General features: G+C 52.2%; 4 protein-coding genes, 1 long non-coding RNA gene and 1 other non-coding gene across 18 annotated transcripts; 3 read left to right on the plus strand and 3 right to left on the minus strand.

The window, feature by feature from the left end:
- The first annotated feature begins 8562 nt into the window (after positions 1-8562).
- Positions 8563-15943, plus strand: LOC118664883. The gene is made up of 3 exons (XR_004970443.1): positions 8563-9061; positions 12360-12456; positions 14866-15943. It is a non-coding gene; the product is annotated as an uncharacterized LOC118664883 (long non-coding RNA).
- On the plus strand, positions 11679-11811 carry LOC118665560. The gene has a single exon (XR_004970667.1). It is a non-coding gene; the product is annotated as a small nucleolar RNA SNORA36 family (small nucleolar RNA).
- Positions 15944-22672: 6729 nt separating the features above from the next.
- KCNJ11 (potassium inwardly rectifying channel subfamily J member 11) lies at positions 22673-25720 on the minus strand. Its single transcript, XM_036325565.1, has one exon. The coding sequence runs from the start codon at positions 24992-24994 to the stop codon at positions 23807-23809; it is 1188 nt and encodes a 395-aa protein (XP_036181458.1). The 5' UTR covers positions 24995-25720; the 3' UTR covers positions 22673-23806.
- Positions 25721-30050: 4330 nt separating this feature from the next.
- ABCC8 (ATP binding cassette subfamily C member 8) lies at positions 30051-99049 on the minus strand. Of its 12 annotated transcripts, none has more exons than XM_036325568.1 (39): positions 98806-99049; positions 97446-97587; positions 93069-93190; positions 87889-88055; positions 85873-86112; positions 84755-84943; positions 76852-77016; positions 73640-73795; positions 70493-70627; positions 69989-70151; positions 62555-62595; positions 61330-61475; positions 59237-59342; positions 58991-59107; positions 58526-58601; positions 57723-57828; positions 52014-52049; positions 50478-50513; positions 49495-49593; positions 48322-48406; positions 47552-47632; positions 45799-45936; positions 44221-44346; positions 43096-43195; positions 42628-42869; positions 42369-42535; positions 41226-41295; positions 40354-40511; positions 38563-38655; positions 35319-35421; positions 34632-34745; positions 34172-34292; positions 33893-34035; positions 32922-33000; positions 32642-32750; positions 32231-32334; positions 31330-31463; positions 30824-30886; positions 30051-30366 (listed from the first exon to the last, which is right to left on the minus strand). In XM_036325568.1, exons 1-39 carry the CDS (start codon positions 98951-98953, stop codon positions 30091-30093), a joined length of 4896 nt encoding a protein of 1631 aa, XP_036181461.1. In that variant the 5' UTR covers positions 98954-99049; the 3' UTR covers positions 30051-30090. The 12 variants fall into 12 exon arrangements, 11 of the variants coding, with proteins under 11 accessions (XP_036181461.1, XP_036181459.1, XP_036181460.1 ...); XM_036325566.1 differs by having other exon boundaries at positions 85870-86112; XM_036325567.1 differs by having other exon boundaries at positions 52014-52046; positions 85870-86112; positions 98806-98953.
- Positions 99050-114701: 15652 nt separating this feature from the next.
- On the minus strand, positions 114702-160140 carry USH1C (USH1 protein network component harmonin). 2 transcript variants are annotated; one of them, XM_036325578.1, is made up of 27 exons: positions 160033-160140; positions 150494-150561; positions 148884-149027; positions 148610-148748; positions 144515-144623; positions 144341-144365; positions 144094-144151; positions 143704-143798; positions 142326-142410; positions 141361-141420; positions 141164-141220; positions 140709-140851; positions 139616-139681; positions 138722-138846; positions 134419-134468; positions 130953-131102; positions 129498-129614; positions 128525-128998; positions 125082-125201; positions 123918-123968; positions 121218-121259; positions 120644-120697; positions 120212-120311; positions 119126-119232; positions 118232-118234; positions 117704-117759; positions 115176-116438 (listed from the first exon to the last, which is right to left on the minus strand). In XM_036325578.1, the coding sequence occupies exons 1-27, from the start codon at positions 160066-160068 to the stop codon at positions 116315-116317; spliced, it is 2658 nt and encodes an 885-aa protein (XP_036181471.1). In that variant the 5' UTR covers positions 160069-160140; the 3' UTR covers positions 115176-116314. The 2 variants fall into 2 exon arrangements, with proteins under 2 accessions (XP_036181470.1, XP_036181471.1); XM_036325577.1 differs by lacking the exons at positions 115176-116438; positions 118232-118234; positions 123918-123968; ... (3 more) ...; positions 130953-131102; positions 134419-134468 and adding exons at positions 114702-115168; positions 135547-135620.
- A 2456-nt stretch (positions 160141-162596) lies between these two features.
- OTOG (otogelin) lies at positions 162597-238868 on the plus strand. The gene is made up of 55 exons (XM_036326887.1): positions 162597-162733; positions 163319-163379; positions 167550-167625; positions 168571-168663; positions 168832-168986; positions 170179-170297; positions 171773-171978; positions 172774-172904; positions 173137-173243; positions 173546-173655; positions 174010-174138; positions 174980-175088; positions 175371-175417; positions 175912-176057; positions 177834-177966; positions 178831-179008; positions 180724-180848; positions 181812-182024; positions 183373-183553; positions 185183-185257; positions 185562-185605; positions 187146-187299; positions 195164-195271; positions 198628-198766; positions 200624-200758; positions 201059-201205; positions 201507-201626; positions 203318-203434; positions 204022-204178; positions 207014-207040; positions 209867-210034; positions 213429-213707; positions 215833-215950; positions 216894-216973; positions 217398-219184; positions 220037-220205; positions 220528-220673; positions 221224-221313; positions 222024-222207; positions 224634-224854; positions 225071-225209; positions 226818-227012; positions 227212-227424; positions 227982-228086; positions 228286-228393; positions 228812-228913; positions 230394-230492; positions 231267-231307; positions 232233-232308; positions 232407-232585; positions 233369-233473; positions 233672-233791; positions 234855-234900; positions 237178-237257; positions 237368-238868. Exons 1-55 carry the CDS (start codon positions 162597-162599, stop codon positions 237566-237568), a joined length of 8730 nt encoding a protein of 2909 aa, XP_036182780.1. The 3' UTR covers positions 237569-238868.
- The last annotated feature ends 1553 nt before the right edge of the window (positions 238869-240421 follow it).

The following is a 240421-nucleotide window of genomic DNA, read 5'->3' on the forward strand; positions in this document are numbered from 1 at the left end:
ATTTTTATTGTTTTTTTTTTTTTTTTTTTTTTTTTTTTTTATTGCTTAAAGTATTACAAAGGGTATTACATATGTGTCCATTTTATCCCCCCGCCCTAGACAGTCCCCTAGCCTCCCCTATCCCCCAATGTCTTATGTCCACTGGTTATGCTTCTATGCATGCATACAAGTCCTTTAGTTGATCTCTTACCCCCCTACCTCCTGCCCCGCAACCCTCCCCGGCCTTCCTGCTGCAGTTTGACAATCTGTTTGAGGCAGCTCTGCCTCTGTATCTATTATTGTTCAAAAGTTTATAATGATCTCTATTATCCATGAATGAGTGAGATCATGTGGTATTTTTCCTTCATTGACTGGCTTATTTCACTTAGCATAATGCTCTCCAGTTCTATCCATGACGTTGCAAATGGTAAGAGTTCCTTCCTTTTTAGAGCAGCATAGTATTCCATCGTGTAGATGTACCACAGTTTTCTAATCCATTCATCTACTGATGGGCACTTAGGCTGTTTCCAGATCTTAGCTATGGTGAATTGTGCTGCTATGAACATAGGGGTGCATATATCCTTTCTGATTGGTGTTTCTGGTTTCTTGGGATATATTCCTAGAAGTGGGATCACAGGGTCAAATGGGAGTTCCATTTTCAGTTTTTTAAGGAAACTCCATACTGTCTTCCATAGTGGCTGCACCAGTCTGCATTCCCACCAGCAGTGCACAAGTGTTCCTTTTTCTCCACATCCTCTCCAGCACTTGTCGTTTGTTGATTTGTTGATGATAGCCAGTCTGACAGGTGTGAGATGGTACCTCATTGTTGTTTTGATTTGCATCTCTCGGATGATTAGTGACTTTGAGCATGTTTTCATATGTCTCTTGGCTTTCTGAATGTCCTCTTTTGAAAGGTGTCTATTTAGGTCCTTTGCCCATTTTTTGATTGGATTGTTTATCTTCCTTTTGTTAAGTTGTATGAGTTCCCTATAAATTTTGGAGATTAGGCCCTTATCGGATATGACATTGGCAAATATGTTTTCCCACACAGTGGGTTTTCTCGTTGTTTTGTTGATGGTTTCTTTTGCTGTGCAGAAGCTTTTTATTTTGATGTAGTCCCATTTGTTCATTTTCTCTTTCGTTTCAAGTGCCCTAGGAGCTGTATCAGTGAAGAAATTGCTTCGGCATATGTCTGAGATTTTGTTGCCTTTGTATTCTTCTAGAATTTTTATGGTTTCCTGTCGTACATTTAAGTCCTTTATCCATTTTGAGTTTATTTTTGTGTATGGTGTAAGTTGGTGGTCTAGTTTCATTTTCTTGCATATATCTGTCCAATTTTCCCAGCACCATTTATTGAAGAGACTATCTTGGCTCCATTGTATGTTCTTGCCTCCTTTGTCAAATATTAATTGAGCATATTGGTTTGGGCCGATTTCTGGGCTCTCTATTCTATTCCATTGATCTATATGCCTATTCTTGTGCCAGTACCAGGCAGTTTTGAGAACAGTGGCTTTGTAATACATCTTGATATCTGGTATTGAGATCCCACCTACTTTGGTCTTTTTCAGGATTGCTGCAGCTATTCGAGGTCTTTTTTATTCCAGATGAATTTTTGGAGAGTTCGTTCTAGATCTCTGAAGTATGCCATTGGTATTTTAATGGGAAGTGCGTTGAATTTATAGATTGCTTTGGGTAGTATGGACATTTTAATGATGTTGATTCTACCAATCCATGAACACGGTATGTTCTTCCATCTGTTTATGTCTTCCTCTATATCTTTTTTCAACGTCCTGTAGTTTTCTGAGTAGAGGTCTTTTACCTCTTTAGTTAAGTTTATTCCTAGGTAGCTTAATTTTTTTGGTGCGATGGTAAACGGGATTGTTTTTATAATCTCTCTTTCTGAAAGTTCACTATTGGTGTATAGAAATGCCTCGGATTTCTTGGGGTTAATTTTGTATCCTGCTACATTGCCAAATTCATGTATTAAGTCCAGTAGCTTTTTGATGGAGTCTCTAGGGTTTTGTATGTATAATATCATGTCGTCTGCAAATAAGGACAGTTTTACTTCCTCTTTTCCAATTTGGATGCCTTTTATTTCTTCTTCTTGCCGAATTGCAATGGCTAACACTTCCAGTACTATGTTGAACAGGAGGGGTGAGAGGGGGCATCCCTGTCTTGTTCCTGTTCTTAGGGGAAATGGTGTTAGTTTTTGTCCATTGAGTATGATGTTGGCTGTGGGCCTGTCATATATGGCTTTTATTATGTTGAGGTATGATCCTTCTACTCCCACCTTGCTGAGAGCTTTTATCAAAAATGGGTGTTGAATTTTGTCAAATGCTTTTTCTGCATCAATTGATATGACCATGTGGTTTTTTTCTTTCAATTTGTTTATGTGATGTATCACGTTTATTGATTTGCGGATATTGTACCATCCTTGCATCCCTGGGATAAATCCTACTTGGTCATGGTGTATGATCTTTCTGATGTACTGCTGGATCCGATTTGCTAAGATTTTGTTGAGGATTTTGGCATCTATGTTCATGAGGGATATTGGCCTGTAATTCTCTTTCATTGTGTTGTCTTTACCTGGTTTTGGTATTAGGGTGATGCTGGCTTCATAGAATGAGCTTGGAAGTGTTCCTTCCTCTTGAATTTTTTGTAGTAGTCTGAGGAGGATAGGTTTTAGTTCTTCCTTGAATGTTTGGTAAAACTCCCCTGTGAAGCCGTCTGGTCCTGGGCTTTTGTTTGCTGGAAGCTTTTTGATGACTGCTTCAATTTCTTCCATAGTTATTGGCCTGTTGAGATTTTTAGATTCTTCCTGATTGAGTTTTGGAATGTTGTATTTTTCTAGGAATTTGTCCATTTCCTCCAGGTTGTCTAGTTTGTTGGAGTAGAGCTGTCCATAGTATTTTTTAACAATCATTTGTATTTCTGTGGGGTCTGTTGTTATTTCGCCTCTATCGTTTCTGATTTTGTTTATTTGGGTGCTCTCTCTTTGCTTCTTGGTGAGTCTGGCTAGAGGTTTGTCAATCTTGTTTATCCTTTCAAAGAACCAGCTCTTGGTTTCATTGATTTTCTGTATTGTTTTTTTGGTCTCTATGTCATTTATTTCTGCTCTAATCTTTATTATCTCCTTCCTTCTGCTCACTCTGGGGTTTTCTTGTTGCTCTCTTTCTAATTCTTTGAGTTGTAGAGTTAGATGATTTACTACCATTTTTTCTTGTTTGTTGAGATAGGCCTGTAGAGCTATAAACTTCCCTCTCAGGACTGCTTTCATTGTGTCCCATAGGTTTTGGATTGTTGTGTTTTCATTGTCATTAGTTTCCAGGATGTTTCGAATTTCTTCTTTGATTTCATTGGTAACCCAATCAATATTTAATAGCATGCTATTCAGCTTCCAGGTGTTTGAGTATTTTGGGTTGTTTTTATTGTAGTTTATTTCTAATATTATGCCATCGTGGTCTGCGAAGACGCTTTTTATGATTTCAATTTTCTTGAATTTGGGGATACTTTGCTTGTGACCCAATATATGGTCTATTTTTGAATATGTCCTATGAGCATTTGAGTAGAATGTATATTCCCTGGCTTTCGGGTGAAGTGTTCTGAAGATGTCTATTAAGTCCATCTGATCTAGTGAGTCATTTAGGATTGCTGTATCTTTGCTGATTATTTGTCTAGAGGACTTATCCAGTGCTGTCAGTGGTGTATTAAAGTCCCCAACTATGATTGTATTGTTGTCGATGTCTCCTTTGATATCTTCCAGGAGTTTTTTTATGAATTTGGGTGCTCCTGCATTGGGTGCATATATGTTTACCAGGATTATATCTTCTTGTTGTATTGATCCCTTTAGTATTATGAAGTGGCCTTCCTTATCTCTTGTTATGGCCTTCACTTTGAGGTCTATTTTGTCCGATATAAGTATTGCTACCCCAACTTTCTTTTCCTTTCCATTTGCCTGAAAGATATTTTTCCATCCTTTCACTTTCAGTCTGTGTGAGTCCCTTCTAATGAGGTGGGTTTCTTGTAGACAGCAGATGTATGGGTCATGTTTTTTTATCCATTCAGCCACTCGATGTCTTTTGTTTGGAGCATTTAGTCCGTTTACGTTTAAAGTTATTATTGAAAGGTACTTGTTTGTAGGCATTTCTGTTTTTGTGTGGCTGTTTTCTTTCTGAGCTTTTTATTTCTTATTTTTATACCAGTCCCTTTAGCATTCCTTGCATTGCTGGCTTGGTGGTGATAAACTCCCTTAGCCTTTTTTTGTCTGTGAAGCTTCTTATTTCCCCTTCAAGTTTGAATGATAGCCTTGCTGGATAGAGTATTCTTGGATTCAGTCCTTTGCTTTGCATCACTTTGTAAATTTCCGTCCATTCTTTTCTGGCCTGATGTGTTTCTGTTGAGAAATCATTTGACAATCTAATGGGAGATCCCTTGTATGTAACTTTCCGTCTCTCTCTTGCAGCCTGTAAGATTCTCTCTTTGTCCTGTACATTTGCCATGGTAATTATGATGTGTCTTGGTGTGGGTCTTTTTGGGTTCACCTTGTTTGGGACTCTCTGGGCTTGTGTGACTTTTTTGTTCCCCACCTCAGGGAAGTTTTCTGATATTATTTCTTCTAATAGGTTTTCTAATCCTTGTTCATCCTTCTGTTGTTCTGGTACCCCTATTATTCGTATGTTGTTTCGTTTCATGTTGTCCCAAAGCTCCCTTAGGCTCTCCTCCTGTCTTTTCATTTTTTTCTCCAATTGCAGTACGTTTTGGGTGTGTTTTGCTTCCTTGTCTTCTAAATCACTAATTCGGTCCTCCGCTTCTCCTAGTCTACTGTTGATACTTTCAATGGAGTTTTTCATTGCAGCTATATCACTCTTCATATCTTCTTGGGTCTTACTTAAGTTGTTGATTTTTTCATCTGTTTCTTCTAGCTTCTTCCATATGTTATCGATTTTTTCATCTGTTTCTTCTAGCTTCTTCCATATGTTATCGATTTTTTCATCTGTTTCTTCTTGCTTCTTGCTGAGGTTGTCGATTTTTTCCTCCATCCGGTTTATGCATTCTAGGACCCTTATTCTGAATTCTTTTTCTGTCATGTTGCATGCCTCTGTATTACTTAGCTGCTTTTCTGGAGAGTCCTCCTTCTCTTTCCTTTGGGGGTTTCTTTGTCTACCCATGTTTGATCTCACTGACATATCTAGACGTTGAGTCATTCAGTGGCTGCTCCCTTGGTGGCAGTGACTCCTTGGTCTGCGGTTCCTCTTCGGGCGGTTGCGGTAGCAGCTGCTCTTCAGTTGGCAGCAACTCCTCTGGTGGGTGCTGTTCACAGCTGTGGTGGCTCTTCTGGCTGGTGGGGCGAGGTTTCATGTACAGCTGCTGTTCCTCAGCAGAGGGTGTGGTGCTCAGGAGGTTGCTGTTGCTTGGATCTGCTGTGTTGATTTAAAGGCACAAAATACAACACAACAAGGCACCACGTACCAGGCACTATACACAAATATATTCACGATATTAATAACCCCAAATAAAGGTGACCACCTGAATTGAGAGAATTAGGGGATAAGGAAGAAGGAAGAGAAAAAGAGAAAAGAGAAAAAAGAAAAGAAAATTAGGGACCAAAAAAAGGAGTGCAAAAATGAAATTGGGAAAAAGGAGGGGGGAAAGTAAAAGCGAGAAAAGAAAGGAAAAGAAAAAAAAAGAGCAAAAAGAGAGAATGAAGTGGAAGAGGGGAAGAGACTTTTTATATGAGGAGAATACTCCTATAGAACAGCCATTAATCCCAACAAATTCCAGCAACAGCTCCCTGGAGATGAATGCAAACTAGAAACAACCAATAATATAACGATGAAAATAGAATGGAGAACACTAATCCCAAAATAAAATAAAGAGAAAATAAAATGGCACTTTAAAAAAAATGGTAAAATGGTAGCAGTAATAATACTGGTTAAAAATAAGAAGGTAGTAATTAAAAGGGTAAAATCAGGTGATGGAAAAAAGAAGAAAGAAAAAAAAAAAGAAGAAGGGGAAAATAAAAAAAAAAAAAAAAAAAGAAAAAAATTTGTTTCTTAGTTAAAAGGTGAAAAAAGAAAAAAAAAAAATATTGCAGTAGTGAAGGTCCTTCGGTTCTTCTATTCTTCAGTGTGGCTCGCCTTAGACCTGCCAGGTATTCAGGAGAGTGTTGAGTTTCCCTGCGATACACTGTTCCTCTGTGTTGTAAACCACAGTCCTTATTTTAAAGCAAGCCGCATTTGTTTCCCAGACTGCCTTATTTTGTGTTTAGCAAAGAGTCAGTTTGTGGGTCAGCCTCTGGGTGGCAGTGTTCTGGGGTTGGCCTCTGAGGCTACAGGGCCTCTCTGTCCAGTGGAAGTTCACTGCCCAGAGCTGGCTGCGTAAGAGTTACCAGTGCTGTGTTGTTGCTGGGATTGAAAATCCCTCTATAGGCCAGACCCTGTTAACTCCCAGGGACTGATCAGGTTATTTTAATCCTTGATCTCCTACAGGGTGGAATCTGGGTGTGGCTGTGCGCCTTGCCTGGGGGCTGGGGGGAGGAGTCTCACTCTCCGGAGAGAATGGCTGCCTCAGACCTGGGCTCAGGGGTGACTCAGCACTCAATTCGCTGTCACCTCTCCCGGCCCCCCTTCTCTCCTCAGTCTCTCCCCAGATTCCACTCCTCCGCACACTCTCCCTCTCTTCAGCACAGGTGAGTGTCTGTATCCGAAATGTCCCATGAACAGGGTTCAGTGAAAACAAACAAACAACGCCGGCCGCGGAAACGGGGAAGGCTTGGTTTCTGTAAGCTTCTTCTCTTACCGGGACTGCATGGTCTGGTCAGCTCTTCAGGCTGCCCCCTTTAGGCTCAGTCCTCTGTGATCACAGACCCAGCTCTCAATTCCCCCGGCAGCGCCAGGAATCCCGCGGTTCTCCTTTCCCCCGTCAGGGGCTGTGCCTGTCCCAAGGGACGCGGCTGTCTGCCACGCGGTCTCCCTCCGACTCTCTGGGCTCAGAGGTCTGGCAAACTTTCCTGCCCAAATCCCTGGTTTTTTTACCTTTCCAGGGGAGTTCTGCTCTTCCCGGCTGTAAACCGTCTCGCCAGCTGAGGAATTTCGCCAATTCGGGGTGGATGTTACTAGTTTCAGCTGCTCACTCCATTTGCTCAGGGACACGACCTGGGACGCGTCTGCCTATACCGTCGCCATCTTCCGGCATTGGGTATATTTTTAAATGGTAACTTTTCCTCTCCCCTCTCCCCCAAACAGGAGGGAATTTTTCTTGCAACTGCAGGAACCTAAGGGAGAGGGGGAGAGTGGGAAGAGAGGGTTCCTGGAGGTAAAACCCAGAAAAACCTCCTAAGACTGGCCTCCAGCTAATCCACCTTCAGCCTTTTAGCCATTTGTCAGTTATAACTCCAGCACCTTCTGCTTATGGTAATATGATTTTGGCTTTGGTTCTCTCAATCTGCCTGTCTCTCTAGCTTTCAGGGTTGTGGTTTGCCCTGTCACCTCAGTTCTCTGATGGATCGAAGAGAAGTTGTTGATTTGCAGTTTGTTCAGTTCAGGATAGGAGTGATGACTTCTAGTTCCTTACATGCCAGAGAGGAAACCAGAAGTCAGCAAGGGCTTTTATTATTTTTAATTAAATTAATTAATTTAAAAATATGTTTTTCTTGATGTTAGAGACAGAGGAAGGGAGATGGAGAGGGAGAGAATCATTGATGTTTGGGAAACATTGACTGGCTGCCTCCTGCATACCCCCTACTGGAGATGGAGCCTGCAACCAGGGCATGTGTCTTGACTGAGAATCAACTCGGCCATCTCTTGGTCATGGGATGACACTCACCCAACTGAGCCACACTGGCCAGAGCAACAGGGGCTTTTAAAAAGGTAGTTTATTTTTCTTTCCCAAAAATGGAGCCAACCCTGGGCAGGTAGGGCTGTTCGTTGATCATCTGGGAGCCAGACTCCTTTTATCTTGCCACTTTGGCATCCTCAACATATAGCTTTCACCTTGTGTTTGGAAATGGCCTCTCCATCTTGAACCATGACATGGTCTTCCAGCTGTTCTCCAGGAAGGATGAAGGGGAGAGGGAGAGAAGGCTATAAGATACCCTTAAGATACCCTTGTTCTTTAAGGGTACTTCCTTGAGGTTGCTCTCACTACTTCTGATTCTATCCGAACTAGTAGACCCTGAGCTCACCAGCTGAAGTGGAGGTTGGGAGATGTAGCTTTAACTTGGATGTGTCATTGAAGGATGGACAGCAGTTTCTACCACAACAGTGTTCCGAAGCTTTCCTCCGATTCTCAAAGGTGTCTATGACACCAAGTGGCATAAGAAACTCTGCTTTACACAATGGCTGTGAGAGTTGGGGTTATGGCAGCCGTGGGCAAACTACGGCCCGCGGGCCGGATCCGGCCCGTTTGAAATGAATAAAACTAAAAAAAAAAAAAAAAAGACCGTACCCTTTTATGTAATTATGTTTACTTTGAATTTATATTATTCACACAAACACTCCATCCATGCTTTTGTTCCGGCCTCCAGTCCAGTTTAAGAACCCATTGTGGCCCTTGAGTCAAAAAGTTTGCCCACCCCTGGGTTATGGTCTATCAGCATCACACTCGCCCTGGGATCAGCATCCCCAGATTACTTAGGCTAAGCAGAATCTCACTCACCTCATTCACCCTTCCTGAAGGCTTGCTATGGGTCAGGCTTTGAACTGACAATAAGCTAGTACCAACCTACCCTCAAATCATGACTTCTCTTCCTTGGCAGCTTCTCCAAAGTGCACCTTGTTTCGAGAACAAGCCACACCGAAAGATGATGGCGACAAATATATTTTGTGTGAGGCAAGTGGGTTCTACCCAAAAGACATTAACATCACATGGTATATATATACCCAGGAGAATCCCCAGGGCCAGGAGATTTCTGAAGGCATCACCAATGGTCCAGCCATCAAGAATGAGGACGGCACATTTAACATCACCAGCCGTTTGAGGCTGAACCAAACTCTGGAACACAATGTGACCACCTACCAATGTGTGATAAGTCACATATCCTTGCCCACCTCCAGGAGGTCGAACTTCACCCTGTCTGGGAGAGGTAAGCATCCTCTAAACGTTAACCTTACTCTTCACCTTGAAGGGGTATAACATAACACTCAGGTTCCCAGTTAGTCTAGGCCAAAATGGGGGCCAATGGGGAAGGATAGAAAGCTTGGTTTGCCCTACTTCAGCCTCAGAGTCAGCAGTCCAGGCTAGGTCCCTAAGCCCGGGTGGATCGCCTAATAGCTAGAGAGTGGTGACAAGCGTCCTCAGGGTTGCTGGTAACTTATGGCAGCTTAAGGAGCTGGATGGTCTATATGACCTGGAATGGGAAGCTTGTCAGCTACTAGGAGAAAGGGGATAGGATCCTGTCCATACCCTCTGAGGATAAGGGTCTATCAGGGGCCAGAGACCCAACCCTACCAGCAACTCTTCTGGCCAGGCTCCAGGGCCACTGCAAACCATTGGGTGGTAGAAGTCGAATCAATAGTTCTGTGCTCAAGCTGGGGAGTCCATTGTAGGGAGTCCTGCGAATGCCAAGGCCTTTCCCCAGGCACACTAGATCCTGAGCTTAACATAATACAGCTCACTACAGAACGCCCCCTGCTGGTGGGGTGGGTTAATTGAGCTCATATCTTAGTTTCCATGGTCATGGCTCTAGTCCTGGGTGGGGATGATCTTGCAGGTCAAATGCATCTGCCTAGAGCTGAGAAGGGTTAGGGAGGCAGGGGCTGATTGATTTTGCCAGATGGGGCTTCAAGTGGTCCTGGAGGGAGAGAGGAATTGTTTTTGGAAGCAAGGGCGAGGGATGTGTATGAGTGTGGTGTGTGTAGAAAATGTGTGGGACATGGGAAATTTGGAATTGAAATATGCTTTGTGTGTATAATATAATATAATATAATATAATATAATATAATATAATAGAAACGTGCAAATTGACTGTACCTTCACTACACCACAAGCCACGCCCACCAGCCAGTTAGAGTGACTATATGCAAATTAACCCAACCAAGATGGTGTCTGGCAGCCACAGAGGCTTGGTTGTCCCGGTGATGGAGGAAGTCAAGCTTCCCGTCTGTCCTGGCCGGCTCTGGTCTCTGCTGAAAGCAACAAAGTTTCAATTATAGAAGATAAATAAACCCCAGATACCTGCTTCCAGCCTGCCTCCACTGGGAGCTTGGGTGGCTGGGGGCCGTGGCAAGCCTGCAAACAGCCATCAGCCCCTCACCCAGACTGGCCAGGCACCCCAGCAGGACCCCCACCCTGAAGGGGCTGTGGCCAGCCTGGAAACGGCCCTCAGCCCCTCACCCAGGCTTTCCAGGCACCCCAGTGAGGACCCCCACCCTGAAGGGGCTGTGGCCAGCCTGCAAACAGCCATCAACCCCTCATCCAGGCTGGCCACAACCTCATGGTGTTAGGGTCCCCGCTGGGGTTTTGGCCAGTCTGAAAACGGCCCTCAGCCCCTCACCCAGGCTGGCCAGGCACCCCAGCGGGACCCCCACCCTGATCTGGGACACCTTCAGGGCAAACCAGCCGGCCCCCACACATGCACCAGGCCTCTATCCTATCTAATAATAGACAAATTGGTAATTAACCATACCTCTGCTATGCTTCCCATTGGCTAATCAGGGTGATTTGCAAATTAACTGCCAACCAAGATGGTGGCCGGCAGCCAGGCAGCTGAAGCAAACCTGAGGCTTGCTTGCTCCAGTGATGGAGGAAGCCATGGTTCCCTGCCTGCCACGGCTGGGCTCTGAGCTGCACTCTAAGTAGCAATGTTACAATTATAGAAGCTAAACAATTCCCAGATACCTGCTTTCAGCCAGCTGGCCTTGGAGCTGGAGCCCCAACAAAGTTGCAATTACAGAAGGTAAATAAATCCCAGAATAAAAAAAAAAGGAAAAAAAGAGAGACTGGGAGCTTCTGTTGTAGGCTTGGCCCGCCTGAAAATGGCCCTCAGCCCCTCATCCAGACTGGCGAGGCAACCCAGTGGGGACCCCACCCTAAAGGGGGTGCAGGCAGCCTGAAAACAGCCATCAGCCCCTCATCCAGGCTGGCAAGGCACCCCAGTGGGGACCCCCACCCTTAAGGGGGTACGGGCAGCCTGAAAACAGCCACAGCCCCTCACCTGGCTGGCCAGACACCCAAGCGGGACTCCCACCCTGATCCGGGACACCCTTCAGGGCAAACCAGCCGGCCCCCACCCGTGCACCAGGCCTCTATCCTATGTAGTAAAAGGGTAATATGCAAACTGACCCTAACAGCAGAAAGACTGGGAATGACTCGTCACTATGACACACACTGACCACAAGGGGGCTCTCGGACTGCCAGAGGGATGTCTGACTGCCAGTTTAGGCCCAATCCCCCTGGGGAGCAGGCCTAAGCCAGCAGGTGGACATCCCCTGAGAGGTCCCAGACTGCAAGAGGGCACAGGTCGGGCTGAGGGACACCCCCGCCCAGTGCACAAATTTTTGTGCACCAGGCCTCTATAATATAATATAATATAATATAATATAATATAATATAATATAATATAATATATATAATATAATATAATATAATATAATATAATATAATATAATATAATATAATTAATATAATATAATAGATTTGTGTTGGTGACTTGTGGCCGCTATAATAAATAAATATAAATAAATATAATAAAAACCGCTGGTTTCCAAAGTGTTGAGTTCAGTTCAGGACAGTTCCCTGTTCTGTTAATTAAACTTTGGGACATTGAAACACAGGCTAGGGGAGATGACCGGATAGAAAACGTTGTTCTATTCACTTACCTCCAAGCCTACAAAAATTAAAACAAAAAACAAAAAACAAAAAAACCGCTGGGTGAGGGCTTTCTTCTGGGTCACAGCTTTCTTGTAGCCTCACATGGTGGTAGGGATAAGGGAATCTCTCTAGGGCCTCTTATATAAGGGCACTAATTATTCACGAGGGCTCCTCCCTCATGACCTAATGATATCCCAAAAGCCCCACCTCCTAATACCATCACATTGGGTATTAGGATTTCAACATATGAATTTTGGGGGGACACAGATATTCGATATATAGCAGTGTATAGTGATGTAAGATGATGTAGTGTGGAAGCTTGAACATGTGCACGGCATACATATGTGGTAGGTGGTGTTCATATTGCCGTGTATTTCTGGCAGGTGCTAAACACACTATTTGATGTGTGGAGGTGTATGTGATAGGAATGACAAGAAGTGTGGCAGAGGATTGGTGGTTATATCTATGACAGGGAAATGACACACGACCACAGATATCTTAGCAGTGGTTGTGTGGTCACTTTGGTCCCTGCACATAGGTTTCCTTTTAACGTTTGCCTCCTCTTTCTGCAGGATCTGAGATGGGAAATGCCTGGGGGACTACTGCTACTTGGATTGCTGTTGGCTTTATTGGAGCAGGCATTTTAATTGTACTGATTGTATGGAAAAGGTAAGGGGGATGCCAAAGCCAAGTTTAGCCCTGTGTTTTGGAATTGACTCTGGGAGTTCCGGGGTCTTTGCCAGTGGGTGATATTTGAGAGTTCTCAGGATCGATGCTGGGGGGAATCTGAGTGTGGTGTGTGTGTGGTGTGTGGCTTTTTCTGATGTTGTGTCAGGGAAGAACTGTCTCATTAGACCCCTATGTGGTAGCTTGGGACTCTGGGGAGATGCACTGTAAGGCCCCTGTGCCTCTTCCTGACATACAGGTCTCACTGTGAACCAGGCCTTAGAACTGTGTATGGGCTGCATTGTTGTCCTCACACATAGAACCACAGCTCAGAGAGGGGAATTCCTTCCCCGAGGTGCTCACATTTTGTTAACAGCTTAAAGGGATAGCTTTCAACCAGATTTCTCCATTAAATCGGAATCTCTAGCCCTTATTGGTGCTTCCAAACTAAGACAGGTTTCCAAACATATTTATCCCTAACACCTGGTCCAAACTGCAAATAAAACAGCACAAGGTAAAGAAGTCTAAGAGACCAGTGTAAAAATGTTGCTTTAAATGGTTCTAGATATTAAATTGCTCTCATTTTTGGGGGGGAGGGGGTCCTCCAAGCAGAATCTTTACAATATCTAATACATCTCATTAGAAATGCTGGTATATGGTCCTGGGGTAATCACTTTATAGAGCTAGTCTTACAAGTGGTTTTTAAAATTTATCCTTCTATTGAAGTTTTTAGGTAAATTATGTATGTTGACTAAATTTACAAATAAATTTGTTTATTTAACTAAAAAAAAAAGAAACGCTTTAGGAAAATTAGAATAATCAATTAAGAAAAAAGGCCGTTTATCTAAAGTTGGCCAACTGATTCATGGGACATTTTTTTTCCTTTAAAAAAAATATTTTTATTGATTTCAGAGAGGAAGGGAGAGAGAGAAACATCAATGATGAGAGAGCAACATTGATTGGCTGCCTCCCGCACGCTCTCCATTGGGAATCGAGTCCACAACCCAGGCATGTGCCCTTGACTGAAATTGAACCCGGGACCCTTCAGTCCTCAGGCCAGTGCTCTATGCACTGAGCCAAACCAGCTAGGATGGGACATTTTCTTCTGATTGGACTTAGGCCAATGCAAAAACTGGATATAAAGTGGTTTTCAAATGATTCTTGTGATATTTGTGAATGTTCTCATATTTCTTGCCTTCTTCTGGCTTCTGATATCCAGAACTGTCACTGTTAGCAGACATTTCACATTGAAAAAAGAGACTACTAAAGCCTTCATGATCATTCTGGATTCTGTCATAGTTTTCAATGAAGGCTCCAGGCCTCCAACCTTCCCTAATCTTTGTCCTTTGCCATGTAACTTTTCAGTGCCCTCCAATCATGGGCTGCCCCTTAACACTGGGGTCAACCTTGTGACTTGCATTGGCCAATAGAATGAGACAGAAGTGAAAGAGGCCTTGTGTATTTCCATTTGCTTTCTTTTGTGCTTCAGACATTAGTGAGAGGAGGACACTTCCAGGCTAGCCTGCGGGAAGATGAGAGACACTGAAGCCAGCGCTAGTTGCTCTAGAGGAGGCCAGTCTACAGTAAGACCTCACCTAACGTCATCCCTAGGTTCTGCAACTTTAAACAAAACGACGTATCATGAAGCTAATTTTACTATAGGCTAATTGATATAAACAAGAGTTAAGTTCCTATGGCATCTCATCAACATAATGGGAGGACATTGACCAAAACCATGTGTTTTTGAGAACCAGCTATAGATTAGATGACAGCCATCCAGTTCCTAGACATGTGAACAAATCTAGCTGAGATCATCACATCAACAGGGTCAACTCTCAAATGTGTGAGAGATAAATATTTATTTTTTAAAAGCCGCTGTTTCAGACTGGCTTGTTATACAGCAAAATTGGTGAGGTACCTTCACATACACCTCCACAGGGTGTATCATTTGGCCTAATGATATCACTATAATAAAAGAGAAACATGCAAAAATGATACACCCTGTGGAGTATCACAGTACCTTCTGATTAACTGATACAGCTCCTCAGGAAGCTGAGTTTTGACTAAAAGGTGTGGTTGCTCTGGAGCTGTGCTGCTGAAAGTCTGCTATGAAGTGTGCACTGGTAACATGTTCTACCTGTGCCAGCTTAGGAATCTGCTGCTATCCTCACCCCAAGGAGGCCCAGCCAGTGTCTGAACAAAGCAGGAGTCTTTGGAGCTCTCTGTTGTAGTGGCTGAGACTTTCTCAGAGTTGCACTATAGTATGAAACTCTTGCTTCCCAATCCTTTCTCCCTCCTCCCTTCACAGATACCAGATCTACATCATGATCTAAAGACTTTCCTCACCTACTTCTGTGCCTTCTTTCATAGGCACTACTCCCAGTAACGCTCTCCTATTTCTAACACATCTAGAAAGCTGCTTCTCAGAAGATTCAAACCACTACCACAAGAAGAGACTGAAGAATTGTAACTCGGTGCTTTCACTAAGGTGCATTCATGATGTATTCAGATGGAGGAGCACTGGAAGACTGGCAGTTCTTACACAGTGACAGATAGCAGAAACCACAAGCTTTCTCAGAGAACGTGTAAGTAACTGACATTACCTTTCCTGATGACTGCCACAGCTTGCTCAAGAGCAGACCATTCAAGTTGCCCTCCTGGATAGCCTCCAGCCAATCATCTCTTTTCAAGAAAAGGAAAAAGCAACGCTTCCCAAAGAAGATAGACAATTGGCCAGCAGGGATATAAAAAGGTGCTCAACATCATTAATCATCAGGGAGATGCAAATCAAAACAATGAGACATCACCTCACGCCTCTTGGAATGCCTACTATCAAAAAGACAAGAAATAAAACGTAGTGGCAAGGATGTGGTGAAAAGGGAAGACTTGGGTACTGTCGGTGGGAATATAAATGGGCGCAGCCATTACAGAAACAGTATGGAAGTTCCAAAAAAATTAAAAATGGAACTACAGTATGCAGCAATTTTACTTCTGGGTATTTATCTAGAGGAAAGGAATATTCGAACTTGAAAAGTTATCTGTACCTCCATCTTCATTGCACCATTACTTGCAATAGCAAAGACATGGAATCAACTTAAATGTCATCGATGGATGAGTGGATAAAGAAAATGTGATACACTCATACACACACAGTCATGCACCACTTAACAAAGGGGATACATTCCGAGAAATATATTGTTAGGCAATTTCGTTGTTGTGTTAACATCATTGATTATACTTACACAAACCTAGATGGTATACTAGTAGCCTATTGCTCCTGTACAGTCAGGCTACACTAAAATCATAAAACAATATGAGACCAAATCAAGCAGAAGAGAAAATGATATCAAGAAATACAGTCAACAGGCTAGGCTGCTGCTAGTGTAACTCCACATGCTGTTTTTCAGCTAACTTATTTTTTAAACAAATATATTTCTTTATTGATTTCAGAGAGGAAAGGAGAAGGAGAGAGAGATAGAAACATCAATGATAAGAGAGAATCACTGATAGGCTGCCTCCTGTACCCCCCGCCCCCCCCCCTAACTGGGGATCGAGCCTGCAACCCAGGCATGTGCCCTTGGCCAGAATCGAACCCAGGACCCTTCAGTCCACAGGCCGACACTCTATCCACTGAGCCAAGCCAGCTAGGGCAGCAAACTTATTTTTATACATAGAAAGAGTGTTGTCCCATACACCAAAAGGGTTGTGGGTTCAATTTCTGGTCAGGGCACATACATAGGTTGCAGGTTTGATCCTTGGTTGGGGCAGGTACAGGAGGCAACCCATCAATATTTCTCTCCCACATCCATCTTTCTCTCTAAAATCAATGAAAACATATTCTCAGGTGAGGATTACAGAATAGCAATAAAAGTATAGCATAATAAATACATGAGCCAGTAACAATTATTTATTATCATTATCAAGTATTTTGTACTGTGCATAATTATATACACTTTTATATGACAGTAGTTTGTTTACACCAGCATCACCACACACCTGTGGATAACGCATTGTGCTACAATGTTAGGATGGATGACTCCCCAGATGATAGGAACTTTTTTAGCTCCACTGTGAGCTTATGGGTCCACTGTTGTATATGTGATCAGTCCATTGTTCCTCAAAACATCATAATGAGGCTTATTACTGTGCACACAATGGAATATTATTTAGGCATAAAAAAGAAGGAAATCTTGCAATTCATGACAACATGATGGGCCTTAAGAGCAGTATTTTAAGTTAAATAAGAGAAAGATAGGTGTGATCTCACTTATATGTGAATCTAAAAAAGTACCCCCCCAAATGAGCTCATAGATACAGAGAACAGATTGGTGGTTGCTTGAGGTTGGGGACAAGAAGGGGGAGGAATGGGTGAGAGGATCAAAAGGTACAGACTTTGAGTTTTAAAATAAATAAGTCATGGAATGTGACAGCACAGTGACTCAAGTTAATAATGCTGTATTGCGTATTTGAAAGTTGCTAAAAGTAAATCTTAAAATATCATCATAAAAATATTTGTAACTGTATGGTGATGAATTTAAATTAGACTTATTGTAGTGATTATTTTGCAATACATACAAATATCAAATTTTATCCTGTACACTTGAAACTCATATAATGTTATATGTCAATTATACCTCAATTAAAAAAAAAAGGGGGAGTGGGGAAGGAAAGCAATACTGTCTGCAGACTGTGACCAGTTTCCATTTCATATTCTATTTATGTTCAGTGAGTTCAATCTGTACATGCCAATATATGAATAAAAATATTCCCCTTTATTTATGGCTGAGTTATTCTTTGCTAGAAAATAAGTGACTTATCCTCTATCTCATGATTAGTAAAGCGTGGAGCTTGGATTTTTAATCAATATACCATACTAGAGGCCCGGTGCACAGAATTCCTGCACTGTTGGGGTGTGTGGCCTGCAGGGATAGGCCCGCTGTGGGAGTGCCTCTCATCCCCTGGCTGTGGACCCGCACTCTGAGCAGCTGCTCCCTGGTCCGGCATCTTCCATGGAGCCAGAGCACTCGCCTCTCCAGGGGACCAGGTCAGGCCGGGCCCAGGGACAATAGCACTGAGAGGCAGCGGAGTAGGCCTCAGTCCTGCAGCAGCCACGAACCCGCCTCCAGGGTCAACTCTGTGAGCCTGGCGGTGGCTCTGTGCGGCCTGTGGGTGTCTGGAGGAGGTGGCAGGGAGCAAGGAGGAGGAGCCTGGAGTGAGGAGGCAGTCGCAGCCTGGGTTCCTGCCTGTAGGCCCCGGGTTCGCAGCCGGAGCAGCCGCTCATCCTGGTCAACCCACGGGCGCTCCCACTGTGGTAACACACTGACTACCAGGGGGCAGCTCCTGTGTTGAGCATCTGCCCCCTGGTGGTCAATGTGTGTCATAGCGACTAATCGACTGGTCGTTCTGGTCATTCCGCCGTTTGGTCACTGGGCTTTTATTACATAGGATTGATTACCAAGGAAGATCCAGGGTGTGAGGTTGGGCTATGAATCATGAGCTTGATCATTAATTAGATCTAGAGGAGAGGCTTCCTCTGTACAGTTCTAGTCTGTTCTTAGAGGAGGACCTGATAGTTGGTGTGTTTGGCCCTTGCATTATTTTCCGTGACTGGAGCAAAGTGGCTGATGCTATTCCTAATTGGATAGAAGTATGGGCACCTCGGCCAGGACAGGCTGACAGGGCTGTGGAGGGTCTCATGTCAGGTGTTGGTCATGGAACATACAGTGTGGTTCTGAATGCAGTTATCAGGGATATGCAGCTGTATTTCAGGACCTTTGTGGGGCAGAGAAGCCCTGTTCCCATCTCTACTGGATGGAGTAGTGACTCAGAAACAATTCTTAGATCACTCAGGACTGGTGCAATTAGCACGCAGGCATAACTTAACTTGCGATTCTCTTGGCTTAGAGCAGTGATTTTCAATCTGTGTGCCACAAGAATTTTTAAAACATGCAATTTCTAACTATTTAGTCAGGGGCACGAATCTTTTCCCTTAGATTGTCAAATGACAACAGCCAACAACAATAGCTGTCTGGTGTGAATGAATCAAAATTATACCTATTTTTTTTGTGTCAAATAGACAATATAATATATTTTTCGGTGTGTTGCAGAATTTAGTTTATGTGTGCCATGAGATGAAAAAGGTTGAAAATCCCTGGTTTAGAGGGATGGATAGAACAGACCCCCCATAGCTGAACTCCCACTTGAGGGTGAGTTAGAGTGGCCTTTAGTGGTGGCCTGTGGGGATCACAGCATCAATGTGGTTGGTGCCTGTTCTGAGAATATAATTAGAGCAACCAATAAATTTCAAAGTGGAAGGAGGCACATGGCACAGTGGGAAGTAGTCCAAAGGTGTTTCTAGTGATTGAAAGAGAGTGGTTGAAAGAGAATGACACCCTTTGGAAAAAGTAGTAAAGCAGAGGAAACTTTATAAATTTAGTAAAAGAAATTATAATTTTGTAGGGACTGTGATAAAATAATGCAAGGGGAAAAGAAATAAAATATAATTAGATGGGGGGAAATCACAAATGGGGTCTTTTTATAGGGAAGATGAAAATATTAGCTATAAAACATGGGGAATAGTAATTAGACATTATTGACTGAAGAGAATCTATGATGTAGGGAAAAAAGGCATCAAGGAGTTACTAAACTCAGATATAAGTATGCTGATCAGACCCTGAGAGAACTCAAGAGAGGCGCAAAAGAGGCAGAATTATGGGATGATTTTCATTCTTCTACTTCCAAGATGGATGGGAAACCAAGGACACAGTAGGATGTTAACAAGGATCTCAGTCAGAACTGTACTGCATTTACTTCTCTCTGGGTTACCCTGAAGTGACTTCTCTTCCGCAGTAATAATGGCCTTGTGAAGAAAACTGGAATGGATCAAATAAAGAGAACATAGAGGCAGGGCTTCTCAAAGTCTGGTTCTCTTCACTTTGGGTGCTGATGGTCTTTGGAGGTGGAGTTTGGGACACATTTGTGCTGCAAGGAATGATGCTCCTTCATGAAGAGGAGATGTGTGGTTGAAGACCACTTCTGGGTACCGCTCACCTGGCCTGTACTCCTGTACACCCTTGCTCCTCCCAGGGAAGGAAATACATTTGTGTAGTTGCATATGCACTTTGCATTACTTTCCCACTCCATGGTGTCAGTGCCTGAGGTTAGGGGAAACGCCTGTACCCAAGTTGGCCAGCGTAAGTGACCTGCCTTTCCTGTCACTTCAGAGTTGAGCCTGTCCAGAGTGGAAATAGAGTAGGGGGTGTAGGTAGCACCTGCTTCCCCTTCCACGAAGACATACAATGCCCCAGGCAGGTGGACCTGGCAGAGAGGATGCCAATCATTTAGAATGTAGTGAGATAAACTCACTCTCTGAAACACAGTCTGACTTAAGTCCCACTGTTCTCTCTTTCCCCAGCTTCTTTCAAGCTGGACCACATCTGTTGTCCTTCACACCTGTCCTAGTCTGGGGTCAACAAGACTTTGGCATGCAAAATTCATATCTTCTTCCCCAAAGTCTTCTGCATGTCTTGGTACTACATGAGGCGTCTGATACCTGGACCTGGGGATAGGTCAGAGGTGAGCCCGGAGACATGTAGGGAGCCACCTTGGTAGAAAGCTCCTTGGGGAAGTTCTCCTTAAGGAAAGCTGCTGGGTAGGAGTTCACCTGCAGGATGGAGTTGGGAGGATGCCACCTGTGGATAGTGGGTCCTGAAGAAGCGGGGCGAGTCCTCTCCAGCAGAAGGGCCACGTGACTGGCTGGAGATGCCAAATCCATAGTCATTACCACAGCTTAGCCTGCCATCAGTCTCAAATCTGGGACTCAGGGAGGCCCAGGGGCTTCCTGAGTTACAGTCTCCCTTTTACTCTTGGTCTAGAGACGATTGTCTTTCTGTGGTGGATTTGACACTTAGGAAAGGTGGTGCCCCTAGTGAAAGCTGGAGCTCAGGTCACTGGGACTGTGCAGCAGCCTCGGACAGACTCAGGCTCGAGTCTTGGGCCTGTCCTTTACTAGCTGTGAGATTTTAGCTCCTGATCCTGTTTCCTCATCTGCAAACTTGGAGAACAGTTCCTCCATCAGCACTGGACCGTGGTGACACGAGGTGCTTCCCTCCCGTGTCCACGGAGACTCGGGAGAGCCAGTTCTGCACGTAGGGTGTGGACTAGCATGGGCTGATGTCTGCTCTTATGTGATGTCCAGTGCTTCCCTGGAGGCAGCATATCAGAAATGAAGTTCTAGCAGGAGCTCCTGCTGGGCTGAGGAGCTCAGGGGACCTTCTTTGGCCAGGTTAGTCCAGTGCTTTAAAGCAGGGATGCCCTCAAATGGAAGGGGCACTACCGGTGGACAAGAACATCCACAAGGGTAAAGAAAGGCTTGATACTTCCCCTCCATGGCTGAAACTTTCCAGCTTCTCCCTGAGCTAAGCCTTAAGGCTGGGGGTGTCTCTCTTCCAGTGACCAGTGGCCTTGATTTTCTGGTATCAAGTAGGTCTTCTCTGTGACCAGCAGGTGGCGCTGAGCCCTCAGTTCTACTGTCACCAGCGGCTTAAAGGTCTGAGGGCAGGAGGAAGGTTACTCTGGATGGAGTCATAAGGATGGTGCTGCTAAGGTATTTCACAGTGGGTCTGGCCCCTCCTCTGGCCTTAAGAACAGCTAATATAAGTCCCAAGAACCAGGCACTGCCCCCAGAAATTCTGGGCTGACTCTCAGTAGCTTCTCATCTCTTTTTCCTTTAAACCAGAAATGGGTCAGCTCAGCAACGCTAGGGGACTGTGTGGTGCAGGGAGGAGGCAGCTTAGAGCTTGGAACTGCAGCAGCAGCAGCTTCCTGACTCTCAGCCTTACCTCTCGAGTAGCCTGGGACAAACTCTCCCTGATCCAACAAAAGCCCTCTGCAGGCCTCAAACTGCAGCAATAACCCTGGCTTGTCATGTACACCATCCATCCATCATTCATCCAGCACTTACTCAGTGCCAGGCACAGGGATAAATCAGACATAGTCCCTGATCTCAAGGAGCTGTGGACTTGGGGGAGGGGAGACAGACCTAAAAATTCAAGCAAAGGTAGAATGCCCACAGACACAGATGAAGGGGGAAGGACCATGTCTTTCCAGAGCAATCAGGGAAGGCTTCAAGGAGGCATCATTTGGCCTGAACTTTTATGGATTTCAATAGGCAGACATGAAGCCTGGGCAGTCCAGGCAAAGGGAGTAACATTGGCAAAGGCTCAGAGGTAGGAAGGTCAATGTTATATGCAAGGAGGAGATAGTAAGGCGGCCGGGGGAGTGGGAGGGTGCACAGGGTCCTGGCCACTGTGAACTGCAAAGCTGGAAAGAAGGTAAAGCTGAAATGGCTGGCTATGGGTCTAGCCTTGACCTAGAAAGCTATGGGGGCTACTGCAGGTGGTTGACATAGGAGGGTATGATCATAAACCTTTTTAATAAGACCACTGGTGGCTGCATCAAAGATGGACTGAGGGAGTGAGATGGAGATAAGAAGACCAGGTAACAAGTGCAGCCCCAGCTCCTGAGATTCGTTCAAGGGGCAACTGTGAAGAAAATAAGATCAGGCAGACAGACTCTCATCACCGAGGGGAAATGCAATAGCACCCCCTCTCTTGGGTAACATCTGCTTGGTCAGCTGTCTCATCGTGTGGCTGATGCAATAGCAATCACAATAGCTAACATTTATTGAGCACTTATTATGGACCAGATACGAAAGCATTTTACATACGTATATTTTTCATTTCCTCCCACAACAATCCTATGAGGTAGGTACTATTAGTATCCCTACTTTAGAGATGAGGCAACTGAGGCACAGAGAGGTTAAGATACTTGACCAAAATCTTAGAGCTAGAGCCAGGATTTGAACGCAGGCAGCTGGCATAAAGGCTTATGCTCCAATCACTACACTAATGCACAGGGCGACCCCACCTCTCTCCCTGAGCACCCCAGCTTTGCTACAAGTTCCTGAGAACAGAGGCAGCACGATAAGCCTGGTGAGTGCCCAAAGGTTGAAATGGCCAGACAGGTTGGCAGGGCTGGGCTGCCTGAGGCAAAAGGGGAAGTGCCTCCTTGAACTGGGGAAGAGGGCCAGTCTCAGGTCTCTTTCCAGAGCTCCTGGACTATACTCCATGGCACCTCTGGAACGTGGGCTGGCAGCCCCAGCCCTCCCCTCCCTGTCCACCAGCATGCCTCCTGCTTCCCCAGCAAGAACAGCCCAGAGTTAGAGTCATGAAGGCAGAAGGCTTTATTGACAAGGAGAAGGCAGAATTATGGGTAAGTACACACAACACTGCTCCAAGAGTCCAGGCCTGGGGCCAAGCCCATCAGGGCCAAGGGCCCCTTCACCTCAGGGGCCTTGCTCACCCCCACCATCCTGAGCTTTCCAGCTTCTCCTTTTCTAGCAACACCTAGACCCTCCATGGTCACTCTCTGGACAAAGTCAGTGGCAGCCCCTGGTGGGGAGCCAGGACCAGAGTTTGGTCTGAGGCTGAGTGAGTGTGGTGGGTTCAAGACCCCCTTCTCCTCAGCCTCTTTCTGCGTGGCATGCCAGTGTCTGCCCCACCCCACCCCAGGGTCTGAGGGTGGGGGACAGGATGGGAACAGGCAGCCCCAGCCCATGGAGCCCTCACCATAGAAGCCTTGGTGTTGGGGCAAAGGGTAGGAGAGCGGTGCCCATCCCCCCTCCCTGTGCCTGAGAGGTCTCAGTGCAGCTGAGCCTTCTCAGCCATTTCCTCCCTGCAGGAGCCTGCCCCGTGGAGGGGAGTCCTGTGAGCCTCAGCCTGCCCCAGTCTGTGCAGACTCCACACCTCCAATCTTCCAGCAGGAATGAGCTCCCTCACTGCCTGCCCTCCCCAGCTGGCCCACTCTTTAGCTCATCACGTTTTCAGGGAGCAAGGATGGCTGGGGCCTGACCACAGGCACCTCTTGGGGCCACACAAACACAGCAGCCAGCCCCCAACCTGGGAACTGTTCTTCCCCAGCCATCTGCCCAGCTGTGGCTGGTTGATCATGGGGCTCCAGGAGTAGCTGGAGATCCAGCGTTAGGGCCTGACACTTCCCACAGTTTCCCCAGCCTTGAGTCCGGGGACGGGCACCAACCAGTCCTGAGTTGGGGCTGGGAGGAGCAGGGACAAAAATAACCCAGTACAGGCTCCTACTGAGACCAGAAATAGGTAGTGACAATGCCTTGTAACACCCTGGGCGAGCGCAGCAGTGGGGAGGCTGAGCTGGGAAGGGCCCGGCCTCACACCAGATCCTGACCTGGCCAACAGGCCCACACCATGTCCACTCTACATATCGTATCACACTGCCCATGTGCACACACATGTGGGGCGAGAGCCCAAGGGACCATGGCTCAGGACAGGGAATCCGGCGAGATGCTAAACCTGGGCTTGGCCTTGGCAATGGCCACGCTGCGCTTCCGCAGTGGCCCACGGGCCGTAGCGAGGGTCAAAGCGTCCAGTAGGCTGCGGTCCTCATCGAGCTGGCGGGCCGTGCAGAGTGGCGTGGGCACTTTGATGGTGTTGCCAAACTTGGAGTAGTCCACGGCGTAGCGGCCATCCTCCTCAGACACAATGGGCACGAAACGCTGACCCCACAGGATCTCATCGGCCAGGTAGGAGGTGCGGGCTTGGGTGGTGATGCCCGTGGTTTCCACCACACCTTCCAGGATGACAATGATCTCGAGGTCCTGATGGTGGTGCAGGTCGCTGGGCGCCAGGTCGTAGAGTGGGCTGTTGGCGTCAATGATGTGGTAGATGATGAGGGGAGCCACCAGGAAGATGCTGTTGCCGCCCACTCCATTCTCCATGGGGATGTCCACCTGGTGGAGGGGCACCACCTCGCCCTCAGGGCTGGTGGTCTTGCGCACCACCTGCATGTGGATGGTGGCGCTGATGATCATGCTCTTGCGGAGGTCGCCCACGCGCAGCATGAAGCAGAGGCGGCCTTGGCGCAGGGCGATGACCGCGTGCTTGCTGAAGATGAGGGTCTCGGCTCGCCGGTGGGCCTGGGCCGTCTTCATGAAGATGCAGCCCAGCATGATGGCGTTGATCATGAGCCCCACGATGTTCTGCACAATGAGGATCAGGATGGCCAGTGGGCACTCCTCCGTCACCATGCGCCCGCCGAAACCAATGGTCACCTGGACCTCAATGGAGAAAAGGAAGGCGGAGGAAAAAGAGTGGATGCTGGTGACGCAGGGCACCATGGCGCCCTCTCCAGGGGCCAGGTCAACAGGAGCCAGGTCCCCGTGGGCGAAGGCGATGAGCCACCAGACCATGGCGAAGAGCAGCCAGCTGCACAGGAAGGACATGGTGAAGATGAGCAGCGTGTGCGGCCACTTGAGGTCCACGAGGGTGGTGAACACGTCCTGCAGGAAGCGGCCCTGCTCCCGGATGTTCTTGTGCGCCACGTTGCAGTTGCCCTTCTTGGACACGAAGCGGGCCCTCCGCTCTCGGGCCCGGTACCGGGGCTCGGCAGGGTCCTCTGCCAGCCGGGTCAGCACGTACTCCTCAGGGATGATGCCCTTGCGGGACAGCATGGCTCCGGCGGCCACCAGGGAGAGGCGTCCCTCATGGGGGTGCCCCCTGACCAGCCTCCAGCCTCACTGTAGAGTCCCTTCCCTGGGTTCCCTTCCACTCTGGGACCACCCTCAGCCTGTCTGGCCTCACTCCTGAGACGCCTCCCCAACCAGACTCATCCCCGCCTCCATCTGGCCCCTGCTTCACTTTTTACACCCGTCTCACACCTCAGCCCACCTGCCCATCGCCTAGTGAGCCCCCACCCTGCCGGTTCCCCACCTGGATCGCAGCTCAACAATCCCCCACCTACTGGCCACCCCGGGGTGGGAGGTGGGGACCCCGGTCTAAGACCCCGTCTCCCCACCCAGCCGTCCTTCTCACCCACCTCTTCCACTGTGGCACTTAACACCTCTGGTTATTATCAACTGACCAGACCTCACCCATTTCTGTCCCGGGTCCCCTCCAGGCTGGTTTCATACCCTGCCCACGCCCCAGGCTCACCTGCAGGTATGGCCCCTGTCTCCCACCCCACCCGCTGCAGCCGTCTGGCCGCTCCCCGCTCTCCGATCCCCCTCCAGCTCTCGTCCTCTCTGTCTCCTTGGGATCCTGCGCCCTCCGGAGCCACCACCCCGCCCGGCGCCGCTCCGATCCCCTCACCCCCGGCACGACCTGACCCGCTCACTCCGGAGCCGGGCCTCCCGGCCCCCAGCGGGCCGCACGCACGCCGGCGCCGCGCCCCCGCCCCGCGCTCGCTCCCGGCCCCGCCCGCGTGTCGCCGCGGCACCTGCTCCTGCTCCTCAAGCCGCGGCCATCGCCTCCCCGCCCCCTTCTGCCTTGGGGCTCGCAGCGGCCCGTCCTCCGCCCGTCCGTCCGTCAGTCCGCGGAGACGACCCGTGCAAGGTCGGGGTAGAAGATCGAGGGCGAGGGGCGCCGGAGCAGTGGAGTGGGGGACGGGCCCAGGGCCGCCAGGGGGAGCCCGACCTGTTCTTGAACCGGAGCGGGGCGGGCACAGAGTCAAGCCCCGCCCCTCGCCGGTCACCTCCCTTTGCCTGCTTTCTCCAGACTCACCGGCTGGCCTTGGGGATTTGTCCCATCGGGTGGGCAAAAAGAGGTCCCTCTGGCCAGCAGTCTCTGACATTAGGGAGGAATGGGGCGGGGGGTGGGGGGGGAGAAGGGGGGAAGAAGTCGTGGCTTGCCCTCCCACTCGGGATGGCAGCTCCTGTCGCCCTGGCTTCCATCCCCCAATTTCCCCATCCTCTGTTGGGTCAATATCCGCCTCTGAGTGCAGCACTGGCTTTGCGGTTCCCAGAGGAAGGAGGCACCGAGGGGCTGCATAACCGACCCGGTGACTGGGGGAGATTAGGAGGCCCTGATGACTTCTCAGCTATCTGCTTCTCCTCTTTGGGGGATGTTCTTAACCCCTTCTGAGTCACGGATCCTTTGAGAATCTGATGAAATCACGGTGCTCTCCCCGGGGGTGGGGGAGGTACCTGAGAAGGTGTAGGAACACAATTTAACAGCCACTACAGGGGATGCTGGATACAGGAGCCTGGGTGGTTGCATCTTTTCAATCATGACTGCCCCACCCCAGCCCTGCATTTCAAAGAGGGGTTGAGTTACTGGCACTTGCTTCACACCTCCTCACACCCAAAGCCCGATTTCTTCTACCTTAGTTAATGGGAGGCACTCGGGTCTGTGGGGCTGTATTAGGGCCGACGTGGGCACTGAGGACTCAAGCTCTTGGCCTGGACATGAGTGGTTTCTGCTGCAGGCGTTAGCCTAGGGTTGCCCTATGGCTTGGGCCCCAGATGGGAGGCCCCCAGTTCTTGGCTGAAAGGGAAAGGCTGCTTGGTCTCTATTGTGGCAGTACTAGCCCCACTCCCTTTCTGGGGCTCAGGACCTTATGGAGGAACCCTTGACCCATGTGTGTTCATTGGTTGGAGTGGGGGCTTGAGGCAGAGGCTGGGAAGTTAAGGACAGTGGGTTTGTGGGCCTCAGTAGGGCCAGGTGTGGCTTTCATATTGAGTTTTCCTCTTTCTCTCCCATACCCATCAGCAGACAGAACACTATACTTAGAATAAGCATGATCTTGGGCTGAGGTACAGTGTCTATGGCAGGGAGGGGAAAACAGGATGAGCAGAGTGGGAAGCTCAAGGAGACAGGATTACACAGGAAACCTCTGGAGCAACTACAGCTGTTCAGTCATCAGAAAAGGTGACTTGAAAATCACTGCCCTCCCTCGAGAGTTTGGGCATGACTGCAGAAACCCTTGAGGTCCAAGAAAAATGGGCTAGTAGTGTTGTGTGGCCCCAAGTGTAGCCCCAGTATAGACACTGAGTGGAACAGAGGCAGTCTTCGATTTCATGCAGGAAGAGTCAGTTCTAATAGCCAGAGATGACCCACGTCTGGAGGGTATCCAAGTCAAGGTTGGCAGATCGTTAGGGATGCTATAGAGGGGTTTGGGCCAGGATTGCCTTGGGCATCCCTGTAAGACTTCGGTGTGGACCTTGCCCCTGCTACTTCAATTCCTTGGGGGTAGGGTGGGCAGAGGAGGATGGAGATCCTCTTCTTCTCCTAGGCCAGTGATGGCGAACCTCTGACACCTCTGACATGCGAACTCATTTTTTTGGTTGATTTTTCTTTGTTAAATGGCATTTAAATATATAAAATAAATATCAAAAATATAAGGCTTTGTTTTACTATGGTTGCAAATATCAAACAATTTCTAGATGTGACACGGCATCAGAGTTAAGTTAGGGGTTTTTCAAAATGCTGACACGCCGAGCTCAAAAGGTTCACTCTCACTGTCCTAGGCTCTGCTCCTGGGAGGTCCCGAAATGGAGGGAGCTCCTGGGGCCCCAGAGGCATCTCAGAGCTGGAAAGGCCAGGCCCTCCCTCACAGTGTGGCCCTGAGGCCTCAGCTATTTCCTGCTCTACCCTTTCCAGAAGGAGCTCAGCCCCCTGCCCTGCTTCATCCTGTACCTCCTCATACTCATCTCCCTCAAGTCTCTTTCTTACTTAAAAAACTTCTCCATTAGTGCCCCAAAGAAGCCGCTGGTTTAGAACCACGAGGCATTAGAACTGCAATGTTCTGTTGGTAGCCACTAATCACATGTTGCTATTTAAATCTAAGTTATATTACAAATCCTTGTCCTTATTATGTATCTTGCATTATAGCCACACTTTGAATATTCATGTGTCTAGTGGATTCCACATGGACAGCACAGAGATAATGGGGCATTTCTATCACCACAGAAAATTCTATTGGACTGCACCCCATTAGAATCTTGCCACTGTTCTTCCTCAGTTCAAAATATTTGTTAGAGAATGTTGATACCTTAATTTGATGATTATAACGTTCCACGGACACTCTTGAAAATATAACTGTATGTTCTTTATATTCTTCACCACAAATCTGCATTTTTTTTCAGGTGTTTTTTTTTTAATAAAGTTTCTTGCTTCCAAAAAAAAAAAAAAACTTCTCCATTTCCCTTTTGGTCATAGGCTTATCCCAGACTTCTTGTCCTGGCATTTAAGGCTGTCTGAATTTATGTCACCCATCCACCACTAAATGGGCCATTTCTATCCAACTCTGCCTATATAATTCCTATCCCCCCCATGCCCAACTCAAATCCTGCCTTTTCCAGGCAACCTTAAAGGACTCCCCCTCTCTGCGCTCCCGTGGCTCCTAGAACATCCAGAAGGGTTTGTGTTGGGCCCCTCTCCAATGACTGGTGGGTTTGACTTATGTTGTATGGCTCTGACCCCCTTGCAAACAAGATGAATGCAGGCCCAAGGCTCCTGGGTCTGCACCCCCAGGGCCTGGTACAGCCAGTACTGAAGGCAACATGTAAATGATAATAAAATGATATGCAAACGAGCACCTGCCATTTCTTGGCTGAGTTTCATACCCTGCTCTCCTGTTTCAAGATGCAAATGGAGTCTGAGGACAGTTGTTTTGGCCTCCCCTGTGGGCCCCAGCATCTCCCAGCCATTACCTGGCTGACTTGTGGCATGCACTGTGCTCTCCCTCTGGAGGGCCACCATCTCCTACTTCTGAATGCCCCTGCATGGAGGATGGAGATGGGGCATGTGGTCCAGACCTAGCCAGCCAGTTTGTTCCAATCCTCTGACCACATGACTAGGGGCAGGGATGTGACCCAAGTTGGTCAATTGAGATTTGCTCTCAAGATTTTTGCTGGAACTATTAGGAGAAAGCATCTCTTTTTCAGAGGGGTAGGGTGTAAGCTGGAGCTGCTAGTGACCATCTGTCACTGGGGAGGGAGAGGAAGATGGAACCAGAAATAGAGACACATCCTGAGGTCAAACACCTGGATCCAGTGTGCTTGAAGTAGCACACCTCCTGCCCTTCTCAGTCACATATGATAATAGCTCTAGCTTTTGTTTAAGCCACATGGGGTTCCTGTCAGTTGCAGGGGAAATAGTGCTAATCCAAGGTACTTGGGGTCCCACAATTTCAGTTCAGGAATTAAAGTGAGAAGGAAGGGGACCAAGCTATAAGGAGATCTGCTACCTTACCTGATGAGATAATCACAAAATGCTATAACTCTTGTTATGTGTTGTTCCATATGTTGAAGGCCACCCCCCCACCCCCCAATATGACTGTATTTGGAGATAGGTCCTGTGAAGAGGTAATTAGGTTAAATGAAGTCATAGGAGCGGGGCCCTAATCCAAGATGACTGGCATCCTAACAAGAAAAGAGAGACCACAGATGTGCATACAGAGGAATGGCCATGTGAGGACATTAGCTGGACAGTGGCTGTCTGCAACCAAGGAGAGAGGCCTCAGGAGAAGTCAAATCTGCGATAGCTTAATCTTGGACTTCCAGCCTCCTGAACTGTCAGAAATAAATTTCTGTTGTTTAAGCCATGCAGTCCTTGCTAGTTTGTGATGGCAGCCCTAGGACACTAATACAACCCTCACTTCGCAGACAAGGAAAGCCGCTTTGCCCGAGCTCACACAGCTTCTTCAGGTCTGCTTGATGCCAAAATCATGCTGGCTCCACTGGACCCACAGTCCGCCCAGCCCCTGCCCACCAGATCCAAGGCCTCTGGAAGGAAATAATCAATCTCTTTATTTACAAGTGATTCACAGTTAGAAAACCCAGGTGGGAGGTGGGGCCAGGATGGGGCATGGGATGGCACTTGGGCTCCGGGAGGTCACTTGTCTGCACGGACGAAGGAGGCGAAGACGCTGTCCTTCCGGCTGAGCAGCTTCTCTGGCGTGTCGAACTCGAGGATGGCGCCACGCTTCAGAACAATCACCAGGTCTGCACTCAGGATGGTGTGCACACGGTGCTGAATGGAGCAGGAGGGGGCTGGTCAGGGTGGTGGGGGAAGGCCGGGGCAGCCGAGGACATCCTTCCTGCAGCTTGGAGGAGGAGGAGGCATGTGGCCAGAATGTCCTGGCTCTGCGGTGACTGCCCTTTCCTGAGGTGGCTGTGATTCCAAGCCTCCCATTCACTGATGACGTCCTCTCCCTTCACCAGGTCTCAGCTCTGCCCCAGACTTCAGGCTTCAAGTCTCAGAGACCCCCACCCCCCATTTCCTATGGAGATGTAACCCTAGCCTAGCTCACTGGGCCTTGGGAAGGGGTGAGGAGGGAGGCTTGGAACTTGAAGAAAGAGAGGGGAGGTCTGAGGATAGCAGGTATAAATCCTCCCCACTCCAAATCCTGCAATCCAGGGTCCCTGCCAGCCTTCTAGACTCCTTACCCTGCCCTGCCCTGCCCTGCCCCAGGGTCCCCTCTTGATTACCAGGTCCCAGTGAGCCCAAGGGCTGCTCTTTCACTGGGTGTCCACCCTGCACCCCCTCAACGGGCCCCTTACCGCAATGGTGACCACGGTACGGTCTGCGAAGGCCGTCATCACCACCTTCTGGAGGATGTTTTCCTGCCAGGTTGGAGCAGCAGCTGTTGGCTCACCTGCCCAGTGGTTGTGGTCTGGCCTAGCTTTGGGGATGTGGGGCCCAGGGTTGTGGCCCAGCTCCCATCGGACCCCACTCCTAGCCCCACCTCCTCCCTCTGCCGGGTTCCTAGCCTTCAAGGAGCTCAGCTCTATGCGTGTGTGTGTGCTGTATGCTTATGTGGGGTGTGCTGTGGTGGGGGACAGGTGTGCAGTTGCCGTGGATCTGTGTGCAGCTTGTGTGTATGTGGATTATGGACATGCCCGAGGACTAGCTGGAGTCAGGGTCCCCAGCCCTTTGCCTTGTCTGCCACAAATGGCCTTGATGTTCAAGGCAACATGTTGGACTTCAGGGCTACTTTATGCCAATTTCCCCCTAAGCCACCCACCCTCTCCAAGCCCCCCACCCCGTGGATGTGCCCAGGACCAACCGTGGCCATGTCAATGGAAGCCGTGGCCTCGTCCATGATGAAGATGCTGGTCTTCCTCACAAAGGCCCGTGCCAGGCAGAACAGCTGCCTCTGGCCCTGGCTGAAATTCTCCCCGCCTTCTGTGATGATGGCATCTGAAATCAGCCCAGGAGAGGAGCAGGGCTGAGTGAATCTTGGGCTGTGAGTAGAGTAGATAGTGTGGCTTGGGGGGCGGGGGCTCAGAAATGTCTGTACAGGAGCAAATATGTGAGTGTGTGTGGTGAGTATAGGTGTGTAGGGTTGCCGTGCCTTACACAACAACACGGATGCCACCTGCATGGGTTACAATGAGAAGAGCACCCTCTGGAGTGTGTGCTGCTGGGCCCTGGGCAGTTCTGGGAGGGCTGTGTGCGCTGAGGGTGTGCTCCACATGCGGGGGCCTTGGTGGCGTGATTCTCTGAAGCCAAGGCGTGGCCGGCCTCTGCTGCCAAAGGGGCCGCAGCAAATGCAGCGACCCGGGTGGGGCAGTCTCCCAGGAGCCTGCAGGAGCGCCCTGCGCTTGCGATTCCCCAGATGGTTCTCTTTCTCTCTTTCCGCAAGGACTGGGCAGGCAGGTGGACAGGAAAGGGCGGGACTGAGTGTATGGCCATGGGATTGGGGAGCTGGAAGCTCTGTCTCACAGGGACCCTGATTGTCCTCTCGGTGCCAGACCCTGAACTAACCATTGTGTGACCCGGGGCAAGTCACTTGACCTCTGTGCTCCTGAATGGGGAGAGCGAGGACTAGATGGTCTCTGGGGTCCTGCCAGACCTCAGACTCCAAACTCTGGACAAACCCAAGGCATGAGCTTTCCCTCCCCAGCCCTTTCGGACATCTGGGCGTCCGTTAGTGCCTGACCAGCTGCTCAGCCAGCAGTAGTTACCCAGGCCTCCTGGCAGCGCCTTCACCACCAGCTTCAGCTGCGCTATCTCCAGGGCCTCCCACAGAGTGCTGTCGGAGCACTTCCGCTCTGGGTCCAGGTTAAATCTGGGGGGTGACACGGAAAGCCCCGTAGGGAGAGGAGCAGGGTTCTGGCTCCATCCCCATGGGCCTTGCAGAGCGTGAGGCTGCTGAAGGGAGCAGCGAGTGAGAACTGATTGACCTGAGGGGAGGGGTACCCTTAGGGACCAGGGCCTGCCCAGGCCTAAGGAGAAAGAGAAGGGCATGAGGGTAAAACTCCTCTGAAGAACCAGCTCCAGCCCCTCGTGCTCCTGGCCTTGTTCACCCCTCCAGTTTGTGCTCCAGATTCGATGGATGGAGCTGGGCCAGGCCTGGGCGGGGCCCCGGGGCTCACCGGATGGTGCCGCTGAAGAGAACGGGGTCCTGCAGGATGATGGAGAGGCGCGAGCGCAGGGTGTGCAGCGGCAGTTTGGCGATGTCGATGCCGTCAATGATGATGCGCCCTGCGTGGAGACCATGCTACAGGGGGGGCACCATGGTGCTGGGGCTGGGGTCCCCATGAGATGCAGGGGAAGACACTGATTGCGGGGCTCCTGTGCATCTGACCATACACCAGGCCCGAGGCTTCATCTTGTGGCTGTGGGAGCCTGTGGGGTGCCGGCCATGCCACTCACCTTCGAACATGTCCACCATGCGGAAGAAGGCGAGAGAGAAGGAGGACTTCCCACTGCCGGTGCGACCGCAGATCCCAATCTGGAAAGAGAGGAGCAGGTAAGCTGCGAGGGCGCTGGGAGCCTGGGGGCCCCGAGGCCTCTGGTGCTGGCTATGGGGGTGCACGGGGCTGGGGGGGTCACAGCGCATCCTCTTGTCCTGGCTTCCTCAGCAGCTTCTGCTTGGCCAGGGCTGGGCCTGGGTTTGGACTTGTTTCCTGCAGTGGGTCCCGAGGGGGCTCCCATGGGGACCCGCCAGCAAGTGCAGGTGTAGATGCCCATTTGCCTGGGCCTGGGTGTGGGCCTGGCTTGGCTGCAGGAGAGTTGGGGCACTAGTGTGTCTCTCTGTGCACGGGTGTGGCAGGAGGCCTGGGTGGCTGAGTGTGGTGTGCAGGCTGTGTCTGTGCGTCCCACCTTAAACTGGAGCCATCTCTGTCCGCATCGCTTCCTGGCCCTTGGGTACCAACAGAAACGACAATAAAGAACGAATACAGAGACAGAGATAGTGACAAAAAGATGGAAGGAGAGGGGCAGTGGCAGAGAGAGCAGAGTGAGGGTGAGGAAGAGGGAATCAGTCAGAGAGGCAGGGCAGAGGGCCAGATGGGGGTTCCCTCCCTGGGACAAGGGTGGCCTCACACTCTGCCCCTAAGGTCCTGCTCTGAAACTCAGGGGGCAGTGCCCTGGGACAGTCTGACCATTTGCAATGGGCTTGGGGGTGCTGACAAAGCCGCTTTAACCAGGGGAGTCTGAGGTGTCCTCCAGGGTGAGTGAGTGAGGGCAGCAGGAGGAGAAGGGGAGAGGGAGGGATGGGAGAGGTGGGCTGAGCCATGTCAGGTGAGGGGCCTGGGGCTCTGAATGGGTGTGAGAACTGAAGGACCCTGGAGGGCCCCGAGGTGACTCTGTGGGGTGGCCCGCCCTGTGCCCTCCGCCCTGACCTTCTGTCCTGGGGAGATGAGGGCGTTGACGTGCTTCAGCACGGGCTTCAGGGAGCTGTCGTAGCGCACACTCAGGTTCTGGATCTGGATCTTCCCTTGGTCCGGCCAGTTCTTGGGGATCAGCGAGGGTGCTGGGGGCCGGGCTGGGGGTCAGCCACCAGGCAAGGGCCACAGCTGGTATCCAGGAGTACCCTACCCCCAGGCTCCCTCCTGGTCCCCTCCACCCAAACACACCCCTCCTCCTGGCCCTCTCCCCAGAAGCCCTCCTGCACCCCTCACCCAGCAGCCCCTCGTAGCTCTCTGCCTCTGTTTTCAGGAGCCCGTGGATGCGTTTCACGGCCCCCAGCTGGATCTCCATGTCCGCCAGGTTCCTCACCATCCAGTTGAGGTAGTTGGAGACCTGTGGGGAGCGAGCCAGGCACATCAGTGACCACGTGGTCTATCCCTGGCCACCAGGATGCTCTTCTTATGGCTGAGGAGGGGCTGACCCCCCCCCCCCCATATCTTTTGCTGCCCACTGGCTGGCTGTTCAGGTGGCCCTTCCAGAGGCACAGGGAGACATGAGTTCCTCACTCACCATCCGTCTGGGGCCTGGGCTCTCCTGCCTGCATGGTCCCTCTGGCATCAGACTCCGAGCAGCTTGGGGTAAGGCCTGGGGGTGTCTCATTTGGGAGAGGTGCCCCGGGATTCCCTGAGTGTGGTTTCTGATCCCTCCCCTGACCTGGCCGCTGCCACTCACCATTAGGGCGTAGGTGAGGCCCAGGCCCACCAGGCCGGCAGAGAGCCCCCTGTGCAGGGAGTTGGAGATGGAGGTCACGGCCGCGATGAGGACCACACATGCACCAATGTACTCCTGTGGAGGAATGGAGCTGGTTTGGGACCTCGGGGGCTGAAGCCACAGTGACCTCCCCCCTCCCCTTCAGAGCAGAGAGAAGCTCAGCTGAGACTCAACCCCAGCCCCAAACTCAGGTAAATGTCAGCACACACAGGAGGCCTGTGAAGGCCGGAGCCCCAGGAGACAAAGAGCCCCAGGACACAGCTATGCTCCCCCTGCTCCCCAGTCACCTGCACACGTGTCTCCCCAGCTGGCCCACACATGTACACAACATAAGTGTCATATGACCCACTTCAGACACACGCACTCATCAGAGTTAAACACACACCTATTCTCACTATTCGCACCTCAGATTCGCAGTCCCCAGGCAATAACATGGAGAAGAAGGGGGGCTCCGGTCAGACACTGGGAGGACCACCAGGGCTGGGAGAGGCAGGAGGCCTCAGTGCCCCCCCGCGTGTGCACACGAGCTGGTGGTATTCCACACTCTTCCCACCCGCCGGCCCATGTTTGGCCCTTGCTCTGCAGAGCTCCACACCCCTATCAGAAGCCCCTGTCCTGGGGCCCAGGATGGGGGTGGGTGGCACTTGCCATGCGGACTTCTAGCCATCTGTTGGCAGCCGTGAGGAAGAGGGAGGCGATGTTGTTAGAATCTGTGTATTCGAGGAGCTTCTGCTGGAACCGGGCCTCGTACCTGGAGGGAGGATGATGGTCTGAGAGAATAATTTGGTCCATGTAGCCTGTGGGAACCTGCCCTGACGCTCTAGGGTAGATGAGACCTGTCTGTACAAGGAACTCTGGAGGCTTCTTTCCTGCCCTCGTGCCCTCATCACTACTCTCCTGGGGTTACTGCACATGGGTCTGCCTCCTCTTTCTGACCAGCCTGGGCTCCTGACACCACTCTCCTTGGCCATCCCTCAGACCTGGCTGGCTTGGGCACTTGTTTGATGATGAATAACGGAATGAATGAAAGTGGCTTCAGCACTGCTCCCGGGGATGCAGTGAGGGACTCAGAGGGACTCCAGACAAGCCTTGGTGGGCATTGGCTTTTAACTCCTGGAAGGTGTTCGTTCTGCTTCGGTTATTTCTGGGTGGAGGGCCTGTGATGAACTCTGTGTGTGAGGAGAGTAAAGTGAGTCTCTGAGGTGAGGAGCGGGCGTTTGCACAGCACACGTGGATGTGTGTGGGGTAATGTGGCTGAGGCGGGTGTGAAACCCTATGCCTGCAGGGCTTGATCAAGTGCGTGTGCGAGATGTGCATGTGAGAGTGCAGGTGTGTGCGCTGGGAGAGTCCGAGGGGTATGTGACCGTCTGCGGGGTGAGTGTGTGAGGGTGTGTGAGCTTCTGGGGCAGGTGTGTGATGGTGGAAAGAGCCCCAGCTTTGGGGCCATGTGGACCCAGGTTGGAGTCCAGCCCACTCCTTACTGGCTGTGTGTGTGGACTGAGACTCAGTTTCCTCATCAGATGGTAATAGTTCCTACAGGGACTGCCACAACCTCTGAGCCCAACACCGAGCCCAGTGCTGGGTACTCCTGAAAGGTTTTTGGGGAAAAAAGCAGGGCCTCCTAGAAAAACCAGGTCAGACAGGCCTGGGCTCCAAGTCTAGCTAGCACCAGTACTCACTGACTGTGTAGCCTCGAATTGGTTCCTCAGCCTCTCTGGGCCTCTCTCTTCATCTCTGTAGGGGGCTGCAGTAACTGTGGTGCAGAGTTACTGCAATAGCACAGGTACAGCGCTTAATGCAGGCCTGGCACTTGACTAGTGTGCAATCAGTAAATGCTACTCAGCTCTCAACAGAGTGGGCTGCTGGGCAAAAGCCAATGAATTAAACACATCCAAGGGATGATTATAAAGTTCTTCATTCATTTATTTAAAAACCATCCACTGTGTGAGTGCAATGTGGGGGAGGCCTTGCTGGGCAGCAGTTCCCCTGCCGACCACAGGCTTGGTCTGGGGCTGGTTACAGGATGCTGGGATTTACCCGGATCCTACTGAGAGGGTCTGGCTGCCCTAGGCCCAGCCTGAAGCCTTCAGGACACCAGCTATAAGACAGACATCACCAATATCTAGAGTAGAGGTTAGGCCCCGGGAGGTGTCGAGGGGTCTGGAAGTTGAAGGAACTAGGGAAGTTCAGGCTTGAGAAGGGGGCAGGGAGGAGACCCTAGAGCAGCGGTTCTCAACCTGTGGGTCGCGACCCCTTTGGAGGTCGAACGACCCTTTCACAGGGGTCGCCTAAGACCATCCTGCATATCAGATATTTACATTACGATTCATAACAGTAGCAACATTACAGTTATGAAGTAGCAACGAAAATAATTTTATGGTTGGGTCACAACATGAGGAACTATATTTAAAGGGCCAGAAGGTTGAGAACCACGGCCCTAGAGTCATGTGCCAGGCTCCAAGGAGCCTCTGGATGGGAGACATCACAGGCTTGCAGGGGACAGGGGATGACCAGGGAGCAGAGCCAAGACCAGAGTGGCGCTCTGTTTTACTCAGACAAGACCCCTAAGAGGCTCTCCCACTGGCCCCAGATGTCCCAAGGTGTGAACTCCAGGGACCTGGGCATCTCTCCCAGGGCTGCAGCTGGACTTTGGGGGCTAGGGGAGAAGATGTCAACCTCCTTGGACCCTCCCAGCTGGTCCTTGGGCCCTAGGGTTACTCTTAGACACAGGACTTGGTGTCGCAGGGCTACCGTCACACCCTGCACAGCTATGCCATCCTAAAAATAACCTGGATTCACTCTCTGGTTGAGGCTTAAATGCCAGAGCCCAACTATCTGGGTCAGGGGTGTCTGACCTGTCTGGCTGAAGGAGAGATGCACTAATATATCAGTCAGAGATGAATATAACAGCCCCCCCCACCCCTCCCCAGGCAGCCTCAATGTTCCCGCCCAGCCCAACATCACAACTCAGGATGGCAAGACGATGGCAGGGGCACTGACATTTTCAGGGCATTCCTCCAGCCTGGTGAATTCTGTCCACCCTTTGAGTCCTAGCTCCATTGCTACCTCCTCTGTGAAGCCCTCCATGACTGCCCTCCCTTTGTGTGCTCCCACAGCTTGTGTCCCGCCAGGCACTTTCAGAGTACCTGTCACATGGGTTTGTCCTGGCCTGCTCAAAGTCTGGACTGTACGAGCCTCCAGGTCAAGGGCTCATCTGACTCATCTCTGTTTTAGTGCCTGGCATGGGGCTTAGCATACGGTGCATGCTCAGTAAAGGTTGTTGAATGAATGAGCAGATTCAAGCCTGGGCGCTGAGGGGCCTTACACAGACAGTAATATAAGCTCTCTGAGTCTAAGTTTCCTTGTCTGAGAAATGGGAATAATCACTGTCACAGGGCAGAATGAATGAGATGGGCATGGAAAGAACTCAGCAGTGTTTGGCTTACAGGAGGTACATGCCATTGACTGTGAATCCAACCCATGATCCTTTGGTGTGCAGGCTGATATGCTATCCATTGAACACACCGGCCAAAGCTAGGAGATTCTCAAAGATGGCCTCATGCTTGCCCATATGACATAAGGTCCTTTCTACATTGGTATGTGAGTACTTGTCCCAGCCTCGTTTGTTCTGAAATTCTGCCTTAGGTCACAGGGGGCCCAGGCTTGGCTGTGGGGCTGTTTTCCTCTCTGGATCATACAGTGGAGCCCACCTGCCCTGACCCTCTGGGGGACGTGATCTGGGCCTTGGGGTTTGAGGAGGGGTTTGAAGATGTATGCCCTGGACCTTCCTAAGTGGAGCTCTGAGAACTGAATCTCATGACCTGTGACCCGGGCCTCCCCCCACCCCCACCCCGCAGCCACCCCGCTACCCGCCCTGGGATGAATCTGGTACCTGAAGGCCCGGATGGTAATGAGGCCTTCCACAGTTTCAGCAAAGTGCGAGAGCAGCGGGAGCTGGGTGGTGTCATCCAGCTGCTGCAGGTCCCTGTGCGGGGGAACAGAGTGGGATGGTTAGGAGGGCAGGCTCCGGGCTCAGCCTGGGCCTGCATCCGAGCTCCACCCCTTTAACCACGTGGGCAAATGGCTTTGCCTCTCTAGATCTCAGTCTCTCACTAGTCAGTGGTACCACTCCATCAAGCAGTTGCGAGGACTGGACAGCTCGTGTAAGTAAAGTGCTTAACCCACATGCTGGCACAGTCACTGCTATCCTGGGCATCACTGACCCTCCTCTACACCTCTGCCCCTGTGCTTCTGCTGCATAGCCTCTCTCTGCAGGGAGGCTGGGCAGGCACAGTTAGTTCCCTTGCACAGGTGAACAACCTGAGCCTGAGACAGCTGGTCGAAGGAACAGAAAGGCAACCCCAAAGCTTCCAGTCCCTCCCCAATAACCACAATAGATTTCAGCATATCACAGGTCAGGACAGACTCTAAAGAGCTCCTAGAGGGGGCAAGGCCAGCAGTTTCCATGGAAACAGCATTGCTCCTGCTCTCCACAGCTGCACCTCGACATGCTGGGATGCAGAAAGCAGCTTTTCTGGACAAACCGTCTCCAGGGCCACAGTGGGTGCTAGGGGAACAGGGCCGTTACCCTGGCAGAGGAAATGCACTTTGTAAAACAGCTTGTAGTGTTTAAACAGCCACCATGTTTTGTGAATGTCAGTGCACTATGGATACATTGTGGGTACCAGGGGATTCTGGACCAAATAGGCAAAATGCAATTTATACAAGTCTTGATCCTTTGGTCAAGGTAATTGAGGCCAAAATGTACCTAAATTTAATTGCTATTATTGCTAATCAGCATTTTGACTCCAGTTTTTAACCAACTTTTGGACTTGGGAAAGGAACTTAGTCTTTCTCACCATAACTCACAGTAAGAAATACATTTTATATCATAACACACCCCTATGCCACCAAAACAAAGCTTCCATGAAGCAAAGCTTACTGTTACTATGTGAATATGGTCTGATATTTTCCATTTTATTTCTTTTCTTTTTAACTGCTGCTTATAAGCTATGATACTGATTTCATGACCATGGCTAGGTTGTAATTGGCATCTTGAGAAACTCTGGCCTAGAGGTTCTTTAAAATTGTCCCTGAGATTCTTTGACTCTAGGAGTTAAATAGAATCGTTCCCAGAAAAACTTCCTAGGGAATGTTCTGAGAAAATTTTGAGGAGAAGAGAGGTGTGCGTGGCTCCAAGGCCCTGAAGGCAAATGTGATCATGAGGCTGGTGGTGAGCGACGCCCTGGTGAGGAGGCTCCTGACCCACGCGGCTGGGATGTGTGGTTGCCATAACACCCCTCACATCAGGTGCCCTCTGACTTCACGCATCGGCAATCTGCCTGGTCACGGGACTCATACAACCCTCCTGAGACGCATTCCGGCAAAATGAATGAAGGGCATAAGCACGCACATACCCCGGACCTAGCAGTTCCATTCCTGACCATAGCTCCCAAGGAAACAGTCCAGGTATTAGCTGCAGCCCGTGTGCTGACACAGGCTTACATTAGGAGAGTGGAATATGAATACTTCATTTCCTTCATGTCTGTTTTCCTTTGCATGGGGAACAAGACCCTACTACTTTTATGATAAAGACTAACCAGAGTACCAAACTGCCATTGCAAAGCACCTCCCACCCCCCTCCCCACCCCCAACCTTGGAGGCTGACAAATGATGCCACCACCTGGACGCCACCCGGAAGTACTTCTGGATGAAGTAGCACACGATGGCCAGGGGCAGGAGGGCCACGAGGAACACGGGTGTGACGTAGGAGATGACGGCCAGGGCCGAGACACAGAGCAGGGTGGAGCGGCTCAGGCACTCCAGCGTGGATGGGATGTGCTGAGGGAGGGAGGGGAGAGAGAGAGGAGGGGAGTTTCCATATTTGATGACGTTCAGTGTGTTACTTGCTGCCAGGCTTTGCTCTCTCGAACTATTATAGGCACCCGTCTTATCTCTCCAGCTTCACTGTGAGCTCCCTGAGGGCAGGAGGCAGGACTTTGCCTTCTCACTATCTAGTACAACGGTAAATAAAGAACACAGGCTGAATCAAAATAAATATTCTTCACAAAGTCACCTTGGCCCAGCCAGTGTGGCTCAGTGGTTGAGTGTTGACCTATGAACCAGGAGGTCATGGTTAGATTCCTGGTCAGGGCATATGCCCGGATTTCGGACTCGTTCCACAGTGTGGGGTGTGCAGGAGGCAGCCAATCAATGATTCTCTCTCACCATTGATGTTTCTATCTCTCTCTCCCTCTCCCTTCCTCTCTAAATCAATAAAAAGATATATTTTTTAAAAATCAGTCACCTTGGTTTGGAATATGTTGGAACCTTCCTAGAGTGAGCCAGGGGGCTCTTGGATGGAAGCCAACCAGATGTAGTTTCCCTCAGGCTTATTATGAAGGCCCCACAGGGGGGCGTGGGCAGCATTATAATCAGATTGGGGCCCACTGGGTTCCTCCCTCAGGGCCCAGGTCACTGGATCTGGGGAAGCCAGCAACAGACAGGAGCCTGGCCTCTCTCCAAACTGGAGGACTGGGTCACAGTCCTGTGTACCTGGTCGATGGTATTGCAATCAGATGAAAATCTGTTCAGGATGCTTCCGAGGGGCGTGGTCTCAAAAAACCTAAGAGGCAACCAGAAGAAGTCACTCATTTGTTTACTGATTTCTTTTCTGTTTATTGAATGAGGATAGTTATTTCTTTCATTTTGGTGTCTCTGGAGTCATCCCTGGGTCTAACCTTTGCAGGTCTATAGCCATCTGGCCTGAGTCCCTGAGAATTCCCGCAGCAGCCCAAAGGGGTGCTGGCCCCTTCCTGGCCTCTCTTACTGTCAAGCCCATGTGTGACCACTGCCACCTTCCTCAGCTGCTCCCCAGGCCTGACTCACTCAGCAGCTGTCCTCCCCAGGACATAGAGTCCTCTCCAAGAGACAACCAGTCAGGGGAACAGGGCCCTGGGGACACCCTGTCAGCTGGCTGACCCTGCAAGGCCACTCTGTCTGTCATCACTCAAGCTGTGACACAGGGCCGGCCTAACCCTAACTAGAGCATTTCAGACCCCCAGATATGAGACAAATAGAGGGTAAATAAACTTTGAGGCCATCTCTCTGGGCCACAGAGAGGCTGAAAAGTAAATAATGGAGTCAGGTGGTGAGGTCTGGCATTGACAAGGGTGGGGCCAGATGATCTGTTGGCCTGTGGATTCTTAAGTCTAATTGGCTAGCCAGCTGGGCAGTGACTTCTTTTATACCAAGTGGTCTTTAGGGTTTTTATCCATGTCATTACAGAAGATTAGAGCAGCTACACCATGTGCCCAGTGTCAGAACCTCCAGTCTGGCAGAGGGAGGACAGAGAAGAGGAGAGCTGAACTCGTGGTTGGAGACAGGCAGATGGTACCTGCCTAGGGAAGGGAAACTAACATTTATGCAGAGCCTGCAGACCCTCACTTTGGAAGACTGTTATGATAAGTAGATGAGTCAACCATATAAAATGCCTAGCACTGTGTCTGGCTGAATAAATGCCCATTTCTTTATGTTTTCTGCATTGAGGAGGGCACTTTTACAAACACTTGAGGCTCCTTGAGTCATGCCCAACAGCTTGTGACAGAGATTGTATATCCCCATTTTAAAGATGGGATGACTGAGGCCTACATAATAGTGACTTTCCCACAGCCCCAGTGTGGTGGGGGAGAGGGGTACCTCATGGGAGCCAGGATGATCTGGTTCAGCAGGCTGCGGTGCAACTTCTTGGCCACCTTCAGCCCCGTCCACTCTACTGTGACAGATGTGACCAGGCAGAGCATGATGCCCAGGCTGCAAAGCACCGTGAACACCAAGGCGTAGACGGTCTGGTCAAGGGAGCATTCCTGGGCCAGGCAGAAAATGAGGCAGAGTCCCGGGGGTGTCTATGGCTCACCCCCACCCCCCCAGGCCCTGGCCCTGGGGCTGCTGGCCCCACCTGGCTGAGGGAGCAGTTCCTGGCCATGGGGCTCAGAGTCAGGGCGCTGTCCGTCCACTTGGCCAGCCAGTAGTCAATGGCCACCAAGACCATGTGCTTGAGCAGCTGGGAGAAGACGAGCAGCGACAAGAGCAGGATGCCAGCAGACGACAAATACTTGGCGCAGGCTCTCCATGGGATCTTGGCGCGCTGGTGCAGCACCGACGACAGGTTGTCCTCCTCCTCACTCTCGGCTGCCTCCTCTGCAGGCCACAAGATCCCACCCTGTGGCTTCACATTTCACAGTCCTCTGAGGGTGGAGCAGGGGGCATGTTCTCCCCACTTACAGATGGGCAGACTCAGGCACACAGAGGGGAAAGGGTAAAATCAAAGGCATACTATCTTACCACCCTCGGGACTCAAACCTTAGCCTCCCAGGGAATGGTTAGACCTCAGGCCATGATGCGCTCCCCGTCCCACTGTCTGTACCTTCCTCCTCTTCCTCATCCTGCAGGAGGCCATCTCTCGAGGACATGGCCCGGGGCAGGCCCTGGGGTGGTTCTGGGACTTTTCTCTCCACGATGGTCTCCTGAAAGACAAATGGGGCCTGGCTAATGTCCTCAGATGTGCAGAGGGGAAAAGAGAGGATGGGGGCAACCACCCCTCATAATGAACAGGGTGAATTTCCAGGTTGCCCCTGCCTCTAGAAGGGTCCAGATGGACATATGTTTGTACTGCCTTCTCTTTCTCTGTCTTTTAAAAAAATTATTCTTTATTGTTGAAAGTATTACATATATCCCTTTTTATCCCCCATTGACCACCTACAGCCCCCCACCCACACCCCCCATACTGCCTTCTCCATCAGCTAACAACTCCCCAAAGTCCCTGGGGGAGACACTTTTCCCCTATTCTTAGTCTCTGTGATATGGGAGGGCAGGCAATTCTCTCTGGCTCCAGGGGTGGGCATATGACACAGCACTGCCCAATCCTCACATTCCACATCCTTGGCCACAATGATTCGTTCAGAAGTGGGCACCTGACCAAATTGGACCAATGAGGGTCAGCCCTGGGACTTTTGCTAAACAATCCTGGAAGAGGCACTCTCTTTCTGACAGTTGTTGATTTGTGAGAATGTAAACCTGAAACTGCCAGTGGCCCTCACAGCTACCATGGGAATGAAGCCAATTTGAGGGGAGCAGAGGCAAGGGATGGGGAGAAACAGATCCCTGGTGACATTGTTTAGCTGCCTGGATCCAGCTCTATCTGAGGTTATGATACCCTGGACTTTCTGGTTTCATGAGTCAATAATCCTTAATCTCTCCCCACCCCCCCTTTTTTTTCTTTGCTTAGCCAGTTTGAATTGATTTTCTGAAACTGTAAAGTAAATGGTATCTGACTATTTCAGGATAAGGGGAGGGCATCCTCCTGATTCTGCATTGGGTAGTGGGCACAGATACTGTTCAAACTCTGATAGAAGCAAGTTTATACTCCGCTCTCGCATCTGTCCTTTGGGGGGTTTCCTGGGACGAGTGAGGGCAAGAAGGCCTTTATGAGGTTAGATCTAGCAGAACCTTCTTCTCAGGCGGTGGCTGCTTGGTCCAAGGATATACCCACCTTCTCCAGCTCTTGGTCCTGCCGGTTCATGAGGGTCTTCCAGTGCTCAAAGAGCTGGCACTCAGACCTCTGGAAGTCCTTGAGCGTGCCCTCCCTCTGGATGGTGCCATCCTTCATGGCGATGATCTGGAAAGGCAGTAACAAACTCTGCTGAGGGCTGGCTGGGGATATGGAGTGGAGGTCACACCCCGCCTGACTGAGGAGTCAGAGGTGGACATATACATCCGTTTCCCACCACAAATGGCCTCTGGTTTGCCCACTGCAGCAAGCTGGTAGTGATAACCTACCCTCACCAACACACTCCCAGGATTTAGGGTTTGGTACATCTGGGGGGTAATTCTCAACGGTTGCCAATGGTTGATAGGAGGTTTGCAGAGCAACTTCGTGCATCCTGGCCAAGCTGCCTGGTTATCTGCAAGGCAGCTGTGGCAGCTGTTTTTGTACACTTAATGGGCTCATTGCACTCTACCCTTAGCTCCTCCTGAAGGCAGGTCTGAGAGGTTCTGCCAGCTTTGGCAAAGCACCTGTTGGCTTAAATGTGTGGCCACGCCTCTTTGAAATCAATAAAACTTATTTTATTTGTGACATTCAGTGTTTCACACTCATGTGGACTCGTGATTAGTTTAGACACCTACCCCTGCTCCTCTCACCCCCAAACACCCCCTCGAGGTTTAGGGAGGGCTGCCGGGAGTCCTATCCACTGATACTCCAAGAAACCAGGCACCTCCATGCTTCCCTTCTTAGGAGTAAGGATTGTTATGCAATCTCGTTAAGGTCACCATGGAAACTCAGACATGAACCTGCACCTGTTTTAATAGCTTTTTTTTGTGTGTGTGTGATTTGGACTTTCCCCCCTTTTTCATAGTGGAGGGAGGGTCTCGCTACATGTAGAAGGGAGACTTATTTGGGGAGGATTAGAAGGGCCAATTGGCACAGGCAGACCTGAAGCTTAGGGAGGACCTCAATTTTCAGGGGCAACTCTGAGTAGGGTTTAGGCAAGGCCCAGATGTCAAAAACCAAGTGATTTCCATCTTAAAAACGAAGTGTTTTCCAATGAATTAAAAAGTAACTATGTGTAGATGTTGAGGGGTATGTGGATTTAGTTAAATGTGGGGTTCACAAAATTGCATTCCACCGATAATATGGAAGTTCCTGTTACTACTGCTATCGTTTGTTTCCAGATGGGAAAACGAAGGCACACAGAGGGGAGAGTAAAATCAAGTTGAATCTGAGCCACCGGATGGCAGGAAGCTGGTTTTCCCATTTAGTGGGCATCCCAAAGGCCAGGGGATGAGATATGTAACTGAGCAGGATGCAGAAGGTAGGAACTGAATGTCTACTTCTCAGAGCCAGCCCTTGTGGTACCCAGGCCAGGATGGGAATGCCTGCAGCTCTAGGTGATAGCAAACCCTTGGGCTGTGCAGGTCTCCCTGATCTGCCCAGTCTGCACGAAGCCATCCAGTGCTGATCTCTTCCGCTCAGACACTGCTATGAGACATCTCATTAACTTCTTAGAAGATGCCAGACTGCCTCTCCCACCTCAGCCCCCCACAGCTTGATGTCCCTGTGGCCCCTCACCCAGTCTGCGTGCGGCAGGTATTGTAGTTTGTGGGTCACTAGGACCACCGTCCTCTTATCGTCTCTGAGGAGCTCGAGGATCCCGGCCTGCATCAGGTGGTCACTCAGGTGGACATCCAGAGCTGAGAAGGGGTCATCCTGGACAGAGAGGAGAAGGTAGGGGCAAGTGCAAAGGGAGGGGGTGACAGTGAGTGCAAAAACCAGCAGAGTTATATCAGCTCTGGTCTAGGGACTAATTAGCTGTGTGGCCTTGGACAATGTACCTTAGCTCTCTGGGACTCAGTTGCCTCGTCTTAAAACAGGGCTGTTATCAGCTATCATTCTCACACAGTGGTTCCCCATAGTCTATGAAGCCTGAATTCCTTATCATGGGAATCCAGGCCCTTTACAACCTGCTCAGTCTTCCTTTCAATCTCACTGCTCATCTATCTCGCCCAAGTTCCCTACACTTCAGGTTTCCAGGGAACTTGCGATTCCAGGCCTTTGTCTATACTGTTCCCTCTGCCTGGAGTCTGATGTACCTTTTGTCTGCCTGGCGAACTCCTACTCATCCTTCAGTGTTCCACCCAAGCACTGGCTCTTCCTGTGTCCTTTCCTGACCCCCACACCTAGCCTTCCCTCCTCTCTGTTCCACCGATACTCTGCCCAAAGCCAGATCTGATAGTTATGTACATGAGGCCCCTAAGAACTGAGGCTCCCCTTTCCCCCCAAAAGAAAACTGAGACCTTCTTGTGCCTGGTACAGAGTAGTACCTTAATAAAGTTTGCTGAAATCAACTAAAATATCCACTTTACTTCTTTCTAACAAGGTTGTTTAAAGTTCACATGGGATCCTGAATGAGCCAGGACTTTGTGAAGTGCTGTGCATGAGTCAGTTACAGACTGTGAACCTGACATAATGGCATGTGTTTAGTAGGGAGTGTTTATGTGTGTTGTGGAGAAGAGAGAAGAAAGCTGGGACCAGAGACCTGAGGTTCCTCTTCCAATTCTCTCTCTAAATGGCCCCGTCTTTCCTCTTGTTTAAGTGACCTACACTTCAAGGCCCTCCTCCAGGAAGCCTTCCCTGAGTACCCTAGTCCTCACAGTTGTCTTCCTGGACAAGGCTCCTCGTCGTTGGTGCCACACAATTTGACTCTCAGCTGGGCTGTGGCTCTTGAGTAGAGGTAAGCTCTGCCTCCCTATCTGCACCTTTGAGGCCAGTGGTTTTCCAGTATCAACCAAGGCACCTAACAAAGAACTTGGCATGAAGTAGGACACGGATAGCTAATAAGTTTGCTCTCATGTCTGATGGCTAGTGGTTACCCAGAGTACTGTGTTGAGAAGGATTCCGAGGACAAGTTAAGTTTCTGCGGGAAAAAATTCTGTGATCAACTAGCAATGTCTGCTGTGGGCACAAGATGGGAAGTGGCAGCACACACTCAATGTATTAGTCATTCTCACAGTCAGGCTAAGTAAGTACTGATAGGTTGGGCTCTCCTACAGAGAAGTGGCCTGTCACTACTACTTTCCTTCCCTCATGGCTACTGCGGAACTCAGTGTGAAGTCCACAGTGGGCCATTTGCACTATCCTTGTCTCAGTTTCCCCATTAATCAGATGAATAAGTAATATCTCTGGCAGAAGTTTGTTCCTGAAGAGGGAGGTAGTTGGTGATGGTGTGTGTGTGTGTGTGTGTGTGTGTGTGTGTGTAAGCAATGAACCAGGGAGGAAAGCCAGACACGAGGGCCTCTAGGGAGGTGCTGGCTGGTGCACTCACCAGGAAGACGACGTTGGTATGCTGGTAGAGGGCTCGGGCCACGCTGATTCGCTGGCGCTGACCACCAGACAGGTTGATGCCCTGTCACCAAAGGGGAGGAAAGTTCACTCCCTCATAGCCCTCAGGAGAGACTGTCCTGGCACCTACTCCACTGTGAGCTCTCTGGGATGGAGGCCTGGCTCTGTCCATCTCTTTGTTCCCCCCTCACTTTGCAGAGAGAAGGCACTTGTATATGTTCCCTGAATTCAGTGGGAAGTGGGGCATATAATCTCCAAGTCCTTGATGAGTCATCATATAAGTGCTAGGGACCATATGATGACTCATCAAAAACCAAGACAGAGGATGTAGGGGTTTCATTATATGCAAGGAGGACGGCCACTGGAGAATCCTATTGTCTAAGCTGTGGAGGAGGGGCCCCACCTGGGGAGTGAACAGAGCATAACCCCAAGCCTAGCACAGTGCTGGGGGAGCTCCCAGGATATCCCCGGGGCCTGAACGAAGGAGATGTCAGTCATCTCCAGCCTGGGAAGGTGGTAAGCTTTCTGCACCAAGCAGGGCTGGAAACTTGCCATGGACAGCCCCCAGCCTGGGTTCAAGGAGATGATTTTGACCCCATTGCAGGAAGCTCTGCACCCTCTGCTTCACCCTCTCTCATTTCCCAAGTACCTGCTCTCCGTGACAAGGGTCTGGGCCTGGTGGTGGTGATGGGTGGGGAGCAGGGGAGGTTGAGGTCCCCAGTTTTGAGACAACCCCTTGGAGGCTCTACTAACCCGTTCCCCAATCTGGGTCTGGTCTCCATGGGGCAGGATGTCGATGTCCGGCTGCAGGGAGCAGGCTTCGATGACCATCTTGTACCTGGAGTGGGGTGGGGCGGGGACACAGCCGCTCAGCCTGACCAGAGTGGGGCCTGAGCACTGGCAGGGGGTCATTAGCCTCCAGGCAGCTGTGCCAGGGTGAGCAATGGCTTTAATGGGTCTCCTGCTTGGGTGCAAACAAACACCATGTGAGCTTAAAAACAGCTGAGGGCAGTACGCTCCACGGACTTGGAGCAAGTTAAATATTTGAAGGATGGAATTAGATGGCAGCAAATATACCACACAAGTGACAAGAGAGGGCCCAGGGCCCCTGTGCAGTGGGAAAAGTGACAGTCAGAGCCCACGCTTGGGGCGCTGCCAGGGAAAATTACTGCTGGTTGGTTTAGGCAGTAGAGATAATGGCTGGTCAAATATTTGCCCAGCCTGCTCCTCTCGTACTTCTCGGGCCAGCTCTTCACCTGGCAGGTGCCAGCCAGGGTGCACAGAGGAGGCATCAGAGTGTCTGGGTGACATGCACTTGGGTATCAGGCAGCCTTGGATTTGAGACCCATTTCGTCACTTAGTGGCTGGGTGGCCTTGGGCAAGTTACCTAGGCTTTCTGAGCCTTGGTTTCCTCACCTGCAAAACGAGAATGCGAATAGTACCTGCCTACTGGGATTGCTGTGAGCATTAGAGGAAGTTACGTGTACAAAGAGCGTGGCACAGGGTCTGGTAAGAGCTCAGTCAATGTCAGTGGTTATTGTTCACTGGAGGGGAAAGGGTGCACAGGCCGAGGAGCGGGGGGTGGGAGGGTAGGGAATCATGAGCACAGAGACTCCTGGGGAGCTGGGTCGGCCTTCCCACCAGCCATAGGAGAAGGCAGCAGGGCTGCCGCACCTCCCTCGCCTCCCGCCCTCTCACACGGGAGTAGGGCTGCCTGATGCCCGGGCTCATCTGAATTGTTTCCAGATGGACCATATGGACCAGGCTGGAGTCCAGCTAAGCCTGCTGGAGCGTGGACGGCTGGGTGTGGGGCATGGATGGAGGGGCAGGGCAGAGGGCTGGGGCTTGGGGTCTGGTGCAGGTAGCTAATGCTGCCCATGATCAATTTTTCCCTCCCCAGCCCACCTCCCTGTCAGAGGCTTTTACCGTTGTTTGTTGAAGGGACTCTCAAAGGTGATGTTCTCCTCCACGGTGGCGTTTAGCAGCCACGGTTTCTGAGAAGCATAGGCCACGGGGCCTCTCTTCCTGGGAAAAGCAGGGTGGGAGTAGGGAGGCATTTTCAGGGCGCATTCTCAGAGGCACTTGTCCAGGTGATGGCTTAGGCCAGAGCAGGTGGGTGGGGCGGCACTAAGGTGGGAGGTGCAGTTGGCAGAAATCTGCTGTATGGCCCCTGGTGACGGCTCCTTCCCCAGGGCCTGAGGCAGGCTTGGGTGTTGGGTGTTGGGTGTTAGCTGACTGGGGGGACCTTGGCCCTTCCCTGCCCTACACCCCACATGCCCCACCCCTGCAGACTGTACCCCTTCCTGAGTCCTACCCAGAGCCAGGAGGGAACCAAGCAAACACTGGACTCCTGGTTTCCCCTTCACTGAATAGCTCTCAAACCATTCAACTTTGAAATGAGCAGGTAACTCTCCAAATGGAACTTTTAAAGAAAGTGGAGCCAAGGAAACCACACTTAGTATGATGCAACTTTTGAAGTCCACCCCCCAACCCCCCAAATTAAAAAAGAAAAGGAAAAGATGAGCATCAGATAAAAATGACCTGGTGGGGCCCGGCTGGTGTGGCTCAGTGGTTGAGCATCGACCTATGAACCGGAGGTCATGTGCCGGGGTTGCAGGCTCGATCCCCAGTGTGGGGTGTGTGGGAGGCAGCCGATCAATGATTCTCTCTCACCATGGGTGTTGCTATCTCTCTCCCTCTCCCTCTTCTCTCTGAAATGAATTAAAAATATATTTTAAAAAATGACCTGGTGGGAAGGAGCAGCTTGATGTGCCGTGGCTTCCAAACCACCCCTCGGAGCACAGAGCCCTGTATGGCTCCTTCCTGGGGCCTGCCCTCCACAGTTCTCCTTGGCCTGAGACCCTCTGAGGAAGCCGGGCCTGGAGGGCAGTGCTCCCGCGGCACAGTACCTGAGGTCGGCCTCGGCTGCCGGCTCCCGCTCTGGGCTGCAGCAGGGAAGAAAGAGGCATTTTCAGGGTTCATGTGAGTGGACTGAGCTCTCTGCAGACATTTCGAGCTCCCTCAAACCCAGCACAAGAGTCTTTATCATCCCTGTGACCACGTCTGCAGCCACAAAGCTGCATGGAGGGGTATGAGAGTGGGGCGTGGCCATCCAGGGGGGGCCTCCACTGCCAGAACCCCAGAAGTGTCCAGAATCCATGTGGGGTAGGTAAGGAGGGTTCCCCGGGAAGGATAAAGGGGAGAATGGGGGAAAGCCACCATTGGTGTAGGCTCATGGGGGAAGGGGACTTCTTGCATCGGAAGAGTAAGAGGACCAACATGTGGCTCCTCCAGACCCAGCCTCTGCATCAGGGCTCAAGTGCACCGGCCGAGGTCTCAGGCTGACACGGCTGCATCAACAGCTGGGACAGGGAGTGCTGTCTGGCTGGAGCCAGGCCTGGCTGGGCAGGCGACATTGTTGCCTGCAGTTTGTGGGTGGGAACCCACGGCTGATGAAACTCAGGTGGCACCTAGAGAACTGAGAAGGGGTGATTTGCAGCCCCATGTGGTCCTCTCAGAAGACAACAGAGGAATCTGGGATTGGCCCAGAGAGACCGGTCAGCTGCAGTGCCTACGTGCTCTGGACTGACCTGACCTGCTCCAGGACCAACTATTCTGTCCTGTTATTCTCATCCGCACAAGCCTACTTATCACGTACCACGAGGCCCGATTTTTGGCTCAAGAACTATGGTCACTATGGCTAGAGAGGCTGGGCCTGTCATCACACCCTGGCACTTGGGGACAAGGTGGGAGAAAGGGCAGAGAAAGACAGGGACATGAAACTCTAGTGTCAGAGAGCGAAGGCCAGACCTTAAACCTACATAGCTGAGTCACTCTTTCCAGTCCTGACCTCCACCACCTCAGTGTGTTTGAATGTTCTTGGGAGAGGTGAGCTTAGGGAGAGTTTTGAGAGTCTCAGAGCCCCACTAATCGATTTCACTTTGATTTTTAAGACAAGAACATAAAGCAGCAAGACCAAATGTTTTGTCTGGTCTGGGGGATACCCACCTCCTCTCTTTACAGGCATGTTTCTCAACTTTTTTTTTCTCATGATCACCCCCTAGGGCTATTTTAGACAAATGTTTTCTAAGTGTCCTTTCCTTGAACATATTTCTTACCCAATTCAGTGTTTTGTTTTGTTTTTTTAAATTCACAAAGTTGTACAACCATCACCCCAATCTAATTCCAGAACATTCTTATCACCCTTAAATAAACCCTGCACCCATTAGTAGTCCCTCCCTTCCTGCCTCCCCCCCAACTCAGTGGCAACCACAAACCTACTTTGACTCTATCCGCCAGGAGATTTTAATCCCACACCCCTGAATCCGTAATCAGTATCCCCACCACCATAAGCACCGCCCCCCCTCCCCCGCCCCGCTGTGCCCCACACCCAACCCTTCCTTTATCCAGACCAACCAGCTTCCAACTCAGTTCCGAGGTTGTACCTGGGGTCCTCTCCCGTCTCACTGTCAGGAAGGCTGCTGGGGCACAAATGGGAGGGAAAGAGCACCTGTTACTTCTCTCTCCATTGACTTTCTCTCCATCACCCTGGGTCTTTGGGGAGAAGCGATCCCCACTGTCCCCACTCCCCGCCCATTCCCAGTGTCCCAAGTGGCTTCCGTGGGGCACACACTGCTGTTCTCAGTCTCCACTCTCTGGAAGCTGGGTGGGCACCCTCCCAGCTAGCAAGGGCTTCACCAGTGCTCCTGGCATGGTCAGAGCAGCCATGAGGCTGGCTGGCTGGCACCAACATCAGCTTATAGTTGGGAAAACTAAAGCTCAGTGAGAGAAAGGGACTTTTCCGTGGTCATAATCATTCCCACAGTGTTTCCAAACCATGGAATGAGATCCAATAAGTGGATCTGAAATAAGTGAATTGCAACTGCACTGAAAAAAACACCACCACCAAATCAGGGTGGTCAAGATATGTAGTTTTTTGTGTGCAATTGTTTCTCTTGTTTATCAAGGAATAAATGAATGTAGTGGACTGTGATGTAAAATGCATTGCTTACTGTGGATTCTAGTAAATGTGGTTTTTTGTTTTTGTTTTTTAAAACGCTGAGTGAGGTGACCTGAATTTTGGTACCAATGCTCTTCCTTCTGCCTCAGGCCACCTCTCAACCTTTCAGAAGCAGCCTCCTGCCAATGGGATGTGTACTCTGATAGGCGCATGTGGGGAAAAGGAATCTGCTTTCAAGTAGATCTTACGTCACAATGCTGAAACCAGCTAACACTTGCTGAGCTGTTATAAGCACTGTGATGAGCACTGGGACAGCACTATCTATTTTAAAGCTCAAAAGAGCCACACGAAGGAGGTGTGTTTTGACTGTCCCCACTTTACGAAGACAGTGAGGCGCAGAGAGGCCAAGTAACTTGCCCAAAGTCACAGAGCCGGCAAGCAGCAGAGAAAATAGATTTGTCTGACTCCAAGGTTCCGTATTCTTAATGACTTCACTGCGATTGCCGTGCCATAGCTCCGATAAACGCCTTCTTGTCAGGATGGACAGAAAACGGGGGCGGAAAGCAGCCTGAGGAAATGAGGAAGTTCTTTTCTGTCTCCAGCTGAGGGGCAGGGCTGACTGGAGACCCTGATGGATATGTCATCACTTGTCTCCAATCTCTGTGGTCTCACTCCATTCTCTCAACCCAACCCAACGTTGGGTCCCTAAACCATCAGATAGCTGTAATTTATGGACAAGCTGGTAACGTGAGCAGGATAAAAAAATCCAAGCTTACAAATTCCAACTGTGCGGCCACAGCCCAGATAAGCTTATCTGTGGAGTCTCCTGCCTTGATTGCTTCCAGAGTTGCAAAGGCCGTCATTTATCTGGAGGAAAGCGCATCTGTGGGCTCCCCGAGGACCAGGCCCACAGTGAGCTCTCTCTGCCCTAATTCAGTTTGTACCATTGTCTGGGCTGCTCAATTAGCCCTTATAATGGACTTGCTCTCTCTCTCTAATCAGCTCCTGTGCAAGTCTTTTCTCCCAGTGGGATTTTAAGGCAGGAAGAGCATCTTTCAGCCCCCACAGTGCAGAGCACACGACAGATCTATAATAAAGGGAAGTTGTTAACTGACATGTTAATCATTCGGGAAGAAGGGCGGGAACTAGCATGCAATGTAGGTGTCCTCATGCCAGGCACGGAGTGAAGTTGCTTATATTCACCACTTCATCCTCACAGCAATCCTAGAAACAGGTGTTAGTATCCCCATTATACAGGTGGGGAAACTGAGGGTTAAAGTTTGCATAATGTGCCCAATGGTACAGAGCTGGGAGGAGGGGGAAGCTGGAGTGAATCCAGGTTCTTCCTCTCCTCTGTCTAGTGTAGTCCCCGCTTCCCTAGAATGAGCCTTTCAAGATGTATATGTCTATGTTTTAACCTGAAAAGTAAAGAATGGTATATGTGGCACACACTTTCTCTCACTGATTACTGGGCTCTTCAATGAGTGTTGGGGACATCCTCCCATGCTTGCGCTTTGGGGACCAAGCACTGAGCTGAACAGACAATTTCTCCAGTTTTCCAAGCCCAATATCCTTCCCTCTAGCCAGCCATGAGCTGGGCACGTGAGTGCATCAACCTGAATGAAGGCACAGAACCTGCCCTGCAGGGGCTCACAGTCTGGTAGAGTGAACCGGACAAATACAGAACGTTGTAAGGGCCAGAAGAAACGTAGAGCAAGAAAGTATTACAGAAGCATTGAGGGGAAGGTGCGCACAAACACGTTTGCCAGGGCATAGAGAAAAGACTGGAAACCTTTGGGCGATGGGATGTTAGGCGGCTTTCATCTTCCTTATGCTTGTGTATCTTTTCTAAATTAATGCACATCCTTTAGACTCAGAGAAAAATGTAATTTTAAAATGCAGTTTGGAGGAGGAAGCAATCTGAGGAAGCAAGGAAGGGCTGGTAGGAATTATAGCAGAGCTGAGCCTTGCAAGGGGAAGCACTGAGACAGTGGCGATGGAGGGAGGGGCTCTGGGACAGGGGAGGTGGAGGGAGGGGCTCTGGGACAGGGGAGGTGGAGGGAGGGGCTCTGGGACAGGGGAGGTGGAGGGAGGGGCTCTGGGACAGGGGAGGTAGAGGGAGGGGTGCTGGGACAGGGGAGGTAGAGGGAGGGGCGCTGGGACAGGGGAGGTGGAGGGAGGGGCGCTGGGACAGGGGAGGAGGCAGGAGAAGTGGAAAGAATAAGGACTCTGACATTTGTATCTGAGAGGCTACTCTATTCACTGGTTGCACAATCTTAGGCAAGCCCCTTTACTTAGGGGAACCTCTGTTTTCTCATCTGTAAAATGGGGGTAATGGCACAAACCTCACAGGGACACTGGAGAATAAATTATAATATAGCTCGTAGCTGGTTGGAGGGAAAGACCTGGGGCTGGAGAACTGGGGTGGGGGCGTCATCATCTTTTCAGCTCGGGGCTTGGTCCCAAAGGTGCAGGAAGAGCAGGAACTGAATGGCCCCAGCACTCATTAAGACCCCAGCAATAAGTAAAAAAGGAAGCGGTGGACATTGGGGTTGGAAGAAGTTAAGACTCATAGGTCTCTACGTTCTGTTCATCTTGCCACAGGCAGGCTTGTCGTTGCCCTGAAATGTTACCTTTTCTACCCACAGTGCCTTTTCCAAATGATGTCATTGGGTCCTCATGCCCAATCTCTGAGAGAGGAAAGGGTTTTCTCACTGTCCAGCTGAGGAAACTAAGTTCCAGGGAGGTGAAGTAACTTGCCCAAGGTCACACAGCTAGAGAGGCAGAGCCAAGCCTACAACCAGAGACCATCTGATTCCCAAGCTTGGCTTCACAGTGTCCCTTCTCCTGTCTGCCCACCATCCCCCCACAGGAAACCTGGGGTGCACCTGAACCCTGGGCCCAACCCTGGGCCCAAAGGCTCCAGGAACTATATGAGCAAATGGGACTCAGTCCTGAAAGGAGCTTATTCTCATCTCTGAGGAATCAGGGATCTCGGGAGGCAGCCTTCACACCAAGCACCGCAATACAACAACGTTCAGAGGCAGGCCCAGGGCAAGCAGGGCCTAATGCACGGTTGCCATGTGGAAGCCTTGGCAGGGGTGGGGGCGGGACAGCTGGGAGCCCTAGGGAGGCTGATTTGCACAGGGAGGTGGAACCTTTTCCCCACCCAATGCTTTCCCTCGGGGCCCAGCTTCCTGCTGGCTCCCTGGGGACGCTTAAAATCATTCTACTGCAGACACTAATGGCCCTATTCTTTATTTTCAGGGAAAAGATTTCATTTAAGTACATCTGCTAATATTGCCTTTTTATAACAATGCTTTCCTCTTAAAGATTAAGGAGAGAGTTTGCAAATTCCCAGGTTGATAGTGCATTGAGCAGAGAGCCAGGCAGGGACCAGTATGAAAGGGAATGCTTGGGAGTCACACGATCCACCCCCCACCCCCCACCCCGCCACCCCCCTCCAGGAGAGCTGGAACCAGGAGGCTGACCTGCCAGATCTGCTCAGGGCTGCCGCAGTAACTCTCCAACCCAGAATGCCAGACTTCACCCAGTGGACCCTTGGGGCCTGCCCGGGGGTCTGTCTGAACGCCTCTGTCTACCCAAGACTGGTGACTGATAAGCTCTCTGAGGCAGGGGCCAGGTTTTCTCCTTAGCAGTCTGGACAGAGGGGTTCACAAAATCCACATCTTACGTGGGGCACCTGGGGTCCAACATGGAATAATCCTCCAGCCCTGTCCTCAAGGAGGTCAGTGTCAGGGAGAGACAGCGCAGATGATCACAGTGCAGTGGGAGATGCGCACTAACAGGGCTCACTCATTCCCAATGTTGGTGGAGGAGTTGGGGGTTGAAATTCTGGGTTAGTGGAACAGCTTGGGCAAAGGGATGCAGGAAGGAGAGACATAACAACACATTTACACTGGCAGTCTCTTGAAGGTCATACATCGTTTCTGGTTCACTCATTTAGCATATAAATTCATTAGCTGAGCCACTGTGGATGCAGAGACAAATAAGAGAGGGTCTCTGTCCCCAGGGAGCACACCACAGTCTCCCGGGAGACAGGCTGGAGTACAGCTAAAGAGCAATTTGTTCCTGGCATAGACATACATTATCAAAGAATAATATTTATAATAATATTTATAGGGCGCTCATCACATGCGAGGTCAAGCCTCACGTCCACCCCGTGGGTAACACGGGAAACCTGGTGCAGAAAGGTCACAGAATTTCCCAAAGCACAGAGCCCCAGTTTGAACCCAGGCAGCCTGGCCCCAGAGCTGGCTCAGCCACACTGCTCCTTTGTTCATTGAAGGAGTAAGTGTACAGTACAAACAAACCGATCTCCCAGAGCATTCTCCGTTCTGCGCCTCCTACTCCCCCATCTCCCAGCCTCGTGCCTCCTGGAACTCTTTCTTCCAGGCACTGAAAACCTCCATTCGGTCCCTCTTTCCCTCGGCAACTGGGAAGCTCCAAGCCAGGTTGTGTAGTAAATGCAGTAGCCGACTTCTGCCCGGGTTTCTGAACACCTTTTTCCAATCACTTCATTTCTTGGTTCCTTTTTTCTTTTTAAAAAGCTTCTATTTTATATGTATCTTTTATCAACTAGTCTCAAGTGCTTTCTGGGAATAGGTGGGTATAAATAATAGATTTGTCCTGAGCTCAGCGTGGGGTTCTGGCTCTTTACTTAAGATAGCGATCTTTCCCCACATGTTTGTCTGGGTTAATTTTGGCTCCTCAAAACATTGACTGCTCCAGCTTTGTTGAGGATCAAGCTGGAAACCAATGTGTGCACCCCACCCCCACCTCCGCTGAGTGAGCATCAGCTTCGGAATCAAATGGAACTGAGTTTGAATTCCATTTACCGGGGGATGAATTAGGGCAACTAGTTTAACCGTCATCTATGAAATGAGAACTGTCAGCAGTACTCACCTTGCCGGTTGTCATGAGGAGTAAATGGAATAATGCATGTAGAGGACTTGGCAAGGTACCTGGCACATAGTGAGGGTAATGGGTACTCATGATGATGATGGGAATAACCAGTCACAGCATTTACTGAGTAACCACTGAACACACAGTAGGTGCTCACCAAATGCACAAAGAAGGCATCCTTAATGGAGCAGGATGGTTGGAAGGAGGGCTGCCCGCCCACAGTGAGTGACTCTCCCCACTACCTGAGCCCTGAGGATGTGTGTGTTACCTGTTCCAGAAGACCGCCCCTGAGATCTTCTGCATCTCCCCTAGCGTGGCGAGAAGAAGTGAGGACTTGCCGCAGCCCACCTGCCCCACGATCATGGTCAGCTGGCCTGCAGGGAGGGAGGCCAGCAGATGGGGCTGGGGCCAGGAGGGAGTCTGAACCATCACCACCCAGAAAGACAGACAGATACGCCCAACCCTGGGGCCCCGTTTGCTTTCCTCTGACCTAGAATCCCCAAGGAATCCTTTCCATTTTGAACCTTTCCTTCTGGAAATCAACCCCCTCCTTTTCCTTCCTCACCGATGATTTCTGCCATCCCTCCCAAAGCCCTTCTTCTCTCTTCCACGGTTCCCCAGTGTGAGCCCAGCTCCTTATGGTCCCACTAACACCACCCTGAGTCTCACCTCCATCCCACTTTCATGCTTTGCTCAAGCTGCTGTCCCTGCCAGGATGGCCACCCTGCCTCCTGGCCCGAGGGACCCTGCTTATGTTGAGAAACCCCACCTCTTCCATAAGGCCTTCCCTGGCTACTAGGGTCTGATCTTTTTGCGAAGTGCCCATACTGTCTTCCACCGATGGTTTGACATCAAGGCCCCCATCTTGCCCTGTCCTTGCTGCTGCACACGGACCCCTCAAGGAAGAAGCCCCCCCGCCCCCCCCCCCCCCCCCGCTAGCACCCACCATGAGTGCGCACAGAGCAGACACTCAATAATCTCTCCATTCGGTGGAGGCATGGGGAGGGGCACTTCAGACATGACTCTAAGGGGGCACCCCAGCCCATGATGGAGGGGTGAGCGGGACCTTACCTCGGGGGATGTGGATGGTGATGTTGGACAGTGTGGGAATTCCGTCGGGGGTCCATGTGAAGAAGCCTCCAATGATCTTCATTGGCAACACCCCACCGCCCACAAGAGAATAGAAAGACAGCTGGATTTTCAGTGTTAAAGTCTCTTGCCTCCCCTCCTCCCTGAAAGCCAAAAAAAAACACTGATTCCAGTCCCTGGGTCACTTCCAGGACAGGGAAGTAGAGAAATGGTCTTCTTATGCTCACCCTGCCTGAGGCACCCTCCCTGAGAGGGCAACCATGCCGCCCCCCCTCTCCCCACACACTTGGTCGAGATAGAAGATTTGTCCCTATGAACCCTACAGGCAGGTACAGTAACCTTGTGGCAGAGGACTCAGCACATAGGTCTCTGGCCCTTCAGACGCTGAGCTCCTTCTTGGTGATGGTGCTGGGGGACCAGGCATGGGGTGCAAGGTCTCGGACTCACCTGGACACAGCAATTGTCAGCATTCCCGTCTGCACTGGGGGCCAGCCTCTGCAGTGGGCCTGTGAGGCCCCGACCGTCCTCCCGGGCAGGACGCTTTCGGTTCACGACCTTGAGGGGCTGGGGATGGTGAGGAAGAGGTGAAGGCCCAGGGGGCTGGGAGCTGTGCAGGGGAGCTGCCTTCCTGTGAGGAAAGGCTGAGGCAGGATGCAGGCAGGGCTGAGTGGCAAGGGGAGGCCAGGCACTCACCACGGCCTGGTACTTGCTGGCCTGGCCCTGGGGCGCAGGCTCCCGGGGAGCACACTGCTCCTCTCGGATCTCTGCACTGGACAGGAACTCACTCAGCTTTTGCACGCTACAGAGGAAGCACAGAGACACCCCTCACCCCTGCCAGAGGCAGAGGGAAGGGAAGAAGGGAGAGGGTGCGGCTTGAGAGAGCAGCTCTGAGAAAATTCAGGATCCTGAGGTGCAGCCCCTACAAAGCTCCCACTAGAGGGGGGTAAAGTAGAGGCATCCGTGGTGGGAGCAATAGGCGTTACCAGAATTTGTTAGGGTTGAACAGTCCTCTGGAGTAGGCTAGGGCCTGGATTAGGGCGGATTAGGTTAGTTTTAGGAATAGTTCAATGTTCAGGTTGGTTAGACTAAAAGATGGTTGGTGTTAGACTATACGAGTTACTGTTAGAATTAAGGTTGGTCAGTGTTAAGGTTAATTAGGATTAGAATTGGTTATTAATAGTAGCTAATATTTATTGAGTACATACTATATGCCAGACACTATATGTCTTATAAGCATATAGTTTAATCCTGCCAGGGGAGGTGTACGATTCTCAACTCATAAATGAGAAGCCTTCCCCCGACCCCCAGGAATTTTCCTGTGGACCCAGAGAAGGCTCCAAAAGTTTTGGTTCATTTTCTCTCATCCCTGGGGGAGTGGAACCTGCCTTGGGCAGCTTGAGAATGGTCTGTATACCTCTTTCCTCCCATTTGCTAAGTGTCCCATAGGCCCGGGGCCAGACAAGCCCTCGGACTCTCAAGGCCAGAATAGTCTGAGGCTCTAAATGCACGGTGGCCCCTGGTTTCTGCTCTGGGCACGAACCCCCTCCCCTGACCAGGAGTAGACTGGCAGCCCCTGCCTGCCTCCTCCCCTCCCTCCATGTCTCCTGGATCCAGCACTCTCTCAACAGTGCGTGTCTGCATATGGAAATGCTCCTGAGAATCAGCATAAGGATTTCCAACAGGTGCAGCGTTCTTGGACCTGTGGTTTGTACACAGAATCACAGGGCTGGGGTGGTACTGGGAGGGGGTGGTCATTCGAAGTCACAATGCATGGCCAATAGAACTGAGTCCGCACAGCCAGCCCTGGAAATGAGAGCTGATCTTTTCCAGCCTTTAGTTCCTGGTTAGATATTCCTTGGACCACAATTCTTCTGAGTTATATATAACCCTTTCATCCTAGAACGCCTACCAGAGCTTCCTCCTGTAAGTTGCTCCATCAGCTACTTCAACTCCATAGCTACTCCTTCCTGCTAACCGCCTCGGACCTGCCAGGGTCCCATGAGACAAGGATGTCATTTTCCTCAAGGCTATAGGGTACAGAAGATATTTGTCACTGTCTGGTCCCATTGATGATGAGGGAGGACATAGCCAGCTTTCCCCAGAGACATGACAGGCCACTGTTTTCAAGGAGCTATTTCAGAGGCCCAAGGAGATCCTCACCGTCAAAGCCTCAGCCCTCTACCTTCGGGTTTTCATTCCCAAGAGGGCGATGCCTCTGGGAGAGTGGCAGCCACCACTGGGCTCAAAAGCCTGGAAGTGGGGCCTCCCAGAGCACAGGCCAGTCGGGGACAGGACCTGCAGGCAGTGTGGGAAGTTGCTTCACTGACCAGGGCTGTGAAGGCTCTGGGACCCGTGGGAAGGACGGGATGCTCAGCCTGAGGAAAACAAAGATTCCGTGGATACCTTCTGAAACCCGGGCGCTGTCCTGTGGGGAAGGGATGGTGCTCATTCTGGGTGGCTCTGGAGGGTGGAACTAGGACCAATGGGTAGTATTTATGAAGATGTACCAATTTTGGCTCAATGTTGAATTATTTTTTACAGAGTTATCTTGGAGTTGACCTTGACATTGGAGCTCTGCAAGCAAGCTGGCTAGTCCTTTCTCAGGGATGGTTTGGAGGGGAGCCACACGGGGCCTCCACCCCTCTGCCCACCATAACCGGCTCAGAGAGGCCCACATCAGTGGGAAGGCATGTCCTGGGATCAAACAGCTTTGGCCCCAGTGGAGCCAGTGCTGGGGCTGCCACATGAGATGCCTGTCCAGTGCCCTTGCTGGACCCTCCTCTCACCTGACTAGAGCTTTGACTGTAGACCGGACCACACTGGACAGCAGGAACAGCGGCGTGACCAGGATGTGGAAGAGGGAGAGGGAGGCGAAGGCCACCGAGGGCGAGAAGTCGGCCTCTTTGAAGAAGCTGGCGTGGCCCACGAAGGTCTGTGGACAGAGGCACAGAGTGTGGGCCCCTCCCACACCAGAAGGAAACAAGAGGCCTGGAACAGGGGACTCAAGGGGACCTTCCAATTAGGGACACCTCCACCATCCTCACAGTCATCTCCTGGCAACGTCCCCAGCAAACTAAGGACTCCAAGCTGGAGGGCTGGGATGCCCTTCCCTATCCTGCCCCCTCCTTGCCAAGGGTGGCCACGGGGGAGCCCTCAGGTTGGGTCAGCTCTGCCCCCTCTCAGACAACAGTCCTCAGTCAGAACTATAACCACCCAGTCACAGTGCTTGCCCCGTGGCTACCTGGCTGGCTCACTGTTACCCAGAATTCCCTGAAGAGCCAGGCCTGAACCAACCCAATAAATCATGTCAAAAGAGAATTCCCAAGCATGCCTGATGGGCTGTGACCACGTCACAGCTCAGGGACACTGGCCCCGGGGGAAATAAATGCATCTTTTAAAAGAACTGTAGCTATCACAGAAGCCAGGGATGGGAGTCCTGGGTGAAGGGACTGCGGGATCATGGGGCCCAGGCCTTTCTGGGGGGTGGGGGGTGCATGGGCATGATGCCGCCCCCACTGCTGAGCTCATACACGGCTTTGGTCAAAATCGCTTTAGAAAAACCTCCACTGTAATGTCTAATGATGTGCAGGATTGTTCGTGCCGTGTCCTTACAGTGCAAAGGGCACGTTACAAAACTGTATGTGTGGCCCAGTCCTATTTTCATAAAAAGGTCATATTACGTGCCTTCAAAAAGGCCCGGAAAGAAACACATTAAAGATGCTGCCAGTGGGATTATGGGTGATTTAAATTCTCTCTGCCCTTTCCGTTCTGGATTTCCCAACATTTCTACCATAAACATGCTTGGTAGCTATTTTTAAAAGAAGTTTAATTTCTTGAAGACTAAGCCTCAGGTCCTTCCGGGCCGGAAGCCCGAGGCCCTTGCCTTCCTGGAGTGGGGGAGGCGCCCCCTCCACATAGAGACGTGCAGACCACTGCCCTGTTCGCAGCCCCTCTGGCCAAAGGGACATCCTGCCCCCACAGCCCACCGGAGGCAGAGGAAGAGCCACTTACGATGAGGACAGCTGCGATGGGGATGGCCGTGTTCATGAAAACTGTGGAGGAAGCACAAGTTCAGTGGGAGGGATGAGACAGCTAAAATGAAGGCCCCCTCCCAGGGGGTGGAGGCAGTGCAGCCCATGGGTCCCTTCCCCAGCCATGGAGTGAGCTGGGGCAGGGTAGCGACAGAAGTCTAGCCCTGTGGCACCTCCAGCTCCTTACCTGTTTCCCTCAGGAGGACTCTTGTCCCATGTTTCTGAGACATAAGCCTTTACATAGAGGCTTCCATGCTCCTGTTCTGCTCCACAGTGTGAAGAAAGCCCCGTGAAAAAGTGGTGGAGATGGGATTGGAGAGGTGGTGGCCTGTGGTCAACTGGGAGGCCAGCAGCATGGGCTTCTGGAGCCAGCAAGTTGCTTCTCCTTCCTTTGCCTTTGGTCCCTGGATCCCCCCAAACGGGGTTTCCTTGGGGGCTTAGAGGCTTCCTAACCTCCCAAGACTTGGGAAAGATTTCAAACTCATGCACACTGAGGTATCAGTGAAGAAGGACAGCTTAACACGGGGTCTCCCTTAGCTCTAGGACTGAGAGTCCATGCCAGGTGGGGCAGTTGGTTTGTTTAAAGTGTGGCCCTCGGATCCTCCAGAGGGACCCCAGAGAGCAACGAGAGCCGGACGTAAAGCCAGAGAACGGAGGAGTCCCTGCTGCGTATGAGCTAGGTGACCTTGGGCAGGTCATTTCCCTACTCCGTGACTTTGTTTCTTCACATGATCTTCATGAACTTGTGCTTACTTGTGCACATGCTCTGGCTTTCCCCCAAGGTGAGAGGGCATAATGTGGGGAACAGGCTCTGTGAGCCCCAGGTGCTGATTATCACACCTCGCCCGCTGCCAGCTCAGCCCTGCTCCCCAGGTCCCTGCTCCTCTGGCCCAACGTGGAAGATGCCCGAGGTCTGGGCATGGGGTCCTGAACTTGCAGAGAGAGCGACCCTCCTACTACCACCTTCTTATCTCATCTTTCATTTTCCCCGTAGCCTCTTCCCGGCCAACCCAGAAAGGAATCTGGTCTGTAATTAGCCAAATGAAAGCAAAGGAGCCAGGAGCCAGGAGCCAGGAGCCAAAGACCACAGGCTCAGCCTGTGCATGTGGCCCTGTCTAATGAACAGTGAAGTCTCTGACACGCTGAAGAAATCCAGATGGTTAACACCAATCCGAGAAGCTGAGTGCCTACTTACTCCAAGAATCCTGCATCCGCCAGTACATACACAGTGTATAGCAGCGGTTCTCAACCTGTGGGTCGCGGCCCCTTTGGAGGTCGAACGACCCTTTCACAGGGGTCGCCTAAGACCATCCTGCATATCAGATATTTACATTATGATTCATGACAGTAGCAAAATTACAGTTATGAAGTAGCAACGAAATAATTTTAGGGTTGGGTCACAACATGAGGAACTGTATTTAAAGGGCCAGAAGGTTGAGAACCACTGGTGTATAGGGAGGTCTGGACCCGAGTGGGAGGAAAACATAGCCCTGCCTTCAGGGGGCTCCTAGTTTGAGGAAGGAGACAAAACTATGCCCTTAGGAAGGCCCTGATATGCTGGGAAGAAGGAAACATGGCCCTAGGGAGTTCCCAAGCAGATAGGGAAGACATTGTGCCCACCTGGGGGGTGGGGGGTGGGGGGCTTCTAATCTGATGAGGGAGACACAGCCCCTGCAGAGCTCCCAGTCTCATGGAGGACGTATGGCTGGGGCTCCTGGGGCTCTGCCAATCGGTCTGACCACAGGCTTTTCATCAACACCAGTATCACACATGACCCTGCTTTAACTGCCCTTCCTGAAGAGGGCTCCACGCCGCCAGGTGCCCACAGCAGCGCCACAGCCCTCCCTCAGAGTCTCGGGCAGGGGCAGTATAAGCATTATTGGTTTTCCTACAGTAGAAGGGACCCAGGTCTGGGACTAGGACATAGCACAGCCATCACTGGCTGGGGAGAGGGAGGAGGAGAAGGACTCCCATGAGGCCTGGGCCCTTGACCATCACCAACTGTATAGCTCTAAACACAAGGTAGCCTTGTCCCTCCCCTCCAGGGCCAGTTACTCCAGGAAGCTCTCTCAGGACAGGGGCCTCCTCCTGTTCCTCTCCTGCCTATCCCAGCAACTACCAAAGAGGGGGGTTCAAGCTACAGGGCACCTGTGCACCACCCCTTGGCCCTTGCCTCAGGCTGAGACCCCTCTCAGCTAAAGAACAGGTTCAGAGTTAGATTGTAATTCGGTGCAACTCTGCTTGGAAAGCAATCTGGTGCTTTGTAGTGAGAGCCACAGAGTTTAGACCTTCTGATCCTATAATCCCCCTCCTGGGAATTTATCTTGAATACGTAATCATTTGAGAGAAGCAAAAAGCCCTCAGCAAGCTGGTGCTAGCTATAGCACTGTAACAGGCAAATGAAACCACAGCCACAGCCACAGCCACAGCCAACAAACCACCGGAAATGAGATCAACTGGCAACATCCAACACCAGGGGCTGTTTTAGTAAATGTGGTTCATCAACGTTCAGGGTGATACTGCAATCACAGAACATGTCATAATTAACACTTTGTTCTGTAGCATGTTCTTCCTGGTTGTGATTTTCCTTCATTTATATTTTTTCTATTTTGTTGTCTTTATTTTTCTTGTAGCTGCTTGAGCTCCTCTGAGGAATGAGACATGCTATAAATAAATTTAAAAGTGAGTATTCCAAAGCTGATTCTCTCAAAAGAGAATTCATCTATAATAATAAAAGTGTAATATGCTAATTAGACCAGATGACCTTCCGGATGAAGCTGGGGCTGCGAGGGAAGCCTGGGTCCTGGGTGCCAGAGGGAAGCTGGTGTCGGCAGCTGGGGGAAGGAAGGCCTACTCTTGCACGAATTTCATGCATCGGGCCTCTAGTATGGTATAATTAATGTTCTACCCCATTCTGGATGTTGTATGGAGACACTAAAGAATGAAAATATAATTTTTCATTTTCCTCACCCTCTTTTGCAAGGATGGCCTTTGTGCAGGAACTCTGGGTCCCCTTTGGGGCCGGGATTGGGGGATGGAATTACTTGCTGCTTGTATTTTAAAAGCCTCTCTGAAGAGCACTCCGCTGGGTCCTGAAATGGACAAGGCTGGAACTAGGGATGTCAGTCAGGCCTGGGAGGCTCTGTGGAGGGTGGGGAGGACGGGGAGCTGGCATCCCAGCTGTCGTGGGTTGAACACTGTGGCCTTGCCTCTTAATGGGGATGGTGACAGAGAGGTAAAAAAAATATGACCAATAGATTTCTCTCCAACTTTGGCATGGGGTAGGAAAGAAAAAGGAAAACAAGATACTGCTTAGATCTTGCATAATAGAGAGCAAGGGATCCTGTTGAATAACACGAAGTGAGAGCAGAAGATTACAAAATGCTGTGCAAGTGCGATGCTGCGGTGGACAGGTTTAGCCGCGCGTAGGCAGGCTTCAAAGGCCTCCTTCGAAAGCGAAAGCCTCGCTGTTGTGGTGTAGAGACGTGGGTAGGTGTTGTAGTCATCTTCCCCCAAAATATCCTCTAAGAAGAACTTATTAAAAAATTCTTTTTTGAGGGTCTTCTCTGTTCCAGGCATGATGCTGGCTTTTCCTACCCTTCCCAAATGAAATCAACCCACAAATCAACCGAAACCAAAGCGGGGTGCAGGTCACCCCTGGCTTTGCCTAAGGAATGCGGCCTGGCTCTGTGGGTGCCAGGGGCACCACAAAACCAGAGGCTTTTCATTTCCAAAGATAAATATTTCAGAAGCCATGTGGCAGGGAGCCGCAGCCAGCCACTTGTGCCTCTGGTTAACTGCAGCTTTGTCCCGGGGCTGGGGGTGAGGGGTGGCCAGTGGAAGCGGCAGGCTCACAGCCTGGCCTAACTGCAGGTGGCACCTGCAGGAGGGGGCAGTGTAGTTGGACGTGCACAGGGCTGTTTTACATTCTGTCTCATAGTCACTCAATGTCAGCAGAGGAGGAGAAAGCAGGTCACCGGGGTGTCTGCCGCTGGCTGGCCGTGGTGGAAGCACAGCAGGAGGCCCCACACATCACACTGATTTCTGCCTCCTTCACTGATGAGCCTCCCAGCTCCCCCGCAGCCACCCCAGGCCCAAGAAGGTCAGGATATGCATCGGCAACCCACACCCACCGTGGCTGCACCAGCTGGTGGCAGGAAGAGCAGATATTGAAGAAGAATTTCAGAGAAGCTGGAGAAGGAAGAGGGACCAGGTCAGGAGGCCCTGGCTGTTCTGAGTCAGGTCCTTTCACCGAGGAGGACAGAAGGAGCTCAAGTCTTGGGCTATGGACCGGGGGCAGGTGCTGGGTGCCCTGTGAATGGGGTTCACCAGCATCCTCCTGCCCGTCCCACCCCCATGCATGGCATGGTTGGGTTTGGGAGTTTGCTTTTTGCTTTCCAGGACATGGTATGAGGCCCATCACATTCATCCAAGGAGGGCCCACCTGACTGTGGCTCAGACCGGACTGGGAGGACAGAAGGTCGTGATCCCAGAGCACTAGGAGAGATGGCAAATCCAGCGTTCCTGCAGTTAAACACCTTCCATGGCGCCCCTGCCTCAGGAGAAGACCCAGAGGCCTGCACACAGGGCACAAGGTCCTGTATGATCTGGCCTTGTTCCTCTCTGCTCACTGGATTATGTTTGAGTCTCGGACACACTGTCCTTCTCACCTGTAGCCCTTTGTACCTGGAACATTCTTTCCCTTACCTGGTTAATTCCTAGGAGTCCTTCTTTGAGCATCGGCAATGAACTTCACTCTATGACTAGGTCAGGTACAATTCTCACTGCACCTATAGAAAACCCCTTTCTACTCGTCACTCACCACACAGTCCCATGACCAGCTGCCCTACTAGACTGTGAGCAACCTGCAAGCAGGGACCGATATTTCTTCTCAACCCCGCATCCCCCATGCTTAGCACAGGGCTTGGCACACAGCAGGTGCCCAGTGAAGATTTGTTAAATAAGTGAATAAAAGCAACAAAAGAGGCCAGGGCCAGGTGAGTACCACCACAGAGAAAGTGGAGCACTTAGAACTGACCCCTGGCTCCGACCACAGGCATGGCATGGTCACCCACAAGACTGTGAGGGTGGGGACCATGCCTTTTACCCCCTTAATCTCCAAGGTCTCAGTAGAGTTTGGCACAGAGAGAAGGCTCTGGAATGGGTGCTGCATAAAGGACAGAATGAACTGGCAGCGTGCTGTTTGGTTGACTGGTAGGGCCTAGGACCCCGCTGTCACTCTTGCAAAGCTTGTCCTCAAATACATGGCAGGGCTGGATACCTAGAGTTATGCTGCTGCTGCAAGGGAATAAGTATTGAACTGACTTCTAAGGGGAGTGGCCACAGCACTGGCCTCCAGCTTTTCCCCATTTTATGTTCTACTCATTGAAATCCTGCCCATCTCGCAAGATGCCACCGAGCCTCATCATGGGCTTCCTTCTTCTCTGTCATTTGCTGGCTGAGGACCTCAGTGAGTCATTTAGCTTCACTGAGCCTCAGCCTTCTCTGCTGTAAAACGGGACAATGGAGCTACACACTTCACAATGTTGGTGTGAGGATTAAGTGCAGTCAGGCTTGCTAGGCAGGCAGCGCAGAGCAGGTCCACACAGTGCACAGCTCCCTGCCCCACTGTTAGCTCTGACTTCTCAGCAGACTACACGCTCTTTGAGAATGGGGAGCACATCTTACTGACTCTTGCATTCCTCCCGGTACTTGGCACAGGGCCGAGCACACAGGGCTGGGCTCACTCAACACCCACTGAGTAACTGACACCTGTTTTTCTTTGATTCTGAATTTTGACGGTGGGGAAACTACACCCATTTCCTTTTCACCCCCTCCGGGGTGGCCCTGCCCTGCCCTGCACCAGGGCTCCACACACAGCTCTCAGTGAAGCTGAAGGTGAGACCATCAGATAGAGAGTCAGGGGTAACCTGTCTGCCCCACAGCCTGACTCACTGGTGTAGGATGACAGACTGAAAGCCCAGCAGGCAGCGCCAGATGGGCCCCATCAGGAAATGTGACTCCAGGGCTTCGCTGTGGCACCAGGACCCACGGCTGGCGCCGGGGGTGAGAGTTAAAGATGCCCCATTACCTCAAGCCTAATGACCTGTGTCCTGATCCCTGGGGACACAGAGCAGAAGACAGGAAGTCTGGGAGGAGATCAATGGAAACACACTCAAAGCATATACCTGCAGCCAGGAGGTGCCTCACCTACCATCCATCTCTCCCCCTCCCTCTGACCAACACAAAGAAGCCGGTCCCAAGAAGGGTGAGCCCTGAGCAAACAAGCGCTGGGCTTTCAGAGCTTCCCGAGGGCTCTTTCCTGCCCCCCCCCCCCCCAGCGCCTCTTCCAGGGATCCGCCTGGGCTGCTCTGCTGATCCTTCTGAGTCCCCCCCTTGGCTCCAGAGCCCCTTGCTCCTTCCAGAGTCATCTCAGCTCTTGACAACATACAGTCTCCTTTCCCTGGGTCCTCCCGGCTTCAGGCCATTCACAAAGCCCGGGCTTGTCTTGGCCAGCCTGGGGACCGGCTGCTGTTTACATAGGATGGAATGCGGGATGAGCATACACCTAGGAGCAAAGTAGCTGCCACCTGCCCCATCACCATGACGGAGGCTGCCCCCTACTTTCCTGCCAGTGCCTCAGTTTCCTTGCCGCTTCTCTCCCATTGCAGCGACCATGAGCCTGCCCTACCCCACCCTGCGGTGTTGTTGCTGGGAGAGAAAGTCACCTGGCAGGTGGCGGAAGCCATTTCCTCCCTCACTAGCTGTTCCCCCTGTGCTCAGGTGTCAGTATCTCAGGGGGCTGTACACAAGGTGGGGTTTCTGTTAATACAACCAGACCCAGGGGCAGGCAGAGCTGGCAGAGAGAAGGAATTTTACCAGTTTGGGTCTTTTTTCTTTCTCTATTTCTGGGCTTGGAGTTCCCAAACCAGTTGGTTACTGTAAATTCAGTCAGTGTGGCTACACCTGTGAGGACCTCAAACTCGAGCTCCTGTTGTTTAAAGAAAACACTTCTCCTCCTCGGGGACCCAGATAAATGGAAGTTTCCTGCTGCTTTCCCCAGGCAGTGGCAGCTCAGTCTGACTTATTGAGAAGGAGCCTCACACTTAGGAGAATTCAAAGTGTTATTTATTCCTTCACTGCTGCCTCGCAGGAACGTATCAACTCAGTAGCGTATCTCTCTTTCTCATCCTGTATCTTGAGCACAGTGTCCCTGGCACAGCAGGCTCTCAATACGTTTTCTGAGTAAATGACGGAGAACACTGTAATTTCTGGGAGCTCTGCTGCCTGAGACAGTGTGAGGCTCAGCTGGAATGGATGACCCCAAAGCCTCCCGCTCTGCCACCACTCCCTCCCCCAAGCCCTGAGACCCGACCCCAGCAGCATGCAAGGCTGGCTGGTTGGGTGGACTCACTGGAGATGGAGGTATAGATGGCGAAGGCCCTGAGACTGGTCATCTCCTTCCTGCGGGTCATCTCCACCCGCGTGCGGAAGATGTTCTCCCAGGCGTACAGCTTGAGCAGCTTGATGCCACGGAGCATCTCGTTGGTCTGCTTCAGCCTCTCGTTAGAATACTCCTGCCAGGGGCACCGAGTCAGAAACAGGCTTCGTCTGCCCCCGTCCCACACAAGAGGAAGGAGCTGAGCCCATGTCCTCACCATTTCACAGACAATGCCCAGCTCCTGCCTTCTTCACTAATCCCATCCCACGGACCAAGACATGGGTGAAGCCAGCAGGTGAAGTGACCTGCTGGAGGTCAATGATAGTGTGCATGTGCGAGTGCATGTGTGTGTGTGTGTGTGTGTGTGTGTGTGAGGGGGTGGAGGTATTTGGTGGCATGTGGGGGAAGAGTGAGGAGACCCACTGATGAGAGGGGAGAGGGAGCAGGCAGACACATGGGGGAAGGATGGACACTCACCAGGGTGCTCCGCTGGGCCTGGGAAAGCTTGGTGGCCACGAAGTACTGGACGGGGGCCAGCAGAATGATGACAGCTGCCCCAATTAAGGCACTGACTCCGAGGATGTAGTAAAGGAGAATCACGCCCACGATGATCTGAGGGAGGATCATGGGAATGAATTCCCTTTAACCTGGTGACTGCCCTGCCAGGGGGTGTTGGCAAAATCCCCTCCTCTCCAGTCCCCTAAAGTGGTACAGCCTTGGTGCCCGGGTTTCCAAATTGTCTTGGGGGTCAGGGCAGAGGAAAAGGGGTGGCAGAGCAGTATCAGAAGGAGGAGTTAATGATGGACTCACACAGCAGAGAGTTTCTAGGCTGGGAACTAACTGCATTTATCTGCAAGGCTGGCTGAAGTATTATCTGTCCCCACGTCTGTTTCCCAGACGGAGGTCTCAGAGCTGAGGCTGCACAATGGGTGTGATAACACCCTTCGTTTTGCGCTGGTTATCGAGGCTGGAAAGAGTGGCATATGAGCAAAGGGGCACCGTTGCCACCTCCATGCCAGACAAAACCAGCCCAGGATCCGAGAGTTTACTTTTCATTCTTATGCTCCTGAAATCTTTAATTTTTTAGTGGATCTCAAAGATATTCTCTAAAAAGAAAATTCATTCTGTTTCTAGCTTTATGTAAATGACTGCCTGCTTCTGAATATTTATGAGAAGCATAAATTCCTCTTGCCAGTCCCCAAAGCATCAGGATGACAGTTTCTCAGGTTGCCTTCAAAAGCAGGCACCTCTGAATTCAGGGCTTATTCTAGAGGAACAGATGCTGCCTTCCTTAATTGAAAATAAAAAAGTCTGCTGGGCTGGCCCTGCACTTCCTGAGCCCTACGCCAAATTGGTGCTACGCTCCTTGCACCACCTCAAGGACAGAGGAGTGGGCGGGTGGCCCTGTGATTTCCATTAGTCACAGAATGCTTCCTGCATTAGCAGGTGTTTAGGGCTGGTAAGCGACCCTCCGCCACCTGCCTCCCAGTGTTTAGCTGATGTTAAATTAATGCTGGCACGGATGGGCAGAGGAGCTCCTCAGGAGATGAAGAACCTCCTGCTCCTGCTGGGCCCCACTGCCATCACCTTCTGGGAAAATTATCCCTGGCATCCAGTCCTTCCATGAACTGCCCGCATATGGAAGCTATCAGAGCGTCGTTCAGCAGCTTGGGTAGGGCCAGACCCCAAGGAAGTTCCCATAGTCACCATCAGTGCACCATCTGGGGGTCAGTGCCTGCAACCCCACCACCTCCAGGTGCTGGCAGCTGCTGGGGCAGGAGCTGGGGAGGCAATATCTGCAAGGCTCCCCCTCACACTCCACCTGCCCTTCCTCGTGCTCCTCAGACTCCTCTGTCCACGCCTCTCTTGTGCAGGGGTCTGAATGAACCCCAGGGGGAACATACCAGGAAGCAGGGATTCTGAGTTTGCAAAGCAAGTGTGGGGGGAAGGGGCTATTCTAGCTCCTATTCACAAGTTAGAAAAACAATCTAGGGCAGTAGTGGGGAGATCTCAGCACTTGCTGGCTGTGCAATCTTGGGCAAGTTACTTAACCTCTCTGTGTCTCAGCTTCCTCACTTTTCTAATGGTGATTTTAATGTCCACTTAGCAGGACTGTTGTGAAGATTAAATGAACACATGTGATAAGCACCTAGAATAGTGCCTGGCACATAGTTGTAGATCAATACAAGGTGGCTGATGCCCCCTCTTAAAAACGAACAAATAAACAAATGGGCCCTATGGGAACCCTGTCACTAGGGGACCCCAGAAAGGAGATGCTTGGCTGTGGTGCTGCTACCAGCTCACTGTGTGACCCAGGGTAAGCCCCGGGGCTCTGGGCCTCTGATGCCCAGACACGGGATGGGGAAACACAGAGGTCCCTCACTATGGCCGAGTTCATTACCAAGGTGTCCGTAAGCTTCAGGGGGCTCATTGAGCCCCGGAAATTGTAGGCAAAATGTGTAAACACCCATTTGTTTTTCTGAAAGAAGGTTTCATTAGATTTTCAAAAGTATATGTAGACTGATGGTTGCCTAGGGCTGGGGTGGGTAGGAGGCATGACTATCAATGGGTATGGGCTTCTTTATGGGGTGATGAAATTGTTGTCAAATTGTGACATGATTGCGCAACCCTGTGACCATGCTAAAATCCATCACGTTGTACACATTAAATGGGTGAATTATATCTCAATAAAGCTGTGATTTAAAGAGTATACGTAACCAAAAAATGACTACAAAGCCGGGAGAGCTCTTGGGGATAAAGAAATGGGGTTCCCGAGGCCTAGAGAGGTTATTTGAACCAGCCTGTCTCTTCCAAGTCCAGACACTTTTCTCTACACCAGGCAGCCCCCAGGAGCTAGTAGGCCCCCTGGGAATGGGTCTGCGATTTCTGCTTCTGGCCTGAGCACCAGTGGAGATCCACTCCCAGCTACAGGAGAGGGTCAGAGACTCCCTGGTGGAAAGTGGGAGTCAAGTAAACCACATCCAATTCCTCCCGTACAGTCAGGAGAGAGTGCACCTCTTCACAGCCAGCCTCTAAGGTTGTTTGGTTTTAAAAACAAACATGGTTTTGATGGTCAGAAATAATACATGCTTACTGGAGAATTTAGGAATGCGAGAGAAAATAAAAACCACTTGCACTCCCACCATGTGACCTTCCAGTTCTTCTTTTCTGTGTGAATCTGTGCAAATGTATACGTACAGGTATTCCAATTTAGTAGGGAGTGTATTGCATATACTATTTTGTAATTTACTTGTTTTGCTTAAAATATATCAGAACACTTTTCAGTGTACTTAAGCCCTTTGCTACAACATAACTTTTAAAGTCTGCAAGTGTTCCACATATGATTATTCTATAGTTTAAATAAAAAGATTTTAAGGTTTAAACTGCACTTAAAAAAGTTTTAATGGTACTACCTTCTCTGATCATTCAGAGAGATGGCTAGATGCTTGCAGAGGGTGAGCCAGTATAGAGACCAAGGGATGCACCCCATGGAGACCCTAGCAGGGTGGAAGGTACAGGCAAACATGGAAAAGAAGATGGTGACTCCTAGTCACTGAGCACACAGCAGTAGATTCTGGTTGTGTGCCCCCTTCCCTACTCCCCACCAAAGCACGCATCACTTACCTGTACTGGCATAGCCCAGAGGTTTGGGCACAAGAAGAAAAACCACATGAGCTGGTTGGTGTCGATGGCAACCAGGTTACAGATCTGCCCGGCAGTCATTTCCCCCATGGACAGGTTGGAGGTGGACAGGTGCATGATTTTATTGTAAATCTTGGTCTAGAAACGAGAGCACCATGGTTCACATTTGTCATCATCATTCTAATCACCACCCCAGATGCCACACACCTATAATGTGCCAGGGGCTTCTCAGACATTCACCCTACAGAGCACAGAGCAGCTCTGTAAGGGGGCCCTGCATTACCGTCCCACCTTTACCAGTGAGGTACCGAAGGCCCAGAGAGGTAGAGGGCTTTGGTGACCAATCACACAAGCCTGAGAGGCAGCATGCAAAGGAGGAACCCATGCCAGGGCAGGCTACTTTCCCAGCAAGCAAAACCTCTCCCTTGGGGACAGGACTTAATGAGCTCTTAAATCTTAAAAGCAGATTTTCCTGTCCAGTTGAATTCTTGATTTACCAGAGGCCAGTAGAGAGCATACTTCAGAGCCATAAACATGACAAAGTGGGGCAGCCATCTGTTTTAATGGGCCATCTCCAACCCGGGATGGGGTGTGCTCCAGGGCCAAGTCCTGTCTTCATTGAGCCTTGACACAAGATAAGTGCTCAGCCTGGAATGGGCTTATGTGAGACACAATGTATGGGTGTCCATGAGCCCCAGCCCCGTCCTGGAGGCCAGCCACCCTGGGGACCTTGCTCTGCCCCCTCCAGGCAGATGAGAACAGCCATGGCAATGGCTCTTGTGAGCTGTGACCCTAGAAGCCATATGGGCAGAGTGATTGTGCCTCCCAGAAGGACGGCAATTCCCGGGCCATGTGCTCTTGAAAAAGGAAAAATGCATTTCTGTCTTAAATATCCTAGGGATGCCTGCTCACAATGAAATTCTATTGTGCGTTCTGTTGTAAGGTGCGTTCCCGGGCCTTAATTCATAAGTTGTGTAAACCCAGGCTTTTCTGTGGGTCGGGCATACTTAAAGCATAAACCTATTCTATGTCTTTTTTGTGAGTTTGTTTGCACCACGGGTAAGGTTTAAAATGAGGGCAATGGCATTTTTGGACAAGCCTATGCACATCCTAGGTTATATGAAATCGGTCTTTAAAGAATAATAATAAACCTAGTTTCAGTGAAGTAGAAACATAGACTAATCTATCGAAGAAAGCATTATTAAGTAAAGACCAAGATACATAGAAACACACAACCGACGGATAGCTAGTAAGCCAAAAAATTATATGTAACACAGGAATTTTGCTTAATAACTTTTCATGCAAGAAATGGGATTACTCTCAAATTCACAAAGACATGGATTCTTGTCTATAATTTTCTGTGAATTTCTGAAAGAACTAAGTTTTTTTAATCTCATTTGTTTCCATAATTAATGCTAACTATGTTCTTTTTGAATCAATCTCTCTTATTAATGCAAAAGATTCAGGTAGTTTGATAAAAACAATTATATGCTAATACATTAAAAAAACCATTTTGCCTCTTTTAGTGTAATTGGAAAATTCTTGTCAGAGTGTGAATTATGACATACAAATAGAAAGCTGATTTAATTACAAAACTGTTTGACTACAAAACTGGCTGCTGTTTGTGGTGTTGCAGGTCTGCCTGCCACTGGACGTATGTGAGCAGAGGCTGGGATTTTCAGATTGGTTTTCAGAACTGAGCTGGTTCCTGCCAGTTCTGAGCACCTGTGAGTCTTAGAGGGTCTTGGATTTTCCTGGGATCTTTCTACCATTCTCCTATGATGACATTCCTGGAAATGGCTCTTCTTCCTCAATGTAAAGCCATTGGGGATGGGCAGCGACGTCCTGGCAGCCGCTCAGGTTGTGCACTACACAATTCCAGGGGGCACCATACACATGACTACACCTACATAACCAGAGTTTGGCCTCTGACGCTGTCCCCAACCCAGGCTATCCCTTTTCCCTTCCAGTCCCTTTTCTACACAGCCTCTGGTCCCGGCTCCCAGAGGACCAGTCAATGTTAATGATTCTGAGGCTCATTTCTGAAGAATGATGTGGCTTTGGGGTTTAATCACAACTTCCTAGTGCTGTACTGACTTCATGGGAATGGCCGGGTATGGCAGAATCTGTAGTTGTCCCCCCATATCCATTCTTTTCTTTTCACCGGAAGAATTTCTAGAAGAATTATGGCAAGAAGAAAGACCCCACTTTTTAGCCTCTAGGAGTGGCCATGTGGGCAATTTCTCAGGAAAGGGATGGGAGAGAAGATGTGCAACTTCCGCACTGTGATTTTATAAGAGGAAGCATTCCCTCCTATTGCTCCATCTTTCTTCTGCTGAGTTAAATGTAGACATGTGGCAATTTCAAAAGTCCTTTAAAACCACAAGATGGAAGTAATTGTGAGAAGCCTGGCAGAGCAACATTACAGAAAGAAATAAGGTCTCTGATATTGCGTAGCTATTTCACAGCCCTGACTGTGAAAAACAAGCTTCCATCCTATGTAAACCACTATTGTACTGGGTCTCTTCATTCCAGCCGCTGAATCAAAATTCTAATAAAAACACTGGGGCTTAGGCAACACTCATCACCAGCTTGCCTAAAGGGGCCCTGCCTGCTCTCTGACTTTGATCATCCTTCCAATGACTCAGAGAAGAAATCCACAGAAGGCAGCAGCGAGAAGCTAGGCCCAAGGGACCTATCAGACCAGCTAAGTCTCTCTTATGACCCCAAATCTAAGCTCTCCAATAGATCTTAGAGGCTCTCTAATCCTGGCGTGTCAAACACGTTTTCTGTTTTGCACCCAAAGAAGACTGTCTGGTAGAACCCTGGAATGGTATCTAGAGAAGGATTCTGAGGCTGCCTTTGCATTCCGAGGGAAAGAGCGCTGGGATGGATTAGGGATGTCAGTCCCATTCAAGGCTGAAAAACATGGAGGCCCAAAGGCTGAGCAATTGACATTACGGGTCAAATCCAAGGCAGAACTACAACAGTTCCTAAGTCCAGCCCAAGCATTTTCCACTATCCCACACTGCATTGTCAATGGTATTTCAAAACACAGTTAAAAGAGCCACACACACACACACACACACACACACACACACACACACACATCCCAGCAGAAATAATCCTTGAGGGCCCATGGGGACAAATCATGTGGTTCTCACTATGAAATGAAAAAATAATCATCCAAGTACCTGTATTGCTCCTCGCAAATTAATTCCAGTTTCGATGGCGACATAGTAGGATGCTTGTAGAAATGTCCTTTGTAGCAGGAGGGCGAGGAACAGAAGCACGGCCAAGACGTAGGCATTCGCAAGAAACTCTTGGGATGAGACAAAGTAAACCCCGAGAAATTGTGTCTGTTGGAAAGACAAGTGCAGAGGTGGCTGTCATTGCCAGCAAAAAGACCACCTTCAGTACCTGTTACTGGGCCATAATGGCTGTCATTATAGGGCCCCCGTGCTTGCAAACCCATGTGCAATTGTTTATGCATGAAAATCAGATTGATAAATCCCACTAAGCATTCTTCTAACTACAGGGAGGGCTGCCTATACCCTCTTCAACATCTTGCTTAGGGGAACAGAATGTGGCCCAGTTCTAACCTGACACCCAAAAATATGACTTGCAGTGTTGCGGCCACCAGGCCCAGGGGAGCTCGCTCTGAACGGAGCAAGAATAAATAGAGCGACTCACAGAGCAGCCAAAACCAGAACGGCTAGAACAAATCCCACAATGTGTGTTCTTTGCTATAAAAATGGAATTAGGGAGGCCTTGTCCCACACTCACCAACAGCCTGTTCTGTAGTAATTTCTGGGAGAAAAGACCAGCGAAAAAGATGGCATGGCAGTGCTCCCAGGCGAGAGATAGGAACGCATCGCCTATAATAGACTGAAAAGATTTCAGGCCCAAGCCCCCCAGCCTCTTGAGCTCTCAGGGCCTCCTTTTAGATTTAGGGTTCTCTTGCTGCACTCTCCAGCAAGAACTCAGACGGCAAGCAGTGAAAAAAACCCCAAACATTTTGACTTTGTTGCTAAAGATACCAGGGAACAGCAGCGTGTCTGTTTCCAAATTCAGCACCAACAGCTCCCAGGAAAGCTTTGATCTTGGCTAAGTTCATTGCTCCCCAGCAGAGCCACATCAATATTTCCATGAAGACAGAGGTTCTTCCCTGAACTCTGCAAGCGATGGGGAAGGGTGTGGGAGCTGCTGCGGGGGAAAGAGTGCTGGGAACAAAGGGATGAGAAGGGGCCGAGGCATGTCCCTGACTGTGGTCAGGCTGAAAGGGGCAGGCCTCTGAGGGGAGTCCTTTCCCTAGAGTCAGAAGGGCTTCCGGATGGCAGGAAAGATACTGCCATTTGGCTCAACAGGGCTCTCTAAAGGAGCCCTCACTGCTTACAACTGTTTCTCCCTTGCTCTGTGGGACAGGGTGGCTCTACCTGTCCCACAGCAGGGGACAGCAGGAAGCAGACACAGGGAGATCATTGAGGGATTCACATAGGACTCTTAGAGGAAAGCCGACTGAACCCTGAAGCCCTGGACACTCTTTCTCATTTGTCAAAATACCAGAGGGAGAAGGGAGAAAGTAATGAGTGGGGGTGGGCAGGAAGTAGCAAATGGACCTTAAAAGTAGGCTGCAGGGTGGGGTGGGGGGGGTAACCTGACCTTACAGGGAAGCAAGGGGCAGGACACACTGTTTATCAGGTGCAGAACTCCATCCTCATAAAATCCTAATGAGAAGGGTAGCATTCTTAGCCCAATTTTATACATGAGGAAATGGTGCTTCAGCACAGGTAAGGGGCTGGCCCCAGGTCACGTGCTGTAAAGGAGAATATGTGAACATGAACCTGTATGATCCCCAAAACACCATCCCAGACCTGATGCTTAGGCCATCTAGCCGGTGACCTTTAGTCTTTTATCGTCATCATCAAGCTGTGACCTGCGGGGGGGAGAGAAACATGCCCATTTGGCTGGTTCGGAGTGAAAAATGAAGGCATGCACGGAATTCTTCCGTACTGCTCTCCTCTGCAGAGACCCGGCTCTGGAGAATGGAGTCCACTATTTTAAAACAAGAAAGCACATCATGGGAAGTCATTCCAAAGGAAGTAATTTAATGTAAGGAAATGGCTGTAGGTGCAAAAATGTCTATCCCTAGATTAGATCAGGGGGACAGTGCAAAAATCCCTTAAATTTCTAACCACAGGAAACTGTCAGGTATATTATGATGATCATGGGAATGCTATGCACCCAAGAACACGGATCATCATGAAAGCTCTTGAGCAGCCTGGAATGCCACACATGTGCTGTGCCACAATGACCAGAAAACACACAGGGTGGAGAATGAGGGCTGGAAAAATAAATGGGTCATAAATGTTGGTTAAGCTCTGGGTAGTGTTTGTTAAATGCACTCATTTCATATTTGTATATTTTTTACAAGGTAACAAATTCTCTTTTTGCAGCTATAAAAGCAAAGCCTTTACCCCTTACCCTGCCACATACCCATTCTAGAGTCAGAAATTGTATTTCTTTGGATCAAGAATTTTGTGACCTGTTAAAATAAAAATCTCCCTTCAGGCATAAGTCATGAGGTCATTATTTCATCTCCCTTCAAAGAGACAGTTTAAACAGGATGAAGTCTAGAAAGCAAAGTTTTGATGAAGAAGTAGGTACTAGGTTAGCCAAAGAGGCCTGGGGTATTGTCCAAAGAAGGCAGGCCCTGAGGAAGTCTAGTGACCAGAGGGTCCTGGGAGGCCATGCATGGGTGTGAGGGCATGGCCATTGTCCAGTGCTCTGAAAGCATCATGGCAGGACAGAAAAGGCTAAAGACCTACAACGTAACATGTGGTGGAAGATAAATGCTTTGTAAGATCAGATGCCCTCATCTCACATTTTCACAAATCCTCAGAGAAGAAATTACGTTTGTTTCCAGGGATTTCCCCAATAGTGCTCAATAAATATTTAAAAATTAATCAATGCATATGATCTTCATCCCCCAACTAATTTCTATAGAAGTGATTGCACTTTTCCCCATTTTGCAGTTGAGCCAATGAGGGCTGTAGAACGTGAGTGATGGAGAGCATAAGGAGAGTTCGTAGCACAGGTAGGACTAGGGCCCAGGACTCATGACTCTACAGTGAGGACCCAGGGCCCCTGCCTGGCCAGAGGTTTGACTGGAAAGTCTTCCTTCCCTTGTTCTCTGGAGCTCGAAGGAAGGGGCCACTTGACCTCTTGCTTCTGATTTTGGCAGGACCCAAAAGGTGAACTGCCCATAGGTCCCAGCCCTGAGAGGCTATGGGTAAAAGCAATGAGAACTGTCTTTGACTACTCACACACCAACATAGTCACCCATCTGCCCACACCACTTGACATGCTGGTTTAGAGCCTGGACTTTGAGGCAGACATATCTGAGTTCGAGTTCTGGCTCATTACATACTAGCCATGTGTCCCTAAGTAAGTTCCTCAACTTTTCTGAGCCTCAGTTTCCTCACCTGTAAATGAGGCCATGAAAGGTTTCTACTTTAGAACACTGTTGGGAGGATTCAACGTAGCAATGGAGGTTAAAAAAATTTAGTAAGTGCAAGTGCTCAATCAATATACAATAACTTCTGCATTATTTGTTGAAGATCATTTCTTCTGTGCCTTCTGGGTGTCAGGCCTGGAGCTGGGAGCTGAACACACAGAGACCAGACAATGTAATTCCTGTCTTAAGGGACTCAGGGTCAAGTTGAGGAAGGAAAGAAGGGGTGCTTTGATGGTGCAAGAACAGTATGTTATAGGACCACAGAGGAGGGCCATCTAATTCAGCCAGAGGAAGGCTTCCTGAAGGAGGTGACATCTGAGCTGGGTGTTGGCAGCTGAGAAGGGGTTAGTGAGGTGAAGGAAGGAAGGAAAGGCACCTCAGGCCAGAGCAGAGGCATGGGAGCTGCCACACACTAACTTCACAAAGTCACAGGAATGCATACAAGTTCACAAAGTCACCCGTAAGGATAGCCACAAATATGGGCATTCAAATGGGGTCACAGACTTACAGAGAAAAAGACATACCAACAGACACAGGGACAACACAAAGGACTCACAGATAGAAACACAAGCAGTTCCCAGGAGAACTCATTCAGAAACAAGCACACACACAGTCACAAACGTACATGTTTTTTCTCTGAGATTTAGAGGCCATTCAAAGCTCAGCCCTGAGACCATACCCAGACGGTTTCTCTGTTCAGCTGACAGCCTAGACCAGTGCTGGCAGGTTTCAGATGCCAGCAGTTCTTTTGAATCCAATTTCCTCATCCTCTAGCCAGATCAGTGGCATCCATGGCAGGTGACAGATTGTGGGTGGGGGTTGGGCAGGAGAGGGCACTGGAAAAAGATATATCATGGGCTGTGCCCAGCCTGGGTCCTAGCTTTTCCTGGGGAGTGGCAGGGGGGACAGAGGCATCAAAGATTTGTCAGGCCCTGGGACACATCCAGTCATTAAAGAAGAAAGAAGAAATGTTTGTCCTTGCAGATGCCAAGGGCGGTGACTCTGGCTCACTGTGAGTGTCCTGGACAGGGAAGAGGGGGCAGGGCAGCCACTGATAGTGAAGTAAACACTGGTGCCCGGCTGTGCAGGCTTCAGCAGGTGGATACGGCCAAGTGGAAAGAAGGGCTTTCTCACCGAGAGGTTTAAACATTGCAATGTGTAGCTAGAGAGCGTCCCTCTCTGCAGGTACATAAGCACCAGAATAGCATCTGTCTCTCTGGGTGAGAGCTGCTGGGAGGCAGGGATGAACCAAATTACCTCAATACATGACCCCTTCCCCCCATTTTCTGGGCCCAGAAGCCCAAATGAGAAGTAAGCCATATCCCAGTCAACCACATGATTGAGGATTCTTCATTGCTGACAGTAGAGACTACATTTACTTTCAACTCTCATCTCTATGTGTGTCATTTGCTGATTGCATTTGGGCCTCAGAGAACATATGTTAAATGTGTAAGGCCTGCTGCTGCGGAGGCAGGGCCACCGGTCTCAGGGACTTAGGTGCTGGCGAGTAACTGGGACAAGCGCATGCCAATGAGAGGGCAGCGAAGCCCAGGTTTGTGTTTAAATAAAGAGAAAAGAGAAGGCAAAACTAGTGTCAGATGAACTGACATCTAAGTGCTATTCTCACCATCTCGTCGGTACATCCTGCCTCAGAGCTCTCTCCTCAGAAGAATTCCACAAGATTTTGGGGAAACACAGGAAGAAGAAGATGATGTGGACAAGCAGACAAGGGCTCTGGCCTGAGCCACTTCCTTCTGATATTAGAAACTGGCTCCATGTTGCTGCAGGATTACCAGTGTCGAGTATTCTGGGGTCACTTCTGACTAGAATTAAGCTAAAAGATGACAGTCCTGTGGACAAGAGAAGCAGTCTCTTCCCCTCTCTTTTGGGGCCAATAAAGTTCAGATGCTCAAAAGCCAGAGTAAGCCTCAGAAGCCATTGAAGTCTCAATAAGCAAAAGGTGTCCTCACATTCTTGATTAAACAAGAAATCTGCCCACCTTAGCCTGACCAACTCCTATTCATCTGTCAAGGCCCCATTCAAATACCCCTTTCTCTATGAAGCTGTCAAGACCACTGGCTGAGTTAGTCATCCATCTTCTCATAGTTCCCTGGATATGCCCCCTAAGAGTAGTATTTAACACACAATATAAAAATATTTGATTTAGATTTCTCAGAGTCAGAGGTGATGGCCTCATAATTGTAAGTGCCCAGACTATGGAGGGAAAGAGACTTTGGTGCAAATCCTGACTCTGTCACACACTAGTTGAGGGCCCCAGGGAAAGTTACTTAACCTCTTTGAGCTTTAAGTTACTCATCTGTAAAATGGGGATTAAAAATACCTACATCATAAGTTTTATGGTATGTGAATTACATCTCAATAAAGCTGTTATAAAAAATACCCTAAACAGTTGTTTTGGGGATTAAATGGGATAATACATGGATCACTCCTGCACACAGCCAGGCATATAGTAAGCAGTCAATAAGTTGTGTTATTATTGTTAACTAGAGACCCGGTGCATGAAATTCGTGCACTGGAGTGGGGGTCCCTCAACTCGGCCTGTGCCCTCTCGCAGTCCAGAATCCCTTGGGGGATGTCCGGCACCCCTTGCTCTTTACTGCCTGCCTGCTCACTGCTCCTTACCGCTTGGCTTGCTGCTCCTTAGCACTGCCGTGGAGGAGGGAGAGGCTCCTGCCACCACCACTGCACTCACCAGCCATGAGCCTGGCTTCTGGCTGAGTGGCGTTACCCCTGTGGGAGCACACTGACCACCAGGGGGCAGCTCCTGCATTGAGCATCTGCCCCCTGGTGGTCAGCGTGCATCATAGCAACCGGTCATTCTGGTCATTCTGCCATAATGGTTGCTTAGGCTTTTTTATATAGACTAGAGGCCTGTGCACAAAATTTGTGCATGGGTAGGGTCCCTAGGCCTGGCCGGCAATCAGGGCCAATCGGGGCCTTCCAGCTGCTGGCCAAGGCCTTCCTTCCAGATGCTGGCTGGGGCCTCCCTTCCCTGGCTGCCAGCTGCCAAATGGGGCCTTCCTTCGTTCCACGCTGCCCCCTAGTGGTCAGCAAATGTCATAGAGAGTGATAGAACTGGCCTCCCAGTCAAACTCCCACGGGGACACTTTGCATATTAGCCTTTTATATATATAGATAGTCCTCATCATAACCATTGTCTGTATTCTCACAGCCTTACCCAGGTCTGACACATAGCAGAGTTCAGTAAATATTTGCTGAATAAATCAGACAAACAGACTTGGAGTGTCTCATATCCCTGACCCAAAGTGCTCGGCTGATTAATTATAGCTCAAGAAAAAATTAATATAAACCTCCAGAGAATTAACTGCTATCTGCAATTTTAGAGACCTCGAGATGAATAACATGGCACAAGGGAGTGTCATAAATTACTAAGATCTCTAGCTAGTCATTCTCTACGTCATTTTTGAACTGTGTGTGGTTAAAAGGTTGTAATAATGTTCTTTCTGGGAAAATAAAACACTGAGTCTTATTAGAGGTGAAAAGTTTTCCATCTTGTGACCATCGAAACCCAAGTGGCAGCAAAGAAACAGGTGAAAGAATTAGGTATCCCACCTCCCACCCACGGTGACTGCTACTGCACCAAGCAGGGAAAATGTTATCCAGAAAGACTTTTTGTCTCTTTTGCCCAACAGGTTTCAGTTTGTAGCATCTTCAGAGCTGGAAAGGCCAGTGGATATCATCTAGTCCAATGGGTTTCAAATATTTTCAAGACATGAAACTCTTTAAAAAATAAATTCAGCCTTAGCCAGTTTGGCTCAGCGGATAGAGCACCGGCCTGTGGAGTGAAGGGTTGCTAGCTCAATCCAAGAGTGCGGGAGGCAACCAATCAAAGTGTCTCTCTCACATCGATGTTTCTCTCTCTGTGTCTCTGTCCATCCCTTCCACTCTCTCTAAAAATCAATGGGAAAATGCCCGTGGGTGAGGATTAATAAAACAAAACAAAACAAAAAAGAAAAGAAAAAGAAAAAAGAATTCAATGGGAAAGTCTAACATATTAATAAAACTGGGGAAGCTCTGAATGAACTTTGGATCAGGGGGAGAAAAAGCCCTAGGCATGGGGATTTCCCATGCTCCTTCCCCCAACAGCAGCCCCCGAGGTCCCCTGCAGAACCTCAGGCGCTATGGATATACAGAACTGGGGAAGACAGATCCCTGAACAGGTACTGAGAGTCTATTAAGGTGACATGAACTAAAAGCAAACAAGTCATAAAAGCTCTTGACCCTGAGTACACAAATGCACTTCCTGCAACTTTCTCAGTGACTAAGTAACTGGGAGAGCTATTCTGGTGGTGAAGGCATGAGGAGCAGAGCAGGGCGCCAGAAATCCTCTCGGGGCACAAGCTTGCCTCCAGGCATTTCTGTGGACCGATGCGGAGCATCTTCTGGATGGGCATATTGCCAAGTGAGGAGCACTATTGTGCATGTGCGAGGAGTTACCCTACGGCAGCCACAGCTCACACACATGGGCCTCTGGCACGCTCTCACCCACCAGTGAAAATTTTCCAAAGGGTGCCCTGCTCTACCCCCGGGTGGCCTACCTTGGGCTGGAAGACATGGTTCTCCTTCCCTAGGTGGTCCACGATTCCGAAGATGCACATGGGTCCGGCGAAGCCCAGTAGGTCAGCCAAGATGCGGAAAGTGCTGCTGAGGACCAGGCGTCTCCCGAAGGCGTGGCAGAGGGCCCGCCAGATGGCCCGGGCGCCCTGTGGGCTCTGTGTGTCCTTCCGCTGCCCAGAGAGACCCACGGCCAGGTCAGAGCGGCTGAGGGCCCATTCACAGCAGGCCCCAGCATCCCAGGAAACCCCTGGCTCCTGCTGCCTGGGGAAACCCAGTGGCCATGTCTGCTGCTGGCAGATAAACTCCAGGAAGAAATCATGGAACCACCAAGTGCATAGGTGGGTGGGCCCATCAATGCCAACATGGTCCAGATGGGGAAACTGAGGCCAGATATCGATCAAGGTCACACAGCTGACCTTGTGGGGACTATGTGATGAGCATAGCACTGTAATGAGGGGTGGCACATGCCACACTTACTTGCTCTTGCTTGCCAGCACATCTGCCTCGGTGTTTTCCCACCATGCCAGGGCAGAGGCAGCGAAGGAGCACTGAACTGGGAGTCGGAAGACTGGCTCTGATACCTGCCAGCGGTCGACCAACTCTGAGGAGGTCCTGGCCTTTCCTAGGATCTGTTTCCTACTCAGTGATGAGGCGGGGGGGGGGGGGGGGGGGGGGGGAGAGAGAGATCCTTTTCTGGCCCAACTCATAGGATCAGGCCACTAACGCCCTGCTCTCCAAAACAGGTGAAAATTCCCACCGTTAATCACTGAGCTTCAGAATGAAGAGCACAGGACATATGGTATCCAGTGGGGTCACTACCCTTCTCATGGCCTCAGTTTCCCCACCTGGAAAATGAGGGTGTTAGACCGGATGACCTAAACTATAAGGGCCATTCCAGCTGTGACTGCCCTATGGCTCAGTGGCCCTGGACTTGTCCCTGGCTCACTGTGTGACTTAGGCCAAACCTCTTCCCCTCCCAGGCCTCAGTTTCCCCACCTGTCCCCCCCGGGGTTTGACCTGATGCTTTCTGAGGATCCTGTCTGTGACTCTAAACCAGAGGGCAGGGAAGGGATGGTGTGGCCATGCTCCCACTGACCACCTGGGCGTCGAAGGCCTCGCGGAGCCGCCGGTAGTTGGTCAGAGCCCTCATGGCGATGGGCAGCTTCCCGATAACGCGGAGATCAATGGGCTTCTTGTGGGCAGTCTTGATGAAGGCGTTCATCCACCAGTACGTGCCTTTGGACAGCAGGTTCACGAAGGGCTGCAGGAAGCGCACCCCCAGGTCCTGCAGGTCCTCGGGGGGCTTCACCTCCCTCGGCGTCTTGAAGAAGATGTATCTCTGTGGGGCACACAGGCCACTGGGATGGGCAAGTGCAACTTCTCCCCATCTCCAGTTCGCCCCAGCAGCAAACATCTGGGGTGATGACATCCCACCCTTGACCTCTAGCAAATGGGACCATCGTTTGCCTATTTCCAGGAAAAGGAACACCCGATCCTTTGGCCACCAACACCAGCACCTCCTGACTCTTCACTGAGGCTCTCTGAATCCCCTGGGCTGGGCTGGGTTCCAGTGAGATTGGGGAAGAGCAGAGATCCCCCATATGCTGTCTTCTCCACAAATGGGAGGATATCACCATGCAGGGTTTCCAGAACATGGAGCCATGCAGACCTGGGTTCGAATCCTGCCTCTTCCACTTACTAAATTTTTGGACAAATCTTATCTAAAATGTTTCCTCATCTACAAAGGGGGTGGTACTTGCATCATAGAGGGTGCTGTGAGGGTCAGTTGAGGTAGGGAATGTAGGAAACCCTTGTACCCTACAAATCAACTAAAAACAGAGGAGTCAGAGAAATGCACATTGAGGTAGCATTTCCCACTCATCAGACTGGCCCAAATGAGAAATGGCTGTAGCCCCCAGTGCTGGTTGGAGGAAGGAAAAGGGTTTTCTTATTTATTGCTGGTAGATTACAGCTTTTCTGGAAGGTGATCTGCAACACTGATTAAAACTTAAAATGCACAGAGTGTTCGAACCAGCAACTCAACTCCTTGGATTCTCTCCCATAGGAATAAAAGCAGCAATACATAAAGATGTAGTGAGTACGTTTGATACACCATTGTTTGTGGAGGCAAAAACTTGGCAACAAACTGAATGCCCTTTCATAGGGTAATGGCTGATAAATTATGGCTCAACCACATGATGGAATATTATGCAGCCATTAAGTAAACAAAATAGCCATACTACACTTGGGGGGAGTCCTAAGAGATATCTGTTGGATGAAAAAAGCAAGATGCAGAAAACTGTAATATAATCCCATTTTTTATAAAACAAATATTGAGAGAAAAAACTGTGTGTGTGTGTGTGTGTGTGTACACAGAGTACCCCCCCCCCCAATGTATACACACTTTTTTTGTGATTACTCAATTGATGTTTTTTTCTTTTCAGATTTAACCCATTGGAATTAATAATTACTCAAAGTGTGTATACATTTTGGGGGGATACCCTGTGTGTGTGTTGAGAAAAAAAAAACCCTGGATAGAAGTTTATGCTATTATATTAATAAAAACAAAGAATGGAAGGTCACAGATTAGGTTGTTAATCTGGGTTACCTGAGAAAGGAAAGGGAGGGACAGGGAGGGGAGGGGAGGGGATGATCCTAGAGAGTAAAGGGGGCAAGCAAAAATGACAACAAAACAAAAGGCATGTATGCAGCCACATTGACTCATTCACATATATGTGTAACTATATGAACACATTAAAATAAAAACAAGTATCATCCCTCCCCTCCCCCTGAAAAAAAAAATCAAACAAACTTGGAGAAGGCAGTGCCTGAAGCTTTTATCTCCCCTCTGTGGGATTAAGCGCAGAATCCTATAACCTTGCTAACACATCCTGTCACCTTCCTTCTCTCTGGGCAGCTGGGCCAGACGGAATGTTGCTCCCGAAACTTCTGACACTGGCCTCAGCTCCCCTTGCTGAGGCAGGTGAAACAAGCTGACTTCTAGGACTTGGCTAAGAAGCAGGAACTGGTCAGGAAGGAACTGGTCAGGAACCCCGCCCGAGCCCAGGTGCGTCCTCAGGTGGGGGGCGGGGCAGCCCAGGAGGGGCCTGCTTACCCTCACCCTGATGACATTGACCTCCACGAGCAGAAGCATCCCGTAGAGGATAACCAGCAGCCCCGTGAGGCAGAATCGCAGCTGCGAGAAGCCGATGTTGTGGTCGTAGAACTTGACAAACTTGATGGTCTTGGTGATGAAGGCCAGCGTCCAGTAGGCCAGCAGGGCTGTGGAGGAGAGGCAGAGAGCAAAGAGGGTGTGTCTGTGCCCCCATGCATGTGCAAATATGTGGGAGAGAAGGAGAAAAATGAGGCATTAGAGGAGGTGTGTGAACAAGCAAGTGTTATAGATGTAAGTGCACACATTTCTGAGTAAAGGGATGTTGCAGTATGAAGAGATGAGTGTGTCCTTTTGAGATGATGTACATTCATTAAATCATTCATGATGGGCATGTTCAAAGACACTAATCTTGGAAGTCAAGCTATTCACCCTTTATAATAAATGAAGAAAAACAGGGAAACAATTTCTTTATTTTAATTAAGTTGTAGGTGCTGTGCCAAGTAAGCACTTTAAACATATTGTCTCATTTATTCCTTATAATAGCCTTGAGAGAGAAGTCACACCCCCAATTTAACAGACAAAGGAGTTGAGGCTCAGAAAGCTGAGGTGACTGATCCTAGGTCGTACAGGCTCCACCCTAGATGGGAATTGTGGAATTTCCAAGCTGAGATCTTAACAGTCCTTCATTCCGGCCCTTTCATTTCACAGATGAGGAAACCGAGGCCCAGAGAGAGGAGGTGACCTGCCCAAGCTCACTGCAAGCTAGTAACAGAGAGAGGGTGAGGGTAGAGGCCCCTGGCTCTCCAGTCCAGAGCCGACTACTGCATGATGATGCTCCTCAGGGGGCCTGGGATATGAGGGATACAAAAATTCACAGTCTGACCAGGTGGCTCAGTTGGTTGGAACATTGTTCCATACACCAAGAGGTTTTGGGTTGGATTCCCAGGCAGGGCACATTCCTAGGTTGTGGTTTGATCCTGGTCAGGGCACATATGGGAAGTAACAGATTGATGTTTCTCTCTCACATGGATGTTTCTCTCTCTCCCTATACCTCTAAAAAATCAATAAAAATATGTCCTCGGGTGAGGATTAAAAAAAGGGTGAGCCACAGAACTGGGGGGCAGTGTGTACAGTGATTAGAACCGGGCCCTATAGCTAGATATAGCTGGGCTCAGGTCCTGCGACTTAACAGCTATGTGACCCTAGGTAAGTCATTTAACCCTTCTAGGCCTCCGTTGCCTTATCCATAAAATGGGGATAATAATAGTACCACCTCAAAAGTTGTTGTGAGCAGGGTATGAAAGGCATTTAGCACAGTGAGCCTGGCACACAGTGGGTGCTCTTTGGACAATAGCTGTTAATATTTTTATTATCTTCAGATTTCAGACCTGGGGTCATAAATATCAGAAGCTGTCAGTGGATTCCATCCTCTTAATTCCCACCACTGCCACCTACCAATAAACCAGTCAGCTGGCAACAACAACAAGAAGAGCACAGGCAGCTCCTCCCCCCCTCACTCCCTAGAGCCATCAGCAGATAAAGTCAGCCTGACTCTGCTCTAGACCTTCACCCGGCCCTCCATCCCTAGGTGGGCCTGGACATGAATCCCAGGACATCTCTAGGGACAAAATCTGGAGGCTGCCCCAGCCTGGCTCTGAGCTGGGTGCGAGGTTGAGGCACTGAACTTGCCTGGAGAGGGGCAAATGCCCTCTCAGCTCTGTCTGGTCTCCAGGTCACAGGGATCCCATAGCTGGAGGCCATCTCCCTGCTTCCACCTACACTGCCCTGGAAAGGCTCTATCCCAGGTGTCAGATCCTCTTTCGTCCTTAGTGAGGGTTACCTACTGGGCCAAGACCTGACAATATGCCTCACACTGGTCTTGCCTCTAACTCTTAACAGACATGGTCTGATTTGATCTTCATAACAACCTTATGGCGTAGGGACTTACTATTCCTGTCCAGATGGGAAAATGAGGCTCAGAGAGCCTAAGTGTCTTGTCCAAGGTCACACAGGGAGTTAGTGGTGGACCCAGGACTAAGCCCAGGGGTTATTTCCTCAGTCCCATCCTACAGTGCTGAGTCCTCAGCCTGTTGCCAGACACAGCCGCGCCCAGCGAAAGCTTAGTGCTTGACTGAGAAAAGGGGAAAGGAAAAAGAGTGGTGGCTCACAGGGGCTGCTGGGGAGGTTAGGTTCAGAATGCCAGTTTCTCCTGCTTCTTTCCCCCTTCCTCTCTCTCAGCCCCATATTCCACCCATTACCAAGTTCTGGCAATTTCACCCCAAAATACCTTGAATCCATTCACTTCTTTCCATCCTGGTGGCCACCCGGATCCAGGCTGTCCTGGTGCCTACCCTGAACCTCCTTGAGAGCTTCTCATGGCTTCCCCACTCCCCTCACCCAATCTAGCCTCCATAAAGCAAGACATATCAAACATGATCTCAACGCACCCATGTTCGTAGCAGCATTATTCACAACAGAGAAAGGTGGACACGACTCAGTGTCCGTGGCCTGATGAATGGGTAAACAAAGTGTGGTCTACACATACAATGGAATATCATTTAGCCTTAAAAAGGACGGGCATTCTGACACATGTTACAACCTGGGTGAACTTTGAGGATATTATGCTAGGATAAGTGATCCAGCCACAAAAGAACCCAGTAGTGTATGATTCCAATCATATGAGGTACCTAGAGTAATCAGATTCATAGAGACAGAAAGAACAGTGCTTGTGAGGGGATGGGGGAGAGGGAAATGGGAGTTAGTGCTGAATGGGTACAGAGTTTCAGCTTGGGAAGATGAACAATGTTGGAGATGGATGGTGATAATGGCTACACAACAATATAAATGTACTTAATTCCACTGCGCTATAGATTTAAAAGTGGTGAAAAGGTAAAATTTATGTCACACATCTTTACGCGCACACGCACGCACACACACACACACACACACACACACACACACACACACATACATCACTCCTCAACGGTGTGGCTTTCAAGGCCCTGTCTAGTGCAAGCCCCACCTGCCATGCCAATCCTCAAAATTCAGCTCCCTTCTGTGCTGCACTCCAGCCACTATTTTTCTCCCAGATTTCCTAATGTGCGTTGTTCCTCCTGCCTCATGTGCTATTCCTTTTCCTAAAGCGCTCCCCTCATTTCTCCTAAATAGTTGCTACCTATCCTTCAGTTCTCAGCTCAAACATGACTTTCTCGTAGGACATTTCCTTGTTCTCACTTGGGGCCCCAGAATCAAGATTGTTTTGTGGGACGATGGAAGCTGCATCGTGCTTCACCTTTCTGTGGGACTCCAGACCTGTGATCAGAAAGTAGCCTCCTCAGAGGGCCAGCTATTCCCCCAAATACCCATTGCCCCTCTCATTCCACTTTCCCCTGTTCTAGAATTTCTGGCTCTGTGGCGAGCAAAACTCCAACAAAGGGGAATGGAGGGAGTTAGTCCTTGCTCCGTGGAGAAGGACAGGGTCATCCATGGGTGGTAATTTGTACTTTAAGGAGAGAACATTATGTGTTTCTCGGAGAATGAGAAAATGAACTCACCAGATGCCCAGACAAGGGGTTTCCAGGGGGACCAGGCAGTTAATGAGGGATTCTCTGCATAAGAAGCTGCTTCAGAACCCAGAGTGGGAGGTCTCTGAAGCCTGTATTTAACATTTCCCTCTATACCCCCCCCCCCCTTGTCTCCCAGCCATACTGACCCAGGGCCCCCAGGGCAGCGGGATCATCTGGATGATCAATGGAGCTCAGCTCCCACCTTACATAGGAAGGTAGGCCTGTGATCAGCTTTTGACCCCCTCACAACACTGTGCTGTCTCTGACTTAGTCCAGAGAGGTCCACATTCCAGATGTCAATTAGATGCTGTGCCTTAATGACACACAGGCTGACCACAGCCTACCAGCCAGATGAACAGCCTGGTGTTAGGCATGTAGACTGAGCCCAGACAAAGAGGCAGATCTGTGGATTTATACCTCTGGCCCGTGCACACCCTGAGGACTTTAGACATACAGTCTCAGAAACAGTTAAGACCCTGCTGGGGTGCCATAGTCCTGGCACCTCTGAGCTTCTGTTTCCTGACCTATCAAGGGGAAATAATAGTGATGCTTACCTCACAGCGTTGTTGTAAAGATTAAATGAGTTAATATATGTAAAATGCTTCGGATAGTGTCTGGCACCTAGTAAGTCTAAGTGAGTGTCCACTGTTAGCATTTTTAACTTCTGAATTTCAGGGTCCACATCTGTAAAATGGGAATAGCAACAGTAGCAATAGGGAGATTGTGGGGACTAAGTGAGATCAGGCATGTAAGAAGCTTAGCACTGAGCCTGCATGCAGTACATGCTCAGCAAATGTCCAGTTATCACTTTTGTTTCTGCCTGGGACCCCAGTCACTTGGTGTCAGAAGCTCTAGGCTGGCACTCCTTCCTGAGTCTCTTTAAATGTTGGCAAACCACAGGTTCTAGTCCCGCGGCCTTTCTCTCCTCCCTCGAGCTGACCTCATCTGGGCTCAAGCTTGAGATGCTACCTGTAAGCCTGTGACGGTGGAAGGTACATCGCCAGCCTTGAGTCCCCCCCCCCACCCCACCACCATTTATCTAATTCTACTCATTTACTTAGTGGCCTATTTGATATTTAAGTTGGCATCTCAGCGACATCTCAAGCTCGACATGCAGGAAGAAAAATTGACCTCTACTGCACCCCAATTCTTGCTCCTTTGCCATGTCAGTTATTAATACCACCATTTGCCTAAGCACTCGAACCCAAAGCCCCTGACCTCATCTCCTACCATTTTCCCCTTTTCCATTTGATTCCTTTGACAAGTTTCTTCCTATCAGAAGGCCTTTGCACTTGCTGGTCCATCTGCGTGGAACATTCGTCCCCCAAATATCTGCAAGCTCACTCTTATCAGAAGCCTCCTCTATACGGACAGCCCCAATACCATCTCTCTCTACCACTGACTCAGCTTTATTTTTGTCACAGCACCAGCACTACCTGTTTATTTACTCCATTTGCCTGTCTGTAAGCTCTGCGATGGCAGGGTTTTTTTCCTTCTCCACTTCTGAACCTCTAGCACGTAGAAGAGTGCCTGGCACATAGGAGTCCTCAGTAAACAAGATCTAAAGGAATGAAAGGAGGTTCCTACCCCTCCCGGCTCCTTTCCCTGCCCTACCGATCAGCAGCTTAGGGAAGTTGGAGGTCTCGATGTTGTGATAGTAGACCACGGAGGTGACAGCAGCCATGAACGCCATCCCGGCCGGCATGTACAGGTGAAGATGGCGGGATTCGGTCACCCTGAGAAGGGGCAAGAGACAGACAGACAGACAGGATGTGGATATGCTGAGTACCCCAACAGAGCAGCCCAGGCCTTGGGCTTAGGGCTCAGCACACAGGACTCATGCACAGCTCCACACCATTCGCTGGCAGCTCTCCCCAGTCATACTACAAACGTGCCCGCTAAGTAAGGGGCCCAGGAGGCCTCACAGAGATGCCAGGAAGGCTCGGTGGTCAGGCTTTGGAATTCACAGCCTTCTTTCCCTGGGTTCATGCTCATAGAACATGGCATAGGGAAGCCAGGCTTGGCAGTCGCAGCTGCAGAGCCTCTGGCCTGGAACTACTTTTCTGGGAGTGAGCACAGCTGGGTCTCTGTCCTCAGGGTGCTCTGGGCAGTGCAGGAGCCTGTGCACCACAACTGTCTTAGTGACAGCCCATTTAGCATGAACAGCGTAGGTCAGCATTGCTACTCCTCCCCAGGCGCTGTAATAATAACACTGGTAGTCAATATTTATTGAGCATTTACCGTGTACCAGGCACTGTTCTTAGCACTTCCTGTACGTCAACTCACTTTCTCTTCATAAAATACCATGAAGCCCATCTGAGGCATAGAAAGGCTAAGTCACAAGGCCAAGGCCACTGTTTTTGTTTCCCTCCTTGGGCCGGGGATGAAAGCAGCCCATGCCAGCTCATCCCCTCCCCTCTTTAACTCACAGAGGCCTGGGTGGGCTTTGGTCTGGTGATAAGACGCCTAGGGAGCCAGAGCTCCTCCCAGAACTGAGACTTCCCCAAAACCAGTGAGAAGGCTCACGTACTTGGTCCTGATCATGCCCTCCCAAAGCTCCCTCCTATAGACAGCAAAACCCACAGCCAGCACCACAGGCTCAGTGATGTGCCTCCAACCATTCGTCTAGCATTGCCCAGGCTGCTCTTTCTACTGAAGCCGTGCTGGGATCCCCCCAATTGCCAGAAGGCCTCCTCCAGTGTCTCATCTCTTGCTTGCACTGCTCCTTCTCTACAGCCCAGCAAGGCCCCTGCCCTCGACAAGCTGACAGTAGAGAGTGGGCAAGCAGCTCAGAGCTGACTGACCAGACAGCCTAGGGCAGTGATACTGCAGATGAGCAGAGGCTGAGAGCACAAAGGAGCTGGTGGGCAAAGGAGCTTCACAGGGGAGGTGGCACCGGGCTGGACTTTGAAGGATGAGCAGGAGTTCCACAAAGAAGGAGAGGGGAGCATGTTGGAACCACAAGTGGTCTGGTGGGACTAGGGCAGTCGTGGGCAAACTACAGCCCGCGGGCCGGATCCGGCCCGTTTGAAATGAATAAAACTAAAAACAAAAAAGACCGTACCCTTTTATATAATGATGTTTACTTTTGAATTTATATTAGTTCACACAAACACTCCATCCATGCTTTTGTTCTGGCCCTCCGGTCCAGTTTAAGAACCCATTGTGGCCCTCGAGTCAAAAAGTTTGCCCACCCCTGGACTAGGCATAGGTATAGAGGCAGGGGGGGGAGCTGTTCACCAAATGGTATGTTCCTCTCTTTCCATGCTAAAAGAACTACAAGTCTGCTCCAATAGCAACGCGCCCAGCCCCAGGGAATGGATGGTGATTGGTTCAAGCACCATGCAGTTCCATACCCTTTTGCCAGTGATTTGTCTAAGAGTGGTCATAGCACCCAACTCCAGCCAATGAGATGGAAAGGAAAGCCTGCAGAGGACGTCTGCATGAGGAAGAGGCATGTGGGGAGCATGAGTGACCATGAGAGAAGATACAGCGGACACACTGAGGGTAGAGTAAAAAGATGGGGAGAGCTGGGTCCCTGATGCCATCACTAAGTCACCACACAAACTGAAAAAGGCAACCTCAGGCTTCTTGTTAAATGAGACAGTAGATGTCAATTTTCCTTAATCCTCGATCAATGGATATTTTCAGCAAAATATTGATATGTGACAAGGCAATCAGTCACCAGTGGGGACCCTGAGAGCAACCAACACTTGGTCCAGGGGGCTTCAGAACTCTTGCCTCTGTACTCCTTGAAGTAGCTTTGAAAAAACTCTATAATAGACTCTCGCACATTTTGAAAGTGACATCTAACATGTCACATCATTTAAGTTTAAATGAATTATTTTTTTGCCACAAAAAGTAGAAATGATAAATATTTTATAAGATGAAATAAGATGAGGAATAACCATAATTGAAATAAATATTTCATGACACAACCTCATAATATAGGTGTTGGCTGCTTTACTGAGTAGTATAAGCTGAATTAGGTAAGAAATTAGGGACCATTTTTTACATATGTGTATGGTGGTGGTCTGGGGAAACATTCTCCTTATATTTTTTTAAAAAGTGCGTCCTCATTAACCCACACTGCTCTGGTTGTTTTGAACCCAGAGCATCACACACAGAAATAAGACTCAAAGGAAGACAGGAAGCTTTACAGGGTAAGAATGGCTTGATTAATCACTAAACGAGGCTTATCCTAAATTAAAGTCAAGTTTGAAGACCACTGCTTTAACCAGCCTCCACTCCCACCTGCCCCCTAGACTTCCAGGCAGGTCTGTAAAACCAGGCCAGGATAGACTGGGGGTGCCACAGGGCAGGGACTGTGGCTTCTCTTCCTGTCTGCTCCTTTCTGATGCCCCTCCTTCACACTTGCTTGTTCAGGGTTTTGGGGCCACAGATAGAGGCCAGCCAAGACCAGCAAGTGCCCGGTTCAGGAGCTGACCTGTCTGCTGGGGAGGAGAGGGCGGTTTGCACTGAGCTGGAGAGGTTTGGGATACAGGTGCAGCCCACACAGGAGGGGCTGCTGGACAGCCTAAGGCAGAAAAGTCCTCGACCTGGTTCACTCCAGTCTCCCACGCTCTGGGGATATGCTATCTGCCCAAGGCTCTGCCACTCCTTGTCTGGCACCCTGTTTGTGCTCTAATTCCATCCTCTATGGCCCTGTGAAGCAGGCAAGGCAGGGATTATAATGCTCATTTCATAAGAATGAAAGAGAGGCTGGGTGGCTTGTCCAAAGACCCACAGCTGGTATGTACATGGCAGAAGTGCTAGCAGAAGACCCAGGCCTACCTTCTCCATGGGCGGAGTGTCTTTCTCTGTCCCTGCTAATTATAACCTAGTGGGTATTTCTGGCCTAAAGGCTCACACGGCATCCCTCCCCTATCTAGCATTTGTGTGCTTTGAAAAGGGTGTTGGGGACTTGTCACCTGCTAGTCACTGTGGCTGTACGCATTCTGGTCATCTTGCTGGTCTGGGGACTTTGATACTCAAGAGAAGCCTCAAGGCAAGCAGTTATCACAGAGATTACCACTGAAGCCAGGATGCAGGGACACTGACAGTAGGAGGGTGAGGGAGTGTGTGGGGCGGTGAGGGATCCCATCCCCCTGCCATCCAGCTGCAGGAGCCCGGGCTGGCAGGAGTGGGGTCTGAGCACACACTGATTCCAGCTCAGAAGGGCTGGACCTCAGATATTTAAGCCAAATGCCCCCACTTTTCACCACCTCCTCGCCCAGGCAGTAGCTGAGCCTTGCTGATTCTTCCATTCTTCCTTAGTGACAAGACTGCTTCGCCCCCTTCTCTTATGCACTCCCAACTGCTGACACACCATTTGCAGCTGCTATTATTTCTCACCTCGATGACTGCAATCACCTCCTAAGTGCTGTTTCTACCTCCACGTTCTCCCTGGCTCCAAACCTGCCCTGGACACCCTCTAGGGTTCGCACCAAAAAGTGCTGTGCTGATTACCGCCGATTACACTCAACCTCCATCGCTCTGCTCACGCACCTGCTGTGTTTCATGCTTCAGCCCCATGCACTTCTCCCAACCCGCCTGCTTTTCTAGGTGGTGCCTTTGTGCCTACAGGCACAGAGAGCTGACTGTGAGGATGCTGGATGCCAGGCTGAGGACTAAGGACATTATATACAATTGGAAACCAAGGAAAGATCTTAAGCAAGAGTATCCCCCCTCCCCCCAGTAAGGTAACCCCAGCAGCTGGTAGAAGAGGCTGGGTACCTTCCACAGAGTTGGGCACTCCAATAGGCTCTGGGATGACCTCACTGGGTTGTGGCATTCAGATCTGGGTTCCCTGCTGCACTGGGAGCAGGGCTCACTTGTGTCCAGTGCCTGGCACAGAGAGTGGCACACAGGAGATGCTGGGGGAACAGCTGCTGGGTTAATTAGCAAGTGATACTGGCTCATGGAATGCAGGTGAGCCAGGCTCTCCCTGAGCCTTTCAGGAAGCACCTGGAGCAGACGAGAATCACTCACCCGTCAGACAGGATGCCCTCCGCGATCTCACACACTAGGACGAAGAGCAGCATGAAGGTCAGGATCCAGCGCAGGTTGTGCCCAGGGAAGTGGAGCCACGTGCTGTGGTGGATGTGTACCTTGGAGCTCTGACTGCCCCATCCTGCAAGGAGAGACAAGAAGAGGTGGGAAGCCTGGTGAACGGGGAGGAAGGTGCATGAACCCCAGGAAGGTGCTTCGACACTGGGTCCACGGTGGGGGGAGGAGCATACCCCTTGGTACACCTGTGCCATGGTACACATGAACTAAATGTCCAAGCATGAAGCCTGGACCCGCCCAGGCCCACCTACCCATTTTATATATTGATCTCTTGTGTGACAAGTTATCACATAAATAAACCATTTGGTTGAGAACAGAAATGTAAATGTTGGTATAATTTTTGATACACATATGAGCATATGTTGCATATGCTTCCTTCTTGTTTCTATTTGTCAACAACTAGCAACTCTGCTTCTGCAGCATCCTGCTCTTTTGAATTTTGTTACAATATGTTCTTTCTTCCCCAAAACTGCATATGAATTTTAAGATTTGCTTTTTTTATTCTTAGACTGAATCACCACCTTTTGAGGAGGCAGGGGGATGAGTTGACAGAGCCAGCCAGCTTGGGAAATTCAAGGTCTTGAAGAGGGATGAAGGGGACGCGGTGAAGAGCCAGGCATGAGCATGATTGTCAGGGCAGTGGCGCCCAACTTTGCAGAGAGCTTTCAAGCAGTGGCGCGGGGGGCCTCTGGCGTCCAAAGTCAGGGGCTGCTGGCACCGAGCCTGAGAAGTTGCGCTCCAGAGACACGCGCTCACGTGGGGTCGCAGGGAAGGGGATCCTTGTCCCTAGCTCCCCGCTCTCCTCGCCTAGGCCGAGTGGGACCCTGGGATTGTCAGAGACCACACAAGGGTTTGCAGGGCCTCGGTCCGCCTCTGAGGCGCAGGCTGCACTCCTCCTGGGCCCAGCTTCGGCTGACAGGGAGGGTGCCTTGGGGGAGGGGTGACCCGGCTCAACACAGCCCGAGCCCCTCCCGACCTTTTCAGTGGGTACAGAAACCTCTGTGTTCCCCTTTCTCCACCCCAGCTCCGGTCCTGAGGTGACAAAACTTGGGGATTCCCTGGGTTTGGAGCGTCCGCCTTGTTCGGTGCAGGTTCAGGGGCACCCGGGGGAGTAAAGGGAAGTGCAGACGTGAGAGTGCGGAACGGCGGGGTAGTCCACAGAGCAGGGGACTAGGGGAGGGGACCCCCGAAGGGGAACAAGCCGCGGCCGCGGGGCCCCGCCGCCCCCTCCCCTACTCCGCCACCCCCTCCCCTACTCCGCCGCCCCCGCGCGCGCGCTCACCGATGAAGAGGATGGGGAAGGTGATGAAGAGCAGGAAGACGTGCGGCACCACGTTGAGCGCGTCCACGAAGCAGCCGTTGTTGAGGACGCCCTGGTCCACCCGGTAGGCGTCCGAGTGGTTCTCGCTGCCGCAGAAGGCCAGGGGCATGGCGGCGCGGGGCGGGCACGGATCGGCTGCGGCTGGCTCCACGCGCCTCCGCGCCTCTGTCCCCGGCTCCTCAGCCGCCCGGCCCGGCCGGCAGGCCCCCGCCCCGCCACCCCGCGGGCCCCGCCCCGCCGGCTCTCCCGCTCCCCTCACCCCACCACCTCTCCCTGATCCACTATCTGTGGGGCCGGGGTGGGGGTGGGGCGCAGCCGGGAGCCCAGCCGGGCCACGCTGGACCCCCGTTCCAGCTGTGGCAGCCCACGCGCCCAGATGTGCTGGAGGACGCGTTGTGGGCGCCCCGCTGCGCGCGTGCGCTTGGAAAGAGGGAGAAGGGTGGGCGCGCTCAAGTCTGGGTGGAAGAGTCAGGGGTGCAGAAGAGAGGAGGAGGGTCCTGGTGGGTCTGGAGTGGGAGGGAGCGTTTGGGGTATCTCGTGTGAGCTCCCCGCCCCGGGTCTGAGATGTGGGCTCACCTGGGCAGGGCGCCAGTAGATGTAGTTAGATCCGAGGGTCCTGGTGGGGGCAGAGTGGAGCTAGTCCCCACCCCAGGTGGATAAGAAAAGCAGTAAGAACATTACTTTGGGCGGGGGTGGGGGGGTGGGGGCGCTTGGAATGTTTTTTTGAAAAGAGGTCCCAGGTGCGGGGCACTCGTAGGTGCTTTAAGGTGTATCCAGTGCTTTCACAAACGGGATCTCCCAACACTTTCGCTAAGTACACGTTGTAATGGCTCCCGTTTATTTATTTATTTATTTCTGATAGGAAAACGGAGGTTCAGGGAGGTTACATGACGGACCCACGGTTTCACTGCCAGCAAGTGGGGAAGCATAATTTGAACCCAGCTCTTCCAATCCGCCCCACCCCTCCCCTCGTCCTAAGGCATGCATCTTCTAATACAGTGGTCAGCAAACTCATTAGTCAACAGAGCCAAATATCAACAGTACAACGATTGAAATTTCTTTTGGGAGCCAGATTTTTTAGAACTTAAACTATATAGGTAGGTACATTGTTATTAACTTAATTAGGGTACTCCTAAGGCTTAGGAAGAGCCACACTCAAGGGGCCAACGAGCCGCATGTGGCTCTCGAGCTGCAGCTTGCCCCAGGATTCTAATACGTCCATTGAAGCCTCCCCGTGACTGGCAGGTGAATGGGTGGGATGGATACTGGCTCAAGGCTGAAAAAGAGGCCGCTTGTGGAGTTGCATCCAGCAAAAGCAACTGGCGGCAGTCAGAAGGATGGAGAGAGAGAAAAAAAATCACTATAGGCTGTGTTCTTAATCAGACACAGATAGGTTTAAGGAGCTAAAGAACCTGGTAAATTGGAGACAATGTTATGCATTCCTACACTTTTTGGAGCGATTCTCACAGGCCTATGGCCAAAAAGGTGTATGTCTTATGAAGAAAGATGAGCAAATGGGATTTTAGGTTAGTTTTTAGAAGAATTTCTTGAGTTCAGGTTATAGAGCATAAATCCATATGTTCTCAGGAGGGGCTACGGGGACACCAGGGGAAGCCCTTTCCGCCCTTTCCCTCTGAGCTTCTCCGAGCGTGTCCTGGGGCTGCTTGGAGGCCCCTGAGCATTTTCAGGACATTGTCAGGCAACGTCTCAGCTCTGCCTCGGGCCCTGGGAGCCGCCAGGGAGAACCAGGCACCAGGGCAGAAGGCAGGTGGGGTTGGGTGAACAGCCTGGGGAGGGCAGGCGCTCAGGGTCTTAAGGCCTCAGACAGCCTCTAACTTTCAGGGAATCTCTCTGATGTTTCCTGCAGCATCAGCCAAAATAGTGAAAATTTGGCCGCAGTAAATGTTTAGCACTGGCAGCAGGAGTTGATGAATCTGAGTGAATTCAGGCTCTGAAAAGGCGATTGCTGCATCCATGTAGCCAAGTGATAAAAAGCTTATGAGATAATGTCGGGGGGAAAGGAAGGACACAAAACTGTGTGTTTCCTATGGTTACAGCCATATTAAATATGGATGTTTGCATGCAAGCCTGCGGGGGAAGCTCAGGCTTGCCAATGGCTGTTGCATTAGGGTGGCGGGCAGTTATATGTTACCTGCTGTTGCTGTGCTTGTGATTGTTCTGACCATTTTCTTCCTGTAAAAATGAGACAACTGATGTTCGGAGTGATGAGATGGTCACCTAATTTTTTTTTAGAGTTCTTTCTTTCTTTATTTGTGTGTGTGTGTGTGTGTGTGTGTGTGTGTGTGTGAAGGGGGGAATCCAAGTTTTTCTCAAGCTTTCTGCAATGTGGCCATTTTGTCTTTGTAGTTACAAGTTCAGTTTTCCACACTTTCGGCCATGCTATTTTTCTGTTTAGTACTAACAATATGCATATCTTTAAATAACAAGTCCCCAACACCCACCACTACTAGTTGTGTGATGTGGACAAGTCACCATTCTGTGCTTCCATTTCCTCCTTTCTAAGTGGGGAAGATAGTAATACGGACCCCAGAGGAATAAAACGAGACCACAGAGTTAAATATACTTTGTAAGCCAGGGAGATGGTTCAACCATCATTGAAGATTATCTAGTGGTTCTTCCCTTCCTTGGCACTCAGCATGCAGTGCCAGGCACAACCCACACGCTTGCCTCTTCCAGGTCATCTATATATATAAAAGGCTAATATGATACGTGTCTGACCATGCAACCGGTAGCTATGATGTGCACTGACCACCAAGGGGCAGATGCTCAATATATAGACATGGAAACATGGAACAGATTGATGACTCTCAGAGGGAAGGGGGTAGAGGGGAGGGCGGGAAGAGATTAACCAAAGATCTTATATGCATGCTAGAGGCCTGGTGCACGGATTCATGCACTGGTGGGGTCCTCGGCCTGGTCTGTGGATCAGGCCGAATCCATGCACCGGGCCTCCAACATCCCTCAAGGGGTCCAAGATTACGAGAGGGCGCAGCCCAGATTACGAATGCACGCACTGGGCCTCTAGTTTGAAATAAACAATTAGGCTGGTCCAACACAAGCGTGCCCAAGCATAAAGGACTATTAAGCGATCCTCAACTGGGACTAAGAGAGTGTTAGGTTTGGAGGCTAGAGTGGGGCACAGGGCTGGTCATCTCCAGCACAAACCCACTGGGTGATTGTGGGCAAGTTCCACCCTTCCCTTCATCCAGCGTTACCGTAAAGATGCCCTGCCCACTGCCCACTGTGTGGTTGCAGAGTTATTTGAACAGCATGGAGTCAGGTGCACAAAGGAGCATGAAAGGACTTCCGTAGTGTGGATTATAATCTTGGAAACAACCCGATTGCTCATCAGTAGCATGCTGGTTAAACAAAACAAACAAAAACCATGGTGTTATTCATACTGGGGAATACTGTGAGGCAAGTACAGAGAATAGAATTGTAGATACAGACATGGAAAGATATCCAAGACATAGATGTGGAGCAACTTGTGCTGCAGAAAATTATTTATTTCAACAACAGAAATAGACACGGAGCTACAAATGTCTCTATGGGGAGGCGCTGGGTCTCACCTCTTCCCACCTCCAGAGATGCCTTCTAGCTTCTGCTGCCGTGAGCTGGAAGAAGGGCAGGCTCAAGGAGCTTGCTCAGAGCAGGGATATTCATTCCCCTTTGAGAATTCCTAGCCTTCCTGCACGCAGGATGGAAAACCTGGTATGGATTTCTGGGACCTGGATGCTCCCCACTCAACTGGTCCACTGGGTGGGTGTGGCCTAAGGCAGGGCCCCTCTTCTCCTTTGTCAGGCAAGGGCGTGGTGCAAGGCTTCCTAAGTCTTTCCCAGCTCTAATTGTTCTGCTTTAGTGCCTTGTCTCTAGCTGGCTGATCAGGTGTGCCTGTGATCATGTCAGAGAAAGTCATCAGGATGATCATGGGGTGATATGTCAAGAAATTAACCTTTTCAGTAACTCCAATCAGTAGTGGGCTGGTTAAAAACAAACAAAAACAAAAGCCATGGTATTATCCCTACTATGGAATACTGTGCAACAAATACGGAGAATGAAGTAGGGCCAGCTGTGCTGACTTAGAAAGATGTCTCCTCCCCCACCCCCATCCCCTTTCAGGCAGACGATGGAAGCTGTGGCCAGGTGGAAAGCAGACGATTGCCGTTCCAAAGCCTGTGTCCTGGGGGAACTTAGAAGACTATTAATTCACTAAAAGAGAGGATTGAGTTATATACAAAATGTCATGGCTGGAATCAGGAGGGAAAAGTCGTCTTTCCTTTCATCCCCATCCTGCCCTATGTCGGGAGGCAGGAGGAGGAGAGAGAAGGTCTTGACAGCAGGAACCTGTGCCCAGCCTCCCTGCCTGTCTGCTCTGTGTGTGTGGGGGGTGGGGGCGTGGGTAGTCACCCAGCAAGCGAAAGGCTGTACATTATACCAGGAAATCCATACATGGGCTATTTTGAAGAAAGGTTTCCTTACCCAAGGCAGGGCCACCAGACCGACAGAGGTAAGGGTCCCAGGAACAAGATGCACCCAGCATCTTGGTACCACATAACTGGGGAGGTGAGGAAAGAACTCCAAGAAAGCCCAGTGTTAATGCCTTCTGCCAGCTTGGCAGAATGGGAGCTTGAGATAGAAATTAAATAAAGTTCTTATTTCTGCCTATTTAAGTTTTGGTCCAAGATCACCCTCACTACAGTAACATAGCTCGGAAGGCTTTTCCATGCGTGACCTGGGTACTCTACACCTTAAGGCCACTTGAGGTTGAACTCAGCCTCCCATTGCATCCCCCCAAAGATCCCCAGCCCATCAGTAACAAATGGAGGCTTTGCTGAACTCTTCTAGGGGAGGTGGAAGGTTGTAATTTTCACACCGCACAACAGAAACTTAGTAAAATCTCCCCATTTCTCTGCTCCCAACGGTCTCCCTCACATGTTATTGTATATCTCCTCTTCGTTTCTTCCACACGGCCTCTTTAAAAAACATGCCCCTTATTGTGGTAATCATCTCCCAGTATACATATGTCAAAACATTATGTTGTGCATCTTAAATTTATACAATGTTATATGTCAGATATATCTCAATAAAACCAGACCAAAATCAATGCATGTCTTAGGATTTCAGGCAAGAAGCCCTCAGCTGATCTGAAAATGGAAAAGCCTGCCATGAGGTCTACTGTGAGCCAGGCTTTCTCACTCATATGATCCATGAGTTTGTAGAGGATCAGAAAGATTGACTTGCCCAAGGTCACGGCTGGTCAGGTAATCCTGGGATGTAAAGTTCCCCAGCATAGAATTTGGGTCCAGACAGCCTCTGCTCAGGGTGGGGGCGGTGAGGGGGGTGGAAGGCAGGTTGTTCATCACCAGCACCTGGTGGCAGGGCTCTTCAGGCCCAGACAGCTGGGGGCAGCTGTCAGTGGCCAGAACAATTCAGCATTTGCATCCAGTCTACATAGCCATTCAGGATTTCTCAAGCATGTCTGTTTCCCTTCCCAAGCTGCTGACCATCCTCAAACCTGTTCTCTTCCTGGATGGATAAATGGGGGATCGGGCAGAGAATAAGATTTTTTTGTCTCTGTTTCACCAACATTTGTCAATGTTTAGTACGTGCAACACACTTTCCCTGTTTTAAACCTCAGAGTAACTCTGTTTAGTAGTCGCTATTACCAGAGAAAGCTGAGGCTCAGAGGAATCACATCTTCTCCCAAGGTCACACAGCTGGGAATTGGAAGAGAAGAGATGCAAAGCCAATTAGGCCCAGTTCCAAAGCCTGTGCTGTTAACCACCTCCCCAAGGGGTGCGGGGCCTACTGAGGACGTTCCTGCCTCTGAGACTGTCTCCTGAGGAGAGAGCACAGGTCCCAAAAACCAGACCTTTGGGGAAACCTGCATCTCGGTGCATTTTGCCTTTCCTGTGTTAGAAACCAAAGGACAGTCCCAGTCACGGCATCGGTCGCTGGCATCAGTCAGGAGGCCAGATGGGAGCACGCGAGTGAGGGGAGCTCTGCTGACTGGGGCCTCACCCTGTGGGTAAGGCAGCCACACAAATGACCCGTGGTGATTTGCTTTGGAGAGAACTCCCATTAGTGACAGAGGGAAATGACTGCATGCGAGCTTTACAAGGACAGTTCATGATCTGGTCCAGCACTGAGGGATCCTGATAGGTGTGCTGACCCACCCCTCCCCCACCTGGGGCCACACCACAGTAGGGCCTCCCTCTGGGCTCAGCAAAGAGGATGCCTCTCTCTGGCACAGCCTGGCCACTGATAGCTGCCCCAGCTGTCTGGGCCTGAAGGGCCCTGCCAGAGCTGGGGCTGAGGCCAGGGAAGATGGGGTGCTGCTGAACAACCTGCCTGCCCCCGCCGCCCCCCCTTCCCCCCCGGCCCCAGCTCCTGTTCCCTGAGCAGAGGCTGTCTGGACCCAAATTCTATGCTCGGGAACTTTACGACCCAGGATTACCCGACCAGCCGTGACCTTGGGCAAGTCAATCTTTCTGATCCTCTACTCCAGCGGTTCTCAACCTGTGGGTCGCGACCCCTTTGGCAGTTGAACGACCCTTTCACAGGGGTCGCCTAAGACCCTCTTGCATATCAGATATTTACATTATGATTCATAACATTACAGTTATGAAGTAGCAATGAAAATAATTTTATGGTTGGGTCACAACATGAGGAACATGAGGAACTGTATTTAAAGGGCCAGAAGGTTGAGAACCACTGCTCTACTCAGTGGTTCTCAACCTTGGCTGCACATTAGAATCACCTGGGAATCTTTTTAAAATCCTGATTTCTGGGCTCATCCTCCAGAAATTCTGTTTCTTTGTTACTGATGTTGTGGGCTCACCCCATAACCCATTTTCCCTCCTCTAGCATCTTTCTCTGTCTGACTTATTTTACTTAGCATAGTGCCCTCATGGTTCATCCATGTTGTCACAAATGGTAGGATTTCCTTCTTTTATGGCTGAGTAATATTCCATTTCATACCACATTTTCCTTATCCATTCATGCTTTTTTTTCTTTATCTTGACTATTATAAATAACACTTACTGATTTTTAATAATTAACTGAGCTCTTACCTAAAACTTAAGTGGACAAGGACAAAGTGCCAAGTCCTTTATTGCATTATCTGGCTGGATCGTCATCTCCCTTTAAGGCAGGTGGCATAAGGCAGAGAGGAAAACTCACGTCCAAGGTCCCCCGTAAGTAGCAGAGCCTGGGAGTCTCCCGCTGAGCAGCAGGGGGTGTCTGGGCTAGGGGTGGGGTAAATGAGGAAGGCAGGAAGGAGAGTGGGAGCAAGGTGGGTGGCCTTGTCTGGAAGTGGTGTCTGCAGAGTAAGCCCATGCCCTTATTTAGCCTTGCTGCTTGAGGATGCGCCTATATGAAACACATATAGCTGGCTTCCTGTGCACTGGTGAAAGCTCTGTGCATAAATGGAGATAAGTGTGGGCAGCCTGCGACTGTGCTCTGCGGGGAGGAGGGAGGGAGACCCTTCACTTTGGTGTTTGAGCAAAGAAAGGCCTCTCCACTCAGGCAAGCCGAGACCTGAAAGGGAGGGAGGGAGGAAGAGTTGGGGGTGAGAGAGAGACATTGAGAGATTGACAGCCACGACCTAACTTTCACCTGTTCCAAGGAAACGTTGCTGAAGTACTCCCCTCAGGCCCATAGTCAAAATCTATTTTTGGCTAAAATGAGTATAATTCAAATTCAAATTGGTAATTGTATTCAATTTTAAGCTTTTGAAGAGCAGTGTGCTTTTAAGAGGATAATCTTTTAATGATGTGGGTGCTCTGCGGCTTGGACAGAGGACAGAGCTTGGAGAAGTTTTGTCAGAAAGTGAACCAGATAGTTTGGAGAAAAGTATCACCTTTTCCATTGGGGTTGGAGAAACCAGGTCAAATTCCCTGCTGGCCCAGCCCCCGTGAGAAAGGGTGGGGGGAGAGGGTGTTGAGGTGTTTGTTGCTTGCTCCCCGAATTGGGAGAAATAACCTAGCTCATCCAATGGGTGCCCAGATGTGTAACGGAGGCAATTAGTCAATCAGTGAGCAGGCATTTATTGAGTATCTACTGTGTGCCGGCTGGATTCCCCTGTAACCCCACAGCATGATTGTTATTGTGTCCTTAGAAAACTGAGGCCCAGAGAGGCTAAGGGACTTGCCCTAGGTCACACAGCCAGTGAGAGGCATAACCTAGGTTGACTGGGCTTGGAGAGGTAGCCTATTGGATGCTTTAGGAGAAAAGGTGGCTTGAGGGATGGCCCAGCCTGTCCAGGGGAAGAAGGGAGAGGACGTATGGCTGGGGAGGGATATCGGTATGGGTGAAGGTGGGGAAGCTGGAATAAGGCTCCAGGTGCAGTGAGTGGCCATGAGTCTTGCTGGGATGGGGCACACCGAGGAGTCATGGAAAATATTGGACTGTGGGGACTGGGTTGCCCATGCTCTGGGATTTCCAGCTAAGGAGTTACCCCTACAGATGGTGGCTGTTCACTTGACAATCCACATTTAGGAAGCACCTATTGTGTGTGTGCCCAGCACCAGGCAATGGAAACTGAAAACAGGCTCCTTTGCCCACTGACTACCTGCATCTCAGCTTTCAGCACTGAGCTCACATGTCACTTCCTGGGTGAAGCCTTCCCTGACCCTCCCACAGGCAGTCCCTGGCTTGGGTCTCCCAGCATTTGGTATGGTCCCTGTCACTGACCTTATACCACCAGTATTGTGACAGTTCATTTGCAGGTCTGTCTCAATGGACTAGGATCTGGTACAGAAGGCGCTCCATTTCAATAAGTATTTGTTAAATGAATATTGAGTGGACAAGCGAACAAATGAATCGATCCATGATAATGTTCACCCACAGAACAGCTGTGTGTTTCCTCAGCTAAGTGAAAAATTGGATTCAGTTTTCTCATTGACTTACATCATCTCATTGAGGTGCATTTTCTTTATCTGTTTTTGACAGATTCTTCTTCATTCATTTGTTGGCTTATCTTTGCTGAGCACACACTATGTGCTAAGCACCTTACTAAGTGCTGGAGATACAGTGGTGACTACAAGGCCTGCTCTGAAGGAGCTCACTATTTAATTTTTTGGGAATTCCCAATACCTCATTATTAAGGTTTTGTTTTTGTTTTAATTGTCACCCTTTTATGAGAGTGGATTGAACCTCTTTTGGGTTAAATCTGATAAGAGCTTGGGATCACTTCTCCAAAAAGAGATTCTAACACTGGGGTTTGTAAACACTCCCTAAATCCATCTGTGGGCCCTAAGTCGGGAACGGTGGCCTGAGGTGGCTGCTGGTGCCTGTTGGACGGTGCTGAGGGATTGGAGCCCCATCAGGCAGAGTGGTGCTCTTTGACCTATTAAGTGGATGATGGGCCTGAACCGCAGAATCTGAACTGACTCCCTGGTTTCAGGGTTGCCTTTGACGGATGAAGTGTCTGTGGCCAGAGTGGCTCGTTGTGGGCATTTAGGCAGAGAGGGAGGAACTATCCTTCCTCTGAGGTGGCTGCCCTCATCGCCTGCCTGTAGTGCTCGCTGAGAACCTCCATGGTCTGCCCACCTGTAAGCAGGTTGTGGGGAAGTAAGCTCCCCTGGATTTCTCAGAGCTCCTGTAAAAAGCCCTCCCCTCCTGAGACTTGGAAAATACAAAAGCTATAAAGATAAGGGAGTTTTGCTTCCTCTTCCCCTAGAAGCGTTTTGCCCTTCATGTACTGTGAGAATTAGATCTGTAGCTATTTGTCTAGATAAGTGCTCTGACCCAAAGGGAAAATAAAACATATCCAGCAATCCCACGTGTGGGTCCATGCTCAAAATAATTGAAAGCAGAATCTCCAAGAGATATTTGTACACCTGTGTTCATAGCAGCATCGTTCACAATAGCCAAAGGTGGAAGCCATCCAAGTGTCCACTGACAGATGAATGGATAAACGAAATGTGGTATATACATACAATGGAATATTACTCAGCCTTAAGAAGGAAGGACATTCTAACACATGCTGCCACATGGAGAAACCTAGAGGACATTAAACTAAGTGAGCTAAGCCAGTCATAAAAAGTCAAATACTGTATGATTCTACTCTCATGAGGTATCTAAAGTAGATTCATACAGACAGAAAGTAGAGTGGTGGTTGCCAGGGGCTGGGTGGAGGGGGGTGGGGAGTTCGTGCTCAGTGGGCACGGAGTTCCAGGTCTGCATGATAAAGGGCTCTGGAGATGGATGGTGGTGATGGTGGCACAATAAGGTGAATGTGCTGAATACCACCGAACGACCCACTTAAAATGATTAAGATGGTAAATTTTATGTTATGTGTAGTTTACCACAATTTTCAAAAAGGATAATACAACTTCTCTTATCTCCCCAAGAGGGCCAAAGTTTTGGAACCAGGACCAGCCCCTAAGGTGCCACGAAGACTAGGGTTCTTACTCCATAGGTGTGTATATTGCAGAGTTTCGGGTGAGAATCCACAACCCTTTCCGTCCCCTCTCAAAGAAGCAACGTTGTTGTTTTATCTATCTCTCCTTTCTGGAGGGGAGGGGCCACCGTCTCTCTCCTGTATGTAAATGGGGAAAATCCATTGTTTCCCATCTCTGGCCTATGGAGCCTCTCACCACTCAAGTAGGTTTTTCCATCAGGTTTTCATTGCACCACATGAGAGGTAAAGTCTGGGGCAACTGAGAGGGGGAGAGGGACAGACATGCTTATCATTTACTGTAAGGCAGTTGATGAGCACTCTGTCTTTATTCTAGAAAACCTTGTGTGCACTTCAGGCTAAAGTTAATAAAGATGAATATTAAAACTCAAATCTGTATACGTGTGTGTGTGTGTGTGTGTATGAACTCAGCTGGTGGCCTCTTGGGGAAGCAAGTGCTCCCTAGAAAGGGAAGGGGCATGGAGGACTTTCTGTATGTAACACGTGGAGGGGAAGCAGCTCCCCTAGTTGCTGGAGTTGTAAGTTTGGGGGGCACAGGGGCAGGGGAAGGAACAATTTGCCTTACACCTATCTTTGGGAAGCTCCATCCTGAGGGGTGAAATGGGCTCCAAGCGGCTCTTTCTACAGCACCTATCCCCGATTTTTAAAAAAGTTATCATTCACTTGAGATCCAAGAACTGTTTCTAAGTTCTCTATCTATATTCCTTTAGAGTCTCATCAGTCTGTGAAGTAGGTACTATTTATGCTCCTTTTTATACTTGGGGAAATGGAGATAGAGCTTCAGTAGTGTGCCCCAGGTCAGATTTGAGTTCTCACTTCTCAGGGTACTTGGGGAGCAAGTGTTGGGACAGCTGTGTCTCAGCTGTGAGAGTTCTGTGGTCATAGCAGGCCCCTCACTTCCCCATTTCTTCTCCCCAAGTGGTGGCCAAGCAGCTGTGAGTTGGTGAGGGTTCCACACACCAAGGGAGCTAACCCCTGGCCTCCTGAGCACCCGATTCCTCCCAGAGTAGGTCACAGGGACAGGAAAAGGGAAGAACAGAAGGAAGGGAGGGGGAGAAGGAACTTTGGGGGACTGAGGTCCTTAGTGGACCCTGCTTTGTGCCTGCCAAGATCTATTTCTCCTTCCTCTGTAACAGCACCCCAATTTTCCTTTTGGAACCCATCCTTTCCCTTCACTCAGTCCATGGGGTGCTGATGGGGCTACATGTGTGAATGTGTAACGCAGGCTTGGCCAATTGGAGAAGGCCTTACCCTCAAGTCAAGCAAATCAGAGTAAGTCCTTGGGATTTAGCTGGCACTCTTAGGATGGAGATGTGCTTTTTCCACGGGGGTTGCACTACGCGGTAGACTACGTTTTGGATGCTGGAGGGCCATCTTGGCATCACATGGGAAGAGCCTATATGAGAATGAAGCCAACCAGATGGGGGGAGAGTCCAGAGATGGTGTGCTGGGTAATTTTACGTATCAACTTGGCTAGGCCACGCTACCCAGATATTTGGTCAAACATGTCTGGGTGTTGCTGTGAAGGTATTTTTTTAGATGAAATTAACATTTAAATTAGTAGACTTTGAGTAAAAATTATCCTCTATAATGTGGGTGGTTTTCACCCAATCAGTTGAAGAGGTTAATGGAAAAAAGACTGATGCCCTTGAGGAAGAGGGAATTCTGCCCCCAAACTGCCTTCAGACTTGAGCTGCAACATTGGCTCTTCCCTGGGTCTCCAACCTGCTCGCCTGCCCGGCAGATTTTGGACTTGCCAAGCTTTGCAATCGTTTGAGCCAATTCCTTAAAATTTCTCCTCTCCCTCCCCTCTTTCTCTTTCTCTTTCACCCCCACCCCACCCTCTGACAGCTACAGATGCCCAGAACAAGTTCCCAATGTCTTGTTTTACTACTTGGATCTAGTCAGACCTGACATCAGCTACCCCTGGATTTTTTACTTCAGTGGTCTTGAATTGGGTGACCTATCTCTGTCACAAAGGGTCCATCTCAGTGGGAGGTGTTGGAGAGTTTTAAGGAGAGCCAGGTGTGGGCTGCTTCACTCTGCAGAGGGAAGGACACAATGAAGCAGAGAAAAGATAGGTGCAGAGAGGAATTATTTTATGGCTGGAGTTTCCCCTGGTGCTTCTGAAATCATATTCCACCCATCCTTTCTTTCCCACTTCTCAAAGCAGTATAGCATGGTGGTCAATATGGACTTTTGGAGCCACCCTGCCTGGGTCTACATCTGGCTCTTCCATTTACTATTTAAGTCAGGTACGTTACTTAAGTCTTGGTGCCTCAGCTCCCTTGATGAACATAAACAGCATCATTGTCTCCTCTTAGTAATGTCTGGTAACGATTACCTGTCACTACAGGCTTAGGGCTCAGCGCAGTGCTTGACACAGAGTAAATACCTAGCAGTTAGTAGCAATCTTACTCCCACCAAGGTCAGTGGGTGGGCTGCTGGGGTGCCCCTCCAGGCCCCAGGAGGACAGCTGTGGCAGGACCTCTGCCCTCTCCCCGGGCCAGCCCCCATCTGCCTTTCCCAGGGGCTGTGCCTGCGCCCTCCGGTTCTCACAGAACATGGCCAGCCTGGGCCCAGGGACCTGGGAAGGGTCACTGCAAGGACAGGAAGAGAAAAGGGCTTTCAGCTCTGAGAACAGATTTTTATCCAAGTCTCAGGCTTGGGAATTAGGTTGGAGTCGGGTGAAAACCAACTTCCTAGCCCTGCTCAGGCCCAAAGGGGTGTCTCTAAGCACAGAGGCTGTACCCCAGCCCTTGCACTCCGACTTCCAGATGCAGAGGTGAGAGGTTCAAGGCCAGCTCAGTAAACCCGAGACTAGCTGTGGGAAGCAAGTTCAGTGAGATAAATAAAATGCTAAAAGTTCACAGTCAAAGGGCACCTCGAGTTCCCAACTTTTTCCGGTTTTGTTTCCACGGTGCAACAGAAATGGTAGCTCTACCACCAAGTTAGGGGGACACTGGACAAGAAAGCCCCTCCTTGGCCTCAGTTTCCTGAATACCCAAGGATGGGAGGTCGATTCAAAGGTGGCAAGTAGGGCTCATCTTGTGGCCAGGTTTGATCAGCTGTTAGTGGCTCCCTGTTTAGCTGGTTAGAGAGAGCACTGGGATTACCGTAGTGATGTCTGCCATGTGTGTGGGAGCCGATGGGTGATGCATGGCTGTCCTTTGCCTGGATGGGTTTTTTCCTGAATACTCAGCCTTGGCACTGAAGTGAATTCCCAGGTCTGGCCCAGTGCCCCTAGTGGACTCTTGCCTCAGAAGGGCCCATCATGGCTCCCCTGGAAAGTTAGGAACTGCTTTAGGCCCAACCTCTAAACACATTCTCTGGGCTTTCCACTTCTTACCTGGTTACTGCCAATGTCTGTTGGGGAGAGCTGTGTACTTTGGGTTCAACATGGGAGAACTTTCCAATACATGAAAATTGATTTCCTTGATGATAGTGAAGAGGAGTCAGGCCTTATAAAAAAGCAAGCTGAAGCCCACACACCCTGCCAGCCCTAGGCAGCCTTGTGGCTCAGAACTTATGTCACTCACATCCCAGCCTCCCCTATTCCCTCTTCCCACCCTGCCCAGTGGCACACCTTCCCTGCTCCTCTCCTCTAACCAGGGGCTCAGGCCCTCTTTGTTGTCCCACTCATCAAGCGCTGAAAAGCACTGATAAACTCATTTGTTCTGAGGTGCCAAGAACTAAGAATAGCTGGAGATAACTTCCAATGCTGAGATTCCAGGCATCAACAAGCAGGAGGCCTCAGCAGCAGTATTTGTGAGTCACACGAGGAGGTAACCATCGCTGAACAGCAAGCAGAATGTTAGTTGTTCTTCATCAACTATGGGGAGAATTGTTCTGCCAAAGGTCTGGAACCTGAGACATTCCACTAGGGCTGCCCTGCCCTGCACAGGATGTGGTGAGAGGGTATGGTCTCTGGGGTCAGAGTGCCTGGGCTTCAAGTGCCAGCTCCACTTTCTCACGTGACCTAGGGCAAGTCAGGTAACCGCTTTGTAGTTCAATCTTCTCTTAACAAAACGGGGTTGGTGATGATATTATTACCTACCTTGTAGAGTCATTGTGGGGAGCAGATGCTCTTAGTGGTTAGGATAGTCTCTGTCATGCAGTCAATGCTAAGTGTTGGCTCCTTGGGGGGCCATGCACCCACCCCAGTCATTGCAGTTTGAGGTGGCAGACACCAGGGTCCAGCCCAGGCCTCGCCCATAGTGGGTGGCAGCAAAGATGAGCCACCTCCTTTTACCTTCATTTTGGAATTGTCTCCAGAGTCAAGTCAGGAGCTAGATAAGAAAATACAGAGAACACCTCAGCATGGCTGCTGTCTCTGGAGCTATTAGAAGGTCATTGTGGCTTTGTCTCCACTGAGATCAGAAAGTCCAACAGATTCTCTCTTTCTCTGTGCCTCCCATCGATTATGACTTGCTCCCCACAGTCTCTATTGCCTCAGCAGCTATGTTAGGTGGGACCTGATGCCACCCCTAGCCATAGCTGATTGGACCTAGGAATGATCCCTGGCCCTAGGGCTGCCCACTCAGGTGAGTTGGCCCAATCAGATTCTGCCTTGGGAATTTGGAGTTGGGAAATGGAAACTGAGCCAGGTGATGGTGATGAAGTCACAGCTGAAAAGTCACCTAGAGCTTGGCCAATGATCATGATGGCCATGTTCAAGCTGAGCCCTGGGGGTACAGAGGAAGCTGGTGGCAGAGACAGGAGGCCTGAACAGAGAGTGCTGCTCCTTTGAGACACTAAATCAGAACCACTTTCCACTTCCAATTCTCAGGAAGCCTGAGGACACTATGTCTCCTTGGCTCGGATTTCCGTAAGATGCCTAATACTGACACGACCCCACTCTCTTCCCTGGAGCTAGCCTGAGAGCGTTCCTAGGCCCTGTGACCAGGAGGGCCTCCACTTATCCTCCGACAGCTCCTTGGCTCAAGCCCTGTCTCCTTCCATGAGGTTCTGCTGGATGTAATTTCATGGACGGGCTGGACCCCTGCACCTCCCTCACTCACACCCTGTCTTGGGGACCTCAGGGGAAGCAGCCGTGGCCATGCTGTCCCTGAGAGAAGCTGGGGAACCCCACACCTTGAGGCAACCATCTGGGGCCCCTGCTTAAAGCTATGCTTTCTGGAATTGAGTAAAGTCTCTACGACACTGGCTTCATTTCCTGCCATCTTTCTGCTGAGAAGACACTGAAGCCCAGCTCAGCCTGCCTCTGCTGCCTCAGCCTCGGCTCCAAGCAGCCCCTGGCCTTGATTATTTCCTTCCTGTGAGACCCAAATTCCAGCACTGGGTTCTGTTTCTCACTCTTGATTAGGAGCCAAAACGTTATATGTTGTTGTTTTTTTAATTTCACAGTCTTGAATTTGCTACCCAAATCCACACTCTCTCCTGTAAGCTGGAAAAGAAATCTGTTTATTTTACTGATGAGTTCAAAGTAAGGTTTGTGGCAGCAATCTTAGCAGCAATGACAGCAGGAAGGACCAAGGGGAGAAGGGTGTAGAGAGTGGGACCGAAGAGTCAGGTCCTATTGGATTTCAAGGGAGAAGTCTCCCAGGGCTGGGAGAGACCAAATTCACAGGGCCAGAGAGAAGACATGCGAGTCCGGCTTCCAGGGGCCCTTCCAGAACGATTGGCTGCTCTCCCTCCATACTGGCCTTCAGAGCAATGGCCGAGGTGCTCCCATGCAGCTCCTCTACAGGGCCAATGGGTGTCTGAAGCCGCTGGGTGCTGACTGTGGGTTTCCAGGGTGCCTGCAGGCTGGCGTCTCTCAAGGCTGGTTCCCGGCTTTGTGTTCAGAAGGGCGGGTCCAGAGCTCACTGGCTTCGAGGGGTGAATTTGGTTTCTCCTTCTGGACTTCAGAAGAAGGTCCTGTGGGGAAGATGAAACAGACCAGGAGGGTGCAGGCCTTGTGGGTGCACACTCAGCCCAGGGAAGGGCCTGACAACAGGCAGAACTCCCCAGGGGTGCACGGCCCTGCCAACCTCTGGCAGCCCCTCTTGGTGCAGGCCCCCAGCAGCTACACACCAGTCATAGCCACAGCACACAGGAGGCCAGGGAGGAAGCAGAAGGGACACCTGGGATGAGGTAGGAGGGGGCCGGAAGGCAGAGGGGCTGGGGTCCCTCACAAAGAGCAGAGGACACGCGACAGAAAACATAGGGCCACTGAGGCCATCCCCGAAACCACAGCAGAGCCGGCCAGTGGTCTTGGGAGCATGAGGCCCTTATGTTTTGAGGAACTTGTGACAGAAAAGACATAAGTCCAGGCTTGCGTCTGCCCTAAATGCTGCTAGCTGTGGGCTTTAGACCACACCAAACACCAGTTTCACAGCCACCTGCCAGCTCTGCCCATGGGCACAGCCCTGTCACAGGGTGGAAAACACATCCCACAGGTGGGCTCCGCAGTGTCCCTCAGATAAGAATCCAGAGCCACGGGAGAGAGAAGGCACAGAGAACAGTTTGGTCTGAGCCAGGCTCAGGCCACTACAGTCACAACATGAACAACCCCAATAGGCCAACCCTGGTTCTTTGGACCAGCCTTCATTGCTTCTTAATCGCCCTGGCCCTGCCCAAGCATGGGGCGAAGTGGAGCAGGGCTCCCAGAAGGTGGCACCCCAAGGAAGGGGAACTCCAGGCTGCACTTGCTTTGGGGTCTCCAAGCCCGTGGTGCCCGGGTTGAAGCACTGTCTGTGCCCAGCAGAGGATGGTGCTCACCGCTCCATCCTGCTCACTGGGGTGCTGTGTGGGACCTGTGGCAGGTCCCAAGGGCTGTGGTGAGTCAGGATGCCCAGGACCCAGCCTGCTACAAAGCAGGCTCTGCTCAGCTCCCCTGAATGAGAGAGCCTTTGAGTCCAACAGAAACCCAGTGTGGCCAAGAGCAGGCCTGAGTGGCACTTCAGGAATGGCGCCTCGTGGGCCCCTCCAGACACCAGTCCAAAGAACCTGCCGACGGCATGGGCAGCAGACGGCCACGACACGCAGCATGGACAGACGGGGCCCTGCAGCCCGCCTGCCTATTCACCGTGGGGGGCTGCCAGGCTCCAGCTGCAGGAAGAACCCGTGTCTAACCACGGGAGCACGGTCTTCAAGGAGCTTTCGGACCGGCTGGGGGCTTTCGGCTGCAGAGGAGGGAAGAGAAGAGCTACATACGCAGAGCAGAGCAGGAAACACAAAACAGGGCTCAGTTATTCCCAGGCAGAACTCCATCGGACCTCTCCCTTCACTTGGCTCCTGCCTAGGCCCTGGGTTCCAGAATTCCTTGCTATGAGACCTTGATTTCTCTAAGACATGCACAGGACTCAGCCTCTGCTGGGCAGGGGGAGCAGGCAGGTCCAGCCACGACAGGCAAGCAGAGGGGTAAGGAGGTGATGTGATAAGATGAAGATGGAGGTCAGACACCAGAGAGGTAGAGAGAGACAAAGACAGAGACAGAAAAAGACAGATAAAAATGGATGCAGAGCCGAAACCGGTTTGGCTCAGTGGATAGAGCGTCGGCCTGCGGACTGAAAGGTCCCAGGTTCGATTCCGGTCAAGGGCATGTATCTGGGTTGCGGGCATATCCCCAGTGGGAGATGTGCAGGAGGCAGCTGATCGATGTTTCTGACTCTCTATCTCTCTCCCTTCCTCTCTGTAAAAAATCAATAAAATATATTTTTTAAAAAAATGGATGCAGAGACTCAGAGATAGAGAAGCAAAGGAGAAAGTAAGAAAGAAGAGGGAAGGCAATGAAGAGAAGAGAAGGGGAAAGAGTGGGGCAGATGGGAGAGAGAGATTGACAGAGAGAATAGGGAAGAGGGAGAGAGGGGAAGGAGACAGAGAGGACTGAACTAGAGATCCACACAGGTACAGAGACAGGAATGAAACAGAGAGAAACAGACATATAGGAAATCACAGAGGAAGATGGAAACTGGACCAAGGCTCTTCGCAGATCCTGCAAGTAGGGCCAAAGTCTGTGGTCCTGGCAGCTTAAAGACTCAGCAAGAAGCAAAGCAGTTACTTATCAGGGAGACCATCCAGAGAGTTAAAGACAGAAATCTGTAAACTAGCTGATGAGGGTGTGAGGGCTGAGCCTCTGAGTGGGGAATCAGAAGTCCCGAGGCTTTGTACCAACTTCACCATTTACTTGGTCTGAGACCTGAACCTCTCTGGGCCTTAGTTTTCCAGACGTAAAGAAGAATTTGGACAAGATAGTCTCAGAGGCAGCTCTGAAAATGCTTGAGGACCATGACTTAGTTCTAGGCTTTCTCTAGCTCAGTGAGTTCTAGGAGTGATTTCTACTAGAAGCTGTGTGCTTGGGGCATTCCTTCAGGCTGATGGAGGCCGGGAGTGGGCTGGCAGAAGGGAGCCAAGATTCTGGAGGAGGAAGAGACAGAGGAGGTAGTGTGCCAGGCTCCCGCACACACTTACAGCTCGTCATCATACTCCTTCGGGGGACAGACAGCAACAACAAGGTCGATCCAGTCCTGTGGGGAGAAGGTATGTGATGCTAGGGCATGCTCAGGGATTGATGGCATGTCTGCCCCTGACACTCCATTCCCATTCCTGGGCACCATGGCCCAGGATCAGCTGGCTCGGACCTTCTTCTCATGGGAAGGTGGGCCCAGTTGGGTCTGGAGGACCTCCTGGTGGGATGGGTCTCACTTTGTGGCCCCATGGTCTGGGGAAGCTTCCAGTCTCTGAGGCTTCAAACCACAGAGCCAGGGTTGCCAGGCCCTTGTATGACACCAAGTTCCCAAATGCTGACCTGTGGACCAGGGCCAGGCAGCATCCTTGGGGTCATGGGGGAATTTCTTAAAACTCTAGATTCTTGGACTTGACCCCGGGAAATCTAGGGTAGGTCCTGGGAAACAGTATTTTTAACAAGGTCCCTGAGTTATTCTGAGGTACAGCCAATTAGGGAATTGTAGGCTAGATTTCTGATCCTAACGCATGCACCCCCTCAATGGATCACTGCCATCCTTGGCTTATCCATCATTGTCCACCCTTGATTTGGGCGTATTCAATAAAAGGTATGTGAACTACCACTGGGTCCCTCTACCAAGCAATAGCTCCTAGTATGGAACTGAAATCTCTTCCCAGGACCTCCCTCCATCCAATCCAGTTCTGTTCTCAAGAACCACAGATAGCACTTCTGCTCCCTCTACCCTAAGGCAGCCCTTCAGATAATCAAAGACAGTCATCATGTTACCCGTAAGTCTTCTCTTCTCCACATCCCTTCATGTGGGTCCCAGTCCCATCTGGTCAGCTTCCTCGGCTCTGAACTTAATACCCCAGGCTCGGCTGCCTGCATACAGTTGCACAGGTTGTGCATTGCACAACATGAGCGGGCGCCATTCACACTGTAGTTGGTAGGAGGGCACCCCTCGAGTTGTGCAGTGCACAGCCTGGGAGATCTTATGTGGTGGCCCTGACCCAGGTGTCTAATGAGCACAGAGCAGGCTACCCTCAGCCCCTCCTCCATTCTGGGCCCTCTGCTTCTGTGAATGCTTTCTAGTAGCCCCAGGCACTCTTGATTCCTGGTCAGTGCGCACTTACAGAAGACCTTAAGTTTTCTTCTTGGGTGGGTTGCCACACCTAATCTTCTGGAGTCTGTATCTGTGCTACTTGCTTTTTGGATTCAAAATCAGGAACTGACATTTATTTTTCTGAATCCCACATTGTCAGACTGAGACTCTTGGCTGAATGGGGTATGTGGGCATCACCCAAGTGTTGCCTGGATCCTGGATACCCCCCTGGGATGAGGAACCCCGGCTCTAAGGCCTGGTTGCAGAGGCCAGGGTTTGAGGCAAACACACAAGGGAGGGAGTCAGGGAGGAGGTTCGCTCTTACCCCCTGATTCCAGGCCTTCTGCAGGGCAGCCTCAGCCTCAGCCAGGGTGTAGTCCGTCACGATTTTGCCATTGATTGCCATGACCTCGTCTCCTTTCACAAGACCGCCTGCGGGAAGATGAGGTTGATTGGCAACTGGGCTGTATGTGACATGTGCCTAGCCCAGGGCTTGGCTAAGGGGGTCACCGTGGAGCTGCAGAAGAAGCCTGACTCCTGGATTCTGAAAGCTCACATGGGCTCCGGAAGCACGAGGGGAAACAATCCACCAGGTTGCTCAAAGGCACTTCCTTCCCACACCGTCCGCACTCCCTCACCCCCACTCCACTTAGTAGACAGGGACACCAGTGATAATCTTTGTCACTCAGCTTTACTACGGGCCTCTGCTATTTCAGAGGGAGGCAGGCCTGCATTCCCAGGGAGGTTACTAGAAATATGAGCTAGTTCTGCAAGCCATCCCTCTCTGTGCTCCAGCCCTGCTGGTCTGCTTCAGGGCCCTGAGCTGGCCAAGCTCTTTCCTGCCTCACCTGCTGTTCCACCTGAAATACTGTTCCCTCTCTTTTTCGTCTAGTCTACATCTGAGATGAAATGTCTTCTCTTCAAAGAGGTCTTCCCTGACCCCCACTCACTCTAAAGTAGATCGCTCTTTTTATTCTCTCACTGTATCCTGGTCCTTTCCTGCAGAGCATAGTTCACAATTTGTAATCGGTCTCTTCCCAGCAGCCCCCTTTCCCTTGGTGGCTTAGGGGCCCCTCAGAGTTCCCACAGCTTCCCTCCACCCCCATAGTCTTTTGTCAGCCCTTGGCAGACTGCACTGTTATTGTCAGTACCTGGTGATTCTGAGCACGTTTTCACCACGAGATGGGGAGCCCCTGGAGGGCAGGGTATATCTGATTTGGCTGTGTACTCACAGGCCCTGGCACCACTGTATGCACACAGGCAACATGTGGTACTGGGTGGACGGATGAACAGGAAGGGGCATTCTTGAGCAACTGCCAACCACTCCGAGTGGGCAGCTGTTGGCTTTCCTGCAGAGTCCTGTATAACCACCACACCATCCCCAAACCAGGACACGGCTGTCCCCTCTCACCATGCCGCTCAGCAGCTCCCCCCTCGTAAACAGCCGAGACGACCACCTTGCCGATCGGGGAGTCCACACCACCTTCCAAGGCCAGGTCTAAGGATCCCTCCTGGTTAGAGAAAAACAGGCCTTAGGGAGCCAAGCAGACAGCAGCCTGTGGGCACCTGGGCAATGAGCCTCTTGACAGGGCCACGTAGAGGACAGGAGAAGCCATGGGGCCAATGGCAGGGCCGTAGGGAGAAAATGAGGCATGGTCACCAGGCAGGGCCAGGGCGTGGGACACCACCACAGGAGGGGCCCCCTCAAGGGAGAGAGGAGGGACAGTGGGGATCTGGGGAGTCAGCCAGGAGTCTCCTGAGAGTTGGAGAAGCAGGGGACCAAGATGGGAGGGACAGGGGCAGAGAAGCGTGGCGGCTACCCAACCTCCATGTGCCCAGGTACCTTCTTAATGCGCAGGAGCCGGATATCCTTCCCTATGATCTGCTCTGGGGTGAACTAGAGGGAAAAGACAATGGGGAGCTTTGAGTCTGTCTGAAGGATGAGGGTGGGGCAAGGGTGGGAAGGGACATGGCTGTCCTCAAGCACTTAAGGAGGACATGGACAAGGGGACTTTTCCCAGCCTCCCACCATCAGTCTGGAACTGGGGGTCCCAGCCCCACTGGGGAACATGTGGGCACACGCACAAATCCCAGTTCCATTCTTCCTGGGAATGTTGTGAGATGGCGAGAGCATGTCTCATAAACACACAGCACAGTGCCTGGCATGTAGTTAGTGCTCAGTGAGTGTAACTTGTTATCAGACACACACACACACACATACACCATACACTTCCCACTTGAATGCCATTTGAAAGGTGCCTTCACAGGAAAGAGCAGAGCAGTTGGGGCCTTCTTGGGGCTCCTCATGTGCTCATCCCTGGCACCCCCAGGGCCCAGAATGTATCACCACCAAACACATTGTAACGCCCAGCCCTCATTCCTGGGGTTACTCGCGGGGGAGGAGAGTTCTCTCTCACCATGGAGTAGGGGTCAAAGCCTTCTTCATATTTCCGGAAATCCTGGAAGCAAAGGACGGTGTTAGGGCAACAGATCTGAGACCCCCGAGGGTCACTGCAGGAAGCAAGCTTAGGGCAGAAGTAGAGGAAAGGGTGAAGGGGCCAGGTGTGGCCTGGATGGAGCATGCAGGAGGAGGCTGGCAGCCCCAACAGCCGGAGCACCCCTGCCCAGGAGAAGCAGAAAGCTGTGGGAAGCATCAGGAGAGTCCCAGCCCTGGACCCTGCACTGTTCCTGGGAGTGCCGGGGGAGGGTGGGGTGGGGATGGGGGTGGGGTGGGGTTAACATCTGTGGCTGACAGGGGCACCAAGCTGAGAGGTGTCCAGGTGGCCTAGGCAGTGCCAGCCTTATTGAAGGTCTTATCTTCCCACAGCCACAGGTCCTATGGCCCTACTTCAGTTCCTGCCCCTGCCCTGCGAGGCCAGGTCCAGACTTTTGGAGGGGAGGGAGTGAAGCCCAGCTTTTCTCCACGCAGGGCTATGATCCCAAAGAAAGACCAACACTGTTCAAGAGACTGCTTATCCTGGGGAATCAGTCACAGGATGATGGGGAGGGGGGCAGGAGCAAAGGGAGCGCAGGCACCATGAGGAAAGGCAGGAAGTCTGTGCCTGCCCATGTCCAGTGTTGATCTTAATGTAGTGTTTATCTAGAAGGTGAGAGGCCTCCTCAGAGCCTTCGCTGGGGAAGAGGCGAGAGGACACACAGCTCAGGGGACCTGGATGGTGGGGACTCTGGGAACAATATTCCCAAGATGTAGAAACAAGGTGGTGAGAAGGGAGGAGGAGGTAGAGCCAGGAGTCACACAGAGAGCGGGAGCCCGGGGTCCACAGACTGAGGGGCCAGGCACACCAGGCCGGAGAGCAGCAAAGCCTCTGCTGGTCCCCATGGGAATATGGGAGCAAAGGAGCGGCCTTTCTGGACTGAGCGGAGCCACCCCCAGCACACAGTTCCCTAGGCCACGCCAAGTGTCCCTTGAGGCCCGTGTTCAGCATCATGGGGAGGCCACAGCCACCGCTATGCCCAGCATAAAGCATCCAAGCTCGGGGTACAAGACGAGGGCCACATATCAGCAGATGGCTCCCTGGGCATCTGCCTGTCCTCCCTCCTCTCTAATCTTCATCACCTCGGCTCAACCCCAAAAACCCAAGGAGTCTCCAGCCTGGTCCAGCTCGAGGCCACCCCCAGGTCAGTCTATGGATGTCAGGGCAGCAAATCCATAGGCAAGTGAGATCAGGAGGCAGGATCTGAGTCAATGCTCTTTCAGGAGGGCCCTGCCTACCCCTGGCTGTCGCTTCTGCAGAACTCGGCAGTGCTGGCTCAGGGCCCGAGAACCTTCCCCCTGAGAATCTGCTCTCAGGGATGGGCCAGATGGCAAGTGCTTGTGTCTTGTGTAAATTTAGATCAGAGACTTATAAGCCATTATAGCTGGTCAGCCCTTGAAAAAGGAGCCCAACCCTTCATCCAACAGAGGAGAAAAGGAGGCCCAGAGAGGTGACATTCATGCCCAAGGCCAGCCAGTCAGTGGGCAGTGGAGCGAGGGCTTGACTTCCATTCTCACCTTCCTGCCTCTCTTCTTGGACTTCTCACCTTCCTGCCTCTCTCTCTTTGAACCTGTGTGTGCCCTAAGCAACACGGCCCTTACATGTCTCTTTGACAATCCTGGTGCTTGGAGAAACAGAATGGCACAGCGTCAAGGGGCCCAACCCCCCGAATTAAAACCTGGGGTCTGACACCGGCTGTGTGCGTCAGAACATCACAGGTGTGTTTCCTAATCTCTCTGCGTGAGTTTCTCATCTACAACATGGGGATGATGATAGCACGTAACTCCTAGGTTGCTGTAAAGATGGAATGAATTAACAGACATAAAGTATTGAGAGACAGTGCTTGGCGCAGCACACCTTCTGTTAGCCACCGCCTGTCATTGGGAGCAGCCTCCTTGGCAGACCCCCATGTTTCACTGTCAGCCGACACCTCCCCTCAGCTTCCTGCCTGTAGTCACATTCGCCTGTGGTTGGGTGGTGGGTTATCAGTGCAGAGTTGGGCTGCACGATCTCCCTCCATCTGGGCGTCTCTTTCATTGGTGGTGAGGCAGCCAATCAGTGGTGGTTCTGTGGATGTGAGCCCCAGAAGGTGGGAGGATAAGTGGCTGCCTCCCGACCTCACTCATGGACCAGCTAGGACCTCTGTGGCCCCGTGCACAGGAGCACCCTGGGCAGATGGAGGATCTGGGCCATCACTTCCTCCCTGATGTGGGTTCAGTGTGGGGTGGGGGGTGGGGGTGCTGGGTTGACTCTGTGATCTGCCTTGAGGGGCCAAAATGGGGGGAGGGGCAGGTAGAAACCTCAGGCACCTAGGGCTGGAACAAGGGCCCATCTTGGCCTCTGAGGATTCCCTCTGTCCTATTCCTCTTTGAACAAACAGCAGTAAAAGAGCCAAGCCCCCAGGGATCCTGCATGGGGCCCAACAAACCTAATGTCCCCACCTGACACAAGACCCTCCCCAACCCCTGGCTGTGGCCATGGGGACACAGCTTTGGCCTGAGGCTCCCAGCAGATGGCGCTAGGGGCCACCTGAGAGCCACCAGCACTCCCAGAGAGAGAAGTCAGAGTGGGAGACACGGGGTGGCAGGGAGGACCACAGACACACGACGGGTATCACTGTACTTGTCTGAACGCTGTCTGATAAACCACCATCCTCTTCAACATCTCCTGTGGCTGCCAGAAAAAAAAAAAGTTCCATGCTGGATGTTACCAACAGGCCTCGTCTGCCCCCTGGTGCCCGATCACGGGCCTGCTACCCTGGGTGGCCCTGACAAAATCCCTCCCCAAATAGACACAGCCTGATTTACATTCTGGCCCGTACGATGTCCCCAGACACACAGCTACCCAGTTCTAGTCAAGCAGACACCACCCCTTGTCATCAGCCAGAGCATGCGACACAGATGCACCAGCCGCTGTCACGAGAGCATGAACCTAGCTTGTCGGGAAGCTGACAGGACAGCTAGAGCTCAAAATAAGTATCTGAGCTGCCCTGCCCTGACATTTGGGTAGGGTTTTTTTGAAAGGAGAATTAGAATTCTGGCATGATTCTTCCCGCCATGGATGGGAGGCCAGTCAGTGGCTGGTGCCCCTGGAGCAGGTGCGCATGAGTCCCAGCTCGCTTAGCTGTGGGTGACCAAGAGTGGGCAGACCTCCCCTCTCCCCCAGCACCACACCTCACACTCTCAGTCCCAGAGAGGAGTGAGACGTGAACTGGAGGGTGGATCTGCTTTGGCAAGGTCCCCTCTGAGGGTGGTCCGTGCCATGTGGAGCCACACCGCGCATTAGGGGCAGAGGCAGGACCACTGGAATCACCGTAAGTTTAGGCAAGTTGGCAATGTGGGTCAGAGCTTGGGCTTTGGATTCTGAATGACCCTGAAGTAAGAAGTAAGTCCTGGCTTTGCCTTGGGCACCTGACTTAACCTCTCTAAGCCTTGGGTTCCTCAAGTGTGAAAGATGGATAACAGGTACCATCTACTGGGTTGGTGAGGATTAAGTGAGACCCTGCAGAGCCGACACATGGTAGGCTCACAGCAAGTCTGAGCGGTTATTTTTATTACTTCTAGATGGAGCTGCAGCCTGTTTGGTCAAGTGAGGAACAGGAATGTCACTGGCCATGTTAACAACCACTTACACCAGGTGGGTTCATCTTGTGGCCAATGAGATGGTTAGGAGATGGCACCTGATGTGAGTTTGTGTCCCACCTCACTGTCCCTCCAGCAGAACCCAGAGGAGGCGGCCCTGGTCTGCTCTCTGGAGATGCGCTGGAAGGGGACCCGGGAGGCTTACCAGGACCTCGGATTTCACCGCTGGCCTATAGATGAAGTTGGACTCCTGGTGGACCATGACAGGCTTGGAGATGGTGGACACGCCAGGGCCTCGTGGAGGCTGTGGACTTGGGCAGAATGTCTAGCGAGGTTAGTTTAAGAGAGACCCGTGTGAGGTCATGGCGGGCATGGCCCAGGTCAACCGCGGCACTCTGATACACGTGCAAATTCACACCGTGCGCATGCTGAGCCAGCCTGGTCCTTTCGCCCACCAGAGGTCCTGGGGTCTGATCTTCAGCGGAGAGATGAGCAATCTGCTGGCCACAGTGTGCCCTGAACTCAGACACTACGTGCCTCTAGGGAATCAGGGACGTGAGCCAGAGTCTGGTTCTGGGGTCACCAGCAGCCACTGTCACTCAGAGGATAGGCTTTCAAGGCTTCCTCTCAGTGGCCTTGGATGCCGTCCAGCCTCCTCTCTCCCTAGGGCTTCTCTCTTCTGGCCACGGACCCAGTCCCCTGACTGCACAGGAAGTATCTGCTGTCCCTGATGGGTGGGCATAGAGTCTCTGGAGGCTGGGGGTGAGGAGCAGTAAGAGAGGCATCCTGTCTGCTTTGCTCTAATGCACTTGATCCTCTTGGGTAACACAATTCAAATTGGGTCACAAACCCTACCCAGGGCCCTTGGTGGGTCCCCACTGACTACTGAGCCCCTTGACTTGACCCCAAGATCCTTCATGAGCTTCTCTACCTCCCTTTATACTCATTGCTCACTCCTCTCCCTTCTCACACTGCCTACCTTTATCCTCCAAAATGCCAGGTTTTCTTGCCTCAAGGCTTTTGCACATGCTCTTTCCTGCTGCTTTACCTCCCAGGTGTTAGCTTGGGAAGGCATTCCTTGAGCTTTTCCTCTCCACTTCCGCTACTCATCCCCAGTGTTCCCCCCCTCTCCCTCTGGTAGTGTGGTGGTTTCCTGCTTACTTGTCTGTCTCCCCACAGGACTGTCTTGGGCAAGGACTGGGCTGCCTATTTTGTGGTGGTGCTCCAGTGCCCACCATAGTGTCTAGCATATAGTAGTTGCTCACTAAACATGTTTTATGAACAAAGGGATGACTTAGTAGTATAGTGGGCACATGAGACAGTGCCTGGGGGTAGATATGACCCTGAAAACCTTCCCTTGGCTGGTGCTGATGAGGCAGGTACAGAAGCCAACACAGGTGTCTTTTCCCATAACCGGAGACCTGCTGCTGGCTGGGCTGACAGTGCAGATGTGTGATCAACCACACCTCCTGCTGCTGCACTGATGACAACTCACTAGGAGCATACAGAGAGGAGGGTGGCAGGGTTGCGGGTGCAAGGGCCAAAGTGCTAACTAATAAAACAGCAGCCCCTGGCCTTTGAGTCAGGAAAACCCTGGCTTTGATGTTGCTTAAGACACTTATGGTCCCGTTTTTCAGAGGCTCCTTGTGCTGGGGGAGTTTTTAATCCTCCCCGTGCTCTGACCAGGAAGTAGCAGTGGGAACTTCATAATTCCTGGAGCAATCTCTGGGAAAGCTGGATCCTGTTTTGAAGCTTGACCCTGACTCAAAAATTGGCAGAGGTTACCTCCAACCTCATGTTTGCAGCTTCACCCAAATTTTCTTGTACCTTGACTTGTCACTGGTCACAGTTAATGTCTACGGAGCACCTGCTATGTGCCTGCCATACTCCTAAGCATTAACTTAGAATGAGGCCAAGTGTTAACCCATTTGATCCTCATAACAGGGAGGTGCCATTACCTCACCCAGGCTTAGCTTGATGAGTTAACACATGCTCAGCCAGGATTCACACCAGGCAGTTCCTCCTGGCAGTTCCCTGCACTTGCAATGCCCTCCCCCAAGTCTTTCATGCATCGCCATCCCTTAAGGTTCAGCTCTGCAGAGATGCCTGCAGCCTCCCATTAGAAGGAGTCTCTCCCACACAACACCTGACCTGTGCTGATTTTATAGCCGGTCCTGCCCTGTCAGCTGCTCATTCTTCCGATGGCAAAGTCCTGGAGAGCACAGGTGGGCCCACCTCCCGGGTCCTTTGCAGCACTGCTCCCCTCCCCCTTCACACAGAGAGGCACAAGGCAGGTCCTCAATCCATGATTTTTGAATCGAATTTGTTGAGGAAAAGCTGCCCCCCATCTGGGTGGGGACCCCTCACAATAAGGATGTGGTCCTCTGTGCCAGGCTCATTCAACTGCCTGCAAACCTGGTCCTGGCTGGGCTCTGAGGGAAGACATCCCTGGAACAGTCAGGGCTCAGGACTCCACCAGAGGTTCAGAGGGAGTCTCCCCCTCCTCACCCTCCCAGAGTCCCCATGAAAGCCAGAGCCTTGTCTGCATCTGGCACTTCCTCACTCCCACCTTCCTTCCCCAGGCTCTCCTCAGTGCTCGGAGAGGCTCATTCTGCTCTGTAGGCAGGAACTCAGATCCAGGCAGGGAAGGTTAATAAAAGCCACTGATCGGTACTACTGCCTGCCCTCCCCCACATACCTGCCACAGTCCCCCTCACACCCACACCCCCAGCTGACATGGGCTGCATGGGCTCTGACGCCAGCCTGGCCCCACAGCTATTGGAGCAGAGGAATATTTTGTTTTTTCCTTCCCAGGAATCAAAGTTCTGTGTCTTCCTTGAGGATTGCCTCTTCCAATGTAGTCTTTGCATTTTGAACAATTAATAAGAAATATGTCTTTTTGAGAAAGATCACTGTTCTGCCTCCTGATTCCAAGAAAACGATCCCTAGTCTTTTCTTTTGATAGTAAATTTGGAGATTTCTAGGAATTCTCCATCTTCATCTTTTCTGGAGCTGGAAGATGGCCAGACATTTCTGGGGATTATACTTCAAGCCAACGGAGTTGATTGGTGCCATAGGAAATGCTGCATTGGGCAGTGTTATTGCTTCATTTACAGAGCTTACGATTGCTCCCCTGAACCCCCTTTTCCTCTGTTAAACTGTGGATTCATTTCCCACACTCAAGGCTTTCTAGGCGAATAGCAGGACATGACCAGCTGTGACATAGTGCACTGGCTACCCAGCCCAGCCTTGCAAGTACTACATTGAATGTCACCAGCCCACACTAGCCAAGAGGAAGAGAGGGCAGCTTCACCCAAATTTCCTTGTACCTTGATTTGTCACTAATCACAGTTAGTAATGTCTACTGAGCACTTACTGTGCGCCTACTGCAAACATCGAACATCGATACACTGTTGCTCATCCCAAGTACCACAGGCCATTCCCCATACAATACACACTTCAAAACCAGCAGAAACCATCCACATGCAGGGTGTGCACAACATGCAGGCTGGGAGCTCATTCCTGGAAAGTGGGGTGGGGTGATGTTTCCTCCCGTCTCCGCTCCCAGCGGCAGTGGAGGACACGGGAAACAGCAGCCCCGCCCACTCCACCCGCTTCCCAGGGTAGCACGCAGAACAGGGGCAGTACCTTTGGGGTGGGTGGGAAGCTCCGTTCAGGGATAGGGGAATTGGCGGGCTTCCCGCTGTGGTTCTTTGCCTCCCAGTCCTCTGTAGGATTGCCTGTGTCCCCAGCGCGGAACGTGTGGTTGCCCAGTGCCTCTTCCAGGGCAGAGGGCAGTGGGCGGGTAGGAGCGAGGTCTTGGGTGGGAATAGATGGTGGGGGAGGGATGGGGATCGGGGGTGGGGTGTGCTGCACCCAGGGTGAGGATGAGGCACTCACACGGCCTGATGACGGAAGGACAGGGGTTGCGGGGACCTTGGAGGGTGGGTTGGAGGGTGGAGGATGGGGCATCACAGGTAAGGCAGAGGGAATCTTGGGGGGGTAGTAGAACATGTCCAAAGAGATGTCATCCAGGTCAGTGGTGTGGAGGTGCAGCCCGCCAGCGAAGCGTCTCAGGGGTGGGGCCAGGGGAGACATGGAAGGCGGGGGCCCCGTGGTCATCTGGGGGTTGCAAGGAAGTTCTGTAGTCTTGGGGGGAGTGCTTCACTTCACAGGACATTGAGTACAAGGCTCTTCTAATCGATTTCTCTTACTGCTGGAGACCTACCACCCTCACACCAGAGCCACATGGGTGCCACCTGAGCTCATGCTGGACAGCTGGTAGGGAATGCCCACATGCAAGAGGGTCCCGCATTATGCCATTTGTGGGTGACAAATAAGGTGACCATATAATTCACCCTCTAAACTGGAATGCGCTTGACAGTGAACGTGGCCCTCTTAGTAGTTACACCAGGACAAGGGGCCTAGCTGGGACCATCGCAGACAAGCTGGGACTTAGTGGTCACTCTGGAGACAAGCCCAGGAAAACAGCTATGCTCTCCCTCCTCAAGAGAGGAAGGGGGAGTGCGCTGGACAGTGGCCATCGTGCCTCCCGCTGCCCCCAGGGCGGGTCGTTCGGAAGGCAGCAGGAGGAGGGGCTTGGAAAGAAGGGCTCTGTTACCTCCGAAATCTCATTATCAGCAGAGGAAATCTGCTCAAGGCGAGTCTGACAGAGCCTTTCCACCCAATACTGAATCTTCTCCGATTCCTCCAGGTCTTCCCGCTCCGTCTCGGACACCTGGGACCCAAGGCCGAGGCACAAAGGAGAGGGAGGACAAAGGGTGCACTTGAGTCACACGTGGGCGGCACACACGTGGCGGCACACACGTGGGCGGCACACACGAAGCGTTTCTTAGAAAACCCCAAAGTACTGTTGGTGTGTCAGCTGTCTAGAAAAAGACCCAAGCTTGTTTCAGTGGGCCCAGAAGACGGGCAAACAGGCGGGGGGGGGGGGGGGGAGGGTGTCGCGGTGTTGGTTTGACTAACGCCACTTGTAGGAACAGTCAGAGAAGGGGCTCATGCATTGCCTGGGATTCGCTGGCCCCTGAACCCTGAGGTTCTTAGGATTCTCCACCAACGGCCCTATTGCAGGCTCCTCGCACATTCCAAGCGTTTAACTTTACATTTCTTTTCCCTTCCAGGCTGCCTTGTCCTCAGAAGCACAAGTTCAATTTTTTTAATTTTGTGGCTAATCTGTTCCTAGTGCCAGACCTAATGCACTTCACATTCTCCAGGACTTCCCTTGTTTTGTAATGCAATCAGCTTGGCCATCTGTCACGGAAGCATGAAAGGAAGCCGAACCAATGCTATCTCAAACAGCTAGGGAGTGAAGGTCACCCAGCTCACCTAGGAAGTAAGAATTACTCATGCTGGAAGACTGCTTTGGCATGTCTGGAAGGGAACAGCCTTAGATACATCCCCAGGTTGAAGAGGTCCAGCCTCAGACTCACGCTCTGCTGAAGGGAGCAGCCTCAGACCCATAGCCTGATTAGTTGAGGGAGAGCCTGAGATATCCTGCCTGTGCACGTGGTTAGCCTCAGACTCATACCCTCAGAGCCCAGGCACTTTGGGAAACCCTGGTCTTGAACTTGTAACCTGGGGAGGGGGGCAAACTGATTCAGATGGAATGACAGGCAGGTGGGAGGCTAACTTCCGACCTACGTCTTAGGCAGAGGGGTGAGCCTCTGACTCACAGCCACACCTGGGGCAGAGAGGCCGAGTCTTGGACTCATAGTCTGATACAGTGGGGGTGGAGGGCACAGACCCAACCGCTGGCCAGGTGTGGGGAGGGCTGACCTAAGTCCTACAATCTGAGCAGAGAGGTTAGCTTCAGACCCACACCCGAGCAAGGAGGCCAGTCTCAACCCCAAACATACATCTAAGCCAGAAGCTAGTCTCAGATGACCCTGGGCAGGCGGGATGACCTCACCCTCCACACTAAGGAAGGGGGCGGGGCTCACTCCACCTTTGGACTCCATTTGGGAGAATAACTCTGGCTGGTTCCCTGGGGGCATGATGGGAGACAACCAAGCCGCCTCCCAGGGGTGCTCACCTGGCCTTTGAGCAGGTCACCTACCTCCTGGGCCAGCCGGTTGATCTTCAGTTGCTTTTCCTTTTCCAGCATTTCCTCTTTTTCTTTGTAAAGCTTTTGCTCAAACTCCAGTTCCTTCTTATTCTTTCTCAACTCCTGCAGGCTGTCATACTTGGCTTTCTTATCCTTTCCTTTCTGAGCAGATGTGGCATTTTTTACACGACAAGGGTTACAAGGTAGTGTTGACACTGGCACAGCACCACAAACAGGGCATTCAGTCCTCAGCAACACCAGGCAACCATCCCATGGTGAGCCCCTCCCCCAGCTCTGCCCATGGGCATTGGAGCTCAGGTTTATGACAAGCGGTCACTGCTACTCACTGCAGAGTAGGAGACACAATCCCTTTACCAGAAGAATGGGTTTACTGATTCACTAACTGGCTGTGTGACCTTGGCTAAGTTTCTTAACCTCTCTGGGCCTGATTAGCTCATCTCCAAAATGGAAGAAATACCTGCCCCATAAGCTTGCCATCCAGAGCCAATGAAATAACATCTATAAATGTGCTTTATAAGCATGAAAGTACTGTATAAATAAAAGGCATTGCATTTATTTCCTAGTATCTGGGCACATGCCTTCTCCAATATCTGGAGAGAAAGGTGTCTCATATGTAGACACCACATGATATAGTCTCTTGCCCAACACCAAACATCTAATAAGTGGTGGTGCCAGGATTTGGTCCTGAGTCTTCCAGGTCCCACAAAGTTTCTACTGTGTCCAGATGAGCTGGGGGCAATGGGAGCATGGCAGGTGTCAACTCCATCACACAGGCCTGGAGGATATAGCTAGCTCTCTGGGGAGGGGACAGCAGGGAGTCAACATTCTGGGGAATGTCTGAGGAAGGAGGAAACCCACCTGTGAGCTCACCCCACCCCCAACAAACCTTCCTGGGGCCTGCTCTCAGAATTCCTGAGTCACTCCAGCATCGATGGCCAGGAATGAAGATTTGAGTTGACTAGCGATTGTAAACAGCTAGAAGGACTTGGGTGGGGAGGTGCCATTACGGACTTATGCTTGAGTCATCCTGCCCCCTAAAGACAACCCCCACCTCTGGGTGCGTGTACTGTGCTCTGGAGATGATCCCACCCTCCCCCATCTGAGGGATGGGATCCACCCCAGAACAGTCTAGGGGCCACTTGAGAAAATGGTTCTCTTTGCTACAGAGTCCTGCTTGGTTCCTTGCCTACCCTGTTGACTAGACTCTTGGCTCACTTGATAGATGAATCCCTGCTATCAGACAGCAAATCCCCAGGAGGCGCCAGAAACATTGTGCCTGGAGGCAGCTTGCTAGAGGAAGGGAATGGCCTCCCACAGGCACCATTATGATAGGAATGGCCTTTCTGTTGGTTAAAAGACCCCACCAGTGCTACGGTTTTGGAGCCAGGGCACCTGGCTGGGGCAGGCACATGTGACCGTTTCTGTCCCATCTCCAAGAAAGCAGCGCCTGCTTATGGAGGCAGAAGGGCAAGGTGCCCCATAGCATTGTCTACGGCTCTCAGAACAGTCTGCTCCAGGTGGGTACTCAGTTGCATGTGAGTCTGCCTCCATGCCAGATGGTGGGCCCCTGCAAGTATGGCTGGTCTTCATGATTCACTCATGCAGTCCTGGTGAGAGGGCTAGTCAGAACCACACATCCTCAGGCCCTGGCATAGACTCTGTGGGGCCACTGACTGGGGGCTTTGAACCCCAGAGGGATTACTTCCAGGTTAGGAATTGAGACATGGAGCCTTTAGCTTTTCAAATAAGGGAGATGTTGTGCATCAATGGTCATGGCCATAGACAGCCACATGTACTACCTGGGCACTGGGTGTTCCAGCTCCCGGGAGACACGGCATCTCACGTGGCCCTGGAGAAAGTGGCTGTGGATTTTCAGAGCCAGCAGGAGGAACACGATTCTGGTGTCCTTTTAGCTGTCGGTTAAATTCATGGCAAATATTCCTTTCAGTCGGGACTAAGGAGAGGCAGATGGGGTGGATGTGTTCTTGCTGCTACCAAGAAGCAATTTCCCTCTCTTTTGGAAATGAAATGGAAATCGAAATACCAGCTATTTCTGGAATGACTGAACTAATGAGTAGGGGGAAGCAGGTCCACTTCTTTACCAACAGCACTTCTCAAGGGACATGATCTCTGCGGGGAAGTGTGTGTGTGTGGAGGAGACTCACACACACTTCTCTTACATTTGCCGAGTTATCAATGCCTGGGAAGGATTTACCTACCCATCTCCTGTCATTCATTTTTCAAGTAGAATCCTGTGTGTGTGTGTGTGTGTGTGTGTGTGTGTGTGTGTGAGTGTGTGTGTGTGTGTGTGTGTGTGTGTGTGTGTCTAGTTATAATCTAGTAGAGACCGTATATAGGAAAGAATTCGACACGTAATGCAATGAGGCATCCTAAGCCAGGGTCAGCCTGTAAATGGAAAGGACAGTTTGATGAGACCAAGTCCTTTCTGAGGCCACCGCAGTGTGGAGAGGAGTCCCCTAAGGGGCTCTGTCCTGACTTATTCAGTGTCAGACAAAGCATGATCTGTGCTCCTAAGGGAAGACGCTCTCGATCAGGAATAATAGTGCTGTCTTCGTATCTGAACGGTACTGTGTTGGAGGAAGGGGTAGATGTTTCTAGCACATTAGATATTCCCATGTACAGGCAGGGAGAAGCTACATATGACCAAGGTCACACCGCGGCCAGGGCTTTGGTTTCTGGAGGCCAGACATCCCGCCAGAAAGAGCCGGTCGAGTGATGACACCTACATTGCTTCACCCAGATTTATGCTGATGCCTGGATCCCAAATGCCAAGTCATCCTGAATGTCCAATCTATAGATGTTAACAGCGGCATTTTCATAATGAAATGCCAAAGTGATTTAGAAAGAAAAGGGATGAGAAAGGTTTATGGGGCCTGGAGATACATAGTAATAAGGTTTAGAGAGAAAATCTAAGGCCTCAGAGACCAGAAAACTGCATTATCCGGGGCACGTGCAGAGATATTTCTAGGGAGAGTTATGATTGGTGTGGCTCTTTGTCTCAACCCGAGGCAGCAAACTCCCGCCTCGGCAGCTGGTCTGTGTCTGGCTCAGTCGGCCTCATAATCTGCATTGTGACATTTCCCTCTGCCTGTCCTCAGCTTCCGGTCTTGGCCGCTGGGTCTGCTTAACAGAGCGACAAAGCAGCAGCTTCCTGCCATGCCCCTGCCCCGGATGCCCTGTGCCCAGGAGGGCTGACCCAGGTGGTGCCTGATGGTGCCTGGGCAGGTTTCACCCGAGAACCCCCCCACCCCCCACCCCATGATGCCTCTGTGACAGGGCCCTGCCCTCTGATGACAGCCTGACAGAGAAGCACAGCCCTCGAGCGAGCAGTCTGGGTCACACTGTTGAGCATTGACAGGAAAAAACAATGTTTGGAAAAGGCCAAAACCCACAGCAAACTCAATGGCAAACGGCACAGCACCCAGCCCTGTCCTACCTTCCGGATGGATGGGAACTTGCCATCGTAACGATAAAACCACCCAAAGGCTGTAACAACACAGAGAACGGAGCCGTGAGACAGTTCCGCGCAGCCAGCACCCAGCGAGGGCAGAGGCCGGGAGCGGGGGTTCCCATGAGACGAAGAGCAGCACAGCTGGTCCAGCAGCAGAACGGCGCCCTCTGCCTGACTCTCCACTTCCCTGCCTCGCCTGGGCTGTAAAGCAGGCCCAGGACCACCTGAGAAAGGCCCCGATTGCCAGGCCCCGGGCCCCTGCCGCTGCCTCTGGCTTTAGAAATCAGTGCCAGACAAACCAAAGAGAAAGCCCCTGGTGGGAGGATGAGCTTTTCCAACTCAGAGCCACTGCCTGCAAGACACAAAGCCCCGCTGAAAGGTAACGACGCTTTTCCTGACCGACGTCTGGTCCCTCCATCCAAGAAATGGCTCGAGACAAAAGGGAGCCTGGGTCTCTGCCTAGAACTGCTGTCAGCCAGGACAAAACAGTCTTGTCCCACAGTCCAGGCCATATCCTCCACTTTCAGTGTTGGAAGAGAAAGCGATGATTGGGGGCAGCTCTGGGAAGGACGGCTCAGGCAGCCAGCAGGCAGATCGGCCTCCAAAAGAGCATATCCCCGTCCAGGCCAGACAACCCGGGCACCAGCCCCCTGCCTTCCTCAGGCAGCAGCATGGCTGGGCAATACCGCAAACCTGAAGCTCCCCGGCCAGTGGTGAAGGCTTAAATAATTACTCACTCTGGACCAGTATGGGCTCTAGAAGAGAATCTTGAAAGCCCCTTGCTGGACCAAGCACTACCCTCTAGTTGCCGGATCTTGGGGAGATCTGGGTGTCCTGGGGAGAGGCCCGAGGAAGAACTTGGCCTTGGCCATACTTAAAATATTTGAACCAGCAGTTCAGTTGTACTGTGTGCACCAGCCGACATGTCAGCCTGGCTTTGTTCTCAAGGTTTTGTGTGCAGTGCTTGGACCAAGCCAGCGCTGGGAGGAGGTCCACAGACTCCAGTGGTCTCCACCATATGCTGGTCCCCCAAAGCCGGACGCAGGGATGGCAGGGCAGGTGGGCAGAGCAAGCAGAGCAGCAAGGCCAGGGAGCGAAGCGGGGGCCGCAAACCTGCTCTCCCTGCTCCTCCGTGCCTCTGTCCCGGTCGTTGGCAGGCTCAAGCTTAGGCTCCACTCTCTGATCATCTACCCGGGAAAACAGGGGGAAGCTGGTGAACCGAGAGGGATTCAGGAGACCCAGAGGCCAGAGGCGCTTCCCAGGAGCCTGGGGGCCTGGGACCAGCTTCCTCTAGGGGAGCTGTGAGGTCGGGGGCAGGAACAGGGCTCAGGAGCCCAGTGCAAAGCTTTCTCGCTTTGGGATGGCGCGTGTCGAGCTTTCAACCTTGGTAGCTTTAGTTTCTCTGTCTGTAAAATGGGCTCACAACACGGGCCTGTGATCTGACAGCAGAGTGAGAAGCATTTTGTGGGGCGTCCAACTGACACAGAGGTGTGGCACAGAGGATGGGAATACCTGAGTATTATACATGTTTGGTGCCAGAGCATACAATGGGAGGACAGATCCTCTTGGCTTCTTACCACCTGCAGACCTCTGGGTCCCCCAGGGACTGTTGGAGCTGTGTGGGCGGACTGGGGACCCTGAGGAGGTGGGGAGATTCCCAAGGGTAGAGGGGCACACATGGTCAGGAAGACACGAATTTTGACATAATGTGGAGAATAGCAAACCGCCCATTCCCGTGGTTTCCAACCTGGACTCCAGCCGCCCTGGGATGGTAGAAGGTAGTATATAAATTTGCTGTGAGTTTTTTATTAATATTTCAAATATTAATTAGAAGAACTTGCCCAATAACCGATGAAAGGGTAAAGGTTAAGAGCCATTGCTTTTGGCTTGATTTCTGGTTACTCGACAGTGGAACACTGTTTGTTTCTTGCTAACAAGAATGACTACCTAATCCAACAATGGGGACACACATGATTACTTAATAGTTTGGTAGGAAAACAACTCAACGTCCAAACCATGGGGCCTATTGGGTGTGGGGACTAATTGATTGATGGGGTCCGTAATGGCAAGAGAAGGGTGGAAATCCCTAGTTTAAACCTCTTCACCTCTCCAGGCTTTTTCTAGCTCTGGGATTCTTGATTAAAATCCCTCCTCCTTGTTGGTTTAGCTAAGGAAGTTCTTCTGGGGAGTGCTATGACAGTGTGTCATGGACTTGAGGGCCTGGCAGGATGTTGGGGTTCTGCCAGGTTGGCCATGGGTAGGCAGGGTGAGCCCCTGGGACAGGGGGTGGTGAGGGGATCAGTCAGTCCCACCCACATCATTAGGATGAGTGGACTCATTTTCTGGGCAAGAGATAATCCCCACTTTTTAGGGTTCAAAAATGCAGGGTCCACCCCTCATCAGGCACAGACACCTGAGTCAGGTGTAACCTGTGGGCTGGCTGACTGGGCCCAAGTTGAAGAGGGTCAGGGAGGACCTGAACGCAGCCTGGTCCTGCTGGCCCAAAACGGCTGAGACAATTCCAGCCTCGCAAGAATACGGAGAAAGGCAGGCACTGGGCCGGCTCCCAGGCCTTCCTGCATCTCCTGACTTATCTCCAAATGAGAATTAATTGCTGGTGCATATGGAGATGGATAGAGGCGGCAGCTGCAGCAGCCCCAGCTCAGGCTGGCGGACTCCGGTCATCAATCTCATGCTTCGCGATGTTGCTTTAGAAAACATTTACATCTCGGACAAAGTTCTCCTTTTCTTCAAGAAGCTTGGTTTCGTTTAAAATCATGAAATAAATAGCTAGCTGCAGAAAGGGTTTTCATTTTCTGTAGTTCCTGAGAGAGTGTGTTTGTTCTGAAGCCAAGACCCAATTTCAAGGCAGGTACTAAATTGACTAGGGTTACTCTCAGGAGAAGCAATTAAAATCGATTTCTCTTCTCCTGAAGCTCCTGTTTCACGCATTAAGAGCAAATTAACTCCCTGTCTAAAGCACAGATTATTCACCGGGAATTTAGCTCTGGCCTCATCCTCAACTAATACCGAATGTCACAGGGAAGGCTGATGAGAGTGTGCTTTGTCCTTCCGAGAGGACCCTGAGATGACACGGTGCCCCCTGCCAGGAAGGAGTGGCTGGGTGGGAGCTGCTTGCCCTGCACCAAGGAGGGTGAGGTGGAACCATCCAGACGGCTCTGAACCTCTTCATCAACCCCAGTTCATGTCCCTCTAGGGCTTGGGCAAAATTCAAAGTTGGAGCCAGAGATGTCCGGACCCTATCACAGATCCCAAATGGCTGCCACACAGCAGAAATGGGGAACCTTGGTCCTTGGATACAGATTCACCCCACATCCGGAGGTTCCCAGGTCGGCTGAGCACAGTCAGCTGGAGTGGAACCTGCCCCATGTCAATGATGAAAACAGCTATAAAGAGTAAAGGCCCAACCAGGCATCCTGGACTTGTGGCTGCTACGGCCCCCACGCTGCCTTGCTCCTGGCTCCCCACCACGAGCCCTTTTAAAAAGCACTGAGAGTGAGCCCCCACTTTGCGCTGGTGCTGTGAGCTGCCCCTTGAAGAGGCTTCCTGGGAGTTGGGGTTGAGAGCTAGTGGAAAGGAGAGCAGTTGGTTGAGGCCTGGACCAAAACTGGGGATCATAACATAGGACAGATGAAGAAAGGAGATAAAGGCAGAAGGACCCGAGGCCACAGGATGGCCGCAGTTTGGTGCCTGGGCATCCTGATTCCATCCTTGGAGTGCAGGGACCTCGCAGGGTCCAATGCACAAGGATGCAGGTGGCAGGGTCACTTCAGGGAAGCTCCTCCCACAGTTGCCCATCAAGCTTGGACTACCAGAGTCTTCTCTCATGTGAGACCCTTGCCCCCTTTCCTGCTGCTCTTTCATCCCAGCACCAATTCAGACCCAAGCAGGAAGAAGATACAACACCCAACAAACTAAGATAATCCCATAAGCAGTTCACTTTCCCTACAGCTCTCCAATCCCTCTTCAGCAGCCCACGGGCACGGGGAGGGTCCAGCTGCCTGTGTCTGTGTTGTGGGGGAGAGCCTGGCAGCAGGCCTCGAGGACAAGGTGGGAAGACAGATCCTTCCCACCCCAATGCCCTGGCAGATAGGCCCTGGCACATGGCTGCCCCTCTGTGAAGCACATGCAGCCCAGACAGCCAGGGTGATTCACCTGGGGAGGTGGTGGTGAGTGAAGAGGGACCAGTATCTCATCCTGGACCATCCCCCAGCCTCCTGGCCCCAGAAGGAAGCTCTCTCCCCACCCACCAGCACATGATACGTACACTTTGGCTTGCGAAGGGGCACGGGGTGCATCTCGGCGCTGATGGTCTTAGACGAGAGCAGCTGTTCCCTGGAGCCCCAGTCTTCTTCCCACTGCTTCTGGAACTTCTCTTCCTCCTCCACGATCCTGAAATAAGACCCCATGCCTGTGATTAGAGTCAGAACCTTCACGGGCCCAGCTTCTGCCTATAGGTCAGAGGCGGGGAAATCGTTTGGTCTGGCCCTGCCAAGGCATTAGGGGTGAATTAATTAAATGACCAAATATAGCGGGCTAATTTTTAAGTTGATAATTCTGTATGTCCCTTGAATGATGTTATAAATATCCAAATGGCCCTTGGCAGAAAAAAGGTTCCCCACCCCAATTTGGCTCAGTGGGTAGAGCATCAGCCTGCGGATTGAGGGGTCCTGGCTTTGATTCCAGTCAAGGGCACTCGCTGGGTTGCGGGCTCGATCCCCAGTAGGGGGTGTGCAGGAGGCAGCCGATCAATGATTCTCATCATTGATGTTTCTATCTCTCTCTCCCTTCCTCTCTGAAATCAATAAAAAAATGTTAAAAAAAAAAGGTTCCCCACCCCTGCTGTAGGGAAACCTCAACCAGCCTGGGGAGAGACCATGGATTCTAGCTGTGGTGAAGACTACAGAGTCCTTGGCTCTCACATTCTAAATCGAGTGTGAATGCTACCCTGGCAATTATGTAAGATCATGTTCTAGTTACTGGAATGAGATGGCTTTACGGTACTAGGATTATGGAATGGCTAAAAATAAAGGAGGATCCACCAGGGACAAGAGGGCCAGGTAAACTGGTCCTGGAGGTGGCCTCTGGCTGGCTACCCTCCGAGAGCACACTCACGTCCACACACAGACACGGTGCGGATGCATGGGGCGGAGGCACTCACTGTTCCATCTCCTTCCGGTATCTCTCGTTTTCCTCTGCTGCCTTCTGGGCAATTTCCTTTTTCCTTCTGAAACACGAATGCAGATTGGCATGCTGAAGTCTGTGCAAGGGGAGTTCACTCTTCTTTGTAGCTAACTCCTGACTTGGAAAAAGTTCTATTTCTTTCAGGTTCCCCTCCAAGGGTGCCTGGGCCAGCTTTGGATGCTGGTCGTGTACTCTGTGGGGTTTTGTTTGGCACCACTAAGCAGAGATTCTGTGCTGCCGGAGCCGGGGTGCAGGTCAGAGTGGGCCACACTGTGCACCCACCTCCAAACTCTTAGATACAGTGACTGATGATAGGCAGGGCCTGGCCTGAGGGAGGTTCTCCTGGAAGAGGCCCCAGACCCCAGGGGCAAAGCTGGGTGACTACCCAAGACCAGGGCTGTGGGCAGAGGTACCAGCAGGGTTAGTTTTTCAGGCTAAATCTGTGATGGGAGAGATGGGAAAATCCCTTTCCAAATTCTTATAAAGCTCCTAGAATGTACTGGATTTAGATTTTGACATTGTTTTTGATCTATGAATTGCTTGCCCCGTTTATTCTCTCAACCCATCATCTCAACCATCCCATGTGGGGGCGGGACTTATCACCGCAGACAGGGCAGCTAGGCTGCCTGTTGTGAACCCCCGGTTGGCCACATGTGACTTTGCACACAAGTGGCTTACCCTCTCTGGGTCTCAGTCTCCTCACCTGTAAAATGGGTTAATACCACCCATCTCACAGGGCTATTGTGAAAATGACATTCAGTAACATACATGAGGCTATAATATAGCACCAACTGTATTATATATAATACATGGATGGTACTCGACAGACGTTAGCTACTGCATCCCCATATTCCTGGGTCTTGGAAATCAGGGGCTCTCTTTGGCAAGCAGGGAGGAGCCTGGTGGCCTGGAGGCAGGGGATGCTTATGCTGACCACCACTAGACACATCTGGTCTGAGGACAGGCCTTCAGAGGAGAGGATGAGGTTGGCTCAGGACACAGTGGGCAGGAAGCAAGGTGGATGTGGTCTGAGAGGATAGGGAAGGGGCGTCCTAACTGGCCACACTCACTGCTGCTCCATCTCCCGCTGCTCTTGCAGGATCTTGTTGGACTCCATTGCCAGCCGCTTCTGCATGAGGAGCTCCTGCCGCTGCAGCTCGCGCTGCCTCACCTCTTCCAGCCGCTCCCGATCCGTCATGAACAGCTCCCGGCCCTCGTGGGGAGAAAAGAGGCCCCAGGCTCAGTCCTCTGGGAAACCTGGGCTCCCACTGCCATGGCCTTGGGGGCCCAGATGAAGGCTGTCTTCTCAGCACCGTGACCCCAGTGTCAGGCACTGTGGTTCCTGCTGTCTCTGACCCACATGTGCCCTGGCTGGACAGAGACCCTCTCCCTCTGCTCTGTCAGAGCTTCAGGGACGGAGACACCCTTGGCCCTTCTCGGGAGCGTGTGGCAGACCTCAGGGCTCTGAGTGGCTGAGCCTGGAGGTCAGGGGTCATGGAGGCCCAGCAGCTCACTCTGGACTTACAGCTCCAGCTACGATGGAGATGGTCAGGCTGCGGCTACTCTTCAGCACGTTCACGGCCTGTGGGGACAGGTGGGCAGTCAGCTGAGGCCTGACAGACCAGAGCAGCCCAGGCCTCTAGAGAGCACAGGTTTCAGACACCATGGCAGGGGGAGGGGTGAGATGTGGAGGGCAGAGGTGTAACAGCCAGTAGGTCTCACCTCCTTGTGGTCCAGGTTGGAGAAGTCGATGCCGTTGACTTCGACAATCTGGTCCCCTGCCTGGTGGAGAAATGGAGAGGCATCAGCGTGTCTGCACTATCTGTAAACTCACTTATCTGAAGGAAAGGCTCATCCTGGGGCTCAAGGGCAGATGCTGGGTTTTCAAGTGACTGCACCTCAGCTCTCCTTCATGAGCAGAGCGTTGGAAAGCTCTGATGGAGGCCTCTCAGGGTCCCTCTGCCTCATGTCTTTCAGCAGCTGCCAAGTATTATCTTGTTAGAGGGTCATTCCTTTGGCTGAATGTACGACCTTTGCTTTAAACACTCAGAATGTAGACCTAGGAGCCCGTGGACTTCTCATATAGCAGAGGCTGTGCTGAGTCATCACTGGTAGCTAGCATTCAGCGGTCCCTTACTACATGCCAGTTCTCAGCATGTGTATTGATTCATTTAACTCACACAATGACTCTAGAAGGAAGGCCATCACCCCATATTATAGGAGAGAATTCTGACGCACAAAAAGAGGAAGGAATATGCCAAAGTAGAGGTGACAAGTTCTGGCTCTGTAATCAGACCACCTCGGGTTGAATCACAGCTCTACCATCCTAGGTAGCCGATCTTGGAAAAGTCACATACTTTCTCTGGGTCTCAGTTTCCTCATTTGTAAAATGGGGATAATGACAGTACCCAATTCTCAGAGTTCTATTGAATTTAAAGGGCTTAGAACACTGTCTGATCCAGTAAACACTCAATGATCATTGTTACTGCAGTCTCAAGCTCAGGAATAAAGGCTCTCAGAGCTGGAGAAGACTGTAGAAAGGGTCAAATGCCACCCCCTCTGTGACGCTTCCCTTAGGGCGTGGGAAGGAATCATCAGCCAGTGACTGCCGAGAGAGGGCTATGTGGGAAGACGTGTACCTCCATCACTGTGCGGTCACAGTCTGACCCTGGCCCGGGCTCACTCACCTCCAACCCCACCTCGGCAGACAGGGAGCCAGGCTTCACGTTACTGATGAAGATGCCTGGTTTCTGGGTGGGGCCGCTGGAAATGCTGTGGAAGAGATGGGAAATGCAGGTGAGCCTCTGCCTCCAGCGCTCGCTCATTCTCAAGGCCTTGCTCCCTCTGCCTGTGTCTCCAGGCTCTGGTCCCTCAGGAAACAGGTCACCCATGAGCTCAGTACCCAAGGCTCTTCACTGTCTACCTGTGGCAAGAGCCACAGACAACTACTTGTAACCCCTGCCCCCCACCCAATCCCTCACCCATATTTCTTTTTCTAGCACTTTCCTATTCATTCCTTAAGGCTCAAATGCTATCATCTCTACAAGGTTTTAATGGAACTCCTCTTCTATCCTAAGATTAAGATAGTTGCTCTCTTCTCAGTGCTCCTAAAACACCTACAGCAAGGGAAGCATTTGTACTACTGTTCTCCCCATCTAGACTGGTCACTAATCAATCACAGCACTCTTTCCCACCAAGCCTGGATGCAACCTTAGAGTTCTTTTCAAAACAGTACACCATGCAGCCACTACTAATTGATTAGAGATAGCACAGGATTGGAAACCTGTTTGCCATCCATGATGCAGAATGCAGCTCCATTAGCAACCTTGTCGTTCATTACTGTAACTGTTTATGTGGCTGGATTCGATATTAGGCTGCAATCTCTGAGAAAGGAGGGGCTTTTTATTACGTAAACTTGGCAGGAAAGTATTGAATAAGTGTGAATGAATGGAAACAATAAGAATGACTTAAATAATAATAGCTAATGTTTACCAACTGCTTACTACTTGCCAGGCACTAAGCTTGATACTTCTGTCATCTCATTCCTCCTCACAATGTGGATATTATTACCCCCAGCTTATAGAGGGAAAAGCTGAGCTTCAGAGTGGTTACGTAGCTAGTCCAGGTTCTGGAGCTCGTAGGTGGCAGAGAAGGGGCTGACCCCTAGCCCTGTGTGCTTATCAAGAGTACGTGGTGTGATCTAATTCCTATTTGCAATCCCCTGGCTGCCCCTTAAGGAAACCCACAAGGCAACAGGTAACAAGGGAACAGTGACAGAGATGATCAGCAGGACAGAGGCCTTTACAGTGGCTTGAGGTCCCACCAGAGGAACATGGTTCCTCTTTGGGCCTCAGTTTCCTCATCTGTAAAATGGGCCTGTTAAGAGCTGTCCTCCTGACCTTGCAGGCCTGTTGTGAAACTCAGAGGGGAAACCAGGCACCAAGAAGTGTCATCAACAGTGGGTAAAAGTTTCCTCAGAAGCAGCAGTGAGAAAAGGGAGAGGCATTAGGGTCCTCCTGGGGTCTGCTGGTCATGAGGGAGCCCCAGGGCATGCCTGCTACCCACCTGCAGCCAAGGCCCCGGGAGCCCACCAGGCTGATGAAGACCTTCTTCTCCCTGTTTTCTCGATTCCCTAGGGAGCCCAGAATGTTCCGCCCGCCCTGGAGGAAAGAGAATAAGGGTCACTAGGTGTCAGATGTGTGAAAATGGCCATTTGAGCTCATAAGCACTACTATTCGCATGTGAGTCTGATGGCCATTCTGTCCCTGGGGGGAGAGGTCTATACCTGCTGGGCTTGGCTGGGGGCCCACCACCCACAGGGGCTTTCTGGATGCACAGGGGCATGTGTGAAGCCCCTGAGGGCACATCCCTAGAGCAAGGCCCCTTTCAGGACCAACTGCCCCTCCTTGAAGACCATTCCATCCAGACCCCATCACTGGTGGTCCTGGCCCTTACCTCAGATCCTGACACAAACTGATCCACATACTGCCATTTGAGGGGCTCGTCAGGAGAGCTGATGGGAAATGAAATGAGAAGGGGGGTCATTAGAGATGTTGGAGAGACCAGGCCCTAAGTCCAGATCTGCCCCATCTGGAGCCCCCAGTCATCACTGGCCCAGGGGCAGTGCTGGCCTGTGGGAAGCCAAACCCCAGGACCCTGAGCCCACAGGGAAGAGTCTGCCTCAGAGGAGGGTCCTGCTCACCTCTTCACGGGGATCAGGCCGATGTCTGTGGGAGAAAGGCACTGGGGTTAGGGCGGCTCCTCTGCCCTCCCTTCCTGCCCCAGGAGCTGATTCCCTGTTGCCTACCACCCTCCTCCACCATTAGCACCTCCCCACCCTTCTATCCCCCCTCCCCTGCCCTCTGGCCTCACTCACGTCTCACTTTGATGGACACAGTCTTCTTGGTGCGGATGAGGTTGATGACCTCCTCATGGGTGCAGGAGGAGATGGAGTACCCATTGATCCGGACGATCTCGTCCCCTACCTTGGCCACACACAGAGGGAAGAGGCACAGGTTGAGGGAGCATCGGGTGGCCGGGCGGGTTCACTACCAGATGCCCCGGGCCTGCTCTCCAGGAAAGGGGACGATGGCCTAACTATGTGCCCTAGTACCTTGTCACAACCAACCCATCCTCCAACAGCCTGACAGACCCCAGGACAGTGGCACTTCCCAGGAGTCTTTCTGCTGCCCTGTTTCACAGATGGAGAGCCTAAAATGGTAGGGGAAGGGCACAGAGAATGGGTAGTGGCGCTGGGAATAGAATACAAGGCTCTGTAACCTAACTCTGGCGTCCCTTTCACCCCATTGGGGTACCAACAGGTTCCAGAATCCATGCAGAGGGTGACCCTTCACACAGATTCAAGCAGCTCTTCCCACCTCACCCCAAGGGGCAGGCTTCCCTGCAACACCATAACAGAGTTGGGGTGGGGAACTTCTAGGGCTCCTGGCCCAAGCGCACATCTCTCTCTCTCTCTCTCTCTCTCTCTCTCTCTCTCTTACACACACACACACACACACACACACACACACACACACACACTCCCTTTTTTTCCACACTATGGAAATTCAATGGACATTTAATCTGACTCTGAATTCCCATTCTGGGTGTGAGCAAAGAACAGCAAATGAACAAAAGGCTTTGGCATTGGATGGCCTGTGTTCAAACCCCTGCTCTTACTCTTATTAGCTGTGTGACCTTGGGCATGTCTATTGAACTTCCTGAACCTGTTTCCCTCACCTGTAAAATGGGGAAATGTGGTTGCTATGAAAATTAAGTGAGTGTGTACATATAAAGTCAGCCAGTGTCTGACCTCAAATAATAAATACATGGTTGTTATTTCTATTTTTCATTGAACCTGAGCTCTAAATATTCTGATCAGATCCCTCTTCTCAGGACTTAGCCCTCCTTATACAGGGACAGATAGGGGGCACTTGGGCCTGGCGGGCCAGCCTGGATACGGATCGGTGGTGAGACTGCCCCCTAGTGGACACTGCCTTGGGCTCCTCCAAGTACCTTGGCCTGGGGATCAGGCTTGAAATTCCTCATTTAATAATTGCAGGGCTGGAAGGAACCTCATACATCAGTAGAAACTGAAGTCCAGGGAGGTGATGTTTTGTCAAAGGTCACACAGCCGTCTATACTAATAAAAGGGTAATATGCTAATTAGACCAGGCGTCTTCCGGCATCCTTCCAGACAAAGCCATGGTGGCAGGGGCCGAGGCAGAGGTGGTTAGGGCAGATCAGGCTGGCAGGGGAGGGAAGTTAGGGGCGATCAGGTAGGCAGGCAGGCAGGTGAGCAGTTAGGAGCCAGCAGTCCCAGATTGTGAGAGGGATGTCTGAGGGGGTCGCAGATTGGAGAGGGTGCAGGCTGGGCTGAGGGACACCCCCTTCTCCATGCATGAATTTCATGCACTGGGCCTCTAGTTAGCTATAAAACAGGGATGGATCCTGGATGCCCCTCTCTAGCCTAAGGCCAGCGCAGGTCAGCAGGGGCTTAGCTCACACCACATGTGCTGACCCTTTGGAGACTAGTGGGTACATGTTGACTCTGAGTGGGGCCTAGGGGCTGGGCAGGCAGACAGTCCAGGAGGGAGTGTCAACTCCTACCTTCTACAGCACAGTGGCAGTCACCCTCTCATTGTTGCCACCTGAACACTTTCCTTCCACACCTGGACACACCCCCTAATCTTCTTAGGGGACTGACAAGAGTGGCACGGGGTTCAAAAGGTGCCACGGGGAGGGACTCACTGCAGAACTGTCTAGGTTTCTGGGGCCATCTCCTGTAAGGAGAACCGTTACTAGCCCCTGCACTGACTTTTTACAACTCTGCATCTCTGTTAACCAGATGAGGAAACAGGCGCAGAGAGGTGAAGCCGCTTGCTTAATGTCACCCAGCCAGCAGACAGTGTTGCTGGGATTTGAAGTCAGGTTTCCACGACAGACCACAAGCGTTGGCTTGTGGGCGTTTGGAAACGGAAAAGCAGGGCCCCTGGCCAAGCCTGGCTGCAGTTCCCTGTGTCTTGCCCTCTTTGGATCCTTGCCACCTATCAGAGCCCTCAAGTCCCACAGGAAAGGCAGGGATTGCTCTGTCCACTTTATGGCTGGGCCCTCCATGCACGCAGAATCATTCTCCAGCCCTGGACCATACAGCAGGTTGGGCAGCACAGACCGCCCTGTGCAGGGCAAAGGATGTAGGTTCGGACACCATACACTTTAAAAAACACACACTAAAACATCTCCAATAGGGGTGATATGAGCAGAGAGATGAGGTTCCAGGGCTAGGTCCTATGGGTGGGTCCAAGCCCCCCAACCCGGGGGCCCAGCCTCACAGGTCAGATCAACAGGACCTTCAGTCCAGCCAGGCTGTGCCTGAACATGCCCCTCCCCTGCCTTCCAGAATCTTCCTCCAGCCACATCCAGGCAGAAGATCTCCCCAGAAACATGAGCCCAGACAGGTGAATGGATGCTCCCCTGAGTGAAGTTCCCGGTCTTGTTCCTAAAGGGAACCTGCCCAGGACCCCAGGCAGAACGATTCCCACGCAGCCCCCGGCTCAGGTTGCTGGATCAGCTTTCCTCCTCCTCTTGCTGCGAGCGTAGCCCTGCAAAAGGCCCTTTGTGCCAGCGCCACAGTGAAATGACGATCTGAGGGGCAGCGGCACAAAGGAGAGATGAGCCCGCCAGCCCGAGAAAGGGTCGATAATGCATAAGCCTGAGAAACAGGCGGGAAGATAAAACTGTTTCATTAAAATGGCCCAAAGCCCCCAGGCATGGAGGCATCGCTGAGAAGTGCTTGTCCTAGAAGGAGAGCTCGCCCTGGAAAAAAAGGGGGCCTCCGCTGACGCCCGGAGAGGAGCTCATTGTGCTTTCTCTCTGGCCGCATTTCTGGGCTGGAAAATGTGCGCACGGGAGGAGTAATGAAGCGGCTGAAATTTCAGACGCCACCGGCGAGCCGTGAGACAGGGATTTAGAACAAAGCGGTGTCTGTCAGCTCCCAGTTTCCACCTCCCACTCCACGGTGTCTGGTACCCTTCCCCTCAGGCCCCTAAAGCCCTGGCTTGGCAGCCCGGACTGGGGTGTTGATAACAAACATGCTGGAAGCTCTGGGCGGGAGTGGGAGGGCCTCTTTTATCTGGACATACAAAAACACAGCTCTGGGCTCCGGCAGGAGTGAGACCTGGAGGTCTGCCCATCTTTGCTCAGACACTGAGGTGCAGGGACCCCGGGGGAGGGGCACCTGGGGTGCTGAAGAGAGATCCCTGGGCTTGGCAGTCAGGAGACCTGGGTTCAAATCCTGGCTCTGCCACTTGCTGGCTGTGACACTAGTCAAGACTGAGTCGCTATCAGCTCTGGAAATGGGATGATACAGCCAAGGCATACAACGAGAGCTGGTTGTGAGCGTGTTACCTGGCACATCCTTGGTGTTTATTCAATCTCCCTCTCTGCTTACCTAACAAGCACAGGAGCACTTGTGCCAGGCACTGTTATAAGTACTTCATAATATGAATTCTCCTCTTAACAACCTGATGAGGTGGATAGTATCATCATCATCATCATCATCATCATCATCATCATCATCATTCCCATTTTACAGATGAGGAAACTGAGGCATGGGGTTAAGTGTTTTCAGCAGTCACACGGCTACAAAGCCAGGACAGTTAGGATAGTACATCGGATTTCCTTTTACCTTCCAGTAAAAGGCTACATGCCCAAAGCTTCAGGTGTCAGGACATAACTAGGAAGTAGGGGAGGTGGGGGGAAGAGCAGCAGCAGCTGCAGCAGCATCAGGGGGAGCCATGCTCCCAATGGGACTCAATAAAACAGGCGATTGCCTGCAGCCTGAGGGAAATCTATCAGGATGGGGCAGCGTCTTCCTCTCCCAAAGTCTCAGAGAGGTGAGTGACCATGTTATGCCATGCAGCCCAGCAAGTGAGTGGGGGAGGCAGGAAGCCTGAGGATTCTGCCCGCTCACCTGCAGCCCGACGCTGTCTGCCTGGCCACCTTTGATGAGGTGGGAGATGAAGAGCCCACAGCCGAACTCGAGGCCGCCACGCACGCTGAGGCCCAGGCCTTCGGGGTGCAGACGGTCCAGACGCACCTCTTTCAGCTTCCTGCCATCGGAGAGGTGGGTGATGGTCCAGCTTTGGCCTGACCACCAGTGCTACCCCATCCACTAGTGAGGGACCCTGTCCATCCCAGGGTGGCTTCGCCCAGCCGTGCCTCTAGTCAGGGGGCTCCCTTCGTACCTGGAGCGCCGGGGGGTCAGCTGGTCGTACTCCACCTGGTGCTTCAGCGGGATCAGGGGTCTGATGGCGTCAAACAGCGGCAGGCGGCTGGGCTCATTGATGACCAGCTTCAGGTCTCCCACAAGCACAGCCACATCCATGGTCCTGCAGAGACAAGGGGGACCTGGAGTCTCACCCAGAACCATGACCTCTGAGACCCACGGATTCCCAGAGAAAGCAGTCCTGGACTGGGTCCCCACCCACTGGGCCCAGGCCTTGGAATTGAGAATCCGGAAAAGCCAGAGCCCTACCTCTGGGCAAGCTGTCTCAGAAGAACTTTGTTCTCTCATATCAGCATCGCCAGGAAACCCGGGAGGTAGGGGTTAGGAACCCATTTTGCAAATGAAATCAAGTCAGGATTCAAACTCCACTCTGCCCAGTTCTGAAGCCCAGGATCTCTCCAGACAGGAAACCTCCTGTGAGATGGCACTGACCCCTCCTGCCCCTCCCCTCCCCCGGTCTCCCACTTCTAACCTGTAGCTAAACTCTGTAAATTCTGCCTCCACAATACCTCTCACTCGCCTCCTCTTCACACTGTTCAGGCCTCAGTGTCTCTGGCCTGCCTCTCTCCAGCTGCCTGCCAACTTGCTCACTCTCATCTAGTCTTTTCTAAATGTAAGTCACTCCTCAAAACGCTTCAATGGCTCCCCCCTGCCCAGAGGACACACTCCATTCTCCCCGGCAGCCTCAGGGCCTCCCTGGCCTTCTCCAGGGACTTGCTCCAGGTTTGGCTGTCTAAGGTCTCCACGAACCCTGGGCTCTATTCCCCCAGATCACTTGTCACTTCCCAGCCACACCTGTGCTTTCACAACTTCATCTCGGTCTGCTAACGCTGTTCCTTCACCCTGGAATGTCGTTCCCTGGTATTCCCACCTACCAAAATCCTTCTTACCCTTCAAACCCACGCTAAAGCCTTTTCGGTCCTTTCCCCTGTGGTTAGAAAGGAAAACTCCCTTTCTTCACATCCTGCTTTTAATTTTTTTCTACTGCTTTTAATTATATTCAGAACTTCTTTTACTATAACTTATATTAGAGGTTTTTTTTGCATTTGTAGTGTGTGTCCACCTCCCCTCTCTAGGCCATGAGCTAGCTGAGGAAAGAAAGTTGATCTTATTCGTTACTGGATTCTGCATGGTGCCCAGCAAGTGGCAGGAGCTTATGAATGTATGCTGAGTGAGTCAAAAAGCAGGTGGGTCATAAGAGACATCTGGCGCAGGTGCTGGGGCCAGCTGGCATGTCCTGTCCTATTCCAGCAGGCACACTCTATGGAGCCTATCCGGCTACTTGATGTCCCCTCCCCATCACATTGTGAGCAAGCTGAGGGCAGCGACCCGTCGGGCATGCTCACACCTATGCCCCAGCCCCTAGTACAGAGCCGTGCACAGAGTGTTTGTGCAAATATTTGCTGAGACACCTGAATGATGTGTCCATTTCGTTCCCAGCACCTGCTCCACCCCCAAGCTCCCCAGCATGGGAGGGGCGGTCCTCCTGTCATAAAAGGACCCATCCCAGGGCTCCCTGCAGACAGAGGTCCCCAGGTGGCCCGCAGGAGCTAGACTCAGCACACTTACTGGTGATACATCCGCAGCACGTCATAGAGATAGTCCTTCTCGGCGTCATTTTCAATCAGAAAATCCACCTGGAAAACCCAAGAGCAGAATTACAGCTGCAGGCCCAGCACCCCCAGTGCAGATCCCAGGGAGGGGGAGACCACCACTAGGGGCCTCCTCAGCATCAGCTCAGGTCTGGGGCTGTGAGGAAAGGAGGAAAGCTGCAGGCCAGGCTGGCCCTCTAACCCCAACACCTCACACCTGTGCAGACCACCCAGGCGTGGCCACAGGAGTACTCTGCACATCCAGATGTGCAGGCCAAGCCTCACCCCAGGTGGGTGCACACGCATCTGCACATATATGACAGCGATACGTCCCGTGACAGCGGGGCTGCAGCTCAGTGTCCAGGGTGACCACGGCAGTGTCGGCTCCTGGTCTTACCTGATAGTGGCTATAGTGCCGGATAACTGCTTTCAGAAAGGATTTGGGCCACTCGCTCAGATAGCACATCCCACCGGCTGGAAGCACCCCACCACCGGGTTCTCCTGTGTCACCGATGCCAGGGGCCACTCCACCGTCTCTCCCTGGCCTAAGCTTGGTTGGCCCTGACTTCTGGCCACTCCTTCCTCTCCCCATGTCCCTGACTATCCCCCCTGCTCCCCACACACACACTAGGGGGAGAGTCAGGTTACTTATTTCATCTTTGCTGACGTCAATGGCTGGGACTCCAAGGTCAGGGTCAGGAGCTGTTTCATTAGCACCTCAGTCCCAGGGGAGCTGGGGGCCCAGGAGCCTCGAGCTCCACTCCCTGGGACGGCTCAGTGCGAATCTCTACACACTGTATCTTTGGCTCCTCTTCAGCCCGAGGCTGAGTGAGAGGGCAAAGTTAGCGACTGGAGGGATCACTGGGTCCCTCCCTCCTGCAGCCTCCAGACCCATCAACATGGCCCAGGGCCTCAGCTGCAAGCTCCCCGCTGATTGGTCCTCAGAGGAGGGTCAGCACCGCTTTGCCTCTTTCTATGAGTATCTCAGGGGTTCTGGGGTAAGTCTGTCCAAGCACCCTGGGCCCAACCCTTTGGCCTGATTCATCATGAGTGAGAAGACACTCTCTTGAATGACTGAACCACAGATGTTCTGCTCTCCAAGGGGAGCATAAAAATCCCATCTGCTCTGGTTGGAGTGAGAACCTTCTGACCAAATGGCTCCTAGCCCCACCCCAGCTGTGGGGGCGCATGAGATGAAGGTGAGGAGAGAGAATCTCTTGTTGGCTGAGGCCTTAAGGCTGCCGCTCTCTCCCACGCCTCCTTGCAGAAATGCCTCCCGCTGTCCTCAGCAGGCAGGCAGCGTTGATGCACTGGGTGGAAAGTGGGAGTAGAAGACAAGCAATTTCCAGTGTTACAGTCTAGGATGCTGTTTTTCTCCTTCCCGGACAACCACAGATCACCTGGAGATGGTCTTTGTGGAAAAAAGCCTGTTCCTGGGGGTCCCAGGGTCCCCGTCCTTGTCGGCAACCCTCCAATGCTGACCACAGCATCCAGAAGTCACATCCTACCAGTGGCAGGCAGCTGCCAAGTTCAGCTCTTTAGCCTGATGTCACCAGCTCGTTCAGTCACTCAAATCCTGGTCTTGGGTTCTGCCCGGCCCTCCTTCTCCAGGGTCATCTCCACCATTTCCGATGTGGGACTTGGACTCACTCAGAATGACCCACCTCCCTCTATCATTTCAATGTGTCCATTCAAAAAATTATCTATATACCACAACAGCTGGGAAAACACACCTGGGTTATATGGGATGCTCTTTAAATACAAATCTAAGTGGTCAAGTCACATGGAGGTCCTGTGGCAAACCATCTGCTTCATCGTCAGACCACAGCCACGTGAAAACACACACTCACACCTCACTCTCTGGGCTTTCAGAGGCACCGAGACAGACAACTGAGAAAGATGGAACTTGCTCTAGAAGCCTCACACGCAGTAACATCACCAGCATAATTCAACTTTCACTTCCTAAATAATTTTTAACAACTTATGTGGTCTCTCCCCTCCTCCTGGAGTCTGGGTCCCAGCAAACTCGCCAGGAGGACAGCCCAGCCGCAGTCTGAAGATCGGCTGGGTGGGCTTCTCCCGATACCTCGCACTCAGGTACCAGTGAAGCGCCTGCGCTCAGTGGCATGCACACAGGCATGCAGTGCTCAGTGGTGTCTGCTGAATGACAAGTGAGCTCCAGTTGCTCTAATCTGGAACCTTCCTTCCAACCTCTTGGCCCAATCCTGGGTGACCACCTCCCCATCTCCTCAGCACACACACATGCCACGGCATCCTGGATCTTTCTCCTGTTCGCTCAGTTTCAGCCTGTCACCAAAGAGTCAGTCCCAGACCCACACAAGATGGACTGTCCTCCCTCCTCCCCTCGAACCCTGCCTTTGCTTAAGGGGAGTGCAAGCCCCTCCTTCCAGAGTCTTTCCTGACCACGCGCAGCCTGGAGCTTCCTCACCAGCCTCCCAGCTGAGCCCCTTCTTGCCTGGCTCCCTCATTCAGGACAGACTCTATTTACCGACTGCTCACCGCGTCTGAGGAAGTTTACACGTAATGCCTTTAACCTCCCAACAATGCTCTGAGGTGGATGGACAATACTATCCCCATTTCACAGATGAGTAAACAGAGGCTCAGAGAAGTAGCAGAGCTGAGCCTTCACCCTATGTCCGCTGGTTCCAAAACCTCTGCTTTCTCTAGACCACCATATGGTATCCACTTCCCAGATATACCTTTTTTTAAAATATATATATATTTCTTTATTAATTTCAGAGAGGAAGGGAGAGGGGAGAGAGAGAAACATCAATGATGAGAGAGAATCATTGATTGGCTGCCTCCTGCACGCCCCCTACTGGGGATTGAGCCCGCAACCCAGGCATGTGCCCTTGGCCAGAATCGAACCCGGGACCCTTCGGTCCGCAGGCTGACGCTCTAACCCAGGGGTGGGCAAACTTTTTGACTCGAGGGCCACAATGGGTTATTAAATTGGACTGGAGTGCCGGAACAAAAGCATGGATGGAGTGTTTGTGTGAACTAATATAAATTCAAAGTAAACATCATTACATAAAAGGGTACGGTCTTTTTTTTCAATAGTTTTATTCATTTCAAACGGGCCGGATCTGGCCCGCGGGCTGTAGTTTGCCCACGGCTGCTCTATCCACTGAGCCAAGCCGGCTAGGGCCAGATATAACTTTTTTTGTATGCATTTGTCTAATACACATTTATGGAGCACCTATTGTGTATGAGACACCATGTCTTCTTTCTCCAACTATATCTAGAAAGCCTTCCCTTTTCTTAGAGCCCTTCTCGGTGATGGGCACAGAAATCCTAAGGAGCCACCGTCTACAAATAACTATTGGGAGGTTTATCACGTCAGTCCCCCCACCCCCCCGACTTTGTGTCTGACCTTGTGTCTGGTCTCCTTCATTCTCTAGCTGGTGCTCAACTATCTCTGTGCTACAGGCCTATATGGCAGGGAGATGTAGGGGGTCAGACCCCTTGTCTGGGGCATGAGAGGCAAATTCTAGGTGTGACCTTGGACCCACTGCAGCCTCAGCTCCCGGCATTCCTCTGTGTGGTCTGGCCATTCAGGAGAGAGGAAGCATATACCTTCAGCTCATGCAAATTCAACTCCATGTGTGCACCCAGCCAAAGAGGGAAAAAGAGAGCAAGAGCAAATTAAATAATGCATATTGTTCCGCTCGACCTTGGGCCACGGTGGGGATTAAATGAGTGAATGCATGCAAAGTACTTAGGAGAGTGCCCGGGCCCCAAAACATGTGCTGAATCTCTTCCTTTGCACCTCCAGACCCACTCGCCAGCCTTCGCCACACGCCCTGTATCCCAGGAAGCTTTGCCTGAGCTCCTGCCCTCAGCTTTCTGCTGTGTTCAGCGGTGGGTGGGGAGGGGTGGGGAGAAGGGGAATGGGTTCTGATTCCGGCTCCCACCACGCTGGATCACCTTAAGGCGGGCTCCCCGACCTGAGGCTGCAGATGCTGTCTGGGCCATGGCTCCCCCTGTTTGGGGGAACCCTCCCTCCCCTCGCCTTCAGGAGCCCTGGCTTCTGGCTGCTGCTCCTCTCAGGCTGTGTTAACAAGCCTTGTTGGTCCATGTGCTCCTGCCCTTCCCTCTATGTGGCCCCTTCAAGAGACTCAGTTTTCCCGGTTGGATGAGCCAGCTGCTCCCACCTGACTGGCTGGCCTGAAACATTAGCTATTATTGATGGCGGTGCCAGCATCATTTCCTCTGTGACCTCTTCTTCCACCGCTAAGACTCCTTGGCTCAAATGTCAGCTCGCCTTGGTCCAGCCTTTCTCCGGGCTCCGCCACAAAGCCCGTCCTGTTGTTCTCCGCACGCTCTGTTGCCACCCCGGCCCTGGGACCCACCGAGCTGTGCTGTACTTTCTCTCTTACCCGCCTGTGTCCCCACTAATGTGTGTGTGGCCCAGGCACAGGCCTGGGGGGAGTGTGGAGAGTGAGGCCAACAAGCTCCTCCCCCATCTAGGTCTGCGTCTCTCTGCTTCACCTGAAAAATGGGGATTCAAGTATCTGTTTCATAGGATTTCATCCTTCTTTGAGGGATTCATTATTTTAAAGTGATTCATGAGTGATTAGTGGTCAAATGCTCAGAACAGTGCCGGGCAAATAGTAAGTACTCAGCATTTGTTAAATAAAACTAGGTAAGAATAGATAGTACAGCCGTAACCCGTTTGGCTCAGTGGATAGAGCATCGGCCTGCGGACTGAAAGGTCCCAGGTTCGATTCCGGTCAAGGGCATGTACCTTGGTTGTGAGCACATCCCCTGTGGGGGCGGGGAGGGGGGGTTGCAGGAGGCAGCCAATCGATGTTTCTTGCTCATTGATGTTTCTAACTCTCTATCTCTCTCCCTTCCTCTCTGTAAAAAATCAATAAAATATATTAAAAAAAAAAGAATAGATGGTACACAGTCTATAGTCTCAGCAGCGGGCAGAGAGTGGGCCCTTCGTAAATGCTGGTGGGACGAATGGGCCCAGGCACATTCTTCCCTGGCCCTCACGGCTTGCATCCCAGATAGTGCTGGGGCTGCTTGTCTCTTGTTTCATTATCCTTCATCTTTTCAAATCTTTTCAAAAGACTCATATCTTGCCAACTAGTTGGGAGCATTTAACCCAGCGCTTGGCACAGCTGACCATGCTGCCTTCTCCTGGTTCTCCTGCCTTATTTGCTGTTCCTTCTCCTCTAAAGGTTGGGGTGTCCCGAGCCTTTTCTCCCTAAATGACCTCGTCGGTCTCAGAGCTTGAACTACCATTCACACCCCAAGGACTCACTGAGACTTGTGTCCAGCACAGACCTCTCCCAGTCTTCACACTCCCACCGCTACTGGCCTTCTCACTCACCTCTCCATTGGAAGGTCATAGGTATCTCACACTTAAAACATCCAAAATGGAACTCTTCGTTCCCACCATCTCCCACTCTGTCTCCACCAACCTGCTCCTTTTCCCAAAATGTAGGTCACCCTTGGTGTCTCTCTCTCCACACCCATAGCCAACCCATCAACAAAGCCCACAGGAAGGGCTGCAACATGTATCCTGGGTCTGACCTCTCCTCACCCTAGTCCCAGCCCCTGCCTCCGGCCTGGGCTACTGTAGGAGCCTCCTAACAGGATTCCCCTCTTGGCCCTCTTAGGCTGCTCTCTACCAGCAGTCAGAGCAGTTTCTTTAAAAAAAAAAAAAATATTTATTTTAAATATTCGGTTTGATGAGTTTCAACAAATTTCCACACTGGTGTGACCAACACCCAAATCAGCTCATCATCTCAGAGTTTCCTTGTCTGTCAGCCCCGCTCCCATCCCCTTCACATATATGTAGTCATACAGATCATACTTTTGTGTTCTCTGTGTTTCACTCAGCAGAATGTTTCTGAGATTCATCTGTGTCATTGTGTGCCTTCCTATGACTGGGTGATAGTCCACGGTGTAGGTATATTGCAGTTTGTTCATCCATTTCTCATTAGGTATGAGTCTTGTGGACATGTATTTTCACTTCCTTGAGTAAATATCTAGGAGTGGAATTGGTGGCTCATATGGTAAATGTATGTTTAACTTTTACAAGAAACCGCCAAGCTACCTATTTTACAACATGGTTGTATCATTTTGTATTCACTGCAGCAGCAACATGTGAGAGCTCTAGCTGTTCCCATCCTCACCAATACTTGTTATTGTCAGTCTTTTCCATTTTAGCCATTCGGGAGGGTGTGAAATGTTATCTCATTGTCTAATGTGCATTTCCTTAGTGACTAATGATGTAGAGCATTTACTTACATGCCTATAGGTATTTCATGTACCTTCTTTTGTGAAGTTTATGTTCAAATCTTAGAGCAATTCCTTTTAAATGTAAATCAGTCATGTCACTCCCCTGCTGGCTTCTCATCACATAACAAATCCCAAAGTCTTGACCATGGCCTACCAACCCACTCCCTCGCCCCCTACCACCTCTGATCCTTCTCCCACCACCCTCTGAATTACTCTCAGAAACACCATCGTACTTGCCCTTCTGAAAGAAGGCAAGCCTCTCCTTGCCCCGGGACCTTTGCACTTGCTGTTCCCACTCCTGGAACGCTCTTTTGTATATATCCCAAGACTCCTTGCCTTACTTCTTCCAGGTCTCTGCTCAAATATCACCTCTTCAGAGAGGCCTTCCTGACCACCCTATATAGAGAGTACCCCTACATTACTCTCTATCCCCTCACCCCGGTTTAGTTTTCATAGCATTTATTATTACTTGGTATTACATGATACGTTTATTGGTTTACTTGTTAACTGTCTGTCTTCCCTACTAGAATGTGCTATCTAAGAGGGCAGGGACTTTGTTTTATTATTCAATGGTTAAAATATTATCTGGCATATATTATGAGCTTAGTTGATATTTACTGCATGCATCAATGAATGAATGAGGAGGAGATCCCTAGAAGGCAGGGACTCTTTCTGACCTTTTTATGTATTTCCACCTCACCTCCAGGTGCTTGGCCTGGGGCAGGGTACACTACAGATACCCACAGGCAATAAATACTTTTTGAGCAAATGAGTAACCAAGCTCCTGCACCGTGCAGGTGAGCGAGCAGAGGGGCAGCCTTCTTTGCTGCCATCCTCCCCTCCCCTTGGTATCCGTGTGACCAGGAAGGCCATGCACGTGCTCCCGTTGGCCTTGGCAACCTGCACAAGCCCAGAGGGACAGACTCCTGTGGCTCCGAAGGCATCGGTGGGGAAAGGATGTCCATGTATCCAATGGTTACTGTGTGCCCCGAGTAGCCAGCACTGGAGTTCCTATTTCATATCTCCGGTCCTTAAAGGGAAGCACTACAAACCTCACCTCATAACTGAGAACACGAACACTTGGAGGATGACGTGGCTCACGAGTTGACAGGGTTGCAATCTGAACCTAATTCTGCGCAGCCCCAGATAATAGACAACAGCGGTGAACGGTGGTTGAGGCCTCTCTAGGTGCCGGGTCGAGTTAAGCTCCTTCCGCATGTGTAGATCGCCTCCAGCACTCACAGTAACCTCACTAGTTAAACATGATTGCTATCCTCATTTAATTAGAGAACGGAGGCACAGAGAGGTTAATAGCTGGTTCAAGGTCACATAGCACTGTCCAGGACAACACACTACCTCTAAGCCTTAGAGTCTAAGGCACTATGGATTTAGTATACATACCAGTGAGTCAATTAGCTGTGAAACACTAAGGAGGGAACATCCAGAGAACAGTCGACAGCAAGTAGTTGATTTCACCCTCTATACCTGTGAGCCCCTCTCTCTGTCCTCAGCTGCTTCTTCCTTTCTCCCTATTCCTTCCTGAGTGATCTCCAGCCTGGGAGGGGAGGGCCGCTGCTGCCTCCCAAGCTGCAGGGCACAAAGTCCAGCCCAGGCCTTGCCCAGCATGGCGCCTGCCCCGCCTTCACTCAAGGGGGGGCATTAATAGGTAATGACTTGTGATGAGGAAGAGCCCGGCGGGGTAAACACAGAGGCCTGAGGCCCTTTGGAGCCCGTGGGGCCTGGTGAAGAGGATCAGGGGCTAACCCAGGGGCTGACGCAGACATTGGGGCCCCAGAAGTAATTCTCTGAAAAGAGGGGAAGACTAGTACCTCCTCCTCCCCCGGGGAGAAGGCAAAAGAGGGCCCGGCCTTAGCCCAGGGGCAGGAAAGTGAAACTCAAGCCTGAGCCTTGGGGTGGGGGACGTGAGGCTGTGATCCTTTAAAGTGGGTTGTCTGAAATCTACACTCACCAGATGCCCTTGCTGCCGAAATGTCTCCCCTCACGTCCCTTGGCAAGAGGGTACACCAGTGAACACTGCCGCACACTCCCCCCAGCTATCGCTCACCCCAGGATGCCCAAGGCCTCGTTGTTAGGAAACTTCTGCCAGTATGAGTTGCCCGCTTTGTGCCCCAGCAAACCTTGATCCCCCCCGCTCAGCAGCCCAGCTGCAGGTAATTAATTATTCGTGTAGGGTCTGCCTCCCACTCACACAGCCAACAATTTGAGGGCAGAGACTGGGTCTGGCACAGAATGGGTGCTCAAAACATGTTTATGAAGTGAATGACTGACCCCTGGCTCCTGGCGCTCAGCCCCTGTGGCCCTGCACTGGCTGGCTCCTTGGCTCCCCTGGGCCTCTCTGTGGGGAGAGAGGGGTTAAGTACCCTCATCTTGTCTATCTGAGCTCTACCCTCAGGCCTGAGAAGAGGGTAGGCTTGGTGTAAAGACAGGAGCCCTCTGGGCCCTGGGAGGGAGAAAGGGCACACAGTTGTGAGTCCCTCAGGCGGGGCCTGTGGGTATCTCCAGGCACCCTTGGCTTCACTCTAGGCCTGGTGGGGAGGTCCCCTGGCTCTCCGGGATGGTCCTCTCTGGTCTCAGGGCTCGGGCACAGCTCTGGAAACTGTTCTGGAAATTCCCTGGGTGAAATCCAGCATCTTTCAGTGATGGTCTGGACTCCCCACCACAAATGAGGCCCCAGTGGGACCCGCAGGGGGAGATGTGGCTTTGGGGAAGGTTCCGGCTGACTCCCTGAACCACCTCCCTTCTCCCCACTGCCCCCGGGGCAGCACCAGTTCCTCAACCGCTTCTCTTCTTGGGGACCTAAGAAATGTCCTTAAGCAGGAAAGGGGGGCTCCCTGAAGGGTTTTGAGGTCGAGAGAGAGAGAGAGAGAGAGAGAGAGAGAGAGAGAGAGAGAGAGATGCAGTTCCCTAACTCTCAGACACTGCCCCCACCCTCTCCACATGCTCCAATTGAGCTGGGGCACTAGGAGCTGGGGGATTTGCCCACTTTGTCCTGTCTCAGGCCAGGGCTGCAAGGAATTCCAACTCTAAAGACGTCCCAGCCCGTGGAGGGCAGAAGGAGAAGGGACAAAGATCAGATCCGCAGTTCCTACAGGGGAGCCCCAGTGCTGCTCCCTCATTTTACTGGCTTCATCAGGGATCCCAGGCTACCTGGAGCCCTCTGGGTTCCACTGGGAAAGGGAGGGGCCCCGGGGCGCTTGGGGTGCCCCTAGCAGCTCTGACCTTGTGCCGGAATTCTCGGGCCACCTTCCGGTCCATGGCTGGGGCAGATCGCGCCTTGTCTCTGCACAATTCGCTCCTCCGGGTGCCAGGCTGCCGCAGACAGTGACCGGCAGGGCCTGGGAGCGGTGGGGCGGGGCCTGGCCGGTGGAGGCGGGGGCGGGGCAGGGCGGCCGGGGGAGGGAGACACCTGTCCGCACCTCGTCGCCGCTCTCTGACGCGCCCCGGGAGCAAGTGGCTGCAGTGTGTGTATGTGGCGGTGGGTGGGTGGGTGGCTGACGCTATCCCAGTCCCCTTGGAACGACCCTCCAGACGCTCACGCTTGAAGGAGAGGATCTCTGGAGACGAAGGAGGAGGTTTGGGACATTTTTTTTCTTTTTTATTTTGCGGGGGCAGTCATGCAGTGGTCCTGAGACTCAAACATAGGTGGGTAGGGAGTGGGGTAATCCAGTCAGAGTTCTCTGGGTAGACAAACAGAGGCCCATGTGCCCTCATGAGCCTGTCTGTCATCCCTTGCCCCAGGTCTCTCCTTCAGCGTGCATTCCATAATGACCTCCTTCCTGGGCTTTTCCCACTAGGAAGAAATCTTTGATCTGAATTCCTTGGGCCTGGGTCTTAGTGTAGCCCACAGAGGCCAGAAACAGTGGATGGAAGTGCCCCTCCTCAACCAATTCCCTTCCCACCTCCCCTAGCCCACTCCCTCCAAACAGCCCCCCCCCCCCCCCCACACACACACATATTCACTGAAGCATGGAAGGGCCTAGCAATGACAGTCAGATTTACAGCTGACCTTAACCCATGTCTGAGACCCCACCTGGTTCATGTGATTCAATTCAAGCAAAGTTTGCTCAACTCCAGTTCTGGTGCTGGGTACAAAGACGGATGGACCCAGCCTGGGGCAGACTGAGAGGAAAGAGGGGCCAGGAAAGGGGCAATAATACAGGTGTGAGTGGGGAGAGTGGGGACTTTCCATTATGGAGCTTCTTGTGCCTGGGTGGGGCCTGCGCTGTAGGCACCACACTGGGGGAAGGGAACAGGAGGTGGACAGCAGCCCAAATCAGGGAACCACTTATCATTGTAACTTCAGGAGCACCTAAAGACCACCTCCTTTGCAATAGCTGAAGTTTTGCCAGCAGACTATTTTTTATTTGCCTAGTTTAAGATGTAAATCCCTCCCGGAGAAGAACCTTAAAATGTTATCCACGATCTTGCCTTAGTAGTAACTAGTTATGTCAGAGATAAAAGGGAAAAACTTGTGGGATTTCCAAAGGTCCAGGAAAGACACACGAAATACATTCCTCTCCAATTTTCTTTGTTGATTCTCTACATTTCATTACTGTATCATAGAGCCATGTTTAGAATCCAGGCAAGGTGGCAAATGCCCTTATAAGAGGGAATGCGGTCCACTGGCACCCCAATTCTTTTACATGACTGCCTCCCCCACAAACTCCTTTTTATAATACTTCCCTCTTGGTTTGAGGATAGCGCCCAGTCCTGGTTCTCCTCGCCCATGCATGTTTCCTTTTAAGCTTTTTCTGAGACAACCCTTCCTTCGCCCATGCCCTAACCAGGCTCCACCCTCGGCTCTCTCCTGTTCCCCTTCCATCTACGCCCATGGCTGAAACCCCCTGTGCTTTACTTACCGCCCTCATCCCAGAACAATGTGTGATGAGGGATGGATGCTCACCGACTTAGTTGAATGGCTGAATGAATGAATGAATGAATAGATCCCAAATCTATACCCCCGTTCAGAGGTCTCCTCGGGCCAAAATCATCATCTCCAAGGCCTGGCATCTAGTTGGTGTTCCAACACTTAGTTGGACACGTGACTGATGCCCAGGTTCCCAAGGCTCTCAGGTCCAAATTTCCATTTTCAGTTCCCTCCTGGACGGGAAGTGTACCTTGTTCACAAAATTTGGTCAAAGTCTGGCCTTGATGGGAGAGACAGGATGGGAGTGTGAGGCACTTCTGTTATTAAGTTAACATTTCCTGAGCGGCTCAAACTGGAGTGTATGTGTGTGCGGGTCGGGGGAGGCAGACTAAGGAGGCTGTAGTGGAGAGCGGTGGGAACACAGGCTAGGACTCTGCCAACCTGAGCCCTGAACACCGACCACTGAGGGGCATGTCGCAGGGCCTCTGTGAAAGGAGTGGGAGGAGACATACTAGCATCTTGGGTCTCTGGCATAAGGGGCTTGCGGGACCTGGATCCTGAGCCAGGGATCTCTGAGGAATAAGGGATGTGGGAGGCTGCACAGGCTGCCTCCTCATTCGAGGGAAAGACTTAGGGCTGAGGGATCTGACTCCAACCTCCCCTGGGAGGGGCAGCCAGTACAAGAAGGGCTAAGGCTGGATCTTCCTCAGGCGCCTAAATTATGGTAATGACCTGGGCAGTCCTGTCACTCTAGCTTGGGGAGGAGCCAAGCGCCTGGGAGGAGGGGCCAAGGGAACCCTGGGCAAGACTGAAGACAGACCTCGGGAGGCAGAGTGGAGGTGTGACCGAGCCTTCGCCGGGAGAGGTACTCAGACTCCGGGCCTGTGTTCAGGCTTCCGCGTCCCCTCGCGCTCCTATGGGGGCCCCGGTCCCGAGCGTCCCCGCGCCCGCGCTCTGCCTGCTCCTCGCTTGCGCCCGGCTGTCCTGGGGTGAGCCGGCAGGGGAGTCCCTGGAGGTGCCTGCTTTAGGTAAGAGGGGTGTGGACCAGGGGAGGCCGGGGCTGGGGAACGTTTAGGGGAACGGACTGGGGCAGGATGGAGAGAGGGAAGAAAAAGAGAAGGTTTAAGGGAGGCCAGCCAGGGAGAGGGTCTGAAGAGAGGGGCCCAGAAGGAAAGAGAGTCCTGCGAGAGCCGGGGGAACGGGTCCCCAGCTGGGCAGAGTGGAAGAGACCCAAGGTGGTAAACTACAGAGAACTGGGCGCAGAGAGTGCCATGAAAGAGAGGGACCCTTATTTAAGAGTGCCGGGGAGCAGGGAAGGATTTGAGGGGCTAGGGGAGATGTGGTGGGGGACAGGTGGTGGGAGGCCCAACAAAGAGAGGCCTAATTTGAGCGGAGAGGAATTCCCTGTCCCCAGCCGAAGCACCTGCACCCCCCAGCAACGCAGAGCTGCAGCCTGCTCTAGCCCAGGATCCCAGGTGAGTAGGTGTGAGCTTGTGGCTGCCCCACCACTGTTCCCATCTGTATTCCTGGTGTGAGTGACCCCAGGAGTTAGCACGGAGGGTGGGATGGCCTGGGAGTGGTGAGGAGGCCTGGCCCATTCTTATCCCCTTGCCCATGTCGGGCTTGTTTCTCTCCTAGCCACAGCCCCCAGGAGAGGACCCTTGCCATAGGGGACGTGACAACATTGATGGGAGGCCAGGTAAGGGGAGGCCTGGAGAAGGGGGCCTTCAATGGGCAGGGGCTCATTTCTGTTGGGATCTGAGGCTGGTAGGGAGTTCCTAGGTTTCAGGAAGGCTGTCTCTGCAATTATTCAGAAGAGAGCAAACATGGTTTCTGGTATGAAGTATGCAAATTCATCAGTCACTTCTATTCCCACTCTCCTAATCTCTTAGGGCCCTGCAGCCCACTCATTAATCTATCTATCCATCCATCTATCTATCCATCCATCCATCCATCCATCCATCCATCTACCTACTTTTTAATGGGAGGAAGGCACCAAGGTGCTATCAGGAGACAATTGAGCTCTCCCTCCCTGAGTGAAAAGTGGGAAGGTGAGGGGTTAGGTGTGTTCTCTTTTCCCTGCCTGGCCTGGGAAGGCCTTAAACCCTTTCAGAGGCCCCTCTCCATACCCTGAGCAGTGTCCCAGCAAAGCTGCCCCGAGAGGGGAGAAAAACTGGGCCACCTGGTGGGGTTTGCAAGGAGGGGTCGGTTGAAAAACAGAGGCCTCTGAGCTATTGTCCTTTGAATCTTGACCACTCCCTGTCGCCCACCCTCCTGGGTTCCTCGTGCTTTCAGGAGAGGTGCTGGTTCGTTTTCTTCCTTTGCCAAACTTCTTTGGGCTCTGGACCAGGTGACTCAGGTTCTCTTTCTAATCCTGGCCTGCACTTCTCTCCTTCCCACAACCGCAGACATGTTACAAATGCAGCCCATCCGCCCGCCAGATCCCCCAAGCATCTTGAGCCTCATCTCATGCACCTTAGGGATCAAGTCTGGGTGGCTCCTTGTGCCAGCAGGTGGGGAGCATCATTTATAGTGGGAAACAATGTGTCTCACATTCCTGCCCTTTGGAAATAGATATGAAGACCCCAAGGTAGGAGGGGTCATGCTTATCTGGGTAGTTGTTTGTTTTTTATTTCTTGTTTGCATACTTTTCTAGCTCCCAACTTGTAGAATTATGGTGAGATATAGTTTGAGTTGAAAGATACTATCTTTATTTATTTATAACTGGGGAAAGCAAGGTAGGTGGGTGACTTGCCAGGCCCCCAGAGAGCAGGTGGAGCTGGTCTCCTGGTGTACTGGTCTGTCCCTGGCACCATGGATGCCCCACAGGACTCCAGGGAAATGTGTTTCAGTGAGGGAAATGATCCTTACCCAAGTACCTCTTCCCCTGGTGGGCTTCATTCCTTGCTGGATTCCAAGATAGGCCTCCCCTTTTTCCTTGTGAAGCATCTGGACCAGACAACCCCAGCAGGATTCTCACATTACTCATAGAGCAAATAAGGGTGACGAGAATGAGGCCATCAGCTAGAAAGTGAACTTGGGGGACGCTTCAGGGTCTTCTGCCTAGAATGCCCTCATTCGTAACAGAGGAGGAGTCCCTGACCAGCACCTGACCACCCCTCATTTCAGTGCTGCCTCGCTCCTACAAGAGCTCAGCCATTCTCAAAGAATTGATGGCGTAGATCAGGGGTCCATGAACATAGGTGGGGAAAATATATTATTATTTACAGGAACTTCAATTAACTGAAATTTCACATTCCTTTCAATTATTGCCATAGACTACACACGACAAGAGTGTTAGTAGTGTCTGTGACTGTCACCAAAGAAATCGCAGATGTGTCCTATCACCTTACAGTTATTGACACCTCCCGATCTCACTTATGTTCACTGCTTCGAAATTTTGGCAGTGACAACATGTGCCGCTAGGTCTGATTATTTAATATGTTAATAAAAAGTGCAAATATTACTAAGTCACAATTATAAAATATTTTTATAACTATATTTCAATATATTTGATTTCCTTTGTAATCTTATGTTTTATTTTTTAGAAACATTATTCTGAGAAGGGGCCACTAGTCTTCATTAGATTGTCAAAGGTGTTCATAAAAATGGCATGACAATAATTAAGAAACCATCTACACTGAAGATGAATCATTTGGACAGGGTTTAAATTTTTTCTCCAGAAAATAGCCTCAACTCTGTAGCACAGGCTGTTTTATCCTCATAACACCAATCTCAGAGGCCATATCCTAGGTGGAGGAGAGGAGTAGAGAGACATCCAGGCCAATTTTAATTCAGCCCTTTGGGGCCCTGGAGGACCTTGGTGTTGATTGCTTTCCCTGGCTGCTCTCTCCTATTCCTGTGGTCTCTGAGGCCCTGGGAGATAGATTACATCCAGGGTGGGCAGCCTGACCCCTCGGGCTCAGCCTGGGTCTACAGGGTCGGGAGAACTGGGGAGGACCCAGAACCAACCTGGTCAAGGAGGGGCCAGGGACTTCCCAGGGGTCAGCAGGATAGTGAAGAGGGAGGAGGTGAGTGTCTGGAGATGAGGCAGAGAGACTCAGCCTGCCAAGGAGGGGCAAGGAGCTGGGGTTGGTCTCAGGGACCAAGAGTTCCTGAGAATACTTTCTGTGTTCCAAGTCCTTTGCTGGAGGCTGGGGATTCATCCTGGGTATGCTGACAGTGAGAGAGGAAGACATGTTAGACAAATCCCCACACTGTGTTTGTGTCTTGTTGGCCCTGTGAAAAAGAGCATGGGCTCCCTGAGGGCAGGATTTTGTTTTGTTCACTACACCTGGCCAGAGGCTGGGCATATAGTTCCGGAAAACTGTACAAATGAGAAGGCCGAGGCTCTGAGAGGAAAGGAGCCTGCTGTGCATAGAATCCCAGTTCCAGGTGACTTTAGCCATTTTGGACGGGAGTTCTGCAAGGTCAGATGTCCAAGTCAGCTAGCCATGTGGTGACTGAACACATGGTGTTTGGAACAGCCCTAATTTCAGAGGGTTTGTATCTCGAGAGACCAAGTGTTTGGATTTGGGGTCTGGAAAATAGGATTTCTTAGTGTTATTGGTGGGGAGAGGTCCACGTCCCCACCTGTTGCTTGTGGGAGTGGGCTTCTTGCAATATCCCAAGAAAAGGAATTTTCTGAGACTCACACAGGAGGATGAGGCAGAAAGCTTTATTTCTGAGGAATTAAACCTCTGAGTTTCCAAGGTCTCATTTCCCTTTGCCCCACCTTAGAAGAAGTGTAGTTGTGGCTTTAACAGGACTAGAATTAGAGCCAGTGTCCCAAAGTTTTGCCCCATATTGGAGCAGTGTCCAGTCCAGCATCAGACTAGCTTAGTTTGTGTTCTCCCTTGCAGTCCATCAGTCCATTGCCTATGGGGTCCACATGGCCACATGGCTATGCAGCTATGGAGGGAACATAGGCAGGAGCAAAGCCAAAGGAACCAGAGAGCTGAGAGAGCCGTGCGCCAAGAGCCAAGAGAGAGCAAACTCTTTTGTTTGGGGTGTTATGTAACCCCCAAATTTTTGTGGGCTTGCATTGGCTCCACCTCTTCTACTCCATGATTTCTGTACCCAGGTTTGATTGACAAGTACCTTCCCTAGGTCATCCCAACTTCACTGTGCATGCGTCCATCCTCTCCTTTGTCCAGTCCCTCCCCCCAGTAATCTGCAGGGGATGGGCCGGTGGTTCCCTGGGGAGTGCAGAGTTGCAGCCTCCTGGTAAAGCTGCCCAAATGACTTGCCTATAATGTCTGGCCTTCCCTTTTGCTCTTTTCCTATTATGAATGACTAGTTAATTACAATGGTATCAGTAGCTCTACTTTGCCTGTGTCCTCCTCAGATTTGTGGTATCAGGGAGAGTCCTGACTTGGAGTTGAGTTCCAAGGACTGTGGGTGGTGATGAGTGAGGCACTGTTTTCGCTGTTGGAAGATCCCAGAAGGAGGGTTGGGGTGAGGGATGGGGTGAGATGTCCTCCCATCCTGCAGTGAGGAGCTTTGCTCTGCCTCATGTGGTTTCTGTGGAGGAACATGTTTGTTCTTAAGACAAGGGGGTTTTGTGTTGAGCTGTGGAGATGCAAAGGTTTACTAGAGGGGAGGAGTGGGGAGAGGCAGGGAATATTAGAGCATGGAGGGAGGGGGTGTGGGATGCCACTTTGGAGAGTAAAAAAAAAAGCCTTTACTTCTTTGGGCCTATGGCAGGCCTGAAAATTCTCCTTTCCCTGCCTTCCAGAGGTGGGCCTGGGCAGGTGCAGGGCTGGGGCATGGAAGGGTCGGGGGCCTCCCTTCCTCCAGGTGATGGACAGAAAGGGATGTGACCTCCAGGAAGGCTGCCCTTGATCGCATTCTCTTCCATTTTTAAAAGGAGACTGAAGCCGTGGACTCCTTGGCCATGTCTTTCTGGGAAAGGCGGCTCCATCGGGCCAAATGTGCACCATCTTGTAAGTGGTCCCCTCCCTGTGGTCCGTGGGTGTGTGTGGGAGGGCCTAGCTGGCAGAGAGACCAGTGAGGGCAGGACAGGCTTCCCTCGGGGCCTCCTGTGACCTCCTTTCCCTGCATGGGCTTTCTTTCCACCTTCTGCAGCCTCATCCTCCAACTTCATTTTGTGTTCTCCTCCCTGGTGGAGGAGCGCCTTGCCAGTGTTCTGTTCTTAGGACCATGGCCTTGTGGCTTTCCACTCTCACACTATCTGACTCTAATGAGTTTATGCTTCCCCCTCCACTGTTTCTGTGGCCTCTCTCTGTGTTCTGTGGCATTGCTCTTCATCCTGTCCTGTGTCCCTGGCCTCTCCCCTCACTGTCCATGGCCTCACCTGTCCTGTATCCATGCCCTCCTCTTGCATCATGGCTCCTTTCCTCACCACACCTTGCTCTGCTTTATCTCCTTGTCCTCTGTGGCCTTTCCCTCTACTGCATTCCAGATGTGAGGCCTCGTCCCCTCCCCTGGTTTGTGCCATGGCCTCTGTGCTCATGAAGCAGTGAGGAAGAGCAGAACTTGAAGATTTCGGGGTACTGTCCCTGCTCATCCCACATGCTCCATAGCTCAGCTCTGCCTGCCTTGCCTCGAGGCCAGGCAGGAACTTTTAGCGATGGAAGCTGATGACCAGGTGGGGCTGGTCTGGGGGCCATGTGGTGCATACTGAAGGCAGACACCCCACCCTACCTGCCTGCCAGGGAAGGGGCTGGGCAGCAGTCTGAGGCACCCTACTTGTGCCCCCATTAAGGTTAGCTACTGAGGAATGTTGGAACTGCCTGGGATGGGCATCTGAGTTCCATGTAGCTCTGGGAGGGCTGGGGCCGGGTGCCCTGGCCTGAGGGAGGTGTTTCATCCCTGAGTTCTGCCAGTCTCAGCTCAATAGGGAGGTCCCTTCTGTGTCTCCCTTGCAGACTTGTTCTCCTGCTTCAACGGGGGTGAGTGTGTGCACCCAGCCTTCTGTGACTGCAGACGCTTCAATGCCACTGGACCGCGCTGCCAGATGGGTGGGTCTGGGCTCCATCCCACCCTGGGAGGGGCCGTGGGTACAGGGACATTCTGGGGGTCCGGGACTGTGGGGTGAGTGGGGGTGACCCTAACAGGGCTGGAGCCCAGCAGCCTTTGGCTTGGTGCCCACTGCAGCTACACAGAGAGGTTCTCTTTTCCTGGCGCAGTGTACAACGCTGGCCCTGAGCGGGACAGCATCTGCCGGGCGTGGGGACAGCACCACGTGGAGACATTTGATGGCCTCTACTACTACCTCTCCGGGAAGGGCAACTACACACTGGTGGGGCGCCATGAACCTGAGGGACAGACCTTCTCCGTCCAGGTGAGGCCTCCCTTGACCTGCCTGTCTAGGAAGACTTCACTAGGTCCTGGAGGCTGGTGCCCCTTGTCGCAGGCATGCACCTGCTGAGAGGCTGCCCAGGGGGCCATGCCCTGCAGGGCCATGACCTTGACCAATCCTGCCCTCTCTGCCTTGCGGGGTCCAACATCAGAGTTTTCTGTGGCTGTCATTTCATGATGGATATGTTACAAGTATGTAGAGTGATGAGATACCACTCATTCATGGATTATAAAATCAACTGAATGAGTCACAAACAGCATAAAAATCCCCAAAGAGAATAGAAAATATAAGAATACATTACACTTGAATGGGGTAAATATTATTTTGTTAAGCTTTTGTTTTATTTATATATGTATACATTTTTATTTCTTACTCTGGGTCACGGTCAAAATATTGGAAAAAATTTTAGTAATTAGACTACGGGGTGGCTTTCACAGGTCCTACGTTTGGTTGAAGCAGTCCATCTGCTTATCCACATTTAACGTAGCAGTGGAAGGTTCAGGAAGAGAAACATTTTCAGATTTTTTTCTAAGCTCTGGGAGCTCTGGTGCCCCCTCACCTGCCACCCCCTGGTTCCTATGGCCTTGGAGGTGTGGGTTCTCTCTGAGCAGGGGGCAGAGGAGATGTGTATGTGACAGGCAGCATAGGAGTGACCTGGCTGCGGGGGAGGGCCAGACTGTTCACCAGGGTTGTGGTAGAAGTGTGTTTACAGTGTGTGGGTTGAGAGTGCCCTGTGAGTATACACATGAGGTGAATATGTGTGTATGTTCATTCTGTGTGCATGTGAAATGGTGGGAGTATACAACCCTGCCTTTCAATCTGATGGGATAACCTGGGATGGAGAAACAAAGAGTCCAGAAATGGGGAGGGAGCACAGTATAGTGAGAGAGCGCTGGAGTTTGAACCAGCAGACCCGGGTTAGCATCCTGGCTGTGCGTGTGACCTTCTTCACTTCACCTTCTGAGCACCAGTTGCCTCCTCTCTGGAAGTCAGATAATCGCAGCTCTGACCTCCCTGTGGTGTTGGGGAACCGGGAGAGGTCGCAGATGAAAGGTGCCTGGCATGCAGTGGGCAGGCGATCAGCATTTAGCAGAAGCTCAACAGGGGGCCACTGGGTCCAGAACGGAAGTTCCCAGCAGGAACCCTGCGCTCTGGCCTTTGAACCCCCATTCAGGTGCACAACGACCCGCAGTGCGGCTCCTCCCCCTACACCTGCTCCAGGTCTGTCAGCCTCTTCTTGGCGGGTGAGCAGGAGCTCCGTCTGGCCAAGGAGGTCACCCACGGAGGAGTGAGGTAAGGACACCTTCTGCCCTGACCTCTCCTACTCCCGGGCAGTGCTGGGGGTGGGTGAGCACCTGCCGTTCTCAGGCCTAAAGAACATTGTTCTCTGGGGCAGCAGCAGAACTTCCACTATTAGGGCAGGAACACACTGGCAGGCCAGCTGGGTGTCCAGTCAGCGGGGTTTGCTGAAAGACGAGGCCCTCGTGGTTTCCTGTGACTCTCGGCCCTGTGGGTTTTCAGGCAAATAGCAATTTCCCGGAGAGATGCGGGTGTGCTACTAAAGCATGCTTAACCCCCCTCCACCCCCACGATTTGAAGAAAATCTGCCCGAATGGATAGCACACAGTTCAAGTCTCCTCAGAACAGGAACGGCACGCGCTCGCCCTTTTCTGGTGACATGGGGTCGTTTTCTGGGACATCAGGGACCACACAAGGAAGGGGGACTCTGTTCCCACGCTAACTGGACTGGTTCTTCCTGAGCCTTCGTCGCTGTCCTTCCCTTCCCTGGCAGCTGTCAGTCACTTTGTGGCCGAAGGAGAGGTGGGGTTTTCCTGCAATGACCCTTTCCCCCTTTCTCATGTCTGGCTTCAGACCTGGGAACGGGAAACCAAGCTGCTGGTACCATTTTGGTTGGTTGGGCACTTCTTTTGTCTTCCTTTCCTGATTTTCCAGGTGGATGGCCAGTCCCAGGTTGGCTGGGAGGCCCTATACCAGTGAAACCAGGGAAAGTGGTCCCTGCGTCTTTTCCTCTGTCCACTTACCTTCACCCTCAGTGTTTGCTTTCCTTACTCCTTTCTCGTCCCCCACCAAACACTGAAACAAAGTCACTGTCTGCTTATACCACCTCTCCTGTCCAGGAGAGCGGAGCTAGCAAATTCAGTCACTCTAAGATTTGTCTCTGCCAAGGGAATTGTGATTTTAAAAAGCAATTTTAAAACTCTGGAGACAAAAGAATCTCTCTCTATGGTGGACTTCTTGGCACCGAGGAGTTGGAACGAGGAAGGGTGGCCTTGGATTTCCTGGTCCCAGTGGCCATGTGGCTGAAGCAGGTGCCGTGTACCTGGTCCCAGTAGCCGTGTGGCTGAGGCAGGTGCCGTGTACCTGGTCCCAGTGGCCATGTGGCTGAGGCAGGTGCCGTGTACCTGGTCCCAGTAGCCGTGTGGCTGAGGCAGGTGCCGTGTACCTGGTCCCAGTAGCCGTGTGGCTGAGGCAGGTGCCGTGTACCTGGTCCCAGTGGCCATGTGGCTGAGGCAGGTGCCGTGTACCTGGTCCCAGTGGCCATGTGGCTGAGGCAGGTGCCGTGTACCTGGTGCCAGTGGCCATGTGGCTGAGGCAGGTGCCATGTACTGGTCCCAGTGGCCGTGTGGATGAGGCAGGTGCCGTGTACATGATGGGTCCTGCAGGTAGTGATGGCGGGTCCTTTGGTGAGGAGACTGGGCTGGTGGAGGTGCTGTGAGTGCTCTGGAGCTCTGGGCTGTGCGTTGCAGGGTCCAGCTGCCGCATGTGATGGGGAGCGTGCACCTGCAGAGGCTCGCTGGCTACGTCCTCGTGCGGTATCAGTCCGCCTTCACGCTGGCCTGGGATGGTGCCTCCGCTGTCTATATCAAGATGAGCCCGGAGTTCCTGGGCTGGACCCACGGGCTGTGTGGGAACAACAATGCCGACCCCCAGGATGACCTGGTGACCAGCTATGGTAAGGTGCAGCGTGGGGGCCTCCAGTGGGTTTTGGTGGAGGGATAGGTCTGGGAGGGGTGGGAAGGCCTTAGGGGAGAACCCTGGGTCATGTTACTAAAGATCAGTGGGAGGCCACTTCCTACCACGTGTGTGACCTCAGTTCTTAAACACTCGACCTCAGCTTCCTCATCTGTAAAACAGTCATAATGAGAATTCCTACTAGGGCTGTGTAAGCATCTACTGGGCACTTTGCTGGGTGGGGTTGACCTTGTAAGGCCTGGCGGCGGGGGTGGGGGGGAGGGGGGGAGGATAGAGGGCCGGAGAGCCAGGAAGAGAGGGCTCAGCCAGAGCTGAAGATCCCTACGGAGGAGAGGGAAGAGTAAAAGTGAAGGTCCAGGGCCCAAGCTTGGCGACTCAGGCCCAAACAAGGGCAGTGACTGCCTTGAGCACCCGCAGCATATTGAACACTTTATGTGCATCACCCCATATAGTCCGTGAGATGATCTCATGGGCGATTATGGGCCCTATTTCACATATGGGGCAACTGAGGCTCCTTGTCCAGGCTTACACACTGTTCTCTCTCCACTGCATGCTGCTGCCTCCCCTGAGTGTGGAGCAGGAGGGACCCACTGCAGGTGTTGAGCATTGTCCCAGGACAGAAGCTCTATTGGGCATGCAGATTGGGATGGGAGCCCAGGAGGCTGGATTCCTCAACTCCTTGCCCACCTCTGGGCATCTCCTCGGTTCCACCTGCCTTCCCCCAGATCCCTCTGTGCACCTGCCCCAACCTGTGGTCATGCTGGTTCTCCCACAGGGAAGCTGACGGACGATGTGGCTGAGTTTGTGCACAGCTGGCAGGAGCAGGCCCCTAACCAGCCTCCAGGGCCCACAACCTCCTCCCTGCCTCGCCCGCCGTGCCTGCAGCAGAGCCTGGGAGCCATGCAGGTCGGGACCCCGGCTCCTTACCTCCCACCCTAGTGCCTGGCTTAAGTTGGTTCCCCATCTACCTCTTGAAAAGGCATTGGCTGCAGGTGCCCAGGTTGTTGGTGCCCAAGGACCCTGTCCTCTCCTCCCTGTCCCCTGGGCCTAAGCTGGGGTTCCATGTGGGGCTGGTGGAGTCAGAGGGCTGTGCGTGGCCCTGCTGGTCCCCGGCTCCAGCTCCCTGCCCTTGTCCCAGAGTGTGTATGACCGGTGTGAGGCGCTGCTGAGGCCCCCCTTTGATGCCTGCCACGCCTACGTCAGCCCTCTGCCCTTCGCGGCCAGCTGTACCAGCGATCTCTGCCAGTGAGTGGGAAGCCAGGACAGGGGAGTGGTGGGGAAAACCTCTGAGTATTGGGGTGGGGCTCAGCCCGTGGACCACTGAGCCTAACAATCCCAGGCACTGACAGATATGCTTCCCAAAGCTCTGAAATTATCTGCAGAGCTTTTCCATTCACTGAGGCTCAGAAATGGGGCCTGACACCCCCTGTTCCTTTCCCAACTGTGTGGAGAGCAGGGGTTCTCTGAGCCCTGCAGTCTCTACAGAATGTGGAGGGCTGGTGGCAATTGGGCCTTGCTCCAGTATTACCCTCGGTTTTCCTGCACAGGTCAGCGGGTGATGAAGCCGCCTGGTGCCGGGCACTGGCTGAGTATGCCCGGGCGTGTGCCCAGGCGGGGCGGCCCCTGCAGGGCTGGAGGACCCAGCTCCGGCAATGCAGTAGGTGCAGCCTGGTGGTGGGCAGGGCGTGCCCAGACAAGCTCTGTCCTAGGGTTGTGCATGGCATTCTGAGGCCTCAGCTCAATGTCCTGTCCTGTTCAGAACCGCAGTGAGAGCTTTAAGCCCTGAGGTCTCATCCCCATGTGACCGATGGGAAACTGAAGCTCAGAGCGGGATGGACTGGCCCAGGGCCATAGAGTGAGAGGAGGGTCATTCTTGCCATTAGGGCAAAGGGATCAGGAAAATCAAAGCCCTTCCATTGCTGCCCCAGGGCCTAGGATAGGGACTAGTTGGGTCTTGGCAGAGCTGGGCCCATCAAGAGCTGACAGGCCATACTGCTCCCTTCCTCCCAAGCCGTGCACTGTAAGGAGAAGGCCTTTACCTACAACGAGTGCATCACCTGCTGCCCCACCTCCTGCCAGCCCAGAGCAGCCTGCGTGGACAGCGAGATTGCCTGTGTGGACGGCTGCTACTGCCCCGATGGTATGCTGGGGATGGAGGGGGTGCCTGACCTGGCCGGGCACGGATTGAGCATGAAGCAGGAACTAGGAGGATGCCTGTGCGTGGAATGAATGAAGGAAGGAGCAAACAACTAATAAGTGAATAAACGAATGAATGGGTTAAGGGAGGTGAGGATGGGGGTAGGACTGTGGCTCTTGAGAGGTTCGGCAGGGTATTTCATTTCTTTGGGTCTGAGCTTTTTAAGGTGTGTAGATGAGGACAAGTCATCCATCATTCATCTATTCATTTATCACACACACATTTGTTTCAACACTTATCCACGTACTGTTGTCACAGTGCATAACTTTGCAGCACATCTATAGTGTGCATGCAGGCCACTCGGCTAGGCAGGGGTGGGTTAAAAAATATAAAGATTGGCTATAGGGATCAGACTCTGGTGGCAGTGAGAAGACACTGACATATGACTCCACTCTAAGGCACATCAACTCAGGGGTTCACACAGAAAGGATATGGGAATTCACTAGTGGGAGAGATGGTCAGGGAAGGCTTCCCGGAGGAGGTGGTACTATGCTGGTTCTAGGATTTACAGTAACAGGCTTTTGAGAGGTGGAGAGGAGAAGCTAGACCATATGCAGGTTGTTTGGAATGGGTGTCTCTGAGCAGAGTTCTGGAGGTGAGGTTATTTGCTCAGAGGAGGTTCAGATCTGGCCTGAGCTGAGGATTTATACAGGAGGAAGTTTGAAGGTGGGCTCCGTGGTGCAAGAGCTTGGGTGTGGGAATCTTTATCACAGGATCTGGGGAGCCATGAAAGGTTTGTGAACAGGAACGGAGGTGAGTTAAGCGGGCCTTTCTGTCACCTTAGGGTTGATCTTTGAGGATGGGAGCTGTGTGGCACCAGCTGATTGTCCCTGTGAGTTCCACGGGACCCTGTACCCGATCGGCTCTGTGGTGAAAGAAGACTGCAATGCCTGGTCTGTGTCCGCTGCTGGGGGTGGGAGGAGGTGGTAAATCCCAGGGCTTTCCATCAGGCTGCCCATCTGGGGTCTGGGAGCCCTGATGACATGAGGGCACTCACTCAGCATCTCTGAGTCACAGATGTCATTAGATTTAATCTGTGGGTGGAATCTCCACCGCCCATTTCAGAGATGGGAAAACTGAGGGCTGCGGGCAGGAGCTCTGTGGACCCCACCCCCCTCCAGCATCTCTCCCAGGCCTGGAAGGGTGAGCCCCTGCCTTTTTGGTCTCTGTTTCAGCACATGCACTGCGGGCAAGTGGGTGTGCAGCACATCTGTCTGCCCAGGTACACCTGACCCCCACCTTGGGCTCTACCCCCTTCCTCTAGTCTCACAGTTTTGAGGGCAGGGAAACTGGGAGCCAGGCCTGCTGTTGGGGCTAGAGTGGAAGATTGGGGGGTCACTCAGTTTTGTTGTTGTTTTTGGCGTAACCACCCTCCCTCTGTTTCCTCAGAGCTGCTTTGCCTGATTAGGCGATTGCTCCATCCCACGAGGGCCCATTTTTTCATGGGGTTCTATGTATCTAAGGGCCTTCCTGACTTCAGGGGCTTGGAACAGAATTGGTCTTCAAGCCCAAAGCCTGGTCTCCTGTCAGAGGGAGTTCAGGGCAGGGCTGCGTCTGCCCAGGGACCAGGGCTCCCAAAGAGCAGGCCAGGGCTCCAGACGCTGCCCTGAGTCCCGAGGACAGGGTGCTGACTCCTCCTCCTGCCCAGAGCCTGCAGGGCCGAGGCTGTCCCCATGCGGCAGCTCTCATGGGTCAGCCACCTTTCTCTGTCCTCAGCCGAGTGTTCCGTGACTGGTGACATCCACTTCACCACCTTTGACGGCCGCCGGTACACGTTCCCTGCCACGTGTCAGTACATCCTGGCCAAGAGCCGCTCCTCGGGCACCTTCACAGTGACATTGCAGAACGCCCCGTGTGGCCTGGTAAGGGCTGGGGACCCCAGGCACGATCTCGCCAGCCACCCCGCCCTCTGCCGCTAGAAAGGCTGAGGGATTTAGGGCAGGGCCCCAGGTCTTCCCACAGACCACTTAGCCTTCTGTCTATTGTTCTTGGGCAGAGCCTGGGGCAGGAGGCTGGGTTCTGGCTCTAGAATGGCTGAGAGTCATTTCCCTTTCTTGGGCCTCAGTGTTTGTGAAAAAAAAACACCAATCTGTAATATGGCTCTAATTTAACTTAATCCTCTCTGCTTCCTTGGATTGTATCTTCAACATCTCTGTATTCATTCATGCATGCATTCATTTTCTTCATTCATTCATTCATTCATTCATTCATTCATTCATGCGTTCAGCAAATACTTGTGCCCAAAGCTATGTTAGGTCTTGGAGACTGGGATGAATTGAGCCTGGCTCTGGCCTTTTGGGCCTTACACCGTGTTGGGTAAGGCAGACAAGTGACCCCATAACTCACTCTGTTATAGGAGCGGTGACAGTGTGGGGCGTACAGGGTAGCCCTCCATGGAGGAACTTTTCCTTGTTGCTGTTTCACCTGGGCATCAGGGGTGGATCAAGAAAGGCTTCCTAGAGGAGGTGACCCCCGAGCTGTGTCAGCTCTGCCTAAGCTGGCCCCTGCCTACCTCTTGAACCTTATCTTAAAACGCTTTGCCCAGTGCATTCCGCCCCTCTGGTCTTTTATGTCCTTGAATGCATTATATGCCACCTGTGTCAGGGGACATTATTCAGCTGTTCTCTCTTCCTGTGTCTCCCTTCTCCCCTTCTCCCTTTGCATCGTTCAGACTTCAGCTCCATGGCCACTTTCCCCCATGACTCAGTTTTCTGATCTGCAAAATGGGGTTGTTTATACTTACTGAATAGAATTGCTATGAGGGTTAAGTGAATAATGTGTATAAAAAGATTAGAACAGTGCCTGAACACTGAAAACCTACCTTAAAGTTAGCTGTTACAATTATTATTATACATGGTAGCATTAAGAGTTTTAGTATTGCTATGATTACTTTTACCTTATTATGATTATCATTTCCTAGGATGGCCTTTCCTACCCCTGCAGATTAAGTCTGGTTCCTTTGCTATATGTTTTCTTAGCAGCTACATGTGTTTGCAGCACTGATCACAATGATAAATAACCAGCTTTGTATCCTTCATTTAATGTCTGTGTCCCCCACGAATATGTACTCTCTGCGAGGGCAGGGGCTGTGTCTGTCAAGTTCATCACTGTATGATTGTGTTGATCTCTTCCGGAGCAAAGAGGTACAAATGGCTTGTGCATACCACCCATTTTAGAGATGAAAATTCCAGGCCCAGAGAATATTAGCTCATTTCCCGCCCCCCTGTGAGAGGAGCCTGGTACTTTGCAGGATGTGCACACGGAAAGAGCTAAACAACCATACAAGGATGAGATCGAAGACCCAGATGGCAGTCGAGCGGGGCGTGTTTCTGAGGCTAGACTTTGGGCCATCCAGGCGCCGTCTCTGCTTTGCGTTGTAGACAGCATGAGGGTTGACCATCACATGTATTTGCATTATCCTAGCTCTGCCACCGACCTCCAGCCTGAGCCTCTGCCTTCCCATGCCCCAGATGAAGGCATTTAGTCAGAGGACCCTTAATGTCCTCTCGGGCTCTGTCACCATGAGGAGCCTGTCCCTGGCCGCAAACTGCACTCAGTTCTCTGCTCCTGGAGGGCTCAGTTGGGACCAGCAGGACAGACAGGCTAACTCTGCCGCATGGGCCTTCCTGTTTTCCCAGAACCAGGATGGAGTCTGTGTCCAGTCGGTGTCAGTGATTCTGCACCAGGACCCTCGGAGACAGGTGACCCTGACCCAAGCGGGGGATGTCCTTCTGTTTGACCAGTACAAGGTCACCCCACCCTACACGGACGGTACGGCTTTGGTGGACGAGAGTGGGCTGGGAGCGGTGCCCAGGCTTCTCCCAGGCTCCTCTGGCCAAAGGCACTGCCATCTGGGCAAGAGCTCCAATTCTAATACGGGGTGGATCAGGCCAGGGGCACCTTGGTCCCAGGAACATGGATTCTGGACTCTAAAATGATCTTTGTCCTCACCCCACGTGACAGGCTTCAAAGCAGTATGGCCTCTTCTAAATTAGGGTATGAATGGAGCTGTTTTCCACCCCTACTCTCATATTTGTTCATTGATTACTGTTATCCTGTCTGATGCAAGGGATTTGTGGTAGCTCATAGGAAGCACAACTAATAAAAATGGCAAAACTACTAAGAAATGAAATAACACCAGAGAAAATGCAAAAGGAAAGAAGAAAGAATAGGGACTCAGGATGGAGAGGAGTGGGGTAAAGAGGCCAAAGAAGTACAAACCACCAAGGGCATAAAATTCACCACAGTTGCATCTAAACTTTAAAATTGCTGCAATTGAATCTAAAGTCATGTGGTGAGCTTCCTAGTGGCCACTGTGAGAAGAATGGGCAGTTACGGAATTTCCTTTGCTAGAGAAGGAAGCGTACCGGTGACGCAGGGAGGCAAAGCTTTAATAGGCATTTAGAGCTAAAAGACCTTTCTCAGGCGGTGCTGCCGCAGTAGGTAATCCCTGGTCCCGGTTTCATCGTGGAACAGGACTTCCTCGAGGCTCCCCACTCACCCTCTCGGCAGGCCTTCACAGTGTGTGGAGGCTGGGCCGGGCATGGGGCTCGGACGGCACCACGCAGGTGGTCGTGGAGGGTGGGGTGCACAGTGGCCCAGCTCCCCACATCCCCCTCCGGGTTCTGTGCCCAGACGCCTTTGAGATCCGGAGGCTGTCCTCCGTGTTCCTGCGGGTGAGGACCAACGTGGGCGTGCGGGTGCTCTACGATCGAGAAGGCCTGCGGCTCTACCTGCAGGTGGACCAGCGATGGGTGGAGGACACAGTGGGCCTCTGCGGCACCTTCAACGGCAACACGCAGGACGACTTTTTGTACGTGCCCCTGCCCTGGAACAGGAAGTGGGGGGTGTGTGCCTGTAGGGCCAAGTATCCTAATCTCCCAAACTCCGATGGGCTTTCACGTGCCTGGTATTCACCATTGATCATTTATTTCTCTGCATGTAAATTTAAGTATGTTTCTTTAAGGCAATGGTTCAGTCTTTGTGCAGAAGATGCAAAGGTTGTTAAAATGCTGATTCCTGGGTCCTACCCTTTAAGAATCTGCTATAGGTTGAGGCTCAAGAATCTTATTTCTAACTAGAGACCTGGTGCATGTAATTTGTGCAAGGGGCTCGGCCCTCGCAGCCCTGGCTTCATCCGGAGGGACATCCGGAAGCTCGTTCGGCTGTCTGGTCTAATTAGCATATTAAGCTTTTATTATTATAGGTAAGCACCACTGCAATTCTAGTCTATGAGGTCTATGGAGCATACCTTGAGAAATACAGCTTTATGGCAAACATCTCAAAATTAGTAGAGGTTTGAGTTGGCACGTGGTTGTTTGCTTTAATTGACTGTGAACACCTTTAGATGAGTGCAGACCCCAGTGAGCCAGTAATGCCAGAATCCCTGCTTTCTGTCTCACCAACCCTTCAACTTTCCTGCCTGGTGCTGCTTCCCGTGGACTGACGGAGAGTTGAGAAAGGACTCCCTGGGCTTGGACCCAGTTTAGGGACGTGGGAGGGGTCAGGAGTCAGGCCTTCCAGAAATAAGGACGAAGGGTTGATCTTGAAGGAGGGGGCTTCCGGCCAGTCCTTCGAGTTACACTCATTGGGCAATGCAGAAGGAAACACGAGAGGCTTTCTCAGCCAGGAACAAGAATTCAGATTTGCTCGGAAAACCAGTACAAGGAAAAGCTGAGCGGTTTTCAGTGCACGCACACTTACAATGCAGCGTTCTGCTCTGTCTTGCCTGGTGAGGCTGAGGGTAGGGCAGCTGGCCGGACGGTGGGGGCAGACCTTGGTTTGCTGTGTGGGCTGCTTGCCACCCTCCTAATTGTGGACTCTGCGGAAATATGCTCTGTGTCACCTGAGGACTCTGACTGCCCTGGAGCAGTATTGTGGGCAGAGCCTGCCCCCTGTGGACGCCGAGGGCTCTCTTCCTGGGCTTGCTGACCCTTGGAGATGGCGATGTTTAGAAAACATCATGCTTCTCCCCCTCGCTCTCCTTCTTGCTCCTCATGTGACTGTCTCCTACCCAGAGAGAAAGGGAGGGCGGAGGAGTTTTCAGGAACTGCCCGTGGGGAGGGGAGGAAGAAGTCTGGTTCATAGCGCTCCTGTTTCTCTCTCTCTGACACAAAGAGCTGGGGGTGGGTGCAGGAGGCAGGGCAGTGTGGGGCCCAAGCCCATTGTGAGTCCCTTTGGAACCTGTTAGATGTGATGTATTTGTGTGCGCACAGCCGTAATTGTGTTTGAATGTGGTTGTGGAGGCCCTATTGGCTGCTGGCATGTCTGATACATATCTGCGCTGTGTGTGTTTGTGTGAGAGGTGTGTGCAGGTGGTGTTCTTGGGCCTATGGTGTTCCCGTTCAGGTGGGTACATTTGTGACTCTTACGGTGCGTGCTTATGCTTGGTGTGTGTGTGTGTGTGTGTGTGTGTGTGTGTGTGTGTGTGTGTACATGGTCAGGGGGGTGCTTACTTGGGTGTACACTGGATGCTCACCTGGGTCCACATGGGCAAGTTGTGTGAGTGTGGCTCTGTCTTGGCTGCAGGTCCCCGGTGGGGGTGCCCGAGAGCACCCCACAACTCTTTGGCAATTCTTGGAAAACACTGTCTGCCTGCTCCCCGCTGGCCTCTGGCTCCCCCCTGGACCCCTGTGACATGCACCTGCAAGCCGGTGAGGTGGGGGCAGGGGGGCTGGGTGCAGTGGGGCTGGTTCGAGAGAGAGGAGATGGGAACCTGGGCATGAGGGTGCTGGTCCGACTGGGCAGGGGTGCTAAGAAACTGGGATTCCGTTCTGGTGAGGGCTTGGCAGGCAGGAAGCTTCACGTTCTACCCTGTTAGGTGCACACCCATTTGTACTGGCTCTCTTATCTCAGGGCAAAAGCCCAAGTCCTCACTGTGGCCCCATCAGGCCCTACACCCTCTGCCCACCCCCTCATCTCACCGCCTCCTCCCCTGCCCTCCACTCTGCTCTGGCCCCCCGACCCCCTTGCTGCTCTCCCCACACAGCCAGGCCTCCTCTCCTCTCCAGGCCTTTGCACTGCTGTTCCCTCCACCTGGAATGCCCTTCCTTCAGAAAACATACTTCTCACCTTTTTCACGTTTTTGCTCAAACATCATCTTCCCACGGAGGCCTTTCCTGACTACCCACCATTTAAAACCGTTATTTCTCCTCCCACCTCACTTTCGATCCCTGACCTCCTTCCCGGCCTCTCTCCTTAGAAATTTCTCTATGTAAATTGTTCAGTGATGGTCTCCACCTACCCGAATGTACGCTTCATGAGGGCAGAGATTTCACCTGTTTGTTCACTCCTGTTTCTCCTTCCAGCACGTGGGTTCATGCCTGGTGGAATGCAATGTATGAGTGCATGTAACATGTGTAACATGTAAACACATACTCCTTTACAGTTATTTATGCTCATGCATATGGCCCGCCACATATTCACATCCAAACTCACTAAACCATACCCACACATTCCCAACCAGACATGCACGCACACACACACACACACACACACACACACACACACACACACACACACTCTCTCTCCCTGAGCTGTGGGGAGGGAGGCAGGGGCTGGGACTGGGCCCAGCAAGCCTGACCCCTGGCCCCCGGCCCTGTGCCTCCTGTCCGCAGTCTCCTACGCGGTGCAGGCCTGCAGCGTGCTCATGGAGGAGCTGTTTGCGCCCTGCTCCCTGTACCTGAGCCCCGTGCCCTACTTTGAGCAGTGCCGCCGGGACGCCTGCCGCTGTGGGCAGCCCTGTCTGTGTGCCACGCTGGCCCACTATGCCCACCTGTGCCAGCGCCACGGGCTCCCCGTCGACTTCCGCACCCACCTGCCAGCCTGTGGTGAGTGCCCCACACTTTTGCGCCCGTGTGAGGGGGGCTGGAGGAACGGGAGCTCCAGACCAGAGTGTCCACCTGAACTCTCCCCTCGCATGTCCCCAGTCTTCTCCAGCCTCACATCCCACCTCCCAAACAGCTTCTCCTGCTCTCCACCTCTGCCCAGGGCCCTTGGTCACCCAGGCCTGATGCCTGGGACATGTGACACCTAACTCCTGTCTTACCCTCACCTCCAGCCCATCTCCAGGTCCTGTCACCACCCCCACCACCACCACCACCACCTCTCAGCACTTGCATTGCCACCGCTCTGGTCAGAGCTGGAACAAGCTTTCTAAAGACCACCAGCTCCATGGCCCTCGGGTGCGTGTGTGGCTCAGTGGGCATGAGCTGGCCCATACCCACCACACCCCACCCCGGCCACACACTTCCCACCTCTTAGTTGTCTCTGTGCCCCTAGCCCCAGCACCGGGCCCCACTCTCTGTAAGCCTTAGGGAAATGTCTGTTGAATAAATGAAAAAGTAACAGTACTGGGAGTCAGGAGGCCTGAGTTCTAAGCCAGCCCAGCAGGTAATTGCTGTGTGTCCCTGGCAAGGCCATGCCCTCTCTGAGCCAAAGTTTCTCTAGAGGTGACTGGATAGGACGAGTGGTTCTCAGCGTTAGAACATTAGACTCACCCTGGGAACTTTTTCAAATGCACTTCCTGGGCCACATTCAGTTCAATGAAAACAACGTACCTGCTGAGGGGCTGGCATCAGCATCTTTAAAAACTCCCAGGTGGTTTGGTGTGCAGCCCTAGTGAGAACAACTGAGCAGGACGGTCTCAGGGGACCTACTTGCCCCGACGGGGGGTGGGAGACCGGAGGAGTGGGACAGCGGCCAGATTAAGTAAAGAGAAGACCGTCTGGACGAGAGGCTGCCGAGGGGGCATAATTGATCTTAAAAGCGTGGAAATGAGAGGGGCAGGAATGCGTGTATGTGTGTGTGTGTGTGTGTGTGTGTGTGTGTGTGTGTGTGTGTGTGTGATGGGGCGGGTATGTGGCTGTCAGGGGCCAGTGATTTCCACTCCTCCCCCAGTATCATTCCCTACGAGGAATGCCCTGCAAAGAACAAGAAACACCAATGGCAGGGCCCAGGCTGAAGTCGGGGGCTGGGGCCCAGCCTGCCGCCCTGCTACGCTGGTGTAGTGGGAGGCAGTGGGACGCTGCAGTCAGACTGGGTTTAAATCCCGACTCTGACCTAACCTGCTGTGTGACTTTGGGTGAGTGTCTTAACTTCTCTGGTTCTCAGTTCTCCTCATCAGGATAATGACCCCACCCTACACAGTTGTGGGGACAGTTCCATTTTCTACTACAGCACTGTCCTGTGAGGCCACCAAGGAGTACAGCCCCTGCGTGGCCCTGTGTGGACAAACCTGCCAGGACCTGGCTGGCCCTGAGGCCTGTGGCGGTGACCTCAGCGAGGACGAGTGTGTGGAGGGCTGTGCCTGCCCACCAGACACCTATCTGGACACCCAGGCTGACCTCTGTGTTCCCAGGTGAGCAGGTCAGCTTGACCTCTGTCAGTCGGGGAGGAGGCTAGGGTCTCCAGGGCACCTGAGACTAGGAAGCCTGCCTGGGCCTCTGATGTCCCTCCTTCATCTCAGAGTCACAGGGAAGATCTGGGTGGGCAAGGTGGGTGAATGGGTGGGCTCCCTCCTCAGCTCTGGCTCTTCAGGCCACTCCACAGAGACAAAACTACCCCACAGGCAGTGGGGCCCTGAAGTCACACTGGGTTTAAATCCCAACTCTAACCTTGACCTGCTGTGTGACCTTGGGTGAGTGTCTTAACATCTCTGGTTCTCAGTTCTCCTCATCAGGAGGACCACAAGACAGAACCACCCCACAGAGCCAAGAGAGTCTCTCTGCCCTCACCTCTCCCCTCTGTCCACAAATATTTATTGACCCCCTAGTGTGGTCCTGGCACTTCTAGGTCCGGGGAATTCAACAGTGAACAAACAGAATGCTGTCCTCATGGAGCTTCCATTCTAGGTGGTGGGGTGCGTAACAGACAGACAGACAGACAGACAGACACTTATGGGTCTGGTGGTGATCAGAGCTACAGAGTAGAGTGAGAATAGGAGTCCTTGGGGTGGGGAGGGTCACCGTTATGTCACCTGAGAGGAGCATGGAAGGAAGGCCTTTCTGATGAGGCAACTTTGGAAGTAAGGGAAGAGCGCTCCAAGCAGAGGGGATAGGACAGCCCTGAGGCCACTGTAGGCCTGGTCTCAGTGTGGCTGGAAGGCATGATGGGGAGTGGAACCCTCCCAGGATCCCGGGGTTCACAGGCAAGGCCCTTGATTGCCAGCCATTTCTCCATCTGTAAAATGGTTTCGTATTCGACTGAGTGGTGGGGGCTGGAGAGAGGCCTCTTTTGGGGGTAATATCAGAATCACTCAGGCCTTTTTAAACTCCAGAATCCTCCCCAGAGATCCAGCCCCTCCACCCCTGATGTTGAGTATTGCCAAGAGGGGAACCTCTGTAGGGTATATGGGAGTGGGGGTCGGGGGCGACTGGAGAAGGAGAAAGTGACTGAGAAACCTGGGGGTCGGATGGGTTCAGACTTCCCTTCCAGCCCCCAACGGCTCTGCTCCAAGGCCTGCCCTTGGCTATAGCCCACAGGTGCTGTGGGAGGCATGTGAGGAGGAAACAGTCTTTGCCCTCAGAGGACCTACAGTGAGGAACTGGAAGACAGCACAAGGATCCTTGCCTGACAGGGTCCATTGTGAGGGACTGATGACATGAGGGCCTTGCCTGGTGCTCAAAATATGTGACAACCTATGTGGCACTCCACAGCAATTAGAACAGATGCTGGGTGTGAATGACCCATACAAGACCATGGCCCTGTCCCTGACACGGCATGGGCTCAGGCAGCGTGGCCTTGATTTTTCATCCAAAAGAGATTGGCGTTGGGAGAGTACAGAGACCTTGATTCTGGGGCCCATCCCTGACCTCCGTCCCTGGTGCCAGGCTGGCTTCCTCACTCCTGGGAAATGGGTCACATGTCACAGTAGATGCCATTAGATGTCCCGATGCCCCTGGCTGGCAGAGGAGTGAGTCCCTGTCCTTGGCAGTCCCTGCCTTGGCCTCTGTGTCTGCTCACCATTCTCTGTTCCTGGGTTTTATAGGAACCAGTGCTCCTGCCACTTCCAAGGAGTGGACTATCCCCCAGGGGACAGCGACATCCCGTCTCTGGGCCACTGGTGAGCTCCCTGTGCAGCAGTGCTGCTGTCTTCCCTGTAAGTGGAAGCGGCTAACTGAAGAGAGCGCATCTGAGCAGGACGTCCCATGGATGGCACCCACCTCTGCACAGGAGCCAGGGACAGGCAGCGGGGATATCTGTCTGAGCCCAGAGATTGGGTGCCGTGACTCAGGGTCTCCAGGTCCTGCAGTGACGGGGCTTTGATGTCTGGGCTGTGCAGTGACTGGGTCAGCTGACCAGCATATCTCTCTCTCTCTCTCTCTCTCTCTCTCTCTCTCTCTCTCTCTCTCTCTCTCTCCCTGCAGCCACTGCAAAGATGGGGTCATGAGCTGTGACAGCAGAGCCCCAGGTACGGGGACTGGAAGGGAGGGGGCTCCTCCATGTAGTGTGGTTATAGAGAGGAGAGTGGGGAGCTCAAACACAGATCAGGACGGGGAGCGGTCACCCCCAATCTTGCCCTACACCGAGCCTTCTGTGTTCCCTGCCCTCTCGGGAAAGACTCCAGCTTGGAGGGTGGCGTCCAGAAGTCCTGTCCCAGCCTCAGCCCCACCCTGCGCCCGTCCTTCCTGCTTCTCTAGGAGAGCCTGAGACCATCTCTCTCAGGGGGGCCAGCTGGTGTCTGGATGGTCCCTGGACTTCCCCTGGGTCCTGGATTTCCTGGGCCTGAGCCATCACGTGTCTACTGAGGCAGACTCTCTGCCCAGTCAGGTGCTGGACGTGGGGGTCACAGAGATGGGGAGGACAGCCTGGGCCTTTGAGACATTCCCAGGCCATAGAGATGAGGGTGAGGTGGCCCAGCTTGGAGGTGGTAGAACGGAGACTGGGGTCTTCAGGGAGGGTCTCTTGGGGCAGAGGAGGCCACTGAGGGTGGAGGTCAGCACAGAGGGGACCAGAGACTAATCATATGGCAGGTGGCCAAGAGCAGGGCCTCCAGAGTCAGGCAGCCTCGGTTCAGATCCTGCCCAGCACTCACTAGCTGTGCAGTCCCGGGTAACTCACTTCACCTCTCTGGGCCTTTGTTAACTTTTGTAAGTAACCTAGACTTCTGCGTTCTCCCCATGTCCCATGTGTATTCCTGAAAGTGTTCTCCTTTGATCACTTCTGGCTTTGGGTTTCTGCCTCTTTGGGACTTTCATTTCATCTCCTGTGGCTATTCCTTTCTCTGCTCCATCCCAGGCTGGGCATGAAACTCAGCTCCCTTGTACTGATTTTCCTGAAGATCATGCACACAAGTGTGCGTGTGCACAGCCAACGTGACTGAAAACCTGGCGAGAGAGGAAAGAGAGAGAGAGAGAGAGAGAGAGAGAGAGAGAGAGAGAGAGAGAGAGAGAGAGAGAAAGAAAGAGAGTTAGTTTATGTCACAGAAATACGGGTAATGGGAACTGACTTCCTGTTTTTAAAAGCCCTCTGGCCACCCCGCCTCACTGCACGGCTACCCTATTTTTGGCTGCTCTCCTCGTCCCTCTGGGCACTTCCTCTTTATCCTGCCTTTTGCAAGCAGAAGTGGTTTCTCTACATTATATGGGGACATGAAGGAAAGAATACCTCACAGAGCTGTTACAGGAGTAAATAAGAAAACGCATGTGAAGTCGGGGAGCAGTGCCTGGTGGGTAGCTGGGGCTGGTAGCTGAGGAGGCTGTCCTGCTCTGGGACACCACACATCCCTCCTCTCCACGTGAATGTGCACATGGGAACCCAAGGAACGTCCAGAAGCAACCAGGGCACCACAAAGCATCAGGGCCCCATCTCCCCCTGCATCTCCCAGATGCTGGGTCCCCTCATCTCCCTCGCCAACCCTGCCGCCCAGGAGCCCACCCCCAGGCCCGGGTGTTCCAAGCATCTTGCTGAGTGCCCGTGCTCCTCCCAGCACCCACCCTCTCCTCTTTCAGCCGCTGCCTGTCCAGCCGGCCAGGTCTTCGTGAACTGCAGCAACCTGCACACCGACCCCGAGCTGAGCAGAGAGAGGACGTGTGAGCAGCAGCTGCTGAACCTGAGCGTGCCAGCCCGGGGCCCCTGCCTCTCAGGCTGTGCCTGTCCCCAAGGGTAAGTATCTATGTTGCCATGGTCTCCCACTTTGCGACCCTGAGGTGGAATGAGGGTCCGGGAAAACCTCACACAGCCTTGCAGGCCGACACTAGCCCAGGGCTGGCCTGTGACAACATAATGGCCAGTGAGGAGCCTGAGAGAGAGCAGGAGCATGTGGGGTAGAGTGTACCTGTCCCTGCTTATTACCAACAGGCAACCTTGGGTAAGGAGGGGGCCTGGCCTCTCTGAGGCTCAGTTTTTACATCTGTGAAATGGGAATAATAGTAATACCTAGCACCGCAGCAGGTTGTTGTGAGGATGAAACAAGATACTGAAGTTGAAGCGCTGAGTGGGTGTGGCAGGCTCTAGAGGTCCAGTGGATTCAAGGCTGTGAGAGCGTAAACCCTTGTTTCAGCTCCCAACCTCTTTCCCTGAACAGAGGTCTGAACAGAGTCCTCTGGTGACAGTCTGGTGCCCCTATAATCCTCGCAAAAGCAAGGCCCACCCAGTGTCCCTCAGGTGGCATGAAAGCTGTGAGATCCATACGAGGTGGGTTTCGTGGGTTGCCCGTGGGTGCTCTGTACACAGGTGGCTGCAGGGGCCCTGTACCCAGCTCTGCCAGTTCTCATTCCTGATGCTGGTCTTGCTTCAGGTCTGGGTTGAGAAGACAGATGGTGCCATGACTTGGCATTGCAGGGCTGTGTCCTTCAGCCTGTGCAGTGGTCAGTGGCCAGCTGGGAGTCGTGGGCCAGGCCTGGTAGCCAAGGGAAGTGAGGGGGTGGGGGGGATCAGGACTTCTAGGGCGGGAAAGGGAAGAGGCAGTCATTTGGAGCTTTACTGGTTATGGAATACTTCGATATTACCATCCCATTCAATCTCAGAGCATCCCTCAAAGAAAGGAGGGAAGGATCATTATTCCCATTTTGCAGATGAAGAAACAGGCCAGGGCAGGATGGAGGGAAATGGTCTGCCCTGGCAGCCGTGACTCAAAGCCCGCAGTGCTCACTCTAAAGCCTGCCCACTGGTTAGAGTGTGCTGGCTCCACGAGGCCCAAGGCCTGGTCCCCTACACAGAAGTCACAATGTGGGTGATGAGCCTGCCCCTTCCTAGGCAAGGGCATCCACAAGAAGCCCCGTGAGGTCTCAAGAACCCGCACAGGATCCTAAGCCAACTGCCACCTGCTGCCAGGCCCCAGAGGAGCTTGCGAAGGGTGTCTGTCACTGAAGGCCTCTGTGGCACTGTCCTGTGTGCACCGGACAGGGAGAGCCAGGGCCTCTGAGGTCAGGAGCGGAGGGCCAGTCACTGCCCAGCACGGTGGGAAGGCCACAGAGGGAAGGTGGAACTGGGAGGGGTGGACTGGAATGGGAGACTTGGCTCGGTTCTGCCAGTGACTCGTCATGTGACCTCTCTCAACAGATCCTCGTCTGTAAATTGAGGGTTGAGGGCTCCCTCCAGGAAGGGACTGGGGAATGGAGGATTCAGCGAGACCCCTCTTGTGAAGGAGCTTTGGGGTTCTCTAGCGATGTATGTGCTCCTCAAATATTAATGTGCTCACGAATCTCCACCAGAGACTCTGCATTTCCAACCAGCTCCCCGGAGACGCTGTGCTGGTCTGGGGACCTCACTTTGAGCATCAAGGGTCTAACACCCTGTCCAACACTCGGACTCATTTAACCCGGAAGAGCTCAGAAGCCAGAGTGGGGTTCCCTTTTCAGTCCCAGGTTCCGAAGGGGAGGAGAGGATGGGAAGGTTTCCAATGGGCTGGGTGACCTTGGACAGGTTACCCGGCCACTCAGGCACCCGTTTTCTTGTCTGTAAGGCCCGGCTGGCTGCTGGCAGGACCCATCTGAGCGGGCAGGACCCAAATCCTCCTCCCCCGCCCCAGGCCTCTCACAGGTCAATCTAGGTCCCGGCGCTGTGCCAAGAACACCACAGTCTGAGGGCTTCATGTTTGTCATTCATTATGTGACATCACTTGGTTTTTCTGAGCCTGGGTTTGCTCCTCTGGGAATTGAGGGCAGTAGCACCCACCCTGCAGGGTTCTCGTGAGGTTTAAATGAGACAGAGGTTTCGAGGAGCCGGCACTGCTCAGCGGTGCTCCATGAAGACTCGTTCTCTTCCCCTTTTCAGCGTTCAATCCCATCACCTCCGGGGTATTTGCCCTCGTGGCTCATGCCCTATGAGGAGCTCCCACACCTCCCACAGGGGCTTCTCCAAGGGAAATTATTACAATCTCAGCTTGTAAGGAAAGGGCAGGCATCTCCTAGCCTCGTGGAGCATCCTCCTGGGATTTGGGGTAAGGTTCCCAATGATGTCCAAGCACCGTCCTAGCAACCCCTGTTGGGGACCCTCTGGGCCCCTGGGCCCCCATGCCTCTCCCCATAGTGTTTCTAAGAACCTCAGGATGCCATGAATTGCTGCAAAGGACCCGGCCGCTGCAGGGGCCACGGAGGCTGGCGGTGTCACTGCAAGGGACCTGGGCCGCCAGGCAGTCCAGCACAGCGGTGATGTACTATCTCACCACCTCCTGGTGAGTTAGCCCCTGAACCTCAGGTTCCTCATCTTACAGTGGCAGAGAGTAGGCACTCATGTGAGCAGACAGCGTTGTCTTCTTTCATTTGGATCCCATGCATTTGCAATTGTCCCCCGAGGGGGCCTTGGAACTAGAAGGTCCTTTAACAGTTGAGGAAAGGGCGCCTCACAGATTGAGGGCACCTGGAGGACAGAGGCCAAAGCTCCAAGTCTTTTCTCACTCCTCTCTGTGGTGGGCGCGAAGCAGGTGCTCGGGACGCAGTCAGCCTGCAGAGGGCCGGAGGGAGCGCTGGATGGTGGGTGGAGGGAAGACCTCTGAGGAAGCGTCTAGAGCCCAGGCCTGGGGCTGGAGGTGGAAGGCAATGAGCCAGCCCACTGCTGGTGTCTGATGCAATTATGGGGAGAGGAGGGGCAGGAAAACAATGTTACTGTGTCCATTCCCGGTGCTAGGCAGTGTGCCCAGCTCTGTAATTAGATTCTCATAATGACCTTGAGAGGAAGGTGTCATTATTTTCCTTTTATACATAAAAAAGTAGAGGCTTAGAAAGGTGGCTTCAAGGAAAGCGAAATGGGTGAAGCGCAAGCCTTTCCCCCTGCTTCCCCCCACAATCGCAGTGACGTGCTGGTGATGGAGTAAATAAGGTATACATCCCCAGCGAGAAGGAGAACAGCAGTGGGGTGACAGTGGACAAGATGGGTCCATCGTTTCTGAAGGAGGAATGAGCTGGGTGTGTGGAAACTGACCTTGTGAGCAGAGGTTGGCAGCTGATGCCTGGGCAGCCAGGAGAGCAACCTACTTCCTGCCGACAGCTCTAGGACAGGAGGCTCTGGGAATCCCAGAAGGTGGGTGGGGGCAGGGAGACAGGCAGACAAGTCGCAAGTCAAGTCGTGTCAGGATCAGTTAGACCACTGGCCCCCTTCCCCACCCCCGGGGTCCTGAGACTGCCCTAGTGCCACCCAGCAGGAGAGAGGTGGTAAGAGTTTCTAGAGAAACCAAATCCGAGGCTTTGATCTTAGGGGGCAAGGAGGGACGAGAGATGGAGTGAAAACTGGGAGATGGAAGGAAAACCTACTGGGTCCCCTGCCTCTTCCCCAGCCTCGTTCCCAGGTCGGTGGCATCAAAGCTTTAGCCTCCCAGGCCACAGATGAAAGAGGATTCTTCTCTATATAATTGGCTGGGGCTAAAGGAAACAAACAACAGAAGCTGGCGTTTGGGGGATTCCCAAGAAAATGGTGGGTCCCCCTTAAATATGGAGGTTCCAGTCAGCCTTTGGTGCCTCACTGTGTTTTTTTTTTTCCTTTAAAGACTTAGGCATAATTTATATGTAATAAAATGTACAGATTCTGAGTATACAGCTGTGCTAAGCTTTGACAAATCTATATCCTCTTGTAACCCACACCCCTCTCAAAATATAGAAGCTTCTGCCACTTTAAAAAATTCCCTCCTGCCCTATGCCTTTCCCTAGGTGGTTCCTCTCACCCCCTTCACCAGGGCCTTCCTTTCAGCATAGACGGCCTCTGGCTGTTCTGGATGTTCACGGCCATGGACTCAGACAGTATGACATCGGTCTTCCTTTCCTTAGCATATGTTTTCGAGGTTGATCCACATGGCGACACTTTCCAGTCGTTCGTTTCTGTTTACTGCTCAGCAGTATTCCGTTGTGTGAATAGACAGTAACTCACTTACCCACTCAAACGCTGATGGCTGTTCGGGTTGCTTCCAGTTTGGGGTTACTTTGAATAAGGCTGCTCTGTCTTCCTCTTGGGTGAGCAGGTTGGCATGGAATTGGGCCCCAGGGTGGATTTCTGTGTAACCAGATGAGAAACTTCCAAATAATTTTCCAAGGCGCTGGTGCAATCGTACACTCTGACCGCGGGAGAGGGCTGGCCGCAGCACCTTCACACTATCACTTGGTGTTTTCTGACTTTTTTTGTCGTTTCAGTGAGAACATAGTCCTAGCTCACTACAGTTTTAATTGTATTTCCCTAATGACTAACGGTGAGTCCTTTTTCACATGCTTTTTGTACAGCTTCCTTTGCGGAGTGTCCATTCAAGTCTTTTGCCTATTTTTCATTGGGACGATATTTAAAATTGAGTTGTACAAGCTCTTCATATATCCCGGATGGAAGCCCTTTGTCCGACATATGAATTGCAAATGTTTTCTTCCAGTCTGAGGTTTGCCTGTTCATTTACGTAATGTGTTTCATATGTCTAAAGACTTCTGATGAGCAGAAGTTTTAAATTGTGATGATGTCCAGTAATTGGCCATTTCTTTCTTTAGGATTAGTGCTGTCTGTGTCCTAAGAAATCTCTGCCAACTCCACGGTTGCAAAGATATTCTCCTATGTTTCCTTCTAGGAGCTTTACAATTTTAGCTTTTACATTTGGGTCTGCAAGCTATCTAAAATTATCATATTTTGTATATGTTGCAAAATGAAGTCGAGTTTTTAATTTTTTCTCTGATGGCTATCTATTGGTTCTAGCCTCATTTTTTTTAAAAAAAAAAATAAGACTTTCCTCTCCTTATTGAATTGTTTTGGCACTTATGTAAAAAAAAAAAAAAAAAAATCAATTGACTTTAGAAATGTGGGTCTATTTCAGGACTCTCTGTTTGGTTTCATTGATCTATTTTTCTATCTTTAGGCCTATATCACCCTGTCTTGATTTCTAAAGCTTTATAGGAAGTCTTAAAATCAGAAAGTGATAGTGTTCCAACTTTGTTGCTTTTCAAAGTCTTTTTGGCCCTTCTAGGTCTTTGCATTTCCATGTAAATTTGGGATCAGCTTGTTAATTTCTTCCAAAGAGTCTCTGGGATTTTGTTCAATCTGTAGATCAATTTGGGGAGAACTGGCGCCGGCACACTCGTGAGTCTTCCGGTGCACAAACATGGTATTATCAGTTCATCTATGGAGTCTTCTTTCATCTCTCTCAGCCATGCTTCAGTTTTCACATAAAGGTTTTTGCACATTTGTTATTGAATTTATTCATAAGCATTTGATGTTTTTATTGTGCATTGCATCTAAGTTGTCAACTTTATTGACTTGATACTGTATAAATATTGCTTTGTTTTCCTTTTAATATCTGTAGGGTATGCAGTGCTGTCTCCTCTTTGTTCCTGATATTGAAGATTTTATTTATTTACTAGAGGCCCGGTGTACGGATTCGTGCACCAATGGAGTCCCTCAGCCTGGCCTATGAGGATCAGGCTGACACTGGCTCTTTGACATCTCCCGAAGGGTCCCAGATTGAGAGAGGGCAGTTCCCAGGTGACACATCCTGGAATCTGGCTCCCTCCTCTCTGGTTCTGGGTGTGTCACCCAAGAACCACAGCTGCCAAGTCACAGCAGCTCAGCAGCTCCTGTGTTGAGCATCTGCCCCCTGATGGTCAGTGCACGTCATAGCTACCAGTCAGAGTGTCTGCCCCCTGCTGGTCATTGCACATGATAGCTACCAGCTGGCCAGTTGAACTAGGCTTATATATATATAGATTTGTTTTTTACTATCCAGTCTAACCAAAGCGTTGCCAATTTTATTGATCTTGTCCAAGAACCAACTTCTGGTTTTATTGATTTTATGTTTTCTATTTTAATTCTGCTCTTATCTCTATTATTTCCTTCTTATTACTTACTTTGAATTTAATTTGGGTTGATTTTCTAATTTAGACATTTTATTGCAATTCCTTCTTATTTTCTAATATAAGTATTTAAAGCTAAAAATTTCCCTGTAAGCACTGCTTTAGCTGCACTCTACTAATAGCGATACAATGTGTTTTTATTTTTTTGGTAATATTTTCTAATTTCCTCTTTGATTCATGGTTTATTTAGAAATGCTACTAAATTTTGGAATATTTGGAGGTTTCCTTATATCTGTTCATTCCTGGTTTCTAATTTAATTTCATGGTGGTTAGAAAATATTCTTTGTATGATTTCAAGTCTTTGAAATTTTTTTATGGTATAGAATATAGTTATCTTGGTGAGCTTTCCATGTGTGCTTGAAAGCTATGTGCATTCTGCTATTATTGGATAGAGAGTTCTTTAATTGTCAATTAGGTAGAGAGCATTGTTTGACCTGTTCAAATCTTTTACATCTCTGATGATTCTTTTTGCCTATTTGTTCTATCATCAATGGAGTGGAGTGTTGGAATCACCAACTATAATTATAGATTTGTCTCTTTCACCTGTTCTGTGAGTTTTTTCTTCTGTTTTGTTTGTTTTTTAGGCTTTGTTACTTAGTGCATGTCATTGAGGATTGTTATGGTCTCTTGATAAACTGACTCTTTTATTGTCATGAAATAGCCCTCTTTATTACTGTTAATGCCACTTGTCTTGAAGTCTACTTTGTCTGATGTTAATATAGCCATCCCGTCTTTCTTATGGCTGGTATTTCCCCCACCATTTACTTTTACCTTATCTGTGCTTTTATATTTTAATTGTGTCTTTTGTAAACAGAATATAATTGGATGTTGCTTTTTTAGCTGATGTTACAGTTTCTCCCTTTTTATTGGAGGATTTATGCATTTGCATTTAATGTAATTTGACTAGATTCAATACTACCATTCATACTACTATCTGTTTGTTCTATTCTTTTTTTTTATTCTTCTGCCTTCTTTTAGGTTAAGTATTTTCCAGTATTCTATTTTATCTCCTTTATTAATTTTAAACTATATATCTTGGCAATTTTTGCAGTGTTTCTAGAGATTATATGTATCTTTCATTTATCAGTTTATCACAAATTAATATTTTCCACTCTATGTAGAATATTTGCAACAATGTAGTTTCATTTATTTCCTTCTCATTCTTATTATTGTCATACATTTTACTTTTATATGTTATAAACCCCACAATTCATTGACATGAATCTTGCTCTCAATGCTGTTTTCTCTTACAGAAATTAAGAAATAATTTTTTATGTTTACCAACAGATTTTCCATTTTTTTCAAGCTTTTCATTCCTTCACGTGGAGCTGCGTTTCCATCTTCCTGAAAAACTCCATTTAACATTTCTTTTACTGCAGGTCTACTGGGTATTCCATGGGGAACATGGTCTGTTTATTAGTCTACAGCTGGTGCTGAGGGGCAAATGGCATCTAGCCTGGTTGGGGGATGTGGCTGGTAGGGCATAGCCTTGCTTCCTGATGAATGGCAGAGCTGGGCCAACTCTGTGTCCGGTTTTTCCAGTTACCAAGGTACCTCTGAATCCCACTGGGCAGGATGGTAGTGGGTACATGGCCAGTCTCTTCTAGGGTAAATGCCGAGAGCCACCCTGGATGTCCATGTGGTTACGGGGTCCTCCCCAGATGGCAGAAGTGGGAAGGGCGCTCTCCTGACCACCTGCTTACTGTGTCCCGCAGCCTCCTCAGACATGGGGATGCATGTTTCCTGCCGGAGGAGTGCCCATGCACCTGGAAGGGGAAGGAGTATTTCCCTGGGGACCAGGTCATGTCTCCCTGTCATACCTGGTAAGTGAAGGCCCCACCCAGACTCTAGCTTTATCTGGGGGTGGGGTGGGGATAGATATGGGATGCAGGATCATGAACACAATCAAGCATGCCCCTTCCATATTCATGTTGTAGGGGTTTTGCCTCCATATACCAGTATATGCATAGAAAGAATTTTAGGGGTGTTTTTGTGAGTATTTACATGAATGTGATTTGTTCAGACATGTATATAAATGTATACACGCATATTTGTAAACTTGATGGTGTGTTTGCATATTTATATAAATGCATAAGGTGGGCAGAAATCCAAAACCCATAGAGTGTATACATGAATGTATATGCAAGTGCATATACTAGTATATGAACAGATGGGCATTCATAAACTTGAATATGTTAGTGAATATATACAATTATGGATTTGTGTATGTATACAGGTATGTTTATATATATGTGAGCATATACATTTTCACAATCAATGAGGCCTCTCAACAGGCTGGGCAGCTTCTACTGCGGCCACCTCTGCCAGGTGCCTCAGAGGTTCCAGCCGGGGCTTTCCAGGGCTCTGAGAATGCTGATGCTCCTCCAGCCTTCGTGTATCTGTAGGATGGAGGCAGCCCTGCCACGCCCCAGGGGCCAGGGGCCAGCTCAGGGGCCTGGGGCCAGCTCAGGGGCCCCGAAGCCCTGGCTCCTGCCACTCTCTGGCCAATGACCAAAGCATATCAGCTAAAGCAGTGGGGCTAAGATGGGGAGGGGAAGGAGACAGGATCAGGATGCCTCAGCTCATTCCAATGGGGCCTCCCACCCAGTGGAACCCATGTCCTGTCCTAGTCCCACATCATATTCCAGTGACTGTCCAAAGGGGTCAGGCTGGGTACAAGACCCTGGGTACAGTGGCTTTGGGTCAGGCTGGGTGCAAGACCCTGGGTACAGTGGCTTTAGGTCAGGCTGGGTGCAAGACCTGGGTACAGTGGCTTTGAGTCAGGCTGGGTACAAGACCTGAGTACAGTGGCTTTGGGTCAGGCTGGGTACAAGACCTGGGTAAAGTGGCTTTGGGTCAGGCTGGGTGCAAGACCCTGGGTACAGTGGCTTTGGGTCAGGCTGGGTACAAGACCCTGGGTACAGTGGCTTTGGGTCAGGCTGGGTGCAAGACCCTGGGTACAGTGGCTTTGGGTCAGGCTGGGTACAAGACCCTGGGTACAGTGGCTTTGGGTCAGGCTGGGTGCAAGACCCTGGGTACAGTGGCTTTGGGTCAGGCGGGGTACAAGACCTGGGTACAGTGGCTTTGGGTCAGGCTGGGTGCAAGACCTGGGTACAGTGGCTTTGGGTCAGGCTGGGTACAAGACCTTGGGTACAGTGGCTTTGGGTCAGGCTGGGTGCAAGACCTTGGGTACAGTGGCTTTGGGTCAGGCTGGGTACAAGACCCTGGGTACAGTGGCTTTGGGTCAGGCTGGGTGCAAGACCCTGGGTACAGTGGCTTTGGGTCAGGCTGGGTACAAGACCCTGGGTACAGTGGCTTTGGGTCAGGCTGGGTACAAGACCTGAGTACAGTGGCTTTTTGTCAGGCTGGGTGCAAGACCCTGGGTACAGTGGCTTTGAGTCAGGCTGGGTACAAGACCTGAGTACAGTGGCTTTGGGTCAGGCTGGGTACAAGACCTGAGTACAGTGGCTTTGAGTCAGGCTGGGTACAAGACCTGGGTACAGTGGCTTTGGGTCAGGCTGGGTGCAAGACCTGGGTACAGTGGCTTTGAGTCAGGCTGGGTACAAGACCTGAGTACAGTGGCTTTGGGTCAGGCTGGGTACAAGACCTGAGTACAGTGGCTTTGGGTCAGGCTGGGTGCAAGACCCTGGGTACAGTGGCTTTGGGTCAGGCTGGGTACAAGACCCTGGGTACAGTGGCTTTGGGTCAGGCTGGGTGCAAGACCCTGGGTACAGTGGCTTTGGGTCAGGCTGGGTACAAGACCCTGGGTACAGTGGCTTTGGGTCAGGCTGGGTGCAAGACCCTGGGTACAGTGGCTTTAGGTCAGGCTGGGTGCAAGACACTGGGTACAGTGGCTTTGGGTCAGGCTGGGTGCAAGACCCTGGGTACAGTGGCTTTGAGTCAGGCTGGGTACAAGACCTGAGTACAGTGGCTTTGGGTCAGGCTGGGTACAAGACCTGAGTACAGTGGCTTTGGGTCAGGCTGGGTACAAGACCTGAGTACAGTGGCTTTGAGTCAGGCTGGGTACAAGACCTGGGTACAGTGGCTTTGGGTCAGGCTGGGTGCAAGACTCTGGGTACAGTGGCTTTGAGTCAGGCTGGGTACAAGACCTGAGTACAGTGGCTTTGGGTCAGGCTGGGTACAAGACCTGAGTACAGTGGCTTTGGGTCAGGCTGGGTGCAAGACCCTGGGTACAGTGGCTTTGGGTCAGGCTGGGTACAAGACCCTGGGTACAGTGGCTTTGGGTCAGGCTGGGTGCAAGACCCTGGGTACAGTGGCTTTGGGTCAGGCTGGGTACAAGACCCTGGGTACAGTGGCTTTGGGTCAGGCTGGGTGCAAGACCCTGGGTACAGTGGCTTTAGGTCAGGCTGGGTGCAAGACTCTGGGTACAGTGGCTTTGGGTCAGGCTGGGTGCAAGACCCTGGGTACAGTGGCTTTGAGTCAGGCTGGGTACAAGACCTGAGTACAGTGGCTTTGGGTCAGGCTGGGTACAAGACCTGAGTACAGTGGCTTTGGGTCAGGCTGGGTACAAGACCTGAGTACAGTGGCTTTGAGTCAGGCTGGGTACAAGACCTGGGTACAGTGGCTTTGGGTCAGGCTGGGTGCAAGACTCTGGGTACAGTGGCTTTGAGTCAGGCTGGGTACAAGACCTGAGTACAGTGGCTTTGAGTCAGGCTGGGTGCAAGACCCTGGGTACAGTGGCTTTGGGTCAGGCTGGGTGCAAGACCCTGGGTACAGTGGCTTTGGGTCAGGCTGGGTGCAAGACCTGGGTACAGTGGCTTTGGGTCAGGCTGGGTAAAGTGGCTTTAAAAGGTCAGGGGGCACTGACCCATGGTCTCGTGTTTCAGAGATGAGTGTGTTCTGTACGAGCCCTTCCCAGCCCCTCAGCTCTCCTGAACGGTCTCTTGTAGGCTGAGGAGCGTCTCCTAGACTCAGGGTTTCCTCTCACCCTAATGAGTGTGTGCACATGGAGTGTGCAGAGGCTGTGTGCTTTAAGGGTGGTGTCTCCTACATAAAGGGACCCACAATCCCACCCTCCAGGCTTCTGTGGGAGGCTGATGATGTTTGTTGGTCCCCGGCCCTGGGGCACACAGTGAGAGCTCAGTAGGCAATGTCTCCGTCAAGGATATTCAGGGGGGTGGGAGTACCCTGCCAGCTGGTCCGGGTGCATGTGTTTCAGCGTGTGCCAGCAAGGCTCCTTCCAGTGTGCCCTCCATCCCTGTGCCGCCACCTGCACGGCCTATGGCGACCGGCATTACCGCACGTTTGACGGGCTCCCGTTTGACTTCGTGGGCGCATGCAAGGTGCACCTGGTCAAGGTGAGCCCCTGGATGCGTCTGCCCAGCTGGCTCCATGAGGGCCCAGGGTAGCTGAGGCTGCAGACCTGTCAGAGCCTGGTGATGCTCTGGACTCCAGTGTGACGCTAATTGGGTGGTTGGGGGATCTAAGCCCTGGAGTGCGGCTATCCAGAGGCGGAAGGAAATGTCAAGGAGCAAGCCAGAGGCTGGACAGAGCTCACCAGTCCTAAAGTGCTCCACTGCCTGTTCACTCACCATTATAACCTTGGGTCCCTGTGTTCTTCTGTCTATAGTAACAGCTAGTGCCTTTTGAGCTTTTGTTATGTGCATGGTGGTCGACTGAGCACTGTTTGTGGATTATTTTACTTCATTCTGACAGCAGCCCTACGAGGTAGTTATTGACCCCATGTTATACTAGTAGATGTAGCAACTGGGGCTTTGAAAGGGTAGGTATGTTGCCCAAGGTCCCACTGCCAGGCAGTGGCAGAGCTGGGTCAGGTTTGAACTAAGAAGTCCGAATGGAGAATTGGTGCTTAAGGAGTCACGTGGAGGAAGAGGCATGGCGATGGGGCGGGGCACAGTAGAAGCAGGATCCCCTCCAGCAGGAGGAAAGGGTACCAGCAGGGTAGGTGGGAGGGTGCCAGAGACACACCAGGGGACCTTGGTTTTGCTAAGGGCCAGTCTATTTCATTATCTATATATATATATGTAAGAGAGTAACATGCAAATCGACCAAACGGCGGAACAACCAGAACAACCGCTCGACCAGTCGCTATGAGGCGCACTGACCACCTCTTGGTCCCTCCCCCTGGCTGGCAGGCTCTGATCCCCCAATGGCAAACAGGGAACTGGGGGATGGGAGGCGGTGGGGGCTGGGCCAGCTGCCGGGCAGCCGGGGAAGATGGCCCTGATCACAGGCCAGGCCTAGGGACCGTACCCGCACACGAGTTTCGTGCCCCGGGCCTCTAGTGTAATAATAATAAACCTTTTATGGAATGAGTCCTATCTATGGGGCACATAACTTCAAAGCTCCACAGACCCCATTTTATTTTTTAAATTTCGAAGCTAATGTATGTCCTTCACTAAGATTTAAAATAATAGAATAGCACATATTAAAAACAAATATTCCTCCTCATATATTTTTTGTTCTCATTCCCTGTTCCTAACCGGTGTGAATCCTGAAAGATCATTTTTCATCACACACACGCACCTATACACTCTTTGTTTCGTTTATATGGATAAGTTTCTACAATTTGCTTTTTTCCCCACTTAACAGTATACCTTGAACATTATCTCATATAGTCAGTGCACACATTTTTCTTTCTTCTTGCTGTTGAATTCTGCAGAGAGGACATGCTCTAGTCTGTTTTATTATTCCCTCATTGATGGATTTTTAGGCTGTTGCCAATATTTAAATGCACAATGAGTACTTTTGTGAAAGTATCTCTAGACTTTTAGAAGTGAAATTGCTATAAAAAGTATGTACATGTAAAATATTGCTTAATGCCTGCAAATTGCCCTCCAGAAAGGCTTACACTGCCACCTACCATTATCACTGTATGTGAGGCAGTGTCCCTTCCCCTACACGCCTGTCCTCCTATTATTCATTCATTCATTCACTCATTCATTCATCCATTCACTCATCAGATACTTTTTGGAGAGCCACTACATGCTAAACACTGCACTAGGTGCCTCCCCCCGCCCCCCCAATGGACACTGAGCTTCAGAAAACTGAAGTAGGTTGCCCAAAGTCACACAGCTAATAAGAGGTAGAAGTGAGTTGAAAGCCACTTCAGAGTTCGTGTCCCTCTACCCCTGTGCCTCTCAGCAGACCTCTTCTCTCGCTGGTTTCACTAAAGGAATTTGTTTTCTCCTCAGAGCACATCAAATTTCAGCTTCTCTGTGATTGTAGAAAATGTAAACTGCTACAGCTCTGGCATCATCTGCAAGAAATTTATTTCCATCAACGTTGGGAACTCACTCATCATCTTTGATGACGACTCGGGAAATCCCGTAAGGCCCGGTGCAGGTGAAGGTTGTAGGGTCACGTGGCAGGTTAACGGGCTGAGGGCGGAAGAGGGCTAAGGACTGGTTTCTTTACCACAGCAATTTCTCTGGGAGCCCTGGAATCAGCAGCTCAGATGGTTCCTGACCTTGGCCAGGGTCAGGAACACAGAGGTCAATGTCAAGGTGTGAGGGAGGCGTAGGAGTTGGTGAGGTCCCGGGGCTGGGCAGTGACCTGTGGCCAGGCCCAGCTGCCTCAGGTGTTGGGGGACGCTTTGGCCTCAGGAATGACCATCTCTGTCGCCTCAGAGTCCTGAGAGCTTCCTGGACGAGAAGCAAGAGGTCCACACGTGGCAAGCAGGGTTTTTCACGCTGGTGCATTTCCCGCGGGAGCACATCACCCTCCTATGGGACCAGAGGACCACAGTGCACATCCAGGCTGGGCCACAGTGGCAGGTAGTCACATGACGAGTGACCCTCCAGGAGCCATCTGCTCCTGCCTGGGGCTGAGCCAAGCCCCTGGGTGTCCGTGGGTGAGCTCTACCCTCCCGGGGGAGCCAGCAGCAGCATGCCTTCTGTCCTGTCCTCCCCACCCCTTCTTATCTGACCCTTCACCTACTCCTCTTCATCCTCTTCATCCTGGGACCTCAGTAGTTGCTTCTAGGTTCATGACAGATTCCTGGGCTCACGGCAACCCCCTGCCCATGGTTCACCCCTGGCAAGCCTGCAACTGACATGGTGTCCTCTCTTCTTCCAGGGCCAGCTGGCGGGGCTCTGTGGGAACTTTGACTTAAAAACCATCAATGAGATGAGGACCCCAGAGAACTTGGAGTTAACTAACCCCCAGGAATTTGGCAGCAGCTGGGCTGCAGTTGAGGTAAAGCCCCCGTGAGCTGGGCCCTGGCCAACGCGAGAGGACCTGGCCCAGGTCAAGCAAAAGGGACACTGGTGGGAGGCTGCTCCTTCTTCTCTCGGCCTCTGAGCTGCATCCCCAGCCCAGACTATCCTGTGGCCCAAGGACACCTACCATCCCATCTCACAAATCAGTGCACACCTGCCCTGGTCCAGGCTCCGGGGGGCGGGGGGGGGGCGGGGGGGGCGGGGGAGGACTGGGAAGGAGACAGTCTCTGTCTAGGAGAGATGACCACCTAGCAGGAGGGTGAGGCTTGTTGAAGCATCACCATCTTACCCACGTCTGTGCCCCCAGTGCCTGGCACTAGGTCTGGCACAGAGGAGAAGCCAAGAGAGACCCGTGTGGGTTGAGGCAATTTGAGAAGGCTTCATGAAGGTGGTGGAACTAGTGTGGTACTTAAAGAATAGGACAAACTTAGAAGGATGAGTATATCAGAGAGAAGACCTCTGAAAAGGGAGAACAATATTAGCAGAGGCAGAAATGAGGGGGGTGTCTGACTGAGGCTGCCAAGCTGTGAGCACTGACCCTGGGTTCTTGTCTTGGGTCATCAGGGACTTGGGTAACCTTAAGTCCCATCTTCTCTGGTCCTCTGTGAAGGGGTTGTGCCAGGAGAGGTATGGTGAATAGATTTCACCTCATCTGACAACTCTGATCCGCGAGAAGAGGCTGCCAGGGATGCTGTGTTGAGAGATATCTAAGACTTGTGTCAGGCTCAGTTGGAAGGAAAACTGATTAGTTATGTCTGCCATGGGGCAGCAGTGGAGGGTGGGGATGAGTGTTACATAGTCGCCTTTCCTGGACTGAGTAGTTTTAGGTCCTTAATTCTCTGTTGGGGAGCAGACAGAGATGCACCCATGTGGACTAGGGTCATGGCCTGGAGCTCAATGTCATCCTAAGGCGGGACAAGGCTGTTCTCACAGCCTCAGAAAGGTGTGCTCTGCCCCATTCTCGTTCTGGAGAAGCTGAGTGGTTGACTAACCCTTACTGCTCCCCTCCTTCCACCAGCTATTTCTCTCTTGTTACTCGCCTTGGGCATTTCCCCGGGAGGCTGTAGTGAAAATGTAGGCCTGAGGGAGGAGGGGGGTCAGCTGACATCAGGAAATCGTGTTATCTATAGCTGTGCAGCAACAGTCCCTCGGGCTAAACAGCAGTCAGCCATCCACACGTATGATCGGTTTCCGTAGGTCAGGAGTCAGGGCACGGCTTGCCCGGTCCTCTGCCTCAGGTACCACAGGCTGCAGTCAAGCTGTCCGCTTCGGCTGGGCTTTCCTTTGCTTCGGAGGGTGGGGTGGGTGGATCTGCTTCCTCGCCCACTCACGTGGCAGTCAGTAGCATTCAGTTCTTTGCAACCGGGTAACTGAGAGCTTCAGTTTTTTGCTGGCTGTTGTCTGGAGAGACTCCAGCAAGATGGGCTCTACAAATAATGCAACAGAGTCATGCAATCACTGACATAGCCACGTCCATCCATCACCTTTGCTGTCTTCTGTTGGTTTAAAGCGCGTTCTAGGCCCCTCCCACTCTCACGGGGAGGGAGTTATACAAGGACACGAACCCCAGGAGGTGAGATCAGGGGGTCACTCTAAGAGTCTGCCTGACCACATCTGGCAACAGGCGTTTGGGGGTAGGGAGGTCCACAGCCCTGCCTTTGCCCTCAGTGCCCAGACACCCTCGATGCCCGGGACACGTGTGTCCTGAATCCTCTCCGAGAACCGTTCGCCAAGAAGGAGTGCAGCATCCTGCTCAGCGAGGTGTTTGAGACCTGCCACCCTGTGGTGAGTGGGCCCCAGCCAAGGCCACTCCTGACCCCACCTTTCTCCTCGGGTCCCTCCTGCTCTCAGACCCCAACCCCCGTCACGCCTCGGGAGAGACACCTCAGGCCTAGAGGGGAGACCCATCGCTGCCGTTCCCTGCCTCCAGCTCAGATGAAATAGTCTGTCCTGTTTCTCCAGACAACCCAGGACAGACAGCAGGACAAACAGAGCTGTGCCCTTTCGAGCCTATCTCCACCTGGCTCTTCCCGGGGCAGGAAGTTCTTCTGAACCCCACACCCTCCTGCTGTGGCAGCGGCAGTAGAGACAGGAGAGCTGGGGCTCAGCTCTGCTCCGCAGCCTGCAGGCCCCCAAGGCAGCTGTCTGTGGCCCAGGCTGGCAGTTCATGCCCATGTCTGCTCCTCAGCCCCCCACCTCCAGCCCCGGGATCCAATGGCTTAGGCCCTGATCCTGCCTGCATGGCAGCTCACACCATCCTGTGGTCCCTTCGTGTTTCTGCTGCTCCCTGAGTCTGATTGGCATCAGCTGAGAAGCTTCCGGGCAAACATTCAGGGTCAGTCCTCTGACCTCTGACTTCTGACCTCCTCTAGGTTGATGTCACTTGGTTTTACTCAAACTGCCTGACGGACACATGTGGGTGTAGCCGGGGCGGTGACTGTGAGTGCTTCTGTGCCAGCGTGTCCGCCTATGCCCACCAGTGCTGCCAGCACGGGGTGGCCATCGACTGGCGGACCCCACGTCTCTGCCGTGAGTGTCCAATCACCTGAGGGGGAGAGTGGGGCCCTCTGTGGGCAGGCCTGAGGGGGACCATCACTCTGTCTAGCATTTGTTGAGTACTTATTCTGTGCCAGGCACCAGCTGCTCTGTGTGTATCATTCATTATCTAGAGGCCTAATGCACAAAAATCGTGCAAGGGGCTCAGCCCTCGCAGCCCTGGCTTCGTCCGGAAGGTCGTCCAGAAGGTCGTTTCGCTGTTTGGTCTAATTCACATGTTATGCTTTTATTAGTATAGTTTCTTTACCAACTCCCCTATGAAGAGGACTGTTTATTCCTGTTTTAGAGTTGAAGAAACAGGTTAGAGAAAGAGATTAAATAAGATGCTCAAGTTCACCCAGTGCAGCCTGGCTGTAACCTGTGCTCTTAACCACTGTGCTAGAGGAGTCAGGAGTCCTGGATTCCAGACTCAGAGCTGCCATTTGTGAGCTGTGTGACCTCAAACAAGCCCCCAACCTCCCTGGGGCTCAGTGTTCTCATCTGAAAAAGAATAGACTTGTCCCACCAGGTTTATTGTGAGGGTCAAATGGGATAGTGAATGTAAAAGCCCTTTGTCAGCTGAGACCTGCTGTCAGAGGCAGCCCAAGACATCAGTATACCTAGGGCCTTGTGGTTTGCAAACGCTTTTGGTTGCACACTCTTATCAAGTAAAAATATTTTGAACACACACACATATGCATACACAGGTACACATACATGTGTATATTATCAGCATAAATGTATATCACGAAATAGATAAAAAAGTAAATATTTTTAAAATGAAAAAGTATATAGAAATTTAAATGATTGATTATTGATTATTTCTTTCTGCATAACAGTGATCTTCCTGGTGCAAGCACGCCTCACTTTGCAGTGCTATGGTTATTACACAGGCCTGGGGCTGAACCCTCTGGGACTCAAGCTCCATCAAGCAGGGTGACCAGGGGACATTGCTTGCACTGAGCTGTAATCGAGGGTTCAGAGAACTGTACCTACCTTGCAGGGTGCTGTGAGGTTTAAATGTGGTAGCACATGTAAAGCACTCAGCACGATGCTCTAGCTATTGCTGTCATATGTCATGACAACGTGGGTGCTGGCATGTCCTGAGCCCTGGGGCTCCAGGCAGGATGACCTCAGGAGGAAGGGGGAGCAGAAGCGGCCCTTGGCTTCCCCTTTCTCTGCCTGTTTTCCCCTGAGACCCTTCCACCACCAGTGCCCTGGGCCCTCCTGCTGTCTGCTGCTCCCTCTCCTTCTCTGATACAAATCCTCCAGGAAGGAGAAGGGGACCCACACTGAACAAGGATCTGCTGTGCCCCAGGCCCTGTGCCTTCTGTGCGTTAACTCGCTCATCCGCAGGTGCAGGGCTGGGGCGAGGCGAGCGAGGCACTCAGTGGGGCACAACATAGGTCATATGTTGACAGTATATTTTAAAAATCAAAACGAATGTAAAAATAACTTTGATGAACAAAATACCAACATTTTAAGGAATGACAGGATTAGTATTATTGATTTTTCCCTTTTGCCTCGGGCTCCAGTATCACTCAGCAAGGTGCTGTCACTCATCCTAACTTTATTTTTAAAAATTTTGATATTTTATTCATTCTAGGGATTTTGCATTAATTTTGAAATTTAAAAAATGTTGATGAACATCAGTAGAAATTGGTTACTGAGATTTCTGATGCCTCCTTAAATTTTGCACCGAGGTGAGCCCTTGCCTTACCCGAGCCCAGGCATCACAAGTCTATGGGGCAGATTCTAGCTGTGGTCCCATCTCAGAGAGGAGGGCACCAAGTGACTAGAGGTTGCGTGACTTGTGCCAGTGTGCACAGCTGACCAGTGAGAGAGATGGGGTTAACCCAGGCCTGACTTTAGGGGCCCGGCTCTTGACAATCCTGGGTGACTTGCCATGAACCTAGTGCACACCTGAAACCAGAGGCTCAGAGATCTTCTAATTTTCTAGTTCCGTTTTCTGATCCACAGGTGAGGAGAGGCAGGTACTTGCCCAGAGCAGTACAGCAGATCAATCTTCTGACCCCTGCAAAGCAGTAGTGTTGATTAGGGGGTTTGGGCTGTGGGGTGGAGTTGGTGGCTCTCTTCAGATCACACCTATGAATGGAGAAGCCCCTCCTCACTTATCCCAGGTCTACCCAACTGGCTCCTCATAGCCTTGCTCCTGGATTTAGGCGCCCTTTTCAAGGTCCCCAGCTTACTCCAACCCACTGAGGACTGTGGCTGAGGAGCCAGGGGAAAAGGCTGTGTTACAAGACTGGGCCACTAGAGGGCGCGCTGAGCACACGCTTAGAGGAGCTTTTGACAGCCTGGTGGAAACTGCACCAGGGGAACTTGGATCTTGGACTCACCTGGTCCCTTTCCATCCAAGGTTCTTGACAGACTGACTTCTATCTGTGCTTGCTTTCCTCTGGGACCTTCCGCGACATTTCCGATTGGAACTCCCACCCCTTGATTCTAATCTTGCCCTTTGGGGACACACAAAGCAGACCCTTCTTCCCAACATCCTTCCTTCCTTCCTTCCTTCCTTCCTTCCTTCCTTCCTTCCTTCCTTCCTTCCTTCCTTCCTTCCTTTCTTTCTTTCCATAAATGCTCAGTGCCTCCTCTGGACCTGCTTTGAGCGTTGTGCAGGGGGCACAGAGAGGAGCCATTGTATTTCCTACAGCTCAAGATATCTGAACATAATGCCATGCCTGAATCTTGGAGTTTGGGAGGCAGGCCAGGTCCACCCCTTGGGGAAGGAGGAAGAGCTGGGATGCTGGGGCCGTGGCTCTGCCCATCTGTTCCAGCTTCCTAAGAAGGCTGATCTCTCTCTTTCAGCATACGACTGTGACTTCTTTAACAAAGGTAAGCCCATCCTCCCCAAGTGGAACCTGGGGGCTGGGGCACTGCCAGCCCTGACCTGATGCCACAGCAGCGGCAGGGCCCTGCTGGCCCTGGAAGAGCTGTGACATGGGGCAGGGAGGGACCCTGTCATGCAGAGAGAACCCGGACAGTGCAGGGCCCAGGGATGCCCCAGAACTCTATACCCAGAAGCTTATATGGAGCCCAGGCCAGGCCAGCTTCCTGGGGGTTGTGCTCATTAGGGCAGCTCCACCAGGAAGTAAAAACCAGTGGGCCACCCCACGGCCCTCCTAATCTAGCTCATCAGGCCCATGGGACACTCTCTGGGGTTTACCGAAGTTTTAAGTTGGCAACGGCAAATGCAAACTGCTCTTCCCAAGGATGGCCTGGCTCAGCCCCTCAGATTCGTCATCAAATTTAGCCAGGGTCGTAGGGTCCCAGAACACGCTCCCTCCCTGCATTAATCAGAGTGAAAACACAGGTCATAACTAGAGTGCAGACCCCAGGGAGGCTAATGTCCAGCGTTAGAGCCAATTAGTCAATTTAGTTGCTGGGGCCAGTGGGCAGTGGGAGGAGGGCTGCCCAGGAGTAGTTTCTGGCTCGGATCTCTGTCCAGCTGGGCCAAGGGCAGACCTTGGCAGAGCTAGATGCTCAGCAGGTCCTTGGTGTCATTCACCTTTGACCTCCAGTGCACCCCCACACCCCTCCCGTCCTTCCAGGCTCTGTCCTCTTGTCCAGTTCCCTGCATTCTCAGATTTTGGGTTGAAAAACATCTCCCTGGAAAGAGTACAGCAAGGAGAAGTGATAGGGGACCAATTAGAGACAAAGATACCAGTTAGGGGGTCTGAATGATGAGGGCTGGGCCAGGGTACAGCGTCATTCACAGGGACTGCAGTCCCCCTTATGTGTTAGCGCCTCAGGGCTCCTGATGGACAATTACCTTTAAGCCCTAAAGGGATAAATCTGTGATGGGAGAACTGTGGTCCCTGGGACAGGCGGTGTCTGCCTGACATCAGGCAAGACATTTCAGCAAGACGGCTCTGAGCAGAGTTTCTGCCTTCTGTGGCATTTTGGGTAGCAGTGACTGGCAAAGGACAGGCTGTTTCTAGCATCCTCCACCTCCCCACCCACCCACCCACCCGTCCATTCCTCACTTTGCTTTTCTCCCACACTTTCTCTGGCCCAAGTCCTTGCCGGGTGCTGGGGAGTTGATGGTTGACGAGAGCTGTCACGGGGGGCGGGGCGGGGGGCACTGGCTGAGCTGGCCCACACCGGCTCTCTAGAACCAACTGTGTGTCCCCAACTCCGCATTCAGTTGGTAGTTTGAAGCTGACCACCGGTGGGAGTGTTCACAGCGTGGACACTGCACTTTGGGGTTTTGTGTTTGAGGGCTGATTATGAACTGTGGGCAGGCACAGCGCTGCCTGACTCCCATCTAGGAGAGGAGACACACAGGGACCCCCGACTGAGATCCCTCATAGGAGCTGTGATAGCTGTGGCCTGTGGAGCCCAGCGGGAGGGCCGATGCTGGTGTGTGGCAGGAGGGGTGCAGGGAGAGCTTCACCGCGGAGGTGACATTTGAGCTGGGCCCCAGAGATGAGGAGGCGTTTGCCAGGCACAGGATGGGAGGACTATGCTGAGGGGCCGGGAGGGGGCAGCATGAGTGGAGACACGAGGCGGGGCACAGCAGGCTCTTTCAAGGAACAACAAGGGAAGCTTAGTGTGGCAGGGGCATAGGTGTGGGGAGGGGAGGGTAGGCAGGGGCTGGGCATGAAAGGCCCCCGAATTCAAGCTGGGCTCTTGGACTCTCTCCTGAGGGCAATGGGAGCTCCTGATGAGTCCCAGCATGGAGTGTTAGGAAGGTGACTCAGGCACTTGGGGAGGAGGCAGGGAGGTCACTTACAAGGCTGTTATAATTGTCTAGGACCGTGGTTGGCAAACCGCGGCTCGGGAGCCACAGGCGGCTCTTTGGCCCCTTGAGTGTGGCCCTTCCACAAAACACCACGTGCGGGCGCACACGTACAGTGCGATTGAAACTTCGTGGCCCATGCGCAGAAGTCGGTTTTCGGAAAAGAGACAGACGAAACAAGCATACAAGACGAGTGTGGATGGGAGAGTTGGAAGGGGTCGACCTCAGCGAACGCACCTCAGTCAGATTGAGGAGGTTTTTAGCAAAGGCCAGCTTAGGAGTACCCTAATTAAGTTAATAACAATGTACCTACCTATATAGTTTAAGTTTAAAAAATTTGGCTCTCAAAAGAAATTTCAATCGTTGTACTGTTGATATTTGGCTCTGTTGACTAATGAGTTTGCCGACCACTGGTCTAGGAAACCAGCCTATACTGACAGTGCAGGACCCCAAGAGACACAAAAGTGGCGCATGCTGGGAATAAGGAAACACTAGTGTGAGCCCAAGCCCCTGGCCTTCATCCCTCAGGCCGGGCTGGGCAGAGACCAGGTCTGCTATCTCCTCCCAATGGGGACTCTGAATAGAGCAGTGGCTGGCGGTGTAGAGTCTCAGGCAGGGGGACAGGCCCATGGAGAGACTTTTGGGAGGTCCTTATGACCCCTGGGGGTGACCTTGTTCCCAGGCTTCCTGTGAAGTTACTCAGGCGCTATGCTGGTCCCCCTCAAGGGTGACAGCCTCAAGTCCCTGTCCTTCCTTCTCATGGAAATCGAGGTCCCTAGAGCTTGGGGTGAGGGATGGGACCAACAGCACCTCTTTGGCACCCTCCCTCAGCCCCACCTCTGGCAGGGGTGGGCAGGTAGGGACGGGAGGTGGGCACAGGCCCCAGGAGGCAGGCCTCCTGACTGGCCCTTTCTCTCCAGCACTAGGTAAGGGCCCCTACCAGCTGGCCAGCCAGGGAGCTGGTGGTGCCCGTGTGGCCATGAAGGCGGCAGGCGGTGCCATAGTCCTGGTGAGCGCAGAGGATGTGGCCCCGGGGGACTTCGTGAACTTCCTGCTGACGGCTGCACTGGACAAGGCCAAGGCCCACGGTAAGGCCGCCTCTGGGGAGGCATTGCCAGAGGAGGGAAGGTGCTGAGGCTCTGACCCAAGCAAGTCAAACTCAAAGGCTAACATAGGCCAAATACACAAGGTTTACGTTTAAGTGGCCGCAAAAAACAAAAGCTTCAATTTCATAGACACATAGGTTTATTTCTATAGAGACATGCTGAATACAAAGGGCTGAAATAAATGAGTCATCGTTAACATAATAGACCATTTTAATAAAAATTAATATTTTTTCTTGAACATTAACTTACCAGACACTGAATAGCTGCACAAATGAATAGGCGTAATGCAAATAAACCTATTTTTCTTGTTCTCCAAAAGCGAAATATTTCCCGTTACACACACCAAGCAAGTCAGTACATGACTAATGATGTGGCAGTCGGCTGCTAAAATATTCGCTGCTAGTATTAGTGGAGAGAAATGGTGCGCCTGCGCGTAAGGTGCATCAGGGAAATAAATGCAACGTGATTGCAGTAATCAGTCATTAGTGAATGTTGTAGTTCGTTATTAATAACTATGCATAACAGGATATTGTAAAGATTAAGTTATGAAATATTTATTAAAACATTTCTTACACACCGTTATATTGGCTGGGCCACAAAAATATTCACTGTGGGCCGCATGCAGGAGGTTGACATGCTTGCTCTAAACTATCGAGAGTAGCTGAAGACATGTGGGGCTCCAGCTGGTGCCCCTTTCCCAACTGAGACAGGGTTTGACCTCAATCTCTTAGCTTCTTTGAAGAGACACCTCCCATCTTCTTCCTGAGAAACAAAACAAAACAACCAAAAACGGAGGCCAAAGTCCAGAGACACCTTTGTATCTAGCCTTACACAATGGCTGTGTTCCAGCAAAGCAGGTGGCAACACCGCTACTTCTCTCCTCCCTACTTTCTCCTTGCTCTCCCTTCCCCTCCCCTTCCTCCTCCTCTCCTTCCTTCTCCTCCTCCTCCTCCCCTTCCTTCTCCTCCTCCTCCCCTTCCTTCTCCTCCTCCTCCCCTTCCTTCTCCTCCTCCTCCCCTTCCTTCTCCTCCTCCTCCTCCTCTTCCTTCTTCTCCTCCTCCTCCTCTTCCTTCTCCTCCTCCTTCCCTTCCTTCTCCTCCTCCTCCCCTTCCTTCTCCTCCTCCTCCTCTTCCTTCTCCTCCTCCTCCTCCTCTTCCTTCTCCTCCTCCTCTTCCTTCTCTTCCTCCTCCCCTTCCTTCTCCTCCTCCTCTTCCTTCTCCTCCTCCTCCCCTTCCTTCTCCTCCTCCTCCTCTTCCTTCTCTTCCTCCTCCTCCTCTTCCTTCTCTTCCTCCTCCCCTTCCTTCTCTTCCTCCTCCCCTTCCTTCTCCTCCTCCTCCCCTTCCTTCTCTTCCTCCTCCCCTTCCTTCTCCTCCTCCTCCTCCTCTTCCTTCTCCTCCTCCTCCTCTTCCTTCTCTTCCTCCTCCCCTTCCTTCTCTTCCTCCTCCCCTTCCTTCTCCTCCTCCTCCTCTTCCTTCTCCTCCTCCTCCTCTTCCTTCTCTTCCTCCTCCCCTTCCTTCTCCTCCTCCTCCTCTTCCTTCTCTTCCTCCTCCCCTTCCTTCTCCTCCTCCTCCTCCTCTTCCTTCTCCTCCTCCTCCTCTTCCTTCTCTTCCTCCTCCCCTTCTCCTCTTCCTCCTCCCCTTCCTTCTCCTCCTCCTGCTCCTCTTCCTCCTCCCCCTCCTCCTCCTCCGCTCCCTTCTCCTCCTTTTTATCCTTCCCCCACCCCCTTCTCCTCTTCTTCCTTCCCTGCCCCTCTGCTCCTTCCTAGTCCCACTTTTGAGCCGGGATAGACTTTAAATGCCAAGGGGAACTGGCTGGAACCTTGACCCCAGCAGGGCCTCCTCCTGTGAATGGAGTGGCCGGCTCTTGACTTGCTCAGGTTATGCTCCTGAGTTCCAGGCGGGTGGGACACACACTGGAGCACACCTGGGACCCGCCTCCTGGGTCTCAGACCACCAGCAACCCCGAGGGCTTAGCGTTACAGGCATCGACCCCTCTCCAGAGTTCAGTGGTGCTTGAGCAGCCGCAGACCCTGCCCAGAGGGGAGGGACACCCCGGCTCCGGCCCTGCTCCACGCACAGCCAGAGTTCCCAGCAATGAGTGATGTTCACGGTGGTGTGAGCTGGAGGTGCAGTAGGAGGTGCCAGAGGAACCATGTCACTGCACGAGCGGGGCCTGGGAGTGAGGAGCCAGCACTGGGCCACAGGAGGGCCAGAAGTACCACCCCAAGAAGGATACTTCCTCCCCAGACATTGCTGACCCCCAGGTCTGTGTGAAGAAGGGTGTCTCACAACCTTCCAGATGTGATAGGCCATCTGTTAGTGGGGATTTTCTGTTCCCCACTCAATATTTTAGTCTAGTAAGGTCTGCACTAGAGGAAGTGTTGATTTTCCAGTGGTTTTACGGGCATATTAAGAACTCCAGAGCAGCCTGGCCTTGAGAGCATCACTGTGGGGAGGAAGAAGTTGGACCCAGAGTCCAGCCTCCCTCTCAGTCAGGCCTGGGTTTCGTGGGCAGCTGGGGGTAGGGGGGCAGACCCAGTGAGGACCCAGGCTCCCACCCCGATTCCATCCTGTGCTCCTCCCTCCCCACCCCCCCATACTATATACAAGGTACTGGACAGCAAAAGAGAAAGTGCCTTCCAGGTGAGGTCTTGGGTGGCTGCGTGGAGGAGGTGCATCCTTAGGGGTGGGAAAGATTGTGATGAGGACAAATGGAGAGTAGAGACTGTCTTGGGTAGGGAGGGGGATATCCAGCCAGCAGTGAGCCCCACTCTAGAAATGGGTCCTTGTGGATGTTGGAGAAAGGGTAGGGAAACAGGCTCTGGGCAAGTGCCTTCCCTCGGGGACACTGTGTTCCCATCTGGGGTTGGACTCAGGGTCCCCTAGTTCCACCAGCTCTGACCCCCTGGGATTCTGTGAGGAGCAGGACCAAGCTGGGGTCACTGAAATCTGGCAAATCACCAAGCCCAGCTTGTCTGGTGTGACCAATAAAACGTAACTCCACCAGGACGGCCGTGTCCGTCTGTTCTGGTCACTGTTGTGTCCTGGCATCTAGAATTGCACCTGGCACAGGGGGGCGTCCTCAAAGTGTTTGCGGAAGGAAGGAGGGAAGGGAGGGAGGTCGCTCACCTCCCGAGGTTTGGCAGTCGGTGGCTTCTCCAACCCTCCACCTGCCCTGGGGATGAGGAGGCTGGCAGAGGGGCAGCTGGCAGGCAGAGGAGGTGGGCCGACGGGAGGCGGGCGGGCCTGGAGGAGCAGGGCCTGCTCTCCACAGAGTGCAAGCTGTCCTGTGTCACTGAGAGTGCAGACGGGTGCCGGGTGTGTGCCCCCCATCAGGGCCTCTCTCTGCATTGACCTTACCATGTGGCTCTCTGCAGATCCAGATGTGGTATCCCTGGAGGCAGCGGACAGACCCAACTTCTTCCTCCACGTCACAGCCAACGGGTCTTTGGAACTGGCCAAGTGGCAGGGCAGCGACGCCTTCCACCACCACGCCTCCTTCTCACTGCACCAGGGGACCTGGCGGGCAGGCCTGGTGGCCCTGGAGTCCCTGGCAGAGCCTGGCTCTTTCCTTCACGTGTCAGGCCCCACGCTGGCCCTGCGGCCATATGAACACTCCGAGGTCTTCCGCCGGGGCACACTCTTCCGCCTTCTGGGTAAGTGTCCGCCCTGCCATCACCCTCAATTCCTCAGCCCCTCGCTCAACCGCCCTTCCTGCCCTCTCCTATTCCCCTTCCAAGGGCCCCCAAGAGATGGAATCCTCACTCTCCTGGCACCAGGAGGCCACGTGGGTGCCACCCTGAGGCGGGAAGTGTCCTGGCCTCCATGTTGGTGGCCTGAGGAGTGTGGGCAGCGTGGCTCGGGGCCCAGCCAGCTTCCCGGGTCCTGCCTACGCCCACAGGCCAGTCACACATCTAAAAATAGGGCGGCCTTTGTGGAAACACAGGGAGAGTGATCGTGGCGCTGCTTGCGCAGCTCTCTGGCTCAGGTTTCATGCTGATGGGGGCACATGCCCGCCCTGCGAACCGCAGCCTCTCCCTTCCCCCCACCCCCCGCCCCTTGAGGCCCGGGCCCCTGTGATGGGGCAGCACCATGTCCTTTCCAGCGAGGACTGGAAAGGGTCCCAGGGCTTTGCCATCCCCCTGCCGGTGTGCCTGCCCCTAATGACTTAGTCTCTGCTTGGACCGGGAGGGAGTGATCACAATTTCTTTACCGCTCCAGGCTGGCCTCTCTGACCCGTATGAGCACATGTGTGTTCATGCCTGTGAGGGCACCTCCCACTATATGGATGAACCCACACATGTGTAAATGTGTCTCCAGCCAGGCTGTTCACTGATCACCCCCACCCATACCACACACACACACACACACACACACACGCCAGGCTGGGCCAGCTCACGCTTACATTCAGCGGTCCTCCAGCCAGTCCACCAAGAACCCCACCCAGGACAGAGTCATCGCTGGCTGTGATGGCAGGGCTGTGTCCCTTTCTGGAGGACCCCGAGGCAGAGCGGGTGAGCCCACGCTCTGAAGCCAGACTGCCTTGGGTTCGAATGCTGACCGGGGTCCTTGGCGCTTGAGGAGAACCCCCTCCCTGACTGTTTCTTCACCCGAACAACGGCGATGTTTGCCTCAGGGTTACTGTGGGCGATCGAATGTATCTCGTGCGCTTTGCTCTGGGCCTGGCTCATAGTGAAGTTCTCGGTTCTGGTCCCAAGGATCTTGGAAAGCAGGTTTCTTCACAGGCAGCAGCAGCGCAGGGGTTAGGAAGTCAGGAAGGGGCTGCAGGGCGGGGCCAGGAGCAGAGACCCCCACGTGTGCCAGGGAGGTCTGGGGTCCTGTCTGCCTTGAAGCCCCGCAGAGGCTACACACGCTTCCCCTGAAGACCCTTCATCTGCCAAGGCCCTGGCCACGGGGCCTTTTATGAGGAACTCTGCCCCGGGAGAGTTTAATTTCCCCAGCAGCTTGTGTGCCTCAGTTTCTTCATCTATAAAATGGGAATAATAATAATGCTACTTCGTAAGGTTATTGTGAGGATGAATGAGTGCATACTTGTGTGAAATGTTGAGTATCCTACTTGGTGCTATTTGAGTCAGCTGTTGTTATTATTAGTAGCCCAAGTTACTAGGGGCAACAAAGACAGTGCTCAGACAAACTCCACGCACCCGGTCGGAGACTGGCTACTTCACGGAGGCCCTCTGGGAACCGGGGGGGGGGGGGGGGGGGGGGTTGGACTTGTAAAGAACAGCTCTCCTTGTCTGGGGCCAGATGCCCCACAGGGCCTTGGCTGACAGGGGAGGAGATTCCCCAACCCCTCCCTCACCCTCAGGGGAAAGCCTCCTGGCTCCCTGGAGGTCTGCAGTGGCCTGGCCAGAGGCAGAGCAGGAAGGATGGGGTTGTGTCCTGGGGTGCAGGGCAAGCCTGACCACCAGGGTCTCAGAGGGGTAGGGTGACAGGCAGCCTTATGGAGAGATCAGGGATCACAGCCTTCTCTTCAGTCACCCCTCAAAGCCCAACGCCAATGCCTACTCCATAGCACCCCCTTCCTCAGCCCTTCCACCAAGTTCCCTGACCCCACTCCATGGATCCTCCAGGCCCTGACCCCAACTCTCAGCGACAGTGTCCCCTGAGGTTGGCTTTTATTTATTTGTCCCTACTTTTCCCCCATGAGTCCATTTGTCTCTTCCAAGGGTGGGCGGGCGGGCGTGGGCTGAGCTGGATTGCTTCTGTGCTATGGCACTGATGCCCCATCCTCAGACTCTGGGGCGGCTGACTTTCCAGATGCCAAGCCATCGGGGGCTGCCTACCCCATCTGCGAGTGGCGCTACGATGCCTGTGCTAGCCCCTGCTTCCAAACCTGCCGGGACCCCAGGGCAGCCAGCTGCCAGGACGTGCCCAGGTGAGATGGCATGGCATCAAGGTATGCGCATTAGCCTGTAGAGCAGCGGTTCTCAACCTGTGAGTCGTGACCCCTTTGGCGGTCGAATGACCCTTTCACAGGGGTCGCCTAAGACCATCCTGCATATCAGATATTTACATTACGATTCATAACAGTAGCAACATTACAGTTATGAAGTAGCAACGAAAATAATTTTATGGTTAGGGTCACAACATGAGGAACTGTACTTAAAGGGCCAGAAGGTTGAGAACCACTGCTGTAGAGCATACATATGTGGAAATGAGTTTGTATGTCATCTGTGGCAGAGGCATAAGCATATATCGAGGTGTGTGTGTACTCACATATACTTATATACACATGTGTGCTGTGTGTATGAGGGGTGTGTACCAGATGAATGTGCCTCATCTGAGCATATGTGAATATCTGTGCACAATGTGCGTATAGCTGAGCCCTGTGTGTGTTGTGTGTACAAGGTTTGCCTGGGCTTGTACAGCTGTGTGCACACATGTGTCTGAGCTGCGTGTGTTTGGGTGTTGGTGCAGCTGTGTGCATGAGCGTGTGTGCACTGATGTTTGTAGTGGTCTGTGTGGACCTGTATGTATATCTGTGTGAATATTTTTGAGTCCTGCAGGCATGGGGGCGTGTGTGAGAATGTGCCTGGATAGAGGCACATGTGAGCACATGCAAGTGAGTGCACAGTGTGTGCTTAGCTGGACCTTGTTTGTGTGTTTCCCTCTCGGTCTGAGGGCAGGATGTGCAGCATGTATGTTGGGGTATGTGTGCTTCTGTGTGATATGTGACAGGATATGGAGGTTCATGGGAGTGTGTACATGATAAGAGCACACACACATCATAAGAAAGGACGAGGCCCGTGCTCAATGCAGGTGAAAAGAGCTGACCCTCTCACATTCCCGACCACTAACCCTCCCTGCTCTGTCCCCAGGGTGGAAGGCTGTGTGCCGGCATGCCCCACCCCCAAGGTCCTGGATGAAGTCACACAGAGATGCGTCTACGTGGAGGACTGTGAGTGGCCTGCACTTCTCATCCCTCCCTCGGATTCGCTGTAAACCCCAGGGTCTCACGGACCCGTCATACCCAGACCTCCCAGGTCCCTGGACAGGCCGGGTCAGCAGAGGGGCCTCTGGAAGAACACTGTAGAGCAGGCTGAGACCTCCCTCATCCAGCCCTTCCTCCCGATTTCACAGAGGAAAAATGAGGCCCAGAGTAAGGGAGGGACTGGCTTGAAGTCACGCAGCAGAGCCCAGACCCGCTGGCTCCTCTGAGTCACCCACGTGGCAGAGGCCGGGGGTTGGTCAGGCAGCCTAACAAGCCGTGGGAAGCTGTCTTCCCCGCTCACCTCGGGTGCCCATCTGACCCCAGCCCTGCACAGTGTGACCCCCGGGCAGCAGTCACCCCACCCTCTGAGCCTCTTCCTCATCTGCCCCAGGTGTGGAGCCTGCAGTTCTGGCTCCCACGGAAGCCCATGGCAATGAGACCCTGCCTCCGAGTCAAGAGCTGCCCACCCCCAGGGACCAGGAGCTACAGTTCCCACAAGACACTCCCGGGGCCCCCCAACACAGGCCGGCATTCACCCCAGCTGCCCCGCCCACCACGGCCCTGAACCCATCCCTGGCAGCCACTGAGGGGCCACCGCTGCCTCCAGCCCCCACCCAGGAGCCCCTGGGGGTCACGGCATCGAACCTCCCTGCCCATGCCACAGGGGCCCCGGCCAGCAAGGGAGTGACCGCCAGCCCCCCCAGCACCCCGCACGCCCCAAGGTCCTCATCCCTCCCCCATTTGCGGCAGATGTCCACACCTGGCATGGGGTTGGGTGCCATGGAGACGACCAGGGTAACCATGACCTTTGCAGGGAGCCCCAACATTACAGTCTCCTCCCAGTCACCCCCTGCACCTCGCTTCCCACTCATGACCAAAGCGGTGACAGTCCCAGGCCCTGGCTCCTTGCCTGTTAGGACGACACCCCTACAGGCCTTGCCCAGCCTGGGCTTGCCTGCAGGTCCCTCCTCCAGGCCTGTGGCTTCCCCTGCAGTGACCTCCAGGCCTCCCACTTCTTCACAGTCCCACGAGACTTGGCTGACACCTGCAGTAACAAAGGTCACAAACAGGACAGGGATCCCCCAGTCCATACAGACCCAGCCCATTCCCAGTCCCAGCAGCCCCCCAGCTGAGCCTGGGGCAGCAGCAGAACAGGCTCTTGTCAGCCCTGTGGCGACCCAGGGAGTGGAGATGATGCCACCCACAGAGAAGGTCCACCTGGGGCCAGGCCAGCCCACGGGCCTGCTGCCATCCCCACTTCCCAGCCCACTCCCCACTGCCCCGTCCCACCCCTCCGGGCACACCACCACAGCCACCAGGCCTCCAGCGCCACCCCCAGGGACTCTGGCTGCCACTGGCCTGTCCACAGTTGCCCATGGGCTGGGGGTCACACCCTTCATGTCTCCGGAGTCAACTCGACCCCCCCAGCTCCTCTCTGGCCTACCTCCCGACACCAGCCTACCCCTGGCCAAGGTGGGCACATCTGCCCCAGTGGCCACTCCTGGCCCCGAGGGCCCTGTCGTCACCCCTCCACTCCAGCAGCAGGCCACATCTCCCGCCATGGCCACGACTCCATCTGCTCAGCCCCTCAGCCCTGCACAGCCTCTCACCCCAGCTATGGTGGCCCAGGTGCACCCACCCAGTCACACAACCCCTCCGGCAGCAGGCACAGTTCCAGGCCCGCTTCTGGGAGCCACATTGCCAACCTCTGGAGTGGTGACTGTGGCCGACGGGGTGGCCTCCACAGTATCTGTTGCCCCACGAAAGAGCACCACGGAGAAGATGGCCATCCTGTCCAAGCAGGTGTCTCTGCCCACCTGGGTGCACGGCTCTGCCCAGGAGGGGCCCACAGCGCTCACGCCTGCTGTGGCCCACACTCTTGCTACCTTGGTGACCGAGGCCAAGGATCCCTGGGCCGGCACAGGGCCACTCGTGCCCACATCCCATCCCCTGAGCCCTGTCTCGGCCAGGACCGCCTCCCGAGAGAGCTCACTGGTTCTGCTCCCTCAACTCCCTGAGGCCCATGGAACCTCGGCAGGACCTCGGCCCCCCGCAGGGCCAGTGGGAGAGGCCACCACGGAGCAGTCCGGGCGCTCGGTCCCAGTCCAGAGCATCTCCGAGGGCTCAGCCGTGGCCTTGGCAACCACCACTGAGGCCAACGCATCTGCCATGTGTGTCGTGAGTGATACAGGAGGTTTCTGGCCTCCTGTATATGGACCCTCCATGCCTTCCCTCCTCCCATGCCACTGGGCTTGGGCACCACCACACTCACATACCTGGGCTAGGGGCACGTCCTATGGAAGCTTCTTAACCAGCGGCCAGACTACAAGATGGGGTCTAGTCACTGCCTTCACCCCTTCCCCATGCCCCTGGAGCCTGAAAAGTTCTCCAGGCTCCTCTGGGCCCCTGATACCATATCAGGGTCACACTGTGCCCCAAAGGGGCCCCAGGGGCTAATTGGATGGCTTGGTGTGATGTCCAGGTGTAACCACATGGGTATGTCAGTGTGCATGTTTGTGTCTGGGTGCCTGCATGGGACTGTGTACACACATTTGTGTTCATGTATGTGAGACTCTGAACACTCAGATATCTGTATGTGTGATACATGATGCTGAGAGACTGTCTTTGTGCATTTGTGAGATAGATAGATAGATAGATAGATAGATAGATAGATAGAGTGTGGGAGGGGTGCTTGTGGGAGGGGTGCTTAGACTTCTATGAGTCTGAGCTAGTGTGTCTGCACACTGTGTACCTGGGGATCTCAGCATAGACCAGGCAGATATGCAAAGACTCAGGGAGTCAGTCCTCTGACCCTCAGTCTCATGCGCAGCCCAGCCCCAGGCCCCGATGGGTTGGGTAGATGGAGAATGAGGGCTCCATTCCCTGGTAGGTTTACCTCAGGGTCTCCTCCTGCTAGAACCTGCATCTGAAAGGATTCCGGGCCCTCATGGCTTCAGGCTGGGTGGGCTGGGGGTGAGTGGCTGTGGCTTCTAGCCTGGGCCCTCACACGTCCCTTCACCTTGTGCCCAGCCAATCGCGGAGGAGGACTGCATCCGCCACATCTGCCTGGAGGACCAGCTGATCCGGGTGAACCTGACTCAGCACTGTCCCCAGGGTGCTGCACCCCTTCACTGTGGGGTCCTGGGCCTCTCAGTGAGAGTGGGCGGGGACCGCTGCTGCCCCTTCTGGGAATGTGCCTGTGAGTCTGGGGTCCTCTGGAGCCTCCCCTGTCCTTGTACTGTGTCCTCCTGTACCTCTGCTCCAGCCTGATTTCTACCTCTGACCTGGTGCTTCCCAGCCTTAGAGTAACCCTGACCTGAAAATGACCTCCCGTGGGACCTCTTGTCTCAGTGCGACCCTTGACCTGGCAGATTTCCTACCCTTGCAACCTCTGTGTGACCCTCTAGCCCCCAGGGCCTCTGCATCGCCCAGGAAAAGACCCAGGCACCGGTTCCGTGTTCCTACGCAGCCTTGGCCTTGAAGGCACCTGTTTATTCTTCTTGTCCCCTGCCCTCCCGCAGGCCGATGCTCCATCTTCCCTGATCTGAGCTTTGTGACTTTCGATGGGAGCCATGCAGCCCTGTTCAAGGAGGCCATCTACACCCTCAGCCAGAGCCCAGACGAAATGGTCACCGTCCATGTCCTTGACTGCAAAAGCGCCAACCTGGTGACTGCCTGCTTCTTTCTGCCCGCACTTGGGGCTATGACTAGGCCTGGAGGGGGATTAGCAATGAGTTGGGTTTTGAGGCGGTGAGGACAGATGCGGAAGCTCTGTCTCCCGGGGGTCTCCTGAAATGGGTGCGTGGGGAAAGAGTCAGTGGTGTCTGCCACCTGCTGGCCTTTCCTGGGGCCTGTGCCATCCCCAGCTTGTCTCAGCTTCCTAGGCATGTGCATAGGATCTGGGATGCCATTCCAGGGATGTGGCCTGGTCAAGGGTGCCAGCTGCAGGGAATCCCCACTAGGATGCCCCATGAGCCAGGTGGAGGAGGCCGGGTTCTTTGTTTGTTCGTTGTGGCTGAGCTTGCATGGAGGTCAGGTAGAGCCAAAAATGTTCTATGGGATTCTGCACCATTGCACAGCCCCAATGGTTCCGCTGGCATGTTGTTGGGAGAGGAGTCAGGGATGGGGGCGGAGGGTGCTCATACTTGCTTACCAGAATAGGAGGCAGGATGGGGCTCCAAGCTGATGGGTTGATGGGGGCTGGGATGTCTCTGCAGGGGCACCTGAACTGGCCCCCGTTTTGTCTGGTGATGCTGAATGTGACTCACCTGGCCCATCAGGTCACCATTGATCGCTTCAACCGGAAGGTGAGTCTGTCAAAGAGCCGGTCTCTGGGGCCGGGCAGCAGTCAGTGGAGGGCCAGGGCTTCCAGGGGTGGAGGGGCCTGAGGCTTATTCATGGTTGGGAACTGGGTGGGGAAGGACAATTTTAAGAAAAACAATGCAAAATTAAGTATATTTGGAAGGGGTTTTAATTAGAATACTTTGGCCACCGTACTGTCAAGCAAGGAAGAATACCGGGAGGAATACTGTGACAGAAGACGTTAGAGGGGCAAGAAACAGTGACCTTCATGATTGTGGTTAAATATCTGACTTCCGCACTTTTGCTCTGAGGGATTCTGTCTTAGTGGTCAGCGCAGAGATGGGGAGACCCCAGAGAGGAGTGCCCGGCCCAGAGGCTGGGGGTTTGGGGAAGATCTCCCAGAAGAAATTATCTGAGCAGAAGCAGGAAAGAAGAGAGTGATTAGAGGGACCCAGAATTTGCTAATTTGCCCATAGAGATGTGGCCTGCTTCTAGATGTTGCACTTCTGGCTTCTTTGTCATGTGCTCATAAAACCTCCACGGAACTCTTTTGTGCACCTCGGGTTGTGTCTTGGCTGCCGGTGCCTGAAACAGAGCCTGTCACAGAGAGGGCGCTTAATAACTGTTGTTGGATAATTGGAGGGATGGATGGATGGACGGATGGATAGATGACCAAGCTGTGCTCACATTCAGCACAACCCCTCCCCCCTTTAAGGTGACAGTGGACTCACAGCCTGTACGGCCCCCCGTGAGCAGGTATGGGTTCAGAATTGAGGACACAGGCCACATGTACGTAATCCGGACGCCGTCACACATCCTGATCCAGTGGCTCCACAGCTCGGGACTCATGATCCTGGAGGCCAGCAAAGCCAGCGAGGCCCAGGGCCGTGGCCTGTGCGGTGAGGTGGGACCCAGCTGGGGGCAGGGGGCTGCTTCCTGGGTCCACCTCTGCCCCCCAGACACAGGTTCCCCTGTACCAGGGAAGGCTGGGACAGAGTGTCAGGCGAGAGTGGGGATCAGGAGAGCTGCCAGGCAGAGACCCAATGTCCCTAATGTCTTCTATTCTGGAACTGAAGCTGCCAGCAGGGAGATGGCTCGGGGCTCTGGCCTCGGCCAGTTGTCGCTTCAGGCAGGATTGTCTGTCAGCTTCGCTGGTGGCTCCCTAATACCAGATAATCCTTCCAGCCCGTGTATGCCTGAGCACTTCACAAAGCACTTCCACGCTCCCATCGCACTTACTCCAGGTCATCCACACAATAGCCCTGAGAGGTGGTCATTGAACTAAAGAAGAAAGGGGGCTCAGAGAGGTTAAGTGGCTTGCTTAAGATCACACAGCAGAGCTGCCACACACATAGAGCTAGTGTTCTTAGACCACAACATGATTGCCCTTGGCCCGTGCCCTAGGGGACCAGTGTATTTTGATAAGCAAACTTGGATTCAGGAGGAATCCGAGTATGGACTGCTACTCCTTGAAGGGGCAGGGGACTCCATGACAGACTGCCCTGATTATGGTGATGGACGACATAGGGAATACTTACACACACACACACTTACGACCTCCATCCGTAAGTCTGCTCCCGTTTTGTTCATTCACACTCACGCTCCTGTAGTCAAAATGCCCTCTACACTTAGACTAACACATCTAAGTCTGCTTCCTGATTATTCTTTCATTTGTGCAACGTATAGTTACTAGGTACCAGTCACTGGAGGCAGAACAGGAGGCAAAAAAGACAAACCTCCTGTTTGATGAAACTTCTATTTTTACTGATACAAGCGTCTCTCCTTGTACACATCAGCACCACCAGCACCCTTTTCTCACCTGTTCTGCTCACACCTGGCAGAGTGCTGTGGTCAGCGGTAACTGGGCGGGCCAACTCCTCGGTAGGGTCGCTTTGTGACACCCTTCAGTGACTCAGTGCCAAGACCAAAAATGTGACCTTTGGGACCATCGATAAAATTTTATTAAATGAGGCTTTATATTCACAAAGCTGGTGGCTCGAAGTGTCAGGGCAGAAGACAGCTAAGTTATCCAAACCAACACTTGGTATCATGGCCACTCTGCTAGGCATGGGGGAATACCGAGTGAGAATCTAAAGGAAAATGAGTCTTTTGGAGAAGGTGACACAGAATTGGGAAGGTCATGGACGGTGCATTAAAGGGGTCCTTGAAGGGAGTATTTCAGGCAGAGGGAGCCGCCTGAGCAAAGTCAAGGGCAGGGAAGTGTGTGTCTGACGCCCAGAGTATGAGAGAGAAGCTGGAAGTTAAGGCCACGCTAGAGGTTATGACAGGTAAACCTCAGTCCCCTCCCTCACTCAGTGCCTTCACACACAGTTTATTTCCTGCACACATAAATTCCCCAATGGAGGATCCTCCCATCTTGTGGCGCTGCTATTTCAACACGAGCTTCCAACTCCACAGAAGGAAAGAGTTGGGAAATGTTTATGGGCCAGGCCTGGACGTGGTGCCATCACCTTCACTTGGGTTTCATTGCCTCAGTCAATGACGCAGTCACATGGTCTCAACGACTGCAAGGCAGCCTGGGAAAAATAAGCTAGCAGATTGCCCAGGCAGAAGAAGAAACAGGTGTGACAACTAGCTAGCCATCTCTGTTAAAGCAGACATTTTTAAAAAATATTTTTATTGATTTTTTACACAGAGGAAGGGAGAAGGATAGAGAGTTAAAAACATCGATCAGCTGCTTCCTGCACACCCCCTACTGGGGATGTGCCCGCAACCACGGTACATGCCCCTGACCGGAATCGAACCTGGGATCCTTCAGTCCGCAGGCCGACGCTCTATCCACTGAGCCAAATCGGTCAGGGCAAGCAGACATTTTTGAAGTAACTTTTAACTTCATATAATGTCAAACTTCAAGGTTACAAAAATAGTATAAGGAACTCCCATGTACTATTTACTCAAATTTACCAAGTATTCACATTTTGCCGCATTTGCTTCTCTCTGTGTATACTAAGATATAGATAGATATAGAGATAGCGATAGAGATAGAGATATACTGTGTGTGTGTGTGTGTGTATTTGTATCAATGCACTTTTCTGTGCATGTGCAATTTATATATATGCGTTTTTTCCTGCACCATTTGAAAATACTTTTGTATCCCTAAATACTTGGGCATGTATTTAGAACAAAGACATTTTCTTACATAGCAGGTTTGTTAGCTTCTCTGGGCTTCATTTCCCTCACCTATAAAATGGGATAATACTAATACCAGCCTCAAAGACTTGTTCTGAGGAATATGCAAAGTGACAGCTGAGGACCTGGGAGTGTGGTGACTATTGTGGCTGTTGGCTAATTCTGCCCCCTTCAGGTATCTGTGATGGGGACGCAACCAATGACCTCACCCTGGAGGATGGTTCTGTGGTGGGCGAGGACGAGGACCCTGCTCCCTTTCTGGACAGCTGGCAGGTGCCCAGTTCCCTGACCTCCGTGGGCCAGACCCGCTTCCGCCCAGACAGCTGTGCCACGGCTGACTGCTCTCCCTGCATTCGCATGGTGTCCAACCGCACCTTCAGCGCCTGCCACAGCTTTGTATGTGCCAACTGGGTTCAGAATGGGGGGACCCCCTTGGCTGGGAATGGCCAGGAAGGGAGGGGCAGATCTGGGTGAGCTCCCCAGAGGTCTTATTTGGGACCAGATTGGGTGTCTGTTAGAGGCTCATTGTCACCTCCGGGCAGCGCTAGGGAGAGCTGGGCCCCGGGATGTGGGGAATCCAGGGAGGCAGCACTGCCTGATACGTGTGCCCAGGTCTCTCCAGAGTCATTCTGTGAGCTGTGGATCCGGGACACCAAGTACGTGCAGCAGCCCTGCGTGGCACTGACGGTGTACGTGGCTATGTGCCACAAGTTCCACGTGTGCATCGAGTGGCGGCGCTCTGACTACTGCCGTGAGTTTGTGGCTGGGCGAGGGCAGGCATCTCCTCCATGGCTCCTTTACTCCCACAGTTAGAGCCGGAAATACTTTTACAGACCTGAGTCCAAGTCGAGGCTTTCCAGACTTAATTATTCACTCATTCAATTGCATTAATTAATAAATGTCTATATACTTCATAAATAAATCTATGCATATTTTAACAAATTAACAAATTTATTTTTGTTCTAATTTATATTACCAAGTCAAGTAAATCTTATTTATTTATTATTTTATTTCTCTGAGTCTCCTTGGCCCATCTGTAAAATGGGGACAGGAATGATAGCTCCCTCTAGGGTTGGCTTGAAGATGGCATAAGATACTGTGTTCAGAGTGCTTCACACTAGCCTGTCACATGGTTATGTCCAGCACATATTCGTTCCTTTCTCTTCACTGTTGGTCATCGTCCTCTTCTTTCAGTCCCTCCCCTCCTTCCTTAAAGAGAATTGAGATCCACACTGTCCCACCCCCATTAGCTTTGCCCGGGGGCAGGGGGATAAGCAGGGTGGACTGGCCTCAAGTAGTTTGAACACACCCAGACAGGCAGGAGATGGCTCACAGGAAGCCACACCTTTAATGTGACAGATAAATGAAAAGACAATGCCACCCAGAATATGGTTTTCAAACTGTGGATTTCAACTCAGTGGGTATGAAATCAACTTTTGGGGTCAGTGCCAGCATTTGAAAAATACAATAAAATAGAATATACTAGAAAAATTAAATATTATCTCATGAACAAGTTTTTGTTGTTGTTGTTGCAATATATCAGTGATTCTCCGTTCCAGCTACCCTTTGAAATTGCCCAGCGAACTTCAAAAAGCAGTGATGCTTGGGCCCCACAATCAGAGATTCCGATTCCATTGGTCTGGGGTGGGGTCCCCATGATAGCAGTTCAAAAACTCCTGGTAATTCTTTGGCTATTTGGTTTGAGGACCACTGTTCTTTCATATATATGTGTGTGTGTGTATGTGTGTATATGTGTATATATATATATATATATATATATATATATATATACACACACACACATATATGTACATATATATATATATTTCAGAGAGGAAGTGAGAGGGAGAGAGAGAGATAGAAACATCAATGATGAGAGACAATCATTGATCAGCTGCCTCCTGCACACCCCCTACTGGGGATCGAGGCCACAACCCAGGCATGTGCCCTGACTAGGAATTAAACCTGGGACCCTCCAGTCCGTAGGCCGATGCTCTATCCACTAGGCCAAACCAGATAGGGCAGACCACTGTTCTATTGGACCACAATGTCAAATCTAATTTTTACAGTCAAGAGAGTTTGAAAACACTGACTTAGAGCAGGGGGTTGGAATGTTGTCTGTGAAGGGCCAGATGAATCTTCGAGGCTTTGGGGTGGTACGGCCTCTGCACAACCACTCTGCTCTGCCCTGTAGGACACAGGCAGCCACATTCAGGAGTAAATGAACGACGTGGCTGTGAAACATTCAGTAAAACTTGGTTTGCTGACTCCTGATCTAGAGGAAAGAGGTCGTGAAACCCCTTCGCACTGTCTGCTGAGTCGCAGATGGTGCTCACTGACGCCCTCTGTGTTCCTGCAGCCTTCCTGTGCTCCAGCGACTCCACATACCAGGCCTGTGTGGCGGCCTGTGAGCCTCCCGAGTCCTGCCAGGATGGGATGCTGGGCCCGCTGGACCCGGAGCGGTGCCAGGTGCTGGGCGAGGGCTGCGTCTGCTCTGAGGGCACCCTCTTGCACCGCCGCCACTCGGCGCTCTGCATCCCTGAGGAGAAGTGCGGTAGGTTCCTGCCCTCCAGGGGTGGGACCCTCCAAGCTGGCTTCGCCCTAGGCCCTCCTTCACCCTCCTGCACCCATGGCCTGTATCCTTCCAGGTCTGCTTTGGGCTGGTCATTGTCCCAGGGAAGGTCTGACCTGGGACAGTCTGGGTCTCCCCACCCTCCTGAGGCCCCTGTGCCTTCCCCACACCCCCGCTGCAGCCTGCACAGACAGCACGGGGGTGCCGCGGGCCCTGGGGGAGACCTGGAACAGCTCCCTCAGCGGATGCTGCCAACACCAGTGCCAAGCTCAGGACACCATCGTCCCAGTGGACCTGGACTGCCCGGGCCCCCGCCCTGAGACCTGTCCCCGCTTTGGGGAGGTGGCCCTGCTCCGGCCCACGGAGGATCCGTGCTGCCTGGGGGCTGTTTGTGGTGAGTCCCACTGTTCACTTCCCTGGGCCTGGACTCCAAGACAGTTAAAAGGCTCCAGCTCTGACCCTGATGGATAGCACAAGGCTGGGAAAGTGAACGTGTCTGGTGTTTGGTGGGGGAACTGGGGAGAGGGAGAGAAGCCCACCTGGGGGACAGGAGCCACACCTTAGGGTGGGCAGGGCTTAAAGGCACAGGCTCTGGAGTGGACTCTTCCTCCACCACCTGGCAGCCTGGGGACATTGGCAGATCATTTAACATCCTCTGTGCTTCAGTCGATCCTCCTGTAACAGGGGGCTGATAGTACCCACCTTCCGGGCTGCTGTGAGAATTACAGAAGTGAATACTGATCCAGAACAGCCGCTGGCACATGGTCCATTGGGTTGGATGTTAACTATTATTGCTTTTTTGTCCCAGTCACCATCTGAGGCTCCTTCTAGGAACGAGGGACCTGGGGGCTGGGAGGCATCATGGGGACCAGGTGTCCAGGGTCTGGGAACCGCTGGAGGCTGGGAGAAGTCCTGGCCTCCAGGTGACAGGCCCTGTGGCCCCCGGGCCAGTATGTAACCAGACCCTATGTGAGGGCCTTGCCCCCACCTGCCAGCCAGGCCACCGACTCATCACCCACTTCCAGGAGGAATCCTGCTGCCCCAGCTACAGCTGTGGTGAGAGGTCGGGGACTGGGAGAATGGGATACCGACCACCTGGGGGAGGTGGGAGCCTGCCCCTGGGGTAGGGGAGCAAGGACAGCTTTGGGGATTGGGTTCTGGCTGGAGATTAGGACAGAATCAGGGTGGGTGGCCTGGTGTGGCCAGGCAAGGTCTGCTCCCAGTGCCTCGATTCTGTTTTTTGTTTTTTTTCCAGAGTGTGACCCAGATCAGTGTGAGGCCGAGGTGATCCCCAGCTGCCGCCAGGACCAGATCCTGATTGCCGGCCGCCTGGGGGATTCGTGCTGCACCTACTACTTCTGCAGTGAGTGGGCAAGCCATCAGACGTCAGCGTGCACCCCTGGGCCGCAGCCACCCCTTCCCCACCCTGGCTTCGTTGGGTGGCGGGGAGGAAAGGATGGGGGTCACAGGTGGGGAGGGGGGCACAGGAGAAGGTGAGGTCCCTGTCCAGAGAGACGTGTAGGAGAAAGAGGAAACCGATCCCTGTGGATGACTGAGCACTAGGAAGTCGGTGCTTGCTCAGCGCAAGACTTAGATGGACACAGGGAGAACGTGCGCGTTCTGACTCCAGGACAGGCCATGGGGGACCATGAACCACTGCCCTTAGTCTAGCCCCGTCCCACCTGGATTTTCAAGGTGTCCCCACCTCGCCACCTGTCCCCTCCCAAGCCCCGTCCCCACGAGGGGGGCTGCCTGTGACCGCAGGGCCCCTCTCCCCTCAGCCTGTGGTGACTGTCCAGATCCGATCCCCGAGTGTCAGGAGGGGGAGGCGCTCACTGTGGACAGCAACACCACGGAGCTCTGCTGCCCTCTGTACCAGTGTGGTGAGTCCCGGCGGACGTGGGCCACGGCCGGAAGGGGCTCCTGGGTCCTGTATGTGCCACCGGGCCCTTCACAGAGCCCCCTGCCCCTCCCCAGGACACTCATGTTATTACCCCATCCCAGTCTTCATTATGCTTTCATTACAAAAGCCCTATATCTGCCTCGTAGAAAGTACAACATCCAAGTGAAAACACTGTCTTCCTGCCTCCCAGGTAGCCGCCTGTCAGCATTTCCATCCGTGTCCTCGTGATGCCTTTATATGTGTGTGCTTTACCCAAAGAACATCACCTGGACATACTCTTCTTTAACCAGCTGTGAACACGTGACCTTCACCTTTCCACATTAATAACATTTTTAAGTTATCTCGTACCCAGTCCACAATTCTCCTGGCTTGTCCAACCCAAGATCCAGTCCAGGACCACACATTAATCTTACATCTCTTAAACATCTTTTAATCTAGCATGGGTCCCTTTTTCTGTGTGACACTAAATTGTAGGGCCTGGCTGTGGTCCTGCGGGAAGTCCCACCGTCTGGATTGTTCATCTTGCTTCTCTAGCCTGTGCACTTCCTGTAAACCGGAAGTTAAGACCTGAGACTTGGTGGATTCAACTAAAACGTTTTCTAACTGGAGAGTGCATGAGCTTCGTAGTACATCCCACCAGGAGACACATACCGCGTGGCTGAGCCACTGTAACTGATGTGAACCTCGGCCCTGGATTGGGGTGGGGACGGCCACAGTCCTCCATCTGACACTTACATGTTTCCTATTACAACCAGAAAGTAGCCCATTACTTGGACGCTGTACGATGTCCTTCTTCCTCTCCGCTTCATACTTTTGTGAAACACCAGTTGACAATGCTGACCTGTGCCAGCAATTTTTTTAGTAAATCAAACAAGTCTTACAGTCTTTCCCCTTCAGCGTTGACCTTTGTACCTCTCCTCCCCACCAAAGAAGTTGAGCCTAGAGATTTCCTCACTCCTGGTCTTGCTCTCGATACATGAGCGTGGCCGAGGAACCCTCTGCAAAGAGGGACCTGCCTGAATAACAGTAGGAAGGGAGTGTGAGCCTGGAGTGTGGCCACGCCGAGCAGCTCGGGCGGCTGCATGTGGTGATGTCCACCAGTGGGAAGGGTGTGCTCTCCCCCAGAGGGAACCGCTCTGGTCAGTGGAGCTTATCCTGGTCACTGGCTCCCCTCTGATCGCTACTCTCGGGGTAACACAGAACCCGGAGGGGGAGGCCCAGTTGAGTGACCTTAAGGTTCTGCCATTGCCACATCGTAATGCCTCCCGGAGCAGAAGTAGGGCCTCCCAAGGTAGTTCTACAGGGACATTCCGGGATCCCAGACTTCTCTCCTGGACTTCAGCCCAGGAGGGTGTCTGAGGAAATTGGGGGGACTCCCTCCTTAGCCGATGTTGCATTTCTGAGGATTCACGCTCCAAATCGTCTGCGGCTAATGCGCCCCCTGCCTCCCCTCTGTGCAGTGTGTGAGAACTTCCGCTGCCCCCAAGTGCAGTGTGGCATGGGCACTGCCCTGGTGGAGGTGTGGAGTCCAGACCGCTGCTGCCCCTACAAGTCCTGTGGTAAGTCCCGGACAGGGCGGCCCCTCCCGAAGGCAGAGATCCAGGGCCCCTTTCCATCAACAGTCTTTATTGCAACTAGTAATAAAATTTTGTTAAATCCACCTCAAATCCTTTGGGGAAGTAGGTGGGAGTGATCAATCATGAACACCAGTGAGCTTTATATAAAAATATAATTTTAAAAAGAGTTGAGCCTGACCTGTGTGGCTCAGTGGTCGAGTTGACCCATGAACCAAGAGGTCAGGGTTCTATTCCCAGTCATGGCACATGCCTGGGCTGTGGGCTCAATCTCCAGTAGGGAGCGTGCAGGAGGCAGCCTATCCATGATTCTCTCTCATCATTGATGCTTCTATCTCTCTCTCCCTCTTCCCTTCCTCTCTTTGAAATCAATAAAAACCTGTTTTAAAAAGAGTCAGGAAACTCTAGTTTGCACCTGGATATTTTGCTTGTCTTTTTCTGCCCCTGGATGTGAACCTCGTGAAGGCAGGGGTTTTAGTCTGTCTCAGTCATTGCTCTGGCCCCAGAGGAAAGCTCTGGGCACGTAAAGCCATCTGCCGAGGAGTTCCCCAGAGGAGTGTTTCACAGCCACTCTGCCCTGGAGCGCCTCCCCCTGAAGCTGGAGCTGCTGCCTCCCTTCAGTTGGCCAGTGGTGCCTCAGCGAGGGGGAGGGAGGCAGGCTGGAGGAGGGCTGTGCCTGCAGTGAGGCGTCCGAAGGCCCGAAGGTCCTCCACCTGGACATCTCTGGTGAGGTGGGTCCTGGCCCCTCCTGTTTTTCAGAGTGTGACTGCGACACAATCCCAGTGCCCCGGTGCCATCTGGTACGTAGAGCCTGCCCTCCCCTGGCCTGCCCCGCTTCCTTTCCTTCCTTCCCGCCCCTTCCCCTGGAGACCCTGTGCCTTCCATCTAGGACACAGAGCCTCGGGTTGCAGGTCAGTGTTGGAGTCCTAAGCCCTGCTCCCTGGGCACAGTGCCCTTAGTTGTAAAGTGGGCGTGGTCATGCTTCAGAGTTGTGAGGATTAAGTACAATGATGATGAAGATGGGGATGATGAAGATGCTGGTGATGATGGTGGGGATGGGGAGGATGGTGAATATGATGATGATGGTGATGATGATACGACGGTAGCTAATATTAGTTGAGAGTTAACTATATGCCAGGAACTTTCCTAGGGCCTTTATGTATATTATCACATTAATTCTCACGACAACCCAGTGATTCTATGATTGACTCAGTTTTACACACAAGGACATTAAGGTTACGGTCATATAGCTAGTAATCACAGTGCCAGGATCAGGAGCCAGGAAACCTGCAAAGTTATGTTTAAAGTTATGTTTTTCACATAATTTTATGAATTACATGTATTCCCCCCAAACCTCAACATGCATCTCCTCTCACTTTGCCTCCTGCCCCATCCTCTCTCTCTCTCCCTTCAACTGGGGAAGGAAGTAGGGAAGTAGCATGAGCCCAGCGAGATGCTGTGCTGCAGCCATGCATCGGTCCCCTATGATGGGGCCAGTGGGTGCTCAGAGTGACAGGAGAGGCCTGAGGCCCAGAGAAGACCCTGGGGTGCTTCTCAGCGGGGAGCCTCAGCGGGAGGGTGACTGGGCTCACAGGGTGCCAAGGGTCCCCAGGCCCCAGGCCCTTCTCCACTGCTGCAAGGAGAGAGGGGCTGAGGTGGCAGACTGCTCCCGAGGGCGGGGCCGGGCCTTCCCACCCGGGTGCTGACCGCCTCTGCCCCACCCAGTGGGAGAAGTCCCAGCTGGATGAGGAGTTCATGCACAGCGAGGAGAACGTGTGTGGCTGCGCCAAATACGAGTGCGGTGAGCGGGGAGGTAGAGCCAGGGTGAGTGAGCCATGGGTGGCGCGGGGGTGGGTGCTGGGCTCTCGGTGACTGTGACTGCCCTGCACACCCATGCAGTGAAGGCTGCCGTATGTCTGAGCCGAGAGCTGGGGGTGATGCAGCCGGGCCAGACAGTGGTGGAGCTCTCGGCCGATGGCGTGTGCCACACCTCCCGCTGCACTGACCTGCTGGACCCTCTCACCGGCTTCTACCAGATCAACACCACCTCTGTGCTGTGTGACGTCCACTGCGAGGCGGTAGGGGGCAGCATGGGATGGGGTGGGGGAGGGGTGGTCAGAAGGGCTGGCCTGGCAGAGCCTAGATGCTCCAAGAACCAGAGGGGCCCTCCAGCTCTCCCCAAGCTCTCTAGACAAGTCTAGAGCATGGGCATCAGGGGCTCCGGAGACCTCTGTGGAAAGTGCTGGAAACAGGGCTGGGTTGGGCGAGGCCAGGAGAGGAACAGCGGGAGTGAAGGCCTGGCAAGGGTGGGGATTTGACAGAGAACATGTATGAAGCACCTTCTGTGGCTGGCATATCCCCTAGTTTGTTTATTTCTGTGTTTGCGTTGCTGCTGTAATTTGTTGAGCACGTCTACATGCCCGATGCTTAGGATAGTTACTGGCTTCTAGTGAGTGCTAAAGAACTATTAATTGAATAAACAGGCTTAGAATTGTTCCTGTTTTTCAGATGAAAAAACTGAGGTTTAGGGAAGTCCAGTCCTTTGTCAAAAGTCCTACAGGAACTGGGACTCAGCTTAAGGTCTATCTGGAACCGAAACTGGTAGCCGTAATTACCAGCGATGCCATCTTTGAAAGGGGTGGGGAGCTCTTTATCACTGGGGCTGAGCCCAGGACCTGCAGCAAAGGAATCACAGAGTAGCCATGGGATGACCTTCCTGCCGGGATAGAAGGAGCCTGGGGGTCCCCTTCCTGAGCGTCTACAGAGGGCCCTGCTCTGGGCTCAGAAACAAAGACAGTGGGAGAGGCAGGAGGGCGGAGGTGGGCATGTGCCGAGCCCATCCGTCTCTCCCTGTCCTGCAGAACCAGGAGTATGAGCACCCGCGGGACCTGGCGGCCTGCTGCGGCTCCTGCAGGAACGTGTCCTGCCTCTTCACTTTCCCCAATGGCACCACCTCCCTGTTCTTGGTATGCAGCCCCCTGACTGCCCACCTAGGAAGGGGTTCCGGCAGGAGACACCGAGGACCAGGACCCAGGGCTGGGTACAGATGGGGTCCTGGGCAGTGCTAGGCTTGGGGCTGCACCTGTCTTCGGAGCTATACCGATTGGTTCACCCGGGCCATCCATCTGGCCACGGTCCCCATCACCCACCTCTGTGCCCTCCAGCCCGGGGCGTCCTGGATTGCAGAGTGCGCCCGCCACCACTGCAGCAGCACCCCCCTGGGCGCCGTGCTTGTCCGCTCGCCTATAAGCTGCCCACCGCTCAATGAGACTGAGTGTGCCAAGGTCAGTGCCAGTCCCCCCGCCCCGCAGCAAGGCCTGAGGACAGGGGCGTCGGCGCTCTTAGTAGTGGGGTGGGGAGAGGTCTTTTGTGCAGGGGTGTGGGAGGAGGGGTTCCCGGAGCCTGTGCCTGCCCCGCCGCCCCAGGTCCACATCTCTCCATGCCTGCCCACCTCGCACATCACAGGGCCACACACAGACACACACAAATATACACTGTTACAGACACACTGCCACGGACAGTCGACTGCACGCACACACCACACACTCCGCGGGGACATTAAGACCTCAATATGCCAGCGCACACATGCTCACTGTCACACACCACAGCACTTTTGCACTAGTGTGGACAGCTGTCACTATGGGTACACCCCAAGGACAAGGATTTCCTCGAGGGTTAGGGGTTATTGTTAAATGATAAAAGCTCCTGAGATGGATATGGGCATTTAAAGATTTCTGACCTTACCTAGAAGATAAATACACACACACAGTCATACTCTCATATTCACAATCACACCTGTACACACACATATATGCTCACAAAATCACACACATATAGAAACGCACACTCACACTAATTCACAAAGAACTGTCATGTCCATTGTCTCATCCATTTCACAGTAGAGGAGGAGGGCTCTAAGGGAGAATTGCTCCCATTTTAGAAATGGGGAAATTAAGCCCAGAAGAAAGGGACAACTTATCCAGGGCTGAGACGGAGCCCAGGCCGTTCACCCAAGGGGGCAGTAGCTGACCCCTCCCTGGCCCTCCATGCGGGGAGCTGCCCCTGGAAAGCATCACCTTAACCTGGGCTCCAGCCTCAGTGGGAGCCGCAGACAATCTCAGTGCCAGTGTCCCAAGCAGTCAGCTCACACCTGTGGCTCTCCCATGGCCAGCCCAGGGCCCCCTTCTTCCTCTGGCCGAGGCCTGATGGTTAGCAGGGTCTGGAGGTCCTGCCTGGGGCATCATGGGAGGAAAGGAGTCAAGTCCCTGGGACTCCCTGCCTCTTGCTGGGATCGTGGCTCCTGGTCTGGACAGGATCTCCCACCCACCTTCCCTCTTCTCCCTCCAGGTCGGGGGCTCGGTGGTCCCTTCCCTGGAAGGATGCTGCAGGGCATGTGAGTGCTCATGGTGGCGACCCAGGGGTGAGGGGCTCTGGTGGGGGGACAGCATGTCATGATGGGACTAGAAGGCCAGGCCCTGGCCTGGCACCTCCGGTGGTGTCTCTTCGGGAGTGAGTAGATGAAGGAATAATCCCCGACCACGAGGTCCAGGCACTGGCACAGACAGGCAGCTGGGCAGAGGCCATGCTCACCTTCCTGTCCCAACACAAGGCCTCTGCTTCTTGTTGGAGACGGGGACATTGGGATATTGAGTCCAGGAGGTCAGTAGCTCACTGGCCTGCCCCTGCCAAGGCCTCCAGCCCAGATGCCCACCCCCCACTACATGAATTCTCCCTGTGGCCTGGAACCGTGTCTTGGAGGGGCCTCATAGGTGGGATTCAGGCCCACAGATTCCCTGCAGAGTCTGAGTGAGAGGTCTGCACAACGGTCCTCACACCTGGCCCTGGGACCTGCAGCCCCAACCACATAGGCATGCCTGGCCAGTCAGCCTTAGCGCCTTTGCCCACATGCCTCCCCTCCCCCTCGGGTCCCAGGCGCTTCCTGGGAGGGCTATAGAATGTAAGACTTTTTATGCTCACCGCACATACTCCAAGGAAGTTGGGCTCAGTGCCTCATTGGCTGATCTCTGACCCACAGCTCATGTTCCCTGAATGTCCCGTGTGCTCGCATGTGACCTGCAACCCGTGTCCCTCTCCCCAGGTTCCCCGGGGACCCTGTTTCCCGTGGTCCCCGTTAGCCCCGCCTCTCCTCCACGGGTTAGTGTCCACTGCCGCCCAGGTACTCCTCTCGGGAGCCCACGGAACTGGAGGCGGGCAGCCGCGTTGCTATTTCCAACCATGTCCCTTCTGCTAGGTGGCCCCAGCTCTGGGGGTGGGGGTGGGGAGGGTGGCGGCCCTGCTCCCTGCCTCTGGCAGAGGCCTTTCGGCCAACAGTGCATGCTGGGTAGCAAGCTGTGCCCCCTGGGCTTGCATGGGAATGCTTCAGCGGTGCCCGCTCACCTGGTGCCCACCAATGCCCAATGCTGCCACCGCTTTGCTCCCACTGGTCACTCAGCCAGTCTCAGTCCGGACCCAGGGGCCATGGCCAGGATAGCACTCCATTCTCCTGCCTCGTGGGAGCACAGACAGTGGACAAAGTCAGCTTAGCTCTGACTGGGAGTCCTCCTGCCTCTGTGGTGGGAAACCTGTGGTGAGGCCCCAAGGCCAGAAGAAAGGATTCCTCCCATTTCCAGAAGGCACCTGGGGTCACAGAGCAAGCCCGTGCTCCTGGCAAATATTTACTGAGCACCAATGTGCCAGGCCCTGTGCTAGGCACTGTAGACACAGCATACACCAGGCCTCGTGGAGCTGCCATTTTAGCCGGGAGAGACAGAATAACTAGTAAAATACAGTGTATAATAGAGGGGATGCCTCTGGTTTTATGGGGATGGAAGCATATGCAATGTGGAGGCCCCCATTCAGAAAAAGAACACAAACTTATAAAGCCAGATTGAGGTGTGAAAGGAAATATTTATTTAGAATGAGGACAGAACTCACAACAAACTGTGGACGAGGCCATGCAGAAGGCTCTGCAGCTTACACCTCAGCAGCATAACCAGCAGGGCGTCTCTGACTGGGTGGTGACACTGTCCTGGGCAGAAACCGGCTGGGGAGGGGTCAGCAGGGAGGACTGGTGCAGGGAGAGGTGCCATTCCAAGCAGGGATTCAGGGTAGGCCAGTGGTGAGGAGATGCTTGAGCAGCCGGGGGCATGAATGAGCCGCGTGACTACTGTCTATGGGAGGCATGGTCCAGGCAGAGGAAACGGCACTCCGATCAGTCTCCATATGGATGAGCCTGCTGTGTGCACACATGATACTCAGGACTGGGGTTGCCTTCATCCAAGAAATTGCAGAATCTTAACGCTAGGAGCCCTCTTGAATAGAAAAGCTGAAAATCACACAGGGATGAGGTCACCGATAGAGGTTAGAGACAGATGTTGGGACTGGGGTGGGGAGGCATCCTGCCTGTCCCCAAATCCTCTCTTCCCTAGCCCAGAGCCCCCGAGGCCATCCCAGGCACCTTCCTCTGTCTCCCCTGCCTTCCGTGCCACTGTCTCCCTCCAGGGCTCTGAGTGAAAAGCTTGCCCTCTGACGGGGAGGGGCTCTAATGCATGGGCACTAACGCTGGCAGACGGACCCTCCAGCATGACACTAACTGCCCCAGTCCGGCCCATCGTGCTGCCACCGGAAGCACCTTTCAGCCACGGCCACCTCACCCACCCTGTCCCCCTAGGTAAAGAGGATGGGCGCTCCTGCAAGAAAGTGACCATCCGCATGACCATCCGCAAGAATGAATGCAGGAGCAACACCCCTGTGCGTGGCATCCACCAGGCGGTGGGGGAGGGGCCGCCAACGATGGGGAAGGAGGGGGTTTGGGCAGGTGGGAACTACACAGGCCGCCTCACGGGCTTGCCCATCCCCAGGTGAACCTAGTGTCCTGTGATGGGAGGTGCCCATCCGCCAGCATCTACAACTACAACATCAACACCTACGCCCGTTTCTGCAAGTGCTGCCGAGAGGTGGGCCTGCAGCGGCGCTCCGTGCAGCTCTTCTGTGCCACCAACGCCACCTGGGTGCCCTACACAGTGCAGGAGCCCACCGACTGTGCCTGCCAGTGGTCCTGAGGCCTGCGGAAGGCCTGGGGCCGGGCCTTGGGCTGGTCGGGCCACCTCCATCACCCCTGCTTTCAGTTTCCAGCTGGCCTGTGTGGGGGGGAGGGGACGCTTCAGGTGTGGAGAGCTGGTTCATGCTGAGCCTGGAATGAGCAGAGGCACAGAGAGTGACCAGAACAGGCCACACCTGCCCATCCTGGCTCCCTCTCTAGGCTGCCCCTCCTCCACACTTGGGAAAGTGCCACAGGAGAGGGCTTGGGGACCTCTGTCTCTGGCTTGAGGCTGGAATGGGCCCTGGGTCAGGGCGGCAGCCCCTGCACACCCGTGACTCTGGCCACAGTGCTTTTGGTGGAGGGGGTGAGAGCTTTCCTAGGACGCTGGGATCAGAGCTGGACCCAAAACCAAGTGCAGGGTCAGGATGTGGGAGCCCATTCTCTTTCTTGGCCACGGAGAACCACAGACACCGTAAAAGGAAAGACGGCTTTAATTGCAACACACGGCCTGCACAGAGCTGCCCAGAAGGAATTCCCAAAAGCAAAAAGGGCGGGTTCCTGGGTCTAGTCTCACCAATATCTGTGCGCTCAGACCCAGAGACTGAGGAGCAGCTCAGTGACATTCAAGTCCCCTGAGCACCCTGGTATCCTGTTATTGACATTGTGATTTGGGAAAGGTTTAGGAGAGCAGGCCCATGCCTACTCCATACCACCCCCCGCCCCCATCCACCACAGCTGGCCTTCCTGGCAGGTGGGCTGGCTCTTGTGGGTGGTGATGGGAGGGAATGGCTTCCTCAGCCAGGGCCCAGCACAGCCCACCCTCCAAGGGCCATAGTGTTCAATGGGTACCTTCAGCCTGAAAGCAAGAGCAGCTCGGCTTTGCAGTGGCCATTTCTCGAAGGACACAGCGGCGTTGGTGTCTAGAGGGACTTCAGGTGGGTTTTGTGGTTCAGCTGGTTCTCAGCTCACTGCTTCCTGGGTCTGTTTAGCAGGAGAGCACCTGTCAGTGGGAAATGCAAGCCCTGTGTGTGCCGCCCAATTATCTGAGCATCTTCAGACCCTTGTCTCTGAACCAGAGTGTCTCTCCAAAACCAGGGCCAGGGCCCCTTCCACACACACACACACACATCCACCACCAGGTCACTTGTGCTCCTGGATCCAAACAGCATGAACATGAGGTGGTCCTGGCCAGCACCGTCCTGTATATCTGGATGTGTGTGGTTGTCCTATGCCCCCAGGGTTGGGTTAGGGTTCTGTGCCAGGATGGTCCCCAGCTGTTCCTGCAGACTCTCTGCTCCTGCACCTGAATTCTGTTTATATTTCCAATAAACCATGGGAAGACATCGAGACTCTGAGCATCTCTGAGGGTGTCAGGTGTGCTTTGACTCTGAAGGGCTTTCAGCTGTGAAGATAAGACCCTGTTTTATGGCCCCGGAGGTCACCCTGACTTCTGCCCCGCCCATGCCCAGCACCGTGCCCCACTCAAGACAGGTCCTCAGTTGGTATCTGTTGGTTGGAATTGGACCGATTCCTAGGAGGAGGGGTGGGTAGAAAAAAGAGGACATTGGGAGCTGGGAAGCTGGCACCCAGGTGAGGGGCCTGGGGAATGCTCCCAGCTCTGTGGGGCCAGGGCACATGCTTCTCACATAGGATGTGAATGGCAGGTCCTGAGGGTAAGTTTCATGTCTCAATGTTTCTGTATCTATTTTCCCGTTGTCTCATAAAGCTCAGTAAGTTTTTGCAAGCACTGTTGACTGTGCTGGGGTTAGGGAGAATCCAGAGAATAGCCTCAAGACTCAAGGGGTATCTATAGTATCTCCCCAACCCTTGTGTCCTCCCCACTCTGTGTGTGACTTAAAGCTTAAGAAAACCCCAGAGGCCACACAGACTGGTAAGAAATAGAAGCCCATGGTGGGAGGGTAGAGGGTAAAGGGGTCAAATATACAGTGACGGGAGGCTAGACTTTGGGCGGTGGGCACACGGTGGCATACACAAAGGATGTGTTATAGGGTTGTACACTTGAAACTTAGATAATGTTATTAACCAATGTCACCCAAATAAATTTATTTAAAAAAAGGAAGGAAGAAACAGAAGCCAAGGTCCCAGCCACTCGGAGAGCTGGTATTGAGCTGGGCGCACTGGGCGGCTGCCTAGCCTGCAGCCCCCTGTGACGTATTTGCAAACACGAGGGGTTTTGAGCCCCAGAACCATCCCATTTTCCTTGCTTGGGGCTCAAGTTCCAGCCCCGATTTTCTGGGCTTAATCCTCTTCCTGTGGAAATCAATAAGGACATTGTGATGGAATGATTCACGTTCAAGGTCAGGCCGGAGCAAATTGGAGGCGACATGCTGATTTTACTGCCCTCACTGAGCAGAGAGCCAGTCCCGCTCACAGACCCCTTAACCCTTTCCTCGCCACTCCCATCAACTGTGTCAGCACCTGCCCGGCTTTAGTCTCCTCCCCAAGGTCTAGGTCCCCAAGGCCTGGTCACCCATGTGTGGCCCTGTCTTTCACATTTCCCCAAGGATACTCACACACTTGTCATAGTGGTTCGGGGAAGGCAGATGGCAGTCACAGATGGAATCAAACAGGAACGACTTCAAGTTAAGATCAAACTTGTACAAGTTCATTGGCCATATCTTGCGCCAGAGCAGGAAGCTTTCCACTTCCAACCCTCTTTTCAAGGTTCTAGGCCCCCTCTTCCCTGCTTTCCTGGGTTGTCCCATTTGGGGAGGTGGAGGAGAAGAGGAACCAAATTCCTCATTTTTTTTTTTTAATGGATAGCAAGTCAGATCTTTTCTGTGGTTCAAATATGATAGTTTATTTTTCCTTTCTAATGAGAGAGGGAGGGAGGGAGGGAGGGAGGGAGGGA

Source organism: Myotis myotis, unplaced genomic scaffold (genome assembly GCF_014108235.1).
Source record: "Myotis myotis isolate mMyoMyo1 unplaced genomic scaffold, mMyoMyo1.p scaffold_m19_p_10, whole genome shotgun sequence".
In the NCBI taxonomy this organism is placed as follows: Eukaryota; Metazoa; Chordata; class Mammalia; order Chiroptera; family Vespertilionidae; genus Myotis; species Myotis myotis.

What these genes read in the sequence shown, in the direction of transcription:
- KCNJ11 (XM_036325565.1), bottom strand. Translation starts at nt 24,994, where the DNA reads ATGCTGTCCCGCAAGGGCATCATCCCTGAGGAGTACGTGCTGACCCGG.
- ABCC8 (XM_036325566.1), bottom strand. Translation starts at nt 98,953, where the DNA reads ATGCCCCTGGCCTTCTGCGGCAGCGAGAACCACTCGGACGCCTACCGG. An exon ending in ATTTGCGAGGAGCAATACAG is followed by an intron (nt 73,796 to 76,851) that starts GTACTTGGATGA and finishes TCTCGTTTCTAG; the next exon opens with ACCAAGATTTACAATAAAAT. An exon ending in CACCATCCACATCCCCCGAG is followed by an intron (nt 57,829 to 58,525) that starts GTAAGGTCCCGC and finishes CCCTCCCTGCAG; the next exon opens with GCCAGCTGACCATGATCGTG.
- USH1C (XM_036325578.1), bottom strand. Translation starts at nt 160,068, where the DNA reads ATGGACCGGAAGGTGGCCCGAGAATTCCGGCACAAG. An exon ending in GTGCTGCGGATGTATCACCA is followed by an intron (nt 149,028 to 150,493) that starts GTAAGTGTGCTG and finishes TTGTCTCTGCAG; the next exon opens with GACCATGGATGTGGCTGTGC. An exon ending in CTGATAATGAGATTTCGGAG is followed by an intron (nt 128,999 to 129,497) that starts GTAACAGAGCCC and finishes TGCAACCCCCAG; the next exon opens with ATGACCACGGGGCCCCCGCC.
- OTOG (XM_036326887.1), top strand. Translation starts at nt 162,597, where the DNA reads ATGGGGGCCCCGGTCCCGAGCGTCCCCGCGCCCGCGCTCTGCCTGCTC. An exon ending in TGACCTGGTGACCAGCTATG is followed by an intron (nt 171,979 to 172,773) that starts GTAAGGTGCAGC and finishes GTTCTCCCACAG; the next exon opens with GGAAGCTGACGGACGATGTG. An exon ending in AATGCAGGAGCAACACCCCT is followed by an intron (nt 237,258 to 237,367) that starts GTGCGTGGCATC and finishes GCCCATCCCCAG; the next exon opens with GTGAACCTAGTGTCCTGTGA.